Source organism: Vicia villosa, linkage group LG4 (assembly GCF_029867415.1).
Source record: "Vicia villosa cultivar HV-30 ecotype Madison, WI linkage group LG4, Vvil1.0, whole genome shotgun sequence".
Lineage (NCBI taxonomy): Eukaryota > Viridiplantae > Streptophyta > Magnoliopsida > Fabales > Fabaceae > Vicia > Vicia villosa.
In genome coordinates this window covers 127523548-127810914 of record NC_081183.1, presented here as the reverse complement: position 1 = coordinate 127810914, position 287367 = coordinate 127523548, and the positions used below count along the sequence as shown (strand labels likewise).

Sequence of the window (287367 nt, the reverse complement as noted above, 5' to 3'; positions counted from 1 at the left end):
TTTGTGCCATAGTCATGCCAGGTCTTGCATAGCACTTGATTTTGTCACATATTGGCATCTTGTTATAAACTGCAATTGACCTTTTGTCCATGTTCTGTATTTTATGTGATGTCTTTCGTTGGCACTGCAGTTTTTTTTAGCTATTTATAGGTACTATGTATGTAATTTATCATTTTTATTGGTCGTCAGCTGCCACTGTTTTCTTTTTAATCAGGCAGCAGTTTTGCAGAAATTAGTTTCAATACTCCTGAAGATAAGGTTTGGATTGTAGGATGCACTACACTGAACAGTTATAATTGGATATTCCAAATTACTGTGGTAGCAAAGTTTTTAGGAAATTTCAATTTGAATGTGCTTGTTTTGATGTTTGATTGCTACGTAAAATGTTGGCATTAGCATAGGTAGAGATCTCATGCTTTTTAACAGCTATATCAAACAGTATATACTAGTAGCTAACAAAAATGTGAGTGAAGATTGAAAGTCACCTAAAAAACATTATCATATGTTGGGAATTAAGGTAAGTTTGATGAAATTATGGTGACAACTTAATTTAGTTGAAACGTTGTATCAAAATTGTGTTGACTTCTTGACTGGTGCAATTAGCAATCGAAATATATACTAAGTGAATGGCAAATTGATTAAATTGATTAAGGTAGTTTTTTTGTCACATTTAATTTAATGAATTTCAATAAGAAAATTAAGATCATTGTTTAAATTACTTTCATGACTAATAAACTAGTTCATTAAAAATACGAAAAGGAAATTAAATGAAGATTATTTTAGAGATACTCTCAGTAAATAGGAGAGAAATCATTTGTTTTACTGTTCCTTATATTCTTTTCACAAATATTTAAATATATCATTTGATTCATGCACACATTGTTTTTCATGTATTCATGAGTGAGAGTAATGGAGTATGAGTCTACTAAAATAAACTCATAAAATTCTCTTGTTTTTAAAGTATCTTTTGGTAAAAAGAAGAATCTCGGAGGAAATATTTTTGTAATAACATGTAACAAAGAAGAGACATGAGGAGTGTAATGTGATTCCAGAGGAATAATAGACAATGGATTTTTTTTTTTTGTAATAAAAGTTGTCCTCTTCTGATTACCCTTGATTTCGGTAAACAAGCACTAGTTTTCCAAAATGATTATTTTTTGTTACTTGCATGATCGATTAGATTGATCCTATGACATATGTGTATAGTGGTAATGTATCGTTTTGTAATAAAGGCAATGTGAATTAATGTAAAAGACTTTATTTGTAAATATAAAAGACAAAACAAGATAAATTTGACTGAAAAGTAAAGGTTTCGATTGAAAATGTAAAGGAAATGGAAATGACTTTAAATGCGAATAAACTGCTTTTAGAAATAAAAGGTGTTTCAAACGTATATTTCTCAGAGACTCGTTTCTCAATATACTCATATACTTTGAGTAATTTAAGTATAATACAATGTGGAACACAAAAAAATATAAATACTAGACCCTTATTCATATTAATTCGACTATAACGGTCCTCTCTTCATAAGATGACACGTTTTTGTCTGCATGCGTTTCGTTTCTTACAAATCTCCACGCGTCCCTCTCAAGGAACTGGATAAGGCTAAAATATTGTTATCGGACTCTTTCGAAATCCTCTAGGTCGAACTCCAAGTCCATTTGATTAAAAAATATTACTAAGTTCCTGATAGAACATAAATATATCAGTGTGACTAGCTCTTCGTCAAAGTACCTTGTCGAAAACATCTTCAGGCTTCGTCGAAGTCGATCTTTCTTTGCTACATAAATCCTTTATTTCCTTAACATCTTCTCCTTTGTGAGCATCGAAGTGAAAATGGTTATTCACGTACATTAGCACTCTTGAAAACTTTTGTTTGCTCGCTCTGGGAATATGAAGTTTCTACAAGTGATTTCTAGTACAAGTGAACACCCCGAGCCTCTCTGTGGGATCTCTTATTTATAATACTGCGAAATAACTGCCTACAGACTACATAACTACAAAATAACTGTCTATAAGCCACACGATCGTCTGCACGATCCTACATAACTGCTCTTTGCACTTTCTGGCGCTCATTTCAGGAGTCAAGTCTTCTAACTGCTGAAGTTTGAATTTCAAATTCTCCGCTCGAACCTTCCTTTTGACGTTGTCCCCAGCGTAAGCTCAATCACCAGTTTTCTAAGTCTCAAACTTTTGCATGGTCGATTGAAACAGGGTCGACGCGCTGTCTAGGTTGTGTCGACCTTGAAAACTTGATCCTTTGATCTTTCTTAGTAAATTTCCTAGGCTCCCTTACAAACCCAATTTGTTGGGTCCAAACCCAATTGTATAATTGTTTTAAAATGAGACGATTTTATCTCATCATCTTCTTTAGGCGGCATTATTTTAGTAGCTTCTAAAGGTGGTATAGAGCTAATAGTCTCTTTCTTAATTGTTTTCCATAGAGTAGTAATCTTGGTATTAACGTCTAAAATCATTTTATTAGCGTCGGAATATTTATTTTTTCCCTTCTAAATAGTATAATTCAAACAAAGTAAAGAAATATGTATTAATTTCATGATAATTTGAAAATTCATAAAAAAATTCTAAATATGATTTTGTTAATATTTTATTGAAAAAAGAGAAATACCAATCCCTCTTTTCTTTATTATAATTTGAGCTAAACTCATTCTTGATCCTCATTTTATCTATGATGAATGGATCTTTTCTCGTTAGGGTACCTAAAACTCGCGAAGCAGTAGGTGAAGGTGACCTAGAAATTTCCTCTTTGTAAATTGGGATGAGGACATCAGGATTGAAGTCCAAACCTTCCAAATTGATTCTAATGGTGGAATTAGTTTATCGATTAGCAACTGTGGGCCTGGCGCTAGAGGAAGTACTAAAACTACTTGAAGTGTAGTATCAGTGGGATGGACTCTTATTAATTCTAATCCTAACTGATCCATCAATGTCTTGTTTGTCATCTCTAATGGTTCTAGCTTCTATCTTATCAGTTTTAATAACATCCCTTAATATCCATTCTTATGGAAGCTTATTAATTATATATGAAGCAGTTAGTATTTTTGGGGTCATAACATTTTATTTACTAAAATTTTCTTCTATACTACAAGTCTTGTTTCTAGAGGTCGATTTTAAAGATTTAAAATCATAATTGACTTTATAGATTTTATAAGTTATTCTACCAATGACATCTTTGTTGGCAACCCCAGGATTACAAGTGTCTCCAAGAGTCTGAACATAGATAACTAAAGAGTTTGGAGAAAACTTGTTAGATAAGCTCATACTAAAATTTGGATGACAATTTAAATAAACTAGGCCATCATTTAAGTTGGACTTGACTACGATGATAGTTTAATTATGAAAATATTTTATTCTAGTATCTCACAATACTAGGAGGATTGGAGTAATCGATCCTAATTTATGTAAAGGTTTTATAGCCACTTGAACTAATCCTAAGTGAATATAATTGTAACCTTCACGGTAATTCTTTTCTAATAGTTTTTTATTTAATAAATTCACGGTTTCATACTTATTACTGATAGAAGTCGCTGACTCAGTTGCATGTTTTGAACATTAAATTCAAAAGTACTAATCTTATAAATTTTATTTAATTTAATTTCTGGCATAGAATATTTAGCAAAGCGAATTTCCATTTCTTGTATATCTAATTCACGGTTTTAGAAATTATCTTGATCTAATTCATAATTGGTAGTACTAGAAGATGCAGGACATAAAACCCTGTTAGTAGTACTTCTACAACTACCCCAATTCGCTCAAAACACTTAAGATTTGAGACATCATTCAACACAAATTATTCTACAAGAAATTTTTCTAAATAAACTAGTATATTACCCTTTATATTACTCACCCAATCCTTTTACCTTATTGTATTAGAGCCTGAAAAAGGTTCTGAAACTGGTCGGGTTGGGTTTGATACAATTTTTTTTAAAACAAATTTAGTATTTTAAAAGTTACATATTTTCTTATAAACTTCAATCTTTATCCTGATCTTTGAGTCTTGTTAGTATACCTACGGGTAATGAGTGGTCCCGGCCATAAGTCCAGTGTGTTGAGGTCGTAAAACCGTTGGTTTAACTCACTCTAGTTACAGTACAAGAAACAAACAACAAGAGGGTGAGAGAGATAGAGAGTTAAGAAGAAGAATATTGACTTTAAGATACTAGTTTTTTTAGAAAAAATTCTTGTAACGTAATCTCTGGTTAGCCTATTTGTAACACCCAACTAACCCACAAGGAATATTCGCAATATAATACGAATTAAATCAATTTAAAACCACCAACTAAAGTGTCATATGTTCATAAAAACTTCACAATTAAATGTCCTTCTTCGTAACAAGGGTTCTTAAAATTAATTTAAAACTATACTCCATTATCATCAAAAAACAAAACACGATATCTCACAGCGGAATTCATAATATAAGAAAATCTTTAATAAATTTCATAAAACATCAATTGAACTTCCTAGTTCGTGAGTCATAACTCAAAACATCATAATCTCATGAAAGGTAATTCATCGAAATTCAAATAACTAAAATTGAACATAATAGTTCCAAACGCAACGATCCTGACCCTGATCTTACGTATCAGAACCCTTTATTCTGAGTAAAACGGTAAAAAGAACTCCACAAAGCTATCCTTTAACTTCAGCAGACTACTCCTGATTACCTGTGCATTACCCACGTGGAGGCAACATTGAACCAGAAAGGGTGAGTATTTCATAATCATTATATAATACATAAGGAATAAATATAGTAGTGGTATACAAATAATCAATCATACATATACCAATAGAACATATCTTTATACTTCACATACTTACGCACACCTACATTTAATCATCTATTCATAGCATCATAACATGATTCAATCATAATCATCACTTAAGTCATTTATATCGTAATTAATCCGACATCGTTCATCCATACAATATCACAACAATGTCACAACAATGCAATGCAACAACAATAGAATCATGCATGTGGTATCAACACTTTGTTGATGACTCAGTCATCGTTCTCCAAAGATCCCCACCATAGGATTGATTCCTGCTTGGAACCAGAGCACTTCACAATATTGCACTCAATTTGCACAATGGGATTAAGGATCGTCACTGGACCAATGGTCCTACAAACATCACTAGATTATCGTCCTACAAATATGATTTGAAAATGCATGATGCTCAATGCACAAAATCAACTACCATGTCTAGTCAAAATGGCATCACCATTCATTTATTCATCAAAATCACATCATTGTCTCAAACACACTGACTTCATAAACATCTTGGTCAACATAACACATAGTCGTTAATTATTGTTGCACCCCAAAATTTGCCCATTTATTTATATCCAATTGGATTTCATATCACATTCATATGCATACCTCATCTAGGTCCTTCATTCATATATCCATTCATTTCATTGCCATCATGCCAAGAAACTGATAAAAAGAAGTGGAAATTGAGAACGCTCTGGTTAAAGGGAAAGTCAGGTCTGAAATTGATGTGTGAGACATTTCATTCACATCCTTCTGAAATCAGGGTTTGAATATTTACAAGTCAAAGCTTTGATAGAAGATACAGTCTCCGGATTCATCTGATCCTTCAAAATTAGGGTTTTTGACCAAAGTCAACCAGGTTGACTTTTTGGTCAAACATTTAATCAGGAATTGACTTTTTGAGTACAAAAGTGCAAATGCTCGAAGAAATATTCACTGGAGTTTCTTTGGTTGAAAGTTGATTGAGAACTGTATCGGAAACGGATTAATCGGGAAATTCATCTGACACTGGGAAAATCGGAAAAATTGACTTTTTGGTCAAAATCAAGGTCAAATGTCAAATATTGACTTTTGGTGAAAAATCGGTCAAAGAAAGTCAATGGAATAAATAAAATCAAGAAAATGTCAAAATTACCAAAAATGGCAAGTTAGTTGAAATGTGAAGTTACCAAAAATAGAAAGGAAAAATACTTAGAAAAATATTTGAGGATTTGGAATTGGTTGATCAGCTCACTTCACCATCACTTTACACGTGTCAAGAGGCTCTATTTCAAGACAAATTCAACATCAAAGTTGTATATCTCATGGAGATGAACAACTTTGTAGTGGGAAGTTCTTTCATTTGAAGCATGGTTAGTGAACTACAAAAGTGCAAAGTTTGAAGGTTCCAAGTAATTCAAGTCATGTTGCTGGGCAAAATGCTGGGCACACGTGACACATTTTATCAAACAGTTGGCATGCCATCTTTGAAGTCAGTTTTAGAGAAATTCAAAGGCCCATAAGGTACAAACTTGGTGTCAACCTCTTGTCCCCCATGCCCTCTATACATTGTGCCGAGAATCACTCATTTTGAATGTGTGGTTTAGAAAATATGATGTCTTAAAGTCATGACCTTGCCAAAGTATGTATGGCCAAGATGTGGGCCAAAATGTAGACCATGCGTGTAGCAATTGATCGAACAGGTAACGTACCATTTTCAAGGCCAATTATAAGGTAGTATGAGGCTCTAATTGATTCAAATCCAATGTCAATCTCTTCTACTCCGTTTCTTCTTTCATATGGTACTAGTTTCATGACTATCGATTAAACACGGAGTGAGATATGGAGCCAACAAAGTGAGTGTCTCGAGCGGTCATTTTGCACAAAAAATTCAAGTCAGCACTTGTAGCATTCCACTATCAGTGTTGCCCATTGAAGCCATGCATAAACTGAACACGTGAAAGAGATCACTAAAACAAACCTCATGTGCATAAACTTGTTCATTGAGTCTTGGAGAAAAGATAAGCTACAACAACACACACCATAACACCCTACATCCAATGTTCACTATATAAACCATGAGCCTGCATTAACCACACTCACGCTTCATTATTTTTTTTAGTTTCAAACACTCCTTCACTCTCATGCTTCCTCTCTTCATCACTCTCATCTCTCTCTCAACCACCAGCAACTCTCATAACTGAACATAACAAACTCCATAACAACTTCTCTAACCACCATAACCGTATCAAATTCTCACCTTCATCTTCACTATCTCCATCAACCTTTAACCTCCACAAACCTTCATCAACATCTTCAAGACTTCAAGAACTTCATCACCATCACCACAGCAACTACAACGTCACTAATTTCCATTAGATTCGTGTTCATCATCATCACTTGTTATTCTCGTTTGGTTTCGTGAATCATCATCTTACTACAAGTTTCAAGAACCATTGCACACTATGTTTAATTCTCAGTGGAGGATTCATACAGCAAGAAGCTATTGTTAACATCTTCATCATCATCAAGAGAAAGAAGCAAGTCTTGCAGAGTTTTCCGAAGATTATGTTGCGGTTCGACGTCAAGTGAGTTTTCTAAATCTTTCTCAGCATGTTTAGATTGATTGTTTAGGTTCATGTGCATATGGCCGTGCTCCTTCCACCGGAAGGCTGGGCGAATAGCGCCGAATGTTTTTGGTGGTTACGTGTTTGATTTGCTTTTGTTTTTCAAATTCAATGTTGTGTGCTATGATTCTTTATGATAGAGTGCTTTAATGATGAAATGAACGTCATATTTGAGATCGGAGCGAGAAACCGAGTGAGAGCAATGTTTTTTTGTTTTCTGGGAACTTCGATGCCGGCGCCGTCATGGCTGCCGTTTGGGACTCGTCGGAGAGGATGAACAGTACACCAACGGTACTGTTCACGTAGCCTTGCATGCTGAGTTTCCACTTGCTTTTGATTTTAATTAAGTTCTATGATTGGTTAGTATAGGTGCTGTCAAGATGTGATTGGCTGGAAATTTCATTTTGTCTTTAGTCACTTAAATTGGTGACTGACCCATTGATTCCTCTTTCTTATGTACATGTAACGTTAATTTTAGAAACCATAGTGTTACATGATAATAACACACATTTTGAATTAATGAAAAAAATGAAAAAAATGGTTCAATGGAGTGAGGATTTGGGCCATGTTTTCGTTTGGGCCTTAGTGTGTGTAGATAATTTTAGTATTTTTGTTAGATTTTTAGAGATTGTTTTCCTATTTTTAATAAATTTTTTTCTTAGATATGTTTATATTTCCTCATGTTTTGCTATGTTTTACAAACCAATTTGATTAGAGGCCTTAGGCATAGAATATAATTACCAATTTTTGTGTGGTTTCAGTATACTCATATATCATATTGTGTATAAAAAATAAAAGTCCAATTCCATGTTTTGGTTATGTTTTCATTAGGTTTTCTATACCCAATTAATGTGCGTTTCTAAACGGATAACCATGTGAAGTTGACCTATAATTTGCTTTGCATTTATGCAATTGACTTAGGTTATTTTTGTACATATAATTAGAGATGTTTATAGGTCCTAAGACCTGGGATTAGATTTTTAAATCATGTCTTCTCTTTTTACTTGAATTTTCCTTTCTTACATGTAAATAACTTGCTTTTGGCTAACGATTGTATCATAACTTGTCCAAATGACCTATAATTTTGTATGAGACTTATTTACTTGATTCCATGGTTGTTTAAACACCTATTAGAGGATATTAGCTACTGAATCCCATCATTTGATTACATTCTTCTAACTTCATTCACCATTTGAACTTACTAACTAGTTTTGACCTAGTTTTGTCTAGCTTTTGTTAGAACTTTGTGTTGTTTCAAGCTAATTGACTAACATAGATTGGTACAAAGCCTTAGACCTATAAATGATATAATATGCTAATGACCTCAAACTTAATTCACGTGTTCATTTTCTTTTTGTTTCGATTAATTGATGTTTGTTCGCTAATTGTTAAGTAACGATTCAAGCGATACTTTGGTAACTTCTTGTGAATATTTTCGCGTGTTGCCATGATGCTTTTGTGTTTGATTTAGGACACTAATTTCCTTGATTTGCTACTGCCCTAGGGGTTTATTCCCTCTTTCTCATGCCTTGCCTCTTCTTATACACCTTGATTGTTGTTAGTTTAAGAGGCGACGATTGTTAGTTCTTCCTCCACCTTTTGTGGATTGTTTTCTCTTGGGATTCATTGTGTGTAGTCTCTCTTAGGAGTAGACTTGGTTAGGGACTTCATTAAGTCACCTACCTTGCTTGTTGCATTTTCCTATCTCTTACTATATGCTTACCATGTTCCCTTAGGGTGGTGACTTCAATCTTCATTAAGATTAGTCACATAGAACAACTTAGGTTGTGATCTATGCATGATAACATAGGTAGAGGTCCCTTATCCTTGACCTTAGGGCCACTTGTAGAATAGAATAAATTAGATTAGAGAATAGGTTAGTTCCCCTTTGTTCATTCTTTTTCTTTTTCAACATTAAAACACTAATAAATAAAGATGCGAATCACATTAAGAAAGTGATAGGGAAATGAGTGGGATTCATTCCCTAATCTGTTTCTCAATCACTTAGTGGCATAGAAATGAGTGGGATTCATTCCCTAATCTGTTTCTCGGTCACTATTTAATGGGAGAGAAATGAGTGTGATTCATTCCCTAATCTGTTTCTCAAACATTAATTAAAGGGATAGAAATGAGTGGGATTCATTCCCTAATCTGTTTCTTGAACATTATATAATGGGATAGAAGTGAGTGGGATTCATTCCCTAATCTGCTTCTCGATCATTATACATTTTATGTGATTCTAATCGCAAAGTAAATTCCCTTAAAAAATACTCAAACAAAAACATTTAAAACACTTAATAAAGGCTCGAATTAAAACAAAGTAATGAAGTGGTGCGAAACCTTGTATTGGGTTTTGTTCATCATGTAGTTACATAAAAAACACAAACCCAAGATTCTTTTATTTTGCCTTGTTACGCACCTAAGAACAAGTTAAGTCCTTTCCAAAAGTAGGCGTATAAGTCTCCAAAGGTCGAGCATCGTGGATTGTGACCTTAACCGCTGTTCAGCTAAAAAACACAAAACAAATGGAAACTATGGAGCCGAACTACGGTCGCTCTGATTCCTTGTAAGGGATACGTAGGCATTGGGTCGCGGGGCCTAAGCGAGCACACTTGTAAATAATTCCTTCTTTTCCCCGTATTTCTTTTGCATTCATTCGCATTTAGGTTTTAGACATTAGACACCCTTTAGATAGAAACAAATATAGGTGGATACCATCGAGTACGATGGGCGTGAGGGGTGCTAGCACCTTCCCCTCGCGTAACCGACTCCCGTGCCCTATTCTCTGGTCGAAAGACCTTGTTCTTATTATGAGTTAGGTTTCCTGATATTCCTTTCCCGCGATGGGATGAATATATTAGTGGCGACTCTGATCCATTTTTCGCGGTAGCGACAATTATCATGTTATCAATCCTCACAACAACATTCATCACAATCAAGTATAGAAATACAGTAGCGGGAGCCCCTCCCTACTTGTCTTCTTCTAGTCGAAAACCATTTGTTTCCCTTTCTCAGCTGGAGCATCATAAGACTTCTTACGATCATGATGCGATTTTCCTCTCTTTTAGTTCAGACTCTTCTAATGAGGTGAATGAGCGATATTGTCTTCTTCATAAATCCGACAGTTGTTCACCAACTCCACAAACCTATGATTTGCTGATATCTAATCGCTCGTTTGATCTCTGAATGCAACCCACTCTCAAACTTTATACACTTTGAAAACTCATATGTCTCTGCCCTATAGTGTGGATAAAACTTCACAAGCTCCACGAACTTAGCAGCATACTCAGTAACAAATGAATTCCCTTGTTTCAGCGCAAGGAACTCGATCTATTCCTTTCCATGGACATCTTTGATAAAATACTTTCTCAGGAACTCCCTCGTGAACATAGCCCAAGTAATCACCTCACTCACAACTCTGAATCTCTAACGAGTGCCAACCCACAAGTCGTCAGCTTCTCCAGCTAGCATATGAGTACCATATCGTACCTTCTGCTCAACATAACAATCCATCACCCTGAAGATCCTCTCAATCTCTTTAAGCCACTCTTGTGCTACATCAGGACCGTACTTACCCTTGAAGGTATGTCGATTCTCCCTCTGCAACATACTCAAACTACGAGACTCATTAATCATTCCAGCATTAGGCTAATTCGGCATCGCCTGAGCAACAACCTCCAATGCAGCAACAATCGCAACGTCTTTTCTTCCAGGAATAATGTGTTCACACCAAAATTATCACTAAAAATAGAATTAACTACTGACAGTATTCAATTGTCACACTATAGACTCAATAACCTGGACGGACGGACCAACTTGCTCTGATACCACTAATGTAACAGCCTTCTAACCCCCAAAGAATATTCGCAATATAATACGAATTAAATCAATTTAAAACCACCAACAAGGGTGTCACATCTTCATAAAAACTTCACAATTAAATGTTCTGCTCCGTAACCAGGTTCTTAAAATTTATTTAAAATTATAATCCATTATCATCACAAAACAAAACATGATATCTCGCAGCGGAATTCTTAATTTAAGAACATCTTTAATAAACTTCATAAAACATCAATTGAACTTCGTAGTTCGTGAATCATAACTCAAATCATCATGATCTCATGAAAGGTAATTCATCGAAATTCAAATAACTAAAAGTGAACATAATAGTTCCAAACACAACGATCCTGAGCAACTTCACAAGTTCTCAAAGAAAATATCTCTACCTAACAAGGCAAGATACTAGCTAAAGGTTACTACCCTAAGTAAAGGATCACTATCCTACTTTAAGCAACTTCACAAGTTCTCAAAGAAAAGATCTCTACCTAACAAGACAAGATACTAGTTAAAGGTTACTAGCCTAGCTAAAGGATTACTATCCTACTTTGAGCAACTTCACAAGTTCTCAAAGAAAAGATCTCTACCTAACAAGGCAAGATACTAGCTAAAGGTTACTACCCTAGCTAAAGTATTAATATCCTACTTTGAACACTTTACAAAGCTTCAAAGAAACCTATACCTAACAAGGAAAGGTACTAGCTAAAGGTTACTATCCTAGCTAAAGGATTACTATCCTACTTTGAACACTTTAAAAAGCTTTAAAGGAACCTATACCTAACAAGGAAAGGTACTAGCTAAAGGTTACTACCTAGCTAAATGATTACTATCCTACTTTGAACATTTTACAATTCTTCAAAGAAACCTATACCTAACAAGGCAAGGTACTAGCTAAAGGTTACTACCCTAGCTAAATGATTAATATCCTACTTTGAACACTTTAAAAAGCTTCAAAGAAACCTATAACTAACAAGGTAAGGTACTAGCTAAAGGTTACTACCGTAGCTAAAGGATTACTATCCTACTTTGAACACTTTACAAAGCTTCAAAGAATTCCATACCTAACAAGGCAAGGAAACAAATGTGCAAGGACTTTGGTAACAACCTATCTTATACACATCTCAAGTAATAACAAGGACTCAAGAAAAACCAAATTCTTTACTAAGGAAAGAAAATCACAAATGTTCATTCATATTTAACAAAACTCCAACAATGCATACTTAACAAAGTATCATCACAACAAACATGATTTTAGGTAATAACCAAACATGGATCAAACATTTACAAATACTTGACACAAGACAGTTAACAAAGAGTTAAAAAGAACAATCTCACTTTATTTTAACAAAACTCAGCAAAGAAAACACTTAGCAAAGCAATCAACACCTTTTTACACTTAGGTTACAACCTAACATGCTTACAAGCAAAAGAAGACTCAAATAAACTCAAACATGCATAACCATACAAGTAGATGAATTAGAAATGAGTTAGGGAAGTAGAAAATTGTAGTTTTAAATGTCTTAAAACATCCAACAAATTCTCATGGTATCACATACAAAGACTCACAAGTTTTAGGTCAAGATAATACAAGAAGCAACCATTGTTCAAGTAATGAGCACATGACAATTAGGTAACCACCAAAGCATATAAAAGCATGAACATATATCATAGGTCAGTAGCATAACATCTATTTCCATTCTCTTATGCCACACAAAGAAGATTCAAACAATTAGATAAAGTAGTGACAAGTTCTATGTACAAACCATGAGCCTACTTCAAAAGAAAACATAACTAGGGTAGTTTGAAAAGAGAAGAAGTTTTGAAAAAGATGGAACCTAAAAGAGAACCAACTATAGGAAGCCACAATGCACATATCATAGGTCCAATACCTCTCATGAATTCATGTTAACCAACAAGTTTAAAATAAAACAAATGTCTTACAAAAACAAGTCAAATTAGGTCAAACCATGTTAGACAAGTAACCATGTATGAATGAGATTAGAAGCATAGTTGTTATGTAAGAAAATGATCCAAGTCATAGGGTATTAGACCTCTAAGAGGTGCTCAGACATCTAAGATACTATGTCAAAGCCTCACACAAAATTACAAGTCAATATGACAAGTTATGTCACAATTATCAACCAAAAACCATGTTATTTACATGTTAGAAGAATGCTTCAAACAAAGCAAAAAATAAGTTATTTAAAAATCTAAAACTACAGGTCCTAATACCTCTAAAGTTACCTTATCATTTCCTCAAAAGGTTCTCAAAGGATTGCACAAGTGCACCTCTAATATGAGCAACAACCACACAAGTATCATTTACAAGCATACAAAAATAGGGTCTTAAAAACATAAACCAAAACCTAATAAAAAATATGAATTAAAACTTGGATTTTTTTTACATGGTATCAAGTATGTCTCTAATGAGTTCGCACAAAAAATTATGGCCAAATTCACTTTTTAAGTCCTCTAATCAAAGCAATTTGCAATATGTACCAAAACAAAGAAGTTTATGAACATGTTCAAGAAAACGTTTCAAGAAAAATACCAAATCAAACCAAAAAATTCACAAAAAAACAAAATATCCTAAGACATCAAAGTAGTTAAAACATATTTTTTTGACTTTTTTATTTGACGGGAAAAGGATTTACCAATTGAAAATTAGAAGAAGACAGAATTTTAAAAAAAAAGATGAAAATCTAACAAACAGCGGTGCATTAGCACAAGCAAAGGACACTGAAATCATGTTGAGATTAGTGCATGGGCTCAAAATTAAGGGTGTAAAAACCAAAGCTCGCTAAGCCCATTACCAAAATGTGGCCCAGACTGCATTTTATGTCACTCTTTCCAATTATTCTTTCAGTTTATTTTATTATCCCATTTCCAATTAGTCAAATATGTCACATATTATCTTAGGCTATAGTACTTATTAAATGTGCAACGTGTATTCTTATATGAACTTTATATCAATTGGCCAAGGTTTAACTTAAGTGGGATAATTTAGTCAAAAAAACTTAAGTGGGATAAGACAAAACACATGCCAGCACCAATCATATGCCGCCAAGTCATCTCCCCATGATTGTAAGAAAACAAAAACGCCAAAAGAAAGAGAAGGAGAGCCAATAGAAATGCATCACATACGTAGCCTGAAAGGAATTGTATAAAACATTCAGACGCCGGAGATGCCAACTCCTGTCGTCTCCTCCGGCTGCACCACCACCTGAGCAACCACCGAACGCCCCGAAATTGACGAGGCTGGCACCACTACACTTGGCGCCATAGAATCTGAATCCGACCTCCGTTTTCATCAGAACCTCCTCTAACATGCTTACCGAACGCCCTATTCAAAAGCCTAACCTCTAACAATCTCACAAAAACACATAAGAGGACCATCAATCAACTCATATTCATGCGTATAATCCATATTTCACATTCAAAGCTACTGAAAACGAGCATAACCTAAACAACTAAGGATCTGAACATATCACATACAAAAATGCACATACAACACCGCGACTGGTGGTGCTAACCCAACCTCCTTTGTGTAAGGAGCTCACGGATGCATATGCCCTAACACATGTGACTAATATGCTCAGAAAGATCAAGGAAGCTTACCTGAAAAATATTGAATCCAAAGAATAAGAAAACTCTACGAATCTCAAAGCTCCCTTATGACGATGAAGATGATGATAGCAATTCCTTGATATGGATCTTCAACTGAGAAATAAACTCAGTGTGTTGAGGTTCTTGAAAGATCACAATAAGGTGATGATGCTGATACGCAACTTGAGATAGCAATTGATGGTGATAGTGCTATGAATCTCGGTGGTGATTGATGAAGAGCTTGATGATGATGCTTTGAATCACAGCTTGATAATGGTGATTATTGAGGAATAGTGAAGGTGGTGATGATACTATGGCTCAGTGAAGATTGAAGGAGGTTATTGGAGGTGGTTACAAAGTTTGTTAGAATTGTTATTGAGGTTGAGAGAGAAGAAAGTGATGAGAGGTTTTGGAAGTTTAGAAACTGAGGAAAAGAAAAAAAAATGAATCGTGTCCACCAAATTGTGAAGGGTTGACGACTTATAAAGCAGAGGCTACATGGAGTGTTATAGTGTGCTCAATGTAGTGTAGCTTTTTTTCTCACAAACTTAGTGTAGCGGGGAAAATATGAGATCGAAGCCATAGGATTGACTCGACTCAATATTTCATTTGAAATCGCCACCGCGCTTTATTGTTGCCAAAGGAAAAGGGAAAAGAACGTAAAACCCAAAGTTTTGTTTTTAAAACAAGAAAGAGATCTCAGGTACGGGTGTTGATTATATAAGGGGGAGGTTTTAAGCACCCCTCATATCTGTGGTACTCCAAAGGAACCTTTTTGAAAATCTGTGTCGTGTGTGCTAAAAACGATTTGTTTTCTTTTTAAAATAAGCTCGGCAAAGCGTTAAGCTTTGTGCCTACATACCTCCTTGGTGCAATGGAGAAGTCAGAGCTAATGTAGTTCCACTTAAAGGGAAAACATTTTAAAAACGAATAAACACTTTATCGTCGTCGGAGAGAAATACTCAGCCATTGATCTTGAGCATGAGAACAAACGAGTTCTTTGCATCGCAAATGAAAGAAGGGCTCCAACTCGGATAAAAATCAACGAGTATGCCACTAACTCTCTCACGCGGAAAAGATCTCATTATAACAATCAATTTCAAAATCGTGGGGTATAACCAGTCGTTTCAATAATTAATTGTGTCTAAACTTTTTGAAGAAGAGCCACTAAGGGCAAAAGATATTTTTAAGAAAAGGTTTTGAAAAGATTGCAAACATAAGAAGGTTTTGTAAAAAGGGAGAATATTTTGAAAATCTAAGTAGTGGGAGGAGATGAAGAGGCTAACCTAGTGCATAAAATAAAAGCTAAGGAAAGAAACGGTCTAACCGAAATAAGAAGCTAACACTTGACATTATGAGTCAAAGTAGATTTCCCATCCTTTGGACTTATCACTACCAAACCAACACATTATCACTTGGGGATCCAGATGAACTTATTATCTTAGCACCACTTTGCATTAAGCACATTAAAATTCTGACGAAAATCGGGCAGAGTAACGGCTGTTTTCGGGTAAAATCATTATCTCAATGCCTTGGAATTAACCATCAAGGACTTTCAAGGAAATACCTGCATACACAAACAGACAACAATCCAATGCCAGACAGACAGAACAAACACAGAGTAATAATAGAATAAGGGTCCAGAGGCACTAAGTCCATAAGTCTGAATCTCCAAAATGCTAGGGATAGTAACCAATAGTCCGAAATAGAGCCTTATGTGTTTTTTAGATTTTTGTTATTTATTAGTGTTTTATCATAAAAGTAAAGTATGGTCCAAATGGACAAAAGGAAATAGCGAAAGCATAAACAATACGTCCAAATGGACAAAGAAAGAAAATAGCAGAATGTAAATATGATGAAATGATAAAGTAAAGCATAAAGCAAAATATAAAGAGCAATATAATAAATTGCGGAAATTAAAGTCAATTTTTAGATGTTAAAGATAACCATCTTGAAACTTGTCAAGTATGTTATCAAAGTTAGTAATAAAGATCGTTGGTGAGTGAAGGATGTTCTCGGATTTAAATTCAATGGACATTTATCAGAAGCTTGATAAAATCATAGCGACTACACGATAAACCTCCATAAGTCTTAAATCAACCGCATACAATTCTCTTCCATATTTGATCTTTTTATTCGGGACACAAAATATTGTGCTATGTTAAGCAGATCTCCAAGTGATTTATGTAGAAATCACTCTACAACGACGCCGGTCAAGACTTTATGTGCTAATGCATGCGAGAGAAGCGATATGTAGATCACTCTCCGAAAGCAATACCGCACGAAAAGAAAAATGGTGAGTGATCTAGTCTTTACCAAGAATCCATAAGAATTCTCAAGGTATTAAGACTTTCATCGATCAAAAGAAAGAGAAACAAAAGATGGAACCACATTAAAAGCTCATTTCATCCATAATTTCAATCACTTAATTTTGCGGATTTGGATTCTCATCCTATCGACGCCCTAAGTCCATTGAAATTAGAGAGAAATTAGGCCTCTAATTTGTGATTCAAAGGAAATATCAAAATAATGGAGTAGAAGAAGAGTTAGAACCAAAAACAAGTCAAAAATAGCAAAAACAAGCATTCTGCCTCACTGGAAATCGATTCCCCTATGTAGGAAATCGATTTCCTGCTTGCACATTTTAGATCTGGCGCAAAAAACAGAGTGGAAGTCGATTTCCCTCTGTAGGAAATCGATTTCCTGCGCACAGTTTTCAAAAAAACAGCATTATGAACTTTGAAACTTGATTTAGGCAAACATACAAACACCTTATGATCACATATCCATTGGAGCACAAATTTTCCACCAAATCACCATCAAATAGGACCAATATAGCATCAAAGATGCATTGAACACAAGCAACAAAGATCTACATCTTAGAATTTAGGAATTTACCAATTCTTGAGACAAATGTTGAAGTAGCTTCAAGAACAAGCACAAAATGTGTAGATCTTTCACAATTGGAGATGAACAAGCAAAGAAAAGAGTGAAATGTAGGAGGCTTAGTTCAAAACTACTAAGATTCAATGTGAATCTCACTAATTCTATGGAAAATGAACTTTGGGTGAGGGTTTTGGAAAGGGTGAGAAATGAATTTGCAAGCAATTTTTTGGCTCTCCAAGCTTGAGAAATGAGAGAGTAGAGACCTCTATTTATAGGATGAGAGCAAGAGTAGTGGCAATTTGGTCATTTTGCTCTTGGTTAATTAACTTGTGTTTAATTTGTGTTTAAGTGGTAAAATGGTATTTCAATGGTAAAATGAAGCTTAAATGGGTTTAATGAAGGGAATAATTTTGGTGAGGTGGAAAATTGGTAAAATGATCAAATAAAAAAAGGTGCCAAAATGATGTCAAGCTTCCCTCCTTATATTTTTTGAATTTTGCGCACAGGAAATCGATTTCCCATATGGGTAAATCGATTTCCATCTTCAAATTTTCAAAAATTTCTTTCTTGCACTGTTTTGATTTTTGCCCGATCTTTCACCTGTAAAATATAAACAAAAGAGACAAAACACATATTTTTTTGGATTTTGGTTAGTATTAAACAAATAAAAATCTAAAAGTGCTCGGTAATTCCCCTCAGAGATAATCACAGTACTAAAGGTAGAGCTTCACAGTGGTGCTCTTGATTAGTGATTAAACTGCAAATGATGTATTATCTTAGGGTCAAAAATTGGGGTATGACACTTAGTAAGCAAGTGTTAATATTTTGAGTAAAACCTTATGCATGTTTTTTGTGATCAGCTAGTGCTTGGTTCAATTATGGAAAATGGTGGTGAAACACATTTTATATGCATGCTGCAAAATTCCCAAGTTCCATTCCTTGCCAAATGAACACTCATGATGCTTACTTTAAGCATTAATAACTCAGGCCATGGCTCATCAATCAGTCTAAATTCTAGCTCAATGTGTAGAGGATGTGAAGGTGAACAGGAGTCATGTTGAAAATCTTTTGAAAAAGTGAGTGTAAACTCCCTTAAAATTTCCTTGAAGTGAGGCAAAGGCACCATTGCAACTGGCACGCGCATGGTTCATATATGGCCTGATGCCCTTGTCGCGATGAAATTGAGGGCATGGTTCATATATGGCCTGATACCCCTGTTCCCAATCAAAATGCTGATACTCGAGGTAAAGGGCCATTGCATGAACCCGTCCAGACCCCAGTTGAGACTGTTATTGAAAATCCTTCTCCTAAAGAAGCTAATGAGTTCTTGAAGATCATCCGCAAGAGTGATTATGACATTGTTGAACAGATGGGGCATACTCCTTCCAAGATCTCCATGTTGTCACTCCTAAGTTGCTCTAAGACGCACGCCAAAGCCATGATGTGTTAGAACAAGATTTGTTCTGATCAATATTCTTAGTTTTGATGATAACAAGGATATGAATTTTGTGTGGGATAATGTGGTACTTTAATACATTGCAATTTCCCTTTCAGGATATATATAAAGAGTATGCACAAATCAACGCTCAGAAGCTTTGACTCAGAAGGTTCAGCATGCAACATCAGAACATGGTCTGGCAAGACATCAGAAGATGGTTAAGGCAGAATCAGAACATGGGTCTATGGAAACATCAGAAGAACTTGAGATCAGAAGCAGAAGCACTGAAGTTCTCATGGTATCACGCTCAGAAGCACTTCAAGGTTAGAAGACAAGAAGATGCTATGCACCAAGCTGTTTGACTCTGATGATATTCAATCGTTGTATACAAAAACATCATATCAGAAGCAAGTACAGGTGGCAGGCTACGCTGACTGACAAAAGGAACGTTAGAAGCTATTAAAGGCAACGTCAGTAGACACAGCGTGAACAAGGCTCGAGGTAGTTGACAAAAGCGTGAAATATTAAATGCAATGATGTACGGAATATGCAAAGCATTAAATGCTCCCAACGGTCATCTTCTCAAGTGCCTATAAGTATGAAGTTCTGATGAGAAGCAAGGTTACGAATCCTGAATGAACTTATTCTGAAAAACTTGCTGAAACGCTGTTCAACTCAAAGCTCAGAAACTTCATCTTCATCAAAGCTCACTACATTGTTGTTGTAATATATTAGTGAGATTAAGCTTAAACTTTAAGAGAAATATCACTGTTGTGATTATAGCTTTTCAGAAGCATTGTAAAACTCTTATTTGATTATATTAATTTGTAAGTAACTAGAGTGATCAAGTGTTGATCAGGATACTCTAGGAAGTCTTAGCTTGTGTCTAAGCAATTGTAATTAGAGTGATCACGTGGTGGTCAGGATACTCTAAGAAAGTCTTAGCTTGTGTCTAAGCATTTGTTCCTAGAGTGATCAGGTTGTGATCAGGATACTCTAGAAGACTTAGTCGTGGGCTAAGTGGAAAACCATTGTAATCTGTTGAGATTAGTGGATTAAATCCTCAGGTGAGGTAAATCACTCCGTGGGGGTGGACTGGAGTAGTTTAGTTAACAACGAACCAGGATAAAAATAACTGTGCAAATTGTTTTTATCGTTCAAGTTTTTAGACTACACTTATTCAAACCCCCCCTTTCTAAGTGTTTTTCTATCCTTCAATTGGCATCAGAGCGCCGGTTCTAAGGTGCAAGCACTTAACCGTGTTTAGAAAAGATTCAGGAAGAGAAAAACGCTTCAGTAGAAGATGGCTGGTGAAATTCCAACAAATCCATCTGCATCTACATCTGGCTCTGCTGAGCAATATAATGGTAACAATGGTTATACTAGACCACCAGTATTTGATGGTGAAAAATTTGAATACTGGAAAGATAAATTGGAAAGTTACTTTCTTGGTCTAGATGGTGAACTATGGGATCTTCTGATGGATGGTTACAAACATCCAGTAAAAGCTAGTGGCGTAAGGCTTACAAGGCAAGAAATGGATGATGATCAGAAGAAGCTTTTCAAAAATCATCATAAATGTAGGACTATTTTGCTGAATGCTATCTCTCATGCTGAGTATGAGAAGATATCTAACAGGGAAACTGCCTATGATATATATGAGTCATTGAAAATGACCCATGAGGGAAATGCTCAAGTTAAAGAGACTAAAGCTCTTGCTCTAATCCAGAAATATGAAGCCTTCAAGATGGAGGATGATGAAGATATTGAGAAGATGTTCTCAAGATTTCAAACTCTAACTGCTGGATTGAGAGTTCTGGATAAAGGCTACACCAAGGCTGATCATGTAAAGAAGATCATCAGAAGCTTACCCAGAAGATGGGGTCCAATGGTGACTGCATTCAAGATTGCCAAGAATCTGAATGAAGTTTCTTTGGAAGAGCTTATCAGTGCCTTGAGAAGCCATGAAATAGAGCTGGACGCAAACGAGCCTCAAAAGAAAGTTAAGTCTATTGCTTTAAAATCTAATGTTAAAAAATGCACTAACGCGTTTCAGGCTAGAGAAGAAGATCCTGAAGAATCAGAATCTGAAGAAGAAGATGAACTGTCCGTGATCTCCAGAAGGGTAAACCAACTCTGGAAGAGCAAGCAAAGGAAGTTCAGAGGCTTCAGAAGTCCAAAGAGATTTGAACGTGGAGAATCTTCTGGTGACAAAAGATCTGACAGGAAGAAGGTTGTCTGCTATGAATGCAATGAGCCTGGACATTACAAGACCGAGTGTCCAAAACTTCAGAAGGAGAATCCCAAGAAGAAGTTTCATAAGAAGAAAGGTCTTATGGCAACATGGGATGATTCTGAATCAGAATCAGACTCTGAAGGAGAACAAGCCAACTTCGCGCTGATGGCATCAGAATCTACATCAAAATCAGATTCTGAAGAGGTATTTTCTGAACTATCTAGAGAAGAGTTAGTTTCCAGTTTATCTGAACTTCTGGAACTCAAGGCTCATCTTAGTATCAAATACAAAAAACTGAAGAAGCAGTTTGAATTTGAAACTAAGAAGCTGGAATTGGAAAATTCGGAAAAAGTTTTAAATCTATCCAAAGATAGTGGATCTCCTTCTGAAACAGAAAAATCTATTCTTAGCATGAATCATACTCTGAAAGAATATGACTCGAGCTTCAGAAAGTTCTTATCTAGAAGTATTGGCAGAAGTCATCTTACATCTATGATATATGGTGTTTCTGGAAACAGAAGGTTTGGTTTTGGCTATGAGGGCGATACCTCACATAAATTTGAACCTGTTGATGGTATGAAGATCACATACAAGCCATTGTATGATCAGTTCAAATATGGCCATGCACATGATATTAGGCTCACTTCACATGCACATAAGTTTAACACTGTTCACACCAAGAAGCATGTGACACATCCTAAGAAATATCATGCTGAAAAACCTAAAGAATATCATGTTGTTCCTCCTGTTAAATATTTTGCTAAACCCAAGTTCAATCAGAACTTGAGGAGAACTAACAAGAAAGGACCCAAGAAATTATGGGTACCTAAGGAGAAGATAATTTCTGTTGCAGATATCCTTGGCTGCAAAGAGGACAAGAAGCAAAATGTCATGGTACCTGAACTCTGGGTGCTCGCGACACATGACGGGAAGAAGGTCTGCATTCCAAGACCTGGTGCTTAAACCAGGTGGAGAAGTCAAGTTTGGAGGAGATCAGAAGGGAAAAATCATTGGCTCTGGAACCATAAGTCCTAGTAACTCTCCTTCCATAACTAATGTACTTCTTGTAGAAGGATTAACGCATAACTTATTGTCCGTAAGTCAATTAAGTGACAGTGGTTATGATATGATCTTCAATCAAAAGTCTTGCACGGCAGTAAGTCAGAAGGATGGCTCAATCCTATTTACAGGCAAGAGAAAGAACAACATTTATAAGATTGATCTTTCAGATCTTGAGAAGCAGAAGGTGACTTGCCTTATGTCTGTTTCTTAAGAGCAATGGGTCTGGCACAAAAGATTAGGACATGCTAGTTTGAGAAAGATTTCTCAGATTAACAAACTAAATCTGGTCAGAGGACTCCCTAATCTGAAATACAAATCAGATGCTCTTTGTGAAGCATGTCATAAGGGCAAGTTCTTCAAACCTGCATTCAAGTCTAAGAATGTTGTCTCTTCCTCAAGGCCGTTAGAACTCTTGCACATTGATTTGTTTGGCCCAGTCAAAACAGCATCTGTCAGAGGGAAGAAATATGGATTAGTCATTGTAGATGATTATAGCCGCTGGACATGGGTAAAGTTCTTGAAACACAAGGATGAGTCTCATTCAGTGTTCTTTGAATTCTGCACTCAGATCCAATCTGAGAAGGAGTGCAAGATCATAAAGGTCAGAAGTGATCATGGTGGCGAGTTTGAGAACAGATTCTTTGAGGAGTTCTTCAAAGAAAATGGTATTGCCCATGATTTCTCTTGCCCTAGAACTCCACAGCAACATGGAGTTGTAGAGCGAAAGAATAGGACTCTACAAGAAATGGCCAGAACCATGATCAATGAAACCAATATGGCTAAGCATTTCTGGGCAGAAGCAATAAACACTGCATGCTATATTCAGAATAGAATCTCTATAAGACCTATTCTAAATAAGACTCCTTATGAATTGTGGAAGAACAGAAAGCCCAACATTTCATATTTTCATCCATTTGGATGTGTGTGTTTTATTCTGAATACTAAAGATTATCTTGGTAAGTTTGATTCTAAAGCACAAAAGTGTTTCCTTCTTGGATATTCTGAACGCTCTAAAGGCTACAGAGTATACAATACTGAAACATTGATTGTAGAAGAATCAATCAATATCAGGTTTGATGATAAGCTTGGTCTTGAAAAACCAAAGCAGCTTGAGAATTTTGCAGATATAGATATTGATATATCAGAAGCTGTAGAACCAAGAAGCAAAGCTGCAGAAGCTAAAAGTCTAAGAAGCAATGGATCAGAAGATCAAGTTGCTGTATCTTTAGAGAATCTCAGGATTTCTAAAGAACCAACAGTCAGAAGATCAAGTTGCTGCATCTTTAGAGAATCTCAGGATTTCTAAAGAACCAACAGTCAGAAGATCACCTAGACTTGCTTCAGCTCACTCAGAAGATGTGATCCTTGGGAAGAAAGATGATCCCATCAGAACAAGGGCATTCCTTAAGAACAATGCAGAATGTCAATTAGGTCTTGTTTCTTTGATAGAGCCAACTTCTGTTGATCAAGCTCTAGAAGATCCAAACTGGATAATTGCCATGCAAGAAGAACTCAATCAGTTTACAAGGAATGATGTATGGGACTTGGTTCCTAGACCAAAAGGATTCAACATCATCGGCACTAAGTGGGTGTTCAGAAACAAGCTGAGTGAGAAGGGAGAAGTGGTAAGAAACAAATCTAGACTGGTTGCTTAGGGGTATAATCAGCAAGAAGGGATTGACTACACAGAAACCTTTGCACCAGTGGCCAGGTTAGAATCTATTCGTCTATTAATTTCTTTTGCCACTCAACACAACATCACTCTTTATCAGATGGATGTCAAGAGTGCCTTCTTAAATGGTTATATAGATGAAGAATTTTATTTCCATCAACCTCCTGGTTTTGAAGACTCCAAGTCTCCAAATCATGTTTTTAAGTTAAAGAAATCATTATACGGATTGAAGCAAGCTCCTAGAGCTTGGTATGAACGTTTAAGTTCTTTCCTTCTGGAAAATGGTTTCACTAGAGGAAAAGTGGACACTACTCTCTTTTGTAAAACTTTTAAAAAGGATATTTTAATTTGTCAAATATATGTTGATGATATCATCTTTGGAACATCTAATGCTACACTTGGAAAGGAGTTTGCTGAGTCTATGCAGGCTGAATTTGAAATGAGCATGATGGGAGAACTCAAGTATTTCCTTGGGATTAAAATCAACCAAACTTCTGATGGAACCTACGTTCATCAAACGAAGTATGTAAAAGAACTTCTGAAGAAGTTTAATCTTTGTGAAAGCAAAGAAGCCAAAACTCCTATGCATCCAACATGTGTCCTAGGTAAGGATGAGGTAAGTAAGAAGGTAGATCAGAAGTTGTACAGAGGTATGATTGGATCTCTTCTATACCTAACTGCTTCTAGACCTGACATTCTCTTTTGTGTTTGTTTGTGTGCTAGATTCCAATCAGATCCGAGAGAATCTCATTTAACTGCGATTAAGAGAATTCTGAGGTATCTGAAAGGTACTACTAATGTTGGCTTAGTTTACAGAAGATCCAAAGAATACAACTTAGTAGGATTCTGTGATGCTGACTATGCTGGAGATAGAATTGAAAGGAAGAGCACTTCTGGAAGTTGTCAATTTCTTGGAAGTCATCTGATCTCATGGTACAGCAAGAAGCAAGCTACAATTGCACTCTCAACAACAGAAGCAGAATATGTTGCTGCTGCTGGTTGTAGCACACAAATGCTCTAGATGAGAAGTCAGCTAGAAGATTATCAGATATATGAGAGTAACATTCCTATCTTCTGCGATAATACTTCTGCTATATGTTTATCAAAGAATCCTATCTTACATTGAAAAGCTAAACATATTGAGATTAAACATCATTTCATAAGAGACTATGTTTTGAAGGGTGTTATATCTTTAAACTTTGTAGATACAGACCATCAATGGGCTGATATCTTTACAAAACCCCCTGCTGAAGATAGGTTTAAGTTCATTCTGAAGAATATCAGTATGGAGTTATGCCCAGAATGAGAAGATGAGAAGATCTTATGTATGAGTATCTTCTGAAATATGATTGAATTTTTCTTGTATAAGAAGTTCTGATTGTAATCAATTAGAAGTAGTGATTCGGTTATTACTAACGTTTCATTGTCTAAGTTGATTCAGAATCTCTTTAAAAGTAAAACAGCTGTAACTGACTTTCCAGATGGTAAACACGTGTTCACTATTTCTAGACAAGCGTGCGTGCAGTTGAGGGGACGCCTACTTAGGCAACTGTGCTAATCACTTCTTTTGTCATTATTATCTCTCCTCATGTCACGTAACATTAAATGCTATCATTTCAGTTTATTTCTTTTTCGTTTTATTTTCCTCAAACGTTTCTTTTCCCTCTATTTATTTCTCTATCTCTGTGCATTCGTTGTCATCTCTCTCTCTCTCTCTCTCTCTATATGCATCTTACATAAACCCTAGCTTATTTCATCTTCAAACTAGCATTCACCATGAATCCGTTTTCTAGTTCCTCTCAACTAGCATTCAACAGACAAGTGGTTACTCCTCTGAAAACTTGCTCCACTCCTCCATCAGAAATGGAAGTTTTGTCTAAATCTTCTATGGACGCTGGTGACTTGAGTGCTTATGGTTCCAAACCAAATGCGAAGACAAAGGCTCAAGGGTGGTCAATCTATGTGAATAGAATGGTTGGAAGGGTTGATTGGTTCAAGGTTGAGAATCAAATCTCGGGGATTGCTGACATTGATTTCAAGACGGATCTTTCAAGAGACTCAGGAGTCCAAGAAGTCTCATGTCAGATCTCTTCTGAGATGCTGTTATCAACATTCATCCAAAGGAAGAAGACTTTCTTGAGATATTGGGTGGAGTTAAGCTTCATGTTCTTAACTTCTATGTTAAGAGAAAGTCCCGTTTGAGACATTAGCTCTCCTCCTGTGAACTGTCTCTCACTTCCTCCTTGGATTCATGCATTCTCCTTCCGTAGAACTTCTCGTCTGGACAGGCATGCAGAGTTTCTAGCTTTCATGGCTAGACAAACTGAGATCAACGCAGGGATTCGTGATATGTTAGCACAGATTTTGTCTAAGCTAGGGTCTTAGTCTTTTAAGTCTTTGTAGTTTTCTTTCCTTGTTGCATCTGCTTTTTTCTACATACACCTTTTGTAATTCTGTTTGTTTAATCAATGAAAAGTTTAATTTTGTTTCTTTCCTTTGTCGTTTTCTACATCTGAATCTTTTATATTCTATTTGATGTTATGACAAAAAGGGGGAGAAAATATATGATAAGTGATCTGATTAATATTATCAGTTACCAGGTAAAAAGGCCCCACATCACTAACAGAACTTGCAAAGTTCTATGCTTTAAGTTGTGTTGTTGCAGGAACTGAAGATTCTTTTAAAAGATCAACATAAGAAGCAACAAGATGAGGAAAAGCAATTCTATAAAGAATCAAGCTCTTGGATTCTTGAAGCAAGTTGAGTGCTATGAAGCTTCAGAATCAGAAGCAAGAAGCAAGAAGGAAAAGTGTTCATAAATTCTGATGATAGAATATGCTCTGAAACATTATGTCTATGTGTTCTGATACATATTATGTGGCTCTGACACATTTTATGTGTTCTGAAACATACTCTATGTTCTGACTCTTTCATGCTGACTTTTGTCGTTTAGTTTTGTTCTGTAACATTTCAGGATGTAGAGATGCTCTGATGATGCTCTAGTACATTCAACAATGTTCTGATACAATCTAGCATGAAGTGATGTAAGAAGAAATTCAAGCTCCGAAGCTGTACTAATGGAAGCAGAAGTCAGAAACTGTGTATGCTCTGAAGATCAAAGGAATTCAAGTTCTGAAGCTGTCCGATGGAAGCAGGAATCAGAAGTTGTGAATGTTCTGAGGATCTAAAGAAATTCAAGTTCTGAAGCTGTCCGATGGAAGCAGGAATCAAAAGCTGTGAATGTTCTGAGGATCTAAAGAAATTCAAAATTCTGAAGCTGTCCTATGGAAGCAGAAATCAGAAGTCATGAATGTTCTGAAGATCAAGCATGTGTGAACGTCTCTACTGAAATACTCAGGGAAGTCTTTTATTTATAAAACTCTTCTAGTATTAATTTCAGGGGGAGATTATTCATCTCAGGGGGAGATTGTTAATCTCAGGGGGAGACATATTCACATGCTTATGTTATAGCTGTGTAATTGTCTTCAGCCGTCTGCTCTTTCTGATCGCAAATTCATATCATTTATATATGTTTTTGTCATCATCAAAAAGGGGGAGATTGTTAGAACAAGATTTGTTCTGATCAATATTCTTACTTTTGATGATAACAAGGATATGAATTTTGTGTGGGATAATGTGGTACTCTAATACATTGCAATTTCCCTTTCAGGAAATATATAAAGAGTATGCATAAATCAGCGCTCAGAAGCTTTGACTCAGAAGGTTCAACATGCAACATCAGAACATGGTCTGGCAAGACATCAGAAGATGGTCAAGGCAGAATCAGAACATGGGTCTATGGAAGCATCAGAAGAACTTGAGATCAGAAGCAGAAGCACTGAAGTTCTCATGGTATCACGCTCAGAAGCACTTCAAGGTCAGAAGACAAGAAGATGCTATGCACCAAGCTTTTTGACTCTGATGATATTCAAACGTTGTATACACAAACATCAGATCAGAAGCAAGTACAGGTGGCAGGCTACGCTGACTGACAAAAGGAACGTTAGAAGCTATTAAAGGCAACGTCAGTAGACACAGCGTGAACAAGGCTCGAGGTAGTTGACAAAAGCGTGAAACATTAAATGCAATGTTGTACGGAATACGCAAAGCATTAAATGCTCCCAACGGTCATCTTCTCAAGTGCCTATAAGTATGAAGTTCTGATGAGAAGCAAGGTTACGAATCCCGAACGAACTTATTCTGAAAAACTTGCTGAAACGCTGTTCAACTCAAAGCTCAGAAACTTCATCTTCATCAAAGCTCACTACATTGCTGTTGTAATATATTAGTGAGATTAAGCTTAAACTTTAAGGGAAATATCACTGTTGTGATTATAGATTTTCAGAAGCATTGTAAAACTCTTATTTGATTACATTAATTTGTAAGTAACTAGAGTGATCAAGTGTTGATCAGGATACTCTAGGAAGTCTTAGCTTGTGTCTAAGCAGTTGTAATTAGAGTGATCACGTGGTGGTCAGGATACTCTAAGAAAGTCTTAGCTTGTGTCTAAGCATTTGTTCCTAGAGTGATCAGGTTGTGATCAGGATACTCTAGAAGACTTAGTCGTGGGCTAAGTGGAAAACCATTGTAATCTGTTGAGATTAGTAGATTAAATCCTCAGGTGAGGTAAATCACTCCGTGGGGTGGACTGGAGTAGTTTAGTTAACAACGAACCAGGATAAAAATAACTGTGCAAATTGTTTTTATCGTTCAATTTTTTAGACTACACTTATTCAAACCCCCCCCCCCCCCCCTTTCTAAGTGTTTTTCTATCCTTCATGATGAAGTTTCTAGAGGCTGCCCATGTGCCACAAGAGATTTCTGTCACCCAACTCGAAAATTGTATTGCAAATCTGACTACAGACAATTACCTTGGGTTTTCTGATGCTGATCTGAGTCCTAGCGGAAAGAATCATAACAAGGCGCTGCACATTTCCATTGAATGTAAGGGTACCACCCTGGCCCACGTATTAGTTGACAATGGTTCATCTCTGAATGTGCTACCCAAGTTGGTATTGGACAAGCTCAACCCCGAAGGAATGGTGCTGGAATCCAGTGATGTGATAGTAAAAGCTTTCGATGGTTCAATGAGTACATTATATGGCGAAGTGGAGCTCCCAATCAGAGTAGGTTCCCAAATTTTCAACACTGTGTTCTGTGTGATGGACATTCATCCCGCTTATTCCGCACTTAACCAAAAGTTATGAGATTGGTATCAAATGAAAGGGGGCGTGAAATAGAACATATTGATGTTGGAATGGGATTGAGATGATGCTTGTAGCTTTCTACATGTTGCATTAAAAATGGGACGCCAAGTGTTTGATGATTTTCCTACGGTTGCCAAGAAATTTTCTAGGAAACTTGATTTGCATTCAGTTTGAATCTCCAAACTTCTTAGCTCCATATCTCAAAATCTAGACTTTAATTGAGAAAACTACCAGCTACAAAGTTGTTCTCCTCCATGAGAGGAACAACTTTGATGTTAAATTTTTCTCCAAACAATGCCTCTAGCTATGTGTAAATGGGTGATTAAGTAGACTGATCAAGCATTCCAAAATTCCAGAAAGGGTAACTTTTTTTCTCTCATTTTCCACTTTTGGCACTTTCATTTTCAACCAACTTCCAAAAAGGGAAACTTTTGGTTGATTTTTTATATTTTAAATATTTTTGTTGACTTCCTTTGACCAATTTTTCACCAAAAGTCAATATTATAGGAATTGACCTGATTTTTGACCAAAAATAACCAAAGTCAATTGTTTGACTTTTCAGCTCCAGATGAATTTTCGGACTAATAAACTGTCAATTCAACTTCAATCAGTCTCCATCCAATGGAAACAATTGAATACCTCAACATGGACCCCATGCCACCTCATATCATATAATCAACTTCTGATTAAAAAGTTGACCAAAAAGTCAACTGAGTTACCTTTGGTCATAACCCTAATTTGGGGAGACTAGATGAACTTCAATCTCATATCTTCAAATCAAATCCTTGATCTTGAGAATTATAAAACCCTAATTTCAGGAAGGATCTTAATGAAGCTACTGCAACCCAATGAAGTCTCAGATCTTCTTCTTTTAATAAAAAATTCCTCTCAGGAGAAGCTCTTTTCTTGTCAACTTTTTGAGCAATAACAATGACATGAATGCATGTATTTGAATCATGACCTAAATGAAGTATGTATATGAATGTGATGTGAACCCTCTTTGTGGTTAAAATTGGGTGCGCAAATTTTGGGGTGCAACACACTTCATCATCTATTCATAGCATCATCACACGATTCAATCATAATCATCACTTAAGCCATTTATATCTTAATTAATCAGACATTGTTCATCCATGCAATGTCACAACAATGCAATGCAACAACAATAGACTCATGCATATGATACCAACACTTCAGTGATGACTCAGTCATCGTTCTCCAAAGATCCCCACCATAGCATCGGTTCCCGCTGGAACTGGAGCACTTCGCAATATTTCACTAAATCTGCACAATAGGATTAATGAAGGCGTGAAAAACACTAGAAATGGGGGGCTGGTTGAATAGGGTTTTTAACAAACAAAAATTTAATAAAAAACAACTCCCCTCTTTAAAACAAAAACTCTTTATTCTTGACAATAACTATAGATTGCAAGAAGGAAATAATAAGGTATGTTTATACTAGTTCACTTGAGAAATTATCAAGCTAGTCTAGTCCACCCGCCAAGGTGATTTCGCCTCTCTCAATCGAGGTTTTAATCCACTATAACCAAACTGATTACAATTTCACGGCTAATCGTCGTTGACTAACAATGCACAAGAATCCGCAAGTGACTAACTATGCATAAGATACCCGCAACTGACTAACCCTGCACAAGTTACCCGCAAGTGACCAACCCTGCACAAGCTACCCGCAAGTGACTAACCCTGTACAAGCTACCCGCAAGTGACTAACCCTGCACATGCAACTGCCTGTGACTAACAACCTCTAAGACTCTCTAGTCCTAAACTTCTCAAGACTACTGACCAACAAGTCTCTTGAGGCAAAATCAAACAACAGTTTGAATCAGACTTTGTTTACAATATAAGTGCTTTTACACAAGCTGAATGTAAACTATATTTTTCAAAACTAGACTAAGAGTATAAAGCTACGAACTGTCTTTTCAGAATGGATATAATCGTGAATTAGCAACTTTCTCTTGAGTCTTCAAGCCCTTTATATAGTCAATAAAATAATATATTCGTTGGAGGACAGTTCTGGAACTTCCAGAAGTTTGGCAACTTGAACGTAGTAGGAGACAAGATAGTACGCAACGTCCGTCCTTTCTTAGTAGTGGAACGAAACCTTTGTCTATAACTTATACCTCGTACTACATAACGTTATCTTCTATTCTTCTTGAACTTCAGAGGCTCGCAACATGAGTTGGAAGAAAAGAAAATAAGCTTTGGATCTTTAGAGCTTAAAGTCTTGAGAGTCTTTAGAACCACGTCTTCAGAGTCTTCAGTTCTTGGTCTTCAAAACCATTTGTCTTCAGAAACATGAGTCTTCAGAACTTTACGTCTTCAGAGTCTTTAGCACTTGGTCTTTAGAGTGGTTTCTCCACACTTCGTATCAGAGTAATGTCTTCAGATGCTTTTGAAGCTTTGCTACCGTTCATCAGAACTTGTGTAGCGCAAAAATATTACTTGGTAGATTCTGATTTTTGGGCCACACCTTTTCATCAGAATCAGAACCTGTTTGTTAAGTACTCAACATAACAAATGTTAGTATAACAAAATTGTACATACAAACATACTCATTGTTATCATCAAAACTCCGAGACATATTGCAAAACCAAATCTAGTTCTAACAATTAAGGGTCTTCATTGGACCAATGGTCCAAACAACATCACTGGACTACCGTCTTACAAATATGCTATGAATGCATGATGCTCAATGTCACAAATTATACGACCATGACTAGTCAAAATGGCATCATCATTCATTTATTCATCAAAATCACATCATTATCTCAAACACACAAACTTGATAAACTTCTTGGTCAAATCAACACATAATCATCATTTATCTTGTTATTAATCGTCATAACAACATTCATCACAATCAAGTATAGAAATACCTGAGTTCACAAAGCCAAATTCCATACAAATTGCCCTATAAACCTACCCAAATATGCACAGTAAATTCCAGAAAATTTTAGAAAATTAGTATAAAATATATGCTTCTAAAATCATTTTTTAAAAATATCAATTTTCGTCCCAAACTGTCGCGCTAAGCATGCTCTCTGTCGCGCTAAGCGCAACACCTATTGTAATGACTTCTATCCTTCTATCCTAATCATGGTAGTTCATCAAGATCATTCAATTCATCATAAATTCCCAAACCCAAAACCAACATACAATTATCAATCCCTCAAGACAAATATAATAATTAGGATAACCCCATTTACCTTAGGTTATTAGCTTGATTGATTCTCCCCTCGATTTTACGGTTGTTTTTCTTCTCCTCTCCTTGCCCTAGCTTTTTTTTTTTCACGTTTCTCCAAAATTCTACGATAATGAGAATTCTCTTCTTTTTCCTCTTTTTACCTAGTTAGCCTTATGAACCTTATTATGAACTTCCTAATTTTCACTTACTAACTCTACCTCATATTATCTCCTGATTGTATTTTATTTAAATAATAATGCTAATTAGAACTATGTTATTTTATTATTCTAACTAACGTCTTAATTCCACTACCCTACGCATATATCATCATAAGCATCACACGTCACATAAACATCGCATCTACTCATCAATAAATTACAATGACTCAGATAATCACCTCAAAATAATCAAATAATAGATTAAATAATTAAATCTAAATATCAGGTGTTACACTATTGCTCCTCAATCTCATGCACACTCACAAATTTGAGAAGTTTTACAAGTTAAGAACATGCAAATTTCTAAAACAATAATGTAAAACTTTTAGCACAGGTTCTACTGGACGTGCCGATTTGTTTACCGTAAAATTTGGTAAGCAAGCGCTAGTCTTCCAAAAATTTACTTGCATGATCGACTCGATTGATCATAGGACACATGTGCAAAAAATTTGTTGAATTGTTATGTGATTTTTTGTGTAAAAGACAGTAATTTTGACTTGGTCGAAATCTTTAAAATAAATGCTGAAAAAGGTAAAGGTTTTCGACAAGAAGTAAACGCTAGACATAAACTTAATAAAAAATACATTGTAAAAATAAAAAGTGGTATTTGAATACGTACATAGAACTCGATTACTCGTTTCTCACTTCACTCATATACTTTGAGTATTTTGAGTATTTTTGTAGTAATGTCAACACACAAAATCCTAAAAACTCCTATTTATACTAGAATTAAAACAACTCTAACGAACAATCTTTTTTCCCCAGAGAATATCACATTCTCGTTTGCATGTGTTTCACTCTTCCTAAGCTTCCACGCGTCTTCCAAGAATGGATAAGATCAAAAGACAATTTAATTAGCCTCGTTTTGAGTTACTACGTCGAAATAACCATCAAACTTCTCCAAAAATATATTAAGTATCAAAACCATATCATGTTGAAGAAACAAAATCTCCTTAAGCTAACACCCGTCGAAGTCTTCCCAAAGCTTGCTAGTCGAAAATAGTACCAACTTAACTCAACTCCTTAAAAGAATTTGACTAGGGTCATGAATGTTTCATTTGGCCATTCTCCAAAGTCAATTAAATTAACTAACCTCCAAAGTCGACCGACACCTTTTCAAGCAAAGCATAAATATCATAACCTAAACTTTTACCCCTATACATTGTTCTATACTTATGTTGAAACTAAGATAACAATAATTTAAATATAAATTTATTAAAAATTAAAATTTGACTTATAATTAAATTTAGGGTTAAATATGTTTTAGGTCCCTGTAAATAACCCAAAAAATGCTTTTAGTCCCTCTAATATTTTTGTTCAAACAATGGTCCCTCTAATATTTTCCGTCCCTATTATGCATCCCTGCCGTCAATTCCACTTAACATAAGCTGACGTGGAGCTTGACTTGGCATTTTTTTCATTTTTTTTAAATAATATATGCTGATCTGTTAGATTAAATTAGTAACTAAGCAATAAACCCAGAATTTTCAAACGTTTCATCTTCATTCCTCTTTCTTCTGAAACACTCTCTGCTAGGGTTTTTTTCACGAAGAGAAGGTTTGTTCTCCACCACTTCCATTCACTTATGTCAACAATCAACAATTACTATATATGCTAACAATTTCTCTCCACCACTAACTTGATTCGTATCTAATGGTTGCAGTAACGGTCGTTTTTTCTGCTCACGACATCTCTGTGGTCCCAAACACGAGTTGAAAGCTGAAAGTGCTGTGGTCCCTCAACATTGAATCTCAGGTAGGACCAGTTGAATATTACTTTATTCCCCTTTTACAAAGCTCTGTTTGGTATAAAAAATGTTTTTTGTGGGTCCTTAGTTTATTGTCGTTTTCACTGTTTTTTTAGGGATGGGTACATTTAAGGTAATATTTTACACTAAGGGTGCTTTTGCAAAAGAACCAAATCTGACATACAAGGGTGGGGAAGTTTATGCCTTTACTAGCCAAGACACAGGGTCGTGGTCGTTTTTTGACTCATGTGACTTGGTTATGTCCATGGATCCTGGTTTTGACTACAAAAAAGTTAGGATGTGGTGGAAGCATGCTGATGGTAGTCTAGAAAATGACCTCAGTCCATTTAGGGATGATAGTGATGCTTTTGAGATGGCTGCTTCAGTCTATAATGAAGTAGGTGACATTGAAATATATGTTGAGCAGATACCAAGCACAGGGGATGCAACATTTATGGAGAATGTAAGGAAGAGGAAGAAGGGCATAATGGATGAAGGTGATGATGAACCAAAGGGTGATGAGGGTGATGAGAGTTCCAGTGATGAGTCAGTGAAGGATATTAAGTTTGAAGACAGTGTTAGCTGAAGATTTCGTTTTATATTATTTATCCTTCGAAGAAGTAGAAAATCGAAGGAAAGATGGTTACTGATGGCCATCCCTTAAAAATAAAAGAATGGCTACTGATGGCCATGCTTCGAGAGTAAAGATTTCTAAGTTCGCTATGAAGATAATGAATACTGAAAGCTAGTGAAAAGTATGTGTCTTCGGGGACTTAGACAAATTTGTAAATATATTCAAGTATTACTACTTAGCGTGTTTTTTCGTAGTGTTTGTTTAATACACTGCCACGCGTCGAAGACAGACTCAGGCGGGAAGATTTGAAATTCGAAGACGGTTTCGTAACTGTCCAAGTAACAGATGGCATCGCTAGAAGTCCTTATGAGAAACGTGGCAGCAGATTAGTATAGGACCGTTAAGGTCGAAACTAGTATAAATAGGAGTCTTAATGTTAGGATTCTGTGTGTTCATTTTGTACAAATCACTCACATATTTACTCAAGTATCAAGCGTTAAGAGAAAGAGTTCGCTGAGAAAATGTACGTATGACACCACCATTTTAATACATGTGTATTGTCTTTTGTTTTTATCTTCCAGAATTACTGCATTTCGTTTACTTCTTGCCATTTACATTTCTGTATCTTTACTTTAACGTCATTTACTTTCGAATTACTTTCATGTTATTTACTTTCAAAGTCTTTTACATTTCTGCAGTTTAAGATTCTTTACGTTTCAATAGTCCTTTTAATTTTCTATGTTATGTTACTTATCTTTTCATTGAAGTCACATTTATATATAACAAAGTGATTGTCAAGACTATTTGTTCTTTAATCGAACAACGCTTATTGAAGAAGACAAATAATGAATATGGTTCGAATAAACGTTGATGACAATCTTCTTGACTATGTGTCCTAGGATCAATCTAGTCGATCCTGCAAGTAACCAAAACATATTTATTATAGTTTGGAAGACTAGCGGTTGTTTACTGGAAATCACCGTAAACAAATTGGCACGCCCAGTGGGACCGTGTCAAGCAGATTGTTTTAATCAATTGCTTTATTTTTGTCTAGACAATATCAAGATCTTGTATGAACCTTAGGAACGGTAAATTAAAGAACAGTGCACAACCGATTCCCAAACGAAGGTACAACAGGAAAATGGTCGTTACGGCCAGTGCAGGGGGTAATCAAGATCCCCCACAAGGTTCAGGATCAGGAGCGGCAAATTCGACTTCTACTCAAGAAACACGAGATGCAACGGGTCCAAATGGATCGAGATCTGCAGATAATTCCCAGGCTATGCCTGAAAATAATACAGGACCCTCAGGGACTATTCCAGTTTCAGTGTCGACAACCGCACCCTCATCCACAAGCGCAGAGGACGTATTGTTTGCCTCGACAAATGCTGCAAACAATTTGTTTGGTCAAGGCACGAGTTCTGCTTTCGAATGGAGACCAAATAATCCATACGGAATGCCATACCAATATGGAACGGGCGTACGAGGGGTAGGACCTATATATGCCCCAACTAACAATGCGACATTTTCACCGAATGTTAGTTCAGTGGGTCGAAGTGCACATAACACTGGTTTTTCTACCCAGGTGCCTCACTTTACCACAAATAACCAAGCAGCATTTCGACAAGAAATGGATGCAAGCAACCATGATATGGTAGGGGTTTTGGCCAGAGAATTGACTTCAGTTTTAAGCCCACTAATGGCAAATGTTACTACTACAAATAGAGAAAACATGGAGACTTTCCAAAAGATATCATCTCAAATGAATCGAATGGCAGAATTCATGGGAATAACGCCACCTAAAAGGAAAGACAAACAGCCTTCGAATCAAGAAGAGAGGCCCATTTTAGAACGTGTACAAGACATAGTTCCGTCATCTAGGACAGCCACTAGGGATGTAGGCCCCTCACGAAGAACAGAGATGTTCGAAGGAACTCCAATAATTAACTTAGAAGCTTCAAATCAAAGAACCGTCCCCGTTCGACAAGAAACGGAGGAGGAGCAACCCAGATTAAGGATTGTGGGTAGGAACGAACACCCAGATGAGGTTGTTCAAAGAGTCAGAAGAGAAAATCTGGCTACAGAAAATAACTTAACTGCCATGATAGAAAGGGTTATGGCTAATAATGGCCTTAGTACTGGACTTAGACGTCCAAATTATACATCCCCTATATCAGATTATATCATGCAGACAGAATTGCCTAGGGGCACTAAGGTACCCAAATTTACAAAATTTTCAGGCGAAACGAATGAGTCAACAGTGGAACATATTGCTAGATATTTGACAGAAGCAGGAGACTTAGCGGGAAACGAGGATTTAAGGATCAAATATTTCCCTAGTTCGCTGACAAAAAATGCCTTCATTTGGTTTACTACTTTGCCACCAAATTCGATAGATGCATGGGCATACTTGGAAAGACTTTTCCATGAGCAATTCTACATGGGTCAAACTAAGATAAGTTTGAAAGAATTGGCCAGTGTTAAAAGGAAATTCACAGAAACAATTGATGATTATTTAAATAGGTTTCGTTTGTTGAAATCAAGGTGTTTTACAACAGTCCCAGAGCATGAACTTGTTGAAATGGCTGTAGGTGGTCTAGATTATTCAATAAGAAAGAAACTAGATACCCAATACCTCAGGGACATGGCCCAATTAGCAGACAGGGTTCGACAAGTCGAACGACTGAAGGCAGAAAAGGTTAGGGCGAATAAAAGTTATAAGAAAGAGAGAGTAGCGTACGTCGAAGCCGAGGACGCTGATGATGAGTCTTTTAATGGCTCGTATAGCCCTAAAGAAGTCGAAATAGACTTAGCTGAATTGAAAGAAGCGCCACCTTACGCCTGCAAATTGCTAAATCCTGCCAATGGAAAAAACCCAGTAGAAAACGATAAGAATGATAGGTTCCCTAAGAAAACTTATACATTCGACATTACCAAGTGTGATGAAATATTTGATTTATTGGTAAAAGATGGCCAAATGATACTACCTCCAAATTCAAAAATTCCTCCGTTGGAACAACGGAAGAAAAGAGGTTTTTGTAAATATCATGGGTTTTTAGGCCATAAAACTTCTCAATGTTTTCTTTTCAGGGATCTAATTCAAAATGCTCTCAATGATGGAAGGTTGAAGTTTGCTGACAAGACCAAGAGTCATATGAGGGTCGATACCAATCCCCTAAACATTGCTGACGCTAGCCTCTGCGAGGTAGAAGATATCAACATGGTGGAGGCCTCTGAAGTTGAGGTTGTGGAGACTAAAGCAATGTTCAATGGAAAGCAGGCTACTGAAAGCCTAAAAGGTGAAATAGTCTTCAACACTGTTGTTGAAGAATCTTCCAAGACAGAAATAACTGAAGCATCGAAGGAAGAAGACAGTGAGGCCACTGAAGACCTCAGGATGAAACTCCAGAAAATCCAGATCTCTGAAGTTCCTCCAGCAGCGGTTAACATGGTCAGCGCCAGACGACCAGTGTCTGAATTTGGCGAACTAGAGACACGGTTGACGAGGCGAAATGGGGACATCGAAGTTCCTCCAAGAACCGAAAGCCTCAAAGAATATCTCTGGAATTGCCACGAGAGAAATGGTGGTAAGCAATGGATGTGTCCAAGGTGTTCGATCATGCTGAATCGAAGGGTCGAAGCCAACTTCGAAAGGGTTCGACGCGAAAGGTGGGAACACCCAGGAAGAGAGCCAAATCCCCTACTACAACTGTACCCAAAGATGGAGGAAAGCTTAGTAGGATTTTTGGTCAGATGCCACAAAGAAAACACTGAAGTTGCTCTCTGCCCAAGATGTGGGGCAGTCTATGACGAAATGCTAGCACGATCATTCGAACGTGTGTATTGTTACATGAGTCAAGAAACTCAGGGGTTGCGTCCTAACCTGTACGGTTTCGACATATGGACTCCAACAAAGAGGCCTGATAGCCCACACCCCAGAACTCGAAGGGTAACTTTCAGAATCCCTGCAGATGCGCCAAGGGATAGGTGGGTACAAGCTGATGCAAGAACCAACAAATGGCGAAGTTGGGACCAAGGTGGTAGAACTGCAATGGCATATAGGAAACAATTTCAAAGACCAAATCGAGAGGCGCATCGATTAGAGAATTATAAAGGAAAAAATCCTATGTCTCGTTCCCAGTGGAGAAGGCATCAGAGAATAAAAAAGGCTCAGAAGGAATACAGGCCAAGAGAAGCTGGAGAATCTAGTAACAACCAAGTCCCATACCAGGGGACAAAGTCAAACAAACCTCCGGTGGAACGCAGATTATTCGAAGCTGAAAAACTCTTGGATGAAGAAGACAAGATGCGTTCAAATTCCTGGAAAGAAGAGGATAGAATGACAAATGATTTTGACTCTGATGGAGTGTCATCTATAAACTTGAATTGCAATGTTGTTTCCGTACTCCCTCACGAGTTTAATCAGGAAACTGAAGTAGAAGACTGTGAAGAGGCTGATATCGAGGAAATGACAAAACACAAACCTGTGTGTTACTATTGAAGGATAGAAAAACACTTAGAAAGGGGGGGTTTGAATAAGTGTAGCTTTAAAAACTTGACAGATAAAAATAAATTGCACAGTTATTTTTATCCTGGTTCGTTGTTAACTAAACTACTCCAGTCCACCCCCGCAGAGATGATTTACCTCAACTGAGGATTTAATCCACTAATCGCACGGATTACAATGGTTCTCCACTTAGTCAGCAACTAAGTCTTCCAGAGTCTTCTGATCACACACTGATCACTCCAGGAACAACTGCTTAGATACCCTCTAAGACTTTCTAGAGTATTCTGATCCACACGATCACTCTAGTTACAACCTGCTTAGATAACCTCTAAGACTTCCTAGAGTATTCTGATCCACACGATCACTCTAGTTCCTTACAACTTAATGTAATCAATTCTAAGAGTATTACAATTGCTTCTTAAAAGCTATAATCACAAACTGTGATATTTCTCTTAACGTTTAAGCTTAATCTCACTAATATATTACAACAGCAATGTAGTGAGCTTTGATGAAGATGAAGATTCTGAGCTTTGAGTAGAACAGAGTTTCAGCAAGTTAATATGAGTTGTTTTGTGCAGAATCGTTAACCTTGCTTCTCATCAGAACTTCATATTTATAGGCGTTGGAGAAGATGACCGTTGAGTGCATTTAATGCTTTGCGTGTTCCGTACAGCATCGCATTTAATGTTATACGCTTTTGTCAACTACCTCGAGCCTTGTTCACGCTGTGTCTACTGACGTTGCCTTTAATAGCTTTTAACGTTCCTTTTGTCAGTCAGCGTAGCTTGCCACTTGTACTTCCTTCTGATCTGATGTTTGTGAATACAACGTTTGAATATCATCAGAGTCAAACAGCTTGGTGCAAAGCATCTTCTGATCTTCTGACCTTGAAGTGCTTCTGAGCGTGATACCATCAGAACTTCAGTGCTTCTGATCTCATGTTCTTCTGATGCTTCCATAGACCCATGTTCTGATTCTGCTTCGACCATCTTCTGATGTCTTGCCAGACCATGTTCTGATGTTGCATGCTGAACCCTTTGAGACAAAGCTTCTGAGCGCTGAATTATGCATACTCTTGATATATTTCCTGAAAAGGAAATTGCATTGGATTAGAGTACCATATTATCTTAAGCAAAATTCATATTATTGTTATCATCAAAACTAAGATAATTGATCAGAACAAATCTTGTTCTAACAATCTCCCCCTTTTTGATGATGACAAAAACATATATAAATGATATGAATTTGCGATCAGAAAGAGCAGACGGCAAAAGACAAATTACACAGCTATAGCATAAGCATATGAATATGTCTCCCCCTGAGATTAACAATCTCCCCCTGAGATAAATAATCTCCCCCTGAAATAAATACTCGAAGAACTTTAATAAAAGACTTCCCTGATTATTTCGGTAGAGACGATCATATAAGCTTCTGTCTTCAGAGAATTCATAGCTTCTGACTTCTGCTTCCATTGGACAGCTTCAGAATTAGAATTTCTTTAGATCCCTAGAACACTCACAGCTTCTGATTCCTGCTTCCATCTAGGACAGCTTCAGAACTTGAATTTCTTTGATCTTCTGAACATTCACAGCTTCTGATTTCTGCTTCCATCTAGGACAACTTCAGAACTTGAATTTCTTTGATCTTCTGAACATTCACAGCTTCTGATTTCTGCTTCCATTTAGGACAGCTTCAGAACTTGAGTTTTCTGGATCTTTAGAACATTCACAGCTTCTGATTTCTGCTTCCCTCGGATAGCTTCAGAGCTTGAATTTCTACCAACCTCACTTCATGCTAGATTTGTATCAGAACATTGTTGAATGTACCAGAGCATCATCAGAGCATCTCTACATCCTGAAATGTTACAGAACAAAAACTAAACGACAAAAGTCAGCATGAACGAGTCAGAACATAAAATGTATATTCGAACACATGATATGTATTAGAGCCATATAGGCTAAAATAATGTATCAGAGCAAATAGAATTTTGTCAGAGCAAATAGACAAATATGGATCAAACACTTATTATCAGTGCTTCTGATTCATTCTTCTTTCTTGCTTCTGATTTCTGAAGCTTGACAGCACTCAGCTTGCTTCAGTTTCCATGAGCTTATTCTTTTTACAGAATAACACTTCTTATTGTTTTGCTTCTTGTGTTTGCTTTGAAGATTCTCTTCACTTCTTTATACCTGCAAAACACTTAAACCATATAGAACTTGCAGTTCTTGTTAGTAAATGCAACTGATTAAATCAAATCATTTATCATTTATCTTCTCCCCCTTTTTGTCATAACATCAAAAAGAATATTTCAAAAAATTCAGATGCAGAGCAATAGACAAATAACTTTTCATTGATTTCAACAAGAAAGAATTACAAGAGAGGAATGCAGGAAAACAGATGCAACAAGGAAAGAAAACTACAAAGACCAAAGGACTAAGATCCTATCCTACGCAAAATCCGCGCCAGAACATCATGAATCCCGTCAGTGCTTGTAGCTTGCCTTGCCATGAAAGAGCGAAACTCAGCATTGGCTACTTCTTGCGCGTCCAAACGAGAAGCCAGCATAGCTTGATTCTGATGAAGAGCTTCCAAGGTCTCCATCAGAGCTGAGGTTTCACCAGAAGAAGAGGCACCTGAATTTCTGCCAAAAGGGACAGCAATCTCAGCAGGGTGATCTTCTGGGAGATCTTCAGCTTGTGCATCTTCCATTTCCTCATCTGAGTCTGACTCAGAAGTAGCCTTAGCATATTCTGGTTCAGGCAGCTCAGAAGTTCCATCTTCCAACGCTTGCAGAATAGCTGCTAGGTTTGTTGGAGGAGTAGGACCAGCAACTTCAGCAGGATAAACCACTACTGGAAAGACCATGTGAGGTGCTTTGTCAGAAGGGTTCATTCTGAACCAGTTAAACAACCACTGAAAATCTCCAGTCAGCACAGGAAACCATGGTTTCCACACCACGATGTCTCTGCAGAGATTTTCTTCTTCCAACTCATCTGCAGGTATCTTCTTCTCAAGAACACTTCTGTTCCTGATGAGATGGTGATAGCTGCTTTCACCAGCTTCCAACCGAAGACCACGAATACCAGGAGCTTCAGAAATGATCCTTCTCTGAGTGTCTGTAGCCCTAACCAGAAAATCCTGACGAAAGGTATCCCAAAGGTTGCTTGTAGCATACTCATCCAGATGGTTAAGGTGAGCAGCACCCAGAATCTCCAACCAGCCATTTACATCAGAATGTAAAAGCTCCAGATATGATTGAGTGGTAGGGGTTGGAGGGTTGACAGTGAACCTGGAGTCGGGAAGAACAACACTATAGGGATTAGGTGTTCTGGTGGGAAAAGGGTGTGAGAGAGATGACGAAATAACTGATGGATGGGTTGAAGGAGAGGAGATATCAGATGGTGAAGAAGGTGGTTCCGAGAGGATGAATGAGGAGGAAGAGGTGGTGGAGGTCTTTGAAGAGGGAGGTGATTGAGGGGTACCGTCAAGGGGTTGATACATACGTCTAGAGTAATTTCCAGACATCATAGCTTCAAACGGGTTCACTTTGAGAGGGTCATAGGTGATCCTTACTCTTTTTGGTTTGGTTTCTGGTTCAGCAGTTGCCTTTCTCTTTTGTTTCCGATCATTATCTTGATTCCCAGAGCTTGACGATGGATTCATGATGAAGTTGCAGATATTGGAAACTGCTAGGGTTTATGATATGAATGTAAAGAGAGAGAACGAAAAAGAAACTGAATGCAAAGTGAGAGAAATATAAGAGGGAAAAGAAACGTTTGAAGAATATAAAAAGAAAACTGAAAGAGAGTAAATGATGAAAAGCATTTAATGTTACGTGACGTGAGGAGAGATAATAATGACAAAAGACGTGATTTGCACAGTTACCTAAGTAGACGTCCCCTCAACTGCACGCACGCTTGTCCAGGAATAGTGAACACGTGTTTACCATCTGGATAGCCAGTTACAGCTGTTTTGCTTTTAAAGAGATTCTGAATCAACTTAGACAATGAAACGTTAGTAATAACTGAATCACAATTCTAATTGATTTCAATCAGAACTTCTAAAAAAAATTTCATTTCAGAAGATATCCATACATAAGAACTTCTCATCTTCTCATTCTGGGCTTGTTTCTGAAGACCCATTTTGTACCTATTATATTGAATCCATCTGGTCTAGGAACAAGATCCCAAACATCATTCCTTGTAAACTGATTCAGTTCTTCTTGCATAGCAATTATCCAGTCTGGATCTTCTAGAGCATGATCAACAGAAGTTGGCTCGATCAAAGATACAAGACCTAATTGACAGTCTGCATTGTTCTTAAGGAATGCTCTTGTTCTGATTGGATCATCCTTCTTTCCAAGAATGACATCTTCTGAATGACCAGAGATGAGTCTGGATGATCTTCTGACAGATGGTTCTTCAGAAATGCTTAGATTCTCCAGAGAAGCTGATACTTGATCTTCAGATTCTTTGCTTCTGAGAAGCTCTGCTTCTGATGCGTTGCTTCTTGGCTCAACAACTTCTGATATATCAATATCCCAATCTGCAAAATTATCAAACTGCTTTGGTTTTTTAGAACCAAGCTTATCATCAAACCTGATATTGATTGATTCTTCTACAATCAATGTTTCAGTATTGTATACTCTGTAGCCTTTTGAGCGTTCAGAATATCCAAGAAGGAAACATTTTTGTGCTTTGGAATCAAACTTACCAAGATGATCTTTAGTGTTCAGAATAAAGCATACACATCCAAAAGGATGGAAATATGAAATGTTGGGCTTTTTATTCTTCCACAATTCATAAGGAGTCTTATTTAGAATAGGTCTGATAGAGATTCTATTCTGAATATAGCATGCAGTGTTTATTGCTTCTGCCCAGAAATGCTTAGCCATATTGGTTTCATTGATCATGGTTCTGGCCATTTCTTGTAGAGTCCTATTCTTTCGTTCTACAACTCCATTTTGCTGTGGAGTTCTAGGACAAGAGAAATCATGGGCAATACCATTTTCTTTGAAGAATTCTTCAAAGGATCTGTTCTCAAATTCACCACCATGATCACTTCTAACCTTTATGATTTTACACTCTTTTTCAGATTGAATCTGAATGCAGAAATCAAAGAACACTGAATGAGACTCATCCTTGTGTTTCAAGAATTTTACCCACGTCCAGCGGCTATAATCATCTACGATGACTAATCCATATTTCTTCCCTCTGACAGATGCTGTTTTGACTGGGCCAAACAGATCAATGTGCAAGAGTTCTAATGGCCTTGAGGTAGAAACAACATTCTTGGACTTGAATGCAGGTTTGGAGAACTTGCCCTTCTGACATGCTTCACAAAGAGCATCTGATTTGAATTTCAGATTAGGGAGTCCTCTGACAAGATCCAGTTTGTTAATCTGAGAAATCTTTCTCAAACTAGCATGACCTAATCTTCTGTGCCAGACCCACTGCTCTTCAGAAACAGACATAAGACAAGTCACCTTCTGACTCATAAGATCTTGCAGATCTGTCTTATAAATGTTGTTCTTCCTCTTGCCTGTAAATAGGATTGAGCCATCCTTCTGATTTACAGCCTTGCAAGACTTTTGATTAAAGATTATATCATAACCATTGTCACTCAATTGACTGATAGATAAGAGGTTATGTGTTAATCCTTCTACAAGAAGTACATTAGAAATGGAAGGAGAGTTACCAGACTTTATAGTTCCAGAGCCAATTATCTTGCCCTTCTGATCTCCTCCAAACTTGACTTCTCCTCCAGACTTAAGCACCAGGTCTTGGAACATAGACCTTCTTCCTGTCATGTGTCGTGAGCATCCAGAGTCCAGGTACCACGACATGTTGTGCTTTGTCCTTTTTGCAGCCAAGGATATCTGCAATAGGAATAGTCTTATCCTTAGGTACCCACATCTTCTTGGGTCCTTTCTTGTTAGATTTTCTCAAGTTCTGATTGAACTTGGGTTTAACATTGTAAGCAATAGGAGGAACAGCATGATAATTTTTAATGTGAGTTTCATGATATTTCCTAGGTTGTGTCACATGTTTTTTGGTGTGTGTTATGTGAAAACTTTGAGCATGTGAAGTGTGCCTAATATCATGGGAGTGGCCATACTTGAACTGATCATACAATGGCTTGTATGTGAATTTCATTTCATCAACAGGTTCAAGTTTGTATGGGGTTTCACCCCCAAAACCAATGCCGACTCTTTTGTTTCCAGACACAGCATATATCATAGAAGCTAGCTGACTTCTGCCAATACTTCTAGATAAGAACTTCCTGAAACTTAAATCATATTCTTTCAGAATATGGTTTAGACTAGGAGTGGATTTTTCTGAATCAGAAGGAGATCCAACATTATTGGATAATTTTAAAAGTTTTTCTTTTAATTCAGAATTCTCCAACTCAAGCTTCTTTGTTTCAAATTCAAATAGCTTTTTCAGCTCTTTGTATTTGAGACTAATCTGAGACTTGAATTCCAGAAGTTCAGTTAGACCGGAAACTAACTCATCTCTAGTAAGTTCAGAAAATACCTCTTCAGAATCTGATTCTGATGTAGATTCTGATCCGTCATCTTCTGTCGCCATCAGCGCACAGTTAGCCTGCTCATCTTCAGAGTCTGAATCATTTTCTGACTCATCCCAGGTTGCCATAAGACCTTTCTTCTTATGAAACTTCTTCTTGGGATTTTCCTTCTGAAGTTTTGGACATTCATTCTTGAAGTGTCCAGGCTCATTGCATTCATAGCACATGACCTTCTTCTTGTCAAATCTTCTGTCATCAGAAGATTCTCCACGTTCAAATTTCTTTGAACTTCTGACGCCTCTGAACTTCCTTTGCTTATTCTTCCAGAGTTGATTTAGCCTTCTGGAGATCAAGGACAGTTCATCTTCTTCTTCAGATTCTGATTCTTCAGGATCTTCTTCTCTAGCCTGAAAAGCGTTAGTGCATTTCTTGATATTGGATTTTAATGCAATAGACTTACCTTTCTTTTGAGGCTCATTTGCGTCCAGCTCTATTTCATGGCTTCTCAAGGCACTGATAAGCTCTTCCAGAGAAACTTCATTCAGATTCTTTGCAATCTTGAATGCAGTCACCATAGGACCCCATCTTCTGGGTAAGCTTCTGATGATCTTCTTTACGTGATCAGCCTTGGTGTATCCCTTGTCAAGAACTCTCAATCCAGCAGTAAGAGTTTGAAATCTTGAAAACATCTTTTCAATGTCTTCATCATCCTCCATCTTGAAGGCTTCATACTTCTGGATTAAAGCGAGAGCTTTAGTCTCCTTGACTTGAGCATTTCCTTCATGAGTCATTTTCAAGGACTCATATATGTCATAGGCCGTTTCCCTGTTAGATATCTTCTCATACTCAGCATGAGAGATAGCATTCAGCAAAACAGTTCTGCATTTATGATGATTCCTGAAAAGCTTCTTCTGATCATCGTTCATTTCTTGCCTTGTCAGCTTTACGCCACTGGCATTTACCGGATGTTTGTAACCATCCATCAGAAGATCCCATAGATCACCATCTAGACCAAGAAAGTAACTTTCCAGTTTATCTTTCCAGTATTCAAAGTTTTCACCATCAAATACCGGCGGTCTAGTATAACCATTGTTACCGTTGTGTTGCTCAGCAGAGCCAGATGTAGATGCAGGTGTAGACTTTGCAGTTTCATCAGCCATCTTTTACTGAAGCGTTTTTCTCTTCCTGAATCTTTTCTAAACACGGTTAAGTGCTTGCACCTTAGAACCGGCGCTCTGATGCCAATTGAAGGATAGAAAAACACTTAGAAAGGGGGGGTTTGAATAAGTGTAGCTTTAAAAACTTGACAGATAAAAATAAATTGCACAGTTATTTTTATCCTGGTTCGTTGTTAACTAAACTACTCCAGTCCACCCCCGCAGAGATGATTTACCTCAACTGAGGATTTAATCCACTAATCGCACGGATTACAATGGTTCTCCACTTAGTCAGCAACTAAGTCTTCCAGAGTCTTATGATCACACACTGATCACTCCAGGAACAACTGCTTAGATACCCTCTAAGACTTTCTAGAGTATTCTGATCCACACGATCACTCTAGTTACAACCTGCTTAGATAACCTCTAAGACTTCCTAGAGTATTCTGATCCACACGATCACTCTAGTTCCTTACAACTTAATGTAATCAATTCTAAGAGTATTACAATTGCTTCTTAAAAGCTATAATCACAAACTGTGATATTTCTCTTAACGTTTAAGCTTAATCTCACTAATATATTACAACAACAATGTAGTGAGCTTTGATGAAGATGAAGATTCTGAGCTTTGAGTAGAACAGAGTTTCAGCAAGTTAATATGAGTTGTTTTGTGCAGAATCGTTAACCTTGCTTCTCATCAGAACTTCATATTTATAGGCGTTGGAGAAGATGACCGTTGAGTGCATTTAATGCTTTGCGTGTTCCGTACAGCATCGCATTTAATGTTATACGCTTTTGTCAACTACCTCGAGCCTTGTTCACGCTGTGTCTACTGACGTTGCCTTTAATAGCTTTTAACGTTCCTTTTGTCAGTCAGCGTAGCTTGCCACTTGTACTTCCTTCTGATCTGATGTTTGTGAATACAACGTTTGAATATCATCAGAGTCAAACAGCTTGGTGCAAAGCATCTTCTGATCTTCTGACCTTGAAGTGCTTCTGAGCGTGATACCATCAGAACTTCAGTGCTTCTGATCTCATGTTCTTCTGATGCTTCCATAGACCCATGTTCTGATTCTGCTTCGACCATCTTCTGATGTCTTGCCAGACCATGTTCTGATGTTGCATGCTGAACCCTTTGAGACAAAGCTTCTGAGCGCTGAATTATGCATACTCTTTATATATTTCCTGAAAAGGAAATTGCATTGGATTAGAGTACCATATTATCTTAAGCAAAATTCATATTATTGTTATCATCAAAACTAAGATAATTGATCAGAACAAATCTTGTTCTAACAACTATGTGCTGAATAATGGTGCAGTAGAAGAACAGAATGCTTTCTTCGAAAGGCCTGATGAGGGTATGCGAAATCATTTGAAGCCACTCTATATCAGGGCCAAGATTGAGAACGTTGGCATTAATAAAGTCCTAGTTGATGGGGGAGCAGCAGTGAACCTAATGCCTCAATACATGCTAAAAAGAATTGGTATGTTCGATACGGATATAAGGCCACATAATATGGTTTTATCTAACTACGAAGGCAAAATAGGACAAACACTGGGAGTTGTTCAAGTCAATTTGACGGTAGGCTCAGTTACCAGGCCAACCATGTTCATGGTTATACCAGCAAAGGCAAACTAAAATCTTTTGCTTGGTAGAGAATGGATTCATGGGGTAGCAGCTGTGCCCTCAACAATGCATCAGAGGGTGACAATTTGGAGAGAAGATGGTATAGTGGAGAATATCGAAGGTGATCAGAGTTACTACATGGCTGAGGTCAACCAGGTGAACAAAACCAACTTCGACAGGAACTTGGCAAACATAGGCCCTTGTCATGCTGCAGAAGAAATGTATACCCCAAATAAAAATGCATTGTATTATTTAACTTTACACCCAAATGGATTCCAATGGGATAGAGAGATCATGGATGGTCCACCAGATACAACACCATTGGAGAATTATCCGACAGTACGGCCAACAGGCTGGGACGACGACATTAATCATGTCTGAGTCTTCGTTCTTCGAAAAGATTTCGGCCTATGTGGCCGAGAACAAAAGGAAGGCGGCTCTCGAAGCCGAACTATCAGATACAAAGATAGATGCAGTTTTAACCAAAGAAGGAATAACAGAATTGGAGATACGTGCGAGTTTCGAACTCCCTGAACACACGGCTCCAGACGAAGAGTTCATAAGAGAAGAACCAAACCAAAGGTTGGATGCAATATACGACGAGGAACCTTTGGGGTTCGAAAAAGACCCAATGGCGTCGAATATAAAGATGTTGGCCCAAGATCCACTTGAAGAAGTAAATCTTGGAGACAATGATCAAAAAAGGATAACATATATCAGCGCGAAACTAGAACCAGAATTGAAAGCAACGGTCATCAAAATGCTGAAAGAAAACAGAGATTGTTTTGCTTGGGACTATGATGAGATGCCTGGTCTAGGAAGGGATTTAGTCGAACTAAAATTACCAATAAAAGAAGGGAAGAAGCCCGTAAAGCAAACTCCCAGAAGATTCGCGCCAGAGATTCACTCGAAGATTAAAGCAGAGGTCGAAAGACTCTTACGGTGCAAATTTATCCGAACTACAAGGTATGTTGAGTGGATTGCTAATATAGTACCTGTAATTAAAAAGAATGGCTCATTAAGAGTATGCATAGACTTTCGTGACCTTAATGCAGCTACTCCTAAAGACGAGTATCCCATGCCTATAGCAGAAATGCTAGTAGACTCAGCCGCAGGTTTTGAGTATTTGAGCATGTTGGATGGATATTCGGGATACAATCAAATTTTTATAGCAGAAGATGATGTATCCAAGACAGCATTTCGTTGCCCAGGGGCAATAGGCACTTACGAATGGGTTGTGATGCCTTTTGGTTTGAAAAACGCTGGGGCAACTTATCAAAGAGCAATGAATTCTATATTTCATGACTTCATAGAAACATTCATGCAAGTGTATATAGATGACATTGTGGTAAAATCTACCTCGGGTATGAGTCATCTTGATCATCTGAGCCAATCATTCGAAAGAATGAGGAAATATGGCTTGAAGACGAACCCCCTTAAATGTGCTTTCTTTGTGCAGGCAGGTGATTTCTTGGGGTTCGTAGTCCACAAAAAAGGGATAGAAATTAACCAGAACAAGACGAAAGCCATTAGGGAAACCAAGTCCCCATCCACGAAGAAAGAACTACAATCATTATTGGGCAAAATAAACTTCTTAAGGAGATTTATCTCTAACTTGAGTGGACGCACGCAAGCTTTCTCACCTTTACTTCGGCTTAAGCAAGGAAAATTCGAATGGCGTGCTGAACATCAAGAAGCTTTCGATCAGATAAAGCAATACTTGACTTGTCCACCAATTCTGTCTCCCCCAAATGGGAAGAAGCACATGCGCCTATACATTTCAGCATCAGATAAAACAATAGGCAGCATGCTTGCCCAGGAGGATGAGAATGGCATCGAAAGAGTCATTTATTACTTAAGTAGAGTACTCAATGATGCAGAGACTAGATATACTGATATAGAAAAACTCTGCCTTTGTTTGTATTTCTCCTGTATCAAACTTAAGTATTATATAAAGCCAGTTGATGTTTACGTTTCATCTCATTGTGATGTTATTAAACATATGTTATCTAAGCCAATATTACATAGTCGAATTGGCAAATGGGCTTTAGCCCTTACTGAATATTCATTAATATTTCAGCCTCTCAAGGCAATGAAAGGTCAGATTGTGTCAGACTTCATTGTCGACCATGCGGTGGTTGAGAATCATCAGCATTATGTGGACTTAAAACCTTGGAAGTTATACTTCGATGGTTCAACGCATAGAGAGGGTACTGGGGTTGGAATATTGATAATTTCTCCTGATGGAATTCCAACAAAGCTCAAGTTTAAAATCGAAGGTCCATTATGCTCCAACAATGAAGCTGAATACGAAGCATTAATTGCTGGAGTTGAGGCTTTGTTAGAATTGGGGGCAACCAGAGTCGAAATTAAAGGAGACTCCGAATTGGTCATCAAGCAATTGACAAAGGAGTACAAGTGTATCAAAGAGAATTTGATCATGTATTTTGTCATCGCAAATAGGCTACTCAAGAAATTCGAATATGTGGAATTAAAACACGTATCAAGGGTGAATAACCAGGAAGCAAACGACTTGGCACAATTAGCTTCAGGATATAAAGTATCAAAAGAAAAGTTGGAGGAATTGATTGAAGTAAGAGGAAGAGCAATGTTTACTAAACTTTTGCCAAGTGATCTAGAGAACTCACAATTGGGTTATGCCAACAAAGAACAATTCGAAGTACTAAATATAGACTCGTTGGCAGACACAGATTGGAGGAGTCCAATTATTAGCTACCTAAAAAACCCTTCGACGGATACAGACAGGAGAATCAAGTATAGAGCATTGTCATATTTTTTGATGGGAAATGAATTATTCAAGAAAACTCCTGAAGGGGTATTGTTGAAATGCTTGGGTGAAGCAGAAGCATATTTGGCTCTGTCGAACGTACATAGTAGGGCATGTGGTGCACATCAAGCAGGGTACAAAATGAAATGGCTCTTGTTTCGTTATGGGATGTATTGGCCTTCGATGTTAAAAGATTGCATAGAGTTTGCGAAAGGGTGCCAAGAGTGCCAAGAACATGCAGGTATCCAACACGCTCCAGCAAACGAATTAAGTACGATAGTAAAACCATGGCCTTTCAGGGGATGGGCATTTAGATTTGATTGGAGAAATTCATCCCAAGTCATCTAAAGGTCAAAGGTACATTTTGGTAGGAATAGACTATTTCACAAAATGGGTCGAAGCAATACCACTGGCAAATGTGGACCAAGAGGCTGTGATTGAGTTTATTCAGAAACACATTATATATAGGTTTGGAATCCCAGAAAGTATAACAACTGATCAGGGATCAGTCTTTACTGGACGAAAAATGCAAGACTTTGCCAGAGAAATAGGTTTCAAGTTATTTACTTCTACACCTTATTACGCCCAAGCAAATGGACAGGTTGAAGCAGCAAACAAAATAATTGGCCTTATTAAGAAACATGTGGGAAAGAAACCTAAGAATTGGCATAAGACTTTAGATCAAGCGCTCTGGGCTTGTCGGACATCTCCAAAAGAAGCCACAAATACAACTCCTTTCCAGTTGACGTTTGGACATGATGCAGTACTCCCAATTGAGATATGTTTGCAATCAGTAAGAATACAAAGACAAGCAGACATTCCTCCCAACGTGTACTGGGAGTTAATGATGAATGAGTTAGTAGATTTGGACGAAGATAGACTTCGAGCACTGGAAATGATAAAAAGGCAAAAGGAAAGAGTATCCAGAGCATATAATAAAAAGGTGAAAGGTAAAACTTTTGTTAATAATGACTTAGTTTGGAAAGTTATTTTACCTATAAATCGAAAGAATCAGGCACTTGGTAAATGGTCCCCACATTGGGAAGGACCCTTTCGAATCTTGAAAGTATTCTCAAACAATGCTTACGAAATTGAAGAATTAGCAGAAGATCGTAGGATCTTAAGAGTAAACGGGAAATATTTGAAGAAATATAAACCAAGTATGCACGAAGTAAGGATTGCAAAAACGTAGATACTCAGGGTACTACGAAAAGCCAAAATGGTCAGGCATATGTCAAAACATATACGCTACGTTGATCAAAATGGCTATGCGATCAGAATAAATTTTAATGGAAGGAAAAGAGTCTAAGGAGACACCAAAAGTTTTTTTTTTCTTCATTTAAAGGCATGAAAGTACATGCATTACAAGCGATCCAAGGAACAGGATCCAAGATTACAAAAAAGAAAAAAAGAGAAAAAGGGCATATAAATAAAGAAAAAACCCTAAAGAAAAAAAACTAGCTAGTTGATTCTTTGGTCCAAGCCTTCCAAGGACAGCACAGGCGAAGGTTCAGCTTCGAACATATCTGTGGCTCCAGAGCCACGCATCCGCCTAACTACACCTTTCTTCAAGAAAATGTAACTGAGGAGTCTCCCGTAGGGAAGACAAGTCACACTCCCTCGACGGTCAACACCGGCAGAGACAGCTTTAACAAGTCCTTTAAAGATCATTAAAGGAATGTTAATTTTCCTCCCTCGAAGACCACAGAGGATGAACTCCAAGTCTTCAACCATGATGTTGTTTTCATCGATCCGCCGAGGTTGGAAGTTCCCCACGAGCATCTGGTGCCAGATCCTGATGACTTTGGCACTGAAGCGATCATTGTCCATAAGAGTTCTCAACATGAGATGAGTAGTCATGCTGAAACTGTTGTCATCAAAAGTTTCACCAGAGTTATTGCATCTTATTTGGTTGGCAATAGTGGTGGGAGTAATGATGAGACGAGCGTGTCGAATTTCAGAATCAATGGTGGTCCTACCTTCAGGATCTATGCGTAAAGACGCATTCATCCAGAATTCTGCCACCATGTTGGGATAAATAGCACCCTCCAAGACTTCTTCAAAATAGAAGTCCAGTTCTTGGTTGACAAAGAGGGTTTCGATGTTGATGAAATGACGAACAAGTTCATCCTCAGAGAGTCTGAACTCGCCTCTGATGAGGGCTTTGATGTCGTTGAAGAAGAGAGGTTCAGCCATTGCAAGATAAGAGAGGTGTTCTGAGAAAGAAGTTGTGTGTTTTCTTTTTTCTGTGTTTGGTTTGGAGAGAAAACGCATGAATGAAGAAGTGAAGACAATATTTGACCCTTTATATAGACTGGGAATACTGAAGGGTGGTTTTTAATTGTTAATGAGTGATTGGACTGCGGTTGGTTTTCCAAAGAAAGAAGTTATGGCTTCCGCCGTTTCCCGCCCTTGGAAGTTGAAAAGTAATCATGAAACGGGTGCACGCACGTCTTAAACCGACGTTCTGGAGAAAGTGACGTCACTGTTTAATAATGATTATGGCTAGAGAAGGGGAAACGTCAAGTCTAGAGGCAAGGATGCTGCGAAAGATGTTCAGGATTCTACACGTTGCATTAAATGAAAAGCACTGTAGAGAATCTAAAGATATATTTTGACAGAAATGTTTAGATTCGCTAAAGGTAATGCTGGCAAACATTATAGATATAAATGGGAGTCAAGCATACAAATATTATGAGTCTACAATAGTTTCGATTACAAAATAAAGATGCAACAAGTAACAGGATTGAAAACATCTAGTTAAAATCCTCAGGGAGATCCGTTTTGATCTTCAAGTATTGAGTCTCCCACGAAGACATGCGAAGCTCAATTAGTGCCCGTTGTTTCTTCAATCTTTCGATTTCTGGCACTAATTTCTGTGCAGTCTCGAAATGTCTAATTCCCGACTGCACCACTTCGAGCAAATCTTGTTGGTTAGATTTTTGTATGGCTGCCTGACAACGTTCAGCTTCTTTTATCTTGTCCTCGAGTGCCTTTATCTCTTGTTTCCAGGAGTTGATGTTCTTCTCATAATCATCAAAGGCCTTCTGATTTTCTGAATGTTTAAGCTTGAGGGCCTCACCTTGTTTCGTTGCGTCCACAGCAGAGTTCCATGAAGAGTCATGAGAGGCCATTGTCTCAGATAGTTCTTTTTCGACATTTTGCCTTCGAAGAATGTTGGCCTGGAGTTGCTCGAGTAGAGAGCCCAATAGAACAATTACCTCTGAAACTTCTGTGGAAACTTGAAGCAAATCTACCTTCTTTAGAAATTGATTTAAGTTGTGACTCTTAATAGGTTCACGGTTGAGGACGTCTACAAGATTGACCCCAAAGAATCTCTCCTTTATTTGTCGGAGGAGGCTAGGAATATCTTCTTTATCACTAGATTCTACAGTTGCAGCTGGAGAGACATTAAGTTCCGAAGACGAAGAAGTATTCGCATCCATGATGGCCTTTAAGAAACTAAGAGGATCAGTTTGCTTAAGTTGTTCCAGCTCCAAAGGAGTAGTGTCGCGGGGAAAAATCGTATCCTTTTTCGGGATGAGACACCTGATGCCTTCTTTGGGCTCGAGTGCTCAAAAAAATGATTTTTCTTTTGTACCGACCAAACTTTTTATTGTTTCCAAAAGAGGAAAAGGAAAAAAGCTGCAATAACCTAAAAGTGGGGGGAGAGATCTTGGGTAAGAGGGTTGGTTATACGAAGGGAAGGTATTAGCACCCAACGTATCTATAGTACTCTATAGGTTTCTTTGTTTTGTTTTTCATTCCATGTTATTGAGAGGTTCTTGTGAAATAGGTGGGACCTAAGGTGTTTGTTTGATTATGCTCGCAAAGATCATCGCGATCCTCTGCATACATATCCCCTAGAGGGAATCAGAGCATCTGTAGCTCGGGGTCTACGGGTGCTAAGGTTTGAATGGTTTTTTTTGAGAAGTTTTGCTCGCCAAGGATACGACCTTGTGCCTACGTATTCTCAAAGGGATGTTGAGAAAGTCAGAGCAATCGTAGTTCCCACTTATGCTAGTGGAAGCAAAGGAAAAGAGACAAATGTCATCTCAATGTTTGATGTATCTAATCTATATCATCACATACATCTGTTTGATTTTTTGTTTGAAAATCTTTTCATTATAAGCCCGGGGCCATGCCACTTAAGGTGCTTAGAATGATAAAGATGTTTTTGTTTAACCAGCCTTGTGGCAAAAGTTTCAATGAAGTCAGCCTTGTGACAAAAACTTTGATTAATCAGCCAGCCTTGTGGCAAAAGTTTCAATGAAGTCAGCCTTGTGACAAAAACTTTGATTAATCATCTAGTACGGTGGTAAAACAGTTTGATTGATTAGCCAGCCTTGTGGCAAAAAAGTTTGATTGATTGATTGATTGATTGATTGATTGTTTGATTGTTTGATTGTTTGATTGTTTGATTGTTTGTGATGATATAGATGAGATACTCCTATCATAGAGATGAAAAATGTCTAATCTCCTAGGGTATTTGATTTTGGATATTGGGGATGCTTATAAGAAGCCCGTGGGTCCTTGTACGAAGCCCAAGAGGAGGCTATCCGAGGGTCCTTGCATTGTAAGCCCAAGAGGAGGCTATGGGAGGGACAATCCAGGGTCCTTGCATTGTAAGCCCAAGAGGAGGCTATGGGAGGGTCACTCGTTTGTACAAAGCCCAAGGGGAGGCGTGGTATAGTTGGTTTGAGCTCTTAGAGCGATTTCACCGGGAAACCATACTCTATGTCCTAACCTAAACTAGGGAGATTCTTTGCACGAAGCCCAATAGGAGGCTATGGGGAACCTAGTGTTATACTAAGTTGAACAAGCACACATATCACACATATGAACAAACATGAACAAGTATGAACAAACATGAACAGGTATGAACAAATTATATACATGACAAAGTGTGTGTATATAATGGAGTTTATGAAGGAAATATACCTGTAAGCATGATCCATTTGAATACACGGGGGCTCGGGACTTATATTCGAGGAGAGGTCCACTTGAATTATTCAAAGCTATGTAAACCGGCATTTACAAAGGGGCTTGGGACTTATACCTACATGGAGGCCCATGGTATTTTTGGGAAGATTTAAAGAAACCTTCATTTTTGATTAGTTATTCAAGGTTAAAAAACACATTGATTGAGATATGTACAAAAGTGTGTGTACAATGAAATACCTAATTTCATGTACAGGAATGGGTATGTACAAAAGGGCTTGGGACTTATACCTACATGGAGGCCCGTGGTATTTACAAAACATGGTTAATTATTTGTTAAAAGATGCGTCGTTTGAAAAACTGTTTGAAAGTTTTTGTTTTGAAAGAAGTTTATTGTTTAAAGAAAAAAACTGTACAAAAGGAAAAAGGAGTGGGTCTTATACTCTCTAATATTCGAGAGGCCCCACATCGTTTTGAAAATCAATTGATCAATTAAAAAGATTTAATCAATAGTTTCAAAAAGAAATGGTTTATCGTTTTTGAAAAGAATCGCGATCGCTTGTTTTAAAATGGTTTGAATTTTGAAAGGAGTCAAATTAATCAAGATAAACAAAAAAGATTATCTTCAATTAACACTTAAATGATCAGGGTTTGCTCAAAAAATATTTACAAGTGATTAAGTTTGAGAATCAAATGAAAAATAATATTTAAAAGTATTAAAAATACTTAAAAACAAGTCATTTTAAACTTATTTAAAAATGTATCAAATAAATATTTTTTGATGATCTTTTTTGATATTCTTAAAATATATGTGTTAAACAAGAAGTGTGTAAAAAATGAATGAAAAATGAATTAATTTGATGTGTTAAATAATTAATTAAAGTTGTGTGAAAAAAAGAAAGAAAAATAGTGTTAAAAAAAATGGTTTGTCTTCACAAGGGTTTGAACCCACGCCCTTATACTTACCAGCCAAAACAACAACCAACTGAGCTGCGCGTGCAGCTTGTTATTCACACGCGTCCATTCAATTATATTTTAAAACAAATATTTGAAAACTTTGAACAAAATCTGGCGCCAAGAACACACCCTAACTGGATTTTGAAATTCTTTGAAACTGAACCAAATTGATCAAGTGAAGGGTCTATCTTACTCGGTTTTGGACGAGGAACATGATGGTAGCGTTTAACTTCATTTATTTTAACTCTAAGGCTATCAATTTTCTGATGAACACGAAGAACCCTAATATGACAAATCATTGTGAAATCGTGTATGATCATGATATGATGCAATTGATTGAGGGTTAATGATCCTCATAGGTGCAGAAACAAGATGGTATATCAATATTTCATTTATGATGCGTGCATGATAGAGTTTGAAGTTCATGAGCACTTACCTCAAAAACGGCCAAACTGAGAATTGAATTCTGCAAATGAGGAGTTCCAGTTGTTGTTTCTTGATCTGGACAGCATCAGTGGACCTTATGGAAGGTGTTTGAATGCCTGGAATGAATTGAAAACCCCTGGACCAGTTGGTGATGCTCGATCTGCAGTAGGACTCAAGTGAGGATCAAGCTTGATGATTTTGGTGTTTCAGATCATGGATGATGGTTGGAATAGTTCATATATGGTACATGGATGGTGTCTGGATGGTTAGATTGGACAGAATTGAGCTTGAATGAAAATTGGCATGATAAGGCTTATGTTATGCATATTTGAGAAGTGAGGTAGTGATTCTGAGTTCTTGGTGTTTTTGGGGTGTATGGATGGTTCAAACACATCACATTTGATGTTTATGAGATGTTAGAACCCTCACTTTGCTCAGAAATTGCAAGAGATGGAAATTGCAATTCTTCCTCTTTGAAACTCATGAAACTTGCAATTCAAGAAAGAAGAGAGAAAACCTATAATTGTGAGGTTTTGGTGTGAATTGAAGAGTGGAAATGACCTCTATTTATAGGCCATGAGTTCTGAATGCAGAGCCCTTGCAAGTTGATCAAGAAGTGATGATTTGGCTTAAGAGATAAAATGGAATCTTTCACATTAAATGCAAATGGTTAAAAGTGACTTAACCATGGTTATTTTGCCAAGCTTCTTATCTCTTCCATTCTGATCTTCAAATCAGAAAATATCTTCAATCATTGCATCTATGCATCATTACTTGGATCATTTGGCAAAATGGTTCATAACTTTGGCAAAATGACTTGAAATTTCAAGTGAAAAGTTCACTAATGTCAAAATTCAAAACCATAGCTACACTCCATATTTTTTCATGCTCTTGGACATTTTGGAAAGCTCATATTACATACTTCAAAACCCTAGTTGAAAGTTTCTTCAAGATCTTTAAGGAAGTGGGTGAAAAAGATCCATGAACTTTGAGAAAAATGAAGTTTCAAGTGAAATTTTCCAAAGATGCCAACTTTGAAGCTCCATATCTCTTAAATGGTTGATCTTATGGAAAACATTTATATGTGTCAAAGTTGTTTATTGGATCAAAATCTACAACTTTCATGTTGGAAGTTTTTTTCAGTTTGTAGGTGAAATTTTGAGAAATTCCCTTCCAAAGTTTGGAAAAAACCATGAAAAACACTTAGAAAAATTTTCTAAGTATGAAAGTCAAACTTTTGACTTTTTGATTCTTGATTGATTTTCTTGATTTTTCTTGATCAAATGACTTCATATATCATATATTGATGATTCAAAACTTCAAAAGTCATGGTTGACCAAAATTCCCCAAAAGTCAATGGTGATCTTGTACAGTTGACTTTTTCAGACGAATCGCGTTTCTGGAGATTTCAAATGAAACAGGCTATCCTCATCAAATGAATGGTATGAATGGATCACATTGAAGCATTAGAGGATATTGAGCCATGGTTTGAGTTGTGGCACCATGTTCTGATTAAAAAGTCAGTTGTTCAGATGAATTAGGTCAAAAACCGTAATTGTCGACCTGATGAAATTGATGACTGTAGGTCTTGAATTGAGATGTAATTTCCATTGTATATTGTCATAGGGATTATTTGAAGATGATTGAAACCTTTGATTGACTTCCTGGGGATTTTTAGGGTTTCCCAAATGTGATCCCTGATTTCAGTCCCTGATAGTTCAAAAACCCTAATTCTGATGACTTGAAAATTTCACTGTTGATCAATCCTTGTGTAGGAGATGTATTGAGCCAATAGATTAGGCTAAAATGATGTACTTGGGATGTGAGGTCATGTCCCCAAGTCATTAGGTCAAATTCTGAGCAAAAGTCAGGAGTATGCTATCTTCAGTCAAAACCCTAATCTGGTTGATTCAAAGCCTTTGAGCTTGTTGAAATGAATCTCTGAGGACCAAATGTTGATTGTTGATGAAGATGGTTCATTTGAAATGAAGGGAGAACAAAACCCTAATTGATTGTTACTTGTACTGATGAGTGATTTCCTGATTAAATCCTGTTGAGTCACAAGTAGCAAACACAAGCTATGCAATTTGTTAGAGATGCAAATGATGTTTATGCAATGATATGAGGTGGTATCTTAGGTCAAAAATTGGGGTATGACAAGTAGGCTTCACGGGGGCAAATGTCGAAGTTGTCTCAGGAATAGTTTTCGTATCAAGAGTCGAAGTCTCTTGAGGATCTTGTTTTTCTGGTTGAGAGATTTCTTCCATAGCATCTTGTTCCGACGCAGTATCTTCACTGTCATGTGTTTGGGGGTTCACATTGTCACTGCCTGAGAATGGGTGATCTTCTTCCAAATTTTTGTCTTGATGAGTAGGTGGGGATTCGTCAGTAGAGTGACTTTCTTCGACTGGTTCATTAGGCAATATGGTAGCAATTGGCCTAACATCTTCAAAGACTGGCGAGAGAACATGGGTTTGATTTTGAGTTGTACCTATGTTAAATAGAGCAGAGTTAGTCATAAAGATAAGCCTTTGAGGGGTTTACGAAAGTTAAAGTTTGACAATTACCGTAAAGTTTGTCAACATTAATGGTAAAGCCAGGGTCCTTGAAACCTGAAGTGGCAGTGCCAGCGTCTTCCTGCAATAACAAGGTAAATGACAGTTTAATTATTTGGTTAAGATCATAAGATAATATGTGGGGTGGAACCCAAATACCTTGGTTGGGATATTGTCTGGACTTGAATTATGACTTTCCACAATGAAAGCATTACTAGCAGTTTTCAGAGGAGACTCTTCAGAGGACGCCTTGTCACCAGGAGAAACAGTTTTAGAGGGGCTTGTCCTTTTCCCTTTTCTTGAAGGGGTAACAGCTTTTTGTCTCTTCTTGTGTCCTTGTCTAGTTTGGGGAGGAGATTTATCTTCGCCATCTGAGGCAGCTGTCGAGGAAGCTTTTCGCTTCGAACCTGTTGGGGGTTTCGAGCTCTGGCAAATAGACGATAATTAAGATGGATACTACTCACAGATTGTACAAAATCAAGAATATAAGATGAGTATGTACCGTGGGCTTCTTGCCAGTAACGATGGAATCACTTTCATTTGGTTGGTTGCTCTTAGATGTCCCAGAATCTTTTTGGGCAGAAGCTTCCTTGATCTTCCTCCTTCGTGCAACAGCTGTAGTTGAAACTGAAATCAGTATATCAGCAAAGAAAAGAAAAGTCAGTCGAAAAGATTGTCTTAATCCAAACCTTCAGGTATTGGGGTCAGGACACGAACATGTTTAAGATCTATATGAAGATGTCCTTTGAAAGTATCCAAGGTATGCTTAGTCGGAACCACTCGTTCAGCGCGTTTTTTGGTACTCTCTTGAAGAATTTTGAGAGCATTCCCACACACGAACCAGTCTGGGAAAGGAGGACTTAGAGCCACACCAAAATCAGCACTTGGTAGTGGAGGGAATTTTGGAGGATTAAGTTTGAAAGCCACTTCATAACGTAGTTCTGGTCGAACATACGAGGGCAACTTCAACTTATCCAGTTTGGCGGAAAACTTTTCGCGCAAAATGACTGCAGCCTCACGAACGGTCCGACTAAGATCATCAGGCCTGTAGATAGTTTCAAAGAATTTTTGAAAAGCTTGGATTTCTTTAATATGAGTTGAAGTACCTTTTTGAAAATTCTCCTGCACATCAGTAAAAGCTGCAGTTAGTTCTTGAGCAAGGCTATCAGCATCAAAGATTTGGGAGCTATAATAATCCGTCCACCATTGATGAAAGTCTGGTGTAGAATAAAAAGCAGGTTCGAAAGAGACAGGAGGAAGTTTGGTGGTGCCAACGTATTTGTTGATTTTTGTTTTACATTCTTCTTCAGTCAAGTACAAGGTATGGAAACACATATGGTTTCTTTTCTCATATAAACACTTGGGTTTTATTTGAACCAACCCAAACTGTCTCGAGACCAAATTTGGTTGGTAGCACACGAGAATACATTGACCTTTTGATGGTCGAAGGCGATGGGAAAGTAACCTTGGAGTCAGAAAGGCTTCCCAAATTTCCATAGACTCAGTTTGTTGATCCTGAGATGTTGATGGAAATTTTCGAGTAAACCATTCAGGACCTATTGTTCTGTGTACAAAGGGGGCCATAGAAGGATCGAACTGGTTACGCCGGGCAAACATCATTGAATACGCCAAGAAGTGTTCACGAAGCTTTCCAATTTCTTCTTTTGGAGTTAGGTAAGCTAACCTGGTCCCTTCTATAGTTCGATTCTTGATTTTGCTGTCTTCCTCATTGACGTTTCCTTGAAAGGGAAGATGAGTTTCGAATGTAGCATTAAGCCACAGTTGTAATAGCCAGAAAGGGCCAGCATAAAGTAAACTACCGGATTTGAAATTTTTGGTAAGGGTTGCAGCTTCGCTGAGGTTTTCATAAAGAGACCCTAAAAGCAGTTGGCTGAGGTTGAGCTTTTTTCCAGCATGCAACTGATTAGCCATGCAAAGGTATCTCTTTGCAACTTGAATAGATCTTGAGCAGAAGGCACATCGTGAAAGCCATAGCGCTAGAAAAGCAATATGTTCTTCATCGGATACTGCCGTTTCGGTGGTAATATGATGATTCTGGATGAATGCAGTATAAGTGACTTGTGAGTCATTAAAACCAATAGTATCATCATCCATTTCATTAGGATCGAAGGTTTCGCCAGTTGGTCGAAGTCCTGTAATCGCAGCCACATCAAAAAGAGTAGGGGTAACCATTCCACAGGGGAGATGGAAAGTGTTGTGAGAAGCATCCCAAAAGTGAACCGCTGCTACTAACATGGGTTGGTTGTATTCTAAACCTGTCTTTGACAGTTGAATCAAATCGTATATTCCTAACGATTTCCAGAAGGATTCTTTTTGTTTCTCTACTTTTTCTAACCAGGCATAGTACAAATCAGGATCCTTGGCCAAAGGAATTGACCTAAACACTTTTACAGAGTTGGTCATATAGTTTACCCTAATTTTCGCTAAAGCTAAAGGAGTTACAGTTGGAGTTTCTTCCATGTTAGCAGATTTTCCTGAGGGAGAACAGCCATCTTCATCTATCCTAATTTTGCTAACTAATGGTCTGGTCTTGTAATAAGCAGGGAAGAATTTATTCAGAGATGGGATATTTTCACCTGGTAGTGGACCCATAAAAGCGAGAGATTTTCCAGAAAGTTCAAAGGGAATGATTACCTGGGAAGCATAAATAGCGCGTATTTCTTCGGTGTTAGGGTTTTGAATGTGCTCTTGTTCCCCAGACCGTGTTGTTGATTGGAGCTTCAGAGCAGGTTGAAGAACATTTGAAGATGAAGCCATAGAGAAATTTCTGATTAAGAGAACGAGATTTTGAAGAGATTGAAGATGTTTGGATTTTTTGAAGAAGATGAGGAGATAGGAATGAAAGGTTGTGTAGAAGTGCAAGACCAAGTATTTAAAGGTTTAACGGAAACCCTTTTTAAATCTTTTGGGTAAAATCCAAAGAACACGTGGCGGCTGGTGATTTAATCCAACGGCGGTCGAATAAAGTTAGCTTCACTCCTAGTATGTAGGAGTAATGATCAAGAAGTAAGGTTAAAACGTGGGAATGTAAGTTATGAGAAGACATCTTTGAAAATGACAAGACGTTTCGGAAACAGGGTCATCTATGATTATGACGTTAGTCAACAGTCTTGGAACTCTCAAAGATCAATAAAGAACGAAATCTTATAATAACAAGAAACGCCTATTTCTGTTGACTCTCGAAACAGGCATTTATTGGGGGCAATTTGTTAGCTGAAGATTTCGTTTTATATTATTTATCCTTCGAAGAAGTAGAAAATCGAAGGAAAGATGGTTACTGATGGCCATCCCTTAAAAATAAAAGAATGGCTACTGATGGCCATGCTTCGAGAGTAAAGATTTCTAAGTTCGCTATGAAGATAATGAATACTGAAAGCTAGTGAAAAGTATGTGTCTTCGGGGACTTAGACAAATTTGTAAATATATTCAAGTATTACTACTTAGCGTGTTTTTTCGTAGTGTTTGTTTAATACACTGCCACGCGTCGAAGACAGACTCAGGCGGGAAGATTTGAAATTCGAAGACGGTTTCGTAACTGTCCAAGTAACAGATGGCATCGCTAGAAGTCCTTATGAGAAACGTGGCAGCAGATTAGTATAGGACCGTTAAGGTCGAAACTAGTATAAATAGGAGTCTTAATGTTAGGATTCTGTGTGTTCATTTTGTACAAATCACTCACATATTTACTCAAGTATCAAGCGTTAAGAGAAAGAGTTCGCTGAGAAAATGTACGTATGACACCACCATTTTAATACATGTGTATTATCTTTTGTTTTTATCTTCCAGAATTACTGCATTTCGTTTACTTCTTGCCATTTACATTTCTGTATCTTTACTTTAACGTCATTTACTTTCGAATTACTTTCATGTTATTTACTTTCAAAGTCTTTTACATTTCTGCAGTTTAAGATTCTTTACGTTTCAATAGTCCTTTTAATTTTCTATGTTATGTTACTTATCTTTTCATTGAAGTCACATTTATATATAACAAAGTGATTGTCAAGACTACTTGTTCTTTAATCGAACAACGCTTATTGAAGAAGACAAATAATGAATATGGTTCGAATAAACGTTGATGACAATCTTCTTGACTATGTGTCCTAGGATCAATCTAGTCGATCCTGCAAGTAACCAAAACATATTTATTATAGTTTGGAAGACTAGCGGTTGTTTACCGGAAATCACCGTAAACAGACAGTGAGGAAGAAAGGATGAATCCCTTTGATGAAGGTTTTGATGAGGGTTTTGAAAAGGATGAACCCAATAAGCAACCTAGAGCAGATGGTCTAGATGTTGCAGGCTCTAGTCAGTGTATGAATCCTAGCTTGATTACACCTGAAATGGGTAAGGAACATGTCATCGAAGATGAGTATTTGACTGATGAGCTTGACAGTGGTGCTGAAGATGATAGTGATGATGATAGGCCTAGGGTTGTTAGGTATAATGAGGAAGATGGTGTAAGCAAAGATTTTAAGTTCAAGGTAGGCATGGAATTTTCATCACTTAGTCAGTTCAAGAGTTGTATTCTTGAACATAATGTGCTGAATGGGAGGGATGTCAGGTTTGAGAAAAATGATGCAGTGAGATGTAGAGTTGTTTGCAAGGAGAAGGGACAGTGCAATTACACTGTGTTGTGTAGCAGAGTGTTAACATCAACTACATTTAAGATCAAGACATTGTTTGATAAACACAAGTGTGGAAGACAATTTTTTAACAAGAGTGCAAAAGCTGAATGGGTGGCAAAAGTAATTGTTGATAGGATGAAAAACTGTAGCAAAATGAAATTGAATGAAGTAATTGAAGATGTAAGAGTGAGATTTGCAACTGAAATCCCTGGATGTAGGGCATTTAAGGCTAGGCAGATTGCTAAGAGGGTAGTTGAAGGGGACTCTAGCAAACAGTTCAGTCTATTGTGGTCATATGGGGCTGAATTGAGAAGGGCTTCCCCAGGAAACACCTTCAAGATGAATATACAAACTCCAGGAACAGGTTTACTACCAAGATTTGAAAGGTGTTATGTGTGCTTTGATGGAACAAAGAAAGCCCTGAAGTTGGCTTGTAGGCCTTTTATTGGACTAGATGGATGTCATCTAAAGCACAAGTATGGTGGGATATTGTTAATAGCTGTTTGTTCTTCCCTGCTATATTGATTACAAACGTGGAAATTACAGCTGACGTTTTTATTAAAAAAAAAAAGCCAAGTCAAGCTCCACGTCAGCTTGTTAAGTGGAATTAACGGCAGGGATGCATAATAGGAACGGAAAATATTAGAGGGACCATTGTTTGAACAAAAATATTAGAGGGACTAAAAGCATTTTTTAGGTTATTTACAGGGACCTAAAACATATTTAACCCTTAAATTTAAATTAATGAACAAAAACATAAATTATATATAAAGTTGAAGCATAATTCAAACAAGACTTTTTCGTATGAGATGAGGGAGTACTTTTTATATTTTTTAACAGAAAGTTTATTCAAGTACCAATTATTCATCTCCGCCTCGTCGAAACCGCGAACAACCCTGCATTCTGTTGCACTTCTGCCCTGCGGCACCACCGCCGTGAAGCCATCCAATCACGAAGTCGCTATTTGACCCTCTGCAACCGGAAAGAATAGATTCAAGGTAACGAAAAATTGTATTCATATTCAATATTTGAATCCATTTTCTAACAACAATGTTCAACTTCAATAGATTAACTCCACTATCTCCAAACCCTAATCCTCTTCTCCACCGCTACCCATCGCTAGTTTCCCTTCGTTTCTGCACCAACACTTCCGATTCAACCTCATTTGCCGCCTCCTACCTCACCCACACCTTCGGTTTCTCCCCACAATTTGCTTCCAAACTCTGCACCTCCCACCGTCTTCGATTCAAAACCTCCCAAAAACCTGACTCTGTTCTCAACCTCTTCAAAAACCACGGTTTCTCAGACTCTCAACTTCACAGCATGATTGCCAAGGTACCTGGCCTACTTTCCTGCAACCCCTCCAAAAGGATCTTACCGAAGTTCCAATTTTTACTCTCCAAAGGTGCTTCTAACTCCGACATTGTTAATCTTGTCAGTAAGAACCCTAAAGTCTTGTCTCCTAGCTTGAAGAATCATATAGTCCCAACCTATGAATTGATTTATAGATTCTTGCAATCAGACAAGGACGTTATTGCTTCTGCAATTCGGAATCCAGATTTACTCTCTGAACAATTTGTACGGCGTAACATGGCAATGCTGATTGAGAATGGAGTGTCGGACTCTAACATTGCTAGAATGCTTCAGATTCGGGGTCAGATATTCAGGACGCGCGACATGCTCAAGTTTGTGGAGGAAGTGAAGAATTTGGGGTTTAATTCTTCGAAAACAATCTTCTCAATAGCATTGGTGGCAAAAATATCGGTAAGCAAAAACTTGTGGGAGGAAAAAGTTGAGGTGTTTAAGAAGTGGGGTTGGTCGGATGAAGATGCTCTTGAAGCATTTAGAAAGAAACCTTATTGTATGTTAGCATCTGTTGATAAAATAAATGTAGTGATGAGCTTTTGTGTGAATCAGTTGGGTTGGGATGCTATGGTCATTGCGAAAACACCATATATTTTATCGTTAAGTTTGGAAAAAAGGATCATTCCGAGGGCCGCTGTTGTGCAATTTCTTCTCGATAAAGGTTTGAGAAATAAGAGTGCAAGCTTAACTTGTCCATTTGTAGTGTCTGAGAAGATGTTTCTGTATATGTTTATAAAACGTTTTAGGAAAGAGTCTTCTTATCTATTAAAGTTGTATGAGGAAAAACTCAATCCTGCGCACACTAGGGATGATAAGACATGCATGGTGTAATCAGATTTTCAGGTCTTGGTCTTTTTATGTTATTTAATTTGTAATTTGTTTGGTACAGAATGTGAATGTAGTCTCACAAATTGTTGGTTTTATTTTGATGGATATTTCCAAGAAATCTTATTGATACCCGAATATGTTGTTGGATTTGAAATGGTTTTAAGTCTGTAACCATAATGGTAGCTGTGCACTTGTGAAGACCAGCCATGCATCAATCAATATCAAAGTTGCACTTGTGGTTTTGGATTTGTGGAGCACAGTTCTATAATATACTTAGTAGTTATCATTGTGCTACATCTAAGAAGGTCTTACAATTATACCTGAATAGGTTGCTTGTAAATACCCAAACTGTAATTGTGGTTGCGGTCATGGGCGGTTCTAAGGCCCGGCTAGGCTGGGCAGTTGCCCAGATTCTGGCCCAAATTTCTATGGTAAAAAAAGCCTCACATTTTTCATCTGCTCGCTTTCAACATAGAAACCCTCACATTTTTTACCTTCTACGGCTGCCGCGAGACCCGACGAGAAAGCTCTTTCTCTTTGAATTCATCCCCTTCCTCTTTCACTGCAGTAAAGTCCTTTAACCTCTATACTTTAGTCTTATGTTTTCTTTTTTCACATTCTTCAGTTTCTTTACAAAGTTTTTTCTCCTATAAAAGAAATGAACTTGGATGGTTGGAAAAAGAATCGTGGTACCCAAAACCCTACGGTCGCAATGGTTATCTTCAGTTTCATGTATAAGTCTTCTTCTCCTTTAATTTTTTGTTTATGCTAAAAGATTTGAAACCCCCTAATTTTTATTAAACTCCTAATTTTTCGCTTATTTCAAATCTGATTTTGGCTTTTGTTAGGGTTATTTTTGAAAACCCCCAAAGTAACTTGAACAACGAAAAGATGATTTTAAATTATGATTTTAGCTAATGTCCCATATATATATATACTATACTACTTAAATGAAAAAATCGAAAATTTATTTATAATTATGCAACGCAAGTGTTGAATGATTTGGTTTTATTAGTGGTGATGTTTAGTTCATATGATAATTCTTCATTTCTACCAAGTTAAAATAGTATAGCGCTAAATATCTTGATGTGAACACAAAAAAATCAACATGAGCTTTGGTTATCCTGCTAAAAAGAAAATTATTGATGTTCTTGCTTGTGGTTGGGTTGTCATTTGAATTTTTGCAGATTATATCCATGTTGGTACTTATGAATGTATGAAAATTGAAATAATTAGGGTCTGTTTGAAATAGTTTTTGTTTTTAGTTTTTAAAAACTGAAAAGTAAAAATCAAAACACAATTTAGCCATTTCAGTTTTTTGCTTTTAAAAACTGAAAAATTGTGAAGAGTTTTTAAAAACACATTTGTAAAATATTGTATTCAAACAATTTTTTAGTTTTTGAATTTTCAAAAACTAAAATAGAGTTTTTAAAAAGCCTTTCAAACAGGCCCTTAATGTGTAATGTTTTGCATTGCATGCACTAGTAAGTTGTTAAGAAAAATTAAAATTTGAATATATATAGAATTATAAAACAGTAAGTATGTGAAACTTAGTTTTTACTGTCATGTTTTTTCTAAAAGTCACCAATATATTTGTAAACTTATATATATATATATATATATATATATATATATATATATATATATATATATATATATATATATATATATATATATATATATATATATATATATATATATATATATATATATATATATATATATATATATATATATCAATCATTGTTGTTGAATGTTTATGTTCCATTGACCTGTGGAGTTTGGCAACAGGGAGGGAGGGTATGGTTCATGCACTGTCACTTAGAAAATCATACAAATTTGGGATTGAGGTCTATTGTACCTAATATCTAAGGGAATTGTGAAGCAGGTTTTGTTTCAATTTCAGTTGGTTAAGGTGCGAGTTTGGCTTTATGTCAACCCGTTTTTGTTTTTTTATCCTTTTGAGTCATCTTACTTCTTTGCAATTCTTACGATTGAAAGAATTCCACACATCATATAGAATCCCACACATCATATATCATACATTAATAGTTCTTGTGGCTATTGACAAATTGTTCTTACTAGGAGTTTGTGTGTTTTGATCTTCAGCTTGGTAATGATGTGTTTATAGAGTTGGTTCCAATTTGTGTTTCTCTGTTTTGATTTTCAACTTGGTAATGATGTGTTTGTAGAGTTGGTTTCATTATTTTCTAATGTTGATAAAAAAAATAGAATCCCATGACATTCTGAGAGCAATGCTCAAATGCTAAGTCTTTTGGAATATAGTTGTAATTGAATTCAGTAACTGTTTAATGTGTTAGATTATTGCATCACTTGTGTAATTGTAGGATGTGTTTGATTTAAACTATACTTCTGCTAATAAAATGATGATTATCTTTTATTTTGATGGATGACTATTTATATATTATATCAAATGTGAATTTGCAGTTTTCAAAATTTTGTCCAGATTTCATAATTTTTTTGGCTCCGCCGCTACGGTGAAATTGTGGAGATCTCTCCAACCTCTACTGACGCTACAAATCTACCATTGTGATTGTGGACTACAAATTTTTTTTTTTTTACATTAAGAGCCAGATTTCAATTAGCATTAGAAATCAATAGGTTTGGTACATCAACAAGTTCAGAAGGATAATGTCCCAGCCAGGTCCTAGAGCCCAACCTTTTTCCTATTCCAACTAAATTGTGGGCTTCATCATTTAAATTCCTAGGAATAAAAATTACAGCAGCAAAATTAAAAGTTCTAATCAACATTCTGTAGTCCTCTGCAATATGCTCCAGTGCAGCAATTTGAAGGCAGCCATTAATGCAGTCAACAGCTTCAAGAGCATCCGATTGCAGAAGAATCTTGCGAAGCTTCAAATCCTCTGCAACCCCCAGTCCCCACCTGATAGCCAACAGCTCCGCCGTAAGAGGGCTCACCGTCATATCCTCCTTCTTACAAACCGCGATAACAGTCTTCTGTTCCCGGTCCCGGATCACCCCTCCAAAAGCTATGGTGCCGTTAGAACTTATCCCTGCATCAACCTACACCGTATGAATGTCGTTTGGCCAGTTTTCAGTTTTTGCATGTTCCTTCGTACCGGAGTCCTCATGCGCATTCCACCTGTTGTACTCCGCTACTGCAGCCATCACATCAACTGCCACACCTATCGGATCCTGAGTTTTCCGATTAAACACCACGTTGTTTCGAGCTAGCCAGACTTTATGTAACATCGTGCATAGCAGCTGGATACTGAAAACATCGCCACAAGATAAAATGCTGAACAGCCAGTCTTTTATGTCACACTCACAAGGGATTCGGTAACTAATCGCAGAGGCGAAGAAAGTTTGTTTCACGAACACACAGTGCATAAAATCATGGCTTACAGATTCTTTCTCACCTTGGCATAAAGGGCAGGACTGATCCAGGCTGATTCCTTTTCTAGCAAGGTTGTCCCTTGTAGGAAGTATATTTTTGGCCATTCTCCAAAGGAAATTGCGAATTCTCGAGCTGACCGGGGCATGCCATAACTTCTTCCACAGTTTGTTGCACGGCATCCTCGAGGGACCAGGCTTCTTCATAGCTTTAGTATTCATGCTAGCATGGTACGCCGATCGAACCGAATATTCCCCATCTTTTTCCAGATGCCATATAACTTTGTCGTCCACATTCCTAGCTGACAGAGGGATGTTTAAAATATTTCTAGCAGTCTCTGGTTCAAAAGAGGAAAAAATATGTTCTCTCTTCCACTGGCAGAGTTCTCTGTCTAGAAGCTCACTAACTCTTGTTTCTTCATTGATGTTTCTGAGTATACCCCTTGCCTTAAAATCAAACTCATCCGGGATCCATCTATCCGCCAGCACTCGCACCTTCTCACCATTTCCGATTCTCCACCTGGCACCTTTATGGATAAGTTCACGAGAGCTAAGTATGCTCCTCCAAACATAGCTTGGAGCATTGATCGGAAAAATAGCAAGTGTACTATTTTGCCTCTGTAGTAATAAAGGGAAAATTCCCCGAATATCGATCTCAAGGACTGCGTGATATTATAGAGTTAGTAGGAATTCAACTAAACAAAAAGCCCTGGGGGTTTTGGTTTTTATGATTACGAATTAAATTGCAAATAAACTTAAAAAGGTTGATTTAGCCAAATATGAGTAACATGCTAGGGTAGGTGTGTGCATTAACATGTAACAATTCTGAACCCTTGTTTCATTAACAAAGTTCAACTTATCAATTACCGGTTCTTAAGGGTATTTGCTCCTAAGTCCTTAGTGGGCAAACCTTTGAACATTGAAATCCTAATCCCAAAGTCCTTCGAAATTAGTGATCAAATCAAGTATTATTATAATCAAGAACAATCCGGTTACTATAGGGTATCCCTAGTCCTAGGTGATATCTACTATAATATAATGGTATAGAAACCCTAACAATGGAGGTCAATCCTAATTGTCAGTCATAAATCAATCCAGTTGGTCCAACGAGGAAAGCATTAAAAACCTTATACCATTAAATTGAATGTAAAAGAGAAATATGTTATTGAAATTCGGAATTCAAAATCATCACAAATGTTAATCAGGGACACCCCCCTAGCATTGGGGGGTTTAGCTACTCATATCATCCAAAGAAATTACAAAGATATCAAATAAAGACATTACAATAGAGATGATGAACTTTGATCTTCAATGGCTTCCGCTCATGAGAGTTCTCTGTTCTTCTCCAATTGCATAGGCTTCTTCTCTCAATCCTCCAATTCTTCGTGTGGCAAAAAGATCCCTAATTCATCTTGAAAACCCTCCTAAATAGTGCAGACTCACTTAAGTTGGTTGGAAATCCCAAAAACACCCCTGCAGGCCAACCACTGAACTAAATAATAAAAATCACTGAAATCAGCGTCATCACCCAACACGGGCCGTGTTGAGCAACACGGGCACCCGTGTTGGCCCTCTGTTATTTTATTTTTCAGTTTTTAAGTCCCAGGCTTAGCAACACGGGCCGTGTTGAGCAACACGGGCACCCGTGTTGCACCACTGTTTTTTCATTCTTCTTGCGCCCTCTTCCTGACACGGCCCGTGTTGTGCAACACGGCCACCCGTGTCAGGCCTCCTGTAGCATGTTTTCTGAACTTCCTCAAAACTTCCGAGTTTCGCACTGATTTACTCCGATTTCTCCATATGAACCTGAAAACATTAAAACACACAACCAAAGCATAAAATGACGAATAAAAAAATAAAACACTCAATAACATAACTTAAACATACTTAAAAACAACGGTAAATATATGTGTGAAAACCACTGATCAAACTCCCCCAAACTTAAATCGTTGCTTGACCTCAAGCGACAACTACAAAAGTTAATGACCCTCAAAGCACACGGTGTTCATACGTGAGATATCCGTCTGTATTGATAAAGAAACAGTTGGTTCGGCATTCACATGACGCGACGAGTTTTGTTACCACATTAACCCTCAAGCTCCCGTTTCGGATACCTCTCCAACTATGCTTTGCACTTAAGTCTCTTTCCGATTTTCCTCCTCTTTCATTCGGACAATGATATTAAGGCACTGCATTTCTTATAATAATCATCACCTGCATGCGACGAGTCGAGGCTTCTTATTTTCTTTTCCTGGCACCAAACTAGCAGCATTGGCTACTTTTTATTACCGATGAAATTTTCAAACTTTGCAGTTATATATTGTCCTTTTGGACGACGTTTGGGGTTCAATCTCCTTTGGGCTGAATAACCGGGTGAGGGTTACCCAACTTAGCGAGCCGATTGCCTTTTACCGCCTTTTCATCATTTGGTGCCAACTTTATATCTCTCTTTTTTTTTTCTCAACTAGTCATCATGCAAGTGAATCTGAATTATGCCAGACTGTATCAATAAACTACTCGATAAGTACTTCTCAGGAGACAAGTACTATGGTGCAAATCTACACGTTAGACTCGTATCTCTTTCAGGGACCCAAGGGTGCTTAAACAAACCTCTTGTCACATTATTCCGCACTTCCTGTCCTCAAACAATCCTCGTTTCATCTCTATATACTATTCCCGATCGCTCTTTAGGATCAAAAAGAGGGTAATGCACTCTAATGATCACTTCAAAGCTTTCACCAGAGACGTCCTCTTTTATTTCCTGAAAATAAAATAAAACAGAGAAATTAATTATTAAAACTGTGGGTTGCCTCCCACGAAGCGCTTCGTTTAACGTCGCATGGCTCGACGGTCCATTACCCTTTATTATGGAGGGTATTTCCTTTTCCAAACCTTGTTGCTTGTCACTTTCGCAACCACGAACTTATGAAGATGAAAAGCATGGATAAATTCTCTCTTCAATTTTCTTCCCACATTCTTCTTGACTTCCTTAGCTTTCTTAGGACTTTTGACAGCTGCATAAGTTGGTTCCAACCGAGAAGCTATGCTTGAAACTTTTTCTTGGAGATTTTTAGGATCTTTGTCTTCTTTTTCACCTTCTGTGATACCAGCTGAAGTTTTCTCATTCACACCTGCCCTATTTTTCTTGACTCCTAACATCTTCAAGGTTACTTCTTCATCAAATGATTTCAGTGTTAGTGTCCCTTTTTCTATGTCGAAGTTGCAGCGGCCTGTCGACAAAAATGGTCTCCCAAGAAGGATAGGAGTTTCTTCGTCTTCCGGAATATCCATGATGTGGAAGTCAACAGGGAATACGAAATTTTCAACTTCCACTAACACATCTTCAGCTACCCCATAGGATTTCTTAACGGTGTGATCGGCGAACCTTAACTGTGTCTTACCTTCACTAATCTTTTCTAATTCAAGCTTTTTGAAAATGGACAAAGGCATTAAACTCACACTAGACCCAGAATCGAGGAGTACCTTTTTAAATGTTATATTCTTGATAGTGCATGGTATCGCCACTGCCCCAGGGTCTTTCCTCTTTATTGGGATCTTTCTTGCTGTTGAGACTATACCACACTTCTCCATTGCAATTTTTGGTTCTCCTCCTAGTGATCTCTTTTTCGTCAACACCTCCTTCATAAATTTCATATACAAATACATGTGCTCAAGGGCTTCAAAGAATGGTAGATTTACCTCTAACTTTTTGAACAATTTAGTAAATTTCTCAAAGTCTTTCTCTCTTGAACCCTTCTTTGTCACTCTGGAGGGGAAGGGTAGTTTTATCACCGGTTCAGCGTCTTTCTTAATTTTTTCTTCAATTGGTTTAACCGGTGGTACCACAACTTCTGGCTCTTTTGGATTCTCTCTTATTTCCAGATCCACCTCTATTACCATAGGGTCATCTATTTCCTCTTTTTCTTTTTCAGTTTCTGCTACTCTCCTACTTCTTGTAGTAACAGCATTAACCTTCTCTTGGTCTTTCGGATTTTTCACAGTTGAGCTCGGAAGGGTACCTTGTGCCTGTAGAGTGAGATGCTGTGCTATCTGCCCCACTTGAACTTCCAGATTTTTAATTGAGGCCGAAGTGTTTCTGTGGTTGTTTCTTGTTTCTTCTTGGAACTGAGAACACTGCCCAGCTAATCTTTCAATTGCCACTTCCCACTCTGCCTTCTGGCTACCTTGTTGTTGTTGATCTTTCCAAGCAAAATTTGGATGATTCTTCCACCCTGGATTATAGGTGTTAGAATACGGGTTGTTTTGCCTTAGGAATTTGATTTCTTCAATCTGCTTGGGAGTAGCAAAACAGTACACCGTTTGGTGTGGGCCATTACAGATTTCACAGCTGACAGGTTGAGCTTGTTGAACTTGAGCCACCTGTTGTTTACCTATATTCATAGCCTTCAATTTCTTTTCAACTTCTGCGGCTATCGCATCTTCAACCCGAGTTTTAGAAGTCTCCAGCTTGAGATCAATGATTCCTTCCGGTTTGCTAGCACGCCTGTCATACAATTCCAAATGCTCATTTGCAGCTATTGCTTCAATGATTTTTATGATGCATGAGGCTGTTGTGAAATTTGTCGAGCCTCCAGCTGCTGTATCAATTAACTGCTTTGTTTTCATTCTGAGCCCATTGACAAATACTTGCATCTGTTCAGTCTTGTCCATATTGTGAGTGGGACATGCCACTAGAATTCTTTTGAATCTTTTGTAGGCATCTCCTAAGGGCTCACCCTCCTTCTGCTTGAAATTCAGAATGTCATACCTCTTCCTTATAAATACCGAGGCGGGAAAATATTCATTCAAGAAAGCTTTTTCCATCTCTTCCCATGATGTAATGCTGCCCGCTGGAAGAGAATAAAACCACTCTTTTGCTTCTTCTGCCAAGGTGAATGGGAACATTCTCAGCTTCTTGGCCTCTTCTGTATGACCTTCGATTTTTAAAGTTGTACTCATGGTCAGAAACCTCTGTAGGTGCTTGTTTGCATCTTCATTAACCTTTCCGGTGAAAGGCTTTCTTTCGAGCTGAGTGATGGTGCTCGGATGCAATTGAAAATTAGGAACATTCACAGGTTGATTTAGAATAGTTAGTCTTCCTCCCGGTGTGTTTCTAGCACCATAGTCTCCAAGAAGTCTCTCTGGTGGTGGTACCTCGCCCATGATCTCTTCTTCACTTTCGGTGTCTGAACCAGAATGAACTGTAATTACTTCTTCCTCAGATTCCAGTTTAGCTTGACGAGCTTGTCTGCGCCTTGCGTGAAAAGTCCTTTCAATTTCTGCGTCAAAAAGAAATTCTGCTGAGGCCTTACCTCGCATAAACAGATTAGACAATTATTAGAATGAGGAACAAAAATAAAATAACATAAATTTTTTTTTTTATTTTAAATTTTTTTTTTTCAGAAAATAAAATTTCAGTCGCAGAGCAACAAAATTCTAATTGAAATAAATCTAAAAACTCTAGAATCTTCGGCAGTCCCCGGCAACGGCGCCAAAAACTTGATCGGAAAAATAGCAAGTGTACTATTTTGCCTCTGTAGTAATAAAGTTAAAATTCCCCGAATATCGATCTCAAGGACTGCGTGATATTATAGAGTTAGTAGGAATTCAATTAAACAAAAAGCCCTGGGGGTTTTGGTTTTTATGATTACGAATTAAATTGCAAATAAACTTAAAAAGGTTGATTTAGCCAAATATGAGTAACATGCCAGGGTAGGTGTGTGCATTAACATGTAACAATTCTGAACCCTTGTTTCATTAACAAAGTTCAACTTATCAATTACCGGTTCTTAAGGGTATTTGCTCCTAAGTCCTTAGTGGGCAAACCTTTGAACATTGAAATCCTAATCCCAAAGTCCTTCGAAATTAGTGATCAAATCAAGTATTATTATAATCAAGAACAATCCGGTTACTATAGGGTATCCCTAGTCCTAGGTGATATCTACTATAATATAATGGTATAAAAACCCTAACAATGGAGGTCAATCCTAATTGTCAGTCATAAATCAATCCAGTTGGTCCGACGAGGAAAGCATTAAAAACCTTATACCATTAAATTGAATGTAAAAGAGAAATATGTTATTGAAATTCGGAATTCAAAATCATCACAAATGTTAATCAGGGACACCCCCTAGCATTGGGGGGTTTAGCTACTCATATCATCCAAAGAAATTACAAAGATATCAAATAAAGACATTACAATAGAGATGATGAACTTTGATCTTCAATGGCTTCCGCTCATGAGAGTTCTCTGTTCTTCTCCAATTGCATAGGCTTCTTCTCTCAATCCTCCAATTCTTCGTGTGGCAAAAAGATCCCTAATTCATCTTGAAAACCCTCCTAAATAGTGCAGACTCACTTAAGTTGGTTGGAAATCCCAAAAACACCCCTGCAGGCCAACCACTGAACTAAATAATAAAAATCACTGAAATCAGCGTCATCACCCAACACGGGCCGTGTTGAGCAACACGGGCACCCGTGTTGGCCCTCTGTTATTTTATTTTTCAGTTTTTAAGTCCCAGGCTTAGCAACACGGGCCGTGTTGAGCAACATGGGCACCCGTGTTGCACCACTGTTTTTTCATTCTTCTTGCGCCCTCTTCCTGACACGGCCCGTGTTGTGCAACACGGCCACCCGTGTCAGGCCTCTTGTAGCATGTTTTCTGAACTTCCTCAAAACTTCCGAGTTTCGCACTGATTTACTCCGATTTCTCCATATGAACCTGAAAACATTAAAACACACAACCAAAGCATAAAATGACGAATAAAGAAATAAAACACTCAATAACATAACTTAAACATACTTAAAAACAACGGTAAATATATGTGTGAAAACCACTGATCAAGCATACCCAAGAAAACTCTCTTCAATGTTTGATCGTGGATAGTACCTGCCCTTGAACACTTTCCCAGCAAGAGAATCCTCGTTGTTCATCAATCGCCAGTAGTGCTTTCCAAGTAGACTAGTATTGAACTCACTGATGCCACGGAAACCCATGCCTCCGAACCCTTTCGACACTGTCATCTTCTCCCAGCTAATCCAGTGGACCTTTCGTTCTCCGTTCTTGGCTCCCCACCAAAACCTCGCCAACATTGCCTCTAACTCATGACAGACTGCCTCCGGTAACTTGTAGCAGCTCATAATATAACTTGGGATCGCTTGAGCAACCGCTTTGATTAAGACCTCTTTTCCAGCTTTAGAGAGAAACTGTTCTTTCCATCCTTTTATCTTTTTCCACACTCTATCAATAACCATAGCAAAAACCTCCTTTTTCGATCTCCCTAGGACAACTGGAAGTCCCAAATACTTGGAGTGGCTCTGGACAGAATTAACACCCATACGGCTCCTTATCCCATCTTTCGACTCCTCACTCAAATTCCCGCTAAAGGATGCTTCAGATTTCTCCATGTTGATCACTTGACCTGACGCGAGTTGGTATTGATGCAGCACCTCCATAACTTTTCCAGCTTCTTGTAGGTTTGCGCGAGTAAACAAGAGACTGTCGTCGGCAAAAAACAAGTGAGAGACTGCTGGAGCGCTTCTTGCTACCTTGAGGCCATGGATCTCCTTGTTTTGCACCGCTTTCTTTAGCAGACCTGAAAAAACATCAGCACACATTATGAATAAATAAGGGGAAAGAGGGTCCCCTTGTCGGAGACCTCTTTCCGGTAGGAATCCCACACTAGGCTGGCCGTTAACGAGCACCTTGTAAGACACAGTTGAGACACACTTCAGAATAAGGTTTACCATGGCGGCGGGAAAGCCCATGGATTTCAACACTTCCTCCACAAAACTCCACTCCAAACGGTCGTACGCCTTCGACATATCAAGTTTGATGGCCATCACTCCCCGCTTCCCTTTTTTCTTTTTCTTCATCCAGTGGAAACATTCCATAGCTACCAACGCATTATCCGTAATCAACCTTCCTTTCACGAAAGCACTTTGTTCTTCGTCAATTATATCCGGGAGGATGAGCTTGATTCTGTTAGCAATGGCTTTGGTCACTATCTTCATCACCACATTGCAGAGGCTTATTGGCCGAAAATATTTCGGACTAGAGGGTTTTTTGCATTTAGGAATCAGAATAATGTGCGTGTTGTTAAACTCACTCGGGTCTTTTTGGTTATTCAGGTTGTCCAAAATAGCGTCGCTAATGTCGGAGCCTACCGTCTGCCAGTACTTTTGAAAGAATAAGGCAGGCAGCCCGTCGGGGCCAGGAGCTTTAAGCGGGTCCATCTGAAAGAGTGCTTCTTTAACTTCATCGTGGGTGAAACTTTGTTGGCACCATCTGACATGCTCTTGGTTAAGCTTCCCCTTCACCACTGAACATATATCATTTGCACCAGTAGGAGATGAAGATGTGAACAACGTTGAGAAGTACTCCACCACAATTCTTTCGCAGTGCTCTTCGCCTGTCCACCAATGTCCTTGTTCATCCTTCAGCTTAGAAATTTCATTGACTTTCCTCTGTTGGTTTGCCTTGCCGTGAAAGAACTTTGTATTCCGATCCCCAAATTTCAACCATGTCGCACGGCTGCGTTGTCTCCACATAATCTCTTCCACTTGCAGCAGGGAGTTCCTTTGGCTCTCAAGCGCTTTGTAGGCTTTAATGGATTCTCCGCTAGCATCCCAGCACTTCTCATCATTTAGTAACTTTTCCATTCTGCCCAGCTCCTTTTTCACTTTGCACATATGATATTCTGTGAATTCATCGTCCAGACCTTTCATAGCAGTGATTTTGTTCAAAACTCCTCTACCTTGATTTCTCCAGAGTCGATTAACAGCCTCTGCACATCTAAGTTCCTTGCTCCAAATCTCCTCGAAGCGAAAAAGATGCCTTCTCTTCTTCTTCCTCAAGTCTCCAACTACATCCAAAGATAAGCATATAATTGCATGGTCTGATCCGTACCTAGACAAATGAGTTACTTTAATCGGGGAAAAACAGTTAATGAAATCATTCGAAGCCATACACCTGTCCAACCGACACTGAATATTCTCACTCCCTTGTCTTCCGTTTGACCACGTGAAAGGGTACCCGTCAAAACCCAAGTCCGGTAGCTCACAGACTTCCAAGGTTTGCCTTCCCCAAGAGAGCTGCTGTTGTGTCCTATTGTTTCCTCCCACCTTCTCATAGTCATACAGTGTATCGTTGAAATCTCCAAAACACATTACTCTCTCATCTCCATTCCGACAGAGGTCCTGTAACAGATTCCATGTCATTCTCTTATTTTGCTCCTCCGGATAACCGTACATTCCTATCAAACTCCAGTTCTTTCCATCAATGTCGTCCTCAACAGAACCGCCAATGTGGTTCTTTGACTGAGAAGTGATTTTAATCTGCAGAGATTCCTTCCACATGAGAATTAACCCACCATTCCTCTGTTTTCCATTTCCTCCACAATCAACGCTAAAACATCCTTAATAACCGCTTCTGCTCCGAACAGTTTGTACCTCCTCTAGTTTTAATTTTGTTTCCATCAAGAACACCAAATCGGGGTTTTGAATACGAATGAGCCTTAACAAGGCTCGAACCGCACGGGGACTCCCCAACCCCCTGCAGTTCCAACTTAGGATTTTCATTGTTGTAGACGGTGTTGGATTTCCAACACCACCTCTGGTTTTGATGTGCCCTCTGCCTTCTCCTTTTCATCCGCCTTCTGTTTCTTTTCTCCACTCCCTCCTTCACCCATTGTGCCATCAATGATCATGACGTCCACCAAGTTTCTTTTTCCAAGCTCCAATTCAAGTTTCTTGCCGATTTCACCAGCTGACTTTTTTGTATTTGTTTTCCTTGTCCATTTCCTACCTTTCTTTGCTACTATCTTTTGTATAGGGGCTATTTGTTTTGTGGCTATAGACAGCTCCACCGCTCCAAGAGACTCTGCCATGGCTTCAATCTCCAAATTATTAGTTGTTTCGGCATGGGTAGCTGGATGTTTGTTTCTTTCAGTTGGGGCAGCTCCTCCTTTCTGTTTTGTTTGTTCTACTTCCCCTTCACCACCCTCGATTTCCTTCTCTTTTTCCTTCGTGCTGCACCTACTTTGACCAGAAGATATATTAAACAAGCTCCTATTACACGAGCTTGAGTTAGATTCTTTCTTTACCTGGTCCTCCGGCAGCTTTGGTAGGGGCGAGGAACGAAGCCACGCTCCGTACGACAGCTCCTGCTCATCCAGATCTTCGAATCCTTCTTACTCAGATCCTCCGCCGCTTCACAGTCTTTGAGTTGGTGCCCTAGTCTTCCACATATGAAGCAGAAGGTAGGTAGTCTCTCGTATTTGAAGTGGACTCTGAGGTTTTTTTCCTTGAATCGCACCACCGTACCCCTCTTGAGCGGTTGCTTCAGATCTATTGTTGCTTTAATTCGGAGAAATCTTCCATTTTTATGGGCTTCTCTATGGTCCATTTCCTCAAACGATCCCAGGATTCCCCCCAATTTCCTCGCCATGGCCTCTGTTCTGAGCTTAAGGGGTAAATCGTAGATTCTCACCCAGAAAGTTCCATAATGAAGGTTAAGAGCCGATGGTTGTTCATCTCCTGATACTCTGTCAAGCACCAATAAGTTTCTGTCGAAACTCCACGGCCCCTGTCGCAGCACATTCTCCATATCCCTCTTTATACTGAACCTAAATAAGAACAGATTTTTACTTAACTCGTGGGTTTCCACCGGGCTCTGCAATCTCCACGCGCCTATCATCGTATTAGTAAAAGCCCGAGCATTGAAGCTATTGTTTGTCCATAGTCTACCCACCAGAGTCCTGTGGAAAACCTCTTCCTCGCAAATCTCGTCTGCCTCTGCCGTAATCCCCTCTTCCTCCTCCTTCATGTACGCCAGTTGTTTCCACTTTTCCATGACTTCTCCCTAAACAGACCCGACTCAGACACAGAACCACAAAAGAGAGCTTGCAGAACTTCCACACAGGAAGAAATAAACTCTGATAAAAGAGAGGAAGACCAGAGAACTGGAGATGGAACTTTTCAAACCCTAGATCGGGAATGAGAAGGGAAAAACACGCTAAGTTCCTAGAGAGAAGATAGACCTTCTCACACTAGAAACACGTGGACTACAATTATTTAAACGACCTTGGTCAAATTCTTTTACAACAATGCTAATAGTACTACTTACACCTACACCAATTTTTGTTTTTCATGTAGGCCATGTCTAGCAATATAAATAATCATTGTGAACAGTACATATACTAGAATAAAGTAATGAACAGTATTTGTGAATAGTGCATTAATAATTTTTAATAATAAAATAAAATTGGTTAATGTAATATGAAAAGTTGATTAATAAAGTGATGAAGTTGGTTAATAAACCTCAAGATATTAAAAATAATTTAATAGTAAAACAAAGGTGGTTAATGAAGTGTAAAATGTTGGTTAATGTACTCATGAAGTTGATTAATAAGCACTCACATATTAAAAATAATATTGTTCACCGTATTGATGAACAGTAAATACGGTGAAGTGTATATTTTGGGTGTAAGAATAACATTTTTCATTCTTTTAAGGAGTTGAGTTAAGTTGGTGGTATTTTCGACTAACAAGTTTTGGGAAGACTTCGACAGGTGCTAGCTGAAGGAGATTTTGTTTCTTCAATATGATATGATTTTGATACTTAGTGTATTTTTGGAGAAGTTTGATGGTTATTTCGACAGAGTAACTCGAAACGAGACTAATTAAACTGTCTTTTGGCCTTATCCGTTCTTGGAAGACGCGTGGAAGCTTAATAAGGGCGAAACACATGCAAACGAGAACATGTCATTCCTTGGGAAAAATACCATTCGTTACAGGTATTTTAATTCTAGTATAAATAGGAGTTTTTAGATTAGGATTCTGTGTGTTGACATTACTACAAAAATACTCAAAATACTCCAAATACTCCAAATATCTGAGCGAAGTGAGAAACGCGTAATCAAGTTCTATTTACATATTAAAACACCACTTTTTATTTATACAAAGTCTTTTTTATTAAGTTTATGTCTAGCGTTTATTTCTTGTCAAAAACCTTTATCTTTTCCAGTATTTACCTTCATTCTTGCATTTATTTTAAAGATTTCGACCAAGTCGAAATTACTGTCTTTTACACAAAAAAAAACTTAACAATTCAACAAACTTTTTACACATGTGTCCTGGAATCAATCTAGTCGATCACACAAGTTACCTTTTGGAAGAATAGTGCTTATTTACCAAATTTCACGGTAAACAAATTAGCACGTCTAGTAAGACCTGTGTTAAACGTTTTACTTTTTTTTGTATAGAAATTTGCATGTTCTTCACATGTAAAACCTCTCAAATTTGTGAGTGTGCATAAGATTCAGGGTAGATTAACCAAAGATTACGTTACAAGAAATTTTTCTGAACAAACTAATATGTTAAAGTCAATATTCTTCTTCTTAACTCTCTCCCACCCCCTTATAGTTTGTTTCTTGTACTGTAACTATAGTGAGCTAAACCAACGTTTTTACGACCTCAACACACGAGACTTACTATCGGAACCACTCACTATTAGCAGGTATACTAACAAGACTCAAAGGTCAGGGACTCATGGGTGTTTCATCTGACCATTCGACGAAGCCAATTAGATTAACTAACCTCCAAGGTCGACTGAGACCTTTTCAACCAAAGCATAAATATTCTAACCCAAACTTTTAAAATTCGGACCCATATGCATTGTTATATACTTATGTCGAAATTAAAATCCAAGTTAAAAATAATTTAAAGGCAAAATAGTCTTTTTAGTCCCTGAACTTTACTTCGGGGTCCATTTTGATCCCTTAACTTTTAAAAGGATCAATGTAGTTTCTTATGTCTTTAAACAATGTCATTTAGATCCTTTCCGTCTAATTATCACAAACAGTTTCAAAAAAATATCTCAAAATTATGCCTTTAGCAAGAATCGAACCATGGTCTCAAAATTATGCCTTTAGCATACACTTTAGTATACATGCTAGTAGTGAGTGGTTCCGATAGTAAGTCTCGTGTGTTGAGGTCGTAAAAACGTTGGTTTAGCTCACTAGGAGAGAATTAAGAAGAATATTGACTTTAAGATATTAGTTTGTTCAAAAAAAATTCTTGTGACGTAATCTTTGGTTAATCTACCCTGAATCTTATGCACACTCACATATTTGAGAAGTTTTACATGTGAAGAACATGCAAATTTCTATAAAAAAAAAAAGTAAAACGTTTAACACAGGTCTTACTAGACGTGCTAATTTGTTTACCGTGAAATTTGGTAAATAAGCACTATTCTTCCAAAACGTAGCTTGTGTGATCGACTAAATTGATTCCAGGACACATGTGTAAAAAGTTTGTTTAATTGTTAAGTATTTTTTATGTAAAAGACAGTAATTTCGACTTGGTCGAAATCTTTAAAATAAATGCAAGAATGAAAGTAAATGCTGGAAAAGGTAAAGGTTTTCGACAAGAAATAAATGCTAGACATAAACTTAATAAAAAAGACGTTGTATAAATAAAAAGTGGTGTTTGAATATGTAAATAGAACTTGATTACGCGTTTCACACTTCGCTCAGATATTTGGAGTATTTGGAGTATTTTGAGTATTTTTGTAGTAATGTCAACACACATAATCCTAATCTAAAAACTCCTATTTATACTAGAATTAAAATAACTGTAACGAATGGTATTTTCCACAAGGAATGACGCGTTCTCGTTTGCATGTGTTTCGCCCTTCTTAAGCTTCCACGCGTCTTCCAAGAACGGATAAGGCCAAAAGACAGTTTAATTAGCCTCGTTTCGAGTTACTCTGTCGAAATAACTATCAAACTTCTCCAAAAATACACTAAGTATCAAAACCATATCATACTGAAGAAACAAAATCTCCTTCAGCTAGCACCTGTCGAAGTCTTCTCAAAGCTTGTTAGTCGAAAATACCACCAACTTACTCAACTCCTTAAAAGAATGAAAAATGCTATTCTTACACTAGCGGGGAAAATCTGAGATCGAAGCCATAGGATCAACTCGACTCAATATTTCAGTGAAAGTCGCCACCGCGCTTTATTATTTCCAAAGGAAAAAGGGAAAAGAACGAAAAAACCCAAAGTTTGTTTTTAAAACAAAAAAGAAGAGATCTTAGGTACGGGTGTTGTTTATACAAGGGGAAGATTTTAAGCACCCCTCATATCTGTGGTACTCCAGAGGAACCTTTTTGAAAATCTGTGTTTATAAAAGATATTGTGTGCAAAGAAACGGTTTGTTTGATTTTTAAAATAAGTTTGGCAAGACATTAAGTCTTGTGCCTACATACCTCCTCGGTGCAATGGAGAAGTCAGAGCTAATGTAGTTCCGCTTAAAGGGAAAAATGGTTTTAAAAATCGAATAAACACTTTATCGTCGCCGGAGAGAAATACGCAACCATTGATCTTGAGCATGAGAACAAATGAGTTCTTTGCATCGCTAATGAAAGAAGGGCTCCAACTCGGATAAAATCAACGAGTATGCCACTAGCTCTCTCACGCGGAAAAGATCTCATTATATCGATCGGTTTCAAAATCGTAGGGTATCGCAACTCGTTTCAACAATTAGTCGTGTCTAAACTTTTGAAGAAAAGCCACTAAGGGCAAAAGATATTTTTTTTAGAAAGGTTTTGAAAAGGTTGCAAACATAAGAAGGTTTTGTAAAAAGAGAGAAGATTTTGAAAATTAAAGAAGGGGAGGAGATGAAGAGCAAGAGTTTTCTTAGCTATCAAAGCTTGAAAAATGAAGAGGGGAATGCCTCAATTTATAGCACTTAGGCTTGGGAATTTTTGTGGTTTGGAGTTAGGATTGGAAAATAGAATTAGGCTTGGGAGATAGATTTGGAGCCAAAAAAAGAGATCCAATGGTCTTGATGCAATCACATAAGGGTTTATGATCAAATGATGTAGGCAATCAAATACAAGAGCTAAGTCATGCTTCCCATGCTTGCAAATGATGTCAACACGTTCAAAAGCTGAAATTTGCCCTCATTTTTCCAAATTCGCACTAGTGCAATCGATTTACACTTTATGCAAATCTATTTACATTGCTGAAAAAAGGCAAAATCTGGGGCAAAAACAGTTATGTAAATCGATTTGCACATTATGCAAATCGATTTGCACTGATGGCAGAAACAAAATCTGGGCAAAATCAGTTGTGTAAATCGATTTACACCTTATGCAAATAGATTTGCATAGTGACATTGTTGAAAAATGCCCTTTTTGATGGATACTTTGACTTGGTACCTACAAAACACAAACATACAAAAGCACAAGGCAATATTTTTGGTATTTTGTTTAGTAAAACAACATATACAAGAAAAACATTGGTGCTTGATGATTCCTTTGCAGATGAATTGTACACAACATCACAAGTAGAGTTCTAAGTCGAAACTTCTTGATTGATGATTGATATGCAAATGATGTATGATCTTAGAGTCAAAAATTGGGGTATGACAGATGCCCCTATTTAAGTTTCTTCTATCCGGAGATGTGAGGGTTAAAATCCTCAGCTCGACGCGATTAAAGAGACTTAAATATAAAACACACAATTTTTGAACCTAAGGTATAATGTGATGCTAATGGATGCGTCAAGTATGATTATGGAATAGTGAGAAATATAACACCACTGGGGAGATAAGAAAGGATTCCACTGGGAAAAGGCATGTGTTATCCAGGAATGGCACTGGACTTCATGGGAGAAAGAGACAGTGAACAGAAGCTCCCAAAAACATGACTGAATTTGGAAAGGACATCCAGGAATGGAACTGGATAGAAAGAATCACGATATTCAAGAATAGCAGTGAATAAAGTGAAGATCACAACATCCAAGAATAGCACTGAATGAAGTGAGAAAAAGATATCCAGGAATGGCACTAGATAAAGGATCACGATATTCAAGAATGGCAGTGAATAAAGTGAAGATCACAACATTCGAGAATAGCATTGAATGAAGTGAGAAAATCACAATATCCAGGAATGACACTGAATAAGGTGAGAAACATCTTTCAGGAATGGCACTGACAGAAAGAAGAATCACAACACTCAGGAATGGCACTGAATGAGGTAAGAAATCACAATATCCCGGAATGGCACTGAATAAAGAAAGAGACATCTTTCAGGAATGGCACTGAAAGTAGAAAGGGACATCTAGGAATAGAACTAGATGGAGAAGACAAACAAGTATCTGTTTTTGGTAGGTGCCAAGTGAGTTGGACTTTGATCTCAAGGTAAGATGTTAATAACAACAGGACCTCGGAAGAATGTAAATGAGTATGAATTTGTTTCTATGCATGATGTTAAAAATTTTTATGCATGATGAATGCTTAATGCAATGCGATAATTTGTGACAACTTGAGGTAGACTCTTTTGTGAGGCAAGATTGGAACTCTGATTCCTCAACACGGGAGCTCAGCCAACTCTACTTATGAAGAAGATGCTTGGACACACTTCTTGTTACATTGGTAACTGTATCAGACTGGTGATCCTAAGGACTGATGAACCGCTTGGGGATTGCTGAAGAAGATTGCCCCTGATTCACTAATTGTTGCAAGTTAACTGATCATGGCTTCAGTTGAACTGTATTAGGGGATGAACTGATCATGGCTTCAATTCTTGAAATGCATGTTGGGATGGCTTGCCCCAGTATAAGTCTTGAAAGGATATTCTAATCAACAAATCTTGACTGAACATTTGAACAACAGGATCTTGAAATAACATGCCCCTAATGGGATCACTGATCAAGTTTCTCGACTGTTTGAACTTCCTGAAAAATGAGTTTTTACATGCAAATAAAATGTTCATTCAATAATGGTAATTTTAATGCAATGCTCAAAGCATATTTTTGAAATCAAATCATTATTGGAATGATGCTATTGATGTAAAGCAAATGGAATCACTGGTCAAAACATAAAGGTTAAGACATTCAAAGTGAAAGGTAAAACAAAGGTATGATGTCAAAACAGATGATTGGCAAATCTCATGGGAGTCAGCTTACGCAACCTTGTTGTAGTATGCTTTCAAACAAACATTGCTTCAATTGGGTCTTTTAAAGGTTGTAACGTGGTCTGGTTCACGATTTCAGAAACAAAGGATATAAGGATCAAAATTTGATTGTACCCACCCCATCTTCGTGATGATCTCCAGTCCTAAAACTCAGTTAATTCAGCTTATGCATTCAGGTTCCAAGAGGCTTCTGGAATTGCACCTTTGTAATGATGATAGCTCACAAGCAAAGAGAACTTTTGAGATGGCAGTCACTTCTTCCTTTTTGTTGTCACAACATTGTGTTGTTCAGGAATTTATTGACTTCTCTTTTTCCATCTTTTTTCTTTTGATATCCCTAACTTTTGCCTGAACTGTTTATTTTTGAACTTACAGTCAGCGGGATGCCCCTTTTTTTTTGCCTAAGTCATTTTTGGTTTTGACTTAGCAGGCTTTTCTTTGATTATATATATATATATATATTTTATTTTTTTTGATACATTTTTTTTAAAAGATAGTGACTGCCTTGCTTAATGATTCATGAACCATCATTGGCTTTTGATTGACATCTCAAACATTTCTTTGAGGTATGCGGAGGAACGCTTGCGATTGAAACCTTTGTTGAAAGGTGTATTGAATGATTCTCTTAAAATAGAATGCACAACCAAATTAACTGAGAACTACCCTGCCTCAGGTTAAAAATGCGGGTTTTTTCGTACAGAAAGAAACTCCAACTTCGAAGGCTCAAAGGGGTTGACAAGGGATTAACTTCCTTATTTCTCCAGTGTTTGGGAATTGAAACAATGCCTGTACATCATCAGCAGAGTTTTATTTGAAAGCATACAATTCAACAACTTGGGTATTTCGTTGTCATCATCCTCCCTCCAATCTTTGCATAAAACACAAATTTGATAGAGAAAGAAAATGGAAGGATTTTTTGTAAAAGAAGGCATAAACATAAACATAGTGGATGTGAATGAATTCAAAATATGCAATGCTCATTTCATTAAAATTAACATTCAAGAAACAAACAAAGTTCGAAAGCAAACAATACAATTAAGGAAAAACAAATAGTATAGAAACAAGGCCAAGTGACTAATCAGCAACAAAGATGAGCTATCTCGTCTGAAACACTTGGCTTTAGGAAAATCGGGCTTTGACCTGTCTTCAGCCACTCTGATCTGTAAAAGGATTAGTGACAACATTAGGACCCATATCCTTGAAAGAGAGCATCTTTGATCTCACTAACTCTTGAACTCTAGTCTTCAAAGCATAACAACCTTCTAAATCATGGCCAGCACCACCCTGATGGAATTCACAATGAAGATCAGGTCGGAATCCTTTTGAGGGAGGATTTCGAGGAGGAGGCATAGCTCTTATTGTAATCAACCCTTTATGAACCAATGCATGATACAATTCAGTTTAATACATAGGAATAGGATCAAAGTGAGTCCTATCGCGATTCTGATTCTGATTAGCATTTTGAACTTGCATAGGAGCAACAGCAGCTACATAAGGTTGATCAACATTCTGAGGTCTACGACGAGATCCCCTTCTGTCATCTGACATAGCATTAGTCTCATTCTCCTTCTTTTTGTGGAGGTTTCCATAAGGTTTCTTCGATCCACCAGAAGATTCAGCAACATGAGTAACTTCCCCATTCTTGATTCCCTCTTCAAGTCTCTGACCAATGGTAACCAAGTCTGTGAAGTTTGAAGACACACTTCCAATCATCTTCTCCCAATAGAAAGGTGAGAGAGTGTCCATAAACATGCCAGTCAGTTCCTTTTCAGCTAAAGGTGGCTCCACTTGAGTAGCTAGCTCTCTCCAGCGCTGAGCGTACTCCTTGAAAGATTCTTTCTCTTTTTGAGACAGGTTTTGCAGTTGTCGGCGATCAGGTGCCATGTCCAGATTATACTTATATTGTTTCATGAAAGCATCAGTCAGATCTTGGAAGCAATGAATGCGACTCTTCTCGAGTCCCATATACCATTTCAGCGAAGCTCCACTCAAACTATCCTGAAAGCAATGGATAAGCAATTTATCATTCTGGGTATAAGCAGCCATCTTGCGGTAGTACATGGTCAAATGGCTTCTTGGGCAAGTGTTCCCTTTATATTTCTCAAACTCACGAGTCTTGAATTTTGCAGGCATGACAAAGTCAGAAACCAAACACATATTCTCAGCAGCAACCCCAAAGTAATCATTTCCTTCCATGGCTCTCAGGCGCTTTTCTAAAATATGATACTGCTCTTTGACATCTTCAATATCTCCATCATCTCCTTGACTTCCATTCTGGGAACGAGCAGCTTGATATTCAAACAGAGGATTCACATAAGTAGGCTGAGCAACAGTGTGCACAATAGGCTGAGATTCAGTCATGATAGGAGCATGAAACACTGGATTTGAAGCTTGACCAATCACAAGTTGTGAAGATTGACCAATACCAGGAGTCTTCTCATAGGGAGGAGTGTAACCAGGTGGAAAACCAAACTCAGGCCATGTAGAGGGTGGTTGTTGAGTAGGTTGAGGGTCAACATCAGCACTTGAGACTTCAACAATGACAGTCTTCTGAGGCGGTTCTCCTCTAGCAATCAAAACTTGCAGCATCTCAGTGAGCTTGGTCATGCCTGACTTCAACTCATCAATTTCCATTCTGACCTCTGCATTGTGTTGATCTTGGAATTCCATTCTCAATCTGAAGTTAGCTCTAGTTCCGTACTTGTGTGGAGGAATCAGCTTGACAGTAGACAACAACTCTGAAGATGGAGACAAGCAAGAATAAGTTTTCTGGACAACCTGGATGTATGTATGCAAATGATGCAATTGTTGTTGTCTCTTTTTATTTTATTTGATTTTCAAGGAATTCAAGTTATTAATTTGTAAACATCAAAACATGAAGGAGGTAAATCCTATATTGGATCAAAGCTTTGATCAAGTTATCATCAAGATCAATCATCCATTTTGGTGGATTAAGGTTTTCACCTCATCAACACCCAAGATCCATTGAGTTTGATGAAACTTATGATGTTTACAAAGAAAGACCTATGAGTTCCTTGGAAATCAAATGAATGCATGGATGCATGGTTTATGCATCAATCATAATCAAGATCACACATGGTCGCACAAACAAAGTCCAAAGGTTCGACGTCACGAGCATGGAGTCAAAGTTAAGAACCACCCACAAAGGTATGTACTAGGTAATTTTGTACTTGCCGAACGGGTTCTACATGAAGGATAGAAAAACACTTAGAAAGGGGGGGTTTGAATAAGTGTTTCTTTAAAAACTTGACAGATAAAAATAAATTGCACAGTTATTTTTATCCTGGTTCGTTGTTAACTAAACTACTCCAGTCCACCCCCGCAGAGATGATTTACCTCAACTGAGGATTTAATCCACTAATCGCACGGATTACAATGGTTCTCCACTTAGTCAGCAACTAAGTCTTCCAGAGTCTTCTGATCACACACTGATCACTCCAGGAACAACTGCTTAGATACCCTCTAAGACTTTCTAGAGTATTCTGATCCACACGATCACTCTAGTTACAATCTGCTTAGATAACCTCTAAGACTTCCTAGAGTATTCTGATCCACACGATCACTCTAGTTCCTTACAACTTAATGTAATCAATTCTAAGAGTATTACAATTGCTTCTTAAAAGCTATAATCACAAACTGTGATATTTCTCTTAACGTTTAAGCTTAATCTCACTAATATATTACAACAGCAATGTAGTGAGCTTTGATGAAGATGAAGATTCTGAGCTTTGAATAGAACAGAGTTTCAGCAAGTTAATATGAGTTGTTTTGTGCAGAATCGTTAACCTTGCTTCTCATCAGAACTTCATATTTATAGGCGTTGGAGAAGATGACCGTTGAGTGCATTTAATGCTTTGCGTGTTCCGTACAGCATCGCATTTAATGTTATACGCTTTTGTCAACTACCTCGAGCCTTGTTCACGCTGTGTCTACTGACGTTGCCTATAATAGCTTTTAACGTTCCTTTTGTCAGTCAGCGTAGCTTGCCACTTGTACTTCCTTCTGATCTGATGTTTGTGAATACAACGTTTGAATATCATCAGAGTCAAACAGCTTGGTGCACAGCATCTTCTGATCTTCTGACCTTGAAGTGCTTCTGAGCGTGATACCATCAGAACTTCAGTGCTTCTGATCTCATGTTCTTCTGATGCTTCCATAGACCCATGTTCTGATTCTGCTTCGACCATCTTCTGATGTCTTGCCAGACCATGTTCTGATGTTGCATGCTGAACCCTTTGAGACAAAGCTTCTGAGCGCTGAATTATGCATACTCTTTATATATTTCCTGAAAAGGAAATTGCATTGGATTAGAGTACCATATTATCTTAAGCAAAATTCATATTATTGTTATCATCAAAACTAAGATAATTGATCAGAACAAATCTTGTTCTAACAATCTCCCCCTTTTTGATGATGACAAAAACATATATAAATGATATGAATTTGCGATCAGAAAGAGCAGACGGCAAAAGACAAATTACACAGCTATAGCATAAGCATATGAATATGTCTCCCCCTGAGATTAACAATCTCCCCCTGAGATAAATAATCTCCCCCTGAAATAAATACTCGAAGAACTTTAATAAAAGACTTCCATGATTATTTCGGTAGAGACGATCATATAAGCTTCTGTCTTCAGAGAATTCATAGCTTCTGACTTCTGCTTCCATTGGACAGCTTCAGAACTAGAATTTCTTTAGATCCCTAGAACACTCACAGCTTCTGATTCCTGCTTCCATCTAGGACAGCTTCAGAACTTGAATTTCTTTGATCTTCTGAACATTCACAGCTTCTGATTTCTGCTTCCATCTAGGACAGCTTCAGAACTTGAATTTCTTTGATCTTCAGAACATTCACAGCTTCTGATTTCTGCTTCCATTTAGGACAGCTTCAGAACTTGAGTTTTCTGGATCTTTAGAACATTCACAGCTTCTGATTTCTGCTTCCCTCGGATAGCTTCAGAGCTTGAATTTCTACCAACCTCACTTCATGCTAGATTTGTATCAGAACATTGTCGAATGTACCAGAGCATCTTCAGAGCATCTCTACATCCTGAAATGTTACAGAACAAAAACTAAACGACAAAAGTCAGCATGAACGAGTCAGAACATAAAATGTATATTAGAACACATTATATGTATCAGAGCCATATAGGCTAAAATAATGTATCAGAGCAAATAGAATTTTGTCAAAGCAAATAGACAAATATGGATCAAATTCTATTATCAGTGCTTCTGATTCATTCTTCTTTCTTGCTTCTGATTTCTGAAGCATGATAGCACTCAGCTTGCTTCAGTTTCCATGAGCTTATTCTTTTTACAGAATAACACTTCTTATGGTTTTGCTTCTTGTGTTTGCTTTGAAGATTCTCTTCACTTCTTTATACCTGCAAAACACTTAAGCCATATAGAACTTGCAGTTCTTGTTAGTAAATGTGTGCGAGCTTTACCCAGCAACTGATAGATTAATCAAATCATTTATCATTTATCTTCTCCCCCTTTTTGTCATAACATCAAAAAGAATATGTCAAAAGATTCAGATGAATAAAACGACAAATAAAATCACTGGAATGTAAAAACAAAGAAACTTTTCATTGATATCAACAAAGATTACAAGAGAGGAATGCAGGAAAACAGATGCAACAAGGAAAGAAAACTACTAAGACCAAAGACTAAGACCCTAGCTAAGACAAAATCTGTGTCAGCATGTCTTGAACCCTGTCATTAGTTGCAGTTTTCCTTGCCATGAAGAAGTGAAACGCATCATTGACTGCTTCTTGGGCTTCCAGGTGAGGGGTCAGGGAGACTTGGTTCTGATGCAGATCTTCCACAATCTTTATCAGAGACAACATTCTCAGCAGGTGAAAATGAAGAGATTTCTTTGGAATGGGTTGAGGGAGATGAAAGGTTAGATGAGGAGGAAGTTGAGTCTTGAAGGTAAAAAGATGAGGAAGAAGATGGAGATGATGGAGGGCTTTCACCAGGGGGTTGAAACACACGTCTAGAATAGTTTCCAGATAACATTGCTTCGAATGGATTCACCTTGAGAGGGTCATAGGTGATCTTTATCTTTTTGGGTTTGGAAAAAGATGTTTCAACAGCTTTTCTCTTTTTGTTTTGATCATTTTCATGGTTTCCTGGGCTTGATGAAGAGTTCATAATGGATTTGCAGATAATGAACAGCTAGGGTTTGATATGAATGCAAAAAGATAGAGAAGGAAAACAAAGACAAAGTGTAATAGAGAAAATATAAGAGGGAAAGAGAAGCGTTTGAAGAGTATTTAAAAGAAAATAAAATGAAACAAATGATGAATAGCATTTAATGTTACGTGACATGAGGAGAGATAATAAAGACAAATGAGGTGACTAGCACAGTTACCTATGGTCGGCGTCCCTTCAACTGCACGCACGCTTATCCATGAACAGTAACGACAGGTTTACCATCCCGAGATAAAACGTGACAGCTGTTTTGCTTTAAAAGAGGTTCTGAATCAACTTAGACAATGAAACGTTAGTAATAACCGAATCATAATTTCTAAAAGATTTCAATCAGAACTTCTGATTTAAAAAGAAATCCACATTCATTTCAGAAGATACTCATACGTAAGAACTTCTCATCTTCTCATTCTGGGCATAAATCCATACTGATGTTCTTCAGAATGAACTTAAACCTATCTTCAGCCAGGGGTTTTGTAAAGATATCAGCCCATTGATGGTCTGTATCAACAAAGTTTAAAGATATAACACCCTTCTGAACATAGTCCCTTATGAAATGATGTTTAATCTCAATATGTTTAGCCTTTGAATGAAGAATAGGATTCTTAGATAAACATATAGCAGAAGTATTATCACAGAATATAGGAATGTTACTCTCATATATCTGATAATCTTCTAACTGACTCTTCATCCAGAGCATCTGTGTACTGCAACCAGCAGCAGCGACATATTCTGCTTCTGTTGTTGATAGAGCAATAGTTGCTTGCTTCTTGCTATACCAGGAGATCAAATGACTTCCAAGAAATTGGCAACTTCCTGAAGTACTCTTTCTTTCAATTCTGTCTCCAGCATAGTCAGCATCGCAGAATCCTACTAAGAGTTATTCTTTAGATTTTCTGTAAACTAAGCCAACATTAGTAGTACCTTTCAGATACCTTAGAATTCTCTTAACAGCAGTTAAATGAGATTCTCTAGGATCTGATTGGAATCTAGCACACAAACAAACACTGAACAGAATGTCAGGTCTAGAAGCAGTCAAATATAGAAGAGATCCAATCATACCTCTGTATAACTTCTGATCTACCTTCTTAATTACCTCATCCTTACCTAGGATGCATGTTGGATGCATAGGAGTTTTGGCTTCTTTGCAGTCTAGAAGATTAAACTTCTTCAGAAGTTCCTTTACATACTTGGTTTGGTGAACATATGTTCCTTCTGATGTTTGATTTATTTGTATTCCAAGGAAATACTTGAGTTCTCCCATCATGCTCATTTCAAACTCAGCCTGCATAGACTCAGCAAACTCCTTTCCAAGTGTAGCATTAGAAGTTCCAAAAATAATATCATCTACATATATTTGACAAATTAAAATATCCCTTTTAAAGGTTTTACAAAAGAGAGTAGTGTCCACTTTTCCTCTAGTGAAACCATTATCCAGAAGGAAAGAACTTAAGCGTTCATACCAAGCTCTGGGAGCTTGTTTCAATCCATACAACGATTTCTTTAGTTTGAAAACATGATTAGGAGACATAGAGTCTTCAAAACCAGGAGGTTGATGGACATAAACTTCTTCATCTATATAACCATTTAAGAAGGCACTCTTAACATCCATCTGATAGAGAGTGATGTTATGTTGAGTGGCAAATGAAATTAATAGACGAATAGATTCTAACCTGGCCACTGGTGCAAAGGTTTCTGTATAGTCAATCACTTCTTGCTGACTATAACCCTGAGCCACCAGTCTGGCTTTGTTCCTTACCACTTCACCTTTCTCACTGAGCTTGTTTCTGAAGACCCATTTTGTACCGATTATATTGAATCCATCTGGTCTAGGAACAAGATCCCAAACATCATTCCTTGTAAACTGATTCAGTTCTTCTTGCATATCAATTATCCAGTCTGGATCTTCTAGAGCATGATCAACAGAAGTTGGCTCGATCAAAGATACAAGACCTAATTGACAGTCTGCATTGTTCTTAAGGAATGCTCTTGTTCTGATTGGATCATCCTTCTTTCCAAGAATGACATCTTCTGAATGACCAGAGATGAGTCTGGATGATCTTCTGACAGATGGTTCTTCAGAAATGCTTAGATTCTCCAGAGAAGCTGATACTTGATCTTCAGATTCTTTGCTTCTGAGAAGCTCTGCTTCTGATGCGTTGCTTCTTGGCTCAACAACTTCTGATATATCAATATCACAATCTGCAAAATTATCAAACTGCTTTGGTTTTTCAGAACCAAGCTTATCATCAAACCTGATATTGATTGATTCTTCTACAATCAATGTTTCAGTATTGTATACTCTGTAGCCTTTTGAGCGTTCAGAATATCCAAGAAGGAAACATTTTTGTGCTTTGGAATCAAACTTACCAAGATGATCTTTAGTGTTCAGAATAAAGCATACACATCCAAAAGGATGGAAATATGAAATGTTGGGCTTTTTATTCTTCCACAATTCATAAGGAGTCTTATTTAGAATAGGTCTGATAGAGATTCTATTCTGAATATAGCATGCAGTGTTTATTGCTTCTGCCCAGAAATGCTTAGCCATATTGGTTTCATTGATCATGGTTCTGGCCATTTCTTGCAGAGTCCTATTCTTTCGTTCTACAACTCCATTTTGCTGTGGAGTTCTAGGACAAGAGAAATCATGGGCAATACCATTTTCTTTGAAGAATTCTTCAAAGGATCTGTTCTCAAATTCACCACCATGATCACTTCTAACCTTTATGATTTTACACTCTTTTTCAGATTGAATCTGAATGCAGAAATCAAAGAACACTGAATGAGACTCATCCTTGTGTTTCAAGAATTTTACCCACGTCCAGCGGCTATAATCATCTACGATGACTAATCCATATTTCTTCCCTCTGACAGATGCTGTTTTGACTGGGCCAAACAGATCAATGTGCAAGAGTTCTAATGGCCTTGAGGTAGAAACAACATTCTTGGACTTGAATGCAGGTTTGGAGAACTTGCCCTTCTGACATGCTTCACAAAGAGCATCTGATTTGAATTTCAGATTAGGGAGTCCTCTGACAAGATCCAGTTTGTTAATCTGAGAAATCTTTCTCAAACTAGCATGACCTAATCTTCTGTGCCAGACCCACTGCTCTTCAGAAACAGACATAAGACAAGTCACCTTCTGACTCATAAGATCTTGCAGATCTGTCTTATAAATGTTGTTCTTCCTCTTGCCTGTAAATAGGATTGAGCCATCCTTCTGATTTACAGCCTTGCAAGACTTTTGATTAAAGATTATATCATAACCATTGTCACTCAATTGACTGATAGATAAGAGGTTATGAGTTAATCCTTCTACAAGAAGTACATTAGAAATGGAAGGAGAGTTACCAGACTTTATAGTTCCAGAGCCAATTATCTTGCCCTTCTGATCTCCTCCAAACTTGACTTCTCCTCCAGACTTAAGCACCAGGTCTTGGAACATAGACCTTCTTCCTGTCATGTGTCGTGAGCATCCAGAGTCCAGGTACCACGACATGTTGTGCTTTGTCCTTTTTGCAGCCAAGGATATCTGCAATAGGAATAATCTTATCCTTAGGTACCCACATTTTCTTGGGTCCTTTCTTGTTAGATTTTCTCAAGTTCTGATTGAACTTGGGTTTAACATTGTAAGCAATAGGAGGAACAACATGATAATTTTTAATGTGAGTTTTATGATATTTCCTAGGTTGTGTCACATGCTTTTTGGTGTGTGTTATGTGAAAACTTTGAGCATGTGAAGTGTGCCTAATATCATGGGAGTGGCCATACTTGAACTGATCATACAATGGCTTGTATGTGAATTTCATTTCATCAACAGGTTCAAGTTTGTATGGGGTTTCACCCTCAAAACCAATGCCGACTCTTTTGTTTCCAGACACAGCATATATCATAGAAGCTAGCTGACTTCTGCCAATACTTCTAGATAAGAACTTCCTGAAACTTAAATCATATTCTTTCAGAATATGGTTTAGACTAGGAGTGGATTTTTCTGAATCAGAAGGAGATCCAACATTATTGGATAATTTTAAAAGTTTTTCTTTTAATTCAGAATTTTCCAACTCAAGCTTCTTTGTTTCAAATTCAAATAGCTTTTTCAGCTCTTTGTATTTGAGACAAATCTGAGACTTGAATTCCAGAAGTTCAGTTAGACCGGAAACTAACTCATCTCTAGTAAGTTCAGAAAATACCTCTTCAGAATCTGATTCTGATGTAGATTCTGATCTGTCATCTTCTGTCGCCATCAGCGCACAGTTAGCCTGCTCATCTTCAGAGTCTGAATCATCTTCTGACTCATCCCAGGTTGCCATAAGACCTTTCTTCTTATGAAACTTCTTCTTGGGATTTTCCTTCTGAAGTTTTGGACATTCATTTTTGAAGTGTCCAGGCTCATTGCATTCATAGCACATGACCTTCTTCTTGTCAAATCTTCTGTCATCAGAAGATTCTCCACGTTCAAATTTCTTTGAACTTCTGACGCCTCTGAACTTCCTTTGCTTATTCTTCCAGAGTTGATTTAGCCTTCTGGAGATCAAGGACAGTTCATCTTCTTCTTCAGATTCTGATTCTTCAGGATCTTCTTCTCTAGCCTGAAAAGTGTTAGTGCATTTCTTGATATTGGATTTTAATGCAATAGACTTACCTTTCTTTTGAGGCTCATTTGCGTCCAGCTCTATTTCATGGCTTCTCAAGGCACTGATAAGCTCTTCCAGAGAAACTTCATTCAGATTCTTTGCAATCGTGAATGCAGTCACCATAGGACCCCATCTTCTGGGTAGGCTTCTGATGATCTTCTTTACGTGATCAGCCTTGGTGTATCCCTTGTCAAGAACTCTCAATCCAGCAGTAAGAGTTTGAAATCTTGAAAACATCTTTTCAATGTCTTCATCATCCTCCATCTTGAAGGCTTCATACTTCTGGATTAAAGCGAGAGCTTTAGTCTCCTTGACTTGAGCATTTCCTTCATGAGTCATTTTCAAGGACTCATATATGTCATAGGCCGTTTCCCTGTTAGATATCTTCTCATACTCAGCATGAGAGATAGCATTCAGCAAAACAGTTCTGCATTTATGATGATTCCTGAAAAGCTTCTTCTGAGCATCACTCATTTCTTGCCTTGTTAGCTTTACGCCACTGGCATTTACTGGATGTTTGTAACCATCCATCAGAAGATCCCATAGATCACCATCTAGACCAAGAAAGTAACTTTCCAGTTTATCTTTCCAGTATTCAAAGTTTTCACCATCAAATACCGGCGGTCTAGTATAACCATTGTTACCGTTGTGTTGCTCAGCAGAGCCAGATGTAGATGCAGGTGTAGACTTTGCAGTTTCATCAGCCATCTTTTACTGAAGCGTTTTTCTCTTCCTGAATCTTTTCTAAACACGGTTAAGTGCTTGCACCTTAGAACCGGCGCTCTGATGCCAATTGAAGGATAGAAAAACACTTAGAAAGGGGGGGTTTGAATAAGTGTTTCTTTAAAAACTTGACAGATAAAAATAAATTGCACAGTTATTTTTATCCTGGTTCGTTGTTAACTAAACTACTCCAGTCCACCCCCGCAGAGATGATTTACCTCAACTGAGGATTTAATCCACTAATCGCACGGATTACAATGGTTCTCCACTTAGTCAGCAACTAAGTCTTCCAGAGTCTTCTGATCACACACTGATCACTCCAGGAACAACTGCTTAGATACCCTCTAAGACTTTCTAGAGTATTCTGATCCACACGATCACTCTAGTTACAATCTGCTTAGATAACCTCTAAGACTTCCTAGAGTATTCTGATCCACACGATCACTCTAGTTCCTTACAACTTAATGTAATCAATTCTAAGAGTATTACAATTGCTTCTTAAAAGCTATAATCACAAACTGTGATATTTCTCTTAACGTTTAAGCTTAATCTCACTAATATATTACAACAGCAATGTAGTGAGCTTTGATGAAGATGAAGATTCTGAGCTTTGAATAGAACAGAGTTTCAGCAAGTTAATATGAGTTGTTTTGTGCAGAATCGTTAACCTTGCTTCTCATCAGAACTTCATATTTATAGGCGTTGGAGAAGATGACCGTTGAGTGCATTTAATGCTTTGCGTGTTCCGTACAGCATCGCATTTAATGTTATACGCTTTTGTCAACTACCTCGAGCCTTGTTCACGCTGTGTCTACTGACGTTGCCTATAATAGCTTTTAACGTTCCTTTTGTCAGTCAGCGTAGCTTGCCACTTGTACTTCCTTCTGATCTGATGTTTGTGAATACAACGTTTGAATATCATCAGAGTCAAACAGCTTGGTGCACAGCATCTTCTGATCTTCTGACCTTGAAGTGCTTCTGAGCGTGATACCATCAGAACTTCAGTGCTTCTGATCTCATGTTCTTCTGATGCTTCCATAGACCCATGTTCTGATTCTGCTTCGACCATCTTCTGATGTCTTGCCAGACCATGTTCTGATGTTGCATGCTGAACCCTTTGAGACAAAGCTTCTGAGCGCTGAATTATGCATACTCTTTATATATTTCCTGAAAAGGAAATTGCATTGGATTAGAGTACCATATTATCTTAAGCAAAATTCATATTATTGTTATCATCAAAACTAAGATAATTGATCAGAACAAATCTTGTTCTAACACTACAAAGGTTCCCAGAGTTTTCAATCTTCTATCGGATATTACCGGCACACACGATTGCTCATGGGCACCAATAATATGCCTAAAAAGACCTCGTCTGAGCGTAGCATCGCATGACAACAAGCTCAAATTGGTACTTGATCTTGTTTCTGCGCTACATCCTAAAAAGGCTTAGATGGGTTAAAAGGGTTCTAGGTCATTCAGCTTCTACGGACACTCACTATTGAAAGTAATAGCGTTCTTACGATGATTCGTAACAACATATACCACCTTCCATGAGGCCTCCACTGATTGGGGTTCCACCATATGACGCTCATGCTAAGGATTGCTCCTGACATGCGACTATTGGTCTTACTGTTAGAACAAGATTTGTTCTGATCAATTATCTTAGTTTTGATGATAACAATAATATGAATTTTGCTTAAAGATAATATGGTACTCTAATCCAATGCAATTTCCTTTTCAGGAAATATATAAAGAGTATGCATAATTCAGCGCTCAGAAGCTTTGTCTCAAGGGTTCAGCATGCAACATCAGAACATGGTTTGGCAAGACATCAGAAGATGGTCGAAGCAGAATCAGAACATGGGTCTATGGAAGCATCAGAAGAACATGAGATCAGAAGCACTGAAGTTCTGATGGTATCACGCTCAGAAGCACTTCAAGGTCAGAAGATCAGAAGATGCTTTGCACCAAGCTGTTTGACTCTGATGATATTTAAACGTTGTATTCACAAACATCAGATCAGAAGGAAGTACAAGTGGCAAGCTACGCTGACTGACAAAAGGAACGTTAGAAGCTATTAAAGGCAACGTCAGTAGACACAGCGTGAACAAGGCTCGAGGTAGTTGACAAAAGCGTATAACATTAAATGCGATGCTGTACGGAACACGCAAAGCATTAAATGCACTCAACGGTCATCTTCTCCAACGCCTATAAATATGAAGTTCTGATGAGAAGCAAGGTTAACGATTCTGAACAAAAACAACTCATATTAACTTGCTGAAACTCTGTTCTACTCAAAGCTCAGAATCTTCATCTTCATCAAAGCTCACTACATTGCTGTTGTAATATATTAGTGAGATTAAGCTTAAACGTTAAGAGAAATATCACAGTTTGTGATTATAGCTTTTAAGAAGCAATTGTAATACTCTTAGAATTGATTACATTAAGTTGTAAGGAACTAGAGTGATCGTGTGGATCAGAATACTCTAGGAAGTCTTAGAGGTTATCTAAGCAGGTTGTAACTAGAGTGATCGTGTGGATCAGAATACTCTAGAAAGTCTTAGAGGGTATCTAAGCAGTTGTTCCTGGAGTGATCAGTGTGTGATCAGAAGACTCTAGAAGACTTAGTTGCTGACTAAGTGGAGAACCATTGTAATCCGTGCGATTAGTGGATTAAATCCTCAGTTGAGGTAAATCATCTCTGCGGGGGTGGACTGGAGTAGTTTAGTTAACAACGAACCAGGATAAAAATAACTGTGCAATTTATTTTTATCTGTCAAGTTTTTAAAGCTACACTTATTCAAACCCCCCCTTTCTAAGTGTTTTTCTATCCTTCAATTGGCATCGGAGCGCCGGTTCTAAGGTGCAAGCACTTAACCGTGTTTAGAAAAGATTCAGGAAGAGAAAAACGCTTCAGTAAAAGATGGCTGATGAAACTGCAAAGTCTACATCTACATCTGGCTCTGCTGAGCAACACAACGGTAACAATGGTTATACTAGACCGCCGGTATTTGATGGTGAAAACTTTGAATACTGGAAAGATAAACTGGAAAGTTACTTTCTTGGTCTAGATGGTGATCTATGGGATCTTCTGATGGATGGTTACAAACATCCGGTAAATGCCAGTGGCGTAAAGCTGACAAGGCAAGAAATGAGCGATGATCAGAAGAAGCTTTTCAGGAATCATCATAAATGCAGAACTGTTTTGCTGAATGCTATCTCTCATGCTGAGTATGAGAAGATATCTAACAGGGAAACGGCCTATGACATATATGAGTCCTTGAAAATGACTCATGAAGGAAATGCTCAAGTCAAGGAGACTAAAGCTCTCGCCTTAATCCAGAAGTATGAAGCCTTCAAGATGGAGGATGATGAAGACATTGAAAAGATGTTTTCAAGATTTCAAACTCTTACCGCTGGATTGAGAGTTCTTGACAAGGGATACACAAAGGCTGATCACGTAAAGAAGATCATCAGAAGCTTACCCAGAAGATGGGGACCTATGGTGACTGCATTTAAGATTGCGAAGAATCTAAATGAAGTCTCTTTGGAAGAGCTGATCAGTGCCCTGAGGAGTCATGAAATTGAACTGGATGCAAACGAGCCTCAAAAGAAAGGTAAGTCTATTGCATTAAAATCCAATATCATGAAATGCACTAACGCTTTTCAGGCTAGAGAAGAAGATCCTGAAGAATCAGAATCTGAAGAAGAAAATGAACTGTCCTTGATCTCCAGAAGGCTAAATCAACTCTGGAAGAACAAGCAAAGGAAGTTCAGAGGCGTCAGAAGTTCAAAGAAATTTGAACGTGGAGAATCTTCTGATGACAGAAGATTTGACAAGAAGAAGGTCATGTGCTATGAATGCAATGAGCCTGGACACTTCAAGAATGAATGTCCAAAACTTCAGAAGGAAAATCCCAAGAAGAAGTTTCATAAGAAGAAAGGTCTTATGGCAACCTGGGATGAGTCAGAAGATGATTCAGACTCTGAAGATGAGCAGGCTAACTGTGCGCTGATGGCGACAGAAGATGACGGATCAGAATCTACATCAGAATCAGATTCTGAAGAGGTATTTTCTGAACTTACTAGAGATGAGTTAGTTTCCGGTCTAACAGAACTTCTGGAATTCAAGTCTCAGATTAGTCTCAAATACAAAAAGCTGAAAAAGCTATTTGAATTTTAAACAAAGAAGCTTGAGTTGGAGAATTCTGAATTAAAAGAAAAACTTTTAAAATTATCCAATAATGTTGGATCTCCTTCTGATTCAGAAAAATCTACTCCTAGTCTAAACCATATTCTGAAAGAATATGATTTAAGTTTCAGGAAGTTCTTATCTAGAAGTATTGGCAGAAGTCAGCTAGCTTCTATGATATATGCTGTGTCTGGAAACAAAAGAGTTGGCATTGGTTTTGAGGGTGAAACCCCATACAAACTTGAACCTGTTGATGAAATGAAATTCACATACAAGCCATTGTATGATCAGTTCAAGTATGGCCACTCCCATGATATTAGGCACACTTCACATGCTCAAAGTTTTCACACAACACACACCAAAAAGCATGTGACACAACCTAGGAAATATCATGAAACTCACATTAAAAATTATCATGCTGTTCCTCCTATTGCTTACAATGTTAAACCCAAGTTCAATCAGAACTTGAGAAAATCTAACAAGAAAGGACCCAAGAAGATGTGGGTATCAAAGAAAAAGACTATTTCTTTTGCAGATTCTCTTGGCAACAAAGAAGATAAAAGTCAACATGTCATGTCACCTGGACTCAAGTTGGTCTCAACACTTGAAGGGAAGAAGGACTGTCTTCCAAGTTCTGGTACTTAAATCTGTTGAAGAAACTAAGTTTGGAGGAGATCAGAAGGGCAAGATAATTGGCTCTGGAACTATAAAGTCTGGTAACTCTCCTTCCATTTCTAATGTACTTCTTGTAGAAGGATTAACACATAACCTCTTATCTATCAGTCAATTGAGTGACAATGGTTATGATATAATCTTTAATCAAAAGTCTTGCAAGGCTGTAAATCAGAAGGATGGCTCAATCCTATTTACAGGCAAGAGGAAGAACAACATTTATAAGACAGATCTGCAAGATCTTATGAGTCAGAAGGTGACTTGTCTTATGTCTGTTTCTGAAGAGCAGTGGGTATGGCACAGAAGATTAGGTCATGCTAGTTTGAGAAAGATTTCTCAGATTAACAAACTGGATCTTGTCAGAGGACTCCCTAATCTGAAATTCAAATCAGATGCTCTTTGTGAAGCATGTCAGAAGGGCAAGTTCTCCAAACCTGCATTCAAGTCCAAGAATGTTGTTTCTACCTCAAGGCCATTAGAACTCTTGCACATTGATCTGTTTGGCCCAGTCAAAACAGCATCTGTCAGAGGGAAGAAATATGGATTAGTCATCGTAGATGATTATAGCCGCTGGACGTGGGTAAAATTCTTGAAACACAAGGATGAGTCTCATTCAGTGTTCTTTGATTTCTGCATTCAGATTCAATCTGAAAAAGAGTGTAAAATCATAAAGGTCAGAAGTGATCATGGTGGTGAATTTGAGAACAGATTCTTTGAAGAATTCTTCAAAGAAAATGGTATTGCCCATGATTTCTCTTGTCCTAGAACTCCACAGCAAAATGGAGTTGTAGAACGAAAGAATAGGACTCTGCAAGAAATGGCCAGAACCATGATCAATGAAACCAATATGGCTAAGCATTTCTGGGCAGAAGCAATAAACACTGCATGCTATATTCAGAATAGAATCTCTATCAGACCTATTCTAAATAAGACTCCTTATGAATTGTGGAAGAATAAAAAGCCCAACATTTCATATTTCCATCCTTTTGGATGTGTATGCTTTATTCTGAACACTAAAGATCATCTTGGTAAGTTTGATTCCAAAGCACAAAAATGTTTCCTTCTTGGATATTCTGAACGCTCAAAAGGCTACAGAGTATACAATACTGAAACATTGATTGTGGAAGAATCAATCAATATCAGGTTTGATGATAAGCTTGGTTCTGAAAAACCAAAGCAGTTTGATAATTTTGCAGATTGTGATATTGATATATCAGAAGTTGTTGAGCCAAGAAGCAACGCATCAGAAGCAGAGCTTCTCAGAAGCAAAGAATCTGAAAATCAAGTATCAGCTTCTCTGGAGAATCTAAGCATTTCTGAAGAACCATCTGTCAGAAGATCATCCAGACTCATTTCTGGTCATTCAGAAGATGTCATTCTTGGAAAGAAGGATGATCCAATCAGAACAAGAGCATTCCTTAAGAACAATGCAGACTGTCAATTAGGTCTTGTATCTTTGATCGAGCCAACTTCTGTTGATCATGCTCTAGAAGATCCAGACTGGATAATTGCTATGCAAGAAGAACTGAATCAGTTTACAAGGAATGATGTTTGGGATCTTGTTCCTAGACCAGATGGATTCAATATAATCGGTACAAAATGGGTCTTCAGAAACAAGCTCAGTGAGAAAGGTGAAGTGGTAAGGAACAAAGCCAGACTGGTGGCTAAGGGTTATAGTCAGCAAGAAGGGATTGACTATACAGAAACCTTTGCACCAGTGGCCAGGTTAGAATCTATTCGTCTATTAATTTCATTTGCCACTCAACATAACATCACTCTCTATCAGATGGATGTTAAGAGTGCCTTCTTAAATGGTTATATAGATGAAGAAGTTTATGTCCATCAACCTCCTGGTTTTGAAGACTCTATGTCTCCTAATCATGTTTTTAAACTAAAGAAATCGTTGTATGGATTGAAACAAGCTCCCAGAGCTTGGTATGAACGCTTAAGTTCTTTCCTTCTGGATAATGGTTTCACTAGAGGAAAAGTGGACACTACTCTCTTTTGTAAAACCTTTAAAAGGGATATTTTAATTTGTCAAATATATGTAGATGATATTATTTTTGGAACATCTAATGCTATACTTGGAAAGGAGTTTGCTAAGTCTATGCAGGCTGAGTTTGAAATGAGCATGATGGGAGAACTCAAGTATTTCCTTGGAATACAAATAAATCAAACATCAGAAGGAACGTATGTTCACCAAACCAAGTATGTGAAGGAACTTCTGAAGAAGTTTAATCTTCTAGACTGCAAAGAAGCCAAAACTCCTATGCATCCAACATGCATCCAAGGTAAGGATGAGGTAAGTAAGAAGGTAGATCAGAAGTTATACAGAGGTATGATTGGATCTCTTCTATATTTGACTGCTTCTAGACCTGACATTCTGTTCAGTGTTTGTTTGTGTGCTAGATTCCAATCAGATCCTAGAGAATCTCATTTAACTGCTGTTAAGAGAATTCTAAGGTATCTGAAAGGTACTACTAATGTTGGCTTAGTTTACAGAAAATCTAAAGAATACAACTTAGTAGGATTCTGCGATGCTGACTATGCTGGAGACAGAATTGAAAGAAAGAGTACTTCAGGAAGTTGTCAATTTCTTGGAAGTCATTTGATCTCCTGGTATAGCAAGAAGCAAGCAACTATTGCTCTATCAACAACAGAAGCAGAATATGTCGCTGCTGCTGGTTGCAGTACACAGATGCTCTGGATGAAGAGTCAGTTAGAAGATTATCAGATATATGAGAGTAACATTCCTATATTCTGTGATAATACTTCTGCTATATGTTTATCTAAGAATCCTATTCTTCATTCAAAGGCTAAACATATTGAGATTAAACATCATTTCATAAGGGACTATGTTCAGAAGGGTGTTATATCTTTAAACTTTGTGGATACAGACCATCAATGGGCTGATATCTTTACAAAACCCCTGGCTGAAGATAGGTTTAAGTTCATTCTGAAGAACATCAGTATGGATTTATGCCCAGAATGAGAAGATGAGAAGTTCTTACGTATGAGTATCTTCTGAAATGAATGTGGATTTTTTTTTATCAGAAGTTCTGATTGAAATCTTTTAGAAATTATGATTCGGTTATTACTAACGTTTCATTGTCTAAGTTGATTCAGAACCTCTTTTAAAGCAAAACAGCTGTAACGTTTTATCTCGGGATGGTAAACCTGTCGTTGCTGTTCATGGATAAGCGCGCGTGCAGTTGAAGGGACGCCGACCATAGGTAACTGTGCTAGTCACCTCATTTGTCTTTATTATCTCTCCTCATGTCACGTAACATTAAATGCTATCCATCATTTGTTTCATTTTATTTTCTTTTAAATACTCTTCAAACGCTTCTCCTTCCCTCTTATATTTTCTCAATTTCACTCTGTCTTTGTTTTCCTTCTCTATCTTTTTGCATTCATATCAAACCCTAGCTGTTCATTATCTGCGAATCCATCATGAACTCTTCATCAAGCCCAGGAAACCATGAAAATGATCAAAACAAAAAAGAGAAAAGCGGTTGAAACATCTTCTTCCAAACCAAAAAAGATAAAGATCACCTATGACCCTCTCAAGGTGAATCCATTCGAAGCAAAGTTATCTGGAAACTATTCTAGACGTGTGTTTCAACCCCCTGGTGAAAGCCCTCCATCATCTCCATCTTCTTCCTCATCTTTTTACCTTCAAGACTCAACTTCCTCCTCATCTAACCTTTCCTCTCCCTCAACCCATTCCAAAGAAATCTCTTCATTTTCACCTGCTGAGAATGTTGTCTCTGATAAAGATTGTGGAAGATCTGCATCAGAATCAAGTCTCCCTGACCCCTCGCCTGGAAGCCCAAGAAGCAGTCAATGCTGAGTTTCGCTCCTTCATGGCAAGGAAAACTGCAACTAATGACAGGGTTCAAGACATGCTGGCACAGATTTTGTCTTAGCTAGGGTCTTAGTCTTTGGTCTTAGTAGTTTTCTTTCCTTGTTGCATCTGCTTGTTAAACATCTTCTCATGTAATATCTTTTGATTATCAATGAAAAGTTTCTTTGTTTTTACATTCCAGTGATTTTATTTGTCGTTTTATTCATCTGAATCTTTTGAAATATTCTTTTTGATGTTATGACAAAAAGGGGGAGAAGATAAATGATAAATGATTTGATTAATCTATCAGTTGCTGGGTAAAGCTCCCACACATTTACTAACAAGAACTGCAAGTTCTATATGGTTTAAGTGTTTTGCAGGTATAAAGAAGTGAAGAGAATCTTCAAAGCAAACACAAGAAGCAAAACCATAAGAAGTGTTATTCTGTAAAAAGAATAAGCTCATGGAAACTGAAGCAAGCTGAGTGCTGTCAAGCTTCAGAAATCAGAAGCAAGAAAGAAGAATGAATCAGAAGCACTGATAATAGAATTTGATCAATATTTGTCTATTTGCTCTGACAAAATTCTATTTGCTCTGATACATTATTTTAGCCTATATGGCTCTGATACATATCATGTGTTCTAATATACATTTTATGTTCTGACTCGTTCATGCTGACTTTTGTCGTTTAGTTTTTGTTCTGTAACATTTCAGGATGTAGAGATGCTCTGATGATGCTCTGGTACATTCAACAATGTTCTGATACAAATCTAGCATGAAGTGATGTTGGTAGAAATTCAAAGCTCTGAAGCTATCCGAGGGAAGCAGAAATCAGAAGCTGTGAATGTTCTAAAGATCCAGAAAACTCAAGTTCTGAAGCTGTCCTAAATGGAAGCAGAAATCAGAAGCTGTGAATGTTCTGAAGATCAAAGAAATTCAAGTTCTGAAGCTGTCCTAAATGGAAGCAGAAATCAGAAGCTGTGAATGTTCTGAAGATCAAAGAAATTCAAGTTCTGAAGCTATCCTAGATGGAAGCAGGAATCAGAAGCTGTGAGTGTTCTAGGGATCTAAAGAAATTCTAGTTCTGAAGCTGTCCAATGGAAGCAGAAGTCAGAAGCGATGAATTCTCTGAAGACAGAAGCTTATGTGATCGTCTCTACCGAAATAATCAGGGAAGTCTTTTATTAAAGTTCTTCGAGTATTTATTTCAGGGGGAGATTATTTATCTCAGGGGGAGATTGTTAATCTCAGGGGGAGACATATTCATATGCTTATGCTATAGCTGTGTAATTTGTCTTTTGCCGTCTGCTCTTTCTGATCGCAAATTCATATCATTTATATATGTTTTTGTCATCATCAAAAAGGGGGAGATTGTTAGAACAAGATTTGTTCTGATCAATTATCTTAGTTTTGATGATAACAATAATATGAATTTTGCTTAAAGATAATATGGTACTCTAATCCAATGCAATTTCCTTTTCAGGAAATATATAAAGAGTATGCATATTTCAGCGCTCAGAAGCTTTGTCTCAAGGGTTCAGCATGCAACATCAGAACATGGTTTGGCAAGACATCAGAAGATGGTCGAAGCAGAATCAGAACATGGGTCTATGGAAGCATCAGAAGAACATGAGATCAGAAGCACTGAAGTTCTGATGGTATCACGCTCAGAAGCATTTCAAGGTCAGAAGATCAGAAGATGCTTTGCACCAAGCTGTTTGACTCTGATGATATTTAAACGTTGTATTCACAAACATCAGATCAGAAGGAAGTACAAGTGGCAAGCTACGCTGACTGACAAAAGGAACGTTAGAAGCTATTAAAGGCAACGTCAGTAGACACAGCGTGAACAAGGCTCGAGGTAGTTGACAAAAGCGTATAACATTAAATGCGATGCTGTACGGAACACGCAAAGCATTAAATGCACTCAACGGTCATCTTCTCCAACGCCTATAAATATGAAGTTCTGATGAGAAGCAAGGTTAACGATTCTGAACAAAAACAACTCATATTAACTTGCTGAAACTCTGTTCTACTCAAAGCTCAGAATCTTCATCTTCATCAAAGCTCACTACATTGCTGTTGTAATATATTAGTGAGATTAAGCTTAAACGTTAAGAGAAATATCACAGTTTGTGATTATAGCTTTTAAGAAGCAATTGTAATACTCTTAGAATTGATTACATTAAGTTGTAAGGAACTAGAGTGATCGTGTGGATCAGAATACTCTAGGAAGTCTTGGAGGTTATCTAAGCAGGTTGTAACTAGAGTGATCGTGTGGATCAGAATACTCTAGAAAGTCTTAGAGGGTATCTAAGCAGTTGTTCCTGGAGTGATCAGTGTGTGATCAGAAGACTCTGGAAGACTTAGTTGCTGACTAAGTGGAGAACCATTGTAATCCGTGCGATTAGTGGATTAAATCCTCAGTTGAGGTAAATCATCTCTGCGGGGGTGGACTGGAGTAGTTTAGTTAACAACGAACCAGGATAAAAATAACTGTGCAATTTATTTTTATCTGTCAAGTTTTTAAAGCTACACTTATTCAAACCCCCCCCCCCCCCTTTCTAAGTGTTTTTCTATCCTTCACTTACCACCTCCTATCTCAAGTTACTCACCAAAGTCCGGGTTAGGACTTTATCTCATCACAGAGGAACCATCGAGCACCAAAAAGAAAAAAGAAAATAAACAAACAAAGCACATAATGATATATACAGATAAAAACACACAGATAAACAAAAATAGGCTTAACACACTTAAAACTGGATCCCCAGTGAAGTCGCCATTTTTTCTGTAGCGGGGAAAATCTGAGATCGAAGCCATAGGATCGACTCGACTCAATATTTCAGTGAAAGTCGCCACCGCGCTTTATTATTTCCAAAGGAAAAAGGGAAAAGAACGAAAAAACTCAAAGTTTGTTTTTAAAACAAAAAAGAAGAGATCTTAGGTACGGGTGTTGTTTATACAAGGGGAAGATTTTAAGCACCCCTCATATCTGTGGTACTCCACAGGAACCTTTTTGAAAATCTGTGTTTATAAAAGATATTGTGTGCAAAGAAACGGTTTGTTTGATTTTTAAAGTAAGCTTGGCAAGACATTAAGTCTTGTGCCTACATACCTCCTCGGTGCAATGGAGAAGTCAGGGCTAATGTAGTTTCGCTTAAAGGGAAAAACGGTTTTAAAAAGCGAATAAACACTTTATCGTCGTCGGAGAGAAATACGCAACCATTGATCTTGAGCATGAGAACAAATGAGTTCTTTGCATCGCTAATGAAAGAAGGGCTCCAACTCGGATAAAATCAACGAGTATGCCACTAGCTCTCTCACGCGGAAAAGATCTCATTATATCGATCAATTTCAAAATCGTAGGGTATCGCAACTCGTTTCAACAATTAGTCGTGTCTAAACTTTTGAAGAAAAGCCACTAAGGGCAAAAGATATTTTTTTTAGAAAGGTTTTGAAAAGGTTACAAACATAAGAAGGTTTTGTAAAAAGAGAGAAGATTTTGAAAATTAAAGAAGGGGAGGAGATGAAGAGCAAGAGTTTTCTTAGCTATCAAAGCTTGAAAAATGAAGAGGGGAATGCCTCAATTTATAGCACTTAGGCTTGGCAATTTTTGTGATTTGGAGTTAGGATTGGAAAATAGAATTAGGCTTGGGAGATAGATTTGGAGCCAAAAAAAGAGATCCAATGGTCTTGATGCAATCACATAAGGGTTTATGATCAAATGATGTAGGCAATCAAATACAAGATCTAAGTCATGCTTCCCATGCTTGCAAATGATGTCAACACTTTCAAAAGCTGAAATTTACCTTCATTTTTCCAAATTCGCACTGGTGCAATCGATTTACACTTTATGAAAATCTATTTACATTGCTGAAAAAGGCAAAATCTGGGGCAAAAACAGTTATGTAAATCGATTTGCACATTATGCAAATCGATTTGCACTGATGGCAGAAGCAAAATCTGGGCAAAATCAGTTGTGTAAATCGATTTACACCTTATGCAAATCGATTTGCATAGTGACATTGTTGAAAAATGCCCTTTTTGATGGATACTTTGACTTGGTACCTACAAAACACAAACATACAAAAGCACAAGGCAATATTTTTGGTATTTTGTTTAGTAAAACAACATATACAAGAAAAACATTGGTGCTTGATGATTCCTTTGCATTTGAATTGTACACAACATCACAAGTAGAGTTTTAAGTCGAAACTTCTTGATTGATGATTGATATGCACATGATGTATGATCTTAGGGTAAAAAATTGGGGTATGACAGCAAGAAGCAAGCTAAAGGATTACTATTCAAAAGTCTCAAAGAAAATATCTTTACCTAACAAGGCAAGATACTAGGTAAAGATTACTACCCTAGCTAAAGGATTACTATCCTACTTTGAACACTTCACAAGTGTCAAAGGAAAGATCTCTATGTAACAAGGAAAGATACTAGCTAAAGGATTACTATCCTACTTTGAACACTTCACAATTGTCAAAGAAAAGAGCTCTACCTAACAAGGAAAGATACTAGCTAAAGGTTACTACCCTAACTAAAGGATTATTATCCTACTTTGAGTAACTTCACAAGTTCTTAAAGAAAATATCTCTACCTAACAAGGCAAAATACTATCCTACTTTGAACACTTCACAAGTGTCAAAGAAAAGAGCTCTACCTAACAAGGCAAGATACTAGCTAAAGGTTACTACCCTAGCTAAAGGATTACTATCCTACTTTGAACACTTAACAAATGTTAAAGGAAAGATATCTACCTAACAAGGAAAGATACTAGCTAAAGGTTATTGTCCTAGATAAAGGATTACTATCATACTTTCAACACTTCACAAGTGTCAAAGAAAAGAGCTCTACCTAACAAGGCAAGATACTAGCTAAAGGATTGCTATCCTACTTTGAGCAACTTCACAAGTTCTCAAATAAAATATCTCTACCTAACAAGGCAATATACTATCTGTAATACGGTGAACTGACTTTAAAGAAATGTTGCGGATAGCAAGAGTCGCCACCGACTTTTATTTTATCCAATTATAGAAAGGCTAAAAGAACAGGAAAATACCTTTGAAAGATTTTGTTCGGGGGTAGGTTATACAAAGGGAATTTTTAAAGCACCCTTTTCATCCATGGTTATCCACGGGCTCTTAATTGCTTAGCTCACTTTGTTTGAATTGTTTGTTTGAAAGCAATGTGTGAATAGTAAAACTTTGAAGAAGAACTTTAGCTTGTAAATAAGCGTAGTCTTGTTTTTGAATTGATTTGAAAAGAGATTATGAAAAGGAATTTGAAGTGTGGAGCAAGCAATTAAGAACTACCTACCCTAATTTTGTCTTTCATGTTCTTTAAGTCTTTCGGGCGAAAGGGTCTATCCATACCATGAGAGGGCAGGAAGTCTTTCAATTGGATGTTGAAGGGTCATCGAGAGTATCGTTCACCATAAGACTGTCCCTACCATGTAGAGGCAGGTAGTCTTTAGGGAAGGATATAATAGTCTTTTAGGCAACATGTAAAGACTCCCTAACATTCGAAGAGACGATCATCATTTATCGAGGCAACATCGAGGGACGAGATCATATTTATCATAGGCAACTCGAAGGGATTGTGATCTTTATATCGAGGGATTATGATGATTTTATCGAAGGCAATAGGCTAAGGAGTCCCTACGCTCGAAGGGACTTGACTATTTGATCGAGAAGGCAGCATAAGAGGTGTTACCTTAGAGGTGGGTGTATGTAGCAATCATGTGATTGTATTCGGAAATTTATCTTGAATTAGTGAGTTATGTTCAATTTAATTATCTTGCCACTCCCTATTTTACTAACCACGCAGTTAATATATTTACAGAAAAATAAAGTGCGGAAATTAAATCCTACGCTATTACACGGCTTCAGGATTGGGGGATACATGATAAAAACTGGGGGAATTGCGAGAAAGTAAAGTGCGAGGAAATAAAATCCTAATTAACTATTACATCAAAAAAACTTTGCAACCTATACATCATTTCTAGAAAATAAATAACAAAATAAAAACGATAAATAAACAAGCATGCGTCAATCAACGGAGTTTGAGATGAGAAGAGAATCAGGAGGAATTTGAAGTTAACGAAGAAATCTTGAATTTGAAATTAACTAATTAAAAAACCTAATTCTAATAATTATTAACTAAAAATATTCGCTTGAATTCTAATTACCTAACTTGATTAAAATTATTTTTTACAAAAGTTAAAACAAATTATTTATCCTAATTAAATTAACTAATTATTAAATTAAAGTTAATCCTAATATTTATTTAATCATCCTAAAAAAATACATTAAAAAGTTTAATGTTTAAGGTTTTAAAATTAAAAGAAATAAATAAATAAAATAAAATAAAAAAGAACAAAGAAAGGAAAGAAAAACAACAAAGTATATAAAAAAAATTAAAGGAACCTGGGCGTGGATCTTGTGTGGCAGATTCTTTGAGTGTCCATGGTAGTCATGCGTCTGAGAGCGTCAGGTCTGTTCTCGTTGGAGGATCCAATGGTGGGAGGCTGGGGCTATACGATGCACACGCGTGAGATGGGAACACAGGATTCGTGACAAGCAAATTGAGACAAAAATATTCACGTGAGGAGGATTCGAACCCTGGTCCTCTAGATCATTGACTTCCCTCTTTAACCATGTGTGCTGCGCCCAGTTAGTCATTTATACAATACCTAAAATATAATATAAGTAGAATATCAAGCTTAATGGGCTAAGTCAAACAAAAGACTCCTGCGGACCCCAACGTTGCTATACGCAGCCAATGAAAAAAGAGAGAAAAAATCCTGCAGAGTTGACTGGCCAATGGGATTTGGATGGATTAGTTAGAACTTTGACCAGCCAATAACAGTGCACGAAAACGCCACTTGTTTGGCTTCTATGTCCGAGCTACTGTTCATCATCTTCAACATAGGTACCTGCGAATCTTTTTACGAACTTAGTTGCGGATTTACCTGCGGATTTTTCCGCAGGTTCTTCCTCCTTCATACCTGCACTTTGAAACGTGATAAATAATAACAAAACAGTGAATCCTTTCGCCCAGATCGATTAATTCGAATGCTGTGAGTTCAAAGGAACATTTAGTTTTGATCGAAAATGCTTGTGGCTACGAAAACGAAGCTTCATCATCATTGAACCCTAACAAGGGTGTTTTTTTTATCCCTGCGTTAAAACTCAAAAGCAATGGTTCAAATACATTCTAAACATCCATATGAATTTTACTGCATTGTTAGTATTCATTAAAAGCGCATGAATTGCTAAAAACGATTTAAAAAAGTGAGAGTAAACCGTAGAGAAGGATGAAGAGGTTCTTACAGGCTTGGGCTTCGAGTAAGGAGGTAGTTTGAGTCCTAAGAACCTCCAGAGGATGAATGGACACTTGGAACTCATTGAAACTTACTGGACAAGGCTATAATTCGTGCCCTAGTTTTGAGATATTTTGTGAGCTTTCAAACCCTAGTTCTTGGAAGCCAATTCTTGTCCCCTATAATCTGAACTTGTTGTGCTTATATAGGAGAATAAAATTAGGTCAACAAGAGGAGGAAATATCTTGCATTAGTTAAGATATATTTTGTTGAAAATTAACACCAAATCTTGCCCTTTTTTGCCTTCAATCAAGCCAATCTCTTGCAAATCACATATATTTCAAAATTGACAGCTAGCTATAAGTTTCTTGGACATCAAGGAGCTTGTGTTTACAGCCTTGCATCTATTGATTTTATTTTTGTGTTTTATTTTAATTACAATTGGATTTAAATGAATAAATTCCAAAAATAAATAAAATAAATAGTGAAGGGCGTGTAGATGGACTTGTAGGTCATGGATGATCTTAGGAACAAGTTTGGATCACAAAAACTTTGGCCCATTTGGGAAAATTTTGAATTTACTTGGTATTTCCCTCCTTGCAACTCTCCAAAATTATCAAACTTTCACAAGTTGTATCTTGCTCAATTTTCATCATTTGGGGGTGTTCTTGGTCTTTATAGAAAGCTTAGAGTGTCCTCTAAATGATCCTTTTTGTTTCATCTCAATTGAGTATTCCATGTTCATGCATGCTTCATTATAAAAAAAATGACTTTCGATTGACCTTTAAAAGGACCTGTAATGTTTTGGCTTATATCTCTTATGGGGAAGCATTTCTTGACCTTGGGCCCAACATCAAAGTTGTAGAGAATGAAATTTACTTGAGAATAGACTTTGGTTGGAGAATTTCTGATAAAGCATGTGGAAGATATGATCAGTCAAAGTTAGGTTGACTTTCTCCTAGAAAACCCTAATTTAGTAACTTGGTCATTTGTGGATTTCTGATCTTTTCTTGATGAACCATGATCAATCCTTGATCAAATGGTGAATGATACTTCAAAATAAGGTTGTTAACAAAAAATCAGGGGTTTTAACTGTATTTTGACATTAGTTGACTTTTAGGTCAACTAGTCGACTGTTGACTTTCTGAGCAATGTCTGGGCAATCTTATGAATCAGAGCTTGAAAGTTGGCATGAGGATCCTTTAAGGCATATGAGAGGTTATGAGGTCCACTTGAATTGTCAGAACTTGATTTTTCTTGAAGAGGAGAAAAAACCCTAGTTATGTGTTGTTTGTTTAGGAGAGTGTGCATCCACTTAGGTCTTGAGTTGTTGATACTTGGATGAGCTTGAGTATATGAAAATATGATGGGCAAATTTTGGGGTATGACAGCTGCCCCTGTTCAATCTTCTTACACTTGAGGATGTAGATTGGCTTGTGTGCCTGTCGGAATCTGAAGGTGGAAGAGGATTGAACACTAGAATACCAAGAAATTTGCCCTTGCTAATGTAGGGACTTTTTCGGAGATGGGCTTAGAGATGCCATCTAGGAAGAGTATTGTCGGAGATGGCTTAAAGACGCCATCTGGATGTTTAGAGACCTGATTGAGATGGGCTTAAAGATGTCATTCGTTTTGATAGACCTGAGAGTCAGACTACGTCGTACGTTAGATCGTATCTGAAGGATATACTTAGGGTGAGTCGTACGTTAGACTGAAGGATGGGTCGTGCATTAGACCTGATCCAATTTGCATCGATAGATGTTTGGAAAGCCGTGCGTTAGGCTGAAGGATGAGTCGTATGTTAGACCAAGTCCTCTGTGTTGATAGTTGTCAGAATATACCGTACGTCAGATCGTATCCTAGGATGAGTCGTACGTTGGAATAGATCCTTTGTATTGAGAAGTATTTGTTGAATGTTGATCGTGTCAGCGCCTGTTCGTAGTAACTGAATTAGATCTTGGAAAGATGATAGTGTCTACACCATTCGTGGTGATAGAATTAGATCTTTGAAGGTCGATCGTGTCAGCACCGTTCGTAGTAACTGAATTAGATCTTGGAAAGATGATCGTGTCTACACCGTTTGTGATGATAGAATTAAATCTTTAAAGGTCGATCGTGTCAGCACCGTTCGTAGTAACTGAATTAGATCTTGGAAAGATGATCGTGTCTACACCGTTCGTGATGATAGAATTAGATCTTTGAGAGTTGACCGTGTCAGTACCGTTCGTAGTAACTGAATTAGATCTTGGAAAGATGATCGTGTCTACACCGTTCGTGATGATAGAATTAGATTTTTGAAGTTCGATCATGTCAGCACCGTTCGTAGTAACTGAATTAGATCTTGGAAAGATGATCGTGTCTACACCGTTCGTGATGATAGAATTAGATCTTTGAGAGTTGACCGTGTCAGTACCGTTCGTAGTAACTGAATTAGATCTTTGAAAGTTTGTCATGTCAGCACCGTTCGTAGTAACTGAATTAGATCTTGGAAGGATGATTATCTCTGAACTATCTCTGGAGAATACCCGGAACTAAGTATCAGAATTAAATCTTTGTTTTGATTATCTCTGAACTATCTCTAGAGAATAAGTATCAGAACTAAATCTTTGTCTTGATTATCTCTGAACTATCTCTGGAGAATATCCGGAACTAAGTATCAGAACTAAATCTTTGTCTTGATTATCTCTGAACTATCTCTGGAGAATACCCGGAACTAAGTATCAGAACTAAATCATGGTCTTGATTATCTCTGAACTATCTTTGGAAGATATTCAAAATTAAGTGTCAGAACTAAATCTCTGTCTTGAATGAGTGTCAAAATTAAATCATTAGTCGAAATCCTTAAAATAAATGCAAGATTGAAAGTAAATGCTGAAACAGATAAAGGTTTTTGACAAGAAATAAACGCTAGACATAAACTTAATAAAAAATACTTTGTAAAAATAAAAAGTGGTATTTGAATACGTACATAGAACTCGATTGCTCGTTTCTCACTTCGCTCATATACTTTGAGTATTTTAAGTATTTTTGTAGTAATGTCAACACACAAAATCCTAATCTAAAAACTCCTATTTTATACTAGAATTAAAACAACTCTAACGAACAATCTTTTCCCACAGAGAATGACACATTCTCGTTTGCATGTGTTTCACTCTTCCTAAGCTTCCACGCGACTTCCAAGAATGGATAAGGCCAAAAGAAAAATTTATTAGCCTCGTTTCAAGTTACTGCGTCAAAATAACCATCAAACTTCTCCAAAAATATATTAAGTATCAAAACCATATCATGTTGAAGAAACAAAATCTCCTTCAGCTAACACCCGTCGAAGTCTTCCCAAAGCTTGCTAGTCGAAAATAGTACCAACTTAACTCAACTCCTTAAAAGAATTTGACTAGGGTCATGAATGTTTCATTTGGCCATTCGACAAATGCAATTAAATTAACTAACCTCTGAGGTCGACTGACACCTTTTCAACAAAAACATAAATATTCTAACCTAATCTTTTACCCCTATACATTGTTCTATGTCGAAAATTCAAGATAACAATCATTTAAATGTAAATTTATTAAAAACTAAATTTTGACTTATAATAAAATTTAAAATAATTAACAAAAACATAAATTATATATACAAGATGAAAAAACTAATTATATTTTAATAAATTATACTAAAGTTCAAGCATAATTCAACCCAGACTTTTTCTTATGAGACGAGGGAGTACTTTTTATATTTTTTTAACTTAGAAAGTTTATTCAAGTACCAATTATTCATCTCCGCCTCGTCGAAACGGCGAACAACCATGTATTCTGTTGCACTTCTGCCCTGCCGCACCGCCGCTGTGAAGCCACCCAATCACGAAGTCGCTATTTGGCCCTCTGCAACCGGAAAGAATAGATTCAAGGTAACGGAAAATTGTATTCATATTCAATATTTGAATCCATTTTCTAACAACAGTGTTCCCTTTCTAACAACAATGTTCAACTTCAATAGATTAACTCCACTATCTCCAAACCCTAATCCTCTTCTCCACCGCTACCCATCACTATTTTCCCTTCATTTCTCCACCAACACTTCCGATTCAACCTCATCCACCGTCTCAGATTCAAAACCTGACTCTGTTCTCAACTTCTTCAAAAACCACGGTTTCTCAGACTCCCAACTTCACAGCATGATTGCCAGGGTACCTGGCCTACTTTCCTACAACCCCTCCAAAAGGATCTTACCAAAGTTTCAATTTTTACTCTCCAAAGGGGCTTCTAACTCCGACATTGTTAACCTTGTCAGTAAGAACCCTAGAGTCTTGTCTCCTAGCTTGGAGAATCATATAGTCCCAACCTATGAATTGATTTATAGATTCTTGCAATCAGACAAGAACGTTATTGCTTCTGCAATTCAGAGTCCAGTTTTACTCTTTGATCATCGTGTACCGCGTAACATTGCAATGCTGATTGAGAATGGAGTGTCGGACTCTAACATTGCTAGAATGCTTCGGATTTGGAGTCGGATATTTAGTGAGCGCGACACGCTGAAGTTTGTGGAGGAAGTGAAGAATTTGGGGTTTAATCCTTCGAAAACAGTCTTCTCGATAGCATTGATTGCAAAAACATCGGTAAGCAAAAACTTGTGGGAGGAAAAAGTTGAGGTGTTTAAGAAGTGGGGTTGGTCGGATGAAGATGCTCTTGAAGCATTTAGAAAGAACCCTTATTGTATGTTAACATCTGTTGATAAAATAAATTTAGTGATGAGCTTTTGGGTGAATCAGCTCGGTTGGGGTGCTATGGCCCTTACGAAAGCACCATATATTTTATCGTCAAGTTTGGAAAAAAGGATCATTCCGAGGGCTGCTGTTGTGCAATATCTTCTCGATAAAGGTTTGAGAAATAAGAGTGCAAGCTTAACTAGTCCATTTGTAGTGTCCGAGAAGATGTTTTTGGATAAGTTTATAAAACGTTTTAAGAAAGAGTCTTCTTATCTATTAAAGTTGTATGAGGAAAAACTCATCAATCCTGCCTACACTAGGAATGATAAGACATGCATGCCGTAATCAGATTTTCAGGTCTTTTAGACGTATTATGTTATTTGTAATTTGTTTGGTACAGAATGTGAATGTAGCTAACTTAGCTTTTACTTATTCTGACAAATGTTGGTTTATTTTGATAGATATTTCCAAGAAATCTTATTGATGCCAGAATATGTTGTTGGATTTGAAATGGTTTTAAGTCTGTAACCATAATGGTAGCTGTGCACTTGTGAAGACCAGCCATGCATCAATCAATATCAAAGTTGCACTTGTGGTTTTGGATTTGTGGAGCACAGTTTTATAATATACTACTTAGTAGATATCACTGTGCTACATCCAAGAAGGTCTTACGATTATACCTGAATAGGTTGCCTGTAAATACCAAAACTGTAATCGTGGTTGTGGACTACAATTATTTAAAACGCGTAACAGTCATATTTTGTGTCATAGTCATGCCAGGTCTTGCATAGCACTTGATTTTGTCACATTTTGGCGTCTTGTAATTTATCAATTTTTATTGGTTGTCAGCTGCCACTTTTTTCTTTTTAATCTGGCAGCATTTTTCCAGAAATTAGTTTCAATACTCCTGAACAGTTATAATTGGACATTCCAAATTAATGTGGTGACAGTTTTTAGGAAATTTCAATTTGAATAAGCTTGTTTTGATGTTTGATTGCTACGTAAAATGTTGGCATTAGTATAGGTAGATATCTCATGCTTTTTAACAGCTATAGCGAACATTCTTATAGTACTAGTAGCTAACAAGAATGTGAGTGAAGATTGAAAGTCATCTAAAAAACATTCGAGAACATCATATGTTAGGAATTAAGGTAAGTTGATGAAATTATGGTGACAGCTTAATTTAGTTTAAACGTTGTATCAAAATTATGTTGACTTCTTGACTTGTGCCATTAGCAATCGAAGTATATACTAAGTGAATGGAAAATTGATTAAGAAAGGTAGTTTGTTTGGTCACATTTAATTTAATCAATTTCAATAAGAAAATTAAGATCATTGTTTAAATTACTTTCATGACTAATAAACTAGTTCATTAAAAATACGAAAAGTGAAATTAAATGAAGATTCATTTTAGAGATACTTTCAGTAAATAGGGAAAATCATTTGTTTTACTGTTACTTGTATTCTTTTCACAAATATTTTAATATCATTTGGTTCATGCACACATTATTTTTCATGTATACTCTCGACAAATTAGTCTTAAACTTTTGAAAAACTATGTGCAAGAACGGTAAGTTAGTAACCATTTAATCGTGACGAACTCTGTCAATTTATTAGGTACCACGAAACTATTGTAGACGAGGTATCTTTGGATGCAGACGAAGTATCTTCGGAAGTAGAGGAAGTCTTGTATAATTTTGGATGACCTTTAAATCAATTCTCTAATGTTGTTTGTGATAATAGTTCAGGATTAAATCTAACCCACCATTTAATAGATATCCTCTTAACTAATTGTTGGACTGAACATTCTGGCCAGATTTATTCAGAAGAGAACGTCCAAGAGGTAATCCAGTTAATGCCAAAGACGACGTAAAAAGTCAGTAAAAATTTGTGCTTTGGACACGTAACAGTGGAAGTAAATTATGTATAAGCTTTGGCGGCATAATCTGGAAATACATCTTCGTTAAGTCTATACACATGAAACCACTGTATGAACCAGTTGGGAAAAGATAATGAAATATTCTTGTTAAACCAAATGAACCAAGTGTGTTCAAAAGCTTTTACACAAAGAAAATTGGACCAGACGTTCATATAATCCAGATAGTTGTAATTTTGAGGAGTATACTCTCTTGAAAATGATTTAACAGCTGTTGGAGGAAGATTCTAATCAGTAGGTGATAATACCTTATTAATTTTAAACTTTGAAATTTAATAACCGATTTCTCACATCGGAGTTTATAACCATATCCCTGTATTTGAACACAGCCTTCAGGATCCCTGAGCAATTGGCTTTAGGTTGGAAGGTGTTCACATCAGCAGCAGAAGAGGTGTATCCACCTAATCCTAAGTATGTCCTTTTTTTCACAAATATCCCGCAGCATCTTACACATTGTGGCTCTGTTCCAAACAATGAGGTCTATCAAATTCATACCTCATGCAGAGATAGGATCACAAGTGTGCTCCCAGGAGATAAGGGCTTTCCTGGATATAGTATCTCTTCTTGTCATAAAAAGCTCCTGCAAAGACCCTCAATATGTTGTATGACTTTCTTGGGGAGAAGGAAGATTTGCATCCAGAAGTTGGCAATGGCAAACATGACACTCCTAATCAATTGTAGCCTCCTTGCATAAGAGAGGAGTCTAGTACTCCAGTGATTCAATCTTACCACCATTTTATCAATAAGTGGCTGGCACATATTGATTGTAAGCTTTCTACTTGCTAAGGGCACACCTAAATATTTAAAATGCATGCATCCAACCACAAAGCCACTTTCCAATTGAATCAGATTCTGTTCCTCCACATTGCCTCCCCCAAAGTATACTTTACTCTTGGAGGGACTAACATATAAAATTGCAGCTGTAGAGAACTCCCTAAACTTAGTCATCATAAGCTTCACATAGGTCAGATCACCCCTCACAAAAATTAGCAAATCATCAGCAAAGCAGAGGTTTTTAATTCTGAGTTTTCCACATTTGGGGTGGAATTTAAAATTAGGGTTTAGGGTCAGTGTTTGCAGCACCCTATGCAGATACTCCATTACCAAAACAAAGAGAAAAGGAGAGATGAGGTCTCCTTGTCTCATCCCCCTCATTGCTTGAAGGATCCTTGAGGGACTGCCATTAATTGAGAATTTATATGAAACACTCCTAACACAAAGCATAGTCCAGTTAACAAACAGATGGGGAAATCCAAGTTCAAGCATTATGTGTTGGAGGGCATCCCAGTCCACAGTATCATAGGCCTTTTGGATGTCCATCTGAATCACGCACCTAGGAGATAAGTTCTTTCTATTATATCCTCTAACTAGTTCTTGTGCCAGCATAATGTTGTCATGTATTACCTTGCCAGGGACAAAAGTTGACTGGCTATCATCTACCATTGTGCCTATAATCTCTCCCAATCTAGTAGTTAGGATTTTTTAGATCACTTTGTATATGGTAGTGTAACAGGAGATAGGCCTCGTATCTTTTACAATTTTTGCCTCACATGAGTTAGGTATCAAAGTAATCAAAGAACAGTTGACAACCCTATGCATCTTACTAGTTCTAAAGAAATCCTGAACTGCTTCTATGACCTCTTTTCTAATTGTTTTCCAGGACTGTTTTAAGAAATAAGCATTAAAGTCATCAATACCTGGAGCCTCGTTGTTCCCCATACTCTACACAACACTCCATATCTCTTTCTCAGTAATAGGGTTTATCAGGAATTGAGCTTTCTCTCAAGGAAACAACTTTCCCCTCCTAATTGCAGTGATGTCTATCCCTTTGAGCTCAGTAGCCTTGTTTCCCACTAGTGTAGTGTAGAAGTCAAGGATTTCATCTTCTATTTGATCATGTGTTGATAATATTCTCCCATCCAAAGCAATAAGAGAATAGATGTCCTTCTGTCTGTTTTTTTCTTTCACCAATGCATGAAAATAAGCATTATTGCTATCTCCCAATTGCAGCCAAGTGACCTTGGATTTTTGCATCAACATTCTCTCTTCATTTTGATTCAATTGAGTAATTTTATCCTGGAAAATCTTGACCTGCTCTTTAGCCTGCACATCAAACAAGTCATTAGTAAGGTGTTCTTGGGCTTGCATTAGTTCATGCCCAGCTTGCTGAATTTGGATCTGTATATTAGTGCTCTTCTTAATGAGGGGTTTAAGGGTTGGATGGAGTCTCCTCAACTTGCTCCAGAAAATATGCATAACAGTCCCATGAATTCTGTTCTTCCAACTCTCTTGGACAACCTGAGTATAAGATGGATCCTGAGTGATGCAGTTCAGGAACTTGAACATGTATCTCCTTTGAGAGGTCTGCTGGTCAGTTCTGATCCTTATAGGTGCATGATCAAATATATTGGGGGCCAAAATTTCCAGTACGGCCTCAGAATACTTTTGGAACCAATCCATATTACCTAACATATGATCAATCCTGGAGTATATGACATCATTTCTACGATTTTTAGACCAAGTGAAATTACCTCCCCTTGTGTCAGCTTCATACAAACCACTTATGTTCATCATGTGGACCAAGTCTCTATGTTCCACTACAGTCACACTATTTCCTCCAATTCTGCCTTGACTTGTGATCACATTATTGAAATCCTCCATGGAAATCCAAGGGTGAGATATATTTCTTCCCAAGGATTCCATAGAGTTCCAAAGAATCTTCCTCTTCTCGAGCTGGTTGAAAGCATACACAACAGTGAGACAATAGTGCAGTCTTATTTTTGGGCCATAACATTTGATTTACTCAATTTTTCTTCTAAAATACAAGTCTCGTTTCTAGGGGTTGATTTTAATGATTTAAAATTATAATTGACTTTAGAGATTTTATATGTTATTCTACTAATGACATCTATGTATGCAACTCCAGAATTACAAGTGTCTCCAAGGGTCTGAACATAGATAACTAAAGAGTTTGGAGAAAACTTGTTAGATAAGCTCATATTAAAATTTGGATGGCAGTTTAAATAAGCCAGACCATCATTTAAGTTGGACTCAACTACGATGATAGTTTAACTATGAAAATCCTTTATTCTAGTATCCCGCAATACTAGAAGGATAGAGTATTCAATCCTAATTTATGTAAAGGTTTTATAGTCTCTTGAACTCATTCTAAGTGAATATAATTGAAACCTTCACTATAATGTTTTTCTAATAGTTTTTTATTTAATAACTTTATAGTTTCATACTTATTACCGATAGAAGTCGCTGACTATGTTGTATATTTTAAACATTAAAGTCAAAGGTACTAATCTTATAAATTTTCTTTAATTTAATTTCTGGCATAAACCAATTAGCTAAGCGACTTTCCATTTCTTTAAATACGTACATAGAACTCGGTTACTCGTTTCTCACTTCGCTCAGATATTTTGAGTATTTTGAGTATTTTTGAAGTAATGTCAACAGACAGAATCCTAATCTAAAAACTCCTATCTATCATATAAGAAAATAAGATGTTCTGGAAATACCATATTTGTCCTTCTGATTCCACAACTCGCCATGTGGACAGCTTCACAAACCAACATTTCAAATGCTTTTCTTTCCATTATATTTTAACATTTTCTCTTTCATTGATGTTATAGTAAAACAAGTTTCTCTCTCATTGCAACCCTATTTCTCTCATTAGCAAACTCATTCTCCTACAACTTCTCTAATCCATTTCATATTTTTGACAAATCTCTTTCTATCTCATTGCTGCAAACAACAAACTAATTGCTTTCTACCTCTTCCTTTTTCTTTGGTTGGTATATTTTATTTGCATCTTTCTTTTTTATTTAGGGATAACACATTTTGTTAAATGTTTCTTTTTAAAGTTGTTCTTCTCTAAAGGTTTTGACATTTTTGTACAAATTTCTTTTCTTTTTTGTTTCAAGTTCGTTTTAGTTTTCGACTTAAGTAGGATACCCACTTTTATTATTTCGGACTATAGATGACAAGGATCTCTTCCAGCTTAACCAGAGGTCAAGGGTTCGATCCCTGTCCTGGGCATGCAGCAGTGTTAAATCTCTTGAGGAGAGCTTTACCGCCTATATGGTCCTACCCGGCTCGAGGGATTAGTCTCTGCAGTTGCGCGCAGAGGATACCCCGGTTTATACCAAAAAAAAGAACACACAAATGGATATTTTTGATATGTTATTTTTATTTCTGTTATTTTTATTTATGTTAATTTTAGGGAAAAAATGTAAACGATCTTTTGGAGACATTTATGCTTTTATTTATTTTTTATTTAACTTTCATTTATTAATAAAAATTAAAATTATTTTTAAATTAATTAATGATTTGATCTTTTATAATAATAACATTAATTGATTATAAATTCCAATTATTTATAAATGTTGGTTTTTGAATTATTTTTTTAAGTTTATATTTTTGAAAAAGATTATTTTTATAATTAGTTTTGTTTGTGTTATTGATGGGTCCATAAAATTGGCAAAATGGGTAGCACCCTTCTTTTAAGATTAGGTTTTGTTTGTGATATTGGATTTTTAAGGGCTAATGTGTTGAGTTTTTTTACACTTTCTTATTTGCATGCACTCTGTTTGATGAAATGTCTATATGTATATGGTTGTTATATAGACATTTTATTATTTTGTTTAAATATTGATATATATTGATATTTTGTTTGAATTTATACGTGTAGTTATTGTATCTAAAAATGGTTTCTCTAAAGAATAATTCCATAAATATAGTGAAGTTTGATGTATTCAAAAGGAAAAGAGAAAGATATGGTGTTTTAATTATCATGTTAAAAGAAATGAAAAATAGAAAGGTTTGATGCATTGAGAGGGAAAAAATGTATGGATAAGTGAGAAGATAAATGTTGAGATGAGTATCAAAGGCTTATAAAAAAAGTTATAAAGTAAAGATCTAATTTATTCAAATTGTACTCAAGTTGGAGAAAGTTAATTTTTTGGATTTGCAGAAAAGTGTAATGATGAATCATTGGGAAGGTAGTGGTTGTTAAGTTAGTTGTCAATTTTGTAATAATTAATGATAATAATAGTATAACTAGACGTCTACCCGTGCGATGCACGGGAAAGTTATATTTAATTAGTAATAAATGTAAAATCTCCGTAAAAGTAATTTATAAATTAAATAGATATATTACCTAAAATGTAACGATAATAAAAGAGAGCAAAACAAATATAAAAATAGAATAAAAATAAGAAGTCAGTAAATGACATAAATGTAATATTCATAGTAAAAGTTTGATGAAATTAAAAAATGAAATAGATGAGTAACAATTATTTTAAATTTTGAAACACTTCTTTGTAAACGACATTTAATGTGTTATTTGTATGTTGACCCTCATCCGTAGCTATCAATAATTTCAAACCGATCCTTGATGTGACTCTTGAAATGGCAACATATAATTGTCCATGTGAGAAAACAGACTGTGGAAGATAAACTCCAACATGCTTCAAAGATTGTCCTTGACTTTTATTAATAGTCATTGCAAATGAAATAACCAAAGGGAATTGTCTCCGTTGAAATTTAAAAGGAATTCTTGGATCAGAAGGTGTCAATGACAACCTAGGTATATACACCTTATTACCAATGTTTCTTCCTGATAAAATCTTTCCTTCAAGCACATATTTTCCCATTTTTGTGATGATTAGTCGAGTTCCATTGCATAATCCAGAAGATTGATCTATATTTCTTAATAACATTACAGGTACTCCAACCTTGAGTTTCAACTCATGATTAGGAAGGCCAGATGCACTAATGGTGTTTAAAAATTCGGGTGTGTGTACATCATTAGGCACATCGGTATCTGGATTCGCCGAGTATGGAGTGTCAAAACTTAGATACGTTTTTAATTCAGTGGGAATTAATGATAACATGTAGTCATTAATGTTATCAACAATATCGTTTTTTGGGGCAAGTATAGCTCTGTCTTGAAAAAAAGATGGATCATTCATGTTATCCAAAAATGACGGATAAATGCTATGAACAATAGATGAAATAGAATCTGTTGAACTTTTAATTAGTAAATCATCTGGAATTTCAAGTGTGATATAGTCATCACCTTGTTCTCCAATTGTTCCATCACCAATTCCTAACACCCAATCTGAAAACAATTTTCTTTGTCTAACATCAACATCAGGGCTCCCAGTAAGTAGCCTCATATTTGTATGCAACGTCAGAACTTCACAATAATTCCAAAGATATGAGGAGTTAATGGTAGCATGAACCACATCTTGTCTCGTTGCTTTAGGAATAACTGGTAGAATTTGTCTGAAGTCTCCTCCAAAAACAATAACCTTTCCCCCAAAAGGAATATTTAAATTTCCGTTATTACAAAATCGAAGAACATCTCTGAATGTTCTATCAACAGCTTCAAAACAATGTTTATGGAGCATTGGAGCTTCATCCCATATAATGAGTTTTGTTTTTGCTATCAATTGTGCTAAAGGGGTATTTTGATCAATACCGCAAGTGGAATACTCATCAATGTCTAGCGGTATAGAGAATCTCCTCCAGGAATAAGCAAAGCAGCAATTCCACTCGATGCCACTGTTAAGACAATATCTCCTTTAGATCTTAATGCTGCTGACATGGCCCTCCAAATGTAAGTTTTTCCAGTACCACCATACCCATATAGGAAAAAAATGCCTGGTTTATTTTCTTCGACTCGTGCCATAATTTTGTCATATACTGTTCTCTGTTCAACAGTCATAGTTGACATTAATTGAGTATGTTCTATAGCCAAAAGTTGTGTATCATAATTTAACTCATCATAAATGAGTCTATTTTGGCTTTCAGATGTAAGAGATGCATCTATTTGAGGCATTGTGGGAAAATCACTTAAACTCCTATTATTGCTCTGTAAGAATGATTCGAGATCTTGTAATACTAAACTTTTTATGTCATCATCTGATAATTCCAAATCTGCCATAATAATTAAATAAGTTTAGCAGAATGGAAAATATAAAAATTTAGTTGATTAGAAAAAAAATGTATATGATCCAAGTTAGTGTTACATGTATAAAATTAGAGTATATAATGTATATACAATTACCTGGAAGTTGAAGAATGAGTCTTTGCCTATGTAAGATGTCATCACCCAAATACTGCCATGTTTTATGCCAAACATCTTCTGGTCTGGATAGTTGTTTTGAAATTAAAAGGGTTGCAAATAATTTTCGCAAAAAAGTACCTGTACCCCAATTGCTGGACTCTATAATGGCATCTATGTATTCTTTATCATCATGTAGTAAACCCATAGCAAAACATGCGTCTTTAAATGTATCATACAACACGTTGTTTACTGTCTTGATTTCCTGATAATTTCGTGGACCTTTGACATAATTAAGCAAAGTCCGCAAATAATATCTCTCACCCGATCCAGGTGGTGCAAAATGAACTCTACCAATTGTGAAACCTTTTTTACGGGGAGACCACTGTTTTTCAGAGTCTTTCCAAACAAATTTCAAAGGAAATTGATTGTATGTAAGATTTCTTCCTTCCTCGAATTTTTTATTTGCTTCCATCCATGCCAGAAATTTGGTATTTTCTATATTTGGCTTATTGATAACTCGGTTAATTGGAGCAACATCGTCGTAAACAATATATTGTTGATTTTCTAAATGAAAAGGTAGTCGCTCAACAGAAGGTTCTCTATAGTTAATGTCAAAACTAAATATTCTCCAAGCTGCTTCACACGATGACAAATATCTACAGTCATAATACATTTTGATTTCATCAGAAATTTCCGAATCATTGGTTCCGTTGGCACTATTATAGAACCTAGCGGTAACACGATCATGCCCTTTGTTGACATACTTAAAAAGATACTTAATAGATCGATACTGATTGCACCATTCAACATTTATATGAGCATTGTATTTTAGTAGTAGATGCCTATTATATGGTACGACAAACCTGTTATCTGCAAAAGACTCACCTTTTTTAATAAAATTACCATTATCTCTCCTTCTATATATCGGATATCCACTTGCATCAATAGTGGTGTTATCGAGAAACCTCTTTGGGAAATACTTTGTGCACTTTCCATTTTGCATGCAAGGAGATTTTTTATTTTGAGCACCGCATGGACCATGAATCATAAGTGAAGAGACTATTTTAAATAGTTCTATATCAGCTTCTTTATCAGGAATCTCAGCTGAAATTATTTTGTCAATATCATTGGGATTTACGCATCGAAATTCATGATGTAGAAATACCAAAATATGAGCATGTGGTAACCCACGTTTTTGAAACTCAATTGTGTATATCACTGGACATGAAGATAAAATAACATATATATAATTAATAAATTTAACAACTAATTGCATATAATTCAATATTAAAATATAATTAGATAAATACCTGCTTTGACTTTTCCGAATAAGTGTCCTTTCTTTATATCCTTTATCAAATGATCAAGTTTAATCTTGAATATTCTGCAAACTAAATCAGGTCTGTCTTCTGATTTTAGATTGTATTTAGACAAAAATGTAACCAATTCAGGCCATTTTTGATTGCATGTAAAAGTAATAAATAAATCAGGATATCCAGTCCATGCACAAATAGCCATAGCATCTTGGTAGTTTTGAAGCATGTACCGCGTGCCTCCTACAAAACTTGACGGCAACACAATTCGTCTTCCCGTGGTTGAAGGATCAGTCTCTCCTCTTAGAATTGCCTCTGTGAGACCTTTATACATGTCGGCCCTCAATTCTTTTTGATGGTTTCGAACCCATTTTAATCTGGAAGACTCTATCATGCTATACCCATCAACCAAAAACTGTTGAAATAAACGTTTAGCAAACAACAATGGAGCCAAGTCATTTTCCCTCTGTTGGATTCTATAAGAAAACCACTCTTTGATAGTTACCATTTGTCTTTTTATTGTTGGTGCATTTGATACATCATTGTATTGGATTCCTTCCCAATATCCATCCTCTCCTCGAGGAAATAGTAATGGATATTGCAATGGCAAGTAAGCTGAACTCAAAATTGAAATACGCTTTAACCATCCAGATTGAGTCTGAACAATGATATCTCTCTCAAATTCAGCACTATCAAAGTCACCTACAATTAATGCAGCTACCTCTGAAGTCGTGGGTAGATTGTATCTCCGGCCGTCATAACCTCTCTTACCTATTATTCGCAACCGCAATATTGGTACATTACATTCATTGATTTTTTGACGAACCATTCTATAATGTTTACAATATTGATTATATTCGTCAAGAACATCCTTTATTTCATTAACTATTCCGGCTTTCAGTGATGCAACATTGTCTTCCATTCTAGAAAAAGAAACAAAATTAATTGTGCACATTTATTTATATATTAAAAGTATTTTATAATGTAAACTTCACAGTGAAATAAATACCTAACCACTTCCATTCTGTTCTTTATCTCATTTTCAGTGTCGTAAATGTATAATTGAGCAAATTTAGGCTGACTTCCAGGAAGAGGGAGGAGACTTCCGATTTGATGATAGTTCTCGCCATTCATGACAAACATTGGAGGTGCATGGCCATTATTTATTTCACCGTGAATTTTACCACCCATAGAAGTGAAAGCAAACATACTATTGAATGATCTAATGTTATCCATAAATAATTTGCTTCTTGTGTCATGTTTGTGAAATAAATCGTGCAACGGTTGAGGTGCTTTCTTGTAATGAGGAAGCACAATTCTTCCTTGAGAACAACACATAGAAAATTTAGGATATGTTGCATTATATTGCTTTTGTACTCTTTCTTCAAACCACATGATTGCACCACAATAATTACAAACTGAATTTGGTTCTCCAATATCCCAGTATTGAGACATTTGTTCTGTGAAAAACATTTACTACCACGTCATACAAAGTGACATGAAAGTGATGCAAAATTAAATGTAGAAATACTTTTAATTTAGACAGTGATACATTACCAGATGTATTAATCACTATATGATCAGAATAATCATTGTGTAAGTTATTGGCATGATTAATAGAATCATCATCTAAATTAGTTGATGAACCTGCATAGCATTTGTTACGAAGTTGTCAGTTTTTCATATTTTACAAATTATTATGTTATATTAAAAATCAAACCATGAGCAAGAATAACTAATAGGACATTAGATATCTAATTAAATTACCTATTTGATTGAGTTCAAAATGAGTATGTTGAGAGGCGCTAATTGTCTGTGGCATTATAGACTGATCATTAAGTTCATCTGCATACAAAAATTATTTAGGGCAGATATAGGAATTTAGTTATTAAAACATTGAAATAATTATTTATCAATTAAATTATAGGCAATTAATTAATTAAGTGCATTAATTGTAACATTTACCTTGCATCGATATAATCAGTGAATCATCTAAAAAAATACTATGGTGATTAACCGATGCTTTTGAGAGTTTATTTTTCTTTATGATATATTTTCCAGGACCTAATTTTGATGTAGCTCCTCTTGAGTTATTGGTGGAAGCAGACATTTGAATGTAAATTATGTTACCTAAAAGGTTTAAATTAGTTAAAATCAAAATATAAAATGATTAAATCATATAATATAAAATGAATAAATTACCTGGTTTTCTGTTTTAAACAGCAAGTTGAATTCGTAACGTGTGTATGTAGCCGATATGAAAATGATATGAAGCATAGATATTTCGTTTAAGGAGATCACAGTTTCAAAGTATTTTATGTGTCTATATATAATAGTGAGTTTTTAGAGTTTGTAGAGTTAGTTCTTGTAAATGTAAAACAATTACATTAATTGTAGTAAGTAATTAGTAAATTAGTAAATTATTAGTAAATACCATTAATTTAAATAATTGTAGTAACAAACCATCTAAAATGGTGCCAATCATAACAAAAAAAAAATAGGAAACAATAAATTATATTTATTGTTTAAAAGAAATTTCCAATCATGTAAAAAATAGTAAACAATAAATTTTATTTATAAAAATACGTGATTTTGTTTGATTGAGTATGTGAAAGTAGTTTTTTTGGGTTTATTTTATTTAATAATAATTAGTGTGTTTTATTGGATTCAGTCAACTAAAAAATAGGAGACCGATGATAATTTTTTTAGGGTTTTATTTTATTTAATATTTAATAATTAATAATGTATTTAATCGGTTTCCAATCAACTAAAAAATAGGAAACAATAATTTTAATTTATAACAAAACGTGGTTTTGTTTGGTTGAGTACGTGAAAGTAGTTTTTTAGGGTTTATTTTATTTAATATATTTAATAATAATAATTAGTGTGTTTTCTTGGATTTAATCAACTAAAAAATAGGAGACAATGAGAATAGTTTTTTTTAGAGTTTATTTTATTTATTAATTTATAATTAATAATGTATTTAAATAGTTTTCAATCAACTAAAAAATAGGAAAGAATAAGTTTAATTTATAACAAAACGTGGTTTTGTTTGATTGAGTACTTGAAAGTAGTTTGTTAGGGTTTATTTTATTTAATATTGAATATATTTAATTTAATAATAATTCGTGTGTTTTATTGGATTCAATAAACTAAAAAATAGGAGTCAATGAAAATATTTTTTTTAGGGTTTATTTTATTCAATAATTAATAATGTATTTAATCGGTTTTCAATCATCTTAAAAATAGGAAACAATAAATTTATTTATAACAAAACGTGGTTTTTATTGTTTAATAAAAATATCAATTTTAAAAAAAATAAAAATTAAATAGAGTGGGGTTGGTTTGTTTGAATTGATATTGATTTTTTATTTAATTTATTCCAGATTATGAATCGGTAAAGCTATACAAATAAAAAACTATATTAATCAAGAATAAATTGAAATAAATATCATTAATGTAAGACAATGAAAATTGATAACATATTTCTTAATGCTAAAACAATAAAACAATAAATAGGCTAAAAATGCTAGAACATGATATCAAAATCACTTAACAATAAAATAATAAAAGAATGAAAATGCTAAAAGTGCTATAATATGCTATCAAAATCACTTAATGCTATCAAAATCACTTAATAGTCTCTTTCTTAATATTTGTAATTTTTTGAATCTTGGTGCTTGATCCTTGGGTATCATCACTATCATCTAGTGCAACAGTTTCAACATCATTTGAAGATCTTTTTCCGCTTGATTTCGTAGAAGAAGTTTCCTGAGAACTTGTTAGCGTAACCTCATCCTTGCTATTAGAATCATTACTCTCAGTTGAAGTCTACATATAAGTCAAGAATTACATGTAAAAAAATCAAATAACTATAATATTTTATATTTAAATACGACATATTCAAAAATAAATAAATAAATTTAAATATATAACTAAACCATAAAACTAACCTTAATATGATGAAGAGACATGAATTCAACAATAATTTCACTATCAATTGTCATTTTTTTAACTGTGTAAGTGTGCCAATTTCGATAAATATTTTCAATTATAAAATTTAAAATGTAAAATATTTATACCTTTTCGTCAAGTAGAATCATCTCCAAACTGTTTGTTTCAGATGGATTTTTGAATTCAGGTTGAGTCCACATACGAATGATTCGAACCTTCAAATTCCAATCAATCTTTCCAGCATGAATGTTATCAATGAAAGTAATTATAGGAAGTGCCATTGAATAAATTATGAAAAAGAAAGTTGAATATTGGAGAAGGAGGAGAAGTTAGGGATGAATAAAATGAGGCTGTGATTTGAAACATGGGTTATGATTTATAAAAAAATCGTGGCTTTAGAATTTGGATGTGGGATTTTGAAACCGTATCAAAGAACGTGGGATTGTGATTTAGAGAATAAGAATGTATGGTTAGTTGAGGTGTTAATGAAAGATGAGTTTGAATTAATACGTTGGTGAAAGTTAGGCATGAGTAATTAGGTTGTTTAATGGGTTTCAATCAACTAAAAAGTAGGAAAGAATAAAAGTAATTGTTTGTAGGGTTTATTTAATTTAATATATTTAATATTTAATAATTAATAATGAAAGTAGTTTTTTTATGTATTATTTTTTAAATGAATTAATTATTAATTATAATATAGTATTATATTAAAGGTGAGTGGTTTATGTTGTTTTAGGGTTAGTATGGGTGAGCACTACATGAGGTAGTGGCGAGAGGTTTTTAGGGTTAGTAGGTTACAAAAATTAATTAGTGGTTAGTTATTTTTTATTTTTGCTATTTTTTTAATTTTAGTTAATTTGTTATTTATTTATTTATAGTTTATTTATTAAATTGGAGGGAAGAAGTTGTAGGATTATAATTTAGTATGATATTGTATTAAAAATTTATCCTTAATTAAATTTTATGTTAAGTCAAATAAATCATCAAATAGAGGTTATCATTTGTTTGTCTCACACTTTTTTTATAAATAAATTAAGGGTAATGCTAACGAGTGCCCCTGGGGCATTGGTTAAGAGATTAAAAATGTAAGTCGAGCATTATTTAATAAAGTAAAAAAGATAAGTTTTTTTACGCAAAGTATATGTATTCAATGCATTGAAAACATAAATAATTAGCCTTTATAAAAAATATTGTGTGTATTCAATGCCTTGATTGTAGAATATTTTCTTTATTAAGGAATGCTTAACCAGTGCCCCCGGGACACTCGTTAACATGACCCATAAATTAATGATTTAAATATTACACATGTTTTAAATATAAATTTATGATTTGATATTATGAAATGGTAGAATTTAAATCAATCATTTAATTAGAGGACAAAACTGTTTCTCCTATTAAAGAATAAATAATAGAAAATAATAAAAAAATTCATAAAACTTTAACAATCATATTATTATGTAGTCTATATTTTGCCACCCTTTTTTCAGCTATGACAAGACAACACATCTACCTCTTATCAAAAGTTCTCCTCAAAAGTAATAATTCTTTGTATTTTAATATATTAGTTTTTCATCAATTTGCATAATTACCAATCTCTAACTCTATGAACATATTGCTATAACAATCTATGATGACTTTTTTTTAATAAAGGCCAAAATATATTAAACAAAAGAAAATAGTACAAAGAGGAGGGGGACAAGACCAAAACCCTGAAGAAGAACAAAGAAAAAAGGAAAAACAAAAGATAAACAACAAAAACACATGAGATAACTCATATCAAAGAAACTACCGAGGCGTACGGTTTGTGGCACCTACCTTGAAATCTTTGCACGTCTCAGGCGGCTTCTTCTTGTGCTTCTTATTTCTTGGAACCACCAATTGAAATGGTTGACTAGTGTTTGCATCCAAATCAACAATCTCATCTCTCTTATCCATGTTAGCCCAAAATTTACTAAGAAAATTCATAGCTTGTTGAGCATCTGAATCAGAATCCCCATCTTGATTCTTGTCAATTTTACCTTGATCAATGGTATCTATATGAACTAAACCACGCAAATTTGCATTATCTTGGGCACCCAAGTCTTCGTGATGCAACACATCAATACTCACAACATTCTCGTCAACAGTGGTTTTTCAAACAATCAACAAATCCTAAAAGAGGATTATTAACAACACATGTATCATTTTCACATTCAACTGATTCATTTCTTAAATCTTCATTCTGAGACTTATTCTCCGTGCGTTTATGCTTCTCCTTAGATACCCTTTTCTCTTGATCAACTTTAACAAGCTTACAAGACGAAAAACTATGTCCAATGTTATGACATTGCGAACAGAAAAGAGGCAATTTTTCATATTCAACGTTAACAAGAAACGCATAATATTCTCTTTCGACCCATAATTTATGTCTGATTTTAGCAGATAAATCAATATCAACTAAAACTCTAGCAAAATTTCCAAAAGATCTCTCTAGAGGGAACTTACTTGTTGCAACTTCCAAACACATTGGCGTTCCGAGACAACTAGCAATAGCAAAGATAATATTGGGACTCCAATATTCTTGTGGCAAATCAATAAAACGAACCCAACATTGAACTGTTGTCTGTTTGTGGTTATGAGGATTAAAGTCAGGAGTCCAAGCAAAAAGTTTAAGAAAACCTGGCTTAAGGTTCCAAGAAAGCACCGCACGAACACGTTGTACATCCTCTGCAGAAGAAAAAACAAATTCATAGAAACCTCTTCCTAAAGAAACAATTCCCCATTTACTTAAAGGCTTCCAAAGAGTGTCTAATTTACCACACAAGTCTTGGAGTTTCGGGGGAGAATCTCCTTTAGACAAAATCAACCTTCCATGAAGATGATTTTTACATGATTCAAGACTAATCTTGTTTCGATCTAAAGCAGTTTAAAAATTATTTTTTTAAATATTTAAAAATATTATATTTTTATTGTATTGTTTGCATCTAAAAAATTAGCATAAAGTTAAATATTTTTTTACAATTTTTTTAGAGAGAGAAGACAACTATATAAAAAATAAAAATATTATTTTAAAAAGATATCACAAATGAATTTTAGTATTTTTAAATCTTTATAGAAAACTATTTTTTTTATCAATTTTTGAGATTAAAAAACATCCATATAGAAGAAAGAAAGGCAAAGATGCATATTTTACCTGTTTCTTTTTTATTTTATTTTTTCTTAAGTATACATATTCATCTCAACTAAAATTAATAAAATAAAATTATGATTATTAGTCAAAGGTATTTAAAACGTTTAAATAGACTTTGAACTAGAAATATATTATAAATAGTATAAATTAAATATTAAATGATAATAAATAGAGTGATTGTACAAATCTTAACTGTGATTTGACAAGTCTAAATGAACAGAAAATGAAAACACATATAATAATTCATGATAAAAACTAAAAGTGACAAAAGTGTACGATGGAGTAGTCACATATTGTCAAAAATGATTAAAAGGGTATGATGGAGTAGTTACGTATTGGCAAAAGATTAAAGTAACATTTTTCTTCACTCTAAATATTTTGCAAGAATGGGATCAAGACATTATCACAAATTAAAGTAACATGTTTTCTCACTCTAAATATTTTAAATATTTTGCAAGAATGTGATCTAGACCTGGTCAATGGGGCAAGCAAGATAGAAAAAGCCTAAGGCGTTCAATTTTTATTTTTATATATTATATTGTAATTATTATTACTACTATTATCATTCCCCTTTATTTATTTCTTTTTATTATATTAACGATGAATAAAGCTAAGTATATGGGTAGTATTAAGTACTGTATCAAAATTTTCATAGGTCTATTTATAATAGAATTTAATTTTTAAAAATTTACTTCACTGTACCACTGATTTAATCTACCATATAAGAAAATTGTATGTTCTGCCAATTACCATTTTACCCTGCCGCTCATACAACTAGCCACGTGGATAACCCAAGCTTCCTTCAATTGCTTTTCTTTTATTTTCACAACTTTTCCTCTCTTTTCACTTCACTTCCTACGTCAGCCTCTTTTTCTCTTTCTATTTTCTTCTTCTCTTTCTACTCTCTTTCTCTTTTACTATCTTCTCCTATTATCTTCTTATTTTCTTTAATCTTACTTGAGTTTGTATTTAATATTCTAATTTTTATTCAATATTTATTCAATGTAAAAAAAATTTAAATAACCATGTTTAATAAAAAAAAATTACCAAAAAAACTATGTTTTCGGGGTATTTACCAAACTGTCTAGGTTTGGGAAGACAAATAAGTGGATGCGTCATTCTAAATGGCGCATCTGTACCTTACTAGCCATTTCAAATGGCGCAAATGATGAAGAATTTAGGGCACATGCATTTTAGCCATTTCATTTGGCGCATGCATTCATAATGCAACACATAGGCGCCGTTTCATTTGGCTCCTATGTGTTGTGCCTTTTTTTCTCTTCAAAATTAACCCATTTCGGGTATTTTCGCGCAAAGTTTTGATTTCAGTCTTTTATTTTCGTAAAAATGTCTGATAAATCGAGTTCGTAAAATTCTTATTAACCCTAAATAATGTTTGCATCGTCGATTTCAGTTTTTTAGTAAAGCACAATTTATTGATGAAAGACTGAGGAAAGGTTACAAGAGGTGGCAAGCGAAATTGATACATTGTCGTAAAAGAAAAATAAAGAGTAGATTAAACTTACGACGAGGTCGAGCCACGATTAGGGCATCTTTTTTTATTGTGCCCCACCTGACGACAAATGATGCATTTTCTTTCCAATTTGTCGTGGACGTCCATTTCAATTCTAATATGCGTACTTTTGGGGCGACCCTTTTTCTTTCGCCGCATTGCTTTGTTATGCCAAACTACCTCCCCATCATACTCAGGCCAGTAATCCTCCTTGGCTACAACTGGAAACGCAACACTGTAAACTCGAAGTAATGTTCGAGCCTTGTAAATTGGAGAGAGTAGTGATTTTGCGTCGCGGTGCGCAAACGCACATGCAGCTAGGACATGTGAGCAAGGCATACGAAAAGCTTGAAACCTTCCACAGTCGCACCAATCTTCGTCTAGCAGAACCCTATATTGTTGTCTTGGCAAACCCTCATTGTTGTCTTGGCAAACCCTCATCTTCGTCTAGCAGAACACTGAACATGCGGTTGAATCGGTCGAAAGAAGTTACTTGATGAGTGTTTGCTTTTGCCGATTGTTGTTGCATAAATTTCATGCAACTATCACTTAACAATTGACCAGATTGTCTAACATCACCCCATTTCCGGCCTCTCATTGAGAAGAGCAAAGCCATCCTAAAGTAGGTTGCCTCCACTAGTGCTGTGATAGGAAGGTTACGAATGCCTTTGAAAACTCCATTCATGGATTCCACCAGATTTGTCGTCATATGGCCCCATTGCACGCCTTTGTCATAAGCCCTTGTCCATTTCTCCCTAGAAAGGTTATCTATCCAACTACATGCATCTGGATTTGTCATTACAATCGCACTCCGATAATGCTAGAATGTGGGTTGGTTTAATGCATAACCAACATTTACCAGGGCCTTCCTGAGATGTCTGTCATTGATCTCCCGCATGAAGTTCTGGGCAATGTGGCGAATACAATACACGTGTTTTGATGGCGGGTCATGCCATCCGTTTGCTGGATTATTATAAGCACTCTCAATGGAAGCGTGCCTATCAAAGATTAAACAGATGTCAGGCTGAGGAGCAACATATTCTTGGAGGTTCCTTAGAAAGAAACTCCAAGCCGCGGCAGTTTCACCTTCGACAATTGCGAAAGCCACTGGAAATATGTTGATGTTCTCGTCCTGTGCAACCGCCATAAGCATGGTTCCTTTGTATTTTCCGTATAACCATGTTCCATCAATTTGAAGTATGGGTTTACAATGTGCAAACCCTCGTACGCAAGGTTTGAACGCCCAAAAAAGCCGATGGAATATTCCGTTTCCTTGGACAGCGTTTCCATCCGGGGCATGCACGGGCAGTGTCTTTAGAATAGTAACAGTGCCAGGTGCGTAACTTTGTAGCGCAGTGAGGTAGCGGGGAAGAATTTTGTATGACTCCTCCCAGTTGCCGTAGTCTATCTCAATTGCCTTTGTTTTTGCAACCCACGTCTTTCTGTAAGATGGAGTGTAGTTGAAGGTTGTAACGATATGCGAGATAATATTTTTGACCTTAAAAGACGAATCATAGCTTATTAGAGGCAGGATCTCCTGACAGATGAGATCTCCACTGAGTTTCGTATGATCCTGGGAAGTGTTAGGGTTGACACACGTGTGTTAATGCGTAATCGACCCTATTTTCCATGCATTACTTCTCTTCCTATAAGAAGCCAACAGTCTGAAGCCACACTCTGGATTTTTACAAGTGATTACATACCGTTCCAGGTTTGAACGATCTACTTCAAAATCAATGTTGTGCGCCATGTGTCATTTTTTTATTGTTCTAAGACATGCCTCCTTAGAAGGAAACTTGTCTCCTTCCTTTAACTCATCGTCATTTTGGATGTACGGTGTGAAGAAGATGTCGGATGATGGTTCGTCACCTTGCAGCTTCAAGTTACTCATATGTGCTGGAGGTGCGTATGTAACACCCTTCTAAACCCCGCGGAAATTAATAAAATAATTCAGAGTAAAACATGAAAACAAGGGTGCCACAATTCAATTTAAAACAAATTATCATAAATCAATTGTCATGCTTCACTTAGGGGAAAATCATCCATTTAACAAAATCATGTTTCTATACAGCGGAACATTAATCAACAGATAAGCATAACATCATCTATGCAATATCTCACAACATTACTCCAATAACAACAAAATAGAGTATCATCATAAACTCTAAACTAACGTTCCCCCAGTGTTACAATATCAGAGCATGACACCGACGCTATACCAAATAAACTGACTCATGAGCTAATCCTCACCGAGCCAAAAGCCGCTACTCGCCAATCTGAAATCATCAAAGTAAGGGTGAGTCTCATTCACAATTAACAAATGTTATCGAATCATAAACAATAACACATCATAGTCACATTATTCATCCAATTTCGTTATATTCAGATTGTCAGGAAGTACTCATCAACACACAACACAAATAGAATACATTACCCAGAGGCAACACCATAATTCATCCAAACAAATCATAACCATTACACAATCATCACATATTATAACATTGGACAATCTTCCATTCATGTTATAATAACACAAGTAACCTAATGCAAATGCAACTATATGCATGTGGTACCAAAATCTGGGATAACCCAACTCACCGATCCACCATCGTCAAGGATACGGCAGCACCCACTCACTAATTCCACACAATGGGAATTAGCTACCACTGATCCACCATCGTCAAGGATCAGCCACATAATGATTATGAATGCATGTATCAACCATAACATGCTCATCACCCACATAAATCAACCAAATGTCATAATCATCAACCACCACAATAATCAATAGCCACACACAGTTATGCTATTTCTCAACCATAATAAAATACATATTTTACATCAACAATATATGTATAACAAACACCAATTACAACCACAACATCATAACAGGTAAATCATTCATCATACAGTGCAACAACAATAACACCCCTCACAATCGTGTACCAAGTACGACAAAGCAACTCATCAACGACAGAGTATTTACCTCATCATTCATCAAAACACATGATAACCATATTTACCATGAACAACACCCATTTGCACAATTAACAGAAGCAACCACATTATCATAACATACATCATTGCACATATTCAATTACGCACACCACAACCATTGCACCTCATCAACTATGCAAAACCAGGATAAACCACATTTGAAGAAAATGATACTTTTTAAAATAAAATCAAGTTATTATTGTTTTACTCATTTCATGTGGTAAGGCATTCAATTTAAGGAACAACGTCCAAAACAGCGTCTAAAACGGACTTACGGTTTGAAAGTTACACATCTTTACATTTTTCAAAGAAAACAATTATCGCTACAGCACGCGGCGCCACCCACAGTCCGCGGCGCGTAACGAATATAAAACACGCCTTCGCGGCGCAAACACAGGTTCGCGGCGCGGAACGAGAAAAAGTTACGCCTTCGCGGCGCGCACCCACCTTCGCGGCGCGAACTGGCAAAAACCAGAGATCTCACATCGATTGACAGCATTACGGGATTCATCCCAAAATCCCCAAAACCCAAATCAAGTTATATCATGAACCTCAAATACCACCATATCAGCCACATACATGTTATAACACAAATATAACACACAAAGAGGATCATTCAATCATCATAACAGCCATATAATCATACAATTCATCACATCAAACAATTCCCATCAAAATCATCCCAAAACCCCAACCTAACATATAACCAATTGACACAAACAATGCGTCTAAATCAGTCCCATCATCTATAATACGATAAAAGATGTTAACCGGAAGAGTCCCCCCTTACCTTAGCCAAAGATCTTGATTAGCCCTCTTCCTCTTCGGTTCCTCTTTCACGTATCAGCTTTCCAATCTCTCATCTCCTCTGCTCTGCTTTTCACGTTCCTTTTTCCTTTTTCCCAATTTTCTTTATTTCCTTTATTTTATGAAAACATAAAATAATTAGCAGCGGGCTTACTCACTTAGCACCCCTATACTACTAATCTCACCATTCCAGCCCAATGGCCCTTAATCCATAATTCTCCAATAATTCAACAAAATACCAAATAATTCTAAATAATAATTTAATTTCCGATTAAATTAAAATTAGAAAATATGGGGTGTTACAACTCTACCCCACTAAAAGAGTTTTCGTCCTCGAAAACATACCTTAAGTGAAAAGTTCCGGATAGGAGTCTTTCATTTAGCTTTCTAACTTCCAGGTAACATTTCCATCAGTCAATCCTCAAAAATCCATCTGACATAACCAACAGGAAACACATCTCACGCATTCGATCTCCGCTCTTACGTCGCATTTAACCACCTAAAGGTGTACCACTTGCTATATCTCCAAAAGGTTACGACAATGAAACGTCAAGGTCCGACCCATACAATACGCCCAATAACTGAATAATATAATTACCCAATCCATAGTATGACCACTCCTGATCAACACTGTATTAAGGCATACCATCTACCGAACTTACCAACCTTAGACATACTCTTCCATCTGAGCGATAAAATAATACTTACACTTTTCACCAACCGCTTCCTTCAAGAAACTCAATACTCATATTCCTATACCATTGAATCCCAATTATCTGACTCCTCTTAAGTCACACCAGTAATTATCCAACACGTTACATTCCACTTTTTCCGCGCTACTCTGACTACTCATCACAATCATCTATACCAAATAGATTTCTGAGTTTTACCCGATTCCGACTCTCTTTACTCATTCGTTTCAAGAATCATTCTTCATCATTCATGGTACTAATCTACCATTTAGCAATCCTTACTCGCCTCCAACGAAAACCAATTCCTGATTTACTTCCTCTATTTAAACATCCTAACCATCAGAACAAGTACACACGCATCAGCCTCAATATACCATCGCTTACAAAATAGCTCAACTAAGTCACGCTCTCTACTAAGAATCAAATCAACTCCGTCCTTCATAGAGTGTAATTCCCCATTATATATGGAATTTACAATATCACCTCAATAACAACACAAAATTATTACAGCATCATATATTATCAATCCTTCGTTTTAATTTCGCCGAATACATACTCGTTAACTACGTACAACCGTAATGACATATTCATCATCTCGGAATTTATTCAAAAGAGTTATAATTCTTCGACACGACATCCTTACATCCACTGGATTCTAAATCCAACATATAGATCAATACATATTCTCTATGTAGGCTTCCGACATATTAATTCCTTACTTCCCGCGAGTAGTACTCATAACACTACTCCACATCACACTTTCGCTGCGCGACTCTGATTACCCGTCTTAAGTCATCATCCACCATGTTGCACTCTTTCATATTCACTTCTTCATAAGTTCACACAACATAGTGAGTGATTATTCTCACGGCTTAGTATTCATCACATCTTAAACCATTAAGGTAACAAAACAAGCTTATCTCTTCTATATGATTCCATCTACTACCAACAAGAGATTTAGGGTGATCAAGTCCTAAATTTGTCAGTATTAGTTGAAAATCATATTTATGCATAAACCGTTGTTACTACATAACAGTGTCCCTTTCCGAGTTTGCACCCAAACTCATTAACATCGTCATAGTTCAATAATCCACTACAGTGTCCTTCTTCTAGAATATTCTTCCGAAGCTCAAAACGTCAGTTACACAAATCCAATCACTCAACCTCATTATATTATTCCCGTCGATTCTGAATTCACCGCCTTTACCTTGGTAATTCAAAGTCAACCTATCGATCAACTCAACATCATCTTTCTGACCTTCTCTAATCTCGTTAAGAATACCACTAGTCATCTTCTAGCATACCCAATATAACACTATTAGGATCACCTTCACATACCAACTCAAGTCTCTAAATTGTCCAATTAAATCCAACTCATTCATCCTTAGCACCGACATATTTAAAGACTTCCTACGCAACACAATAGCACAACATTCATAACTCGTGGTTTTAATCCAAATTCTATTACATCCTTCACGTCCAATTATCATCCCGCTCGGAATCTCAACAAAGTTTTCCTCACGTCAACAAATGTTAGAAATTCCCTACAATTCTTCTTTTATACTTATCGTTATTTTGCCATCACAAATACGATTCCAAGGGTTCTAAAGTTTGTCCCATCTTTACTACTAATTTACTCATTCACTAAAATCCATCGGTATTCAAATCATCTTTGTGACCGAACATCTCATCGACTTATTCATCAACAACATGTTCTATTCCACGTCGTTTCAAACAATCGCGGTAGTAGGCATTCTTATTCAACAAGTTTCACGCTTCTATAACCGACTTCAAAACCTCTCCTCATAGGGTCACTCTACCGTATTTATAACTCTCCCATAAGGTAGAACATAATCTCTCCTCTTCGTAGGTTCAAACGGCACATTAATCCGACGCTCGAAACTCAAGATATGAATTTTCCAATCATTGCCCGAAAAATGCAACACTGACATCCTGCAGTGACACTCTATACGATATATCCAAAACTCCTCAATTGGTAAATTCAATTCTTAAAATTACTTCTCAAAAAACCTTCCAAGTATTCCTTCGATCCATTCAACACTGACACTGACATCTCGTGCAGTACCAATAAACAAGTCTAGTTATAAGAACAAGAGTAACCGTAACTTCGCCTCCTTCCAACGTCATCCTGTCACAATTAATTATGTTACAGCTGCTGCAATCATTTTTATAACAAAGTTCATCTCGTTAGCTTTCCGACGCTTCAAACGGAACTCAAATCGGATGTCCAGAACTCTAGTTATGAATTTTCGAAGTTCTGCAGCTATTCAGCAATTTTCCTGCGTTTTTCTTACGAAAATCTCACTCCAAAACTCATTCTCTTCAACTCGATTACATTCCAAACAACCCCTCATCATATCTCTTTACTCCCAAACATTCTTATAACTTGAGCAACACATCCCATCGCCGAAGTGCGATTTGTGAAACATTACGACATCAATCCTCTTTGCAAACTCGTAACTGAACCTCTTCCGAGACGCAAGGCTACTCAACTGACAACTTCGCAGCACACCAGCAGAGCTGACACATCGCAACTCTCCAATCTCCTTCTCTTACAATAACTGTCAATTACCTCTAATCACCTTCCTTCAAGATGTTCCAACTCAATTCCTAGTGAAGTCTTAATTCCAAGTCACCTTCAACTCGGGAAACAACAAACTCCGACAACGCTCGCACTGTTTTCCAACAACAGCCTACTGAATCAATCTTCTTCAATCCCACACCTGCAACAAACAACCAAGTACCGACAGTGATTCACTCACATGTCGCATACCAAGGAATAAAAATGCCGACAGTATTCAACCGTCGTGCAACTCAACTGACTCAACAATTGGCCGGACGGACCGACCTGCTCTGATACCACTATTGTAACACCCTTCTAAACCCCGCGGAAATTAATAAAATAATTCAGAGTAAAACATGAAAACAAGGGTGCCACAATTCAATTTAAAACAAATTATCATAAATCAATTGTCATGCTTCACTTAGGGGAAAATCATCCATTTAACAAAATCATGTTTCTATACAGCGGAACATTAATCAACAGATAAGCATAACATCATCTATGCAATATCTCACAACATTACTCCAATAACAACAAAATAGAGTATCATCATAAACTCTAAACTAACGTTCCCCCAGTGTTACAATATCAGAGCATGACACCGACGCTATACCAAATAAACTGACTCATGAGCTAATCCTCACCGAGCCAAAAGCCGCTACTCGCCAATCTGAAATCATCAAAGTAAGGGTGAGTCTCATTCACAATTAACAAATGTTATCGAATCATAAACAATAACACATCATAGTCACATTATTCATCCAATTTCGTTATATTCAGATTGTCAGGAAGTACTCATCAACACACAACACAAATAGAATACATTACCCAGAGGCAACACCATAATTCATCCAAACAAATCATAACCATTACACAATCATCACATATTATAACATTGGACAATCTTCCATTCATGTTATAATAACACAAGTAACCTAATGCAAATGCAACTATATGCATGTGGTACCAAAATCTGGGATAACCCAACTCACCGATCCACCATCGTCAAGGATACGGCAGCACCCACTCACTAATTCCACACAATGGGAATTAGCTACCACTGATCCACCATCGTCAAGGATCAGCCACATAATGATTATGAATGCATGTATCAACCATAACATGCTCATCACCCACATAAATCAACCAAATGTCATAATCATCAACCACCACAATAATCAATAGCCACACACAGTTATGCTATTTCTCAACCATAATAAAATACATATTTTACATCAACAATATATGTATAACAAACACCAATTACAACCACAACATCATAACAGGTAAATCATTCATCATACAGTGCAACAACAATAACACCCCTCACAATCGTGTACCAAGTACGACAAAGCAACTCATCAACGACAGAGTATTTACCTCATCATTCATCAAAACACATGATAACCATATTTACCATGAACAACACCCATTTGCACAATTAACAGAAGCAACCACATTATCATAACATACATCATTGCACATATTCAATTACGCACACCACAACCATTGCACCTCATCAACTATGCAAAACCAGGATAAACCACATTTGAAGAAAATGATACTTTTTAAAATAAAATCAAGTTATTATTGTTTTACTCATTTCATGTGGTAAGGCATTCAATTTAAGGAACAACGTCCAAAACAGCGTCTAAAACGGACTTACGGTTTGAAAGTTACACATCTTTACATTTTTCAAAGAAAACAATTATCGCTACAGCACGCGGCGCCACCCACAGTCCGCGGCGCGTAACGAATATAAAACACGCCTTCGCGGCGCAAACACAGGTTCGCGGCGCGGAACGAGAAAAAGTTACGCCTTCGCGGCGCGCACCCACCTTCGCGGCGCGAACTGGCAAAAACCAGAGATCTCACATCGATTGACAGCATTACGGGATTCATCCCAAAATCCCCAAAACCCAAATCAAGTTATATCATGAACCTCAAATACCACCATATCAGCCACATACATGTTATAACACAAATATAACACACAAAGAGGATCATTCAATCATCATAACAGCTATATAATCATACAATTCATCACATCAAACAATTCCCATCAAAATCATCCCAAAACCCCAACCTAACATATAACCAATTGACACAAACAATGCGTCTAAATCAGTCCCATCATCTATAATACGATAAAAGATGTTAACCGGAAGAGTCCCCCCTTACCTTAGCCAAAGATCTTGATTAGCCCTCTTCCTCTTCGGTTCCTCTTTCACGTATCAGCTTTCCAATCTCTCATCTCCTCTGCTCTGCTTTTCACGTTCCTTTTTCCTTTTTCCCAATTTTCTTTATTTCCTTTATTTTATGAAAACATAAAATAATTAGTAGCGGGCTTACTCACTTAGTACCCCCATACTACTAATCTCACCATTCCAGCCCAATGGCCCTTAATCCATAATTCTCCAATAATTCAACAAAATACCAAATAATTCTAAATAATAATTTAATTTCCGATTAAATTAAAATTAGAAAATATGGGGTGTTACAGCGTACACATGGGCTGGAGGCACCGGCATGTGTTACTCGTCATCGGATTCCTTGTTGACCATGTCGTCAAATTCCGTTTCCAGATCTTCTTCTTCCTCGTCTATGACATCAACCTCTTCTTGCTCGTTGACTGGTGGGTCTATAACTTGCAACTGGACAACATGAGTTTCTTGTGTCTCAACCTGTATAGTAACGTACAACTTGATAGAATCCAAGCCAGAGTATTCGTGGGTAGCAAACATATCTTGGAGGTCTTCGTCATTTGCAATCTCCATCTCATAAAACTTGACGGTGTTGTTGTCATTGAAAGAGGGACATTGGTAAAAAATGTTTGCAGTAGGACCCATTGCAATCTTAGCGTGTAGTCGCTGAATGAAGGATGTAAAGGTGACTCTTTTGCTTAACAAAAATGGTACAACTTGAGTGTTTCTCATCACAAAACCGGCTATTTCATATGAGTAAGTCTCACTGTTTAGATGGGCATGTACAAGGTATTGGGGAGATGAAGCCATTTTTCGGGTTAGTGTTTGGGTGTTGTAATATCAGGTCAAAGTAGGCAATATTGTTTGTGTGTGTTGTAATGTTTAGAAAATATTTGTTGTCTTATATAAGGTAATACTTACAGCTTTGCATTGACTCAAGACAGACGCACGCTGATCTAGGTCTGTCACAAGATTCCAAATTGACGAGACTAGACAGACGCACGCTGACCTATGTCTGTCACAGGATTCCAAATTGACGAGACTAGACAGCCGCACGCTGATCTAGGTCTGTCACAAGATTCCAACATGACGAGACTAGACAGAGGCACGTTGATCTATGTCTGTCACAGGAATATATATAAAAAATGTATATAATTATATATATATATATATATATATATATAATGATATGTTATATGTTAATTTAAGAATAATCATATTTTAAAAGTATGTCCATTTTTATTTGTTTGAAATTATAAATATTATCTATTTTTAGTAATTATTCAATTATAAAATGTATTTTAAAATATGTCTGTTAGCTTAATTAAAGTTCAGACAACCACAACTAACACAACAACCACATTAATTTTAATTAATTGATCCGGCGTTTGCAACACAAAACAACTGGTAGAACACGAAATTACATTGCAACAAATAAAACAACAAATAAACTAAACTACTCAAGTATCACTGCAAGAACAAGTGGATCTTCAACGCCTCGGTTAACTTCTCCACTGTGTGTCCAAAACATTATATCCACTTTCACATCGTCTTTCACACGATCCCAATAATACATATAGGTGCCTTCTGGGTTATTATCCGTCAACGTAATGTATGGACAACGATAATCTATTTGTTTAACTTTCCTGGTTGGACCATCCAGTTGACGAAACCCGGTGTTGATGGCTCTAACAATTCTCTTGAAATCTCAATGCGGGTTCATGCAAACCCGCATGTGGCTACCTTCCTCAAAAAATACTACAGCCCAAACTGAATTCATTTTTAAGTGTTTGCAGTAAGAAGAAAAAAAGAGTTAATACTTCAACTCCACACACACACCTCTATTTATAGAAGAGAGTACCACTTGAAGCAACTTTTGTTTTAGCGGGTAAATATGGCGGGAAATATTTGTGTTAATTATTTATAACTTAAATACTCATTGGCAACTTTGTAACGATAAAATATCAATTCATTGAAATGTGCTAAGAGCATTTGATTGAACGGTACAGAAGTTACAGAAATGATAAAGAAACTGCGGCATCTAGGATATTACAACGGTTAAAACAATGTCTTCTCTGTCCTCCATCATCCGAGTGCATTGGATGTCGTCTTCCATGGTCTCCCACCAACACTGTCTTTCAAGAAAAACACCACCCCTTGTTCTAAGCCTTTTGATAGATCTGATTTCTTCGTCGGGATTGTACTCCCCGACCAAAAACCTCAGGATGGTTCTCTTAAGTTGGTCCATGGAATGGATATTCCAAAACATAACCTGCATGGGAGGTTTGACGGGAGAGAAAATGATGTACCCGTTCCTTCGACGATAGTCCGGTTGATAGTCGAACCACCTCACAGGTGGTGGAGGCTTAGAGCTCCGGTGCGTGCTATCTAGCCTTATTCTAGATCTCATTTTTTCCGTGTGTGTAGTCTTATGCACACAAGAAACCCTAATTTATATAGGGACGGACTTCTGGATTACAGTCCATAGCACAACTAGGGTTTGCACTACAAGAAAAAACCTAAACCCTAATTTTCAAAAAAAAAAAGGTTTGTACTAATGCGCCAAATGAAATGACGCATATGTACTTTTTCTTACCTGGAATGCGCCAAATGGAATGGCGCATTAGTTGAAATTTTAAAAAAAAATGCCATTTCATTTGGTGCATATGTATGATACATGTGGTCCTCACATGGTCCCCACCTGTTAACGTCTTAATAATTTTAGTCTTTTGAATGCGTCCGAAACGATTCCTGCAAACTCGCATGCGTCTGAAACGATTCCTGAAACAATTCCTGAAACGATTCCTCCTAATACTGCATGCATGCAACCCTATCTGGCACCTAGTTCTGCTCTGCATGCATGTCACTATGTCCTGTCACCAAAAGTTATGTTGCATGCATGCCAACCACTTCTGCACAAACAACACCTAGCAACTTTGAATGTGTTGACATGTCCAGCATGCAGCTTGTTACCGTTTAAGCCTCATCATTATATATACTATCATGGCTTCTGCAGATTTCTCACCACCTTCACTCATCTACTCTCACAATAATCATTTTGCTTTCAAATTCCAGATTTCCAGTGCTCAACCATGTCTCTCTTAACAATGAGTGATACACACCGAGGAACCCCCGAGAACATCGCATCCTATGTAAGTATTCTACTATTACGTTAATAACATGCACCTGTCTATGATGAAATAACTGGATACTTATGCATACATAATTATTTTCAAGACGCTAACCGTTTTCGGACTCGTAGTCACTCGATCATCGCTCCGGACGACCGCATAAGACCCTACTTGGACGTTGTTGTTTTCGGACCGATTAGCACCACCGCTGAGGCTTCCATTGATCACAAATTTGTTCTGGCCTTGTTAGGACACTGGAGGCCGGAGACACACACTTTCCATCTTCCAACAGGGGAGTGCACCATCACCCTGGAGGATGTTTATATGTTATTAGGCCTTCCAGTTGACGGTAAGGTAATTAATGGTTGTGTAATGCAGGCAAATTCCCTATGCTTTCAGGCATTGGGCATAAACTTGATAGAGAGACAAGTTGGTGAAGGATAGAAAAACACTTAGAAAAGGGGGGTTTGAATAAGTGTAACTTTAAAACTTGTAAGATAATAACAATTTGCACAATGATTTTTATCCTGGTTCGTTGTTAACTAAACTACTCCAGTCCACCCCCTTGGAGTGATTTACCTCACCTGAGGATTTAATCCACTAATCACACAAGATTACAATGGTTTTCCACTTAGATAACTTCTAAGTCTTCTAGAGTATTCTGATCACAACCTGATCACTCTAGGAACACACTGCTTAAATACCCTCTAAGACTTTCTAGAGAATCCGATCACAACTTGATCTCCTCTAGTTCTTACAAATTAATGTAAACAAATTCTTATAAGAGTTACAATGCTTCTTAATAAGCTATTATCACAACTGTGATATTTCTCTTAAGTTTAAGCTTAATCTCACTAAGATATTACAACAATAATCTAGTGAGGTTGAAGATGAAGTTTGAGAGATTTTGAATTTGATAGCGTTTTTGTAAGTTTGCGCAAAGTATTATATTCAGCTTCTCATCAAACTTCTATTTATAGGCGTTTGAGAAGATGACCGTTGGGAGCATTTAATGCGTTGCATGATCCGTACAACATTGCATTTAATGTTTCACTCTTTTGTCAACTACCTCGAGCCTTGTTTTCGCTGTGTCTACTGACGTTGCCTTTAATAGCTTCTAACGTTCCTTTTGTCAGTCAGCGTAGCCTGCCATCTTGTACTTGCTTCTGATCTGATGTTTGTGTAAACAACGTCTGAATATCATCAGAGTCAAACAGCTTGGTTCAGAGCATCTTCTTGTCTTCTGACCTTGAAGTGCTTCTTAGCGTGATACCATGAGAACTTCAGTGGTTCTGCTTCTGATCTCAAGTTCTTCTGATGCTTCCATAGACCATGTTCTGATTCTGCTTGACCATCTTCTGATGTCTTGCCAGAGCATGTTCTGATGTTGCATGCTAAACCTTCTGAGTCAGTGCTTCTTGCGCTGATTTTGTGCATACTCTTTATGTGATTCCTGAAATGGAAATTACGTAGTATTAGAGTACCACATTATCTCATACAAAATTCATATACATTGTTATCATCAAAACTAAGAATATTGACCAGAACAAATCTTGTTCTAACAATCTCCCCCTTTTTGATGATGACAAAAACATATATAAATGATATGAATTTGCAATCAGAATATCAGACGGCTAGAGACAATTACACAGTTATAGTATAAGCATATAAACATAGTGTGTGAATATGTCTCCCCCTGAGATTAACAATCTCCCCATGAGATAAATAATATCCCCCTGAAACAAATACTGGAAGAAATTTATAAATAAAGGACTTCCCTAAGTATTTTCCATTTCAGTTGAGACGATCACATATGCTTAGATCTTCAGAACATTCATAGCTTCTGCTTCTTGCTTCCATAGGACAGCTTCAGAGCTTTGAATTTCTTCTTGAATCATTGCATGCTAAATTGTATCAGAACATTGTTGAATGTATCAGAGCATCATCAGAGCATCTCTACATCCTGAAATGTTACAGAACAAACTAAACGACAAAAGTCAGAGCATGAATGAATCAGAACATAAAATATGTATCAGAACATGTAATATGTATCAGAGCATAAACAATAATGTTTCAGAGCATATTAAGAATAAAAACATGCATCAGAACATATAAGAAATAAGAATGTGTTAGAGCATATTCTATCATCAAAATCATAACATTCTTCCTTTTTGCTTCTGATCTTGAAGCTTCACAGCACTCAGCTTGCTTCAAATTCCATGAGCTTGTTTCTATATAGAATTGCTTTTCCTCATGTCTTTGCTTCTCATGTTGAGCTTTTTAGAATGTCTTCAATCCTGCAAAACACTCAAAGACATAGAACTTGCAAATTCTGTTAGAAATGTGGAGGCTTACTCCCAGCAACTGATAATATAAATCAGATCATTTATCACAGTTTCTCCCCCTTTTTGTCATAACATCAAAAAACATAAAAGATTCAGATGAAAAACAAACAATATGAGAGAAAAGAAGATAATTTTCATTGATTTCCAAAAGAAGATTATCAGAAGATACAAGGGAGATGCATAGAAAACGGATGCAAGAACAAAGGAAACAACTAAGACACAAAAGACTACGGCGAGCCTAGCTTAGACATAATCTTGGCCAGCATGTCATGAATCCCATCATTGCTCTCAGCCTGCTTCACCATGAATGAGCGAAACTCATCGTTGATATCATCTTGCTTGTCCATGCGAGAAGCCAGATCAGCTTGATTCTTCTGAATAACCTCTAGAGTCTTCACCAGAAGAGAGGGTTCACCAGAAGAAGCTTCACAACTTCTATTCAGAGGGACAACATTCTCAACAGCAGCATCCATTGTGAGATCATCATCATGATTTTCCTCAGCAGGAATAGTTCCATCAGGATGAATCTCAGCATCAGCTTCTTCCCTAGAAGTATCTTCTTCATACTCAGGAGCAGGAAGATCAGAATCTCCATTCTCAAGTGCTTGAAGAATGGCAGCAAGATTCCTAGGAGCAGTAGGGGCAGGAACTTCTGGAGGATAAACAACTTCTGGAATGACCATATTGAGGGCTTCTTAGAAGGATTCTCTCTCAGAAAGTCAAACAGCCACTTGAAGTCTCCAGTCAGAACTGGATACTTAGGTCTCCAAACAACAATGTCCCTACAAGGGTTTCCGTCCAGCTCATCAACATACATCTTTTCCTCAAGAGATCTCCAGCTTCTGATGGGATGATAATATCTGCCATCATCAACTTCTAGACGATATCCAGCATAACCAGGTGCAGCAGCCACGAGTCTCCTCTGGACTTTCATAGCTTCAACCTGAAAATCCTGTCGAAAGCTTCTCCAAAGATTTCGAGTAGAAACATCATCAAGGTCATTGAAGAAGGCATCTCTCAAGAGATCCAGCCTACAGACAAAGTCATGTTTGAACAGGTCAAGTAAGATATGAGGTTCAGGTTCAGGAGGGTTGAAGGTGAATTTGTAGTCAGGGTAAAGGAGGCAATATGATTTGGATTTTCTGGAAGGTAGGGGATGAGATAGAGAATGTGTAGATGTTGTGGTTGATGAGGATGGGATATCAGAAGATGTTGGGGGATAGACATTTAGTGGAATAGGGTTCAAAACAGGTGTAGAAAGAGATGGTTGGGGAGGATTTGGTATGGTGAAAGTGTTGCGAGGTTCAGAAGGAGGAGGTTGGATAATGTTTGGAATGGGGAGAGAAGTTTGAGGTTCAGAGGGAGGCGAGTAAATTTGCCTGGAGGAATTGCCAGTTCTTTCAGCACGGAAATAATCCCTAAAGCGCTTCTGTTGATATTCTGGGGTATTGACTTTGTCAGGATCATAGGTGATCCTCTGCTTCTTGGCTTGCTTGGCTTCTTCTTGAGCCTTTCTCTTCATCCTTGCTTCTTTCTTCTTCTGATCCTTCTTCTGTAAGTCATCCAGAGAAGGAAGAACTCTTCCACGAATCCATGCAGGATCAACAGAAGATTGAGCTTTTACTGAAGCTTCCAAATAACGCTTAACAATCTTGTTGAGTTCTTCTTTGAACAAGGAAGCGAAGCCTTCAACCAGAACCCTTCTGGTCAGAATATCTGGAAATATTACTGGAACAGAAATTACCTTTGTAGATAAAAACCATTAATAACATTCTCTTGAATGACACCAAAGAACTTGGACATTCCAATAGTTCTTAGGGAATCCTGCAAGTTACTTTCTATCAGAATGTCTGAAATCATTCTGGCGAAAGGAACAACATTTCTTGGGAGGTTAGGAGACTTCTTGCGTTCTTCATCTCTTGACTCTTCAATACAAGTCTTCAAATTCTGAAAAAGAATATTGGAGATGTTGACTTCAATTCCTCTTCCAACGCAGAAGAGAGCAAATTTCTAATCCGGATTGATGTATGTTGAGGAAAACGATCTTCTTCTATGATGGAGAGATCCTAGAATAATCTCAGCCCAAACTTGATAGAACGACTTCAACACACCAGTTTGATGAGATGAAATACCAGTAGCATTAGATATTTGTCTTTCAACTGTGAACCAATAAACTCTGCTAGGAAGAGGACCAGTGCTTCCTTCTTCATCATCCAGATTGTACAACTTCCTGATCAACTTTTCAGTTATCACAACTTCATGCCCTAACACGAAGGAGATGATTGCAGTTGGGGTAACCGTTGCATGAGCCCGGAAATCTTTCACTAATGTAGGATAAATTGGTCCAACCAATCTATCAAGGTAGTTTGACCAGCCTTGTGCCATTGTCTTAGCATCAAGGTTGAAACCATGTAATCTTAGATTTTCAAAATCTACCGAAGATTCACATAGAACTTCCATTTCAGATGAAGGAATGGAACAGGTCTTCAAGGGAGCATAACCATGCTTGCGAAAAACAAGATGAGTAGAAGACATTTCTGCTTGGCTTGAGGAACTTGAAGAAGGATGCATGGTGATATACTGGGATTCGGTTACGAACTAGGGTTTATGCAATGAATGAGAAAAGAAAGAGAGAAATGAATGGAGAGAGGGAGTAAAAAGATGAAATGAAAGTGAAGATGGGTATATAAAAGGTTGGATTAAAAAATGCAATATGTTTTAAATGAAATGATTACAGAAAAACATGACATCAATTTGCATTTAATGAGATATGACGTTAGAAGAGATAAAGTGAGAAATTGACATGATTTGCACAGTTACCTAGGGCGGCGTCTCCTCAACTGTACGCATGCTTGTCCAAAAATAGTGAACACGTGCTCATTTTTTGGAACACTTGATGACAGCTGTTTTACTTTAAAAGAGATTCTGAATCAACTTAGATAATGAAACGTTAGTAATAACAGAATCAGAACTTCTAATTGATCACCATCAGAACTTCTTATAAAAACATAATCCCAAAACATCTCAGAACTTAACCATACGTAAGAACTTCTCATCTTCTCATTCTGGGCATAAATCCATACTGATATTCTTCAGAATGAACTTAAACCTATCTTCAGCAAGGGGTTTTGTAAAGATATCAGCCTATTGATGGTCTGTATCCACAAAGTTTAAAGAAAGAACACCCTTCTGAACATAGTCCCTAATGAAATTATGTTTAATTTCAATATGTTTAGCTTTGGAATGTAAGATAGGATTCTTAGATAAACATATGGAAGAAGTATTATCACAGAAGATATGAATGTTACTCTCATATATTTGATAATCTTCTAGCTGACTCTTCATCCAGAGCATTTGTGTGCTACAACCAGCAGCAACATATTTTGCTTCTGTTGTTGAAAGGGCAATGGTAGCTTGCTTCTTGCTGTACCAGGAGATCAGGTGACTTCCAAGAAATTGACAAATTTCAAAAGTACTCTTCCTTTCAATTCTATCTCCAGCATAGTCAGCATCACAAAATCCTACTAAGTTGTATTCTTTAGATCTTCTGTAGACTAAACCAACATTAGTAGTACCTTTCAGATACCTCAGAATTCTCTTAACAGCAGTTAAGTGAGATTCTCTAGGATCTGATTGGAATCTAGCGTACAAACAAACACTGAATAAAATATTAGGTCTAGAAGAATTTAAATATAGAAGAAATCCAATCATACCCTTGTACAACTTCTGATCCACCTTCTTACTTACCTCATCCTTACCTAGGACACACGTTGGATGCATAGGAGTTTTGGCTTCTTTGCTTTCAGAAAGATTAAACTTCTTCAGAAGTTCTTTCACATACTTCGTTTGATGAACATATGTTCCATCAGAAGTTTGATTGATTTGAATCCTAAGAAAATACTTAAGTTCTCCCATCATACTCATTTCAAATTCAGCCTGCATAGACTTAGCAAACTCCTTTCCAAGTGTAGCATTAGATGTTCCAAAAATAATATCATCAACATAAATTTGACAAATTAAAATGTCCTTCTTAGATGTTTTACATAAGAGAGTCGTATCCACTTGTCCTCTAGTGAAACCATTGTTAGAAGGAAAGAACTTAATCTTTCATACCAAGCTCTAGGAGCTTGCTTCAATCCATACAATGATTTCTTTGGTTTGAAAATATGTTCTGGAGACTTGGAGTCTTCAAAACCAGGAGGTTGGTGGACATAGACTTCCTCATCTATATAGCCATTTAAGAAGGCACTCTTAACATCCATCTGATACAGAGTGATGTTATGTTGAGTGGCAAAAGAAATTAATAAGAGAATAGATTCTAACCTGGCCACTGATGCAAAGGTTTCTGTATAGTCAATACCTTCTTGGTGACTATAACCCTGAGCCACCAGTCTGGCTTTGTTTCTTACCACTTCTCCCTTCTCACTTAGCTTATTTCTAAAAACCCACTTTGTACCAATAATGTTGAATACTTTTGGTCTAGGAACAAGATCCCATACATCATTCCTTGTAAAATGATTTAGTTCTTCTTGCATGGCAATTATCCAGTGTGGATCTTCTAGAGCTTGATCAACAGAAGTTGGCTCGATCAAAGAAACAAGACCTAATTGACATTCTGCATTGTTATTAAGGAATGCTCTTGTTCTGATAGGATCATCTTTCTTTTCAAGAATCACATCTTCTGAGTGAGTTGAGGTGAGTCTAGAAGATCTCCTGACTGTTGGCTCTTCAAAAATTCTGAGATTCTCTAAAGATGCAGCAACTTGATCTTCTGATCCTTTGCTTTTGAGACTTTCAGCTTCTGAAACTTTGCATCTTGGTTCTTCAGCTTCTGATATATCAATATCTATATCTGCAAAATTCTCAAACTGCTTTGGCTTTTCAAGACCAAGCTTATCATCAAATCTGATATTGATTGATTCTTCTACAACCAATGTTTCAGTATTGTATACACTGTAGCCTTTAGAGCGTTCAGAATATTCAAGAAGGAAACATTTTTGTGCCTTAGAATCAAACTTACCAAGATGTTATTTAGTATTCAAAATGAAACAAACACATCCAAAAGGATGAAAATATGAAATGTTGGGCTTTCTGTTCTTCCATAATTCATAAGGAGTCTTATTTAGAATAGGTCTTATAGAGATACTATTCTGAATATAACATGCAGTATTTATTGCTTCTGCCCAGAAGTGCTTAGCCATATTTGTTTCATTGATCATGGTTCTGGCCATTTCTTGTAGAGTCCTATTCTTTCGCTCTACAACTCCATTTTGCTGTGGAGTTCTAGGGAAAGAGAAATCATGGGCAATACCATTTTCTTTGAAGAACTCCTCAAAGAATCTGTTCTCAAATTCACCACCATGATCACTTCTGACCTTTATGATTTTGCACTCCTTCTCAGATTGAATATGAGTGCATAATTCAAAGAACACTGAATGAGACTCATCCTTGTGTTTTAAGAACTTTATCCATGTCCAGCGGCTATAATCATCTACGATGACTAATCCATATTTCTTCCCTCTGACAGATGCTATTTTGACTGGGCCAAAAAGATCAATATGCAGAAGTTCTAACGGCCTAGAGGAAGAGACAACATTCTTAGACTTGAATGCAGGTTTGGAGAACTTGCCCTTCTGACATGCTTCACAAAGAGCACCTGACTTGTATTTCAGATTTGGGAGTCCTCTGACCAGATTTAGTTTGTTAATCTGAGAAATCTTTCTCAAACTAGCATATCCCAATCTTCTGTGCCAGACTCATTGCTCTTCAGAAACAGACATAAGGCAAATCACCTTCTGCTTCTCAAGATCAGAAAGATCAATCTTATAAATGTTGTTCTTTCTCTTGCCTGTAAATAGGATTGAGCCATCCTTCTGACTTACAGCCTTGCAAGACTTTTGATTGAAGATTATGTCATAACCATTGTCACTTAATTGACTTATGGACAATAAGTTATGCGCTAATCCTTCTACAAGAAGTACATTAGTTATTGAAGGAGAGTTACCAATACTTATGGTTCCAGAGCCAATTATCTTGCCCTTCTGATCTCCTCCAAACTTGACTTCACCACCAGACTTAAGCACCAGGTCTTGGAACTTAGACCTTCTTCCCGTCATGTGCCGCAAGCACCCAGAGCCCAGGTACCATGACATTTTGTGCTTTGTCTTCTTTGCTGACAAGGATATCTGCAACAGAAATTATCTTCTCCTTAGGTACCCACAATTTCTTGGGTCCTTTCTTGTTAGTTTTCCTCAAGTTCTGATTGAACTTGGGTTTAGCATAATAAGTAACAGGAGGAACAACATGATATTCTTTAGGTTTGGCAGCATGATATTTTCTAGGTTGTGTCACGTGCTTCTTTGTGTGTGTAGCATGAAAGCTTTTGGCATGTGAGGTGAGCCTAATATCATGTGAGTGGCCATATTTGAACTGATCATACAATGGCTTATATGTGATTTTCATATCATCTACAGGTTCAAATTTGTGTGGGGTATCACCCTCATAGCCAACGCCAATCCTTTTGTTTCTAGAAACTCCATATATCATAGAAGCAAGATGACTTCTGCCAATACTTCTAGATAAAAACTTTCTGAAGCTCGAGTCATATTGTTTCAGAATATGATTGAGACTAGGAATGGATTTTTCTAATTCAGAAGGAGATCCAATATCTTTGGATAATTTTAAAACTTTTTCCTTTAGTTCAGAATTTTCCACTTCCAGCTTCTTAGTTTCATATTCAAATAGCTTTTTCAGCTTTTTGTATTTGACGCTAAGATAAGCCTTGAGTTCCAGAAGTTCAGTTAAACTGGAAACTAATTCTTCTCTAGATATTTTAGAAAATACCTCTTCAGAATCTGATTCTGATGTAGATTATGATCCATCATCCACTGTGGCCATCAGTGCAAGGTTTGCCTGCTCTCCTTCAGAGTCTGATTATGATTCTGATTCTGAATCATCCAGTGTTGCCATAAGACCTTTCTTCTTATGAAACTTCTTCTTGGGATTCTCCTTCTGAAGTTTTGGACATTCATTCTTGAAGTGTCCAGGCTCATTGCACTCATAACAAATGACCTTCTTCTTGTCAGATCTTCTGCCTCCAGAAGATTCTCCTCTTTCAGGCTTCTTTGAGCTTCTGAAGTTCCTGAACTTCCTTTGCTTGCTCTTCTAGAGTTGGTTTACCCTTCTGGAGATCATGGACAGTTCATCTTCTTCTTCTGATTTTGATTCTTCATAATCTTATTCTTCAGCCTGAAAAGCGTTAGTTCCTTTTTTATAATTAGATTTTAATGCAATGGACTTACCTTTCTTCTGAGGTTCATTAGCATCCAGCTCAATTTCATGACTCCTCAGAGCACTGATCAATTCTTCAAGAGAGACTTCATTCAGATTCTTGGCAATTTTGAAAGCAGTCACCATAGGACCCCATCTTCTTGGCAAGCTTCTGATGATCTTCTTGACATGATCAGCCTTGGTGTATCCCTTGTCAAGAACTCTTAATCCAGAAGTTAGTGTTTGAAATCTTAAGAACATTCTCTCAATGTTTTAATCATCCTCCATCTTGAAGGCTTCATATTTCTGGATCAAGGCAAGAGCTTTGGTCTCCTTGACTTGGGCATTTCCTTCATGAGTCATTTTCAATGATTCATATATATCATAGGCAGTTTCCCTGTTAGATATCTTCTCATATTCAGCATGAGAGATAGCATTCAGCAAAACAGTCTTACACTTGTGATGATTTTTGAATTGCTTCTTTTGACCATCACTCATTTCTTGTCTTGGAAGCTTTACACCATTAGCTTTAACTAGATGTTTGTAACCATCCACCAGAAGATCCCATAGGTTACCATCTAGACCAAAAAAGTAACTTTTAAGTTTATCTTTCCGGTATTCAAAGTTTTTACCATCAAATACGGGTGGTCTAGTATAACCATTGTTACCATTTCCATTATGTTGCTCAGTAGAGCCAGATGTAGATGTAGGTGTTGGTTCATCACCAACCATCTTGACTTAAGTGTTTTTCTCTTCCTGAATCTTTTCTAAACACGGTTAAGTGCTTGCACCTTAGAACCGGCGCTCTGATGCCAATTGAAGGATAGAAAAACACTTAGAAAGGGGGGTTTGAATAAGTGTAGCTTTAAAACTTGTAAGATAAAAATAATTTGCACAATGATTTTTATCCTGGTTTGCTGTTAACTAAACTACTCCAGTCTACCCCCTTGGAGTGATTTACCTCACCTGAGGATTTAATCCACTAATCACACAAGATTACAATGGTTTTCCACTTAGATAACTTCTAAGTCTTCTAGAGTATTATGATCACAACCTGATCACTTTAGGAACACACTGCTTAGATACCCTCTAAGACTTTCTAGAGAATTTGATCACAACTTGATCTCCTCTAGTTCTTACAAATTAATGTAAACAAATTCTTATAAGAGTTACAATGCTTTTTAATAAGCTATTATCACAACTGTGATATTTCTCGTAAGTTTAAGCTTAATCTCACTAAGCTATTACAATAGCAATGTAGTGAGGTTGAAGATGAAGTTTAAGAGCTTTTGAATTTGATAGCGTTTTTGTAAGTTTGTGCAAAGTATTCTATTCAGCTTCTCATCAGAACTTCTATTTATAGGCGTTTGAAAAGATGACCGTTGGGAGCATTTAATGCGTTGCGTGATCCGTACAGCATTGCATTTAATGTTTCACTCTTTTGTCAACTACCTCGAGCCTTGCTTTCGCTGTGTCTACTGACGTTGCCTTTAATAGCTTCTAACGTTCCTTTTGTCAGTCAGCGTAGCCTGCCATCTTGTACTTGCTTGTGATCTGATGTTTGTGTAAACAACGTTTGAATATCATCAGAGTCAAACAGCTTGTTGCATAGCATCTTCTTGTCTTCTGACCTTGAAGTGCTTCTTAGCGTGATACCATGAGAAATTCAATGCTTCTGCTTCTGATCTCAAGTTCTTCTGATGCTTCCATAGACCATGTTCTGATTCTGCTTGACCATCTTCTGATGTCTTTCCAGAGCATGTTCTGATGTTGCATGCTGAACCTTCTGAGTCAGTGCTTCTTGCGCTGATTTTGTGCATACTCTTTATGTGATTCCTGAAATGGAAATTGTGTAGTATTAGAGTACCACATTATCTCATACAAAATTCATATACATTGTTATCATCAAAACTAAGAATATTGATCAGAACAAATCTTGTTCTAATAGTTGTGCTAGGGGACAGGGTATTAACCTTAAGAGGTTAAGGTTATATTATGATAATTTTCGGTTGGATGATGCGTCTCCCCAAGAGACCATACTTCAGAAAACAAGGTGCTACCTTATCTTGCTAATTGGAAACGTTTTGTTTCCAGATAGTACTGGTAACACTGTTAATTTTATGTATCTTCGTTTATTAATGGATTTTACTAGAGTTGGTCTATATAGTTGGGGGTCTGCAGTGCTGGCTACGGTGTACCAATCCCTGTGCAAGAACTCAAGATACGAGTCTTGCACATTCTATGGATGCGCTCTGTTGGTGCAGGTGTGGGGGTGGTGGAGGATGCCTATAATGGCCCCGATTAACAGAGCCAGTTGGACCTTTCCGTATGCAATGAGGTAAGTTTTTAATATACCATATTTTTCATGCACAATTAGTGGATTGTGATTTACTCTAACTAAAACATTTAATTTGCGTTTTAGATTTTGCATGAAAAAAATGGACTTCACAAAAAATCCGCGGTCAAATATCACAATGTACCGGCAGCTGATTGATCACTTAGGACCCGATCAAGTATTATCTCTAATCTTTTGCTCTTTTATAAGTGTATTTTTTATAAATATTTTCCCGAAATAATGTATAACTCTTACGCATGCAGTTTATATGGAGACCGTATCTCAATTGCAACCATGAGCCTAGAGCTGCAGATGCAGAAATTTGGACTACAACATGTTGCCTGATCCGGTACAACAACATCAAAATGCATCATAATGACCGGGTCAAGCTACAGTTCGGAATGCGTCAAGGTATACCCGACCCTCTAGTTGACTTGGGAGTGTGGCACCTCAGACGAGTCAACCATCAGTGGAATCACCAAAACTGGAAGGATTTCGCACCCGTGTGGCGCAAGATGTGGAAGGACCGTCGCCAATATGTCCTTAACTTCCCCGTCAGTGATCATGAGATGAAACCGTCCTCCGATTACATGAGTTGGTACCATACGGTTACCACCCCTAACTTGTTTATTGTAGATCCGTTCTACTTAATAGACCCCCGTGCTCACAACTACATCATACCCCAACAACAACCTGAAGAGGAACAACAACAACAACAACAACAACGGCAACAACTACAACAACGACAATTATAGCAGCAACAACTACTACGAGAACCAGAACAAAATCAGTACACCAACCAACAACAAAATTTGTTCCATACTCCATCCCGTTCTGCCCGTAACTACCGACAACCAAATATGTTCCAATCACAGTCTCAACCTTTTCAAGAAGCTGAAGACCAACATCATTCCGCTAGCCAATATCAGACCCAATCATAACCATTTGGGTTTTCAGCGTTTGCAGGGTCCACAAGGTTGTTCGGCCAAAACCTTACGCACGGTTCGTCAAGCCTACATATAAGTCCCGACGATGGTCCTCATGATGAATCCTCTCACTGTGGCATCCCTTCTGGCTATGCAACACCGTCGAACCAATTTGGCTTTAATCAAGGTAGTTCTAGTGCTGCTGGGTGCTACCAACCTGAAGTCGTTCCCCTACCCACTCCCCCACCACAATTTAACACTTATGAGGGCTTGGGTAACCGACTTTACAACAGTCGGTTTCCGGAAAATTATGGTGGCATGGACGAATTCATAGACAGCGACCAACAGAACAATCCACTTCCAGGCCCAGTTACACAGACCTAGCAAGAAGCACGAAGGGGTAGGGGTAGGGATGGTGCTAGACTTTGCGGCGGCATCAACGATCACGGTAAACGTGTGATAACAAGACCGTCATGCGGAACAGATGGCTATCTTGGTGATGGACGCCATTAAGCATTTTTTTGTGTTTTCTTTAGTCAATTATTGTCGATGTATCTTTTCTTTAATCAATTGTAACCGATGTTTCATTTTCGATTATCAAATGCCAATTTACGTTTTCTACATTAAATTATAAAAACTAAAAAAAAAGTTGAAAAAATATATAAATATATATATATATATAAGCACTTACCTAATAAAAAAATTGAAAAAAATAAAATAAATAAACCTAAGCCTAATGTGCCAAATGATTTGGCAATTAGGGAAAAACCCTAAGCCTAATGCGCCATTCCAATTTCAACACTTATGCGCCATTTGGTTTGGCGCATCCAATTAACTGGGGTCCCAAACCTAGACATTTTGGTAAATACCCCGAAAACATGGTTTTTTTGTAATTTTTTTTATTAAACATGGTTATTTAAATTTTTTTTTATTCAATGTTATTGAATTTTTTCAGGATTCATTATTTAATATTTAATATTTTTCTTCAATGTTTTGTATTCAATATTAAGAGTGTTTAATATTTTTGAAATTGACGGGACAACCAAAATGTTATGTAATTGCAGATCTATGCAGCTTCGATGGAGATCTCCATCCCCACAGGTTGTTTTGTCAAGTATGAACCGACTTTTTTTAATCGTTTCCTTTATGTTTTTTTTAACGTTAACTATTATTTTCTTTTCTTTTAGATCTGAATCTTTGTCTCTCAGATCTACAGTTCTTGAGGTGGAATTCTTGCAAATGAACATTGAATATTGCTTTCAGATTATTATAATTAAAAAATAAGTTAAACAATGAACTAAGATAAAAAGGTGCAAGCTTTATACATCGCTTCAACTTTTTCTCGTAGAACTTTATTTTTCTCACTTTTTTTTAAAAATCCATATCTCTTAAAGTTAGATTTTTTTTAATCAAAAACACTTTTGTTATATTGTCTTTCATATTGCTATGAGTTTCACAAATTTTTAAGTTTTGGGTTCCAATTTGTTTTTCTAATATTTAGGTTTTAGTTTTTCATACTTTTTCAGTTCCAAATCTCCCAATTTTCTTTCAATCTTTTTTTTATTTAGTTTGTACTCATTTTCTTTATTATGAAATTTTAATTTTTTTTTCTTTTATGCATTTGAAATGTTAAGTGGACAATCAAAATATTGTGTTCACTGATGCAGAAGTGTTGTAGTTGACACATAAAAATGGAGTGACGAAGTGGTGTTGTATTAGAAATACAAAATGAAAATCATAAACAAAACAAAAAGAGGAATAAGACTCCAATGGATAACATGGATGATATTCTTTTGTAATTTTTTTATTTCTTTGTAATGGATAAAAATTGACTTTAACATGGAAGCACTATTATGCTAATGAATGAGCCTTATAGTGCTTCTTGGATTAGCAAAGGTATCTTAAAAGCCAGACAGAATATCATGGAGGTTCAAGTTGGATGGGATCAAAGCTTGCTTGATAACAAATTTAAAATGGGGAAGATTTATCGAGGTTTGCTGAATGTGGAGCCAAATGTAGATTGGCACATTCTCTTAGATAGGAACATTGCTAGACCTCAGGCTGTTTTCTTCTTGTGGATGGCATGTCACCAAAGGCTTGCCACGAAAACACGTCTGAGGAAATTTGGTATTGACTTAGATGCCAAATTCTATTTTTGCTCGGAGGAGGAAACACTTGAGCACTTGTTCTTTGAATGCACAACTATGTAGGGTATCTGGACTACCATTCTACAATGGCTGCGATTGAGAGGTTTCCACAACAATGGCATATTAAGAAAGCTTGGCTTACAAGATATTGTAGTGGAAAAGGCAAGAAGTGTGGCATCATGAAACTGGCCATTGCTGAAACAATCTATTGGTGCTGGCAGCATAGGAACAATACTTGTTTGGACAAAATCAAGATAGCAACACTATTGTAAATAGAATCAAAGACACCATCATACATAGGAGGTGGTATACTAGGAAATATAGAGATTACATAGCTCATCTTTTATGGTAGATACTTGGTTTTGGGTTGGATCCTTAGTGATCACCTTGCTTTGTATTGTTTTTTTTGAATTAATCCAATATTTTATTGATTAAAAAAAAATTGATTTTATTATATCTCTACACCATTGTCCATAGCTATCCAAATTCAATTGTAACAGGAGAACTTTAACTTTTTTATTTTCAACTATTAACATTTTCAATCAATCTAATCAATGTAAGGATAACATTGTTGTCTATATATTTATTATATTTTTATTTTCAATCAATGCAATCAATTGCTCCTAATGTTGTAGGTATCAAAATGCACTAGCAAGCTAATAAATTCAGTTATCGAAAGCTATTATGTACAAACACAAATTTACTTTAAAGCTACTTTATAGCCATCATTATCATATTTCTAAAATTTAATTTATACTTCGTCACTCTTTTAAAATTTGATTTCTAATAATTTGATTTCACAATATTATGAGTTTCACGAAATTTCATTTTCACATTTATTTCATCCTTTCTTTATAATTATTCTTTCCATGGACTTATCAAGTATTTAGCACTTCATGCCCTTTATAGTTTATAATTTATAATATCTATCTTATAAAAAGCTAACTAAACACAATTTTAGATCTCTATAAGTTCCAATATGTATTCATCATTTTTAATAAGTCAAATCATCATAGAAAACTTTATAAGCCAACTCACTCACGAATTTTAAATAGATATATTTTTACCAATGCCAAGTTTTTAGATAATTACAGTACAAAAAGTATGTCCATTTTACAGAAAGAGATGAAAAAAGTCATGTATCATGACTAACCTATCAAGTCTATAGTTTTACAATGTCATAGTCCCATCTTATTTCAATTTTCAATTATTTTTTGCAGCTGCTACAATGATGGCTATCAAAGTTTTAAATCTATGTTGTACTTTTTTATATTAACCCTTCATAATATATTTACTTGTGTAAGGTGAGGTTATATATTTTTCTCTTATAATATGATAATGGTTAATATATTTACTTTTCTTATATTAACCCTTCATTAAAGACTTGATTGTAAATTTATTTTTTACTAGATAATATAACAAAATTCAAGTAATGTAATAAATTATAATATATTTTATTTTTTCTTGCAAAATATATAAAGTGGCTTATTATAATATAATTATTTTATTTGTCCAAATTCAACCACATGGTTAGACTCCACATACTTTTTTTTTTCATTTCTCCATTGTGAAGGATAGAAAAACACTTAGAAAGGGGGGGTTTGAATAAGTGTAGTCTTAAAAACTTGAACGATAAAAATAAATTGCACAGTTATTTTTATCCTGGTTCGTTGTTAACTAAACTACTCCAGTCCACCCCCACGGAGTGATTTACCTCACCTGAGGATTTAATCCACTAATCGTAACAGATTACAATGGTTTTCCACTTAGTCCGCGACTAAGTCTTCTAGAGTATCCTGATCACAACCTGATCACTCCAGGAACAAATGCTTAGACACAAGCTAATACTTTCTTAGAGTATCCTGACCACCACGTGATCACTCTAATTACAACTGCTTAGACACAAGCTAAGACTTCCTAGAGTATCCTGATCAACACTTGATCACTCTAGTTACTTACAAATTAATGTAATCAAATAAGAGTTTTATAATGCTTCTTAAAAGCTATAATCACAACAGTGATATTTCTCTTAACGTTTAAGCTTAATCTCACTAATATATTACAACAGCAATGTAGTGAGCTTTGATGAAGATGAAGTTTCTGAGCTTTGAATTTAAACAGCGTTTCAGCAAGTCTTTCAGAATAATTTCGTTCAGAATTGGTTAACCTTGCTTCTCATCAGAACTTCATATTTATAGGCGTTTGAGAAGATGATCGTTGGGTGCATTTAATGCTTTGCGTATTCCGTACAGCATTGCATTTAATGTTTCACTCTTTTGTCAACTACCTCGAGCCTTGTTCACGCTGTGTCTACTGACGTTGCCTTTAATAGCTTCCAACGTTCCTTTTGTTAGTCAGCGTAGCCTGCCACTTGTACTTTCTTCTGATCTGATGTTTGTGAATATAATATTTGAATATCATCAGAGTCAAACAGCTTGGTGCATAGCATCTTCTTGTCTTCTGACCTTGAAGTGCTTCTGAGCGTGATACCATGAGAACTTCAATGCTTCTGCTTCTGATCTCAAGTTCTTCTAATGCTTCCATAGACCCATGTTCTAATTCTGCCTTGACCATCTTCTGATGTCTTGCCAGACCATGTTCTGATGTTGCATGCTGAACCTTCTGAGACAAAGCTTCTGAGCGCTGATTTGTGCATACTCTTTATATATTTCCTGAAAGGGAAATTGCAATGTATTAGAGTACCACATTATCTCACACAAAATTCATATCCTTGTTATCATCAAAACTAAGAATATTGATCAGAACAAAACTTGTTCTAACAATCTCCCCCTTTTTGATGATGACAAAAACATATATAAATGATATGAATTTGCGATCAGAAAGAGCAGACGGCTAAAGACAAATTACACAGCTATAGCATAAGCATGTGAATATGTCTCCCCCTGAGATTAAAAATCTCCCCCTGAGATGAATAATATCCCCCTGAAATAAATACTCGAAGAACTTTAATAATAAAAGACTTCCCTGATTATTTCGGTAGAGATGTTCACATAAGCTTATGTCTTCTGATAATTCTTAGTTTCTGACTTCTGCTTCCATTGGACAGCTTCAGAACTTGAATTTCTTTAGATCCCTAGACCACTCACAGCTTCTGATTCCTGCTTCCATTTAGGACAGCTTCAGAACTTGAATTTCTTTGATCTTCAGAACATTCTTAGCTTCTGATTCCTGCTTCCATTTAGGACAGCTTCAGAACTTGAATTTCTTTAATCTTCAGAACATTCACAGCTTCTGATTCATGCTTCCATTTAGGACAGCTTCAGAACTTGAGTTTTCTGGATCTTTAGAACATTCACAGCTTCTGATTTCTGCTTCCCTCGGATAGCTTCAGAGCTTTGAATTTCTTCTTACATTACTTCATGCTAGATTGTATCAGAACATTGTTGAATGTACCAGAGCATCATCAGAGCATCTCTACATCCTGAAATGTTACAGAACAAAACTAAACGACAAAAGTCAGCATGAATGAGTTAGAACATATAATGTGTATTAGAACACAAAATATGTATCAGAGCCATATAAGCCATATAGAATATATCAGATCCAATAGACAATGTATCAGAGCAAATAGACAATGATTTGGATCATATTCTATTATCAGAATTTCTGATCATTCTTCCTTCTTGCTTCTGATTCTGAAGCTTCCTAGCACTCAGCTTGCTTCAAGAATCCAAGAGTTATTTCTGATCATTCTTCCTTCTTGCTTCTGATTCTGAAGCTTCCTAGCACTCAGCTTGCTTCAAGAATCCAAGAGCTTGATTCATTTTGTTGATCTTGAATCTTTGATTCCTGCAACAACACAACTTAAAAACATAGAACTTTGCAAGTTCTGTTAGTAAATGTGGAGCCTTTTTACTTGGTAACTGATAATATTAATCAGATCATTTATCAAATATTTTCTCCCCCTTTTTGTCATAACATCAAAAAGCATAAAAGATTCATATGTAAAGCAAGAGACAAAAGGAAAGAAACATAAATAACTTTTCATTGATTTCAACAAGAAGGATTACAAAAGGTGTATGCAGAAAATAGATGCAACAAGGAAAGAAAACTACAAAGACCTAAAGCCTAAGACTCTATCCTACGCAAAGACTGCGCAAACAACTCAAGAACCCTCTGGTCTTCAGTTTGTTCAGCCATGAAAGCTTGAAAACTCTTCATGCCTGTCCAGACTAGAACCTCCACTGTAGGAGTGATCCAAGAGACCAAAGAGGAAGTGAGGGACAGTTCATAGACAGGGAGCTAATGTTGCAAACGGGCTCCAGTGACTCAAGAAGGTCTTCTTCCTTTGGATAAATGTTGATAACAGCATTGAAGAAGAGATCTGTCTTGAAAGAGACTTGGAGAGCCATCCCAAGATATGCTTCACATCCTGTAACTGATTAACCCTTCCATCCGTTCTCATTGAGTTGAAAGGATTCATGATGAACGCTAGGTTGAAGATGAATGAACTAGGGTTTATGCCAAAGAAAAACTTTGTTGGTCAAGAGAGAAAAAGAAGGAGAAAGAGAAAGAGAACCAAGACTTATTGAAAAGATGCAACGAAATGAAGCAATAAATAGAGGGAAAAAGAAGAGGGAAACGTTCGAGGAATATAAAAAGAAAAGAAGGAAAATAAAAGAAATGATGAATGGCATTTAATGTTACGTGACGTGAGGAGAGATAATAATGACAAAAGACGAGATTTGCACAGTTACCTAAGTAGACGTCCCCTCAACTGTACGCACGCTTGTCCAGAAATAGTGAACACGTGTTTACCATCTGGATAGCCAGTTACAGCTGTTTTTCTTTTAAAGAGATTCTGAATCAACTTAGACAATGAAACGTTAGTAATAACTGAATCACAATTTCTAATTGATTTCAATCAGAACTACTTAAAAAAAATCAATTTCATTTCAGAAGATACTCATACATAAGATCTTATCATCTTCTCATTCTGTGCATAAATCCATACTGATATTCTTCAGAATGAACTTAAACCTATCTTCAGCAAGGGGTTTTGTAAAGATATCAGCCCATTGATGGTCTGTATCCACAAAGTTTAAAGATATAACACCCTTCTGAACATAGTCCCTTATGAAATGATGTTTAATCTCAATATGTTTAGCTTTTGAATGTAAGATAGGATTCTTAGATAAACATATAGCAGAAGTATTATCACAGAAAATAGGAATGTTACTCTCATATATCTGATAATCTTCCAGCTGACTTCTCATCTAGAGCATTTGTGTGCTACAACCAGCAGCAGCAACATATTCTGCTTCTGTTGTTGAGAGGGCAATAGTAGCTTGCTTCTTGCTGTACCATGAGATCAGATGACTTCCAAGAAATTGACAACTTCCAGAAGTGCTCTTTCTTTCTATTCTATCTCCAGCATAATCAGCATCACAGAATCCTACTAAGTTGTAATCTTAAGATCTTCTGTAAACTAAGCCAACATTAGTAGTACCTTTCAGATACCTTAGAATTCTCTTAACCGCTGTTAAATGAGATTCTCTTGGATCTGATTGGAATCGAGCACACAAACAAACAATAAAGAGAATGTCAGGTCTAGAAGCAGTTAGATATAGAAGAGATCCAATCATACCTCTGTACAATTTCTGATCTACCTTCTTACTTACCTCATCCTTACCCAGTACACAAGTTGGATGCATAGGAGTTTTGGCTTCTTTGCTTTCAGAAAGATTAAACTTCTTCAGAAGTTCTTTCACATACTTCGTTTGATGAACATAGGTTCCATCGGAAGTTTGGTTGATTTGAATCCCAAGGAAATACTTGAGTTCTCCCATCATGCTCATTTCAAATTTAGCCTGCATAGACTCAGCAAACTCCTTTCTAAGTGTAGCATTAGATGTTCCAAAGATAATATCATCAACATATATTTGACAAATTAAAATATCATTTTTAAATGTTTTACAAAAGAGAGTAGTGTCCACTTTTCCTCTAGTGAAATCATTTTCCAGAAGGAAAGAACTCAAACGTTCATACCAAGCTCTGGGAGCTTGTTTCAATCCGTATAATGATTTCTTTAATTTGAAAACATGATTTGGAGACATGGAGTCTTCAAAACCAGGAGGTTGGTGAACATAAACTTCTTCATCTATATAACCATTTAAGAAGGCACTCTTGACATCCATCTGATAAAGAGTGATGTTGTGTTGAGTGGCAAAAGAAATTAATAGACGATTAGATTCTAACCTGGCCACTGGTGCAAAGGTTTCTGTATAATCAATCCCTTCTTGCTGACTATAACCCTGAGCAACCAGTCTGGCTTTGTTTCTTACCACTTCACCTTTCTCACTTAGCTTGTTTCTGAAAACCCACTTAGTACCGATGATGTTAAATCCTTTTGGTCTAGGAACCAAGTCCCATACATCATTCCTTGTAAACTGATTTAGTTCTTCTTGCATGGCAATTATCCAATCTGGATCTTCTAGAGCTTGATCAACAGAAGTTGGCTCGATTAAAGAAACAAGACCTAATTGACATTCTGCATTTGTAATACGGTGAACTGACTTTTTATCGATCGAAATGTCGCGGTTAAGCATGAGTCGCCACCGAATTTTATTTTATCCAAACAAATTCAGAAAGGCTAAAAGAAACAGAAAAAAACCTTTTTAAAAGAAAACGGGTTCGGGGGGTAATTATGCAAAGGGAAGGTGTAAGACACCCTTTGCATCCATGGTTTCCCATGGGCTCTTAATTGCTTTGCTCCTTTTCGTTCAGAAATGTAGAAGAAGTGAATATGGACTTTAGCTCGTAAATGAGCGTAGCCAATTTGAAGGTTTATGAGAAAGAATATGAAAAAGTTTTTAGAGCAAGACAAAGCAATTAAGGGCAATTACCTTAAACTTAGATGATAAGTTTCTTTTAGCCTTTCAGGATGTGTTTGGATAAAATAAAAGTCGGTGGCGACTCATGCTTAACCGCGACATTTCGATCGATAAAAAGTCAGTTCACCGTATTACAGAACTGGAGACTCTGCTGGGGAGATGTGGGTGTCTTGAAAGTTGCCCCCAGTATCATAGTAACTTACTACTCGATTCAGGACACGCCACTGAGTATTGATGAAGATGTTGAACTGGACTTGCATAGATTTGCCCCAGTTAGCAGGAACTTTGAAAAGATTCGCCTCGCGAGGACTTTATGAGATATTCACTATGGGCGATATGACTCCAGTAATCATAGGCTCATGACAATGTCTCACGTTGATTGGGGAGTAGCTTTAGATATACTTGGATGCATGCCCCTGATTGTTCGGGCATCCATGAGATATTCTTGGAATTTTGACTTGATTGCCCCAGATTGATTGGGCAAAACATGCCATGCCCCTTGTATACGTAGGAGACATTGCTTCTTGGAGTAATCTTGTCTGTCGGGATAGCTTTCAGTCATTAGTTGTACCCTGTGCAAGTTTTTTCTGATGCTAACATTGGAAATTATGTAGCAGAATATGTTTAATAATGAATTCATGAGATGCAATGCATACGTTTGTCTTGAGTTTTTTTTTTGAAAAACATTAAAACATGACATTTGTAAGAACATGATATTCATAACAACGTGCCATTTGTAAAAACGTGACATCAAATCGGCATTTGTGGTAAACCTTAAGGAGTCAGGATACCCTTTTGGTGACAGTATGCTTTCGAACTAACCATGCTTCAATTAGGACTTTCAAGGGTTGTAACGTGGCTTGGTTCACGGTTTAAGAAACAAAGGATAAAGGCTCAAAATTTGATTGTACCCACCCCTCTTCGTGATGATCTTCAATCCTAAGCTCAGTTGATTCAACTTATGCATTCAAGTTCCAAGAGACTTTTGGATTTGCACCTTTGATGACGATGATGGTTCACAAACAGAGAGAACTTTTGAGATGGCAGTCAGTTCTTCCTTTTGGTAGTCACAACTTTGAATTGTTCAAGAATTTATTGACTTCTTTTTTCATCCTTTTTTATATCCCTAACTTTTGCCTGAACTGTCCCTTTTGAGCTTACAGTCAGCGGGACGCCTTAATTTTTTGCCTAAGTCTTCTTTTTGATTTTTGACTTAGCAGGCTTTTCTTTGTATATATGTTTCTTCCATTTTTTTTTCTTTTTAAAGATATTGACTGCCTTGTTTGATGATTGATGAACCGTCATTATCTTTTTGATTGACATCTCCCATACTTCTTTGATGTGTGCGGATGAACGCTTGTGATTGAAGCCTTTGTTGAAAGGTGTACTGAATGAAAATAGAATGCACAGCCAAATTAACTGAGAACTACCCTGCCCCAGGTTATGATCAAGGGTTTTAATTAGTACAAGAAAGAAACTTCTACTTCTTAGGCTCAAAGGGGTTGACGAGGGATTATCATCCTTATATCTCCACTGTTTAGGAATTGAAACAATGCCTGTACATCGTCAGCATAGTCTGTTCAAAAGCATACTGTTATGAGGTTGCGATATCGTTTTCGTCATCCTCCCTCAAAAGACTTACAGCTTAGCAGGAGTTGAATAAACACAAAACATATGCAAAGTAAATACGCAATTTAAAATGAGTGATAACGAAATAATGTATTCAAGACAAACATATGCAATGCACTGATGGTAATTATTAAAACAGATAATGTCTATCATAAGTCGAAATGTTTAAACAAACAAAATAGAAATTACAAATGAAAGTACATCTAATGATCTAAAAAGTTCGTCCTTCTAGCCATCCATAGCATTAGCAATCTTGTTGTGATTAGGCATGGGAGCAGTGATCACATTAGGAGTTGCAGGGGTGTCGAACTCAATTTCACCAGCGTCGATCATATCTTGGATCTTGTTCTTCAACGACCAACAATTCTCTGTGTCATGTCCAGGACTATTAGAATGATATGCGCACCTCGCATTGGGCTTATAACTAGGAGCAGAGGTGTTAGGATTCTTAGGAGGATCCCTCAGGGTGATCAAATTTGCCTTTAGCAGATGTTGTAAAGCTTGAGCTAGCGACATATTGATCTTTGTGAACTGACGTCTGGGTGAACTTGTTTGTCTTGACGACCTTGTTGAAGCGCCGGTATGGAGCTTAGAACTGCCCCAATATGTTGATCATGGTTTATCCTTTTCTGCCCATACACAGCATTGGAATCGGACCTCCCATTGAAATGCTTCTTTGTAGTACTTGAGGATGTAGCCACTTGAATCTTACCACTTCGAATGCCACTCTCGACATGTTCCCCAGTCAGTATGAGGTCAGTAAAGCCAGACGAGGAGCTACCCAGTAAGTGACTATAGAACGGCCCAGTTAGCGTGCCCATGAATATGTCCACCAACTCTCTATCATTCAAAGAAGGTCGGACTCTTCCAGCTAGATCTCTCCACTTTTGTGTGTACTCTTTGAAACTTTCTTTAGGTCCCATAGACATGCTTTGTAGTTGCATGCGAGTTGGTGCGAGATCGGAATTATATTGGTATTGTTTATAGAAGGCAACAACTAAATCTTCCCAGGTATGGATGTTGGTACTTTCCAGTTGATAGTACCATTCGAGTTGAGTTCCAGATAAGCTTTCCTGAAAGAAATGGATCCAGAGCCTCTTATCAGCAGTGTGAGGCTGAATCTTCCTTACATAAGACCTCAAGTGTAGTTTAGGACAAGAGACTCCATCATACTTAGCAAAGGCTGGAGTTTTGAATTTTTGAGGAATAACGACCCCAGGAACAAGTCCAAGCTCTTCAAAATCCAGCCCAGGTACCTTCTGAATTTCCACACTTCTTAGACGCTCTTCTAACATCTTGTATTTGTCATCGGGATGTTCGCCTTCATGGTAATAGTCCTCTTCTTCTTCATAGAGTTCGGCAGAATCGTGGTTACTTTTTGCATCGGTTTTGATACTAGCATCATCATCTTGCTCATCCTCATCACTGTCTTCAGAGGTTTCAGCATCCCTGAGTTGCAAGATTGGTCTAAGCTTTTTCACTCGAGTCTTCTTACCCTCTTTGGGAGCTTCAGCTTCTTCAACCTTTTTGAGAGGGCCTTTGAACCTTCTTCCCAGATTGAGAACACCTTTAGGTTTCTTGGTCTTCTTTTCCTTCTTAGTCAGAAGGGATTTCAGCTCATCTTGCCCCTTGGACAAATTCAGAATCAAGGCTTGGAACTCAGTGTTTTGAGCTTGGAGATCCTTAACTGATTGTTCGAGATTCATGATGCTGAAATAAACAGCGAGGAAGGATGAGAGACCTATTGTAAGAAACCTGTTATGCGATGTTATGAATGTAAATGCAATGCTTTCAAGGATCTATAGGAAATTTAGTTTGCAACGTTTAGACATTGAATCAAACACAGCTATGTCTAGAGAATTCTGGCTTTCGTCTTTGGACGTCCTTCTTTGAGAATCAAGCTCACCATATCGAGTGGGTCATCGCCTCTGATTCGGGATACTTCTGAATTTGAAGGTACATGGCTAGAGGAAAATAAATCCTCTTGCCCCTTGATAGGTATCGAGTCTCTGAATTGGAAGGTACGTGGCCAGAGAAAAATAAATCCTCTTGCCCCTAGATAGGAATTCAGTCCTTGATAAGAGCACCTGAAATTGTGCGCCCTAAATTCCTAAGATTCTTGAAAGGGTTAGTTAAATCATGTTATGCTTATGATGTCATGATGTCATGATGTTATGCGAATGCAGTTCGTTGGACTTAGTGCGAGATGGTAAGGACAAACAAATCCTTTCAACAAAACCTGCAAGGAAATGAAGGTTAGTAGTAAACACAAGCAAGTCACACAAGTCACACAATTTTTGGCTTAAGGCTTGCATGGAGTCTGATCAGGTGTCCTTCCCAAGGGTACTTCTATGGATAAGGAGATTTCAGCGACAGGTTCTACAAGTTATCCAGAATTGTCAGCCCTTCTAAAGCACCCTCGGACATGATGCATTCGCACCATGCAATGATACTTTGAGAAAGAACCTATCTGAATTGTAGCATCGGGTAGCGACTAGTTCTTAACATTTGTCAAGAGTAGTCCCCCCACTACGTTCCTAAAGGCCAGGGTGGGTTAAGGGTAACTAAAGGTCCTTGAGCTCCGGCGCACCCACAGACACATACATAGACCTCCCTCATTTGAGAAAGGTGTGCATATGCTATGGAGTCCTAACTCAAGCGTGAACTTCATATTGACTCATCTCCCACATATGTGAAAGAGGTCGCCATGACTATGCCACTCCTAATCTTAAGTGTTCTTGAATCCGGGAATAGGATTCGTCCTTCAATTTTCCCAAAACAGCCCTGAAAAAATAAAACAAGCAAAACAAACAATAGAAAACAATTAAGTGATTCCTAAACTTTTAAGGTAACCCCTCTTTTATCGAAATTTATCCCCAGCAGAGTAGCCAGTTCTGTAATACGGTGAACTGACTTTATTTGAAATGTTGCGGATAGCAAGAGTCGCCACCGACTTTTATTTTATCCAAACAAGTTAGAAAGGCTAAAAGAAACAGAAAAAAACCTTTTTAAAAGAAAACGGGTTCGGGGGGTAATTATGCAAAGGGAAGGTGTAAGACACCCTTTGCATCCATGGTTTCCCATGGGCTCTTAATTGCTTTGCTCCTTTTCGTTCAGAAATGTAGAAGAAGTGAATATGGACTTTAGCTCGTAAATGAGCGTAGCCAATTTGAAGGTTTATGAGAAAGAATATGAAAAAGTTTTTAGAGCAAGACAAAGCAATTAAGGGCAATTACCTTAAACTTAGATGATAGGTTTCTTTTAGCCTTTCAGGATGAAAGGGTCTATCCTTGCCATAAGAGGGCAGGAAGCCTTTCTTTTGGATGTAAACGGGTCATCGCATTATCATTCGCCATAAGACTGACCCATGCCATAGAGAGGCAGGTAGTCTAATGGGAAGGATCAGAATAGCCTTTTTCGTAGGCAGCCAGAGGATACCTCAGCCTTTTCGTAGGCAACTTCCGAGGGTCGAGGTCATATTCGTGTATCGAAGGCAGCATCATTAGGGTCATATGACCTTTGCATAACCGAGGCAACATGGCTGAGGTATCCTCGTATTCGAGGGACACGGCTATTCTGCAAAAAAACAAACAGGCAACAAGGCAACAGGCAACAGGGCAGCAAGAGAGGTTACCCCAAAAGTGTGCGTGGGTGCAACAATCACGTGGTTAACTTCGATGACATTTATCTTGTAAAATTAATGATTCTAGATTCAATTCAAGGTTATCACTCCCTAAAATTACTAACCACGCAAATAATATAAGGCAAAAACACTAGCAATATGGGGGAGGGGACAATGAAACCAGCGGATCCCTAATAGGGTTTGACACAGGTAATAATAAAAGACAGAAAATATCAGGGTTATGGTTTAGGGTTACCGATACTCGTAGCTTTGGCAATTTGACAAACCCTGAAAATTGGAAAAGGAAGAATAAACAGAAAGGGGTGAGTGCATTATTAGTTCAGGGACAATTAGGATTAACCCTTAATAAGATAAAGGATAAAGAAACTAATAATAAGTTAAATAAGTAATACTTAGCTTTGCATTTGGATTTGATCGGACATGGTTGACAGTCGGAGGAAGCCTCGAGATTAACCCTGAAAAGGCAAAGAGGCAAGGCTCGTGAGTGTAAAATAGTCCATTGACTTTCGAGATTTTTTAACCCTATGATGCGAATGAATATTTAAATGATAAAATAATAAAGAAGGTTTAAGAACTTAGCTTCATTCTTTTGACGAGGCGCGTAGTCGGAAAGAACTTGAAAAGTCGACCCTGAAAAAGGCATAGAAAAGAAAGATATTTTTAGTGCAGGGCATATCCTCGTAACCCTGATCAGGGCACAAGTTAGTCATGATTAGTAGAGTAAACAAGATCAATTTAATTAATTATTGAAATTCTACCTAATTAATTAAATCGGTGGAAATAGGATTTCGATTAGATATCTAACCCTAATGTGTATCAATGAATAAAAATTAATTAACAAATTTATACAAATGATTTAAGTAAATTAAACTAATTTAAAGAAACAAGTAAAATAGCTAATTAAAATAAATATATTTTATTTTAATGTATTTTGGTAAGAATTTGAAATAACTTTTTAAAAATAAATAAATAAAAAATAAGTAAAGGATTTTATTATTAAAACAATATATATAATAAAACAAGTAAAAAAAAAGTAAAAGGAATTAAAAAAAGAAAAGAAAACTCAGCTTTTATTCAGTGTGGCTGTAGCCTGGGAGTGCATGGTGGACTTGCGTATTATAGGCCCTCTGATGCGCATCCGTAGAGATCCAATGGCTGGCATTGGAGGTCGCATCGTGAGTGTGCAATGATGAGCAACACTGGATCTGCAGCTAAACAAATATATGTTAAAAAAGAACAAAAGTGCCACAACCAGGATTCGAACACGCTCTCTCCTGGGCTAAAGCCCTAATTCGGAGCTTCAAAATCCCTCCATGGTGGATTCCTATTCCTGCATTCAAACTCAACCAAACTTTCCAGAAACGATGGACATACACATATAATCACAAATATGTAATCTAAATTCATGAAAATGTATGTAATATGCGAATCGATCAAAAATTAGCATTGGCAAACCGTGATGATTTGAGACTGTTTCCGAAGGTTGGAAACTTGAAAGATGATTGGAAAATCTTTGATGATGATCCAGGAACGTACTCCGATCAATAGGACTCCTTGAATTGTCCTCAAACTCAGAAAACACCTTTGAGATTTTTTTACTTTTGTGCACTCGGGTTTGGTGTCCTTTGACTGCAGAAAACCTTGTAATCCCCAACCCCTTGCTTGTGAATCCGTTTTGGCATTTATAGAGAGTACATTAGGGTAACAAATTTGATCAAAATCTTTGCAATTAGTATGATTGAGTGTGAAATATTTTTGATTGAAATTTGATTGAAAAATTGCCAATTTGGTACCAAATCTCTCCAAAACGAATTTCACCTAGTTTGCCTTGATTTTTGATGAGATATTGGACCTAATTTAGAATCAAATATAGTCTTTGATTATTTCTAGTATTTTATTTAATTTAATTTGAATTCAAATGATCAAATCCAAAATAAAAGTAAATAATAAACACTAAAAATAAATGAAATGGCCTATGGATCATAGATGGTCCATGAATCAAGTTAGGGATCAATTATTTGGGCCCATTTAGTCAAAAGACTTTAAATTCACCACTTTGGCCTTCATACATTTTCTCGAAATTGTTCGACTTTAACAAGTCATAAATCCTTCAATATTTACTGTATGGAGGTATTCTAGGACTTTCTAGAAACCTTGGAGAGTCCTCTAACCAGTGTCTTCAGTATCATATCAAAATTATTTTCCATGCTCATTTTATGTCCTTTTGAAAAAAAGTGTCTTTTGTTGACTTTTGAGCAATTGAGTGTCCATTCCTTTGAATTGAGCCTTGATACTTGTCATAGAGATAGTGTGAAATATATTGAGCCATATGAGATGCTTTGGAGCCATTGATTCACTAATTTTCCTTTGAACAAATCAAACCCTAGTTTTAGAGCCTTGTATAGGAGAGTGTGTCTAGGAGTTTAATGTATTGATTTGAATGTGAATAAGAGAAATAGTATGGGCAAATTTTGGGGTATGACAGCATTGTTCTTAAGGAATGCCCTTGTTCTGATGGGATCATCTTTCTTTCCAAGGATCACATCTTCTGAATGAGCTGAGGCAAGTCTAGGTGATCTTCTGATAGTTGGTTCTTCAGAAATCCTAAGATTCTCTAAAGATGCAGCAACTTGATCTTCTGATCCATTGCTTCTGAGACTGCCAGCTTCCGCAGCTTTGCTTCTTGATTCTTCAACTTCTGATATATCAATATCAAAATCTGCAAAATTCTCAAACTGCTTTGGTTTTTCAAGACCAAGCTTATCATCAAACCTGATATTGATTGATTCTTCTACAATCAATGTTTTAGTATTGTATACTCTGTAGCCTTTAGAGCGTTCTGAATATCCAAGAAGGAAACATTTTTGTGCTTTAGAATCAAACTTACCAAGATGATCTTTAGTATTCAGAATAAAACATACACATCCAAAAGGATGGAAATATGAAATGTTGGGCTTTCTGTTCTTCCACAATTCATAAGGAGTCTTATTTAGAATAGGTCTGATAGAGATTCTATTCTGAATATAGCATGCAATGTTAATTGCTTCTGCCCAGAAATGCTTTGCCATATTGGTTTCATTGATCATGGTTCTGGCCATTTCTTGTAGAGTCCTATTCTTTCGCTCTACAACTCCATTCTGCTGTGGAGTTCTGGGGCAAGAGAAATCCTGGGCAATACCATTTTCTTTGAAGAACTCCTCAAAGAATCTGTTCTCAAATTCGCCACCATGATCACTTCTGACCTTTATGATTTTACACTCTTTCTCAGATTGAATCTGAGTGCAGAATTCAAAGAACACTGAATGAGACTCATCCTTGTGTTTCAAGAACTTTACCCATGTCCAGCGGCTATAATCATCAACGATGACTAATCCATATTTCTTCCCTCTGACAGATGTTGTTTTGACTGGGCTAAACAGATCAATGTGTAAGAGTTCTAACGGCCTTGAGGAAGAAACAACATTCTTAGACTTGAATGCAGGTCTGGAGAACTTGCCCTTCTGACATGCTTCACAAAGAGCATCTGATTTGAATTTCAGATTGGGGAGTCCTCTGACCAGATTTAGTTTGTTAATCTGAGAAATCTTTCTCAAACTAGCATGTCCTAATCTTCTGTGCCAGACCCATTGCTCTTCAGAAACAGACATAAGACAAGTCACCTTCTGATTCTTAAGATCCTGAAGATATGTCTTATAAATGTTGTTCTTTCTCTTGCCTGTAAATAGGATTGAGCCATCCTTCTGACTTACAGCCTTGCAAGACTTTTGATTGAAGATTATATCATAATCATTGTCACTTAATTGACTTATGGACAATAAGTTATGCGTTAATCCTTCAACAAGAAGTACATTAGTTATGGAAGGAGAGTTACCAAGACTTATGGTTCCAGAGCCAATGATTTTGCCCTTCTGATCTCCTCCAAACTTGACTTCTCCACCTGGTTTAAGCACCAGGTCTTGGAATGTAGACCTTCTTCCCGTCATGTGTCGCGAGCACCCAGAGTCCAGGTACCATGACATTTTGCTTTCTGTCCTCTTTGCCGCCAAGGATATCTGCAACAAAAATTATCTTCTCCTTAGGTACCCACAATTTCTTGGGTCCTTTTTTGTTAGTTCTCCTCAAGTTCTGATTGAACTTGGGTTTAGCAAAATAATTAACAGGAGGAACAGTATGATACTTCTTATTCTGAGTTCCATGATATTTCTTAGATTGTGTCACATGCTTCTTGGTGTGTGTTATGTGAAAACTTTGTGCATTGATGTGTGCTTAATATCATGGGAGTGGCCAAATTTAAATTGGTTAAACAGAGGCTTGTATGATATTTTCATATCATCCACAGATTCAAGCTTGTATGGGATTTCACCCTCATAACCAATGCCAACTCTATTGTTTCCAGACACAGCATATATCATAGAAGCAAGTTGACTTCTGCCAATACTTCTAGATAAGAACTTCTTGAAACTTAAATCATATTCTTTCAGAATATGATTCAGACTGGGAGTGGATTTTTCTGAATCAGAAGAAGATCTAACATTATTGGATAATTTTAAAACTTTTTCTTTTAATTCAGAATTTTCCAACTCAAGCTTCTTAGTTTCAAATTCAAATTGCTTTTTCAGCTTTTTGTATTTGATACTAAGATGAGCTTTTACTTCAAGAAGCTCTGTTAGACTGGAAACTAACTCTTCTCTAGATAGTTCAGAAAATACCTCTTCAGAATTTGATTCTGATCCATCATCTTCTGTCGCCATCAGCGCAAAGTTTGCCTGCTCTCCTTCAGAGTCTGATCCTGATTCTGATTCAGAATCATCCCATGTTGCCATAAGACCTTTCTTCTTATGAAACTTCTTCTTGGGATTCTCCTTCTGAAGTTTCGGACACTCATTCTTGTAATGTCCAGGCTCATTGCACTCATAGCAGACAGCCTTCTTCTTGTCAGATCTTCTGTCACCAGAAGATTCTCCTCGTTCAAATTTCTTTGAACTTCTGAAGCCTCTGAACTTCCTTTGCTTGCTCTTCCAGAGTTGGTTTACCCTTCTGGAGATCATTGACAGTTCATCTTCTTCTTCAGATTCTGATTCTTCAGGATCTTCTTCTCTAGCCTGAAAAGCGTTAGTGCATTTTTTAATATTAGATTTTAATGCAATAGACTTACCTTTCTTCTGAGGCTCGTTTGCATCCAGCTCTATTTCATGGCTTCTCAAGGCACTGATAAGCTCTTCCAAAGAAACTTCATTCAGATTCTTGGCAATCTTGAATGCAGTCACCATTGGACCCCATCTTATGGGTAAGCTTCTGATAATCTTCTTTACATGATCAGCCTTGGTGTAACCTTTATCCAGAACTCTCAATCCAGCAGTCAGAGTTTGAAATCTTGAAAACATCTTCTCAATGTCTTCATCTTCCTCCATATTGAAGGCTTCATACTTCTGGATTAGAGCAAGAGCTTTTGTCTCTTTGACTTGAGCATTTCCCTCATGGGTCATTTTCAATGACTCATATATATCATAGGCAGTTTCCCTGTTAGATATCTTCTCATACTCAGCATGAGAGATATCATTCAGCAAAACAGTCCTACATTTATGATGATTCTTGAAAAGCTTCTTTTGATCATCATCCATTTCTTGCCTTGTAAGCTTTACGCCACTAGCATTTACTGGATGTTTGTAACCATCCATCAGAAGATCCCATAGTTCACCATCTAGACCAAGAAAGTAACTTTCCAGTATTCAAAGTTTTCACCATCAAATACTGGTGGTCTAGTATAACCATTGTTACCGTTGTATTGCTCAGTAGATGTTGATTCACCATTGTCCATAGCTATCCAAATTCAATTGTAACAGGAGAACTTTAACTTTTTTATTTTCAACTATTAACATTTTCAATCAATCTAATCAATGTAAGGACAACATTGTTGTCTATATATTTATTATATTTTTATTTTCAATCAATGCAATCAATTGCTCCTAATGTTGCAGGTATCAAAATGCACTAGCAAGCTAATAAATTCAGTTATCGAAAGCTATTATGTACAAACACAAATTTACTTTAAAGCTACTTTATAGCCATCATTATCATATTTCTAAAATTTAATTTATACTTCGTCACTCTTTTAAAATTTGATTTCTAATAATTTGATTTCACAATATTATGAGTTTCACGAAATTTCATTTTCACATTTATTTCATCCTTTCTTTATAATTATTCTTTCCATGGACTTATCAAGTATTTAGCACTTCATGCCCTTTATAGTTTATAATTTATAATATCTATCTTATAAAAAGCTAACTAAACACAATTTTAGATCTCTATAAGTTCCAATATGTATTCATCATTTTTAATAAGTCAAATCATCATAGAAACTTTATAAGCCAACTCACTCACGAATTTTAATTAGATATATTTTTACCAATGCCAAGTTTTTAGATAATTACAGTACAAAAAGTAAGTCCATTTTATAGAAAGAGATGAAAAAAGTCATGTATCATGACTAACCTATCAAGTCTATAGTTTTACAATGTCATAGTCCCATCTTATTTCAATTTTCAATTATTTTTTGCAGCTGCTACAATGATGGCTATCAAAGTTTTAAATCTATGTTGTACTTTTTTATATTAACCCTTCATAATATATTTACTTGTGTAAGGTGAGGTTATATATTTTTCTCTTATAATATGATAATGGTTAATATATTTACTTTTCTTATATTAACCCTTCATTAAAGACTTGATTGTAAATTTATTTTAACTGTAACTTTTATTTTTTACTAGATAATATAACAAAATTCAAGTAATGTAAAAAATTATAATATATTTTATTTTTTCTTGCAAAATATATAAAGTGGCTTATTATAATATAATTATTTTATTTGTCCAAATTCAACCACGTGGTTAGACTCCACATACTCTTTTTTTTTTTCATTTCTCCATTATGAAGGATAGAAAAACACTTAGAAAGGGGGGGTTTGAATAAGTGTAGTCTTAAAAACTTGAACGATAAAAATAAATTGCACAGTTATTTTTATCCTGGTTCGTTGTTAACTAAACTACTCCAGTCCACCCCCGCAGAGTGATTTACCTCACCTGAGGATTTAATCCACTAATCGTAACAGATTACAATGGTTTTCCACTTAGTCTGCGACTAAGTCTTCTAGAGTATCTTGATCACAACCTGATCACTCCAGGAACAAATGCTTAGACACAAGCTAAGACTTTCTTAGAGTATCCTGACCACCACGTGATCACTCTAATTACAACTGCTTAGACACAAGCTAAGACTTCCTAGAGTATCCTGATCAACACTTGATCACTCTAGTTACTTACAAATTAATGTAATCAAATAAGAGTTTTACAATGCTTCTTAAAAGCTATAATCACAACAGTGATATTTCTCTTAACGTTTAAGCTTAATCTCACTAATATATTACAACATCAATGTAGTGAGCTTTGATGAAGATGAAGTTTCTGAGCTTTGAATTTAAACAGCGTTTCAGCAAGTCTTTCAGAATAATTTCGTTCAGAATTGGTTAACCTTGCTTCTCATCAGAACTTCATATTTATAGGCGTTTGAGAAGATGACCGTTGGGTGCATTTAATGCTTTGCGTATTCCGTACAGCATTGCATTTAATGTTTCACTATTTTGTCAACTACCTCGAGCCTTGTTCACGCTGTGTCTACTGACGTTGCCTTTAATAGCTTCCAACGTTCCTTTTGTTAGTCAGCGTAGCCTGCCACTTGTACTTTCTTCTGATCTGATGTTTGTGAATATAATATTTGAATATCATCAGAGTTAAACAGCTTGGTGCATAGCATCTTCTTGTCTTCTGACCTTGAAGTGCTTCTGAGCGTGATACCATGAGAACTTCAGTGCTTCTGCTTCTGATCTCAAGTTCTTCTGATGCTTCCATAGACCCATGTTCTGATTCTGCCTTGACCATCTTCTGATGTCTTGCCAGACCATGTTCTGATGTTGCATGCTGAACCTTCTGAGACAAAGCTTCTGAGCGCTGATTTGTGCATACTCTTTATATATTTCCTGAAAGGGAAATTGCAATGTATTAGAGTACCACATTATCTCACACAAAATTCATATCTTTGTTATCATCAAAACTAAGAATATTGATCAGAACAAAACTTGTTCTAACACATTGTTCATTCCTATTTTCTTCACCTACTTCATGATTTGCACCAGATTTTTTGCACAAATTTTTTTGGGAAGACAAAACTTTTCTGCACCATATTTTTTACATATCTAACATATCCTATAACATCATTACACAAGTTATTATCCCATTAATTTATTATGAGAGAAAATAGTTTTTTTTCCATATTCTAATTTGATCTCCTTTCAATGACCACTTATCCCATTAATTTACTATTATATAATTTTTGAGTGAAGACCCATTTTGGTCCCTCATAAAAACTACAGAACCCAAATTAGTCCTCCACAAAAAAAAAGGACCCGATTTAATCCCTTACAAAATATAACCGGATCATATTAGTCTTTCTGTAAATATTTTTTTCAAACCGGTTTTTTCTTTTACTTTTAAATTGTGACTGGACCGCCAAGTCGTATTTTATTATACTTTTAAACCGTGACTGGACCGCCAAGTCGTATTTTATTTTTCATTTTTCATTTTTTAAAAACTAAATTGATTTTTATTTTTAACTTCGATTTTATTTTTAAATAATTCAGATTTTTATTTTTAATTTCGATTTTATTTTTAAACAATTTAGATTTTAAAATACAAAAAAAATAAGATTTGTTCTGAAAAGGAATCAAACTCAAGACATTTAGGTCACATCCTATGCCTTTACCACTATGCCAACGTACACTGGTCACAAATAATTCGCATGATTTATAGTAATTTTAAACAATTCTAAATTTAAAATTTAAAATATAAAATTTGTACCCATGAAGTCTCAAACTCAAGTCCCTTCAAATTTAATGATAGTCACTTCACTATAAATATGAAAAGTGATCTAAGAGCGGGTGAATCAGTTAGATTAATCGGTATTAGTGAATTTTTCTCGATTATGAATGTTAGTAATGTTGTTATATTTTTTTCGAAATTGTTATAATAGTTTCAAAAAAATCAAAACATTGTTAACATTCATTATCGAGAAAAATTCACTAATATCAATTAATCTAATTCATGCAACCCCTCTTAGATTACTTTTCATATTTACAATAAAGTGACTACTATTTAATTTGAAGGGACTTGGGTTTGAGACCCTCTAGGTACCAAAATTTATGTTTTTTGTTTTAAATTCAGAATTGTTTAATATTATTATAAATCATGACAATTATTTGTCATCAATGTATGTTGACATAGTGGTAAAGGCATAGGAGTGACCTAAATGTCTTGAGTTCAATTCCTTCTTAGAACAAATCTTATCTTTTTTTATATTTTAAAATCTGAATTGTTTAAAAATAAAATCGAAATTAAAAATAAAAATCAATTTAGTATTTAAAAAATAAAAAATAAAATACGACTTGACGGTCCAGTCACGGTTTAAAAGTAGAAGAAAAAACCGGTTTGAAAAAATATTTACAGAAAGTTTAATATAACCCGGTTATATTTTGTAAGGGATTAAATCAGGTCCTTTTTTTTGTGGAGGACTAATTTGGGTTCTGAAGTTTTTGTGAGGGACCAAAATGAGTCTTCACTCATAATTTTTTTATTGAAAGAGAGTGTACCGAAAATCATGTTGGAGAGAGAATAATTTTTGCCTTTTCAAAATTTTGACACATCTATCAGAATCAATGTGTCATTAATATTATGATTTTGTTTTCATTTTTCTTTCTTTTTATGGAAGGTTAGTAATACCGTTTTGTACTACAAAGACAAAAAATTGGGTGTTCATGATTTAACGATGGTGTAAAAAATTTACACTGACAGTGTACTTTCATAAATATATTTTATACCAATTTATTTACATATTCAATTAAGTATTTTTTTGGAATATAAATTATATCTTTCTACTATATCATATAAATGTTAATCAATCATATAAAATAATTCCTTTTAAATTTTTTTATCATTTAATAACATTAAATTATAGAATTAAATTTATTTTTAATCTTTTAGATATACAAATTGAATTAATATAGTCATCAAATAACAAAAACATAAAATTATTTAATTAATTTTAAATATCAAATTATTTATCATATCTTATAATAAAGCATACACTATTGTCAAAATAATAATTGAATGTATAATTAATATAATATGGTTTGATGCATGTGAGATACAAAAGCAGTGACCCATCTCTTCCTATCAATTTGTCCACTATGTACGACTTTTCTAAAAAATGTCGAACACAATGTAGTATTAAAAACTACATTTGTTAACTGACGGTCCGAGACTATCTAACTAGACGAACCATGATTTGTTGAAAACATTTTTAAAATAGGATTATAGCTATTTAAATAAATTAATTCTATTATATACATATCATTTTGGAAAATATATTTTTTTTTAATTTAAATATTTTTTATCTAAAAATGGTATACGGGAAAAAATATTATTATGTAAATATTTTTAAATACGAAAAATTTACTATTAATCCAGATATTTTTGTAAACGATGTCTAAACAAAAATAATAATTGTATATGAGAAAAATCTATTATTGATCTAAATATTTTTGTATACGAAAAATATTTTTATAATCCAAATATTTTTATTCAAAAATGGTATACGGGAAAAAAAATCTATTGTTGATCTTATTATTTTTATATAAGAAAATTTACTATTGATCCAGATGTTTTTGTAAACGATACTAATAATTATTTTGAAATTATTTTTATGTTACCAATCAAAATATTGTTTTTATTAATTATACATTCAATTATTATTTTTTCACACGTACCATACATTTTTCTATTAAAAAATATACATCAGAAACAAATGTGCATCCCGTATCAGAACCCGTGTGTCAAAATATTTTTTTATTAATTATACATTTAATTATTATTTTTTCACGGTTACCAGACACTTTTATATTAAAAAATATACATCTGAAACAAATGCGCATCCCGTACCAGAACTTGTGCATCAAAATATTTTCTTATTAATTATACATTCAATTATTTTTTTTTCACTTCAGACATTTTTCTATTAAAAAATATATATCTGAAGCAAATGTGCTTCCCGTAACAGAATTCGTGCGAACGCACGGGTTTGTTACAAGTTTATACTAGAATTAATATAATTATAATGAATGGTCTTCCCCCCCCCCCCCCTCCTCAGGGAATGACATATTCTTGTTTGCATGTGTTTCGCCTTTCCTAAGCTTCTACACGTCTTCCAAGAATGGATAAGGCCAAACGACAGTTTAATTAGCCTCGTTTCAAGTTACTTCGTCGAAATAACCATTAAACTTCTCTAAAATTATACGAAGTATCAAAACCATATCATATTGAAGAAATAAAATCTCCTTCAACTACAAATCGTTAGTTGGTTCAGTGGTGATTGACACTGAACTTGGTAGGTGTTACCCTAGGATTTCGACTTACTAATAAATGGGCAACTAGGGCCCAAAATTGGCAATTGGACCTCAATTTGGTAGAAAGGCCCTAAATTGGTAATTGGGCCTCAAGTTAATATCTACATTGCCATTTGGGTCGAAGTGGTTCGACTAAGTAATGTTTAGTAGTCGAAGCTGCTCGACTAGGAAGATTATCTGAGGCTTCAACGTTCGACCAGACCAAAAGTATGCGAAGACTTAAGAATTTTGCTGAAGAAACTGAAGTGTAAGTCAAGAGGTATTGGAAGTTAAGAGGCAGTTTCAGGCAGTTTTTTGGCAGTTCTTATAGAACGCGTGGAGGTCTCATAATTGAAGATCTTGCATGTCGAAGACACGTGTTGACTGATAACCAGTCGACCGTTAGTAGTAGTTATTTTATTTTTATTATTTAAGAAAGTTCCATAGGAATAGTTAGGGGTCCGCATTTTCTACATAAACACAAGTAAACTCAAACCTCTGCGCAATAATGAGTAACGAGTGCAACTTTGGAATGTACGTATGCGTACCAATTTAATTAATGCAATCATTTTACATTACATTTTATCTTTCAGTGCACATTTACTGCCCTTTTTTATTGCTTTGATTTACTTTAAAGCTTTGAATTTCAGCGTTTACTTTTACCTTAAAGTCATTATTTACATTTAATACGAATTAGATACACATAATATAACAAATAAAGCAATCAGTCCTGGAGTATTCTAGTTGACTCCGCAAAAGTAACCGTTAAAAAGGAAACTAGCGCTTGTTTACCATTTTTCTGGGTAAACAAATTGGCACGCCCAGTGGGACCCGTCGATTGTTATTTATTTTTGTTATGTATAATAGTTATGAATGATATTAAGAAGTGGTCGGAAATTAACTAACATGGCTGAAGTTAATACGAATAATTCTGATCTTTCTGGAAATCAAGGAGGTGTTCTGACCGGAGCAACACCACAAAATGCCGCAGATTCGTCCCCAGTTGGAGCAACAAATATTGGTGGATCGACGGCAACAATATTGGTATCATCACCAACGAATGTACGGTCACCATTTAATCCATTACGACCGCCGTTTCAGGGAATGCTACCTCCACCAGGTTTTAACCCTCAGTTTGGAATGCCCACGTCTATGATGCAAGGTTTGCACACAAATCCTTCATTATATTCTGACAGCATGATGGCTACAAGCACATCAAATCCAGGGGGTCGACCCATAAGCATAGGATATAATCACCAGACTTTACCATCTTTAAGTACTACGTCAATGTTGTCAATCCGACAACAAATGGACGAAAGTAATCATGAAATGGTGAATGCCCTTACTCAACAAATGGGAACTGTTTTTACTCCCATGATAAATAACACGAATCAAAGTTATGAAATATTGGCTGGACAGATGGCCAGAATTGCAGATTTCTTTGGAGCGCCCCCACAACCAAACCTTTCGACTGCTCAAGGGTCGAACGTGAGAGGGGTCGAACCTTTAGGACAAGGAGATCAAATTGAGCAGGAGATTCCTAGAATAATACAAAGGCATCAAGATGCTGACCATGTTCTTAGGAACATCCAGCAAGATGTCAATGTTGGACACAATAATATCTCTAATGTAGTCGAACAAATTTTAGTTCAGAATGGAATAAATGTAGGTTTGCATAGACCAAATTTCGTTTCCCCGTTGTCAGAATATGTAAGGCAAACAAAATTGCCCAGGGGTTGGAAAGTTCCAAAATTCACCAAATTTGCTGGTGAGACTGGCGAGTCGACAATTGAACATATTGCTAGGTTCCAGACAGAGGCTGGAGAAATAGCAAACAATGAAAATCTAAAAATGAAGTATTTTCCAAGTTCTTTAACGAAAAATGCATTTACTTGGTTCACGACATTAGCTCCCCAATCTTTGTTCTCATGGAACCAATTAGAACGATTGTTCCATGAACAATTTTATATGGGACAGTCGAAAATCAGTTTGAAAGAATTAGCTAGAGTTAGGCGAAAGGGTACAGAACCAGTCGATGACTATCTAAACCGTTTTAGGTTACTGAAAGCTAGATGTTTTACACAAATTCCTGAACATGAGTTAGTCGAAATGGCTGCAGGTGGGTCAGATTATTCTATAAGGAAGAAGTTAGACACCCAACATTTGAGAGATATGGCGCAACTGGCAGACAGAGTACGCCAGGTCGAAAGGCTAAAGGCTGAAAAGGCTAGGGCGAGTAAATATCATAAGAAAGAGAAAATAGCTTATGTTACTACAAGTGAGTTCGACTCTAATAGCGACGATGAATACGAAGAGGGAGAGGTTAACGTGGCTGAATTAAAGCCAGGGCCACCATATATTTGTAAATTGCTTAAACCTTCAAAAGATAAAAATCTGGTTGAAAGTAAAAATGAAATTTGTTCTAGTAAAACGTATTCATTCGATATAACGAAATGTGATGAAATATTTGATTTGTTGGTTTCTGATGGACAAATCATAGTACCCCCAGGACTCAAAAATCCTCCTCTTGTACAAAAGAAGAAAAGAGGATTTTGTAAATTTCATAATTTCTTGGGTCATAAAACTTCTCAATGTGTCCTTTTCAGGGATTTGGTGCAAAAAGCTTTAAAAGAAGGAAGGTTACAGTTTGGAGAAAAGCCAAAGTCATCAATGCAAGTTGATACTGATCCTTTGCAAGTCGAAGAGGCTCACTATACTGAGCTTGCTGATGTGATGATGGTCGAAACTACTGATGGTTTCGTTAGAAAGCAAAACGGTGCTACTGATGGCAAAGTTTTGAACATGGTTTATCCTGAACCAAAAGAAAGTCTTTTGAAATTCCTTGAGAGATGCCACAATAACAACTCTCAAGTTGGATTATGCCCAAGGTGTGATGCTGTTTTCAACGTTGATGCTGCAAATAAAGTGAGGTTCGACCCTCGTCAAGGCAAGAATCGTCAATTCATGTATACAGGAGAAAACAGTGGTCGAAGGGCTGGAGAATACAGGAAGATGTTTGAAAAACCAAGGACTTTCCGTCCCAAAACGGATGTCCCTGAAGACAAATGGGTGAAACCCATTAACTTCAGAGGTAAACGTCCAGAATGGCAGATACATGGCGATGGAACCAATGCTGAAGGTTCTTGGACGGATAGTGGATCTAAAAGAAAGGATTACATATCTCCAAACTACAAAGGAAAGAACCCCATGACTCGAACGCAGTGGAGGCGTTACCAAAGAAGCCACAAGAATGGACAAGAGGGTTCGAAAATGGTGCAGGCAGGATTTTCTCACTATCAGTCAAAACCCTTTCACAGGAAGTTGACTGAGGAGCAGGCTAAAATAGCAAATGAAAGATTAGCTGCTGGGATGATCCTAGGAAAGAAACTGATTAAAGAATTGGTTGACAACGATGCTCCGATCCTCAGTACAGAAAAAGAGTCTGAGTATTCTCCATTGTCGGACGAAGAGGTCGATGATAACTTTGACATAGAGTCAGATGAATTGCTAATCGACTTTGGGATTGTCTCTGTACTCCCGGCGGAGTTCGACAGAGTCTCTGAGGTATCTGAGAACGAGGATGATTTTCTTCCTGACGAGAATGTGGAAGAAACACCTGTTTGTTACTATGTAATGGGAAAAGGAGTGGTAGAAGAACAAAAGGTTGTGTTTGAGAGGCCAGGTCGAGGAATGATGTATCATTTGAAGCCCCTATTCATAAGGGCAAAAGTGGATGGAGTTCCTAAAAACAAAGTGTTTGTCGATGGTGGAGCTGCCGTAAACTTAATGCCTTATTCCTCACTCCAGAAAGTAGGAAAGACTGATAGAGACTTAAGACCCCATAATGTGGTACTGTCTAATTATGAGGGTAAGACAAGTGGAATACTTGGAGTAATCCAAGTAAAACTAGCTGTTGGTTCGTTTGTCAGGTCAACCGTCTTCATGGTGATCACATCTCAGGCAAATTTTAAACTGCTGTTGGGTCGGGAATGGATCCATGGTATTGTAGCAGTTCCTTCCACCTTACATCAGCGTGTGGCCATTTGGAGGTCAGATGGTATAGTGGAGAATATTGAAGCTGACCAAAGTTATTACAAAACTGAAAGCGGTCGCAGACATTTCGACCAGCATTTGGCAAATGTAGCTCCTTGCTACAAAGCAGAAGATGTATATCCTTCTGATGAAAGCGTGTCTAAGTATCTGAACTTAGATCCAAATTATGGTTTCATTTGGAATAAAGAAGATCCTAATGAACCATTGAACCATGAAAGTCCTCCAGAACAAAGGACAACGGTCAAAGACGATGACCACTGAGTCAAAATACCTGGCTCGAATAACGACTTATTTGGCCGAAAACAAAGAAAGAGCGGCTTTAGAAGCCGAATTAGAGAAAGACATGGCTATTGAGGCCATGATGATGGTAAAAAATGAAAACAATCAAGAAGTCAATCACCAAGTCGAACGACTCGACGGGATATACGATGACGAACCTTTAGGTTTCGAAATGGATCCATCAGGATCGTTAAAAAGGATGCAAGCTCAAGACCCTCTTGAGGAAATTGATTTAGCTGATGGGATCATTAAAAGGCCTACTTATGTAAGTACAAGGCTTACAAGTGTCCTAAAGGCCAAGTTGATTCGACTTTTGAAAGAATACAAAGATTGTTTTGCATGGGATTACAATGAAATGCCTGGTTTAAGTCGACATGTGGTGGAGCATCGACTACCATTAAACCCAGGGAAGAAACCTATCAAGCAGCTTCCTAGGAGATTTGCGCCGGAGGTTATGGAAAAAATCAAAGTGGAAATTGAAAGATTGCTGAAAAGCAAGTTTATTCGAACTGCGAGGTATGTCGAATGGTTAGCTAATATAGTACCTGTCATAAAGAAAAATGGTAGCCTTCGTGTATGCATAGATTTCAGAGATTTAAATAAGGCTACTCCTAAAGATGAATATCCCATGCCGGTCGCTGAAATGTTAGTCGACTCTGCAGCCGGATTTGAATACCTCAGCTTATTGGATGGATATTCAGGTTATAACCAAATTTTTATAGCTGACGAGGATGTACCTAAGACAGCGTTTCGATGCCCAGGTGCTTTGGGAACTTATGAATGGGTAGTAATGCCTTTTGGTTTAAAAAATGCTGGAGCTACATACCAACGAGCCATGAATTCCATGTTTCATGATTTTATTGACAAATTTATGCAGGTTTATATTGATGATATTGTAATAAAATCTAACTCTGAAAATGGTCACTTAGACCATCTTCGACAATCTTTTGAACGAATGAGGAAATATGGACTCAAAATGAATCCTTTAAAATGTGCTTTTGGTGTACATGCAGGGGATTTCCTGGGTTTCGTGGTTCACAAGAAAAGCATTGAAATAAATCAAAATAAGACGAAAGCGATATTGGAGCTAAAGGCGCCAGAAACAAAGAAACAACTTCAGTCATTGTTGGGGAAGATTAATTTCTTGAGGAGATTTATCTCAAATCTAAGTGGCAAGACGAAGATCTTTTCACCACTTGTGAAGCTCAAGAATCAAGATCAGTTCAAATGGGAGCTAGAGCATCAACAAGCATTCGACCAAATAAAAGCTTATTTAACTAAGCCTCCTATTTTATTACCCCCCAATAGGACAAAAAGTATGAAATTATACATAGCTGCATCAGGCTCGACAATTGGGAGTATGTTGGCCCAAGAAGATGATAATGGCGTCGAAAGAGCTATATATTATCTAAGTCGAACCCTAGTAGATGCTGAAACTAGGTACAATGATATTGAAAAATTGTGCTTATGCTTGTATTTTTCATGTAACAAACTTAAGCAATATATAAAGCCTGTTGATGTGTATGTGTCCTCTCATTTTGATATCATTAAACATATGTTGTCTAAGCCAATTTTGCATATTCGAATTGGTAAGTGGGCCTTAGCGCTAACTGAATTTTCCTTAACATATGTTCCTTTAAAAGCTATGAAAGGACAAGTTGTGGCTGATTTTATAGTCGACCATGGGTTAGTCGAATTGTCTATAAATCAAGTCGAGCGAACTAACTGGAAACTGTTTTTTAATGGTTCTAGTCACAAAAATGGTTCAGGCATCGGAGTCCTGATTATTTCCCCTAAGGGACTTCCAACTAAGTTCCATTACAAAATGAAAGAAGTATGCTCTAACAATGAAGTCGAATATGAAGCCTTGATTACTGGTTTGAAGGCCCTAATAGATTTAGGAGCAACACGGGTTGAGATTCGAGGTGATTCTGAGCTAGTAATTCGACAAATCAAAAAAGAGTATAAGTGCATTAAAGAAAATCTAATAATGTATTATGCAATCGTGATACGCTTATTAGAAAACTTCGAACATGTTGAGATCTTGCATGTACCAAGATCTAACAATTACATTGCCAATGAATTGGCACAAATTGCTTCTGGGTATAGAGTTTCTAAAGACAAGTTGGAAGATATGGTCGAGATCAAGAACAAAGAAACTCATGAAGTATTAGACAAACTGGGTCAATTGTCGACGTCAAAATTCGAGGGGGTAGATGATGATGTTGAAAATAAAGATTTGTATGCCTTGGAAATTTTTGCCATCGACAATATGACTGATGCTGATTGGAGAAACCCATTGGTCCAATACCTAAATCATCCAGTCGGAGGAACTGATCGAAGGATTAAATACAGAGCTCTAAACTATGTGATATTAGGAAATGATTTATACAAGAAAACAGCTGAGGGTGTGTTGTTGAAATGTTTAAGTGAAGCTGAATCATATTTAGCTGTGTCAGAGGTTCATAGTGGTGTTTGTGGAGCTCATCAATCAGGCCATAAGATGAAATGGTTGTTGTTTAGACAAGGTTTATATTGGCCAACAATGCTAAAAGACTGTATTGAATATGCAAGAGGATGCCAAGAGTGCCAGAAATTTTCAGGCATTCAACATGTTCCAGCCAGTGAATTGCATGCGATTATCAAACCTTGGCCTTTTAGAGGATGGGCTTTGGATTTAATAGGAGAAATCAAATCTGCATCTTCTAAGCAACAAAGATTCATCTTAGTAGGAATAGATTATTTTACTAAATGGATAGAGGCAATCCCACTAGTTAATGCTGATCAAGAAGCAGTGATTAGTTTCATACAAAAATACATTATCTACAGATATGGGATTCCAGAAACTATTACTACTGATCAAGGATCAATTTTTGTTGGTCAAAAAATGCAAGCTTTTGCAGCAGAAACAGGATTTAAATTTCTAACATCTACTCCATATTACGCCCAGGCAAATGGTCAGGTCGAAGCTGCTAATAAAGTCATTATAAATTTAATAAAGAAGCATGTGGAAAAAAAGCCAAGAAATTGGCATCAAACGCTCGACCAAATCCTTTGGGCTTGTCGAACGTCACCAAAGGAAGCAATAAAAACTACCCCATTTCGTTTGACATTTGGGCATGATGCTGTATTGCCTGCAGAAATTCACCTACAGTCAACAAGAATTCAACGACAAAACAGTCTTTCGTCTGACGAATACTGGAATATGATGTTAGATGAGTTAGTAGAATTAGACGAAGAAAGGCTAATAGCGTTAGATAGGTTAATAAGACAAAAGGAAAAAGTAGCAAAGGCCTACAACAAGAAAGTCAAGGAGAAGACATTCATGGTAGGTAATTATGTATGGAAGGTTATTTTACCCATGGATCAAAGGAATAAGGTATTGGGTAAATGGTCCCCAAGTTGGGAATGACCGTTTAAAATTTTGCAAGCGTTTTCAAACAATGCATATGAAATTGAAGAACTAAATTCAGACGGTCGAATCTTGAGGATAAATGGTAAATATTTAAAAAAATATAAACCTATACTTCAAGAAATTCACATAAGAGAATAAAAACTAAGAGATTATATTAAAATGGCTAAAAACTTGGCCAGTCATTACAAAAGTTCTTTCATAAAATGCGCAGTCATTACAAAAAAAAAAGAGAAAAAAAAAACCTAAAGCCACTAAATATCCAATATTTTAGTTAACTCTTCGGTTGGTGTCTTCTAAGGATAACAAAGGCAGACTTTCGGCTTCGAACATATCCATGCGTCCGTCCTTGCGCATTTTCCTCACCACACCTTGCCTAAGAAATAGGTAGGACAAAAATCTTCCATAAGGAAGACAAGTCACCACTCCTTGACGAGAAGCCGTCAAAGAGACAGCTTCCACGAGCTGTTTAAAAATCAACAGAGGAAAGTTGATTTTCTTCCCCTGAAGGGCGCAGGAAATGAATTCCAAGTCTTCCACCATGATGCTATTTTCATCACGGTTGCGTGGACGAAAGTTGCCCACTAAGAGTTGGTGCCAAATTTTTATGACGTTGGCACAAAAAGGGTCATTGTCCATGAGATCCCTTAACATATTAGAAGTGTTCATGTCGAAAATATTGTCAACAAAAGTTGCACCGGTATTGCTGCATTTCAACAAATCAGAGATTGTTGAGGGAGTGATGATGACATGAGCCCCTCGAATGTTGGAGGTTATAGTAGTCCTTCCTTCTAGATCTATGCGCAAGGATGCAAATCTCCAGAACTCAATCAGCATGCAGGGATAGATGTTACCATCTAAAATTTCAGGATAAAATTCAAGCCCCTGGCTAGCATAGAGAGCACGAGCATTGATGTGATTCGCATCAAACTCTTCTGCAGAAAGCTTAAATTCTTTCTTGATGCAGGATCTTATGTTGGCGTTTGTTAAAGGTTGTGCCATGGTTTGAAAAGATTGAAAAGATGAAAAAGTTTAAGATGTTGTGCGTAGGGAGATGTAAAAAAGAAATGGAAGGAATGTGGCTATATATAGAGAATGTGTAGTTACTTCAGCAAGACAAACGTGGGGAAAGGAAGTTAGAAAACCAAAGGTCGTATTAAATATCTTGGAAACTGACACAAGCAAGCTGGGAGCAGTTAATAGCCCATTACCTAGCGTTTAGGTAGTAATTAGTGCCTGGGAAAATGAAACGTAATCATGGCGTAATGGGAATTAACAAAAGTCGAAACCCAAGAAAGAACTGAAACGACATCTTTTCTCTTTCCTAAAGTCAGTCGAAAGAAGTCGCTTGGGGGGGCAATTTGTTACCCTAGGATTTCGACTTACTAATAAATGGGCAACTAGGGCCCAAAATTGGCAATTGGGCCTCAATTTGGTAGAAAGGCCCTAAATTGGTAATTGGGCCTCAAGTTAATATCTACATTGCCATTTGGGTCGAAGTGGTTCGACTAAGTAATGTTTAGTAGTCGAAGCTGCTCGACTAGGAAGATTATCTGAGGCTTCAACGTTCGACCAGACCAAAAGTATGCGAAGACTTAAGAATTTTGCTGAAGAAACTGAAGTGTAAGTCAATAGGTATTGGAAGTTAAGAGGCAGTTTCAGGCAGTTTTTTGGCAGTTCTTACAGGACGCGTGGAGGTCTCATAATTGAAGATCTTGCATGTCGAAGACACGTGTTGACTGATAACCAGTCGACCGTTAGTAGTAGTTATTTTATTTTTACTATTTAAGAAAGTTCCATAGGAATAGTTAGGGGTCCGCATTTTCTACATAAACACAAGTAAACTCAAACCTCTGCGCAATAATGAGTAACGAGTGCAACTTTGGAATGTACGTATGCGTACCAATTTAATTAATGCAATCATTTTACATTACATTTTATCTTTCAGTGCACATTTACTGCCCTTTTTTATTGCTTTGATTTACTTTAAAGCTTTGAATTTCAGCGTTTACTTTTACTTTAAAGTCATTATTTACATTTAATACGAATTAGATACACATAATATAACAAATAAAGCAATCAGTTCTGGAGTATTCTAGTTGACTCCGCAAAAGTAACCTTTAAAAAGGAAACTAGCGCTTGTATACCATTTTTCTGGGTAAACAGTAGGGGACTGGAACCACTTGATGCCAGAACTGACCCCCGAACCGGAGTATATCGGTGGTGATAAACTAAAAAAAAAGCTTCAACTAGCACCCGTCAAAGTCTTCCCAAAACTTGCTAGTTGAAAATACTACCAACTTAACTCGTTAAAAGAATTTGACTAAGGTCATGGGTGTTTCATTTAGCCATTCGACAAAGCCAATTAAATTAACTAACCTTCGAGGTCGACTAAGACCTTTTCAACCAAAGCATAAATATTCTAACCCAAACTTTTAAAACTTTGACCCTATACATTGTCCTATACTTATGTCGAAAATCCAAGATAACAATGATTTAAATATAAATTTATTAAAAACTAAATTTTGTCCTGTAATTAAATTTAAAATAAAATCGGACAGAGAGTCTAAAATCTCAATCCAACCCGCCAATCTTACCATAAATTTTGTCTTATAATTAAATTTAAAATAATTAACAAAAACATAAATTATTATATACAAGATGAAAAAATTAATTATATCGTAATAAATTATACTAAATTCAACCACAATTCAAACCAGACTTTTTATTCCAGTGTACCAAATCTTCATCTCCGCTTCGTCGAAACCACCGCGAACAACTATGCATTCTCTGCACTTCCGCCCCGCCGCACCACCGCCGTGAAGCCACCCAATCATGAAGTCGCCCTCTACAGCCACCGTCAAGAATAGATTGAAGGTAACAAAAAAATTATATTCATATTGAATATTTGAATCCATTTTCTAACAACAATGTTCAACTTCAATAGAACCCTAATCTACCTCAAAACCTTAACACCATTATCTCCAAACCCTAATCCTCTTCTCCACCGCTATCCGTCACTATTTTCCCTTCGTTTCTGCACCGATTCAACCTCATTTGCTGCCTCCTATCTCACCCACACTTTCGGTTTCTCCCCACAACTTGCTTCCAAACTTTGCTCCACCCACCGTCTCCAGTTCAAAACCTCCCAAAAACCTGACACTGTTCTCAACCTCTTCAAAAACCACGGTTTCTCAGACTCCCAACTTGGCAATATGATTGCCAAGGTACCTGGCTTACTTTCCTGCAACCCCTCCAAAAGGATCTTACCAAAGTTACAATTTTTACTCTCCAAAGCTACTTCTAACTCCGACATTGTTAACCTTATCAGTGAGAACCCTAGACTCTTGTCTCCTAGCTTGAAGAATCATATAGTCCCAACCTATGAATTGGTTTACAGATTCTTGCAATCAGACAAGAATGTTATTGCTGGTGTGATTCATAATCCAGATTTACTCTGTGATCATGTTGTGCCGCGGAACATTACAATGCTGATTGAGAATGGAGTGTCGGACTCTAACATTGCAAGATTGATTCGGATTCGGGGTCGAATGTTCAAGGCGCGCGACACGCCCAAGTTTGTGGAGGAAGTGAAGAATTTGGGGTTTAATCCTTCGAAATTTATTTTCTCGATAGCGTTGATGGCCAAAACAATGGTGAGCAAAGCCTTGTGGGAGGAAAAAGTTGAAACCTTTAAGAAGTGGGGTTGGTCGGATGAAGATGCTTTTGAAGCGTTTATAAAGAAACCTCATTGTATGTTAACATCTGTTGATAAAATAAATGTAGTGATGAGCTTTTGGGTGAATCAGTTGGGTTGGGATGCTATGGCTATTGCAAAAACGCCTTATATTTTAACATTGAGTTTGGAAAAAAGGATCATTCCGAGGGGTGCTGTTATGCAATTTCTTCTCGATAAAGGTTTGAGAAATAAGAGTGCAAGCTTAACTTGTCCATTTGTAGTGTCGGAGAAGATGTTTCTGGATATGTTTATAAAACGTTTTAAGAACGAGTCTTCTTTTCTATTAAAGTTGTATGAGGAAAAACTCATCAATCCTGCGTACACTAGGGATGATAAGACATGCATGCCGTAATCAGATTTCTAGGTCTATAATGGTAGTTGTGCACTTGTGAAGATCAGCCACACATCAATCAATATCGAAGTTGCACTTGTGGTTTGGGAGTTGTGGAGCACAGTTATATAATATAGTTGGTAGTTATCATTGTGCCACACCCAAGGCAGGTCTTACAATTAAACTTGAATAGGTTGCTTGCAAATACCAAAACTCCAAGTGTAACTGTGGCTGCTATGAAATTGTAGAGATCTCTCAAACCATAACACTCATATTTTGTGCCATAGTCATGCCAGGTCTTACATAGCACTTTATTTTGTCACATTTTGACATCTAGTTATAAACTGCCATTCACCTTTTAACCATGTTCTGTATTTTATGTGATGTCTTCTGTTGGTACTGCAGTTTTTTGGAGCTATTTATATGTACTGTTTTTGCAATTTATCATATTTATTGGTTGTCAACTGCCACTTTTTTCTTTTCAATCAGGTAGCAGATTTGCAGAAATTAGTTTAATACTCCTGAAGTTAAGGTTTGGAATGTTGGCATTAGCATAGTTGATCTCATGCTTTTTAACAGCTATAGCAAACAGTATTAAAAAGAATGTGAGTGAGTGAGTGAAAATTGAAAATCGTTATATGCAGATAAAGCATAACAATGGAAATTTAATAGAGTATGTGTTGGATTGTTGTCAAGAGTTACACTCTATTCAGATGATAAAATGAAGTATGAACATTACAAATCTTAGATAACCAATGAATTAATTAATATAAATTCAATTTGAATAAGTTGTCTAAATAGAACTTTACTAAACAATAACTAATTTAATGTTATAAAGTTACTGAAGCTATAATAATAACTAAGTAAGCCAATATTAATATTGGTTTAACACATTTGTCTTCGCTTTGCGTCTAATCCAGTCTTCAATCATAAGTTACTGAAATTTTGTAGTCTTCAATTATTTTGATAATTAATACAATGTGTGTTTAATACAATCAAGGAACTAGTTGTTGGAAAATAACAAAATTTAAAAAGCTCATATTTGAATTTTTTCGGTTGTACATAACCCACACAACTGAAATCTCTATGATCTTTACTCAGTCTTGAATGTCCTCTTACTCTGATCCAAAATCTATTTCAAGCATATGTTTCACAACAAATCACTTGATCCTTTTGGTACCTTGTTTGAGCTCTTAGCCTGTCGGAAGGAAAGTAAACTCTCAACTTTGTTTTGTAGCAACTTTCACTCGGTTCTACTGAAGTCTTTAGCGGAGAAGAAATCATTTCTTTTTACTCATGTTTGATTGTCAATCCCACTCATACCACACAATTCGAATCTTGATCTGCAACTCAAAAAATTCAAAAATATTAACAACGAATGAACCTCTTCTACGATAGATCTCACACACCTTAAGAAATGAGAAGCAACCAAAACATAATAATCTTGTTAGAGGTTGAAAATGAATTCAAATGCAATCGAAAATTGCAAAAAAAGTGTAATTTGAAAGTCGCTTTCAAGGTTTTTGAAAATCTTCCAAAGTATGATGATGTCTTGGGAGCTAGAGAGAGAAAATGATTTATATGTGTTTGAGATATGCACTAAAAATGAGTAAAATTTTCCTTTTGATTTGAGTCTAGAGTAATGAATATGATTCGAGTGGAATGAAAAATAATTTGAATAAAAAACTTAAACCTCAAAATTTTCCCATTAAATTCAAATCAGTGATTTGAGTTAGTGAACCAATTCAAAGAATCCTATGATTCAAATCATGTTTCTAAGAAAAGAATATTAGTAACAAGTGTAAAAAAAACTGTTTTTAAATTAATAGTGGATATTGAAATTACCGTCAGTAGGGTGCAGGAGCTTGTCATTTGCTTTGTCGTACAAAGAGAACCTTCACTCAGCTTAGGGTACATGTATACCAAACAGGCGCCCCTAGTTCCACTCGTGAATGACAGGCAAGTTCATGAAGTACTTAAGGCATGCCACATCGATTTAAGTTACACTTTTGTCCATAAACATGGATGGGTTAACCAAAAATAGGAAGAAACACATCAAAACATACTCCCAGTGGTAGGTAACCCGTGGTTCATTGTCGTCGACATCACCGGCCAACTCCAAGTTTTATTCATATAGCTTCTGCAATAATGAAAATTTGACATGAGCACCTCTGGTGTTCTGGCACTGCATCAGGGCATCCATTGGGCCAACTCCTAAATAAATGACCATCATCTCACGGGCCTCATCACGTTTGTTCCTAGAATGATCAAGTAACTTCTCCCTAATGGGAAAGTGTAGAAGGTAAGCAGTGTCATCTAGTGTAGTCGTCTTCTCAGAATTGGGGAAGTGGAAATATGACGTTTCTTTATGTCATCTTTCAACAAAAGCCCCATGTACGCCATGGCTAATGGTCTTGTACCCGAAACAACACATGCTAGCAAGACTGGAGTATCAGAAGACATTTTAGAACCAATGATCTGCGAGCTGATAATGCTTCTTAATCTTTCTATTGTGGTTAACAGACTTCAAACAACCACACTCATGTTAAAAAGAAAATATAATAATATGAATCACATGGATGTGTTTAAAATAGAAAAATAACAATTGTTAACAAATATACCTCTCTGGCTCAGACATACAGAATAATATGGTCTCTATAGTATATTAGTATTGACGTGTCAGAGGGCCCTACGGAATAATGGTCTGCAAGTGGAAGGACACCATCATGTGCAGTATGAGGTTGTTCCTGGTCTACGTGAGCAGGGGAGACGTGCCCCTAAGATGAATACCCATGTGATTGGCGGCCCCTAGAACTCGGTGCTTCCTCATCATGAGACCTAGGGACGATTCCCCGCCTAGATCTGGCTTGCTCATTCTGAAGTCTAGCTCTCCTGCGAAGAACGGACGCGTGATGGGTTTCACTACTAGGTCTCATTCTACCGTCGTTGTTTGCAATTCTGGTCATTTTCGGATATTGCATCTTCGAAAACCAGAATGGTCCAAATTTGGAGGTGCATCTTCGAAAAAGTCTGTGTTTGCATCAATGGCAGAAACAAATACCACTCTTACCCTAACAACCCAAAATGCAACCTAATCATTATGCATGTTTGTAACAACCACCTATTTAAAATTCTAATACTACTCAATGCATTAAAAATAAACTATCTTACCTAATATATTAATCAAAAGTCAAAAAGTGAAATGATAAACTTAATCAAAAAAATTTTGATGAGGATGAAAATGATGCAGTAGAAAGCCTAGAGAATAACAAGCGCTAAACCTAGAATAAAAACACAGATTGCAAGCGCAAAACCTGATAAATAAGTTGTAATCCACCAGAAACAGAAAAAAAATTGAGTTTTATTATAATGAAATATAATGTCATGTTAAAGATCTTTAAATACAGAAAACAAAGAAACTATAATGGATCTTATATATGCCTTTAATCCAAAACAAAAACAAATAAAATAAATAAAGAAAAATTTGTTGAAAATTGTAGTAAAATGTTGTTTTTGGATCTGAAACCAACTTAAATGGTTTAAAAACCCATGATTCAATGCAAAGCAAAAAGTTGAATCATGGGCCGATTTTCTTTTCAAAAAGGTAGTATAATATGAGTCATCCAGACATTACACCAAATTTGCGTAAATTCTATCGAACCGTTCCAATACATGACTTCTCCTTGGTTTCGCGCGTGCAGTACGTCTACATTAATAAATGTTAAACGTAGTATCTGGAGTGAGTTGGATTTAAAAGATTGAAATGAAGTACTTTTATTACTTAAAAAAATGACTAGATAACTTCCCAATCCAAGGGGGAGGCAGGCAATTCCAAGGCACCCGAGCTCCACCATGAAGTAGCTATCTTCGCCGTTCGCCGCCTTGAGAAATACTTTTTTTTAATTTTTCTTCATATGCGTCGTATCAGATCTTCCACTTCTCTGTGAAGCCACCTAACCAATAACTCAACATTTTCTCCGTCCACCGCCGGGAGAAATACATCCAAGGTAAACACAAATAATTCTATCCAAATTCCAAACCCTTCTTTTTTTACTTTCCATTTCCCCTTCAACACAACTTCCGTTGCTTTCAATTTTCACCCAATCAATCATCATGTTCAACTTCATTACATACCGTCACAAAACCCTAATTCATCTCAAAACCTTAACTTCCCCACAAACATCACAATTTTCTCTCCATTTTTCTACCAACACTTCCGATTCAACCTCATTTGCAGTGTCCTACCTCATCCACACTTTCGGTTTCTCCCCACAATTTGCTTCCAAACTCTGCTCCACTTACAAAGTTAAATTCAGAACCACCCAAAAACCTGATTCAGTTCTCAACTTCTTTAGAAACCACGGTTTCTCAGAACCCCAATTACGTGATTTGATTGCAAAGGGACCCTATCTCCTTTCCTGCAACCCATCCAAAAGGGTCTTGCCAAAGTTTCAATTTTTTCTCTCCAAAGGTGCTTCTAACTCCGACATTGTTAAACTTGTCACTAAAAGACCATGTGTTTTGTCTACAAGCCTCAAGAATCAAATAATCCCAACCTATGAATTGACATATAGATTCCTTCAATCCGACAAGGACACTATTGCTTGTGCAGTTCACACTCCAACTTTACTTAGTCACCGTCTAGTGTCGCATAACATTAGAATGTTAATTGATAATGGAGTGCTAGACTCTAGCATTGCAAGATTGCTTCAGAGGCAAACTCGTTCGTTGGATACACCTGACATGTTGAAGCTGGTGGAGGAATTAAAAGATTTGGGTTTTAATCCTTCGAAAGCAGCCTTTGGTACAGCATTGGCTGCAAAAACAACATTAACCAAAACTCGGTGGAAAGAGAAAGTCGATGCCTTTAAGAAATGGGGCTGGTCGGATGAAAATGTTCTTGATGCATTTAAAGGCAGCCTAAATGTATGTTAGTATCCATTGCTAAAATTGATTCAGTGATGAGTTTTTGGGTCAATCAGTTGGGTTGGGATGCTCTTGCCCTTACCAAAGATCCATTAGTTTTTTCAACCAGTTTGGAAAAAAAGATCATTCCAAGGGCACCAATAGTGCAATATCTGCTGAAGAAAGGTTTGCGAAAAACAAATGCAAGTTTAACTTGTCCTTTTGTTTGTCCTGAGAAGCAGTTTCTTGACATGTGTATAAAACCTTTTGAGAATGAGTCTTCTTATCTTTTAAAGCTGTACGAGGAAAAACTCAATCTCGCATAGTTGCATACAACATTTACAAAACTTACATTTCATGATCAGATTTTCAGTATTTTAGCTTTAATAAATGTTATTCTTGTTCCTCATTCTACATAATGTGATTGGAGCCAGTATAATATGTGAGTTTTCTTTGCAAAAACAAATGGGTGAAGCAAGATTATGATGGAAGATTTTGGACATTCTGAAAGGCATTGTCTTGTTCCAAGCCACCTCTTCTCACAGTAACTTTCACCTTGTCTTTATCCATCCAAACCCACCAGACTCTATAGTAAACTTTCTTAAATGATTTATTGTTGTGCTGATTGTATTGTTAGAAGATGAACTCTTGGTTCAGTTTGTTGTTAATACTCTCAAGAATGTTTTGATTCATTCAATTTTCATTTCTCAAATCTTAACAAGAGCTGCTCCTCTCTGTTGGAGGCTAAGATACACATCTAACTCTAAATCACCATGTAACTTATATCTGTTTATTCTTTCTATTCTGGTCTTATTAGGTAGAATGTATCCAGGGAGGTAGAATCCTCTTTATCTACACATCACTAAATTTCTCTCTTAGTTTTGGTTTTAGATTGGGTGGAGTCAAAGTATCATTCAGTCACTACCCGCCACAAACCCTTGTCATTTTGTTTAAAAACATAGCTGGAGAATGATACTTTGTATTGATAAAAGTGGTAATGGTGACTATTTTATAACTGTACAGTAGAAAATTTGAATACTGTCTTTTGAAATTATAGTCAAAATTTTAACACTTAGTTGATACATTATGGATAGACATATCATAGGCATTCCAACTATTATGGATAGACATATCATAGGCATTCCAACTTTAAAGGGTTAAGTATGTTTTTGGTTCTTATAAATATTGCAAATTTTATTTTTAGTCACTATTAAAAAATGACATATTTTGGTTCCATAAAATTATTATGCATGTAGTTTTTGTTTTACAGACATGTTTAGAATGTTTAAAAAGTTCCTCGTAAAAAAAGAAATTCAAAATTTAATTTTTAAGTTGAGATTTACATTACTTTTATCATTATCTTTTGAAATTAAAAAATTTCATATTTAGTTATTCTCATTATAAAAAATTATATAAGTTGGTAAAGAAATATTTTATAATATTCTAAACACGTTTGAAAAAAATTATTCAAAAGTTTAAAATTTTAAGGATAATTAACCAGTTTTCAAAATTTTAAAAAATATGAGGGTCTAAAAGTGCATGCATACCAATTTTATTGAGACTAAAATATGTAATTTTTTTAATAAGCACTAAAAATAAAATTTGAGATATTTATAGGGACCAAAAACATACTTAACCCTATTTTAAATAAGAGAATATCTCATTACACTCTTTGATACTCTTAGGCATCTGACGAAACTTTAACTATATTCCCTGTTTTTGTAGATGAACATTCAGAAACACCTTTTTTTCTTCAAAAAATTAAGTTTTTTTCGTAGATACATCTACGGAAGTATTTTAAACTAGTGTATGGTGGGAGAAAATACAAATAAATCCAGTTCAAGGATTTTTTTTCGTAGGTGCAACTGCAGAATGACTTAGCGACGGAAGCATCTGGTATATTTTGAATCACTTTGATCACTTCTTCATTGTTACATTTCTTCCTCAAACGCACCTCTCCACAACCTAAAAATCCTACATCATCAATATCATTTTCGACTCCAACACTCCAAATTTTTGATGCAACAAATCAAAGGGAGCAAGAGAAGACTGAATCTCAGGTAAATATTCATCTTTATTCATTGCATTGCTCACATTATACATCTTTTTTTGTCAAAAAAAGTAACGTTGCTTTTGTAGGTACATCTACGGAACATATTGAAGATGAACACGTTCCAGAGATGCATATACGGAAAGTGATTGTGTTGTATTTTTCAACAGTCTTGTGATTTTGTCTTATTTGTTTTATTGTTTACAAATAGGTATGATGCACCTATTTACGGTGATTTCCGGTAAACAACCGCTAGTCTTCCAAACTATAATTTATACTTTGGTTACTCGCAGGATCGACTAGATTGATCCTAGGACATAGTCAAATAATTGTCTTTTGATATAATTTGGTTCATATTTGTTGGTTCTTGCTTCGAAAACTTGTTTATGATGTGATCATATGACTAATCATGTGAAATAAACTTGTTATACACATAAATATAACTTCGACAAAAATGTAGAAAGCGTGTAAATTGCAGAAATATGAAATACAAGAATATAATGTGCAAGAATGTAAATGCGGGAACGTAAAATGCTTCGAATGAAAATTAAACGAAAGATAAAGGTATTGAAAAGATGCTTGAATAAAGAAAAATACAAATATATTTAAAGTGGTGTTGGTGTCATACGTACATTTCTCAGCGAACTCGTTCTCTTAACACTTGGTACTTGAGTAATTTGTGAGTGATTTGTACAAAATGAACACCCTGGATCCTAATACTGAAATCCTTATTTATACTAATTCGACCCTAACGGTCCTACGCTAATGAAATGCCACGTTGCTTCACATGCATACATTTCGAATCCCCGGGCGCCATCTGTCCTCATGCGGTTATTCAGAGTCTTTCGAATTTCAAATCCTCCCGCCTGGATTCTAATACGATACGTGGCAACGTCATCTAAAAATGAGAATGCCACGAAATACGCAAAGCTTAAGTACCCTTTGTATTTCACGAAAACGCTTAAGTCCAAAAGACAACTTATTTCCGAATTAGCTTTGATCTCCATCATCTTCACTTCAACTTAAACAACATCCTCGAATCATGGCCATCAGGAGCCATTTTATTCTCGGAAATGGTCATCAGAAACCATCCTTCTTCGAACTCTAATTCTTCAAAGAATATTTTCTTCAAACGAAATCTCCAGCTAACAACACCCCTATAATATCTCAAGAGAATTAGTTTCTTTAGTCGATGTTTCTCTTAGTGTTGAAAAGCTAGTCGTAAAGGCGGTAGATGTCGGTGGTGACTTTAATAACAAGCAAGAGTTTTATGATCGTGAAAGTATGCTCACATGGATTTGTGGGAATGCAACTAACCTTGATTTTGGTGCGGTAACAGGAAGATCGGATAATGGTACGACAAGAAGAAATGCTTTCGTAACAATGTTGCGCGAAAGAAGCAGGAAATATCATTCTCCTGTAAGGAAGTTTAAAAGAGACGATACGATTATTAGAACATGTGAGTGTCTATTTAAAATCCGTGGTTACATGTTGGCTAGCAAGAAGTGGAGATTTAGTGTTATTTGTGGTTTGCATAACTATGACTTGTGCGAAAAAGTACCAGGTCATCCTAGTGTACGTCGGCTCAATCCTTAAGAGAAGACATGTATTAATGACATGTCCTTGAATCTTGTCCAACTGAAAAATATACTTGTCACATTGAATCAGAAGGAACCCGACAACGTATCAAATATAAGACAAGTGTATAACATCTGGTACTGCAATAATAAGGCGATTAGAGGAGATAGAAGTGAGATGCAACAACTGTTGAAAATGTTGGATGATAGCAATTACGTGTCGCGGTACAAAAATTGTGACGATGAGGTTACGGTCCGAGATAGTTTTTGGACTCATTTGGATTCGATAAAGTTGTTGAATATTTTCCTGACAGTGCTCCTTCTCGATTCTACCTACAAGACCAATAAATATAGACTTCCATTATTTGAGATGGTCGGTGTTACATCCACCGAGAAGACACACGTCGTTGGTTTTTCTTTTTTGGAGTGTGAAAAAGAGGATAATTTTAGGTGGGTATGAGTGGTGTGTCAGACACTTTCGAAGGAAAAAATAGAGATTCCCAAGATAATTATTACGGACCGCGATACCGCTTTGATGAATGTGGTGGAAAAGGTATTTCTTTCCTCTAATGCATTACTTTGTCAATATCACATAACATGTAATGTGGGAAGTAAGGTTAAACTTGCGGTGGGGATGAAACAAGTAGAGACCGAAGGTGGAAAATCAGTGAAGCCCAATGTGATTATTGAACAAATAATGGATGCATGGACCCGTATTATAAATTATTCGACAAAAACATTATACGCCGATTCCGTCATTCAATTTCAGAAAATGTGTGAAAAGTATCCAGATTTATTGAAATATGTTGACAGCACCATTCTTGATAAGGTGAATAAGAAGTTTGTGTATGCATGGACTGATAATGTTTGACACCTTGGAAATACAACCACAAACAGAGTTGAGTCAACACATGTTAGTTTGAAATTTTGGTTGGCTAATAGCAAGGGTGACTTGTGCCGAGATTGGGACACTGTAAATTTGATGATTAAAAACCAACACAATAAAATACAAACCACATTTGGTTTGAGCATTACGGTGTTGGAACATTGATTTAGGGACAACATTCTTTATTCGCAATTGATTGGAAATATGTCTCGGGCCAGTTGAACTACATTTTTTACGAGGCCAAATGAGGTGAAACTGTCGGTTCTAATAGCGCAAAGTGTGGTCGCAATATTACTAGAACATATGGTCTCCCGTGTGCTTGTTTTATTGCTAAAAAGGTGAGACTATGTGAGTCAATCAAAATGGACGAAGTTATCCCTCATTGGAAAAGACTTAGTCTTGATGATGATGCTTTCATCGAAGAAGAAAAATCAAATATCTCTATTACTTCCGAATTGAAAGCGATATAAGAGAGGTTTTCGAAGGCCGGTGACAACATGAAACTTCACATTAAAGAACAATTGCGGAAGTTTGGATATCACGAAACAACCAACATGAAACCGCCTTCTCAACCGGTTAAGACAAAGGGTGCTCCGAAGAAATTGAAGCCTACACCAAATGACAACTCAACTACACGGGCTCCTTCGTATTGTGAGCACGTCGATAAACTATTTCCCGACTCACCGACTCCAAAATCTCAAAAAACTCAAACAAATTCAAACAAAGGAGCTCGCATAAGCAAACTGCATCCGAAACCTATTTCTCCCTAAATTCTAATTAGCGAAGAGATGCCTGTTACACAAAAAATCCATTCATCAACGAGATGTCGGTTTTTATGCACCCTTACATCGAGCGGATTGTCAATGTTGCGGGGGACGATAATTGCGCTTATCGGGCCGTCTCGATGTTGCTGGTAATGGAGAGGATAACCATACGTTTTTCCGGCATCAACTTATCCAAGAGTTGAAGACGCATAAAGAATCGTACACGCGATTATATGTAGAGGAAGTTAAATTTGAAGCGGTTGATGAAGCTCTTGTTCCTTGGTTGGACGCTTACGCCCCGGTGTCAAAATGGATGAGATTCTCAGAAATGGGACATCTTATTGCATGCGCGTATGATAGGGTGTGCATTGACTTGACGCATTATGGTTTTTGAGATACCTTTTTCCCACTTCGCACTGCACCGCCTACAAATCCAAATGATTGCATCATGTGTATTGGATGACTTTCAAAAGCGAGTCACTTTGTGCAAGTTTACTTGAATCTGGGATGCCCCATACCACCTACGTCACCAGATTGGGCGCTTCATCATATCGAAGATGCTGAGACGTGGCCGATTTTTTTCTTGATAGGATGCACGAATTCAAAAGATTTAATAACATCGAAAAGGAAAAATCAAAATTGAAACCACCAATAGATTTAGCTGGCGACAGTTCTTTTGATGTATTTTCTAATTTCAAAGTGTAATATACACACTCTTTAACATTGCGATATAATCATTTTTTGTCAATTATAACATTGTACTCTTTATTTTGTATTTTCTTTCATTACTACTACTGCTATTTAATTTTGTCCTGTTAAAAAACTAACAGGGAAACTTCCGTAGATGTATCTACGAAAGGCTCTCAATGGGAAATTTATGGGTTTTTCCATAGATACATCTACGGAAGCAAAATATCTAACATCATTCCATGGATATACGTACGGAACGTGCTGTGACAGAAAATGAGTGGTCCATATTCACCTAGGTCTTTTATAAAATGGTGGTTTCTAATGTCGTATTACACACAAACACAAAAATGTTTCAATATGAGTACAACATCTGTTGGTATGTCTCAAGTGTCTCCTACTCCTATGATAGAACACCCACGCAGACGTTCAGACTCCACGAATACACCTCGCTCAACAATATTATAGAGAAATCCATTATCACCTACCTTACGGTGACAAACGGATAGTTGTGAAGCTCGATTATCGTTCACCTTCATTTGACAACGGTGGAAACATCATTTACAACAACTTTCTCAAGTGTCTTCAAAGGACAATCAAGCTACATTTTCACCCATATCTCTTAGTTTTTCCTCAAGTGTCTTCAAAGGACAATCAAGCTATATTTATATGGTACTCAAATGTTCACCTTGGAGCCTTTGGATGCAAGAAAACATTAAAAATTACAAGTTGGTGCATGGTGGTTTGACTTTGGTAACAGGCCTGCCCCTATCTTGTTTGCTCACAAGAAAGAAAAAGTCTAGAGGAAGCATTGATGCATTACAATTCAATAAAATGCATCTGCTGAAGTGTTAGTTGTGGAGTCACTCCAAGGCGGTGTTTGGGGGTTGTCGGTTAATTTTAGTCCGATTCAGGTCAGAGCAGTGGCTGTAGATTTTCAAATTTGTTGATCATAGTTTTTTTGTCCACCTTTGAGAGGATCGCGGTTGTTCTGGTTGTGTGTCGGTGCTACTGTCATATCAGTCTGGAGTGTCGGAAGTCAACAGATTACTAGTTTGGTTTGCGTATTGGATTTGTTCATATGTTATCTTTTAAATTAATTCCTAGATTACTCTTTAATTATATTTTACTTTTGAAACCGTTAAAGTTAGTAATAATTGTAAGGTTGGAATTTTGTTCCTACTTTTTTCAGAATATGAACTTGGGAAGTTCTAACTCAGAATTCCTTTAGCCTTTAGTTCAATTAGTTCAAACTAAATGGGCTATTTTCCAACTTCTTTAACCCGTAGCTGAATTAATTTGATGCTTAATATTAAATGGCATTGGAGTTTGATTTTGTCGCATCGATGGTTTGTGTGGATAAGTCCTCAAAGGTATGCTACTTGAAATTATGTTATAGATGTGTGGTTTATATGTTCATTAGTGTGATTTTACAATGTCAACCAGTAGTATAAAAATATCGAACTTATAGGTTGTGATGAAGTTGATTTTTAGATTTTTATCATAAATAACTTGATTTTTTTTTTATTTTCGCAAACTTCAAAGTAGGCTAAATAGTCTTTTTCGTCCTTTATCTTGTACTTAGGGTCCAATTTGATCCTTTATTTTTTAAAAAGACCATTTAGATCCCTTAACTTTTCAGAAGGTGTCAAGTTAATCCTTTCCATCCAAATAGTAATAACGGTGTTAATTTTTGCTTATGTGGCAAATGACGTGTTATATAGATATTTAGTGATCGTTTTAGCGACAGAAAAACCATCACTAAAAATGATTTTCTGGGTTTTAAAATATTCTTCCCCTTTTCTCAACTGCAAATTTCATTGTGGATAGAAAAATGAAAAGTAAAAACCAGAAGATCCAACAACACCTTCTATTTCTCACCAAAACAACAACCATGTCTATGGAAGAATCTCATCTCACAAAAAAAAATCAAATTGATGAATCCATTTCAATTGATATTGCCTTTTAAAGACGAAAACCAAGGAGGAAAGAGAAAAGGGTAACATTGAAATAGATCTAGTTTGTTGAGAATGAAAAGCTTACAAGAGTGTGGTTGAAAGAAATCTAATGACTATGTATAGAATCTCTTCATATGCCAACCATTGCCGCCATCAACAGCCACGTCTCTGGAGTCAGATTCTTGCTTGCGAACTAGAGGTGAATCTCGCGCTACCCATGCCAGATTACTTTGCTCCCGTGATGAGAGAGAAGGTAAAATCGTCGGCGGTGTTGCATGATGTGTTGTTGGCTGGTGTTAAGTTCAAGGGAAAAGATGGTGTTGGGTATTAGGGATGAAGATGAAGATTGAAATTAGTAGGAATTAGGAATCCAATTTGAGATTGAAACTAGAAGTTAGGTTTTATTAAATATTGAAATTATGAATTGAAATTAAAATTGTAATTTTGGCCTAATAATATACAATTTGAGTTTGATTTGATGTTCTTGTTTGTTCATAATGTTTTGTTTCAAAACAAAATGTATTTCTGAAATATGAGTTTGCTTTCATAATTATATACTTTCTCGCTTTGATGTTTTTTCTGTTGGGTTCTACATAAATTCATTGCATCCTTATTCTATTCAGATAAGACTCGTCATAATGTTTTTTTGGAATACTTTTGCTGGGTCCTGCATTTTGGGGAATACAATGAGGAAGAAGATGAAGATCAAGAACAACAATAACAATCCATAAAAAAATTATCACAAAAGTCAGTCTAGCCACGTGGCATTCCACATAAGTGCCACCTAACCTTACCCATTGACATTGACTAACAGAGTAGACGAAAAGGACTAACGTGGTCCAATTTGTAGAGTTAAGGGATCAAAATGGTCTTTTTAAAAGTTAAGAAACTAAATTGGACCTCGAGTACAAGATAAAGGACAAAAAAGGATATTTAGCCCTTAAAAGTATATATAAAAGGTAAACAATGCAAAGAAAAATAGGCCACTCCACCATGAATGAGGTGAGTCCCTTATACGTCGGTCTTGAATCAAATTTAAATTTGGGGACAAGGAAGAAGAGCAGACTCTTGGTTGGATATGTTTTTCAAAGACGTCTAATAAAACTTTCATTTTTGGTTGGATACGTTTTTCAAAGACGTTTAATAAAATTTTCGAACACAACTTCAGACAGCAGCTAAATCCTAGAGAAGCCAACTCGGGACTCAACACGCAAAACATGGTAAAGCAAGCACTAACCATACAATATATAACATAAACACGCTTATTAATTTCACATTGCTTAACTACAATAGGTTTAGTTCATAGTGAGCTGAATACAAGCTACAATCATGGTTCTCAAAGGAAACATCTTAAGACAATAAATGAACAAAAGATATAAACTTAAAAGGAACTTGAAGAATGACTTGAGGCTGTGAACTAAGTGAACAAAAGGAGACACCGAGAGAAGCTCGAAGATAAAATGAAATTAGAATGTCAAGCGTCGCTTATTTCTAAAACCTTATATCAAATGAATCATGGGCGCATAACCCATATCAGAAGAATGTTAAACACTCAGACCCATAAATTGGTGGAACATAACAGAGCAGAATGAAAGATAACGGAGCGGAGTGGAGTTGAGCGGAACGGAATAAAGACCCCACTTCATTGTTTGGTTATTTTATTTAAAATTTCTCATTACATCACATACACCCCAAATTAGATGGAACAAAAAATGAAGAATTGAATGGAATAAAACAAAAAATAGGGAATTGGATGGAATGAGATGGAATGTATTCCATCATGTTCCATTCCATCATTATTTGTAAATCCAAACAATGAAATTCATTAAATACCATACTATTCCATTCTATCTCATCCATTCCATCTAATACTACCAATCCGCACATAGCCTTAACTCTAATATTCCATTATATAAAATCGTCTCATGTTAGTTTTTTCTAATTTCAAACTCGTAGCCGTACCAGTATTCAATTCACCTCCGCCGAAGGCACCCAAGCTGCACCATGAAGTCGCTATTTTCGCCGTTCACCGCCGGGAAACATAAATATTCTGTGTATGCATCGGATTCCGTTTTCTCCGTCCACCGCCGGCAGGAATAGATTCAAGGTAACACAAATTATCCTATTCAATTTCCATTTTCCGTTGCTTTCAATTTTCACCATGTTCAACTTCATTACATGCCGCCACAAAACCCTAATCCATCTCAAACCCTTAACTTCCCCACAAACATCACCGTTTTCTCCCCATTTTTCCACCAACACTTCCGACTCAACCTCATTTGCAGTCTCCTACCTCATCCACAACTTTGGTTTCTCTCCACAATTTGCTTCCAAACTCTGCTCCACTTACAATGTTAAATTCAAGACCACCCAAAAACCTGATTCAGTTCTCAACTTCTTTAGAAACCACGGTTTCTCAGAACCCCAACTACGCGATTTGATTGCAAAGGGACCCTATCTCCTTTCCTGCAATCCATCCAAAACGGTGTTGCCAAAGTTTCAATTTTTTCTCTCCAAAGGCGCCTCTTACTCCGACATTGTTAAACTTGTCACTAAAACACCCCGTGTTTTATCTCCAAGCCTCAAGAATCAAATTGTCCCAACCTATGAATTGACACATAGATTCCTTCAATCCGACAAGGACACTATTGCTTGTGCTGTTCACAATCCAACTTTACTTAGTCACCCTCAAGTGTCGCGTAACATTAGAATCTTAATTGAGAACGGAGTGCTAGACTCTAGCATTGCAAGATTGCTTCAGAGGCGGCCTCGGATATTGGATACACCTGACATGTTGGAGCTGGTGGAGGAATTAAAGAATTTGGGTTTTAATCCTTCAAAACCAGCCTTTGGTGTAGCATTGGCTGCAAAAATAACAGTAACCAAAACTCGGTGGAAAGAGAAAGTCGATGCCTATAAGAAATGGGGCTGGTCGGATGAAAATGTTCTCGACGCATTTAAAAGGCAGCCTAAATGTATGTTAGTATCCATTGCTAAAATTAATTCAGTCATGAGTTTTTGGGTCAATCAGTTGGGTTGGGATGCTCTCGCCCTTACCAAAGGACCAACAATTTTTTCGTTAAGTTTGAAAAAAAGGATCATTCCGATGGCACATGTACTGCAATTTCTGATGGAGAAAGGTTTGCGAAAAAAGAATGCTAGCTTAACTTCTCCATTTATGGTGCCTGAGAAATATTTCCGTGATATGTTTATAAAACGTTTTGACGAATCTTCTTATATATTAAAGTTGTACGAGGAAAAACGCAATCTTGCATGCACAGCTGAGAAAACTTGCATGTGACGATCAAGTATTCAGGTGCTTTAGCCTTAATGATTTCATTCTTGATCCTTATTTTGTTTGAATACATCTTTAGTACCATTGTAATTAGAGCTAGTTTAGCTAACTTGTTTCCTATGCTTATTTGAAATTTTGAACAAATTTTTGTTTATTGTCATTGATATTTTTTCAAAATTTTGTTTTATATCAGGTCTAATAATACCTCAAAAGTTGGATTTTTCTTGCATTTATGGGCATGGAGTTCTTTTTTTGTGATAGTGTGAAATGATTGAATTATCCATGTTTGTTTAGCCCAAAAACCTGAAATAGTTTTAAACTACAGTTGCAAATACCAACAGGGTAAATACTACTCTGTAGTTGTTGTTATGGTGCAATTGTGAAGATCTCTCAAACTTCAACATTGAAGCTACAATTATAGTTGGGAACTACAATTGTTTAATACTTGGCAATCAGCTTTAGGCCACTGTCAGGCCAACTCTTAGGACCTGAGTTTACTTAGATATCAAGTCATCAATAATATAAAATGATACTCCTAATTCAAAGTGTACATTCTTTCTTTTCTGGCTTTATTCAAAACCCATTAACTTTCACAAAGATGTATTTTGAAACGAATTAAAATATAATTTTACATGATAAAAAAATCTTAATTTTCTTTGAACAAGTTCTGAATTTGAGGTAGAGTGTATCCAAGGAGGTAGAATCCTGTTTATCTACATATCACTAAATTAGTCACAGTATCATTCAGTTGCTACAGTCCACAAATCCTTGTCATTTTGTTTAAAAACATAGCTGGAAAATGATACTTTTTTATTCATAAAACTGGCAATGGTGACTATTTTATAACTGTACAGTAGGAAATTTGAATACTGTCTTTTGGAGTTATCATAGGCATGCTAACTTCACCAAATCATATTTTAAATAAAACTCAAAGTACAAAGTATTTAATCTAATAATAAACAAGATTTTATTACTATAATGAAGTTACAATTGTGATTGTGGAGTCCAGTTACATAAAACACTAGTTTTATGCCATAGTCAGGTCTTTCGCAAGACTTAATTTTGTGGAGTACAATTCCTTAAAACACAATTTTATGAAGAATATTGATTTAACATGAGTTTCTATCTCATTACTTTTGGAATTATCTAATACATGGAAAGATCAGTGAGATTTTATTTTCCTTTTTTTTCTTCTATTTTTTGTTTTGTTGTCTTTTCTAATGGTGTTAATAAAATTATCATCTTTGTTTTTCATTAGTCATCATTCTATATTTGTTTTTTCTTATTTTAGTCTATCTTTTTTTTCATTACTCGTACATTTTTATGTCACAAAATGAACTCACAGACACTTAGAGATCCCTTCACCTAAATAATAAAAATGAATTCAATAATTCACCCCATATAAGCCCTAGTTTGGCTAAAACAATAGAAACAAGAAGAGTTTTATAATTATTATTTTATCTTTAATCTGCAATGATTCGAACCCACATTTTTCTTCTAAATTTTCTTTCAATATCCTCTGATCAATGCGAAATATGGAATTTTTTAATACAGAATAAAAATTAATAAAGGAGATGGAAATAAAAGAGAGATAATGTTTTTGGCTCTCCTATTGATGGACAATGTGGAAGGAGAGCATGAGAGTGATGTGAATCCTAATTCTAATTGGTAATATAGATCTCAATTAAAACAAAAGAACATCTTGTATTATCATAATAAGTTTTCCATATATACTAAGACTAATTTGTTGTTCCAAAGTCCTATTTATCTAAAAATTTACCATAATTCTTTAGGTAGATTATTATAATCTAAAATATGATAAGCAGATAGTTAAAATCTAAGTGTAGTTACTGTAAATTAAAAGTCTTACAAACTTTAAAGATTATAATATCAATAAATGTGAACAAATATTTTTTTAAAGCGTAAGAAATTTTGCATGCAATGCTGAATGGGAGAAAAATATAGATCTAATATATTCATTTTTTTAGTGATATGTTCCCTGCTTTAGAGAAAAACAAAATGAGCAAATACACTTTGTAAGTAAAGGTGAAAAGCAACATCAAAACTAAATTTTAAAGAGAACTAACTTTGATTAGAAGAACCATACAAGTAGGGATTTGGAGGAATTTCAACTTCAACAATCCCTTCTAGCATTAACAACACCTTCTTCATTGGTGGCCTTAGAGATGGATCTTCTTGAGTGCACCAAATAGAAATCATGACAAATTTTTCAAATCTACTCATATCTTTGTCAGCCTCATATTCATTTTCTAAAAGAATATCCATTCTACCAGTCTTGTAGCAATCATATGCCCAATCAATTAAAATTCTTTTTTCTTCACTAACAGTATCATCCTCTATATTTTTCCTAGAACAAATAATCTCTAGTAACAACACTCCAAAACTAAAAGTATCAACCTTAGAAGTGATAGGTGCACTCCTAAACCAATCTGGTGCAACATAACCTTTGGTTCCTCTGATTCCGGTTTTTGTGTGACTTTGATTAATCAATAATAGTTTTGCTAACCCAAAATCTGAAATCTTGGCATTGTAGTCATCATCAAGAAGGATGTTTTGTGGCTTTATGTCACAGTGAATTATTTGGGTGCAACATTCTTCATGCAAGTAAACAAGACCTCTTGCAATCCCAATGATAATATGAACTCGTTGGTTCCAGTTTGGTTTCAAAGGTGTGAAAAGAAATCTTGCTAAAGTACCATTACTCATTAACTCATACACCAAAATCCTGTGTTGATCTTCACTACAATACCCATGAAGACGCACAAGGTTCCTATGATGAGTTTTGATTATCACATTCATTTCAGTTTGAAATTCCTTATCACTATCTTGAAATAACTTGTCCAATTTTTTAACCGCGACACAAGTATCCACATCTACCTTTCCTTTGTATACAATGCTACAAGACCCTCTTCCTAATTCTTCCCTAAAATTGTTTGTTACTTTTGTAATTTCCTTGAAAGAAAAAATTCTCAAATTTCTATCAACAACTTTTTTGTTGGTTGTGCTACTTTTTATCTTCTTTGAGTTGTACCAATAAAAAATTGCGCCAACCAATGTTATAACTATAGCGATGGAGAATCCCAAAATAATTAAAATGACAATGATCAAAGTACCAAAAGCAAACTCTCTCGAAGAAGAGAGCAACTGATTTGTCCCATTGCCAGCAGTGAATGAGTCGTCTACACTCACACTTTGATCGAAAAGTCCCATGCTACAATATAAAAATTAATAAAATTAATAATCTAAACAAAAATGTTTAAAAAGAAATATTGTTAAAGGCATTCGGGAACATGACAATAGAATTAAAATTATTTTCCTATTGTCCCTGCATTGCTACAAACTGAATTAACATTTAGGAACATGACAATAGAATTAAAATTATCCATATTATTTTTCAATAACTTGACAGTAGAATTATTCACTAAAAAAAAAAAAAGAATTCTCAAGGGTTATTTATTTCTCTGGATGATAGGTCTAAGGTTATTTGTTGTCTGATCAATTTAAAAATTTAAAAATGATTTTATTTTTTCTAGTTCATCAGTTAATTTGAAATATATGTGAAAGAAAATAGTTTTTTTTTACTTAAAATTCAAATTTCCCTGTGGTTCTCACGTAAGTAGAGTCTCATTGCGTGGAATATTGTGTGCATCCCTCAGGATTATGGGATCAGTTGCAAAACAATGATAGGTTTAGAAGGAAGGATGTGTATAAGCTGATGCGAGCAAATGATCCAAAGGTGCCTTGGCGTAATGTATTCCACTACAATGCTGCAAGACCTAAGACTTTGATGATATTATGGCTTGCTTGCCATGGTGGGTTAGCCACCAAACATAGATTGTTCAAGTATGGAATGTTGGTAACAGTAACAGTTGATTTTTTTTCAAACGAGGAGACCATAAATCACTTGTTCTATGATTGTTGTGACGATTATTTGATCCAAAGTACTTGATTGGACTCAAGTGAAGCATATCCTAAAGAATGGGATGAAGAACTTAATTGGTTAATTTGGTGTATCAAAGAGAAAGGATGGAGAGCTTCTATATTGAAGTTAGCCGCAACTTAGATCCTTTATGGAGTTTGGAAATAACGTATTAATAAAAGCTATGGTAATAGTGTAGATAATACTTAGATAGTGAAGAATATTATAGACATGATTGTTTATAGGGGGTGGTATAGTGGGAAACTTAAAGCACACATAGCTAAGTTGATGATGTTCAAAAGTTATGTTTTTTATTATCGTTGTCTTTTTTGAGGGTCGGATTCAAACAATCGCCTTGTATCAAATTTCACGTTTGATTAAAAATAAAGCCATAAAAAAAATTTATAAAGTGTAAAACATCTTACTTTAAAAAGTAGGAATAAATTGTTGTAATATTTTGATTCACAATACTAGCAGACAAACACTTTTTTAATTAAATTTTTAAAGTGTGTAAATGATATTAGATAGTGAGAAATTTTGATGGTCTAACCTGGAAGCTGGGCAAAATATGATCTTATACAAATTAGTTGAACAAGTAAATGTGTTTGTCCCATTGTCTTTTGCACACATATTATTAATGTTTGTAAGGCAACCTGCAGTGCTACAATTCACGTTCTCACCAGAAACACCAATAGGAACCACCACTATGGGGATATTGAAACCTTCTACAACATCAACATTATAAAAAACAAGACCATTTTTTCCTAGACGGAATTCTGCTAGTGTGGCAGGGGGCATGTCTCGCATTCCATCACATGATTGCTTGCCAGTACCGCAATCGCCAGTAATGCATGAGAAGTTCCCTCCTGTGGCTGAATTAGTTCTGCAGAGAGTTCGGCCCCAAACGTGGCCGTTCCAAGTTGGAGGAGCCCAAACAGTGGACCTGTCCCACATTTTTAAACTAAAGTGGTTGGTTTCAAGAGTTGTGTTTTGAGCGGTAGAAAAGGAAGCTGGCCATACTCTGAATTTGCATTGGTTCACTAGAATGAAATACTTTTGATCTAAATCATTACATGATATGGGTAGAAGGAGGATTGCTAAGAAGATTGAAAACAGTGTTGTTGGGCCTGACTGAACCACATGCAAACTTATGGACATTATATTATTGAAGAGAGACACCAATTCTTGTGAAATGAAAATGAAAAGATTGATTTTACAAGAGATGAAATTATGGAGACTTGATGTTTGTTATTTTTCTCATGAATGACTTATTTATTTATAAGCACTACTTTGTGCATGGGAATAGTTGAGTTACAGTGTTCGATTTCGTTTCAACTTAAACCATGAGTCGCTTGTACTAGTCAAATGCCAGGCCTACCAATTACATCATCAGCCGGCTAGACTACCATTAGCACATATTATTAGTCTAATAATTCTTTAATCAATACCTATAACACACTCTTTTTTTTTTTTTTTGACAAAACCTATAACACACTTATTAAAATCCTCTTTAAAATATTTTAAAATAATTAATTTATAAAAATTAAAATTAAAACTTGAAATTTATTTAATTAACATTAGCTTTTTCAAGGAAAGAAAATAGACGTTTTCTTGGCTAATTTTAAATTTACTAACCGAAATGAAAGGAATCCATTTATACCTAGTTGTTTGGGCCCGTTAATTTTACCTATAAAAAATAATTTTTTTTAATGTGTTTTTTATAATCTGAAAGATAACTTTGATATCATGTATCATAAATATATTTTTAATAATGACAAGGTTAAATTTAAATCCACACTAAGTCTGAAAGATAACTTTGTCAAACATGAATCTGACCTGCTAAAAAATTCAAAGCCTAAGTCTGTCATTTGGCCTATCAAAGGAAAATTTTACTTTGTACCCCTGCAATTATACATATACCCTTACATGAAAAAAATTAGACCAAAATACCCTCTTGTAAATAGTACATATTTTAAATTTTTTCATTTTTTCTTCGCATTTCAGAAAAAAATCAAAACACCCGAAAATATATAAATCGGAACACTTTTTTAAAGTTTTCCGGTTTAAAAAAAACAAAGCGGAATACTTAGAAAAAAAAGTTCGGGTAGTTTTCAATGTATTTAAAGTGGAGTTTGAAATTACATACCGAAACACTTATTTAAAGTGTTCCGGTGGTTTTTTTTTTTTAAATTCTAGATTTTACGCAACGGTTTAAAACCGTTACCTAAATTAAATGACAAATAAATAAATAAAAAGTCGCCTAAATGTATTGTGAGAAAGCATACACCGGTGACACCATAGGCAATGGTTTTGCCCAGAACTTTAGGCAACGGTTTTAAAGCGTTGTCTAAAGTCTAGAATATTTTTAAAAAATAAACCACCGGAACACTTTAAATAAGTGTTCCGGTTTGCACCTTAACTCTCACTTTATTCAACTTTAAAATTACTGGAACACTTTAACTAAGTGTTTCGGTATGTAACTTGAAAACTTTGACTACCGGAACTCTTTTTCCAAGTGTTCTGGTGTATTTTTTTTAAACCCGAACACTTTGAAAAAGTGTTTCGGTTTATATATTTTTAGGTGTTTCGATTTTTTTTTTTTTGAAATGTGAGAAAAAATGAAATTTTTTAAAATATGTACTATTTATACGAGGGTATTTCGGTCCTAATTTTTTATGTCTAGGGGATATGAGTATAATTGTAGGAGTACAGAGTAAAAATTTTCTATCAAAAACTTATTTTTCAGCTTGAGCATAGCCTTTTTGAAGGCCTAATTAGCGAAAATTTTACGTCATACCCCCACCATTATCCCTCTACCCCTACATTTTTTAAAATATTCCAATTCTACTCCTTTGAATTTATCAAATAATTTTATTATTTAATATTTACCATTTCACACGCCTACTAAAGTGCACCGAATATCTTGCAATCAAGTTTTCCGATTTATAATTTTTTTTCACCGGATAACTTGCAGTCAAGTTTTCTGGCTTATAATTTTTCTTCACCAGATAACTTGCAGTCAAGTTTTCCGGTATGTAATTTTTATTCACCGGATAATTTGCAATCAAGTTTTCTAGTATGTAATTTTTCTCGAATAACTTATCCAACAATGAAAAACCAAGTCTTAAAGTAAATAAAACGGTGACCTATTCTAATAGACATGGTTTTTTCAACTTATGAAAAATGGTATATCTCACGCTTGAGAACCGTTGCCTAATATTGTAGATAACTATTTTATTTTCTTTTGGCCACGGTTTTTCCTTGTCGCCTAAATTTTTTTAAAAATAAAAAAGGGTTAGTTAAAAATTATGCACTGTCATCATTTCTAAATGATTTTAGATCTTTTTCCTAACAACCCTTTTCATGTTTCCATCACATTTTGACTTCATCAAGATTAATTGTAGTGTGTGTAACGCTCCAAACTACTTTCAAGATTACTGGCTGACCCCACAAACCAACACGAGTCTTTTCATCATGCATTTTTCTCACTCACACCCTTTCCATAGTTAAGCATGCTTGACTTGGAATAATATTTGGATGGATGACATTCTGGGAAGTTTCCCAGAAAGCGTGTGAGTGGGGAAAAAGCATGATGAAAAGACTCGTGTTGGTTTGTGGGGTTAGTCGGTAATCCTGAAAGTAGTTTGGGGCGTTACATACACTACATTTTATCTAGATGAAGTCAAAATATGATGAAAACATGAAAATGATGGTTAAGAAAAGATCTAAAACCATTTAGAAATGATGATGGTACATAATTTTTAACTAACTCGAAAATTTTAAATAAAAAAAAGTTTAGGCAACAAGGAAAGACTTGGGAATAGGAAATCACAAGATATATGAGAATTAAGTGTCAGTTCCCACAAAAGGCGCCACTGTTCCATACCAGAACTAGAAGTATATGGAATCACACAAGCTACGGAGGAGGAGAGCTTCTAATGCGACAGAGGGGGTGTACATGGAAGGTTAGCACTCTGACGCTCAAGTCGGTATGTGAATAATGAGAGAGTATTCAAATTGTGTTTAAAACTTGTTATCTGAAATGACGTCATCCGCTTATATAGAGGAGTTCGATAACCGACTTTCTAACTAACTGGCTTAGAATGCGAAGGACAGTTGGGTGCGTTGGAGGTGCGGATCTTCTACTTCCAAATTACGGGAGATTTAGTGGTCATGAGAATGTTCCAAAAGCTTTTTCATATGTACTTGAACTGGATCTAGGATGTTATGCCTGGACATGAATGGTTTTGAAAAGCAACATGCCTAGACCAAATAAATATATGGATTTCTTTCCTTATGGTGGTCAGATCTCTGAAGATGGGCCGGATCGCAAAGAATATGGCTGGCCCATAACAGGTTCAAAGAATATAAGAGAAATTCAATCTATCAGGTTGGAAAAAAACTCCCTAAATTCCTTTTATTCTTATATAAGCAAAGTCAATCAGACATATCAAATTGAAAGTAAGACACAAGAGCAAACCAACAGTCAGATTTCACCTTGGGAACACAGCTGAACTCAAGTGCACTCAAGTACACAATAAGTTGTGTCATGTCACTCTCTACCTTTTCAAGTCACACGTCAAGAGAAAAATGGTCAAACGTTTCAATGATGGTGTCATACCCCAAATTTGTCCTACCCTTTTACTTTCGTCTAGCTTAGGCTTTTTATTCATGTGCATATCTCCATTAGGACATTAACATGACTCATGCATTCATTTACCAATAAATTCACATTGGATCAAGGATCTTGAAAGCTAGGGTTTTTATATGGTCGTTCATTGTGGACTTCATTCTCCTAAAGCTACAAGGTTTTCCCCTATGAAGATTCGTCAAGGGCAAGAGGACTATGGTTTCTTATACATGGTGTCTGAATTTGTTAATTTCACTGAGGATCACGAGATTGCATGTTAATTGTTCTCCTATGCTTCAAGTATTGTCTTCGTCCAAAGGACTCCTCAGGACATTCCGTTTGTGATCATTAAGTCAAGGGTTTATGGTTTGAATTGCTAAAAGTGTGAGCATGTTTAGAAGATTCCTTTTGTTCAAGGTTACAAGGCATTTGGTTTGACTACTTGAATCATAAAGAGACTACACAAAAGGGTCAACATACATGGCAAAGTCAAACGGCCATTCAATTCATACATTACTAGAAGCTATTACAAAAAAGGTACGATCAATAAATAACTTGATTTTTTTAAATAAAAAAAATTCACAAACTTAAAGTATATACAAAAGGTAAACAATGCAAAGAAAAATAGGCCACTCCATAATGTATGAGGTGAGTCCCTTATACGTCGGTCTCGAATCAAATTTAAATTTGGGGACAAAGAAGAGCTTGGTTGGATACGTTTTTTAGAGACGTCTAATAAAACTTTCGAACACAACTTCAGACAACAGTTAAATTCTAGAGAAGTCTATTCGGGACTCAACACACAAAATATGGATAACAGGGGTAAGCAAACAAAGAAAAGATAATGGATTAACAATACATGACTATTCATTAAAATGGAACTTATTAAACATGCAAGAGCACCCTCGACAAAAAAACACTAAGAGTCAGGCTCATCACTTATTTCATCGGCCTTCCGGTCACAATCTTCTACTCAGGATGAATCTGTTCCTTTGAGATTTGTACATTAAGATAGAAAAATTTCACATGCCTCAAAGAATTTTCAAAGGAGACCCGTATGGCAGAATAACCATGTTTCATCGACTTTGCATACTCTTTGGGCAAGTCAAGATTTTTGAGACGCATATCCCAAATGTCATACTTAGTCTTCTTTCGACCTTTTCTAACTTCCTTCAAGGACATCTCTAATTCCTTTATCGTCTTTCCAGAAGAATCTAATGCTTAAGTCGCATCAGCAAGGGCGACCTTATCATTAGATAACGTTATCCAAAAAAATGCTAGGGTAACGTCCTTCTTCTTTATTTCTTGAGCCAACAACTACAATGTCTTGGACAACAAGTAAAGGTAACCAAAGGATTATATCTCACTCCATATCTTCTTATTCTTTTCTCAAAGATGTCACATGCAAGCATACATGTTTTGATTGCAGCAAGTAATAAATATAATAGTATCGTACCCATAGGGGGTGTTTGCTACTTAGATGTGACTTTTGTATAAATTCTATTCTTTCAATTTAAGCATGAGTGGGGAAAATAATAATATGAGTATAGTTGAATTCTTTTCACTTAGAGCAAGTACCAAAAGTATAGAGAGAAGTAGTAGAAATATATTAAGAGTGGTTGAGTTGAGCTTTGATCTATTAATATCTTTAGTATAGTTATGTATTAATGATGTGTGGTGTCGTGATAAGCAAGGTCAAAAGGATCTAGTGATGTATTTTTACATCATTCAAAAGCATGCATAATAGGGCAAGGAAACAAATCTTTAAGCTTCACTTGTAACCCTAATATACGTCTATTAAACGTTCTAATTTTCCTTAATGTATGCAGTTTCTTACCTCTAAGTAAACTCGGTCAAGTGAATATCTCTATCCAACTCTTTCAACTATTTTTACTCATGAAATACACTTGTTGTTGGATCTCTCACAACAACAAACTGTTACCTATTTCTAAGTTGATCAATCAAAGAAACACGATTTTAATAACTAACACATGGTAAAGCAAGCACTAACCACACAACATATAACATAAACACGCTTATTGTCATACCCCACAATTTGCTCTATTGCTATTACGTTTTATTAACTAGGACGTAGTACAAATTCTACAAGGGGTGTATATCAAACTAGTGAGCTTGACATCTTGATTGGCAAGCCCATTTCAAAAGAGTAACCATTCTCTAAATTGTCCAATTCAAAAGATAGGGGTACACATTAAGTAAAAGTGTGTATTTGATTGGGCTTATTATTCATAAAATATGAGGCCCAATTTCAGGATTCAAAATTATTTTTAAACTTGAGTTTTATAAACTTCCTTGGTTTATCTACAATATTTTGGATTCTGTAATTGTTCGTTTATATCAAAAGTATAATAGTTTACTCTTAAACTATTTATATTTTAATAAATAGGAAATATTTGTCTATGCTTCATACACTTTCAATTGACTTTTTATTACAAATAAATAATATAGAACAATTGGTAAGGAAGCAAGGCTTGCAAATAAGAAGTTGTGGGTTCAAATCCCATGAGTGACATTTTCACACTTTTTCTCCTATTTTTACCAATTTTCAAAAAATGGGTTGTTGGGCTTTTGGATATGGGTTATTTCTTTTTGTTGGATTTTTAACCTAAATTTTTCACACTTTTTCTCCTATTTTTACCAATTTTCAAAAAATGGGTTGTTGGGCTTTTGGATATGGGTTAATTTTTTTTTTTTGGATTTTAACCTAAATTTCCCATTATAAATAGGACCTTTGGCAATCTTATTTGGGGACCTTTTTTCACTTTCACGTAGAATTTTCTAAAACGCTTTTTTTTCAAATTTTTTCTACGCTTTTACTACGCTTCTCTTCTTCCTCCGAGGGTTTGTCTTAGGATTGTCTTGAACAACCCTAACTTGCCGTTGTCGATTAACTGACAATGACCGACAAACTCTTTCCCCCTTTCAAACGCAATTTCAAACCACTCAAACCCAAACGTTTTGGTCGATGATTATCTATGAGGCCCCCTTTAAAAAATATTTGTTTTGGCCAATGATGAATATCGGAGGCATCTTTTGTTGAATTTTAATTCTTTACAATGTTTTTTTTTTAATCTTTTAAAGGTTTTTGGCCAATGATGATACATTGAGGCCATTTTATTTTTGCTATAATTTGGTTTACACGCCTTTTGGCATATAGCTATTGTTGTCTCGATCTGACAATGACCCTATCAAAACCTTTAAGGTTTGCTATATTTTGTTTTTTTATTTATTTATTTTGGCTGTATTTTGTTTTGTTTAGCCATGGTCATTGTTGTCTCGATCTAACAATGACCTTATCAAAACCTTTGAGGTTTTGCCCTTTTGGCTAATATTTGGTCAACCCCTTTGATTTTAAATAAAATAATTTTTCTGATAATATATAATAAAAACCTTTTTTATAAAAACTTAAATGTTAAATGGGTCCCCTTGAGTACAAGGGAGGCAAATGGTGCCTAACACCTTCCCTTTGCCTAATTAACCTACTTACCCAAAATCAAAATCTATTTTTTAAGGGTTTCTCACTTGCCCAAATAAAGTGGGTGACGACTCGTTTGAACGTAAATTTTTAAGCAGGTTGCAACACTTATTAATTTCACATTGCTATACTGCAATAGGTTTAGTTTATAGTGCGTTGAGTACAAGCTACAAACATGATTCTCAAAGAAAACATCTTAAGACAATTAATGAACAAAAGATATAAACTTAAGAAGAACTTCAAAAATGACTTGAGGTTGTGAACTAAGTGAACAAAAGGAGATAACGGGAGAAGGCGAAAGATAGAATAAACTTAAAATGTCAAGCGTCACTTATTTCTAAAACCCTATATCAAATGAATAATTGGCGCATAACCCATATCAGAAGAATGTTAAACACTCAGGCCCACACACACACACACACACACACACACACACACTGTAACACCCATATATAATTACATGCATCAAATCATATAAATATACATGAATCCAAGTATTTGGTACTGAAATACCAATAAGTTCCTAGTCAACACATTATACATATTAATGCCCTAATACAAAATTTCTACACAATGGCATAATACATATAAGATGTTCAAAATAAAATACTAAGAACTAGATCAACAATGATCACAAAATGTAATCCACAACGGAAGCTTCGCCATACCAAAAGAACAAAAGGAATAAGGGATCAATTGCTTTCTCCTTACCCTTCGCGGAACCTGTAGTACCTGAAATCAATATATAATGGGGTGAGATATAAAATCCCAGTGAGTTCCCTATCCTATGGATCCTCTCGGCTTTACAAGGTTCTAGCCTATCACTCTCAAATCAAGACAAGGAACTAGACCTTGAGTTCTCACACTAACATTATATGGAATCATACTTAGAGTTCAACAACTCAACACAAGATTATTAATCGGAAACCAATACCAAGGCATCCCCATATTCCCGTCCCCTTCTACGTCTAGGAGGTGGCACGAGTCATGAATCCTTTGGAAAAATCTTGACATACGAAATGGATTCGGACTCATGAGCCTTTCCCCATGAATCGTCACTTCACATGGCCCGTACACCATCACAAGTCTCTACCCGTAGGTTCCATTCGTACACAAAAGCGGGAATCAAACCTGCCAAGATTATGTGCCCTTCCGCACGGTGAATGCCTGTTAGCATTCAAAGGAAAAATAAAGAATAAAGAAAATACTACGGTTCCGATTAATACATCAACAATGGTGATCGCTTCCGCAAACCACTAGGCCTGTTAGCCTTTCATACTTTGGTGACCGCTCACGCAAATCACTAGGCCTGTTAGCCTTTCCTCATAAGATTCAAAACACGTATGTTCCATATAATGTCTCATCCTAGGTTTTCTTTGTTAAGCTACAAACCTAACAATTCCTAGTTTTCCTCACTTATCCTTTATTCACATAACAATGAAGTTATTCAACCCTCTTGATATAAACATATATAACAAGGTATACTAATCCACCTGCAATAGAACTCAATAACAATTATAGAGTACACAAGCATCATACCAAAAGCATAACGTTCTCAAGAATTCGAACGAAAACCAACCCAAGTGCTCAAGCAATTCCCGATTCTCGATTAAATAATTCTCCCTTTGTTCCCAAAACCTATACTACTAGAAAGTACACGCTTCTAGCTTCCTATCACTTCGAACGGTGATTAAAACAGAGTTATGGTTCAAAAGTTACGATCGAAACAGTTTTATCTCAATAAACTAAAATTTGCTAAGAAAGGCTTCAGTTCGCGCCGCGCAACAACTGGGTCGCGCCGCGAACCCTCTGGCAGTAGCAAACCCTCATAATTCAACAGTGTTCGCGCCGCGAACCCCTGTACGCGCCGCGTACTGAGGACAGAACAAAACCCCTAAAAACCTGCATAGCTCGCGCCGCGTCGCCCCGTTCGCGCCGCGAAGCGCGCGGAAATCAGAAATTCCAGATCTGTTTTCTTGCTTTTCCATGGTTTAATCCAACCATCTCCATACTTAAACCTGTTCCAGAATCATACTAAAGCATAGAAACAACTTATACATGGTACACTTGGAATATACAACACTAAATCATGAACATTCATGGTTGATTCATAACCTAGGTTTTTCTATAGAAAACCCCAAAATGCTTAACTTATGATTTCCATCCATAATCAAAAGCTATAAGTTTCTAACTAGAACCCACCTCGATTATGAGTCGTTGATGTCGAAGATGAGTCGATTCGGCGGAGAAATGATGAAGATCCATGCTTTCCTCTTCACAAGCTCTTTTCTTCCTCTTCTCTTCCTTATCTCTCTAAACCTTGTGTTGTTGCAAATTGTGAGGAAAGAATAGAAAGGAAAGAATATAAGCAACATAACCTTAAGTTAGCACTTATAACTTAAGCGTCCAAAAGTATCTCTAATGTACCAATTAACAAAACCTCGGTGTCAGCTAATAACATTAGAGCATTTAATTTAATACGGGGTATTACATCCTCCCCCCCTTAAATAGAAATTCGTCCTCGAATTTAAGAATTACCTAAAAAGGTGAGGGTAAGCATCCCGCATTACCAATCCAAGTCCCCAAGTAGCATCACCTGGATGTTGCATCCCACTGAACCTTAACAAGAGGAATTTCCTTATTTCGTAACACTTTAGTCTCTCTTCCCACGATACGGCTCGGTAAAGGTTCAAAAGTCAAATCTGATTCTAACTCGACTGCATCTGTTAACACTGGCTGAAAGGGATCGGGAATAAACTTCCGAAGTTGAGACACGTGAAAAACATCATGCATTTCCGATAGAGAAGGTGGTAAAGCTAAACGATAAGCCACTTCACCAATCCCTTCTAGAATCTCATACGGTCCCACGTATCTCAGACTTAACCTTCTCGACTTAAACGGTCCCAAAACTCTACCATTACCAACTCCTGATCAACACAACGGTGTTCTGCATTTCTCTCATACAATACTTCATAAGGTGTCATACCAATACTCGCGTGATAACTATTATTATACGCAATTCAACAAATGGCAAAAGCTCTTTCCAATTTCCTCTACTTTCAAGCACACACGCTCTAACATATCCCCTAAGGTTTATATCGCTTATTCCGTTTGACTGTCTGCTTGAGGGTGATTCGACGTGCTCAACACCATTCAGATCCCGTGACTTGTTGAAAAGCTCTCCAAACTCGACGTAACTTTGGACCTCTATCCGACACTATACCAGAGGGTACACCATGTAACTTCACCGTTTCTGCAATAAATAACCGTGCAAGATGACTTGTCTTGTAAGTAGTCTTCACGGTTAAGAAATGTGCAGATTTCGTCAACCGATCTACAATCACCCAAATAGAATCATATCCACCTTGAGTACGAGGTAAACTAACTGCAAAACCATTGAAATACTATCCCACTTCCATATTGGAATCTCTAGTGGTCGTAACAATCCACATGGTCTTTGATGTTCTATCTTTACTTGTTGGCATACGGCACACTCCGATACGTACACCGCGACATCTCTTTTCATTCCGGACCACCAATAATCTCCTTTCAAATCTTGATACATTTTTGAAGAACCCGGATGTATAGTGAAAGCACCCTTGTGAGCTTCATCCAAAATCCTTCCTTTCAATAGCGCATCGTCCAGAACACAAATCCTCTGATTAAACATAATCACTCCATCCGTAGCTCAAGTAAACCCTGGTTGAACCAACACCTCTTGTAACTTAGCATCTGACACTTGTGCTTGTCGAACGTCATTTCTCAAAATAGAATTAACATTCAAGTTTCCCCTCAACACTCCTTTTTGGGTCCAAACAAATTGAAGGTTGAAAAATCTCGAAATCCTTCCACAATGTATACTCTAACACCATCAATTCGGCTCTCTTAACGCCTTCCGACTCAAAGCATCCGCCACTATATTCGTTTTGCCTGGATGATACTTCAAGTCAAAATCATAATCCTTTAAGTATTCCATCCACCGCCTCTGCCACATATTCAACTCCTTCTGGTCGAATAGGTACTTTAAACTCTTGTGGTCGCTGAACATTTCAAAATGAACTCCATACAAGTAATGACGTCACACCTTCAGGGTAAAAACAACCGCAGCCAAATCTAAATCATGAGTTGGATAATTCTCCTCGCGGAACTTTAACTGTCGAGATGTGTATGCTACCACCTGGCCCTCCTGCATCAATACACCTCCTAACCCTTTCTTGGAAGCATCGCAAAAAAAACTTCATAGGACTTATTTGGATCAGGAACGATCAAAACAGGAGCAGTCGCTAATCTTTTCTTCAAACTCATGAAGCTTTGTTCACACCCTGAATCCCAAACATAAGGACACTCCTTTCTGGTAGTCTAATCATCGGTAGAGCCAATTGAGAAAACCCTTGTATAACCCTTCTGTAGTAGCTGGCTACACCCAAGAAACTTCGGACTTCTGAGACATTGCTCGGTCTCTCCCAATTAATTACCGCTTCGATTTTGTCGAGTCCACTGCCACACCTCCTTGAGATATAACATGACTAAGAAATCTTACCTCTGTCATCCAAACTCACACTTACTTAACTTAGCAAACAATTGATTTTCTTGCAGTACCGACAGAAAAATCCTCAGGTGTTCTTCGTGCTCTTGTGGAGTACGAGAATAAATAAGAATGTCATCAATAAAGACTACCACAATTGATCTAAGTAAGGCTGGAATATCCGATTCATATAATCCATGAAAACAGCTGGAGCATTCGTAACACCGAAAGGCATCACCAAGAATTCATAATAACCATAACGGGTTCTAAATGCAGTCTTTGGCACATCTGAGCTTTTCACACGGATTTGGTGAAACCTGACCGCAAATCAATCTTCGAGAACACACAGACTCCTTTCAATTGATCTACAAGTCGTTAATCCTAGGCAAAGGGTATTTGTTCTTGATAGTGGCATATTCAACTGACGGTAATCAATACATAACCTCATCCCACCGTCCTTCTACTTTACTAACAACACCGGAGCTCCCCACGGTGAGACACTAGGTCGCACGAAGTGTTTATCCATCCGTTCCTCCAATTCTCTCAATCCAAGTGGTGCCATCCGATACAAGGAAACGGATATAGGAGTCGTTCTCGGTATCAGGTCAATAGAGAATTCCACTTCCCTTTCCGGAGGGACATCTGGAAAAGCTCTAAAAACAGCAATTTGTGAAACCTCTAACTTGTCACCCGTCTCCTTAGTAAGAACCAACAGAACAGACTTCTCTTCTCAAACAAGAATTTAATCATGCCTACCGTACCTTCCAGTATAGTAATTAAAACATCTTTCGGAGTAACTTCTTCAGATGGAATAATGATCAACTTCTCTTCACACCCAATGAATACTAAAATAGCAGAAGCCAATCCATTCCCAACACAACATCTACTTTCTTAAGTGGTAAACAAATAAGATCAATCTGGAAATTCTACCATCCACAGATAAAACACAATTCTCACACACCACGGTGTCTCGACCACCTCATCCAGGTATACACTCGACCAGTACCTCTTCCTTGCATTTGATTCCTATTCTGAGGACAATTCCGCACCACATGCCTTTCTTGTCAATAACAAAAACATTTCGCCCCTTCTAAGGTTACACCTTCCAAGGTGATTCTTACCACAACCACGACACACCGGAGGTGCACTAAACCGAGAACCTTACACTTGTTTCCCCTTAGAAAACTTGTGACCTAGGCCGAAACTGTTAGCTTGGCCTTCCTTTCTCATTCTGATTCTTCTTCAAATTTTCCTCAGCTTGAACTTTCTTCAAACTTTTCTCAGCCACATAACATCATCACGACAACTCCGTATAGGTAGTGAACTCCCTCTAGGACACACTATGCGAAATTTCAGCCCTTAAACCAAACAGAAACTGGTCTACCTTCTAACTCTCATCAGGAGCATACCCGGCCTGTCTAGAATAAGCAGCCCGAATTCCAAACTTCTCTGCATAAGTAGCTACCGACATATTCTCCTGCCTTAACTATTGGAACTCCGATTCCTTTTTAGTCCTCAGGGAACTAGGAAAATATTTCTCCATAAAAGTGGTCTTGAAATTAACCCACTCCTTAGGTACTTCTTGAATAGTCATCAACGCAGAAGCACTCTTCCACCATCTCATCGCTGGACCTTTTAGCGAATGAGAAGCAACACCACCTTGCCCTCTTCACTACAATGCACGATCTCCAAGATTCCTTCCACATTGGCCACCCACTCGTGTGCCTTAATAGGATCTAATCCGCCATGAAATTCCGGAGGATTCATGCGAATGAAATCCTTATAAGTCGCACCTGCAGCTTCGGGTACAACCACTGGAACATATGACCGCCATTCCTCTGTTGCATCATCTGCAGCATGAACTGATTCTGCTGCTGTTGCATGAACTGGGGCCACGGAAATTCTCGCCGCCATACGGTTGATTCACTTGTGGGGGTTGAGTGTGGGGGTCTACCACGAGTCCTGCGTCCGTCCACCATGTTCCTGGAGGTCATGAAAATGGGATTAAGTTGATCAGGCTTAATACCATAGTCATAACACAACAAAAATCATGGGAACCCAACACATATTGGACAGAAAGAAACACTTATAATATCTCATGGCTAGGTCGAGGATACGACCTGCTCTGATACCAACTGTAACACCCATATATAATTACATGCATCAAATCATATAAATATACATGAATCCAAGTATTTGGTACTGAAATACCAATAAGTTCCTAGTCAACACATTATACATATTAATGCCCTAATACAAAATTTCTACACAATGGCATAATACATATAAGATGTTCAAAATAAAATACTAAGAACTAGATCAACAATGATCACAAAATGTAATCCACAACGGAAGCTTCGCCATACCAAAAGAACAAAAGGAATAAGGGATCAATTGCTTTCTCCTTACCCTTCGCGGAACCTGTAGTACCTGAAATCAATATATAATGGGGTGAGATATAAAATCCCAGTGAGTTCCCTATCCTATGGATCCTCTCGGCTTTACAAGGTTCTAGCCTATCACTCTCAAATCAAGACAAGGAACTAGACCTTGAGTTCTCACACTAACATTATATGGAATCATACTTAGAGTTCAACAACTCAACACAAGATTATTAATCGGAAACCAATACCAAGGCATCCCCATATTCCCGTCCCCTTCTACGTCTAGGAGGTGGCACGAGTCATGAATCCTTTGGAAAAATCTTGACATACGAAATGGATTCGGACTCATGAGCCTTTCCCCATGAATCGTCACTTCACATGGCCCGTACACCATCACAAGTCTCTACCCGTAGGTTCCATTCGTACACAAAAGCGGGAATCAAACCTGCCAAGATTATGTGCCCTTCCGCACGGTGAATGCCTGTTAGCATTCAAAGGAAAAATAAAGAATAAAGAAAATACTACGGTTCCGATTAATACATCAACAATGGTGATCGCTTCCGCAAACCACTAGGCCTGTTAGCCTTTCATACTTTGGTGACCGCTCACGCAAATCACTAGGCCTGTTAGCCTTTCCTCATAAGATTCAAAACACGTATGTTCCATATAATGTCTCATCCTAGGTTTTCTTTGTTAAGCTACAAACCTAACAATTCCTAGTTTTCCTCACTTATCCTTTATTCACATAACAATGAAGTTATTCAACCCTCTTGATATAAACATATATAACAAGGTATACTAATCCACCTGCAATAGAACTCAATAACAATTATAGAGTACACAAGCATCATACCAAAAGCATAACGTTCTCAAGAATTCGAACGAAAACCAACCCAAGTGCTCAAGCAATTCCCGATTCTCGATTAAATAATTCTCCCTTTGTTCCCAAAACCTATACTACTAGAAAGTACACGCTTCTAGCTTCCTATCACTTCGAACGGTGATTAAAACAGAGTTATGGTTCAAAAGTTACGATCGAAACAGTTTTATCTCAATAAACTAAAATTTGCTAAGAAAGGCTTCAGTTCGCGCCGCGCAACAACTGGGTCGCGCCGCGAACCCTCTGGCAGTAGCAAACCCTCATAATTCAACAGTGTTCGCGCCGCGAACCCCTGTACGCGCCGCGTACTGAGGACAGAACAAAACCCCTAAAAACCTGCATAGCTCGCGCCGCGTCGCCCCGTTCGCGCCGCGAAGCGCGCGGAAATCAGAAATTCCAGATCTGTTTTCTTGCTTTTCCATGGTTTAATCCAACCATCTCCATACTTAAACCTGTTCCAGAATCATACTAAAGCATAGAAACAACTTATACATGGTACACTTGGAATATACAACACTAAATCATGAACATTCATGGTTGATTCATAACCTAGGTTTTTCTATAGAAAACCCCAAAATGCTTAACTTATGATTTCCATCCATAATCAAAAGCTATAAGTTTCTAACTAGAACCCACCTCGATTATGAGTCGTTGATGTCGAAGATGAGTCGATTCGGCGGAGAAATGATGAAGATCCATGCTTTCCTCTTCACAAGCTCTTTTCTTCCTCTTCTCTTCCTTATCTCTCTAAACCTTGTGTTGTTGCAAATTGTGAGGAAAGAATAGAAAGGAAAGAATATAAGCAACATAACCTTAAGTTAGCACTTATAACTTAAGCGTCCAAAAGTATCTCTAATGTACCAATTAACAAAACCTCGGTGTCAGCTAATAACATTAGAGCATTTAATTTAATACGGGGTATTACACACACACACACATATATATATATATATATATATATATATATATATATATATATATATATATATATATATATATATAGTTTCGGGATCGGGATTTTTATTGGTCGTGTCCTGAAGAGACGAACTTCCTAGAACGTGTCTCATTGACCTAACCCAGCGATAACCTTCGAGGCTGGTCGAGTATATAAGTCGGAGTGATTAGCCGTATGAGTCTACCCGGGTTACTATGACCGGAAGCCGAGAAGTCATGAACAAGTATCGTCCGGATACTGATAAAGTCGAATAAGGAAGGAATGCAGGGAGTCACAACACAACTCGGAGGTAACACCTGGCAGTTACGCACAAGTCAGTCGCAATTGATGATTAAATACATCATCATTGAGCCTTGCATTCAATGATGAAGCCAATGTCTGTAACGTTGGAAGGCCTAAAGGTGCTTCTTTAATGAGGCGTTGAAGGCCAAATATAGCTATAAAAGGGGCTCCCGCAAGAGGGTTAAGCAAGACACTCTTCTTGAATAAGTGTTCAGAATACAACCTCGAAATTCCCAAAATTACGCTAAAAACATCATCTCATTCAAGCCTTCCTCACCTTCGAGGATAAACTTCATAGAAAAAAAAAACATCACCCTTTTTCATATTAATCTCATATGAGCATAAACAGAGTAAATAATAAGAGAATTTCTTTGGCCACCTCCCAACCTTCTAGCTCACCTCTGGTGAAAAACCCAGAATACCTCTGACTTCGGAAATGAACTTCTGAAATGCAAGGAAAAGGTGTTTTCGGAGATGCATCTCCGAAAGCGCCTTTTTTTAAAAAAAAAAATTGACTTATTTCGGAAATGCACTTCCGAAAACAACATTTCGGAAGTTCATTTCTGAAATATTCTGCGTTTTTCAGATTAAGCAAAACAGCCCCCTCCCCCAAATCATTTACCCTAAACTTCTTCCAAACTCACACCCCAAGAGATTTTTGTGCAAACACTTCCAAGGCTACATCAAAGGCTCCAATAAGCTTCCTATACTACATTAAAAAGCACTCCAATCTCTTCAATCGGTAAGCATTTTGAGTTTTAGATCTATGATTAAAATTCATATTAGGGTGTTTAGAAATAGCAAAAAATGTATTAGGTTAGGTTAGTACTGATATTTAGGATGTTTAGAATGTGTAGACATAGGTTTGAAGTTTGATTTTGGGGTATGCCATTGGAGGTTGCAGAGAAGTTCTGCGCAGGGGTGTTTCGGAAGTTCATTTCCGAAAACACCTCCATCCCAGTTTTCGGAAATGAACTTCCGAACTGTATCAGAAGTTCAATTTTTTTTGTTTCTTCTTTTGTCTCGCATATTAATCGATTTCAATTGTTTACAGGAACATGTCAGGCAACCAACCAGCACGCATCAGACAGGGGAGAGAGTCTCAGACTGCGTCGGCTAGACGCGAGCGGGCGGCGGCGCAGCTGGCGTCGACCGAGGGACGGGGGAAGGGCCGGGGACGCCGTGTGCGAGTTCCCGTGGACGTGGGAGAGGGTACATCTGCTTCTCGATCTAGGAGTCGGCTGGCTCGGGTATCTTCTTCTCGCCAGCGAGAGGAGGAGGAGGAGGAGGAGGAGGAGGTGCCAGTGCCATACCACGAGCAGGAGGGTGTACCGGATGTTGACCCTCCAGCCGGGGAGGAGGACGAGCAGGAGGATGGCTATCCGGGAGGGCCCTTTGACACTTCCGTGCTGATTCACTACCACGATCACATCGCTCGGCGGATCTGGGAGGGAGAGGTATTTTTTTTTAATTTAACCGTTTATTTGTCACCATTTTTTATAATCTAACAGTTTATTTGTCGCTTATTTAATATATGTCCGCTTATTTAATATATGTCGCTTATTTGTTTTTTTTTTGTAACAGGAGAGAGAGCCGCTGAAAATGGTCAACCACGCCCGCAAGATTTTCGGTCTGTTTAAACCAGCAGCTGAGTGGTTTAACGACCATGTGCGAGGTTCAGGGCTCAGCGGGCTCTGCATGACAGGGTACACCACGATCAGCACCGGCATGCAGGGGGCATTTGTGGAGCGCTGGCACAAGGAGACGTCCTCTTTCCACTTGTCGGTTGGGGAGATAACGATCACCTTGCACGACGTGCAGTGTCTTCTCCACCTGCCGATTAGGGGGTCGCTGTTGACCCACTCCAAGATCCAGAGGGTGGAGGCCATTGAGTGGATGATGCTCTACTTGGGCATGGAGCACGAGGTTGCTCACTTTGAGTGCGCCACGACTTCTGGGCCTCATGTCCGGTTCACCACACTGAGCGTTTATTTTGAGCATGTTGAAAGAGTATTGTGGTGTACTTTTCGCTATTATCGTCTCCACAGGGATTATTGCGATATCACCGCCGTTCTATAGCCTATTTTGTCTTGAGTTAATGTTACTTTAGTTTTAGGTTTGCAAAAGATCATTCAATTCTTTTAGTAGCAAAGAGTAAATTAATGAAAGTTCTAAGTTAAAGAATATGTATCAAGATTCGATTTCATCGACCTAAATTTGTATGTTTCCTTATAAATAGATGCTTATGAACTTGCTAACGATCAATATAATTACGTATCGACACCTATATCGTCCGTGTCCGCAACGATATAGTTAGATTTACCGTATTGTTTAACCGACGATTTCTCCACCGTTTAAACAATACAAATAACGTTTTAAGAACCGATACTTAATAAACATCAAACTCTAAATCCATGTCTGCAACTTATAGTTTGAAAGATGATTAGTTAGGTCTAGATACAAACATTGATGTCTCAAACATTTATACCAAAGGAAAAGCTTTAATAAACAAACTAAACCATCTATATTGATCATCACTTGTTCATACACATATATTCACAAGAAAAACATACAAAAGGCTAGGAAGATTACATCTTATCTTGATACAAAAGTGGTTTAGCTATCCATGAGAATGGTAGCTTGCACAAGAAGGTAAGGATGAAGATCAACAAGCATCAAATGGCGATTAATCGACGATCAAGGCTTCCAATCTTCAACTCTATATTTGCTACAGTGTATATTGCTCTTGTTTCTCTCTAAAATATCTCTAACCCCCTTCAAAAGTGATCTGGCCCATAAACAAATAAACAAAGTTTCGTAGACCGCGCTTAGCGCGGTGCAGCCCGCTAAGCGCGCTATCAATAATTGCTTAAACCGCCCAACCGCGCTAAGCGGGCTCCAGACCTCGCTTAGCGCGGAACTCTCTGCCAGAACTTCCTTCTTTTCTTCAAAAGCGCGCTTAGCGGGCTCAACCTCGCTTAGCGCGCTACCTCTTTTCAGCAATCCTTGGCTTTGGTCTAGGAGCATCTTCAAAGTGCTTTTTCCATGGTCCCAGCTTCCAATTATCTATAAAAACTACAAAATCCAACATAGATTGCAAAGATAAGAACTATTCAACAATAATATAAATATAAGAATAAATATATACCAAATGACAATAAAATACTACTATTAACCACAAAAAGACTTGAGAGTTACCAAAAATTACCTAAGATATTTACACAAATTGGTAACTAACAACTCTCCCCAACTAAACCTTTGTTTGTCCTCAAACGAAAACAAACACAAAAACAATCAACAAGCAAAACCAAGAGAGCACGAGCTAAGACAAGAACAAATGGGTGGTTCAAATTCCATAAGCACACAAGCAACATCTCACCCTTGCTCAAATAATACCATGCTTGAGATACTAATACTAAATACACAATTGATGTAAACAGCTCCTAAAACAAAATAAGTTCAAAATTGAATCACAACCTACACACTTCTCTAGTAAGAGACAAAATTGAGGACCTAACACTCACACAACAATGTCGCCAACATCCAGAATTAATTATGCAATCATCTACACAACATTTATATAAAAAGCGTAGAAGCAAGAATCACAAAGACTTAAGGGTTGAAACTTGGGTTGGTTAACAAGGAAGTGTCATTTCTCAAGGCCATTGAAACAAAAGGGGTCAATTCCTAAGAGAGCATTCAAATCATGATTAAATCCACACATCCTTATCAACCGATCACACAATTTTATTGCTCAAGAGTTCATCTTTTTATTTTAAAAGAACTAGCTATATACTAAGCTCTTCTCTTTTCCTTTTTCTTTTTCTTTTCTCTTTTTCTTTTTTCTTTTTTTCTTTTTCTCTCTTGAGCAATTATTTATTTTCTTCTATACACCAATACAACCAAGATCAAAATTTTATTCTCCCCAACTTGAATATTACCACCACATAATCACGAATGCTCCCTATTCTAAGGCGAAAAGGAATCAATTCCTAACCACATTTCATGGTACTTTTCAAGGTTCAAAGAAAGTCATCAAGATTCAAATCAAAAATCGGCAATTATAAGGCATGACATGATACCGATTGAATCTTGGCAAAATGGCTCAAAGTGGTTAGCAAATACTCACACACTCACCGGGTAGGTTATATTTGGAAGAGAAGTTATACTCGTAATGCGAAACAAAATGCTTTGATCACTTTCATGCTTTACACAATTAAAATAAAAAACGCAAGATTAAACATAATAAACACGAGTTAAACGCACATTGTTGGTAACCACAAAATAATATATATATGTACAATGGAAAGGCTCCTCACACTAGTTTTAGAACTAAAATGATTCATTATTGAACTATATTTGTTAAAGAAAATATGACATCTCAATTGTACAGTTACAAGCATCTCATTCATGGTATATTTAAAAGAACGGTAGAAATGTACCTTGCACGTGCTAATTTCACACTATATCATCACCGCCCCAATTGGTTGTAAAAGCTTGCTTCAACAAAGGAAGCACTTTCACAAGAACAACAACAAAAATTTAAAAACACAATTGCATATGTATATAGAAATAAAAGCAATTAAACTAAAAACTTAATAAATTAAAAACAAACACCAACAGGTGTCAAAATATCCAAAAAGGCATAGCAATGCCTAAGGTTCAAAATACCTCATCCTATAAAAGGACGGAACAAAAACTACAAAGCTTAAGTCAAAAATAAAAAAAAAACTAGCACTAAACATACTAAGTATCAACTAAAAAGAACTACTCATCCTCATCATCATCTTCCACATTCTCATTCTCGCCACCATCTCCCTCCTCCTCAGGAAATGGACTGACCTCAGGCCAATTAGCATAATCCACCAAATCTTGGCGAGAACTCCACGGATGAGCCACATGGGGCTCCATCATCTGCACCCTCAGCTGAGACATAGCGTCATGCATAAACATGAATGCTCTCTGATGTGCCATATGAAATGCCAAGTTCTCCTCTCTATCAGGATCACTACGGCGGCGAGCAGGGCGAGCAGCAGCAACAGGAACAGCAGTTAACCTGGACAAACAATAACGCTCAATAAAAGTATCATCAATAAAAGTGTCAATGGACATAAGCCCCTCAGAAGGAATTTGCACTCTAGCTCTCCTGCACAGATTCATGATCAAACCAGGGAATATCAACTTGCAGGGAGCACGATCACCATGGCGAGTTCCACTCAAAGCAACCCTCTTCAGCTCATTCGCAATAATGCGAGTAATATCAATCGGCTCATGCTCAATCATACGAGCAACCAAAGCAGCAGACTCAGCGGGTAAAGAAGAAGTGTGGCTCCTAGGCCTCAAATTATGAAGGACCACAGACATTAGAATCTGAGCATTAGTAGACAACGACTTCCTAGAGAATTTCTGGGGCTGCTGTGAAGGATTAAGATCATAAGATTGCCCAACCGAACACAAGACCTCCCTCAGATGCTCCCAATCAAAATTACCCCTTGCCAATTGCACATGATACCCACACAGCTCACCATCCTCAAAAGGTAATTGAGTTCCAAGAAACTCACGGATAGCTTGGCGAGAAAAATCAATTTCCTTACCACGCACCCAAGTTTTGAACTCAAAGGGAACACCTTCAACCGGAAATTCTTCATTTGGAACAGCATTAGCATAGAACTCTCTTACAATCTCCAAATGAAACTTAGGTGCAGGCTCACAAAGTCTAAGCCAACCATACTCCTCAATGGTGTGATGACACCACCCATAGGTTCCCTCAGGATTGATCCTCACAATTCGCTCTGGCCACCATGTCCTAACCTCTAACTTCTTATACCTCGCCTCCTGAACATGACTCTTAAAACGGTTTTGATTAAACGGAATAGCCCTAGGTGCTTGAGAAGAACTGCCACCTTCGGTTCCGGTCTTTCTTTTCTTAGAGCCCAGGAATTTCGGTCCCATCTGAAATAATTAGGAATACGGCACCACAAAACCAACATGTTAACACAATACATAACAAAAATTAAACAGCCACAACAAGAATTAAAACAACAGATCACTCCTCCTGCATCAAACAAAAACAGGGAGAAGAGGGGATTTTTCTGAAATCCCCAGACCGCGCTAAGCGCGCCTACCGCGCTAAGCGGGCTCTGCGATTTGCAGAAAAAATCCCCTGCGAACCAGGGTTTCATCCATGCATTTCCAGCACCCAAATATGATTCTAAACAAGCACAAAGCACCGGAAACCAGATTGAATCACTAAGTTTTCAAAACAACAACCCTAACCACAAAATTTCTATTCCTAAACTAAAATTAAACCCTAATATATAAAACAAGCATAAAGAAATAGCAAAGGAAATGGAGAAATTACCTTGGTGAAGATGAAGGAGAAGAAAAAGCAAGGAGTTAGATTGCTAAACAACACAACAATGGAGAAGCAAAGAGAGAAAATTCTTTTAGGAGAGCAAAATGAGGGAAATGAGGCCACAAAACCTCAAAACCCTATTTTCTCCATTCAGAACGCGCTGGGCCGGGTCTAACACACAAAGGCCCAAAATTCAAAAATATTTTTTTTTTCTGAAAAACCAACCCGCGCTAAGCGGGCTCTGAAGCGCGCTAAGCGCGCAAGTCTCTGGAACTTGGGGTTCCAAAATTGCAAAAGCGCGCTAAGCGGGCTAGTGGCGCGCTAAGCGCCCTTGACAGAACACAGAAAATTTTTTCTTCTACCAGCAAGTGTAACTTTACCGGTAGACTGATTTTGGCTCGACCAGAACGCAAAAAACATAAACGGTAAAAAACACATAAAACAAGCTGAATATTTACAAATTGGGGTGCCTCCCAATAAGCGCTTTGTTTAACGTCGGTCAGCTCGACGGTCAAAGGCAATCAAGGATCACCAAACGATAAAACACAAGTTTCACGATTAAAATCGCATCCTCGATAAACCTTCAACCTCTGACCATTAACTACCCATTCTTGCTTTGATTTTTGGTCCTCTATCACAATAGCCCCATGGCTTCTAACCTCTTTGACCAAAAACGGTCCGGACCATTTAGATTTCAACTTTCCCGGAAAAAGTCTTAACCGGGAATTGAAAAGTAAAACTAATTGCCCTACCTTAAAGTCCTTCATTCTAACCTTACTATCATGATAGAATTTGGTCTTTTCCTTGTAAATCGAATTAGACTTATAGGCATGCAATCTCATCTCTTCCAACTCATTAAGTTGGATTTTTCTTCTCTCTCCACACAACTTGTGGTCAAAATTCAAAAGCTTCAAGGCCCAATATGCCTTATGTTCTAGTTCTACGGGAAGGTGACAGCTTTTACCATACACCATTTGGAATGGTGTAAGACCGATCGGTGCTTTGAAAGCGGTCCGATACGCCCACAAGGTTTCATCAAGCTTCATTGACCAATCCTTCCTAGAACTAGACACAGTTTTCTCAAGAATTCTCTTAATCTCTCGATTGGTCCTCTCAACTTGCCCATTAGTTTGTGGATGATATGGAGTAGCTACCTTGTGCTTTACTCCATATTGCTCCAACACTTTTTCAAGCGGAGCATTACAGAAATGAGATCCACCATCACTAATTAATACTCTTGGCGAGCCAAACCGCGAAAATATATTTTTCTTCAAAAACTTTATCACGGTTTTACCATCCGCTTTGGGTGAAGCAATCGCTTCCACCCACTTAGACACGTAATCCACAGCTACCAAGATGTATTCATTTGACATTGAGGAAGGGAATGGTCCAACAAAGTCAATACCCCAACAATCAAATACCTCAACTTCTACAATACTTTGGAGGGGCATTTCCTCTCTTTTCCCTATTCCACCAGTTCTTTGACAACTGTCGCATGAGGCAACATGGTGGTAAGCATCTTTGAACAAAGTAGGCCACCAAAATCCCGATTGAAGGACTTTTGTGGCCGTACGCAAACCATTAAAATGACCACCATAAGGCGAATTGTGGCAATGCCACAAAATGCTTTTTGTCTCCTCATCTGCGACACATCTTCTCAAAAGATTGTCACTACTCAACTTAAACAAGTGAGGATCATCCCAAACATAAAAATTAGCATCGTTTAAAAACTTTTTTCTTTGATTCCAAGTTAGATCCTCAGGTATCCAGCCAGATGCTTTATGATTAGCCATATCTGCGAACCAGGGTCTAACTTCTTGTACCATGTACAGTTTTTCATCGGGGAATTCTTCCCTCACCTCTTTTTCATTGTTTGTCACCTCGGTATTCACTAACCGAGACAAATGATCCGCAATCAAATTTTCTGTACCTTTCTTATCTTTCACTTCAAGATCAAATTCTTGAAGCAAAAGAATCCACCGAATAAGCCTCTGTTTTGAATCAGGTTTGGTGAGAAGATATTTGATTGCGGCATGATCAGTATAACACACAACTTTAGAACCAATGAGGTAAGAGCGAAACTTTTCCAATGCAAATACAATTGCGAGCAATTCTTTTTCTGTGGTGGCATAGTTAACCTGTGCCTCATTTAAAACTTTGCTCGCATAATGTATAGCATGGAATTGTTTGTTCTTCCTTTGGCCTAAGACCGCACCAACCGCATAGTCACTTGCATCGCACATGAGTTCAAACTCAAGCGACCAATTAGGAGCGACAATTATGGGTGTGGTGGTCAAATTTGCTTTAAGCTCTAGGAAAGCTTTTAGACATGATTCATCAAAATTAAATTCCATACCTTTGTTGAGCAAATTACTCAAAGGCTTTGCGACCTTGGAGAAATCCTTGATGAATCTTCTATAGAACCCAGCATGTCCCAAGAAGCTCCTTATGCCTTTCACATTCACCGGAGGGGGAAGCTTTTCAATAACTTCAATTTTTGCCGGATCGACCTCAAGACCCTTTGAAGAAACCTTGTGGCCAAGAACAATCCCATCCGTCACCATGAAAGTGCATTTCTCCCAGTTGAGAACCAAATTTGTTTCAATGCATCTCTTCATCACCACATCAAGGTTCTTCAAGCACAAGTCAAATGATGACCCGTACACAGAAAAATCATCCATGAACACCTCAATGCTTTTTTCGATCAAATCTGAGAAGATAGCTTGCATGCACCTTTGAAATGTTGCAGGAGCATTACATAGTCCAAATGGCATTCTTCGGTATGCAAAAACGCCAAAAGGACATGTAAAAGCAGTTTTCTCGTGGTCCGCCGGATTCACTGATATTTGATTGTATCCCGAATAACCATCCAAGAAACAATAGAAATTTCTTCCGGCTAACCTCTCTAACATTTGATCCATAAAAGGTAATGGAAAGTGATCTTTTCTTGTTGCTTGGTTCAACCTCCTATAATCAATACACATTCGCCACCCGGTCACCGCTCTCGAAGGAATCAACTCGTTTTTCTCATTTCTCACAACTGTCAATCCACCCTTCTTAGGAACCACATGCACCGGGCTCACCCATTCGCTATCGGAGATGGGATAAATCATCCCCGCCTCTAATAACTTCACAACCTCTTTTCTAACAACTTCTTTCATGGTTGGATTCAATCGCCTTTGAGGTTGTGCCACGGGCCGAAAATCATCTTCTAACATAATCTTATGCATACAATAGGCCGGACTAATACCCTTCAAGTCGGATAAAACCCATCCTATTGCTTCTTGATTCTTCGTCAACACTTCCTTCAATCGATGCTCTTCCTTGTTAGACAAACCACTATTAATGATAACCGGCTTAGTAGAATTGTCACCGAGAAACACGTATTTCAAGTGAGATGGTAACACATTCAACTCCACCTTTTGCTCTTCAACTTTAGGTTCATCCTTCAACTCTTCAATTTGAGTTTCAAATGGATTCATCTCCTCACAAGCCTCTAAATTTCTCAAGCAATCTTCAATTTCCTTCTCTTGATCTTTGGTGAGAACTTCGAGAGCTTCCATTAAAGTCTTCTCAAGAGGATTCGACAAGTGCATTTGATTCTCCACTTTCATAATAGCCCTTTCGGTAGCATCGATTCTAAAACAATCATCCTCATCATTAGGATGCTTGATGGCTTCAAAGAGATCAAGACATAATTCTTCATCTTGGTACCTTAATTTCATTAAGCCATCATCAATATCGATCATCATTCGGGCCGTCTTCATAAAAGGCCTTCCTAAGATCAATGGAATCTCAGGATCTTCTTCCATGTCTATGACAATAAAATCAACAGGATACCAAAATTTGTCAACCTTGACAAGCAAGTCTTCCGCAACTCCATGAGGATGAGCTGTGGATTTATCTGCTAATGATAACGTCATTCTTGTCGGCTTCAAATCATTGATTCCTAATCTTCTCACCATAGACAATGGGATCAAATTAATGCTAGAACCGGTATCTACCAAACCTTTGCCTATGTGAACATTTCCAATAGACACCGGTAAGGTTACCCGCCCAGGATCATTTGATTTTATCGGAGTAGTGCGTTGAATTAACGCATTACAACAAGAGCTCACCGTTACTACCTCCGGATCCAAGAATCTTCTCTTCTTAGTGATGATGTCTTTGATGAATTTTGCATACATCGGCATTTGCTCTAATGCTTCGGAAAAAGGAACATTGATTTGCAACTTGCTAAAAATGTCCAAGAACCGAGCATAGTGCTTTGCATCTTCTTTCTTTGACGGACCAGGAGGGTAAGGTAATTTCTTCACTTGTATAGAATCATCCACCTTCTTCTTTCCCTTTTCACTCACACTCAATTTTTTTCTCTCTTTTTCTACAACTTTCTCAAGAGTTTCTTTTTCCACTAATTCTTTCTCTTTCTCATTTTCAACTAAATCACCCTCAACATTTTTTTCTACTTCAATCACCCTATCTTTTTCACTCTCAACAATTTCCTCCTCAACTATTTCTCCTACACCCAGATCAATATTTCTACCGCTACGAGTTAGAATTGACTTACAATGCTCACGAGGATTTTCTTGTGTAGTAGCCGGAAAAGGACCTTTGTTATGATCGGCAAGTTGCTTTGACAATTGCCCGACTTGAGTTTCAAGGTTCTTTATTGCGGCATCCGTACTCTTTTGGCTTGCAATTTGCAATTGCATGAATTGGCTAAGAGTGTCCTCGATAGAAAGCTTTGTTTGTTGAGGTTGTTGATTGTAACCGCCTTGATAAGGATTTTGACGATTCGATGGGCCCGCTTCCGGCCTCCATCCTTGTTGATAACCTTGATTACCTCTTTGTTGGTAACCTTGGTTATTGTTGTAAGGTTGTTGTTGTTGTCTTCCACCATATCCTTGATTAGGATTAGACACATAATTCACCTCTTCACCCGGTGGAGGACAAAAACCTGTTTGATGGTCACCCCTACACAATTCACAACACATCACATGTTGATTTTTAGAAGGGCTCCCATTTATCTCTTTGATTTGTTGAGGGAGTTTTGACATTTGTTGAGTGAGCAATTCTACTTGTTGTGTCAATAACTTGTTTTGAGCAAGTATCGCATCACTAGTATTCAATTCAAGAACTCCCGGTTTTCTTTGCAATGCACTACGGTTGTGTTGCCCTTGATGATCATTCAAAGCCATTCTATCAATGATAGCAATCGCTTCTGCAGCTGTTTTTGACATCAACGAACCACCCGCGGTAGCATCTAAAAGAGTTTTTGGTTGAGGTTGGAGTCCATTTCTAAAGATATGGATTTGAGACAACTCATCAAACCCATGACCTTTGCACTTTCTAACCATGGACTTGAACCTCTCCCATGCTTCATTGAGAGATTCATTCGAACCTTGAGAGAACACCGCAATAGAAGTTTTCGCTTCCATGAACCTATTGTGAGGAAAGAACCGATCCAAGAACTTCTCTTCTAACTCGTTCCAATTTGTCATGACATTATTAGGTTGATCAAGGTACCATTCCTTAGCTTTTCCAATTAAGGAATGAGGAAAAAGTCTCCTGAACACCTGTTCTTCTTGGTCTTCCGGAGCACCGATTGTTCCGGCGATCTCGTAGAACTTTGTTAGATGAGTAAATGGATCCTCGTGATCTGCACCTGTGAACGGATTTTGGTATAATAATTGAAGTAACCCCGTCTTCATTTCGGAATTTCTTCCATTGGCCTGATCACGAGCAAATTGTGCATTGAGACGAGGGCTGTTAACACATGGCCCTCGAGGTGGTGGTGGATCCGCAGCCATTTCTTCCTCAACCAAGTTTTCAACAGGAGTTGAAGAAGAAGATGCCTCTTGTTGTTGTCTTCTTTCCCTAGCTAGTTGTCTCCTCCTACGAGTTTTGCTATTCTCTCTACGAGCAGTCCTCTCAATCTCAGGATCAAAAAGGAGTTGATCTGCAGGTACACGTCCTCGCATAAACTGTAATCTGAAAAACTAACCAAGCAAATTAACAAACACAAGGAAAATAAATTTAGAAACAAGATATTAATTATAAGACTCAATACAAAACAAACTATTGCAATGCTTGCAATATCTAAACAACAATCCCCGGCAACGGCGCCATTTTGTTGAAAGAGTATTGTGGTGTACTTTTCGCTATTATCGTCTCCACAGGGATTATTGCGATATCACCGCCGTTCTATAGCCTATTTTGTCTTGAGTTAATGTTACTTTAGTTTTAGGTTTGCAAAAGATCATTCAATTCTTTTAGTAGCAAAGAGTAAATTAATGAAAGTTCTAAGTTAAAGAATATGTATCAAGATTCGATTTCATCGACCTAAATTTGTATGTTTCCTTATAAATAGATGCTTATGAACTTGCTAACGATCAATATAATTACGTATCGACACCTATATCGTCCGTGTCCGCAACGATATAGTTAGATTTACCGTATTGTTTAACCGACGATTTCTCCACCGTTTAAACAATACAAATAACGTTTTAAGAACCGATACTTAATAAACATCAAACTCTAAATCCATGTCTGCAACTTATAGTTTGAAAGATGATTAGTTAGGTCTAGATACAAACATTGATGTCTCAAACATTTATACCAAAGGAAAAGCTTTAATAAACAAACTAAACCATCTATATTGATCATCACTTGTTCATACACATATATTCACAAGAAAAACATACAAAAGGCTAGGAAGATTACATCTTATCTTGATACAAAAGTGGTTTAGCTATCCATGAGAATGGTAGCTTGCACAAGAAGGTAAGGATGAAGATCAACAAGCATCAAATGGCGATTAATCGACGATCAAGGCTTCCAATCTTCAACTCTATATTTGCTACAGTGTATATTGCTCTTGTTTCTCTCTAAAATATCTCTAACCCCCTTCAAAAGTGATCTGGCCCATAAACAAATAAACAAAGTTTCGTAGACCGCGCTTAGCGCGGTGCAGCCCGCTAAGCGCGCTATCAATAATTGCTTAAACCGCCCAACCGCGCTAAGCGGGCTCCAGACCTCGCTTAGCGCGGAACTCTCTGCCAGAACTTCCTTCTTTTCTTCAAAAGCGCGCTTAGCGGGCTCAACCTCGCTTAGCGCGCTACCTCTTTTCAGCAATCCTTGGCTTTGGTCTAGGAGCATCTTCAAAGTGCTTTTTCCATGGTCCCAGCTTCCAATTATCTATAAAAACTACAAAATCCAACATAGATTGCAAAGATAAGAACTATTCAACAATAATATAAATATAAGAATAAATATATACCAAATGACAATAAAATACTACTATTAACCACAAAAAGACTTGAGAGTTACCAAAAATTACCTAAGATATTTACACAAATTGGTAACTAACAGAGCACCATCTGAACGCGGCTGCCGGGGCTGAGGGTGAGGGTGACGAGCTGTTCACACACTATCACCGCGGCTGCGCTCTCCGGTGTTGGTACATGCATGTGGTAGGCGCTGCATGCTTTGTGGACAAGAGTGCCAGGTACGTCGACGTGACCTACCTCCGCTACTTCATGGACCTTGATACCGTTCACCAGTAGAACTGGGGGGCATCTACTCTGGCATACCTCTACCAGAAGCTGAATGAGGCCTCCAACTGGAGGACCAGGTAGTTGGTCGGATCCTGCACACTACTTACGGTACGTTTTATTTTAACACATTATCGTATTTATTTATTTATTTATGTTTCGTATTTATTTTTAATACATTATCGTGTTTGTGTTTCAGAGCTGGATCATCTCCTACTTCTCCCGCATCCACGGCTTCCACATCGATCCTGCGTACGTTGACGCCATGCCCAGGGCCGCCAGATACAGAGGGGGAACGATGCGGTGGGACCATACCGTTTGTACCTGGACCGCACGATGCACGACGACGTCACCTGGAGGCCGTTCGTCGACTACGCTCAGGTTGTCCCCTTTGACGGCATTGCTCTATATTCAGGCTGGTTGGCATGCGGGACCGGCATCATGGTCCGGTATCTCCCTGAGCGGTGCATGCGTCAGTTCGGATTCGTGCAGCGGATACCCAGGTCACCCTTTGAGGCTGCTCCCGACACAGTGACCCGAGTGCAGCTCACTGCCATATGGGAGGACTGGCAGCATCATGTGGTACCGCAGGAGTACCGTCTCACTCGGGTCACACAGGACTGACACAGTGAGGAGTGGTACGTCACATGGTTCTACCGGGTGTCCCATCCTCTGATGAGACCCGACGCTCCCGGCGCTCCTAGGCCAGCACATGAGGAGATCCTAGAGAACCAGCAGGCCGAGGATGACCACGCCATTGATCTCCTGTTGATCTGCCAGCGGATAGAGATGCTTGGGCGGGACGCCTTGGATCGGGGTGTCGTTCTTTAGGGCGGTCCAGATGCAGTCGCCGTGATGGAGTCGATCGTCACTGATGCGGGCCGTGCGGCGGGGTACAGGCGGCAGAGGAGGGCTCAGGGTGAGAGGGTTAGGCACACCTAGTAGTGGTCGGGTTTATTTTTTTTTTCGGATTATATATTGCGCACACTATTACTATTTGGTTCGGCTTGTATATATTATTTGGATTTTATTTATCGCATTAGTATTTTCTGTTTATATGTCGCTTATTTTATTTGGCGTTTGCGTTTAATTAAAATGCGAGACTGTTTAAGAAAAAACATAAAAAAAAAAACACAGTTTCTGCATAATTCGGAAGTTCATTTCCGAATTCACCCATGAGGTGTTTTCGGAAGTTCATCTCCGAATTCACCCCCCGTGAGGTGTTTTCGGAGATGAACTTCCGAATTGTGGAAATTTTTTATAAAAAAAAACGCTTCGGAAGTTCATTTCCGAAGCAGGGGTATTTTGGGATTTTCGCTGGGGGTAGGGGTGGAAGTAGGCCAGGCCGATAACAGGGGCCTACAGGCTAGCCTATATAGGCTCACGCCAGGCCATACATTATTTTTAAATAGTAAAGGCCTAGGCTTTTTTATAAGCCTATTTAGTTAAAAAGGCTAGGCCCCAGGCCCTAAAATAAGCCTTTTAAGCCTATCAGGCCGGCCTATTTAAATAAATATGAATATTTTTTTTATTATCATTATATTATATTTTGTACTTTGAATTAAAATCCATTAGTGAAACTTGGTTATATTGAAGAACTTGTGAAAATAAGATGAAAACACATTATGAACATTGTTCTCATAAGTTCTTTTAGTTAGTTAGTCTATTTAAGTATTATTTTAATTGTTTATTTACATATGTCTAAAACAAATAGGCTTCTATGTAGTCTAACAGGCTAACCAGACCTTCGAAAAGGTCAGGCTCAGACCTAAAAAATAAGCGTACGACAGGCTACAGATCAGGCTTAGGCTTCAGTTTTTTTTACAGACCAGGCTTAGGCTTGGCAAAGCCTAGCTCGGCTCAGCCTATTTCCACCCCTAGCTGGGGTTGAACCCCATAGTGGGTAAAGAAATTTTCAATAATAATTTGAGTCTCTAATAATCCATTATATAAAATCGTCTCATGTTTGTTTTTTCTAATTTCAAACTCGTGGCCGTACCAGTATTCAATGCACCTCCGCCGAAGGCACCCAAGCTGCACCATGAAGTCGCTATTTTGGCCGTTCACCGCCGGGAAACATAAATATTCTGTGTATGCATCGGATTCCGTTTTCTCCGTCCACCGCCGGGAGGAATAGATTCAAGGTAACACAAATAATTGAATTCAAATTCCATTTTCCGTTGCTTTCAGTTTTCACCATGTTCAACTTCATTACATGCCGCCACAAAACCCTAATCTACCTCAAACCCTTAACTTCTCCACAAACATCACCATTTTCTCTGCATTTTTCCACCAACACTTCCGATTCAACCTCATTCGCAGTCTCCTACCTCATCCACACTTTCGGTTTCTCCCCACAATTTGCTTCCAAACTCTGCTCCACTTACAAGGTTAAATTCAAAACCACCCAAAAACCTGATTCAGTTCTCAACTTCTTTAGAAACCACGGTTTCTCAGAACCCCAACTACGCGATTTGATTGCAAAGGGACCCTATCTCCTTTCCTGCAACCCATCCAAAACGGTGTTGCCAAAGTTTCAATTTTTTCTCTCCAAAGGCGCCTCTTACTCCGACATTGTTAAACTTGTCACTAAAACACCCCGTGTTTTATCTCCAAGCCTCAAGAATCAAATTGTCCCAACCTATGAATTGACACATAGATTCCTTCAATCCGACAAGGACACTATTGCTTGTGCTGTTCACAATCCAACTTTACTTAGTCACCCTCAAGTGTCGCGTAACATTAGAATCTTAATTGAGAACGGAGTGCTAGACTCAAGCATTGCAAGATTGCTTCAGAGGCGGCCTCGGATATTGGATACACCTGACATGTTGGAGCTGGTGGAGGAATTAAAGGATTTGGGTTTTAATCCTTCAAAACCAGCCTTTGGTGTAGCATTGGCTGCAAAAATATCAGTAACCAAAACTCGGTGGAAAGAGAAAGTCGATGCCTTTAAAAAATGGGGCTGGTTGGATGAAAATGTTCTCGATGCATTTAAAAGGCAGCCTAAATGTATGTTAGTATCCATTGCTAAAATTGATTCAGTGATGAGTTTTTGGGTCAATCAGTTGGGTTGGGATGCTCTCGCCCTTACCAAAGGACCAACAATTTTTTCGTTAAGTTTGAAAAAAAGGATCATTCCGATGGCACATGTACTGCAATTTCTGATGGAGAAAGGTTTGCGAAAAAAGAATGCTAGCTTAACTTCTCCATTTATGGTGCCTGAGAAATATTTCCGTGATATGTTTATAAAACGTTTTGACGAATCTTCTTATCTATTAAAGTTGTATGAGGAAAAACTCAATCCTGCATTCACAGCTGACAAAACTTGCATGTGACGATCAGGTATTCAGGTGCTTTAGCCTTAATGGTTTCATTCTTGATCCTTATTTTGTTTGAATACATCTTTAGTACCATTGTAATTAGAGCTAGTTTAGCTAACTTGTTTCCTATGCTTATTTGGAATTTTGAACAAATTTTTGTTTATTGTCATTGATATTTTTTCAAAATTTTGATTTATCTCAGGTCTAATAATACCTCAAAAGTTGAATTTTCTTGCATTTATGGGTATGGAGTTCTTTTTTTTTTTTGTGATAGTGTGAAATGATTGAATTTTCCATGTTTGTTTAGCCCAAAAACCTGAAATAGTTTTAAATTACAGTTGCAAATACCAACAGGGTAAATACTACTCTGTGATTGTGGTTATGGTGCAATTGTGAAGATATCTCAAACTTCAACATTGAAGTTACAATTATAGTTGGGAACTACAACTGTTTAATACTTGGCAATCAGCTTTAGGCCACTGTCAAGCCAACTCTTAGGACCTGAGTTTACTTAGATATCAAGTCATCAATCATATAAAATGATACTCCTAATTCAAAGTGTACATTCTTTCTTTTCTGGCTTTATTCAAAACCCATTAACTTTCACAAAGATGTATTTTGAAACGAATTAAAATATAATTTTACATGATAAAAAAATCTTAATTTTCTTGGAACAAGTTCTGAATTTGAGGTAGAGTGTATCCAAGGAGGTAGAATCCTCTTTATCTACATATCACTAAATTTCTCTCTTAATTTTGGTTTTAGATTGGGTGGAGTCAAAGTATCATTCAACTGCTACAGTCCACAAATCCTTGTCATTTTGTTTAAAAACATAGCTGGAAAATAATACTTTTTTATTCATAAAAGTGGCAATGGTGACTATTTTATAACTGTACAGTAGGAAATTTGAATACTGTCTTTTGGAGTTATCATAGGCATGCTAACTTCACCAAATCATATTTTAAATAAAACTCAAAGTACAAAGTATTTAATCTAATAATAAACAAGATTTTATTACTATAATGAAGCTACAATTGTGATTGTGGAGTCCAGTTACATAAAACACTAGTTTTATGCCATAGTCAGGTCTTTCGCAAGACCTAATTTTGTGGAGTACAATTCCTTAAAACACAATTTTATGAAGAATATTGATTTAACATGAATTTCTATCTCATTACTTTTGGAATTATCTAATACATGGAAAGATCAGTGAGGTTTTATTTTCCTTTTTTTTCTTCTATTTCTTGTTTTGTTGTCTTTTCTAATGGTGTTAATAAAATTATCATCTTTGTTTTTCATTAGTCATCATTCTATATTTTTGGTTTTTCTTATTTTAGTCTATCTTTTTTTTTTATTACTCGTACATTTTTATGTCACAAAATGAACTCACAGACACTTAGAGATCCCTTCACCTAAAGAATAAAAATGAATTCAATAATTCACCCCATATAAGCCCTAGTTTGGCTAAAACAATAGAAACAAGAAGAGTTTTATAATTATTATTTTATCTTTAATCTGCAATGATTCGAACCAACATTTTTCTTCTAAATTCTTCTTTCAATATACTCTGATCAATGCAAAATATGGAATTTTTTAACACAGAATAAAAATTAATAAAGGAGATGGAAAGAAAAGAGAGATAATGTTTTTGGCTCTCCTATTGATGGACAATGTGGAAGGAGAGCATGAGAGTGATGTGAATCCTAATTCTAATTGGTAATATAGATCTCAATTAAAACAAAAGAACATCTTGTATTATCATAATAAGTTTTCCATATTTAGTTACTGTAAATTAAAAGTCTTACAAACTTTAAAGATTATAATATCAATAAATGTGAACAAATATTTTTTTTAAACGTAAGAAATTTTGCATGCAATGCTAAATGGGAGAAAAATATAATGAAAAGGTGGTTTTTTGGAAAAATATAGATCTAATATATTCATTTTTTTAGTGATATGTTCCCTGCTTTAGAGAAAAACAAAATGAGCAAATACACTTTGTAAGTAAAGGTGAAAAGCAACATCAAAACTAAATTTTAAAGAGAACTAACTTTGATTAGAAGAACCATACAAGTAGGGATTTGGAGGAATTTCAACTTCAACAATCCCTTCTAGCATTAACAACACCTTCTTCATTGGTGGCCTTAGAGATGGATCTTCTTGAGTGCACCAAATAGAAATCATGACAAATTTTTCAAATCTACTCATATCTTTGTCTGCCTCATATTCATTTTCTAAAAGAATATCCATTCTACCAGTCTTGTAGCAATCATATGCCCAATCAATTAAAATTCTTTTTTCTTCACTAACAGTATCATCCTCTATATTTTTCCTAGAACAAATAATCTCTAGTAATAACACTCCAAAACTAAAAGTATCAACCTTAGAAGTGATAGGTGCACTCCTAAACCAATCTGGTGCAACATAACCTTTGGTTCCTCTGATTCCGGTTTTTGTGTGACTTTGATTAATCAATAATAGTTTTGCTAACCCAAAATCTGAAATCTTGGCATTGTAGTCATCATCAAGAAGGATGTTTTGTGGCTTTATGTCACAGTGAATTATTTGGGTGCAACATTCTTCATGCAAGTAAACAAGACCTCTTGCAATCCCAATGATAATATGAACTCGTTGGTTCCAGTTTGGTTTCAAAGGTGTGAAAAGAAATCTTGCTAAAGTACCATTACTCATTAACTCATACACCAAAATCCTGTGTTGATCTTCACTACAATACCCATGAAGACGCACAAGGTTCCTATGATGAGTTTTGATTATCACATTCATTTCAGTTTGAAATTCCTTATCACTATCTTGAAATAACTTGTCCAATTTTTTAACCGCGACACAAGTATCCACATCTACCTTTCCTTTGTATACAATGCTACAAGACCCTCTTCCTAATTCTTCCCTAAAATTGTTTGTTACTTTTGTAATTTCCTTGAAAGAAAAAATTCTCAAATTTCTATCAACAACTTTTTTGTTGGTTGTGCTACTTTTTATCTTCTTTGAGTTGTACCAATAAAAAATTGCGCCAACCAATGTTATAACTATAGCGATGGAGAATCCCAAAATAATTAACATGACAATGATCAAAGTACCAAAAGCAAACTCTCTCGAAGAAGAGAGCAACTGATTTGTCCCATTGCCAGCAGTGAATGAGTCGTCTACACTCACACTTTGATCGAAAAGTCCCATGCTACAATATAAAAATTAATAAAATTAATAATCTAAACAAAAATGTTTAAAAAGAAATATTGTTAAAGGCATTCGGGAACATGACAATAGAATTAAAATTATTTTCCTATTGTCCCTGCATGGCTACAAACTGAATTAACATTTAGGAACATGACAATAGAATTAAAATTATCCATATTATTTTTCAATAACTTGACAGTAGAATTATTCACTAAAAAAAAAAAAAGAATTCTCAAGGGTTATTTATTTCTCTGGATGATAGGTCTAAGGTTATTTGTTGTCTGATCAATTTAAAAATTTAAAAATGATTTTATTTTTTCTAGTTCATCAGTTAATTTGAAATATATGTGAAAGAAAATAGTTTTTTTTTACTTAAAATTCAAATTTCCCTGTGGTTCTCACGTAAGTAGAGTCTCATTGCGTGGAATATTGTGTGCATCCCTCAGGATTATGGGATCAGTTGCAAAACAATGATAGGTTTAGAAGGAAGGATGTGTATAAGCTGATGCGAGCAAATGATCCAAAGGTGCCTTGGCGTAATGTATTCCACTACAATGCTGCAAGACCTAAGACTTTGATGATATTATGGCTTGCTTGCCATGGTGGGTTAGCCACCAAACATAGATTGTTCAAGTATGGAATGTTGGTAACAGTAACAGTTGATTTTTTTTCAAACGAGGAGACCATAAATCACTTGTTCTATGATTGTTGTGACGATTATTTGATCCAAAGTACTTGATTGGACTCAAGTGAAGCATATCCTAAAGAATGGGATGAAGAACTTAATTGGTTAATTTGGTGTATCAAAGAGAAAGGATGGAGAGCTTCTATATTGAAGTTAGCCGCAACTTAGATCCTTTATGGAGTTTGGAAATAACGTATTAATAAAAGCTATGGTAATAGTGTAGATAATACTTAGATAGTGAAGAATATTATAGACATGATTGTTTATAGGGGGTGGTATAGTGGGAAACTTAAAGCACACATAGCTAAGTTGATGATGTTCAAAAGTTATGTTTTTTATTATCGTTGTCTTTTTTGAGGGTCGGATTCAAACAATCGCCTTGTATCAAATTTCACGTTTGATTAAAAATAAAGCCATAAAAAAAATTTATAAAGTGTAAAACATCTTACTTTAAAAAGTAGGAATAAATTGTTGTAATATTTTGATTCACAATACTAGCAGACAAACACTTTTTTAATTAAATTTTTAAAGTGTGTAAATGATATTAGATAGTGAGAAATTTTGATGGTCTAACCTGGAAGCTGGGCAAAATATGATCTTATACAAATTAGTTGAACAAGTAAATGTGTTTGTCCCATTGTCTTTTGCACACATATTATTAATGTTTGTAAGGCAACCTGCAGTGCTACAATTCACGTTCTCACCAGAAACACCAATAGGAACCACCACTATGGGGATATTGAAACCTTCTACAACATCAACATTATAAAAAACAAGACCATTTTTTCCTAGACGGAATTCTGCTAGTGTGGCAGGGGGCATGTCTCGCATTCCATCACATGATTGCTTGCCAGTACCGCAATCGCCAGTAATGCATGAGAAGTTCCCTCCTGTGGCTGAATTAGTTCTGCAGAGAGTTCGGCCCCAAACGTGGCCGTTCCAAGTTGGAGGAGCCCAAACAGTGGACCTGTCCCACATTTTTAAACTAAAGTGGTTGGTTTCAAGAGTTGTGTTTTGAGCGGTAGAAAAGGAAGCTGGCCATACTCTGAATTTGCATTGGTTCACTAGAATGAAATACTTTTGATCTAAATCATTACATGATATGGGTAGAAGGAGGATTGCTAAGAAGATTGAAAACAGTGTTGTTGGGCCTGACTGAACCACATGCAAACTTATGGACATTATATTATTGAAGAGAGACACCAATTCTTGTGAAATGAAAATGAAAAGATTGATTTTACAAGAGATGAAATTATGGAGACTTGATGTTTGTTATTTTTCTCATGAATGACTTATTTATTTATAAGCACTACTTTGTGCATGGGAATAGTTGAGTTACAGTGTTCGATTTCGTTTCAACTTAAACCATGAGTCGCTTGTACTAGTCAAATGCCAGGCCTACCAATTACATCATCAGCCGGCTAGACTACCATTAGCACATATTATTAGTCTAATAATTCTTTAATCAATACCTATAACACACTCTTTTTTTTTTTTTTTGACAAAACCTATAACACACTTATTAAAATCCTCTTTAAAATATTTTAAAATAATTAATTTATAAAAATTAAAATTAAAACTTGAAATTTATTTAATTAACATTAGCTTTTTCAAGGAAAGAAAATAGACGTTTTCTTGGCTAATTTTAAATTTACTAACCGAAATGAAAGGAATCCATTTATACCTAGTTGTTTGGGCCCGTTAATTTTACCTATAAAAAATAATTTTTTTTAATGTGTTTTTTATAATTTGAAAGATAACTTTGGTATCATGTATCATAAATATATTTTTAATAATGACAACTTCAATTTAAATCCACACTTAAATAAGCGGGGACAAAGAACAATAGCAACAAAAATAAATAATTTTTAATAATAATAATAATAATCAATAAGTAGAAATATAACAGAATAAGGTAAAAAAAAGAAAGACAAAATTTGTTTAGACAATTCATTCAAAAGATATTGAGGGAGAGAGCAACTCTTTCATTCATTGTATTCATAAAATTATTATAAAATATTATAAATGATTTTTAAAAAAAATAGCATTCGCCTTCATACTTCCCAAAAACTAATTGTGAAGGTTTCTATACACAAATCTCTATTTTTCAATCTTTCTAACTCTCAATAAGTAAATAAAAAAATAAATAAACTAAAAAATTATAAATTAAGACCATATGAGACGATATAAAAAATAACTTGATTGCAAGATATTATTTCATACAACATTACTCTTCTTCACCGATATAAAATTGTTACGAACAAATTCTTTAATATTTAGAACCAAAAATTCTATACAAAATATTTCTAAAATTTATCTATTTGGTCAAAATGAAATAAAATTTCTATTTCATCAAAAAATTCAAATTCACGTGATCTCTTTTTCATAATTCAACATTATCACTAATTATCAATTAAAAAATATAATTGCTTATATTAAATTGTTCTTGCTATTTCCTTTTTGACATAAAAGTCAAACAACAATTACTACACATTGATAGTTGCAAGTACATTGATAATGATTATTATCCCTAGCCCTAGCCTTAAGGCTTAAGGATGAGAATAGGTTGGATCGAGTTAGGCTTTGTCAAACATGAACCTGACCTGCTAAAAAATTCAAAGCCTAAGTCTGTCTTTTGGCCTATCAAAAGAAAATTTTACTTTGTACCCCTACAATTATACCTATACCCTTACATGAAAAAAAATAGACCGAAATACCCTCTTGTAAATAGTAGATATTTTAAATTTTTTTCATTTTTTCTTCGCATTTCAGAAAAAAATCAAAACACCGAAAATATATAAATCGGAACACTTTTTTAAAGTCTTCCGGTTTAAAAAAAACAAAGCGGAACACTTAAAAAAAGAAGAGTTCTGGTAGTTTTCAATGTATTTAAAGTGGAGTTTGAAATTACATACCGAAACACTTATTTAAAGTGTTCCGGTGATTTTTTTTAAATTCTAGATTTTATGCAACGTTTTAAAACCGTTACCTAAATTAAATGACAAATAAAAAAAAAGTTGCCTAAATTATTGTGAAAAAGCATACACTGGTGACACCCTAGGCAACGGTTTTGCTCTATTCCCAGAACTTTATGCAACAGTTTTAAAACGTTGTCTAAAGTCTAAAATATTTTTTAAAAAATAAACCACCGGAACACTTTAAATAAGTGTTCCGGTTTGCACTTTAACTCTCACTTTATTCAACTTTAAAATTACCATAAAACACTTTAACTAAGTGTTTCGGTATGTAACTTGAAAACTTTGACTACCGGAACTCTTTTTCCAAGTGTTCTGGTGTATTTTTTTTTAAACCCGAACACTTTGAAAAAGTGTTCCGATTTATATAATTTTAGGTGTTTCGATTTTTTTTTTTTGAAATGTGAGGAAAAATGAAAAAAAATTAAAATATGTACTATTTATACGAGGGTATTTCGGTCCTAATTTTTTATGTCTAGGGGGTATGAGTATAATTATAGGGGTACAAAGTAAAATTTTTCTATCAAAAACTTATTTTTCAGCTTGAGCATAGCCTTTTTAAAGGCCTAATTGGCGAAAATTTTACGTCATACCCCCACCATTATCCCTCTACCCCTACATTTTTTAAAATATTCCAATTCTACTCCTTTGAATTTATCAAATAATTTTATTATTTAATATTTACCATTTCACACGCCTACTAAAGTGCACCGAATATCTTACAATCAAGTTTTTCGATTTATAATTTTTTTTTATCGGATAACTTGCAATCAAGTTTTCCGGCTTATAATTTTTCTTCACCAGATAACTTGCAGTCAAGTTTTTCCGGTATATAATTTTTATTCACCGGATAACTTGCAATCAAGTTTTCTAGTATGTAATTTTTCTCGAATAACTTATCCAACAATGAAAAACCAAGTCCTAAAGTAAATAAAACGGTGACCTATTCTAATAGACATGGTTTTTGCAACTTATGAAAAATGGTATATCTCACACTTGAGAACCGTTGCCTAATATTGTAGATAACTATTTTATTTTATTTTGGCCACAGTTTTTCCTTGTCGCCTAAATATTTTTTTAAAAAAAATGGGTTAGTTAAAAATTATGCACTGTCATCATTTCTAAATGATTTTAGATCTTTTTCCTAACAACCATTTTCATGTTTCCATCACATTTTGACTTCATCAAGATTAATTGTAGTGTGTGTAACGCTCCAAACTACTTTCAAGATTACTGGCTGACCCCACAAACCAACACGAGTCTTTTCATCATGCATTTTTCTCACTCACACCCTTTCCATAGTTAAGCATGCTTGACTTGGAATAATATTTGGATGGATGACATTCTGGAAAGTTTCCTAGAAAGCGTATGAGTGGGGAAAAAGCATGATGAAAAGACTCGTGTTGGTTTATGGGGTTAGTCGGTAATCCTGAAAGTAGTTTGGGGCGTTACATACACTACATTTTATCTAGATGAAGTCAAAATGTGATGAAAACATGAAAATGGTGGTTAAGAAAAAGATCTAAAGTCATTTAGAAATGATGATGGTACATAATTTTTAACTAACTCGAAAATTTTAAATAAAAAAAGTTTAGGCAACAAGGAAAGACTTGGGAATAGGAAATCACAAGATATATGAGAATTAAGTGTCAGTTCCCACAGAAGGCGCCACTGTTCCATACCGAAACTAGAAGTATATGGAATCACACAAGCTACGGAGGAGGAGAGCTTCTAATGCGACAGAGGGGGTCTACATGGAAGGTTAGCACTCTGACGCTCAAGTCAGTATGTGAATAATGAGAGAGTATTCAAATTGTGTTTAAAACTTGTTATATGAAATGGAGTCATCCGCTTATATAGAGGAGTTCGATAACCGACTTTCTAACTAACTGGCTTAGAATGTGAAGGACAGTTGGACGCGTTGGAGGTGCGGATCTTCTACTTCCAAATTACGGGAGATTTAGTGGTCATGAGAATGTTCCAAAAGCTTTTTCGTATGTACTTGAACTGGATCTAGGATGTTATGCCTGGACATGAATGGTTTTGAAAAGCAACATGCCTAGACCAAATCAATATAGGGAGTTCTTTCCTTATGGTGGTCAGATCTCTGAAGATGGGCCGGATCGCAAAGAATATGGCTGGCCCATAACAGGTTCAAAGAATATAAGAGAAATTCAATCTATCAGGTTGGAAAAAAACTCCCTAAATTCCTCTTATTCTTATATAAGCAAAGTCAATCAGACATATCAAATTGAAAGTAAGGCACAAGAGCAAACCAACAGTCATATTTCACCTTGGGAACACAACTGAACTCAAGTGCACTCAAGTACACAATAAGTTGTGTCATGTCACTCTCTACCTTTTCAAGTCACACGTCAAGAGAAAAATGGTCAAACGTTTCAATGATGGAACCACATTTAATGCTCATGCTCTCCATCATATTTTGGAAAAATCAAAGTGATGTTTACCCGCTAAAGCACATATAGTCATTCTTGAAGGCCGACCACGACTGCTAAAAGACTTCCCCGGTATCCAAAGTGTCTGACGAGTCTTGGGGGACGGTTATGTGCCGGTCAAAGGCCCAACAAATCAAGGAACAATTATCATGTCTGCTCCGTCAAGCCCAAAGTATAAATGCCTTCTCAAAAGATTTTTAGGTACACAATTTCTAATCTCCACTTTCACTACAATCATCTTGAATCCTAACTGACTTGAGTGCTAGAGTGCTAACAATACAGATACCCTAAGTCCACCACACCGGAGATTAATTCAAAATAAATACCTCCTATTTCAAAAGCATCACAATTACAACCTTTAAATCGAGACACTCATGCCTAAAATCGCCGACAAAGCTTCATTCTCTTGGAGATTTCATTATCTCCTTTATTTTTGGTTCCACCACGAAATTTAAATAAAAATCTAAATTGTAACATGAAAAATTAGATAGGAATCTAAGCCAAATGAACAACAAACTACACCAATAATCCTATAAGTCCCGTTAAGTTTAGGTAGAGGGAAACAAAATTAAAATATATATTTGCCCTTGCCTCTCCAAAAAGAACCTATACAAAATTCTCTTGTATCGGCGATTTTTTAGTCTTCACGCACAGTCACTAAGCATCTCTCAGCTCTATCCACACGAACACAGTTCAGTTGAATTGAATCGAATCTTCTTCTTCCACCAAAACCCTACATTTCATTACAATCCATTGATTTCACCAATAACCATGTTCAAAGCATTGCTACACCCCAATGATTCCGCCATATCAACAACCTCAAGAATACTCTGCAACTTGCATTTCCCATTTGCTCACAAATTCCTCACCACAACCACCACCACTTCACCCTCATTCGCTGTCTCCTACTTCATCAACAACCTCAAATTCTCATCAGAATCCGCTCTCAAAGCCTCCAAACTCGTCCATTTCAAAACCTCAAAAAAACCCGACTCAGTCCTCAGCTTCTTCAGAACCCACGGTTTCGCCGATTCAGATATACACAAAATCATCCAAAGGGAGCCCTGGCTTCTTTCCTGCAACACCCAGAAAAGGGTTCTCCCAAAGTTTCAATTTTTACTCTCCAAAGGCGCTTCTACCTCTGATATCGTCCGCATCGTTGTAGGTAACCCTAGATTCATGAAATCCAGCTTGAATAATCGTGTTATCCCTGTTTATAATTTGGTAACTCAATATCTTCAATCCGATGAAAAGACTATTGCTTCAGTAATTTCATGTCCTTCTTTGCTTTGTAGTGATTATCTTGCTCCTAATGTCAATATGATGGTTGAGAATGGTGTTTGCTATTCTAGCATTTATAGGATTCTTCGTACTAGACCGAATGTTATCTTTTGTAGACCTAGAGAGTTGAAGGAGACGGTGGAGGAATTGAAAAACATGGGATTTGATCCTTCTAAATCGTATTTCGGTGATGCATTGCTCGGGAAAATAGGTTTAAGTAAATCAAAATGGAATGAGAGAATTGAGACCTTCAAGAGTTGGGGTTGGTCTGAGGAAACTGTTTTGGAAGCTATTAAGAGGCAGCCGAAATGTATGTTAGCGTCGAACGATAAAATCAATAGGGTGATGAGTTTTTGGGTTAATGAGATGGATTGGGATTCTTCTTATCTAGTCAAGGGACCAGGGATGTTTGGTTATTGTTTGGAGAAAAGGATCATTCCAAGAGCTATGGTTATTTTTTATCTTCTAGCTAAGGGTTTGAGAAGCGAAAAGGCTAGCTTGCTTTCTCCGTTTTATATGTCTGAGAAATTGTTTTTGGAAAAATATGTGTTACGTTTTAGAGAGGAGGAAACTTCTCATCTATTGAAGTTATATCATGGAATGATGAAGCTGGGAGATAAGAAGGCAAGGGACATAGAAGAGTCATGATCATGATAAGTTACATTTGTAAAATGTTTGATTGTAGAAAAGTGCTTCACTTTACTGGTATTTGACATTGATTTATGGAAATGCTTTCTGTTGGAACCTCTTGTCACAAGCAATTTCAGATTGATCAACATGGACAACTAAAGACTTATTGTATACGATATCAGGTACTCCCTGTACCGGGAACATTTTTGTATGAATATATATTTTTTTTCTTCTGGATCATTTCTTAGTACTTGACATTGAAGTGTTAGGAAAGTTTTAGTGCTTGAATTATTGTTCATGAAATACCTTCCAAGAAGGTAAATAAATTGAATATTGTAGGATGTACCATACTGTGCTACCTGTGGAGAAATATGAAATGGCTTGTGGCTGGTAATGATATTTTAATTTATCATCTCTTACTGATATGTATTGCACATCACTGTTAATTACAGAACGGATGGCTTTTTATTTTTTTGTTTCACAGTTCCTTCTAATAAAAGACTTCATGGAGCAGATTTTGAACTTGCAATTAGTTGACCATGAAATGGTGTTCTTAAAGAAACTTCTCCTTGCTCCTGTTATGTTTGAATTAATAGAAATGAATAGGGTAATAGGGAGTGGATGACGTGACATCAGTTGTCAATTTTTGCTTATTGATCTCCTTATCATTCTGTTTCATAGAGATTTGGCAAAGTTTTACATTATTTGTCGTCTATTAAACACAACTCTCTCCTTTTATCTGGGCTTGGGACCGGTTGTTGTGTTGTTGATCTCCTTATCATTCCATTCAATTTTTATACAATGGAATAGGGGTATGATCTAATTAATAATAGTAGTAAGTGGTTTTATTTGGGAGTATAAGAAATAAAATGAAGAATAAGATGTTTGCAGGATTTTGTAAGGTGTCCAAAGCAGATGTTTGGCTCCAGTTTCTGTAAGCCTTGCATAATTTGTCACCCTAAATTTTTCATGGATACTGTCACGGACATACAGATCTGGAGTGCACTTGTGCATTGTCTAGATAGACAGACATTGTGAAGGCTTAAAGAGGATTGACACATAACAAATGCACACAATTACTGAAACACGCTTGGATTATTTATTTTGTTTGGAAAATAAATGAGATGTTGCCTAATATCATTTTGATGTTAAATATGTAAATTCATACGTTGCTTGTGTCTTTACATGATGATCTCATGTATTTTCTACTTTATCAATCTTTTATTTGGAAGATGACTTATGTATCCTTATGGTGTCGGATCAATATGATTATCTCAAGTATTTTCTGATTTACCAATCTGATAACTTATGTATCCTTATGGTGTGTTCCCATACTATCAACATGGTTGCGAAAATATCTGTTATTATAAGTACTTGATAAATAAATGCAGGGACGACAATTTGTGTTATCACTTTATGCTGGATGGAACTCTTTAGAAATTGTTCTGACCGACCTCAAGTCTAATCTTTCCAAGTAATATGGGGTTTTAAGGTGTACTGAGATTGTTGCCCTCCGGTCGAGGCTAAGAGACACCGTGTGTTTGTGAACCCTGAGCATGTTTATCCCTCCTTCTAGTGTCAATGTTCTGGTCGACTTCAAATCTGCTGACCACTATGGCTATGAGGTATTGTTCGCTTTGAGAGTGAAAACTCGTCACGGTTTTGTCTTTTGGAAAACACACTTCATTGGGTTTAAGAGTGTCTGTGTTGTATATAAAATATTTTTATCCTCAATTCTCAAACAATGTGAGACTTTAAGGTATATTAGAGTAGTTGCAATGGCCTCTGTATATTAGAATAGTTGCAAGGGCCTCAATTGTGAAGCTTGTGATTATATTCTTTGAAAAAATGTGATGCTTTTTTATTTTATTTTTATGAAATACATTGCGAGTGTGATGTTTTAAGCGGGAAACATCTCCAAAATCGAAGATTTCTCAAAGCAACATTTTCTTGCTTTGGTCGAAATCATGTTTGGTGTTGATATATAGGAATCTAAAACAAATGAGCTATTAGATTATTGTATTTAGAAATATCTTCCTAAGAAAAGATTACTCACTCATGTCCTTAACAGTTAGGGAATACAAACGAGGAACTTGTGAATGTTGATTGTCGGATCCTCTCATCCACCATAATTGTGTACTTAGACTCTTGTTTGCCGCCTTTGGTGGTGGAGAACCTTTTTTGTTGGAGAACATAAGTTGGTTGTTAATTTCCTTAGGTTAATTCAGAGATTTATCCTCTCTTCAGAAAGAGACCGATGGTGGTGGCGACATGAGAAAGAAGCAATTTACTTGGTTGCGTTAGCTTGCAATGCCCCCCTTAATGCTAGTTTGGGTGTCGCTATCCCTATTAATAAAGTGATATTAGCACGCCCTTAATTTTGGATAGGTAGAACCATTCTAAGTGGTTGTTTTTTCTTGTCAACACTTCTAGGGTAAGATCTTACTATTGCCAACTAAATCCTTATTATTGCCAACTTGTTCAAGTGTCGAGTCTTACCTGATCTCGATGGTATTTCTTATGAGTTGTGTGATGGGTCTATATAGTCGGTGTAATTTATAAGATGGTAGCTCCGAACTTCGGTGTGGTATATAATTTTTAGGTGGCTTGAGTAAACTTTTGTTCTTTCTATTGATCTTCCATCAAGTTTTGAGGTTTTTCTCATTAGGGGAGTTTTAGGATTAAATGTGGATTTTTTGTATGATTTGCCTTTAAAAAACAAATCATGGTTGTGTATTGAATTTGACTAAATTTTTTTCCTCATAACCAAAGCTACATTCAATAATTGTCAAGTAGGCATGGGAACAAAACTCAAATCCTCGTATATCCACTCAACCTCGTCCCGAGTTAGATGAGGAAAACTCGTTTTGATTGAATTTTGATCAAAGTCATGTCAAATTTTCGGAAATCCTATGTAGGTTAGCCTATAGTTTAACCATGATAAAATAATAAGGTATTATTTAATCACGATTTAACTTGAAAAATATTTTATGAGACTCTATTTGACTATAGTTTAACCCTGACAAATTAGAGTCTTTGTGCGGTAGTCCGTCTTGCACGCCCTCAAGGACCGTCCTTCAGTCAATGGTGGATTGTTGAATCCCTATTTCCAAGTGAATGTGAGCCAATTACTAGAAAATTCTTATCCCACATTTCCCAAGACTAGGCGATAGGGAAGTATTTATGGGGTGAGGTGGTGCCTTTGAAGGTGACATATGAACATCGACTCTCTTAAGGGCGGCTTATGGCCTTCACCCTATATATGTTCATTACAAGAATAACACTATATAGACCCTCAAGTACGAGTCCCTTGATAGAGGATGAAGTGTTTTTAGATTGAGGTATAGGTACCCTGAGAATCTGACTTCCTTGACGTGATAGGCTTGTTAGGCTCAATTTTTTTTATCCTTTACGAGAAGTCTTACACTTCGGTCCATCCTGTGAGTGCACTTGCCCATTGGATGTTTTGCATGATGTCAAAACTTAGGAAAACATTAGCATTTTTGTACATTGAACGATGTCTTCAAGTCATTATGTGTGCATATGCATTAGAGATCTTAAAAGGCAAAGATCTTACCCATGAAGTCCAGTGTACAAATATTGCCACAAGGGGAGGCAAGGATCTTTTCCATGAAATTCAACAACAAATATTGCTACAAAGAGCGTCAAAGATCTTTGCCATGAAGTCCAACAACAAATATTGCCACAAGAGGCACAAAGGATCTTCCCCATGAAGTCCATCAAAAAATATTGTCGCAAGGGGCAATGAAGATCTTCGTCATGAAGTCCAACAACAAATATTACCACAAGGGGCGACAAGGATCTTCGCCATAAAATCCAGCAACAAATATTACCACAAAGGGCTATAATGATCTTTGCCATGGAGTCCAATAATAAATATTGCCATAAGCGGCAACAAGGATCTTCTCCATGAATTCCAACATAAAAATATTACCACATGGGGTGGCAAGGATCTTCGCCTTGAAGTTCAAAATACAAATATTTCCACAAGAGGCAGCAATGATATTCGCCATGAAATCCAAAAGCAAATATTGCCATAAAAGGCAACAAAGATCTTCATCATGAATTCCAACAACAAATATTATCATTGGGGCAACATGGATATTCACCATGAAGTCCAACAACAAATATTGCCACAAAGGGAGGCAAGGATCTTCGCCAAGAAGTCCAACAACAAATATTGCCACAATGGACGACAAGGATCTTCGCCATGATGTCCAACAACAAATATTTCCACAATGGACGACAAGGATCTTCGCCATGATGTCCAACAACAAATATTTCCACAAAGGGCGACAAGGATCTTCACCATGAAATCCAACAACAAATATTGACACAATGGCAAGGATCTTCACCATGAAATCCAACAACAAATATTGACACAATGGCAAGGATCTTCACCATGAAATCCAACAACAAATATTGACACAATGGCAAGGATCTTCACCATGAAGTCCAAAAACAAATATTGCCACGTGGGGCGACAATGATCTTCACCAAGAAATCTAGCAAAAAATATTTCAACATGGGGCGGCAAAGATCTTTGCCAATAAGTCCAATAAAAAATATTGCCACAAGGGGAAACAAGGATATTTTCCATGAAGTCATAGGAGACAGAGTTTCTTTGTTGGTGGATTGTGAGGTAGTGTGGTATGACCATAATATCTTATGGAGTAATCCCGTGGCATCGTCAAGCTTATTCTCGAGGCCCTTTAGAAGTACTTTGTTTGCTAATTTAGCTTTCCCACTGGCTTGCGGGTGTACAAAAGATACAAATTTCATATGTATTCCCAAATCCATGCAAAAGTTGGTTACCATAGCACATGTGAACTGAGTTCCATTATCGGAGATGATAGCTCCGCAAAGTCCATACTTACACATAATTTTCTGCTTGTAGAAACAACAAACTCTCTCGGCTGTGATTTTAGCAACATCTTTTACCTCTATCCATTTGGTGAAATAGTCAACTCGTACTATCAAGAATTTCAGTTGGCTCGACGCTAGGGGCAATAGACCTAAGATGTCCACACATCATTGATAAAGGGGCTAAGGCGAAGTCATCGACTAGAGATGTTCAACTATGGCGTGGTGAAGGTCGACATGCCTCTCGAATTGATCACACTTTTTGAAAAAGGCGATGATATCCTTCATCGGAGCCGGTCAATATTATCGTTCCTTTCACAGTTTCTCCAATGCAACTACTGCAGGCTCCCTTATGTACTTCTGCCAGCACCCAGGCAGTTTCGTGTTCGCATAGGCACCACAATATGGGACAAGCATAGTCTCATTTGCTTTAATGCTAAGAGAGACGAGAGTATCTTGAATTACGATTTTGTCGAAACCTGCTGTCTTTGAGGTAGTAAGTTTAGATATGGGGTATGTCTTGAAGTTTTATTCGCGGGGAACAATGCTCTATCTCAAATTGTATATTTCAAAGAAAACAAAAATTGAGATCAACAAAGATTTAACATTTATTTTGTTTTTTTATTCTTTATCATTCAAATAAATTTATTCAATAGTAAAAATTATTTTTATTTTTAAATCTTGGTATTTGACTTTGTGATTGACTAATTTAAAAGGACTAATCCCATCAATTTTTTCTGGAAAAAACTTGAGAGGGGGACTAAAACTGTTTGAATTTAAAATAGGGAGACCAAAACTGTTTGAATTAAAAATAGGGGGACTAATTTCGTGAATAAGACAAAATAGAGAGACTAAAAATGTAATTTAACATAAAAATATTAAAAAACAATACCAAAATATTTTATTTGATTCATATTTGCACCAAAATCAAAGAAAAAAAATAAATTTTCAATTATCTTTTTGGAAAAAAAAAAGAATTTTCACTTCTTAAAATAGTTTTAAAACAGAATTTTGCTATTTATGTTGCAAATAAAATTGGGTTAAAAAATGGGCCTGGGTTGATTACCTAAGAGACCCAACCCGACCCATATTTCACAAGTTTCAGATTGGGTAATGGAAAACCCTAGCGGCTTCCTTGATTCCCTTTATAAACACCAGACTCGCTCATCTATCAAACAAAACATTAACACTTCGTTCCTTTTAATTTTTCCGTTCTTTCTGATGTTCATTTTTTTATATTCAATTGAATCTTCATTTATATATGTTATATCTGTTCTTCTATGATTGATACATATATTATTTTATTTTAATTTTAAGAAATTTGATAGTATTCTTTTGTTTAGAAACGCAAGTCAGCTTCTTGATTGAACTCTGTTGATTCTACGGTTCAATCAATTATATTTACATACTTGCGAATATCAATTTCTATGCAGGCTCACTCGTCTGAATTTGATTTTTAATCTGATCTTTCAGACCCTTTAGTACTGTAACATCTATTTCTTTTCCATTTTTTTTAAATTTCTGAAGCAAACGCACTCTGTCCCTTAACCGTGTTTCACACGAATGTTTTGAGGCAATTTCTTCGTTTGCGATACTGATTTAGTTGTTGTTCTATCATTTGCTCGCAAGATTTTTATTTTATTTTGCGGGCTCATTGCTAGACTGCATCTACATAGTTAATATTAATCCAATTTTTTATGATTTATGTTTTTATTAATTTAGTGGTCAAAATTGGTTGAGTTGATTATTTTTTTCGTCGGTTCAAATTACTTTTTTGACTTAAAAGTAGTTTTCTTTTTTATAATAAATTTTTTTACTGAACTGGATAATAAAAATCTTTACTGAACCGGATGAAATTCGATTGATTTTCAACCAGGTTGTCCATCCCTATATATTGCAAACCAATCAACCGTAAAACCTAACAATTTAATGGAATAATATTGTCAATTTAATGGAATAATATTGTCATATAGACAAAACTTAACCTTTTTAAAAAATTAATATTAATGTGACATTAAATTGAAATAATAAATTTTTTAAATATATGCATCAATTGTGTACAGAATTTATAAACAAATCAACGAAATAGACAAAATTATATAAATAAATTTGTAATTTTGTTGTCTCTTTTATTAATTTGTTATACAAGTTTTTTAAGATAATGAAGACCTATTTCTATATTTTAACTTGAGATATGAAAGACAATATCATAAGCTTTATTTAAATTTCTTTTGATTTAAAATGATTTGAAAGACTTACTTCATAATAATACCTAAAGAAATGTAGTGGAATGAGTATTTTTGTTGCATTTGTATTTTACTATTGCAAATATTTTTGTTGCATTTGGATTTTACTGCAAATACATAAGTATGATTGTAAAATTATTATTTTGGAGATTTGTATCTATTGCAAATATTTTTGTTGCATTTGGATTTTACTGCAAATACATAAGTATGATTGTAAAATTATTATTTTGGAGATTTGGACAACTACAAGAAAGTGAAGTGGGTGCAGTTAGCGTTTCTTAAAAAGATATAAGATAAGTTTTTCTTAGCGTTTCTTAAAAAGATATAAGATAAGTTTTTCAAAGATACAAGATAAGTCATAACAAATTATGAACGAGCACTGTAGAGAGTAACAGTTGTGATCGATTTTAGTTTGAAAAATATAGAACCAAACTAAATTAACTGGTTTGGTTCGATTTTAGTTTGAAAAATATGGAACCAAATTAACTGGTTTGGTTCGGTTGATTAGTTTACACTATTTTTTTTTAAAAAAATTATATTTATTAGTTTATTTTAAACTATCATGTTTTTCAGTGTATTTTATGCTATTTTTTTAAAAAATAATACATTTCATATAATTTATTTTATTTAAGTTCTATTTTTCAAATAAATTATAAGTTGGTCTTAATTAATACGAAACAATGTCACGATTTTCTTTGCATCAATAAGTTCAATTTGAAAGCTTAACAGATAGAACACACATCAAAACGGTTAACGGTTTTGTAACAAGTAAATAAAAATATGTATGAAAATTACGATATAAGAAAGTTACGATATAAGAAAGAAGGTAGGGAAAGAAACAGTTGTGGCAGCCAGCGAGGCAACAGTTCAGTGAAACAAGTTTTTGTGATTTGTAGTTTCTATTTTCCATGTTTTCGAATTTAATTCTAAGAAAGTGTAAACAAATATTGCAAATGGTTGAACTGATAAAAAAATTTGGGCTTAATTATGGGTGGAATTATATATTAAAGTGTAATTATATCAATTGGTTCAGTTCAGTTTTAGAACCAAACCATAAAAATTCGATTTTATTTAAGTTTGGTTTGGTTTGGATAGTCGATTTAATTTGGTTTTTTTTATCCGCTTACACCCATGACTTTCACTTTAGTAGAATTAAGATAGAGTATATGGAATTTAAGTTCGACAAAGCAAGAAAAGTTTCTAACATTAAGTTTCTAACATTAATATGGAATTTAAAAAAATGTATTTATCCCTACAATGTTAGCGAATTTTGATTTACCACCCTCATGATATATTTTTTTTTCAAAATAAACAAAAATAAACTTAAAAAAAAATTCCACGTAAATTTAAAAAATAATAAGAAAATCCACATGGACATGCCACGTAAGCAAAATTGAAGATTCCATGCCACTTGGTTAATTGAGGGGATAAAGATATGAAATCTTAACCTTACAAGGGGAAGTTCAATATTTTTTTATGATCTGGGACCTCGCTTTTTAACTAAATAGGTTTATAAAGAAATTTGTGCATTTTCTGTTTTAAAAAAAACCCTTATTTGGACTTGTGTAGATTAGGTTGTACCCTATTAGTTGATCTAGCATATTATCACCCTTAATAATAATATGGAAATTTATAATGGATCAAGACAAGAGGTGACATGTTCTTAGAGAAATTTCTTTCTTATTAGGAAGGGAGATTGAAAGATTTGCTTGGACTGTAAAATTATTATGGGAGATAGTTTAACTACCTAACATAGAGTCTTGGAATGTAATAATTCAGATAAAAAAAATAAGAAGTCATATGGGAGCGCCTTGGATCAAGTGGTGGCATTTGAAGGGTGAAAAACAAAGAAGTTTGCAACACAAGATCTTAGAGGGAGGATTTGGACAACCACAAGGAATGACAAATAATATGTGGAATAAGATAACCCATGAGGTTATAAAAGTAGCTAAAAAGACATTGGAAGAGGTTTTGGATTTAGAGGTAAACAATTGTGGTGGTGGAATTAAAGTGTTTAAAGTAAAAAAGAATTATTTTTAAGAATAGTCTAAATGTAAAAATGTTGAAACTTAGGAAAAGTATAAGAAAACTAAAACTAAGAGCAAGAACATGGTGAGTGAAGCAAGAATTCGAGCTTTTTACGTACCTTTTATAGAAATCTTTTGGAACAAATGAGGGAGAAAGATCTTATTTATTAAAGTTGTTAAGTCTGCTCCAAATTTTGGAGCCAAAACTAAGGTTAATTTAATCATTGCCAATATTGATTTATTTTTATTTCAAACAATTTAATAATTGTCAATATTAAGTTGTTTTAATATATTATATAATTAAATAAAAATATTATAACTTCTCCACTCCTATAATTTTTAGGAACCACTCTCCACTCTCTGAAACCAATCTCCACTATCTCTACATATATTTTGCATTACATTCATAATGTTGAACTATTTTTTTTCTCCTTTTTATTTCTTCATAACTACTTATTGAGATGTTCTTTTAGGTTAACCCATGTTAAACATTATTTTTGTTATGAGAGCATCTCTCACATGATAATTGTCATCAATTTATCAAATTTAGTTAACTTTATTTTTATGATTGTTGCATTAATGTTTTTTTGTATGGTTCAACTTCTTTTATGCTAGAGGGTTACACATTATTTATGTTATGAGAGCATCTCTCATGATAATTACCATCATCAATTTATCAAAATTTTTTTTTACAACAATTGCATCAATAATTCAAATGTTTTTATATTTTTAATTGGATGGCAATATGACGTAAACATACGATTGCAGGATATGGCTTAGATATCAAATTGGCTTCAAAATGTTAAAACATATAATGAATATGCAAAGGAGTTTCATGTTATTTTTCAACCAAAAAAGAAAAGAAGGTTGTAATATTTCTTTATAAGTTCACTTTGTTAGTAAGGAATATAAAATTTTTATATAAAATTTTTTCTTGGGTCTGGTAGGGTTTGGTTTTTCTTCTCCTTTTGAGAAGCCTGAGTTTTCACTTCTGGTTACTAGATCCAACAGTTTCCGATTTGCTACGTCCGTTTGGTGATCATTCTACATCTCAACTTGTTCGATGGAGGCTCCGATGGCGGATCCTAACATGGAGGGTTTGTCGTTACATGATGAAGGAGAGGAGGAAGGATTCTGTTTTGACGTTGAAAGTGAAGAAGGATGTGTGGAGAATCTGAAATTCTGTCTGATAGGCAGATTTCTAAGTGATAGACCGATCCACGTAAAATCTATGAAGGCTCGCATGGCGGATATCTGGAGACCAGTCCACCAAGTTACGATTAAAGAGGCTATGGAGGGGCGTTTTCTTTTTCAGTTCAATCACAAGTTGGACATGGAAGCAGTGCAGAAGGGTGGTCCGTGGACTTATGATAGCCATCTATTAATCTTGGACCAGGTGCAATTGGGAGGGAAGATCGAAAATATACCGTTATATCATGTTGATTTCTGGGTGCAAGTTCACAATCTTCCTGCTGGTTTTATGTTAGAGAAAGTCGGAGTAACAATGGCGAACTTTATTGGCACTTTTGTTGAATATGATAAGAACAACAACTCTGTTTTTTGGCGACAATACATGTGGATAAGGGTGAAGATTGACGTTCGGAAGCCATTAAAGAAGCTTACCAGAGTGAAGAATAAGGATGGGGAATGGTGTAACGTTAGCTTTAAATATGAGAAGCTTAGTCTATTTTGATTTGTTTGCGGTGTCCTCGAGCATTCAGAACATAGATGCGCGGTTTGTTTTGCTATGACTGAAGATACAAGTTTAAGGGGGTGGTCGGCGGAAATTCGAGCAGAAAATAGGAGGTTTGGGGGTGGTAGTTCTCGCTGGCTGAAAGAAGATGATGGAGGAGAAGTGTAGAAACCTGGTGCTGCTTACAATTCTCAAGCACGTGAAACTCAGTCTCCAGGAGGAGAGAGTGGCGAAGCAGAATATTCCAGGGGAGAATCATTTACATTCAATGCTAGAGATAGCCCAATCATTAGCCATAATGAGCATTCACTAGTGGTTAATTCTGGCCAGACAAGCAATCAGCAACATTTATTTCCTAACCAATCCCAAATTAAACCTCTGACCGACAAGAGCATTGATGGCACTCAGCATTATTCTTCTTGCTTTCCCTCACAAATTGTAACAGCCAACATGGATCATGATATACCGGGCCCACATGTTTCCCCTCACGCTAAACCTATTGCTCCCACATTTAATTTTTCTGATGGACCCCGAGCTTTTATCCAAACCGTACCCTACAGTCTAACTAATACAAACCTGTCCCCTAGCCAAACAGCCAATAATACCAACCTTATCCCTTCTTTTAATAATCTGATAGCCCACCAAAACAAGGAGTTAAGAGCGGTTTGTAGTAGCCCTACATCCAAATTGTCGCCCCTGCATTATCTCACCAAGTATCCCATTCAGAACCTCATGCTGTGTCAAACCAAAATATGCAAACCCCCAACCCTTTGCTTGGACCCGTAAAAACAAATTCTCCCATACACAAAAAACCACATGCCAAACAAACCAACTCAAGCCTGCACCGCAAAGTAAAAACCAATATTCCTCACTGCCTTTCTGCTGTTCACAACATTGCAATCAATCTCCCATCTTCATTGAGTAGAACCTCTTCCGAATTATTGCTGTTGGAGAAGAAACATCGAAGGGATGACGTAGTAGAGAAAGAAGCAACACCACAAAAAAGATCAACAACATTTTTTATCGGCAAGTCCTGGCAGCTAGGACTGCCGGGAATAATGAGAATTCTTAGTTGGAATTGTCGGGGTTTGAGCAGCCCGAGTGCAATTCCAAACCTGAAAAAATTGGCTCTACAGCACCGGCCCGATGTTATCTTTCTAGCGGAGACTCTGTCGAATTCTCGGAAGTTAGAAAACATTCGGGTTATGCTGAAGTTTGACGCATGCTTGTCTGTGGACGTCGAAGGTAGAAGTGGAGGGATCACGGTTCTATGGAAAAATACCGGTAGCTGCAGCATTATAAATTATACAAGAAATTTTGTGAATGTTATTGTCACTGAAAAAGACAAAAGTGCATAGAGACTTACATGTTATTATGGTTATCCGGAGAGAAGTAGAAGGAAATTGACATGGGACCTGTTACGTGAAATCCGGGATATGTCAAACTTACCGTGGTGTGTTATTGGAGATTTCAATGATCTCCTTTCCCAGCAGGATAAAAACGGAAGACATCCCCACCCTAATTGGCTGTGCTCGGGTTTTTGTCAAGTCGTAAATGATTGTAATCTATCCGATATTACACTTAAAGGCTATCAATTCACTTGGATGAAGAGTAGAGGAAATGACCATATGATTGAAGAAAGACTTGACAGAGCTCTTGCTAACTCCGAATGGTTAGCGTCTTTTCCTCATGCTAAGTTATCTAATCTTATCGCATCGCATTCCGATTATAGCCCCATCCTTTTAGATTGTGATCCGGTACAGCAAGCTGGTAGGAGTTTTCAATTTCGCTTCGAAAACAATTGGTTACAGGAAGATGGTATAACAGAGGTGGTCAATAATGGTTGGCATTGCGAGGAGCATACTGATGTGGTTAAGCGCATCTCAACGTGTGCTGAAAGTCTAGAGAACTGGAGCCGACATTTGCGAAGAAATAGGATAGGAGATATGGATCGTTATAAGGCAATGATGGAGTCGAATAGAGGTGGTGCTGATTTGCATTCGGCAGAGCGGTTTCATGAGGCTCAGCAGGAGTATAACAAAGCCTTGATCAGTGAAGATTTGTACTGGAGACAAAGAGCTAAGATGCATTGGCTAAAAGACGGGGACTTGAATACGAAATTCTTCCATCTATCGGCGACTGCTAGAAAGAGTTTTAAGAAAATTGTGAGCTTGAACCATGAAGATGGTAGTATGCTAACAGACCCGTAAGGTTTAGGGGACATTGCCAAGAATTACCTTGAGAATCTTTTGCTGGCAGTAGCAACAGAGAGTTTGGTCAGGTTTTAAGTGGTATTCAGCAGTGTGTTTCTTTGGAAGATAACAATAATCTGACTTCACCTCTTTCTAAGAATGAGTTGTATGCGGCGTTGGTTGAGATGCACCCGGATAAATCTCCTGGGCCTGATGGTTTCAATCCCGGTTTCTATCAACATTTTTGGGAGGTCTGTGGGAATGATATTTTTGAGGCAGCTTCGTCGTGGCTTCTTCGAGGCTATTTTCCTGAAGCCATAAATGATACTAATATTTGTTTGATCCCTAAGTGTACTCATCCTAATAGAATGCAGGACTTTCGGCCAATATCATTGTGTAATGTCATTTATAAGATTATTGCTAAAGCGTTGGCGAATAGGTTAAAGTCGTTACTAGATAATTGTATCTCGAAGGAACAATCTGCATTTATGGAAGGTCGGTCTATTTTGCATAATGCCATGATAGCATCTGAAATAATTCATTCCCTTAAGAGAAAGACACATGGTAGGAGAGCTCAGTTAGCTCTTAAGATTGATATCAGCAAGGCTTACGATAGGGTAGATTGGGGCTTCTTAAGAAGTATGATGCTGAAGATGGGTTTTTCAGAGAAGTGGACACACTGGATGATGATGTGTGTTACGTTAGTTCACTATTCGGTTTTAGTTAACTCGGACTCAGTTGGACCTATTATGCCAGGAAGAGGACTCAGGCAAGGCGACCCACTATCGCCTTATCTTTTTATTCTTATATCTGAAGGTCTCTCAACCCTCATCAAGGGATCTGTAGCAAGAGGAGATATCCATGGTATCCAAATTTGCAGAGGGGCACCTAGTGTGTCGCATCTGCTTTTTGCTGACGACTGTTTTCTATTTTGCAGGGCCAACGTGGAGGAAGTTTCTCATCTTATGGGGGTTTTGGATATCTGTGCAAAAGCCTCCGGTCAGGAAATCAATTTATCCAAATCCGAGGTCTTTTTCAGTCGGAATCTGAGTTTATCGGCCCAGGAGGATCTTGCAAATATCATGAGAGTCCGTCATGTCTTAGGGACAGGCAAGTACTTAGGGTTGCCCTCGATGATCGGGAGGAGTAAAAAGTCGACTTTTGCTTTCATCAAAGACCGTATTTGGAAACGAATTAATTCTTGGAAAGGTCGGTCCTTGTCAAAAGCTGGTAAAGAAGTCATGATTAAATCGGTTCTCCAAGCTATCCCAGCTTACGTGATGAGTATATTTATTTTGTCTGAAGCAGTGATTAATGATATTGAGAGAATGTTGAATGCCTTTTGGTGGGGTGGAGGTTCTAATAGTAAGGGTATTCGTTGGATGGCGTGGGATCGTTTAGCTTGTTCTAAGAAGGATGGAGGACTTGGATTCAGAGATTTTAGAGCTTTTAATATGCCTATGGTGGCTAAGCAAGGATGGTTTATTATGAGTCACCCGCAAGCTTTAGTGTCCAGATTCTTCAAAGCAAGGTACTTCCCAAAAACATCTTTCTTTGAAGCTAATCTTGGTTTTAATCCTAGTTTTGTTTGGAGGAGTATTTGGAAAGCTAGAGATGTTCTTATGCTCGATTGTAGGTTGAGTATAGGTGATGGTAGCCAGATTAAGGTTATGCAGGAACCTTGGATTCGGGGAAAAGATGATAGGTGTGTTCCGGGACCTCAATAATATGGTATCTATAATTTGGTAGTTCAAGATTTGTTGCCAAATGTAAAACAATGGAATATGAGGTTGATTAGAGAGCTGTTTAATTTTCCAGGAGCGGAAGCTATTACCTATGTCCCGTTAGTGGAGGATGTTGTTGTTGACCGTTTGGTGTGGAGGGAAGAGAAAGATGGTCAATATAGCGTTCATTCCGGTTATTGTGTTTGGAAGAGTAGAAAAAAGCCTCCTATTCAGGAGAATATTGAGGTTAATTGGAATGGATTGTGGTCTATTAGTGCTCCCCCACGAGTGAAACACCTTTTATGGCGGATTTGTTCGGGTTGCCTTCCCGGGTCCGACTACGACAACACCATGTTCCTTGTCCTATTATGTATCAATTTTCTGGGGAGGAGGAGGATGATTGGCACGTTTTTTTCGGATGTCCTGAGACTATCGAGTGCTGGAGAATAGTAGGTTTGTATGACATTATATCACCTTTCCTTCTTCATTGTAATGACATTCGATCTCTTATTTTGAACTTGTGTAATAGGGAGGATAAGAAGGTGGCGGGGCACTTTTCTATGATGATTGAGTTGTTGTGGCATAACGGGAATGATTTTATTTGGAATAATGAGAAGGAGGAGGTATCAAGGCTTGGGTGGTTAGCTTTTCACAAGTGGCAAGAGTGGTGGTTGGCTCAAAATCCTCAGGATGGAGAGGCTGCTCTTCCTTCCACTCTTTCTTGGATTCCCCCCCTTCCGGTTGGTTTAAATGTAATGTTGATGCTGGTTTTAATCGTCACCAAGGAACTACTAATAGAGGTTGGTGTATCCGAGATAACTTGGGGAATTTTGTTAAAGCAGGTGTTGCTTGGGATGTTGGTTCATTTTCTATCCTCGAAGCGGAAGCGTTGGCGTTAAAGGAAGCTATCCAAAGTGCTTTAGCCCTTCATCTTGATCATGTTATTTTCGAGGGTGATTCTCTTCAAGTTGTCCAAGCTATTCAATCTAATAACATTGGTGGTTCTGAATTTAATTTTATTATTTGCTCTATTAAATCTTTACTTTGTAATTTTTTGAACTTTGAGGTAGAGTTCGTTAAGCGTCAAGCGAATATGGTTGCCCATTGTCTTACAAAGGCGGCCAATTCTTGGCCTCGACGCACTCATGTTAACTGTATTCCTCGTTGTATCGATTCTATTCTTATGAATGAAAGAAGTTAAGTTTGTTTTGGTAAAAAAAAAAAACGAAGAGAAGTAAGTTTATTAGTTTGATTTCAATTTTATCTTAGCGTTCCTTAATTAATTCATATTTTCCCTAAAAAAAAAACTTATAATCCTTTAATCATATTCAATTTTTTTTTAATGTATATTCGAATCTATTTGATCATGTATAACATTTAATTTTTACAATTTTTTTTAGGTTCGAATATCTTTGGCATATTTTTTTGATACATATATTGTTGAAAAAAAATTCTATGTAACTTTTATAAAAGAGTGATGATTATGTTTTTTATACTACAAACTTTGGCATCACAATTTTATTTTCTCTTTTTGATATTTGTTTTTCCTATCAAATAATAATAAAATAAATAAAATACTTAATTACTAAACTCATGTTTCTAAATAGCTAAAAATATCCACTTTGCTCTATGTTATACTTGATTTTTTTTATTACTATAAGTCAATATTAGTTTTAACTCTCAATACTCATTAATAATTAAATAATTTAAATATTAACTAAAAATTAGGATCATATAGTTTTCTTCTCATGGCTAAATAGTAGAAAATATATTTTTCTTAGTCATTCTTATGTACAATCCCATTATTTTACTCTATAAATTATACTATTTTATACTTTTAATTTTTTCTTCTTCTTAATTATGTTAAAAATATATTTTTTTTCAAAAATAAAATTAAAAAATTATTGTCAATTTATTTTGGTAAAAAATACACCCAATAATAAAACCATTAAGTAGCACTATTTTAAATTATTTTTTATGTCACTATAACAACTATCAATACTAATTTAATAAAATATATCCTGCATCGCACGGGGTAATCTTCTAGTTTATATTTAGACTTGTTAAGGGAAGAGAAAGAAAGATAGAAGATTTAGATCAGGTGAAGTGTGTTAAAAATAAAGAAGGCAAAATTTCGATTCAGGAAAAGGATATAAATGATATGTAAAAGAAGTATATTTTATTTAAGGGTTAAATATGTCTTTGGTCCCTATAAATATCTCAAATTTCATTTTTAGTACCTATAAAAAAATGACATATTTTGGTCCCTACAAAATTTTTATTCCTTGCTATTTTCTAAAATTTTAAAAACTGTTTAATTACCCGTAAATTTTTAAGTTTTTGAATAATTTTTGTTCATACGTGTCTAGAAAATATAAAATGTTTCTTTACCATATTATATAATTTTTTAAAATGAGAAGAATTAAATATGAATTTTTTAAATTTCAAAAGATAATGATAAAAGTAATGCAAATCTCGACATTTAAGTCAAATTTTGAATTCCTTTTTTTTCGAGAAACTTTTATAATGTTCTAATTCTAAACATGTATGTAAAATAATCATTCAAAAATACATATCTATTTAACAACAGGGATTAAAACTACGTGCATAATAATTTTGTGGGGATCAAAACATGTCATTTTTTAATAGGGACAAAAAACAAAATTTAGTAATTTTAAAGAGACCAAAAACATACTTAACCTTTTATTTAATGAAAGATATGACATCTAACTATACTCTAGCATACACGACATTAGAGAAAAAGATTTAAACTATAGTTACTACCGTCGGATTCATAAACAAGTGTTAAAAGAAGCATTGAAATGGGTGAATAATAGTAAGGCGGTTGGCCAAACCACATACATGTTAAAGTGTGGAAACTTCTTGGACATAAAGGCATTGAGTGGCTCGCCAAATTTTGTTAACAAAATTATAAGGTCAAAGTAAATGCCAAATGAATGAAGAATAATCACTTTAGTTCTAATCTATAAGAATAAGAGGGACATACACAATTGTGCAAATTATAGGGGAGATTAAACTTATGATTCATACCATGAAGTTATGAGAAAGAATAATTGAATGGAGACTAATAAAGGAGTAATTTGCACTCACAATGTCCAACATGGTGTTCGCCATGGAGATGGCCATGAGGCTAATGATGTGTCCCACTTTCTAACGGTCACAAAGACCAAGTCATACAGTTTTGTGAAGGTTGCATTTGCCACAAGGGGATGGCGTTCGCCATCCTTTGTATTTTGCAGCAGTTGGAAAAAGAACTTGGCAAGGTCTTCCACTTCCTCCACTCCTCCCTACATTCTCTCACATGAAGTCAGCAATCACCACTTTACATTTTAGGGGTTTAGAGGATTATAAATAGGAGTGATATTTCACTTTTCAAGGCATCCAAACTTATTACAACTTAGGTATAAAGTTACATTCGAAAATTTCCAATTCTTCGCAACGGAGAGTTATTGCGTTATTTTTTTCATTGAGTTTGGAGCACTTTATTTTGAAGCTTTTAATGTTGTCGTCATTTACATTGCGTTGAGGTTTATTTCCATTTATTATCATTGTACCAGATTCAAATTTCTGTTTGGAGCAGGTTCATATCATATTCAACTTTCTTTATATTTTATTTGCTTTGTCTATTTTATTTCGCACGCTTATTTCCTTGCCTTACTTTAGTTCCCGCAACTTTATTTATTTATTCTATTACACGTTCTTTATTTCAATTGAATTGCTTAACATATTTAATTTTGTATTTCATTCCAAAGCTTTAACGTTTACTGTAAGCATGTCCAACTAATTTGTTAGTGCTGAAATGTGAGGACCGTCGATTTGACGGTACTCTCTTTGTTGTCTCTTTAGTATTACAATTGAGGGATGTTTTGGTTTTAACGCAATTTTTCTGAACTTAATTTGATCGGTTACCACGAAAGTAGAACCATGAACGCGTCAGGTAAGATCGAAAGTCGTCTGATACTAAAGATTAAAATTGGTTTTTTTGGTTAATAAATACCGCAAAAACAATTTATTAATTAATTATGAGAGTTTAATATTTCTAGAAAGTGATTTTAAAACTATTAGCGTACGCGTTTATAAGTTTAGGATCCGTTTATCCGAGCGAAAGCCGGAAACCCTTTTAAGTTAAACATTCCAATCGAAACTACTTTTACACTGAGTAAAGGATCTAATTTCTTAAAACATGTTTTGCTACTTTAACGCATAGAGTGCCCGACACACGAGAGCGGATGGTTTAATTTAGAGAATAAAATTTGGTTCCGATTATGCGAGAGCGACGATTCCTGTTTAATTAATTATTTTTAAGGTAGAAAATATTGCCCCATAAGTAGTCCTACTTAAAAATAATAAGAGTACTGTTGATCGATGAGAGCCGCATTCTAGTATTATACCCCTGAATTTATTCAAAGTTTATTATTTTATTTTGTTCTGCTTATTCCAAACCTTCTAACGACCGCCTTAGATAAACACCGTAGCAATAGAAAACGATAGATTGACCATTTGGTCTCTGTGGGTTAGACAACATTTTATATTACTCTAATACACTCCGTATACTTGCGGAAGCTTTCCATCAACATATGGTAGAGCGCCTAAAGAGATTTTATGGAAATCTCTAAAGAAGAAAGGGGTTAGGATTACATATATTCGATCTGGCAAAAGATAATTAAATACAAAAGGAACTGAATTTTGTCCCTTCTATGCAAATGAAATGGGATGCAATGCAATGGAATGCATGAACTCTTTTTTTTAAATGATATATGATATGAGACAGACTCTGGGCTCTGTGGGGAATATGGCGCCACAAGAGACAAACTACTGTTGGAGAAAATTGGAAAAGCAACAGAAACTCCGCAGGGAAAGAAGGAGACAATCAACAAAATCTTTCAAGCTAAAACATGAAGGAAACTCTGGACAGAAAAATAACAAAGGTGTTCAGAAAGAAAGATATCTAGAACCCACATCAAAAATCATT

At 36.5% G+C, this 287367-nt stretch overlaps 12 protein-coding genes and 1 pseudogene across 14 annotated transcripts; 8 read left to right on the top strand and 5 right to left on the bottom strand.

The window, feature by feature from the left end:
- Positions 1-66031: 66031 nt before the first annotated feature.
- LOC131599645 (uncharacterized) lies at positions 66032-68463 on the top strand. The gene is made up of 2 exons (XM_058871932.1): positions 66032-66220; positions 66290-68463. Exon 2 carries the CDS (start codon positions 66546-66548, stop codon positions 67416-67418), a length of 873 nt encoding a protein of 290 aa, XP_058727915.1. The 5' UTR covers positions 66032-66220; positions 66290-66545; the 3' UTR covers positions 67419-68463.
- An 11902-nt stretch (positions 68464-80365) lies between these two features.
- On the bottom strand, positions 80366-81615 carry LOC131597843 (uncharacterized). The gene is made up of 2 exons (XM_058870507.1): positions 80894-81615; positions 80366-80825 (listed from the first exon to the last, which is right to left on the bottom strand). The coding sequence occupies exons 1-2, from the start codon at positions 81613-81615 to the stop codon at positions 80366-80368; spliced, it is 1182 nt and encodes a 393-aa protein (XP_058726490.1).
- Positions 81616-119112: 37497 nt separating this feature from the next.
- LOC131599644 (uncharacterized) lies at positions 119113-121071 on the top strand. 2 transcript variants are annotated; one of them, XM_058871931.1, is made up of 2 exons: positions 119113-120282; positions 120572-121071. In XM_058871931.1, exons 1-2 carry the CDS (start codon positions 119211-119213, stop codon positions 120592-120594), a joined length of 1095 nt encoding a protein of 364 aa, XP_058727914.1. In that variant the 5' UTR covers positions 119113-119210; the 3' UTR covers positions 120595-121071. The 2 variants fall into 2 exon arrangements, with proteins under 2 accessions (XP_058727914.1, XP_058727913.1); XM_058871930.1 differs by having other exon boundaries at positions 119113-120467.
- A 2757-nt stretch (positions 121072-123828) lies between these two features.
- On the bottom strand, positions 123829-124707 carry LOC131597842 (uncharacterized). The gene has a single exon (XM_058870506.1). It carries the CDS (start codon positions 124705-124707, stop codon positions 123829-123831), a length of 879 nt encoding a protein of 292 aa, XP_058726489.1.
- A 2639-nt stretch (positions 124708-127346) lies between these two features.
- Positions 127347-198873, bottom strand: LOC131597841 (uncharacterized; annotated as a pseudogene).
- Positions 198874-200801: 1928 nt separating this feature from the next.
- Positions 200802-201962, top strand: LOC131597840 (uncharacterized). Its single transcript, XM_058870504.1, has one exon. It carries the CDS (start codon positions 200802-200804, stop codon positions 201960-201962), a length of 1161 nt encoding a protein of 386 aa, XP_058726487.1.
- A 2810-nt stretch (positions 201963-204772) lies between these two features.
- On the top strand, positions 204773-207172 carry LOC131597839 (uncharacterized). The gene is made up of 3 exons (XM_058870503.1): positions 204773-204953; positions 206179-206867; positions 206924-207172. The coding sequence occupies exons 1-3, from the start codon at positions 204773-204775 to the stop codon at positions 207170-207172; spliced, it is 1119 nt and encodes a 372-aa protein (XP_058726486.1).
- Positions 207173-216607: 9435 nt separating this feature from the next.
- LOC131595177 (uncharacterized) lies at positions 216608-219124 on the top strand. The gene is made up of 2 exons (XM_058867466.1): positions 216608-218084; positions 218257-219124. The coding sequence occupies exon 1, from the start codon at positions 216825-216827 to the stop codon at positions 218067-218069; it is 1245 nt and encodes a 414-aa protein (XP_058723449.1). The 5' UTR covers positions 216608-216824; the 3' UTR covers positions 218070-218084; positions 218257-219124.
- Positions 219125-220000: 876 nt separating this feature from the next.
- Positions 220001-223238, bottom strand: LOC131595175 (G-type lectin S-receptor-like serine/threonine-protein kinase LECRK1). The gene is made up of 2 exons (XM_058867464.1): positions 222554-223238; positions 220001-221295 (listed from the first exon to the last, which is right to left on the bottom strand). Exons 1-2 carry the CDS (start codon positions 223159-223161, stop codon positions 220146-220148), a joined length of 1758 nt encoding a protein of 585 aa, XP_058723447.1. The 5' UTR covers positions 223162-223238; the 3' UTR covers positions 220001-220145.
- Positions 223239-255039: 31801 nt separating this feature from the next.
- On the top strand, positions 255040-258293 carry LOC131595178 (uncharacterized). Its single transcript, XM_058867467.1, has 2 exons — positions 255040-256408; positions 256589-258293. Exon 1 carries the CDS (start codon positions 255157-255159, stop codon positions 256399-256401), a length of 1245 nt encoding a protein of 414 aa, XP_058723450.1. The 5' UTR covers positions 255040-255156; the 3' UTR covers positions 256402-256408; positions 256589-258293.
- A 17-nt stretch (positions 258294-258310) lies between these two features.
- On the bottom strand, positions 258311-261525 carry LOC131595176 (G-type lectin S-receptor-like serine/threonine-protein kinase LECRK1). Its single transcript, XM_058867465.1, has 2 exons — positions 260841-261525; positions 258311-259582 (listed from the first exon to the last, which is right to left on the bottom strand). Exons 1-2 carry the CDS (start codon positions 261446-261448, stop codon positions 258433-258435), a joined length of 1758 nt encoding a protein of 585 aa, XP_058723448.1. The 5' UTR covers positions 261449-261525; the 3' UTR covers positions 258311-258432.
- A 4752-nt stretch (positions 261526-266277) lies between these two features.
- On the top strand, positions 266278-270256 carry LOC131595179 (uncharacterized). 2 transcript variants are annotated; one of them, XR_009281736.1, is made up of 2 exons: positions 266278-267790; positions 269000-270256. XR_009281736.1 is itself a non-coding variant. In XM_058867468.1 (1 exon), exon 1 carries the CDS (start codon positions 266469-266471, stop codon positions 267624-267626), a length of 1158 nt encoding a protein of 385 aa, XP_058723451.1. In that variant the 5' UTR covers positions 266278-266468; the 3' UTR covers positions 267627-268775. The 2 variants fall into 2 exon arrangements, 1 of the variants encoding a protein (XP_058723451.1); XM_058867468.1 differs by lacking the exon at positions 269000-270256 and having other exon boundaries at positions 266278-268775.
- Positions 270257-277840: 7584 nt separating this feature from the next.
- On the top strand, positions 277841-278458 carry LOC131597837 (uncharacterized). The gene has a single exon (XM_058870502.1). The coding sequence runs from the start codon at positions 277841-277843 to the stop codon at positions 278456-278458; it is 618 nt and encodes a 205-aa protein (XP_058726485.1).
- Positions 278459-287367: the final 8909 nt, after the last annotated feature.

Excerpts from the sequence above, each read along its gene's own strand:
- LOC131595177 (XM_058867466.1), top strand. The coding sequence starts at position 216,825 with ATGCATCGGATTCCGTTTTCTCCGTCCACCGCCGGCAGGAATAGATTC.
- LOC131597839 (XM_058870503.1), top strand. The coding sequence starts at position 204,773 with ATGAGACCTAGGGACGATTCCCCGCCTAGATCTGGCTTGCTCATTCTG. Across the intron at positions 204,954-206,178 it reads AGAATGGTCCAAATTTGGAG|TGTCCTACCTCATCCACACT; the intron begins GTGCATCTTCGA and ends CCTCATTTGCAG. Across the intron at positions 206,868-206,923 it reads CATTTAAAGGCAGCCTAAAT|TTGGGTTGGGATGCTCTTGC; the intron begins GTATGTTAGTAT and ends TGGGTCAATCAG.
- LOC131597840 (XM_058870504.1), top strand. The coding sequence starts at position 200,802 with ATGTTCAACTTCAATAGAACCCTAATCTACCTCAAAACCTTAACACCA.
- LOC131595178 (XM_058867467.1), top strand. The coding sequence starts at position 255,157 with ATGCATCGGATTCCGTTTTCTCCGTCCACCGCCGGGAGGAATAGATTC.
- LOC131597843 (XM_058870507.1), bottom strand. The coding sequence starts at position 81,615 with ATGAAGGAGGAGGAAGAGGGGATTACGGCAGAGGCAGACGAGATTTGC. Across the intron at positions 80,826-80,893 it reads CAAAGCTGCCGGAGGACCAG|GTGCAGCACGAAGGAAAAAG; the intron begins GTAAAGAAAGAA and ends TGGTCAAAGTAG.
- LOC131597837 (XM_058870502.1), top strand. The coding sequence starts at position 277,841 with ATGGCGGATCCTAACATGGAGGGTTTGTCGTTACATGATGAAGGAGAG.
- LOC131599644 (XM_058871930.1), top strand. The coding sequence starts at position 119,211 with ATGTATTCTGTTGCACTTCTGCCCTGCCGCACCGCCGCTGTGAAGCCA.
- LOC131597842 (XM_058870506.1), bottom strand. The coding sequence starts at position 124,707 with ATGGAGGATTTCAATAATGTGATCACAAGTCAAGGCAGAATTGGAGGA.
- LOC131595176 (XM_058867465.1), bottom strand. The coding sequence starts at position 261,448 with ATGTCCATAAGTTTGCATGTGGTTCAGTCAGGCCCAACAACACTGTTT. Across the intron at positions 259,583-260,840 it reads ATATTTTGCCCAGCTTCCAG|CATGGGACTTTTCGATCAAA; the intron begins GTTAGACCATCA and ends TTTATATTGTAG.
- LOC131595175 (XM_058867464.1), bottom strand. The coding sequence starts at position 223,161 with ATGTCCATAAGTTTGCATGTGGTTCAGTCAGGCCCAACAACACTGTTT. Across the intron at positions 221,296-222,553 it reads ATATTTTGCCCAGCTTCCAG|CATGGGACTTTTCGATCAAA; the intron begins GTTAGACCATCA and ends TTTATATTGTAG.
- LOC131599645 (XM_058871932.1), top strand. The coding sequence starts at position 66,546 with ATGATTGCCAAGGTACCTGGCCTACTTTCCTGCAACCCCTCCAAAAGG.
- LOC131595179 (XM_058867468.1), top strand. The coding sequence starts at position 266,469 with ATGTTCAAAGCATTGCTACACCCCAATGATTCCGCCATATCAACAACC.